This window comes from Plecotus auritus (genome assembly GCF_963455305.1).
Source record: "Plecotus auritus genome assembly, chromosome: 9".
NCBI classification, from domain to species: Eukaryota; Metazoa; Chordata; class Mammalia; order Chiroptera; family Vespertilionidae; genus Plecotus; species Plecotus auritus.
In genome coordinates this window covers 74,823,718-75,067,945 of record NC_137783.1, presented here as the reverse complement: position 1 = coordinate 75,067,945, position 244,228 = coordinate 74,823,718, and the positions used below count along the sequence as shown (strand labels likewise).

At 42.1% G+C, this 244,228-nt stretch overlaps 7 protein-coding genes and 1 pseudogene across 17 annotated transcripts; 4 read left to right on the top strand and 4 right to left on the bottom strand.

The window, feature by feature from the left end:
- Window positions 1–1,853: 1,853 nt before the first annotated feature.
- On the bottom strand, window positions 1,854–106,209 carry LOC308234293 (testis-expressed protein 12). Of its 5 annotated transcripts, XM_080641811.1 has the most exons (8): window positions 106,071–106,209; window positions 102,535–102,651; window positions 100,525–100,669; window positions 54,076–54,186; window positions 6,748–6,826; window positions 5,878–5,989; window positions 5,738–5,789; window positions 1,854–2,602 (listed from the first exon to the last, which is right to left on the bottom strand). In XM_080641811.1, the coding sequence occupies exons 1-8, from the start codon at window positions 106,120–106,122 to the stop codon at window positions 2,458–2,460; spliced, it is 813 nt and encodes a 270-aa protein (XP_080497937.1). In that variant the 5' UTR covers window positions 106,123–106,209; the 3' UTR covers window positions 1,854–2,457. The 5 variants fall into 5 exon arrangements, with proteins under 5 accessions (XP_080497937.1, XP_080497938.1, XP_080497941.1 ...); XM_080641812.1 differs by lacking the exon at window positions 54,076–54,186; XM_080641815.1 differs by lacking the exons at window positions 54,076–54,186; window positions 100,525–100,669; window positions 102,535–102,651; window positions 106,071–106,209 and adding an exon at window positions 8,235–8,387.
- IL18 (interleukin 18) lies at window positions 10,736–32,324 on the top strand. Its single transcript, XM_080641819.1, is given in 6 exon segments — window positions 10,736–10,873; window positions 20,144–20,230; window positions 25,763–25,897; window positions 27,136–27,269; window positions 31,950–32,159; window positions 32,162–32,324. Coding segments are annotated over 5 exon segments (588 nt in total). The 5' UTR covers window positions 10,736–10,873; window positions 20,144–20,151; the 3' UTR covers window positions 32,192–32,324.
- Window positions 106,210–106,213: 4 nt separating the features above from the next.
- Window positions 106,214–112,572, top strand: TIMM8B (translocase of inner mitochondrial membrane 8 homolog B). 2 transcript variants are annotated; one of them, XM_080641817.1, is made up of 3 exons: window positions 106,230–106,395; window positions 107,979–108,359; window positions 110,566–112,572. In XM_080641817.1, exons 1-2 carry the CDS (start codon window positions 106,312–106,314, stop codon window positions 108,144–108,146), a joined length of 252 nt encoding a protein of 83 aa, XP_080497943.1. In that variant the 5' UTR covers window positions 106,230–106,311; the 3' UTR covers window positions 108,147–108,359; window positions 110,566–112,572. The 2 variants fall into 2 exon arrangements, with proteins under 2 accessions (XP_080497942.1, XP_080497943.1); XM_080641816.1 differs by lacking the exon at window positions 110,566–112,572 and having other exon boundaries at window positions 106,214–106,395; window positions 107,979–108,377.
- On the bottom strand, window positions 108,540–122,836 carry NKAPD1 (NKAP domain containing 1). Of its 2 annotated transcripts, none has more exons than XM_080641809.1 (6): window positions 122,553–122,836; window positions 121,355–121,431; window positions 118,296–118,396; window positions 114,618–114,767; window positions 111,744–111,797; window positions 108,540–110,912 (listed from the first exon to the last, which is right to left on the bottom strand). In XM_080641809.1, exons 2-6 carry the CDS (start codon window positions 121,421–121,423, stop codon window positions 110,420–110,422), a joined length of 867 nt encoding a protein of 288 aa, XP_080497935.1. In that variant the 5' UTR covers window positions 121,424–121,431; window positions 122,553–122,836; the 3' UTR covers window positions 108,540–110,419. The 2 variants fall into 2 exon arrangements, with proteins under 2 accessions (XP_080497935.1, XP_080497934.1); XM_080641808.1 differs by having other exon boundaries at window positions 122,018–122,769.
- PIH1D2 (PIH1 domain containing 2) lies at window positions 122,829–133,909 on the top strand. Its single transcript, XM_080641807.1, has 7 exons — window positions 122,829–122,918; window positions 126,663–126,869; window positions 127,471–127,594; window positions 128,494–128,739; window positions 129,360–129,625; window positions 131,723–131,853; window positions 133,494–133,909. The coding sequence occupies exons 2-7, from the start codon at window positions 126,693–126,695 to the stop codon at window positions 133,507–133,509; spliced, it is 960 nt and encodes a 319-aa protein (XP_080497933.1). The 5' UTR covers window positions 122,829–122,918; window positions 126,663–126,692; the 3' UTR covers window positions 133,510–133,909.
- Window positions 133,910–134,944: 1,035 nt separating this feature from the next.
- DLAT (dihydrolipoamide S-acetyltransferase) lies at window positions 134,945–172,315 on the bottom strand. Its single transcript, XM_080641806.1, has 14 exons — window positions 171,757–172,315; window positions 171,217–171,318; window positions 170,778–170,902; window positions 170,472–170,622; window positions 164,609–164,735; window positions 162,427–162,614; window positions 161,217–161,370; window positions 151,981–152,048; window positions 151,005–151,097; window positions 150,577–150,684; window positions 144,581–144,696; window positions 138,061–138,223; window positions 137,369–137,505; window positions 134,945–136,774 (listed from the first exon to the last, which is right to left on the bottom strand). Exons 1-14 carry the CDS (start codon window positions 172,033–172,035, stop codon window positions 136,645–136,647), a joined length of 1,941 nt encoding a protein of 646 aa, XP_080497932.1. The 5' UTR covers window positions 172,036–172,315; the 3' UTR covers window positions 134,945–136,644.
- Window positions 172,316–179,833: 7,518 nt separating this feature from the next.
- Window positions 179,834–244,028, bottom strand: DIXDC1 (DIX domain containing 1). Of its 4 annotated transcripts, XM_080640481.1 has the most exons (21): window positions 243,483–243,658; window positions 237,038–237,103; window positions 222,821–222,950; window positions 218,117–218,242; window positions 215,855–216,086; window positions 215,179–215,286; window positions 207,988–208,100; window positions 206,438–206,586; window positions 203,184–203,273; window positions 201,904–201,957; window positions 199,493–199,543; window positions 196,999–197,103; window positions 196,578–196,631; window positions 196,003–196,095; window positions 195,854–195,925; window positions 194,511–194,600; window positions 193,763–193,924; window positions 192,949–193,015; window positions 186,091–186,196; window positions 185,162–185,270; window positions 179,834–183,366 (listed from the first exon to the last, which is right to left on the bottom strand). In XM_080640481.1, exons 1-21 carry the CDS (start codon window positions 243,540–243,542, stop codon window positions 183,286–183,288), a joined length of 2,118 nt encoding a protein of 705 aa, XP_080496607.1. In that variant the 5' UTR covers window positions 243,543–243,658; the 3' UTR covers window positions 179,834–183,285. The 4 variants fall into 4 exon arrangements, with proteins under 4 accessions (XP_080496607.1, XP_080496605.1, XP_080496604.1 ...); XM_080640479.1 differs by lacking the exon at window positions 237,038–237,103 and having other exon boundaries at window positions 222,821–222,947; window positions 243,483–244,028; XM_080640478.1 differs by lacking the exon at window positions 237,038–237,103 and having other exon boundaries at window positions 243,483–243,836.
- Window positions 233,084–233,858, top strand: LOC308234837 (large ribosomal subunit protein uL11-like; annotated as a pseudogene). The gene is made up of 2 exons: window positions 233,084–233,206; window positions 233,440–233,858. The product of its transcript is annotated as a large ribosomal subunit protein uL11-like (transcript).
- Window positions 244,029–244,228: the final 200 nt, after the last annotated feature.

Below are 244,228 nucleotides of genomic sequence, written 5' to 3'. Positions count from 1 at the left end.
CCAAATGTAATCTCTCAACAAAGGACTCTACAATCTGGCCACAACCTACCTTTAATCCTTTGTCTCTCTGCCTTTCTAGCAATTCATTCTTCCTTTTCTTTTGTATTCATTTAATTTACAAAGCATTTTCTCATGTTCTAGTATAAATAAGGCCCTGTGAATGTATGTCCTTTAAAAAAGTTTTAACGATACATAATTTTATTAATTTAACAAACATTTTTGAACACCAATGTATCAAATACTGTGCTACAAATTGAGAATACCAAGAAACAAAATTTAATCCCTACTCTCCAGCAGATTCTATATTATTCCCCTTTGTAAATTCTCAGTCTAGTAAAATAACTCTAAATATACCACATTTTTGTTCTTCTGGGCCTTTGAACAACCTTTTCCCTGCCTGAAATATCCTCCCTCTTTCCTTTACAAAAACCCATTTCAAAACATACCTCTCTGATCCTCTTGTTCCCACTAGGAGTTACTACCACTGCCACAGAGATACTTTTAACATTTACATATCATGTTTTCCCAGCAAAGGCATGTAAGTGTATTTCAAGAAAGGAGTGTTTAAAATTGTCAGAAAAGAGAACAAAGAGTATCTTAAACTATTCTGTATTTCCCACAGTGCCTAGCACAATATGATGCACAAAGATATTCAATATATATTTTGATTTGTAATCAGTGAAAAGTATAAACTTGCAAAATTTTATTGAAATATTAGAAGTGTAAATTAAAGGGCAATGGTATTCCTACAATAGTGTATCTCCAAGTGAGATAATTATTCTTGTTTATGTGAATAAAATTTGATAAAAATAAGCCTTAATTAGGCATTCAGGAACTTTGGCTTTTGTTCTGACCAGTAAACACATTTTTTCACTAAAAATCAGTTCCAGTGTTAACATACCAAATAAAGAGATCAAATCATTACTCTGTACCTGCACAGGAAAGAATCAAATGCTGAACAATGATAACACCATCAAGATATAACAAGTATATATATGAAATCTGTTCTGAAACATTCTGTTAGCCTTGGCTTTCACATTAATAATAAATGCTTAGGAAAAAAATAACTCAAGTCTTCTAATGATGGGCCAGTATAGACACCTTTGTATTTAGAACATTCAAAAACTCTACAAGGTAACAGAATTAACTCAAAACCAAATGATAAGGCATATTAATTCAAATACAGTCTTCTGACTGCATTTAATATTAAAAAATCCCATTTCTATTAGTTTCTTCATTGACCTCCATTAGTGTACCCCTATACAAACCTAATAATTTTTCCACTTAATAAACAATGTTTTTAGAAAATGTTCTCTTGCTGTTTTTAATCCTTCCTTGTATATTTATGCTATGTGGTATGTATATATACCTTCAAATAGTCATTTCATTAAATGAGATTTTAACATTTAAAAGGCAGCAAGGTAAACATGCTAACCACCTAAAAAATATCAAATTCCTTGTGGTATTGTTTGTAAATATGTCCAAATTTGTGATTGCTTATATCAGCAAAATATACATACAATAGATTAAATTATCTATGTGATTTTTAAAAATCTGATTAATATAGTTACGACATATAATTACATAACATATTGAAAATTTGCAATAAAATCATAGCAGTACCTTCCATCAAAGGGAGAATTTTTTTTTAGCTAGGTAAGTATTAGAAATCTGCTAGTCCAAATTCAATTTCTGAATTATAATAGGATTGAAATGACTCAACAGTCACCTTGTTGTTTACCCAATCTCTTTACATATGGACCACTAATTTTATCCCATACCACACAACTGCTAATGCTTCTAAGTACAATTCATCGATATGGTTGTATAAAAAAAAGCCAACTCATATAAGGTCTGGTTATTTCTGGTTTTTATTTTAGCACAATAAAATAATTTTAAACAAAAAACTTTTATTAATCATGTATAATAACTAATAGTGAAATAATCAAATGATTATATTAAGTAGCAAGAGCACATAGCATTTTCTAAATATTGAGAAACTGGACAAATCACCTTTAGGTTTTAATTTTTTTATAATACTAACCATGAAAAACATTTTAAAACTATCTCCAATGCTATCTTCTATTTAAATAAAATATTCCCCCAAAAAAGTACAATATTGTTAAACATTATCAAATTAACTCACGGAGTCCTCTTTTAGAAGTTGAAGACTAGGGGTTTTAAAAAAAAAGAATCAATAATCATTTAATCATTTAATTTTAATCATTTAAATAATTTACACTTTTATAAACTACACCAAAGAGTTGACCCTCAAAAGAAAAGGTATTAATATCCAGTTTAAAGCCCCCTTTAAGTCTAGAAAAAAAATTCAAGGTGTTTCCCCTTTTAAGGTACACATTTTCTTTAACAACATGAGAGCTTTCAGAGCATAAATGTCATTCTTTCCTTACAACAATAATGGGTTCAAATTCTCAGCTTATTTTAAGTACATGACTTTTAACTGTGTAGTGTATTTGCAATAACTGTAAACCTCTGTCTCAGGAGCTCTCTTTTTTGTACTAGAAAGTTTTCAATAGTATTGGCTTCTTTGAAGAGTCCTTCTATCTCGTCGATATAAGAAGCATCTACTGCTGCTCTCTCACTAGTGGGGAAAAAAAGGTTAATGTTAGACTTATAACATTTAATGTTATAACATCAAAACACTATCATAGTGATGTTCTTTTTTATGCTGTATTTTTTATTTCATTTACATAGCTTTGAACATCAGAAAGCTTCAGTAATTTAGAAACACTTTGATAAAAGTTAAATTAGTCTCACAAGTATTTTTGACTATTCAAATTCTCCTGACACAGCAGAATGTGTATCTTATACATTATAATTCTAATATCAAACTATATGCAGTCATGCTTCACTTAACGATGGGGATATGTTTGCAGAAATGTGTCTTCGGGTAAACTGATCACTGTGTGAACATCACAGAGTACACTTATACAAACCTAGACACTATATAGCCTAGTACAGTGGTCGGCAAACTCATTAGTCAACAGAGCGGCAAACGGCGGCTCGCGAGCTGCGGTTTGCCAACCACTGGCCTAGTACACACCTAGGCTATGTGGTATAGTCTATTGCTCCTACTCTACAAGCTGTACAGCATATTACTGTACTGAATACTATAGGAATTGTAACACAAAGGTAAGCATTTATCTAAACATTAAAAAGGTACAGTAAATATACCGTATAAAATATTTTAAAATGGTACACCTGTATAGAGCACTTACCATGAACAGAGTTTACAGAACTGAAAGTTGCTCTCGTGAGTGGTAGTGAGTGAATGGTGAGTGACAGTGAGGCCTAGGGCATTACTGTTCACTACTATAGGTTTTATAAACACTGTCCCACAAGCCCTCCCCCCTACTTCCTTCTGACAGGATCAGAAACAGAACAAGGGAGCTGTCAGTGCTACTCCATGAACAGGAATGTGGTGGATTGACTGAAAATATCAAGGAGAAACTAGCTGGGCAAGGTGTAAATCACCATAATAGTGACTATCAGGAGGGAGTGAAAGGTGGCCTGAGGGTCAGCAGAAATAAAAAATCAAGATGGAATGATAAAGGAACATAGGGGATAGTCATGGCAACTGCATGTTGGAGTAGTGGTCATATTAAGGAACTTTGTGATATTCTGTTTGTTTTTAAAAGAGCATGTTTAATATGGAGAGGATATAGAACTGAGAACTCAATATTTTTAGTTCCATTGACTTTTTCTGACATAAAGGACTCTCTCTGGCATTGAACTGATGGAAGACATAAAGTTTATCTATGTTTACATCATTAGCACCTGAAAATATTCCCAAAGTACAGGGACAGGCTGCCTCCATACTGCCACAGAAAGCTTTTATAAAGTGACAGTGGTACTTAATATTTAAGATAGCTCCCAGAGAACTGTGTCATTTTACAGGATCTTAGGTTTTCAACAAAGAATTTATAGCAAAGTACTCTGAAGACTATCAACCTACGTCTGGGAGGACTATAGCACCCTCTGAATATGTAGCGCTGGAACAGGGGGAACAGGCTCCTCTGTGCTGAATCAGGCCAGTGCCTGACTGATTGGGATGTAATCTGTGCACTCAAAATTGAGGATCCATGGCCCTGGCCTGGTAGCTCAGCTGGCAGGGGTCCTCAAACTACGGCCCGCGGGCCACATGCGGCCCGCCGAGGACATTTATTTGGCCCGCCGGGTGCCGCTGCCTGTCCTGCTTAGCAGCCGACTCGTTCCGGGCCGGCAGTGCGCAAAGGAATTTGTTCATAGTTGTTTTTTTTAAACTATAGTCCGGCCCTCCAACGGTCTGAGGGACAGTGAACTGGCCCCCTGTTTAAAAAGTTTGAGGACCCCTAGTTAGAGCATACACCAAGGTTGTGGGTTCAATCCCCAGTCAGGGCACATACAAGAATCACCAATGAATACATAACTAAGTGGAACAACAAATCAATGTTTCTCTCTCTCTCTCTCCAATTAATCAATAAAAAATGATTGAATGATCTTCTTTTTTTTTTAATTGAAGTTTTGTGAGTGATAGGGAATCTATTGCCAAGCCCCACAGATACTGGGCCCATCAGAGGAAAAATAATTCCTCCTGAGCCACATATCCTTCCATTTCTTACAGGAAATTCTGCTCCATTAGAATTTTATGGGACCACTATCATACATATGATCTATTGTTGACCAAAACATCATTATATGATACGTGTTTACACATTATTTTAACAGCCACACAACCATTATTTAGATACAATGACTGTCCAATAGTTTTAAAAAACACCTTATAGCCCTGGCTGGTGTGGCTCAGTTGGTTGGGCACCATCCCATGCAGTGAAGGGTTGCCAGTTCTATTCCCAGTCAGGGCACATGCCCAGGGTTTTGGGCTTGATCCCTGGTAGGGGCATACAGGAGGCAGTTGATCAATGTTTTGCTCTCACATCAACATTCCCCTCTCTCTCTCTCTCTCTCCCTTCCTCGCTTTCTAAAAAAAAAATTTTAAAAATGAATAAATACATAAGTAAAAAATACCTTATAAAACATAATCTCAGATCAATAAAATATTAAAATTCATCCTTCAAATACATATGGATATTTAAATATTTCATAAATACATTTATTTATCTTTAATATCACTCCCTTTTTATCATTAACTTCACCAAATGGTAGTTTTCTCAAAGAGGTTTTATCATAAAATTTTAAATGTTATATCATTTAATTAGAAACCAAAATATATCCAGCCTAGTATTCATTCTGGTAATAGCAAAACAAAGGATGCTTAGTGAAAAAGTTAGGCCCCTGCCAGTTTCCTCAGTGGTTAGAGCGTCAGCCCATGCACTGAAGGGTCTCAGGGTTTGATTCCTGGTCAATGGCATGTACCTGGGTTGCTGGTTAGATCCCCCAGCCCATAAGGGCGTATTCGGGAAGCAACCAATCATGTATCTCTCTCACATCAATGTTTCTCTTTTCTCACTTATCTCTCTCTCCCTCTCTCCCTCCCTTCCACTCTCTAAAACCCAATGGAAAAAATACCCTTGGGTGAGAACTAATGACAACAACAAAGTTGGGGTTATTCTTTGAAAATAACAAACTTAAATTATTATAAGAAATTGAGGTCGAATTTAAAAATTCCAAAATTATAGTAACTGGATAGGTTCTGCAGTCACTGAACATAAAGTTCCCATGTGGAATTTCCTGAAGAAAACTTCTAAGACCAAGACTCAAAAATATAAGTACTTACCTTAAAATCTTTGCATATGTAGACAACATTAGATTAATTTCCTTGCTCATATCTATAAAAAAAACACTGAGTTATTAAATATAACAAACCTTCTGATTATAAAAATAAGTATACAGAAATATAAGCATTTTATACAACACCATTCAAATCTTTCTCCAGGGCTTCATCTTTATAAAATAGTCCAGAGCTTTCAGAGAAAGAGGCATCTGATTTTCCAGGAGAGGACAGTTGTGGACTATCTGGCATTTGAGGCTAATACAAGAAAGTAAAAGAAAATAGCTAAACAGTTAACAGGATCCTTAGGATATATACATTCTATTTTTTTAAATCAAATAAAACATCTTTCATAAAAAAAGGAAACATGCTAGAAATGATAGGCTCTTGTCATTTGCTAATTATATTTGCAATTAAATGCTAATTCATTTGAAATTTTATTACCAAGGAAACTTTTAGTCCCAGCAAGCACCTGGTTCAATATACTAAATTTTATTTTTACTTTTTTGAATGTGTTATTAACCCCCTGATGAAAAAGTTTCCTGTACCTTGAACAAGTAGATGTTTCCATAGCTATATAGCAAACTTTTCATTTAGACAATAGCCAAATGCTTGAAAAATTTTGCAAGATAACAATGTCCCAAATGCAAATATCAATTGGTGGAAATAGTAGTGAAGAAAGGCAGAAGAGTGTTCTAATTTTAAAATTTCAGCAACTCCAGTACTACTACTTATTATAGCAAAACATTTGAAGTCCTAGATATCATAAAGATATAAACGCACTTGTGTCTCTAGACACAAATTACCACAAAGGAATCTCCCAATAGTTTCTTGGAAGTTTTCCCATATACTTAGTAAAAAAGCAGCTGGAGTCAATATAGTTCCTGCTGGGACAATCCCAGCTATGGGAATATGAAAACTTAATTCCATTTATCAGTAGAACTTTCTTGAATGGAAGATATTTGAGAAGTATATAAAATAAAGTATTAAGGCTCTGGGAAGAGCATATAGATTACCTCCAACTCTCTTGGTCTCTTGCAATTTCTAGTATCAGGTTTTACAAGGTGATTTGCCATCATAGTCTGGAGGCAAGAGCTGCAAAATTTTGAGCAATGCCAAATTTAAGTACAAACTCCATGCTACACACATCTCTTGAATCTTCCCACCCATTGCCACTGTTAATTTAGGCTCTCATTATCTGTCACTTACCTAAACTTCACCATTCCTCCTTTCTCTAATTCATCCTACTAACTGCTGTTTGGGCAGTCTTTCAAAACTCTGATTACCATATTCCCTTAACTTTCAAAACTGTAATGACTGCATTCCCTTATCTCAAAAACTTGTCCTTGAGTACTCCAGAATAAGTTCAAATTCCATCCAAAGTCCTACATCACCTGGGGCTAACCTACCACTCCCAGGATTTTCGTCTACTCCCTCTATGTACAGTCAGCCAAACTAGTGTCTTTGGCACTTCTGCCTTGTTTCAGGGTTCATTTAAGATGCTTCTACCTTCACAATGTCTCAGTATTCAAACAGATATCATTGTTCATCCAAGTCTACCTCATTTTTCACAGACATGAAAACAGGGGCAAAGATGGCTGACCAACTTCAAACAAGTAAAACTGGGACTAGGCCAGATCTCTTCTAGCCTGTGGTTATTTCCACTGTCTCCTACTTTCATATGGCATCACATTTTACCTCTAAGTAACTTTTCTGTAAGTTCTGAAGATAATTTCCCTATGAATCTGAAAGATTACGTTTACTAAAGAAAAAATGTTGAAGCCTAGAACGGTATAGTCCCTACATCTCAAGTTATCAATTTACAGCATTTAGCTTGATTTTGAGAAAGTATGCTGACGTCGATCACTGTAATCTGCTTGACTAGTCACATATAATCTTCATTTGTATAAGCCAGCAACAAGTAATAAATAGGTCTGTTTCGTGAATTCCCTATAATGCTGCCGCGTTCCTGTCAGCCTCCGGTTAACAGGCCTCGGCGCCACCACAGCGTCGCGTGGACAATACCACCGGGCCCCACAGGCTCTGCCCGGGAGGTTGAAGTTTCCCAGGGACCAAAGTGAAAGCGGTTCTCTCCCCCCTTCCCTTTATCTTCCTTTCCTCTTCCACCTCTTCTCTCCTCTCTCAGAGCAACTGCACGTGCACGCGTGTCAAATTAAAACTTTTACAACTAGGCAATTCTCTTTCTGGAAAAAAATAAATGTTCTGTCACCACACAAGGCCTCGGAGGGTGACAGGCGTTTGCGGCCAGGGCCTGCTGTGCAGCCTGAGGCCGCGGCCCAGCACACCGCCTCACACGCCCTCTCTTCCCGGCCTCCTCTTCTCCTCAGGCCGCCTTGGCCCTCGGGCCACTCGGCCTCCCGCTTCCTTACTTCCCGCCCGCTCTCCTCCCTACTGGCGAGGCCGCCCCTGGAGAGCCCCCGAGTGGCCTGCACCCTCTCCACTGCCCTCCCACAAGAACAGGCCGCCATCCCTCCAGACCCACCCAAACCAGTCCGCGGGGCGCGCAGGACCTCTCCTCGCCAGCTGCTCTCCCGCCAGCAGCAGCCAGACCGCGGGAACCAGAACCCGGTACGCAAGTGCGCAGACTCCGAGGGCAGCGGGAGCTGGTCTTCCCGGCAGTCAGCGCGTGCCAATCACGTGACCGGCAGCCGCAGCCCCTGGAGCCCGGCGGACAGCGCGCTCAGTCACCGAAAGCGGCTTTTTTCCGCTTCTCTCCCACTCATCCCTTCGACATGGAATCTCAAAAAAACAAAAATCTCTCCCCTTTTTCCAGTGTGGGGAAGAAGAGACAAATCTGAGACTGTTCTCCCCCTAAAGAACATGGAAGAATTGTCAGAGCAAGGCCAGATTGTGTCCCAGCCACCTAAATCGCAGTAAAGGAACACAAAATAGTACTCCCACCACCACTTTTACATCCTATTCTAGATGGTCAGGGTGATGGAAGGGTTTATACCTGAGTTCCCCTGGCTGCAAGCAAGACTTCTTGATCAGAGCCTTCATTCCTTAACCTCTTTTTCTTTGGTGCAACCGAACTTTTGAGAATCACGTAATTTTCAAAAATCACTTTATTGGTGTGTAAACGAGTTTAGTTCACTTAATTGACAGCTTTCAAAAAATATTTTGTAACATGCATGGCCCACATACTTGAAGCTTAGTCTATTGGGTGCTTTGATGTGGCGACTTTGCCCTGCAATTTCAAAGATAGACATTCTAAACTTATGCCCAGTTAGCTGATGTGGAAGAAAAAAAAGGATATCAGCTCATAAAACAAAGGTCAATGACACCCTTCCCCCCCACCCCATATATTCCAGGTACCTGTCAAAATTTATGACCCATGCCTTAACCTAGACTGGAATAGGTAGGACTTACAGGAGAAATTGTCAGATCCCATGTCTTCAAAAAGAAGAGCTCTATGTTTATCACAGAACTCTGCGGTATTGGCAGCCCCTCACCTTAACTTCCTCTTCCCCTCTATCAAGTACCTCCTCTTCTTTATCCAGGCAAGAAGCTCCATGGTTAGCCATGGCTACACATTTTGGATTGTGACCCTTCTTTTTCCTGAATAAATACTTTTCTCTGAGGGAATACTGACCCGACTTTTGTTAATAATTGACACACCTTGGCAAATTATATTTAACACATAAATAATGTTTTCCCCCTTTGGCTTATTTAAATGTTAGTTGTCCTACAGACTTTTAAGTATTATGTGTATATGTTTATTTATTGGCTGTTTGTGGAAAAGCCAGTTGTTTTAAATAAGTTCCTAGAAAATCTTGTCTCCATTGCATAAGCTAAATGAGTACAAATAAGTGAGAGGGTGTGGAGGGTTATTGTTGTCTAGTGCTTTAAAATATTCAAAGGGCTATCATCATCTGATTTAATCTTCACAAACAACCCTATGAAGTAGGCAGAACATTTGGGTTACTCTATAAAATATTTTTTAAAAATGTGTGTCCCAAAACTAAGAAATGGGTTGTTATGCATTTTACATTTTTATAGTTGGAGAAAAGTAATTGGCAATAAGCCATTTAAAATTAACTTGTTTGGTCCTCTGCTACTGATCACTGTTTAACTCCACTTCATGCTTTCATGTTGATTGGCCTGATTGGACATTACAATTGGAGGATGAAAACTCATTATCTCAATTTCAATCATATGTGCATTCTTATCATACACTCCTCTCTTTTTTTATCATACACTTCTTAAATGTACACTTTTTCTTCTGATAACCACCACGCCAAGTACCTCCAACCATCCTGCCATAGACTTATTTCATAAACACTACTGTGGGCATGATGTTTTTATGATCTTATAAAATTAAAACACTTTTGTTGAAAAACAAACAAACAAAAAATAAAACTAGCTGCCAATGTAAGCATTTTTTTTTTTCCTAGCTCTAGAACCCCTCTGTTTCCTTATAGTCTCTGTACTGGCAAAAAAGCAAAAACCAAAAGTCACTTTGCTAATTACCTTGCTAGCAAGGTAGTATGATTTAGCATATGTTCAAGAAAAAAAATTGTATAAAAAGCTTTGTCTCTACTAATTATTTACAAGACTGTGATATTTACATTCTACTTCTCAAAAGTTACATTTTAGGTGCTATAATTACATTATGTGAATTATTCTAATAGGGCTAATTATTCAGCACTGTTTAAGAAAGTTTTGTGCTGAAGTACAAAAAGAAAGTCTCAAACAGATTAATGTGAAAAAAAATGGTTCCAATTGGCAGATGCTTTTTTTAAAGTTGCTTGGATACACTTCTGAAAGAGGTACAAACTTTGGGCAGTCAGAACTCCAACTTTTACAGAAGAAATTATTTCATTAAAATAATGATTGTACATTAAAGAAATACCCACATTCTCTGACAATTTATTTCCAGTTCTAGTGCCCTAAGAAAGAGCCCACAGTTAAAGGCGGGTCCAAGACGTGCTAAGTCTCCTCCCTCCAATTTTCTTCCTCGTTCCTCCCTCTTCCTCTGACGGCTGGCTCGAAGGAGCAGCTACGAGTGTGGTTTCAATGCTTTCTGCTGAAGGGGCTGTCACTTTCTACACAGCCTCCTGAAAAGAAAGGGACCTGAAACCGTCCAGACCACTTTTTCTTCTAGGAAACGATTGAGCACAGGTAAGCAATATCATTCCTCTTTATTTGGAAACCCAAGCATAGCAATTAGAGGTAAATAAGCTAGAAAAGCAATTGAGAGAAATTTAAGTTTTCTGACATCGTTTTGATGGGCAGTCAGTAACAACATAAGGAATATAGCAAAGCCAGAGTAGAAACTTTTTCTCTTTTAGCAAACAATGGAGAGTACCACTTTAGAGCAAATATTCTCAAACTTTTTGGTCTCCTGATTTCTTTACATATCTATAAATTATTAAGGACCCTGAAGTATTTTTCTTTCTCTAGGTCAGTGGTCAGCAAACTCATTAGTCAACAGAGCGGCAAGCCGCATGTGGCTCGCGAGCCGCAGTTTGCCGACCACTGCTCTAGGTCATTTACTGTATTACTGTCATTTACTGTATTTGAAATTAAAACTGAGAAATTTTAAAGATAGTGACCTATTAATTTACTTTAAAATAACAAAAAGCCATCACGTTAGCATAAATAACATTTTAAATTATAGATCCCTAAAAAATCTACTATAAAGAGTGACATTGTTTTTTATTTTTACAAATCTCTTTAATGTCTGGCTTAATCGAAGACAACTGCATTCTCATCTGCTGCTGGTGCAATCTCTGTAATATCACACAGAATGTAGCTTCTGGTAAACTCCATTGTATACTCCTGAGAGAATGGGAATGAAAAAGGCAAATTACATATTAGAATTACTATGATAACTCTGACCTCATGAACCACCTGAGAGCTGCTGCTTTAGAATAACAAAATAGATAAGCTTTTCTTTAAAGGGAGTCTCAAGTCCAAATCATTTATTTTAAAAGCAAACACAAAATTTGCCAAAGGTTGATCATCTTGATGGAAGCTACCCCAGCACCTTTAGGCTGTGCTACAGTTCGACAATATACAATTCCCCAGAAGAGGTTTATTTCACAATAACAAAGGGGCTGAATAAATATCTGTTTCGAAGTATGTATAACAAAAATTAAGACACCCTTAAAAATCCTCTTTTCTTTTTGCCTATATGCAGCTATTTCGAGTTCTATTAAATCTTCCTTTAAAATATCTTTTAAATCTTATTTGTTCATATTATCCCTATATGAATATTATTAATTCTTACTTGAATTTCTACATGAATTCTTATAGTAGTTTCATAACCTGTCTCTAATCTCTTTCAGAATGCACTGTCAGCTCAGTAACCTGCTTTCCTATTGCCTGTGAAATTAAATTCAAATGCTCTACATGATTTAACCCCACCCTACCCTGTGTTCACTGCAGGGCAGCCGGATTGTCCTGCTAGCATAAAAAGTGTGGCCTCATTCAGTCCAGCGCCCACCCCCCCCCCACCACCACCACCACCACATAAATTATCACATAAATGCTCTTCCATCTGTTAAACTTTTCAGTATCCTTTAAGATTAAATTCCATTTTCCTTTTCACACAAGGCCATTCCAACTACATCAGTTCCATTTTGGCTTTTGTTTTTTTTGTTTGTTTGTTTGTTTTTAAAATATATTTTATTGATTTTTTACAGAGAAGAAGGGATAGGGCGAGAAAGTTAGAAACATTGATGAGAGAGAAACATCAATCAGCTGCCTCCTGCACACCTCCTACTGGGGCTGTGCCCGCAACCAAGGTACATGCCCTTGACCGGAATCGAACCTGGGACCTTTGAGTCTGCAGGCTGATGCTCTATCCACTGAGCCAAACCGGTCAGGGCCATTTTGGCTTTTGGCTTTTAGTCTGTAGTTAGCAGTTAATTATGTATCTCTTATCATTAATTCTTTATGTAAATCTTTACCTAGGTCTACTCCCACACACACATACAGATATTAATAAGATGGCAAAATTTTCAAGGACAAAATGATTTACAGAACTGAAAAGTTGGGTTTTGAATCTTGTTGCTGGCTAGATGACTACATGCCTGATTTCAGGGAATTTGTTAGGTAATATGCTCCTCATTTTATCCCATACTATTCCACAACATTGGAACATTTTTACTTTTAATCTAATAGTATGTTTTTAAACTCCTACTAGCTTAACAGTGCTGGCTACATAATAAATATTCAGTCAATACGTGTTGTTTTATAATTATGTGGAAGTGGTTATTAGGGCATTTGCCACAAATGGTTTTTTTCTTGAGACTTATGTAGAATTGAGAATTACAAAATACTGGAGCTGGAAAAGACCTTAGAGATTGACCATTCAACTCCCTGTTTATCCAAATGAGAAAACTGAGACCCTCCTAATTAAATGACTGGCCCCAGACAAGTTTGGAACGCATGTGGCCTAATTTCCATCATAATTTTCTACCATTCACTAGAACCTAGCTAGTTTCCAAGGCTTGCATAACTAAAACTGTTTTTGTTTCAAAGAACCAATTGTCACTGCATATGACTGAGAAAATCTTTCTAAGATGGTTTAAACTCTTTTTTAATAAAAGTCAATAATCTGAGTATCTTAGATGAAATATTTTTAAACATTTTTATCCAATGGAAACTATAATTTTTATAGATTAAGAAAGCAAAGGAGCACAGATGAGAAAGGAAAAGGAACGTTGGGGGAAGTGGAAGGGGACACTATGCTTGTAATCATAGATGTTAAAGATCTAACAAAAAGAGAGGCAAGAGAATAAAGAATTCAAAATAAACTCACCTGAAGTCAGGAGAAACTAACTACTAGGGAACAAAAGAAGAAGAAGAACATTAGAGAAAGTATTCTATTTTTTAAAATCTGCTTTTAGACTTCCCCCATTTTCTTTTTCTCATTGGCTTTAAGATGGAGTGAAAGTTTTAAGACAGAAAAAATTTCTAGCCCTGGCCAGTGTGGCCAAGTTGGTTGTGCGTCATCCCATGCACTGAACGTTGCCCATTCTATTCCAGGTCAGGGCACATGCCGGGGTTGCGCCCAGCCAGGGGCCTGCAGGAGACAGCCAGTCCATGTGATCTCACATCATGTTTCCCTCTCTCTCTCCCTCTTCTTTCCTCTCTCTAAAAATCAGTAAAGAAAAAAAATCGTAAAAAATAAAAATTCTACCAACCCTTTATCCATTGTTGTCATGGTGACAAGTTTTATCAAAGCAAACATTTATTTACTGCATGTAAGTTCTTTTCTGGTGTTGAAGATTTTTTAAAAAAGAATAACTTGTTATCTTAAAGAAATTTAGGCTAAAGCTGGGCAGAACTATTTGTCATCAAAATAATCTTAATTCAGTGTACGAGCTATTTCAGATGCCTGAAGGGGGGAGGATTGGGGAAGGTGAGTACTGAGAAGAGAATGATTAGCTAGGGGTTTGAGCTGGGACTTAAAGGAAGAAGGGCTTGACAGGAAAAAAAAAAAAAAAAAGGCAGGAATAACTCAGGCAACAGTATGTAGTGGGGGAGAGTCTGGAAGCAAGACAACCAAGAAGAGTAGTATTAAAATAGAAAGTTCAAGAAGTGTTGAGGGCTTGACATAAAACAGTGCCGGTGTGGCCTGGCTGGTGTGGCTCAGTGGTTGATCGTCAACCTATGAACCAAGAGGTCATGGTTTGATTTCTGGGCAGGTCACAGGCCCAGGTTGCAGGCTCGATCCCCAGTGTGGGGCGTGCAGGAGGCAGCCAATCAATGATTCTCTCTTATCATTGATATTTTTATCTCTCTCCCTCTCCCTTCCTCTGTGAAATCAATAAAAATATATTTTAAAAATTAAATAAATAAAACAAAACAGTGTGGATGAAGATGGAGGGGTGATACCAAATTATAAATCCATTTATGAGTTATAATCTACAGTATTTATGAGACACAGAAAAGATTAGATGGCTTAATGGTTAAGCATAGTAGACCCAGGAACCAAGAGGTCATAAATTCAATTCCCAGTCAGAGCACATGCAGGTTTGATCCCCAGTAGGGGGAGTGCAGGAAACATCGATGTTGATGTTTCTCTTTTATCAATGTTTCTATCTCTCTCCCTCTCCCTTTCTCTCTCTCTAAAAAAAGTCAATAAAAACGTGTTTTTTTTTTTTCAAAAAAGGTTAGGCAAAGGAGTCAAGAAGGACTTCCAGGTTTCAGTGTTGAACAGATCATTTGGATATGTTTGGGAAAGTAATTCATTAGTATATCTTACAGTTGGAACAATGGATCTGGAGCCAGAAATTGAAATTTGCAAGTTATATATCTCCCAACAGCTACCACCCTCTCTCTTCACTTTATAGCCAAACTTCCTAAAAGAATAGTTTGTATTCACTGTCTGCACTTTTTTCCCATCCCATTCTGTCCTAGATTTTTGTCAACCTGCCTTTTGTACCTTCACTTTCCCCAAACTGTTCTTATACCAAAACTTCCTAATTGTCAAATTCAATGAACAAGTTTAAATTTGTATCTAAATTGTGGGCTTTGCAGTATCTGATTTCAAGCAGCTCCTCCCGGAAGCTCCTTTCTTCCTGGACTCCTATGACACTTCTCTCTTAGATTTGCAAAACTGAACGAATTATTTTCCACTCAAGCCTCTCTTTTATTCTTTTTCTTAGTTAATGAGGTAACACTCAACAAATTGCACAAGTCAGAAACTTTAAAGTCATTCTCAGTTCCTCCTTCTTCCATTCAACCCACAAGTGATCAGCTAAAAAAATCCTGCTGTTAACCTCTCTTGAGTCCATCCTCTTCCTTTCATTCCCACAGGTACCACCTTCGTTTATACAGGCTCATCAACTCTTACTCAACTGTTAAAATTGCCTCTAAGGTTGTTTTCTGGCTTTTGTCCAGTCTTACCCATCAAATTCATTCTCTACACTGCTGCCAGATTATTGACTTTTTAAAACATAAATCTGAACACATCTTTCTCCTACTTGAAGTAAGGCAGTATTTTTTTTCAGAAAAAAAAATTGCAAATTCTTTAGCTTAGTTAAACAGGTCTTTATAATCTGACTCTCCTTTACAAGCTTTAGTCAAACCAAACTCATTGCAAGTTGCATTTTATGTAACTTGAATTAGGCAGAATCAAACGAATGTAATATAAAAATAATAGTCTCACGCTGGTCAGTGTTGCTTAGTTATTTGAACATTGTCCCATGCACGACTGGTCAAGAGGTAGCCAGTTCAATTCCCAGTTAGAGCACATGCCAGGTTTTGGGCTTGATCCCCAGTAGGGGGTGTTGTAGCTCAGTTGTTTGAGCCTTGTCCCAAGGTCAAGAGGTCAAGAGGTCTCCAGTTCAAGTCCAGTTCAAATCCAATCAGGGCATGTGTCCAGGTTTCCAGCTCAATCCCCAGTAAGGGGTGTTCAGGAAGCAGCCTATCCATGTCTCCCTCATCAGTGTTTCTCTATATATATTCCTCTCCCTTTCTCTCTCTCTCTCTCTCTCTCAGCTAAATAAAAACGTGTTTTAAAAAAATAATAATAGTATCACCCTGGCCAATGTAGCTCAGTAGTTGGAGCGTTGGCCTGCACACCAAAGGGTCTCAGGTTCAATTCCCTGTCAAGAGAACGTACCTGGGTTGCAGGTTTGAGCCCCAGCCTGGTCAGGACATGTGCAGGAGGCAGCCAATCAATGTATTTCTCTCACATTGATGTTTCTTTCTCTCTCTCTCTCTCTCTCTCTCTCTCTCTCTTCCTTCTCTCTGAAATCAATAAAAATATATTAAATAATTAATTAATTAAATACATACATACATGCATACATACTTGGGATTATAAAGGAAACTCATTATATTAAAATGGTGTCGAAATTTTAAAACAAATTTTAATATAGTACATATGTGCTTCTTTATTAACACATATTAACACATTAAGTAACAAGATCTGATGGTGGGACTAATAACTTCCATATATTTCAAAGTAGTAATAAGTTTAAACCATATATTTCAAGATCTCTGCAACAATTACAACACAATAGGAAATCTGTATTTCTGTCAGTGACAGTTCTACTAATAATGCTATGATTTGTCTCCTATAACATAATGGAAGGAACTTCTAAATTTTAGAAATTGGTGAAAATAAATACAGTGTGGTGCAAAGGTAGGTTTACAGTTGTGAATATATGAAACATAGTTTATTCTTGTATTATTATTTATTAATTATTGTATTATTTTCCAAACAATGGTAAAACTAGTTTTTTTCCCATCCAAGTTCACAGATTTCCCAGATTTAGAACTCCTGTTCCACAGACAAAGATCTGAAAGTATACACACCATATTGAAGTTGGGTGGAGTAGGCTGGGGCAGGAGAGAAAAACAAAAAGAAGAATTTTTGACATTTTCATATCCTATATTATTTGATTTTTTTACAGAAAGATTGCATTTATGTATTACTTGTATAAAAAGCATAATATCCAGATTCCAGATTAAAAAAAAACTGCTGCTGCTCAAGGAGGAAGAGGGCCCTCAGATGCCAGAGCCTTCAGCCTCCTCCCCCTCTGCCTCACTTCCAGGTGGAACGCCATTTTCTCATTACCTCACCTTTAGCACTTAGATAAACCCACTGTCCCTCACGCACAGGAACCTACTGGTTGTAAGACAGATAGAACCAATCAGGGGTCCTCAAACATTTTAAACAGGGGGTCAGTTCACTGTCCCTCAGACGGTTGGAGGGCCGGACTATAGTTTAAAAAAAAAACTATGAACAAATTCCTATGCGCACTGTGGGGCCGGGGCGAATCGGCTGCTAAGCAGGACAGGCAGCAGCACCCGGCGGGCTGGATAAATGTCCTCAGCGGGCCGCATGTGGCCCATGAGCCGTAGTTTGAGGACCCCTGAGTGTAGTTAAAGGACATGATTAGGTGTTTTTCTGGCATCTTACATTTATATTGATAATATAATTCAGTTTCATAGAGGGACACTTATCCACCCTTTGTAACATTGTTTAATGAGAAAATGCTTTCTAGATTCCAAATATCTGATGGTTTGCAAAGAATGCGTGAATACGTGTATGCATAAGCGGAAGACTCCCGGCATCTTTTAAATGTCCAGAGTGTGGAGAAACCAAGATGGCAGCATAGGTAAGCACCTAAACTGCTGCCTCGCACAACAATTTCAAAACTACAACTAAAAGACAGAACGGACACCATCCAGAACCACAAGAAAGCTGGCTGAGTGGAAATTCTACAACTAGAAGGAAAGAGAAAAGCTCACAGAGAATTGGAGGTACTGCAAAGGGTCTTTGTGCATACAGAGAGGAAGGACGGCTGAAAGCCTGGCTGACTTTCTCTGGCGGGAGGAGGAAGGAAGCCCCCGACTGCACTGAACCCCAGTTCCGACTGCACTGAACCCCAGTTCCAGGTGAAACCCCGTGGACCCAGGCTCATACAGGGGGAGTCTGGACTGTCAGGTAGAGAGAAAGGCACCCAGAGACTCCGAGACCCAGGGGAGACCTGGGGGAGCCCCGGTGGGCAGGGGTCTGGAGGTGCACACGCCAGTGTGCACAAAGACTGCAGAGGTTGCCACGGGCTTTCCCTAGCAGAAGGGAGTCAGAAGCTCCTGACTGCACTGAGCCCCAGTTCTGACTGCACTGAACCCCAGTTCCAGGCGAGCCCCTGGGGACCCGCGCTCCTGTGGGGGGAATCTGGACTCTCAGGCGGAGACTCGGGAGCCAGGGAAGGCAGAGGTCTGGAGGCACGCGCCTGCAAAGGCAAGGCTGACAGGAAGCCAAGACTGTCTGCTCCACCCTGAGACTCCACCCCATCCAAGCTGAGCACAGAGGCTTTTGCAACTTGGCAAGTCTAATCCTATAAGGCTGTCTCCAGCACCAAGCTTCTCCTAGCGTAGACACAGCTGATTCTCACAGCCAACTGGCCTGGAGGTCAATTCCTCCCAGTGATACCAACAACAATCAAGACTTAACTACAACAAGGCTGTACATACAGTCCACAAAGGGGTGCACCAAGAGTATCCACCTCAGGTTAACTGGGGAGGCTGACCCACTGGGCCATATGGGAAACCTAGCACACAAAGCTACTCTACCAACTCAGGGAAGCAATGAAAATGCGGCAACAAAGAAACAGATCACAAACGAAAGAAATGGAGGAAAACAAACGACTGGATGTAGAATTCAAAACCACAGTTATAAGGCTTTTCAAGAATATCCTAGAAAAGGCCGATAAATATAATGAGACCCTCGAAGATATGAAAAAGGACCAACTAGAAATTAAACATACACTGAATGAAATAAAAAATATTATACAGAGACCCAACAACAGACTAGAGGAACACAAGAATCAAGTCAAAGAATTGAAATACAAAGGAGCAAAAAACACTCAACCAAAAAAGCAAAAAGAAAAAAAAAAATCCAAAAAGTTGAAGATAGTGTAAGAAGCCTCTGGGACAACTTCAAGTGTACCAACATCAGAATTATGGGGGTGCCAGAAGAAGACAGAGAGCAAGATACTGAAAACCTATTTGAAGAAATGACTGAAAACTTGCCCCACCTGGTGAAAGAAATAGACTTACAAGTCCAGGAAGCACACAGAACCCCAAACAAAAGGAATCCAAAGAGGACCACACCAAGACACATCATAATTAAAATGCCAAGGGCAAAAGACAAAGAGAGAATATTAAAAGCAGCAAGAGAAAAACAGTTAATTACCTACAAGGTACGATTGTCAGCTGATTTCTCAACAGAAACTATGCAGGCCAGACGGGAGTGGCAAGAAATATTCAAAGTGATGAATAGCAAGAACCTACAACCAAGATTACTCTACCCAGCAAAGCTATCATTTAGAATTGAAGGGAAGATAAAGAGCTTCACAGATAAGGAAAAGCTAAAGGAGTTCATCACCACCAAACCAGTATTATATGAAATGCTGAAAGGTATTCTTAAAGAAGAGGACGAAGAAAAAAGTAAAGAGAAAAATTATGAACAACAAATACATATCTATCAACAAGTGAACCTAAAAATCAAGTGAATTAAAAACCTGAGGAACAGAATAATCTGGTGAATATAATAGAATCAGGGGCATAGAAAGGGAGTGGACTGATAATTCTCAGGGGGAAAGGGGTATGGGGGGGTTCAGAAAGAGACTGGACAAAAATCATACACCTATGGATGAGGGCAGTGGGGGGGAGGTAAGGGCAGAAGGTGGGGTGGGAACCGGGTGGAGGAGAGCTATGGGGAGGGTAGGAGGAGAAACAATTGTGATAACCTGAATAAAGATTTATTTTTTTAAAAATGTCCATAGTGTGGTCAGCATACTGGGTGATACACTGACCCCTGAGCTTGGAGGTAGTACAAAGCAGTAAGGAGTAAAAGATCCCTTTTGTGAAAAAGGAACAATCACTACCTTTTAACAGACGGCTCTTTGCTTTCATTAGGAATAAAGATGGCTGCTGAAACAGAAGAAAACAATTTCATCAATTTTGTGCAAATGCAATTTACTGACAACACACTTTATTTTGTAGGTAAGTCTAAAGCAATAGGCCAAATACAAGTTTCAGATCAATGTATTCAACTAGAAAAGGCATTGTGAGATGAACTATTAAATGACTCCTTACTGTCATCAAATTCAATTGTGATGCTAATGATATACTTCTCTGAAAAAAGGAAAATTGGGATTCTGGAAGTTAACCATAATATATCTATAGTCCCAGCATCTTGTCCACCACATGACCTGGCACTTCAGTTAGCAGTAGCCCATTTACAAGTTGAAAGCTAGTGCACATCATGATAATTCCACAAAATTGGGTACATTCAGGGAACACAATTTCCCTAAGCAAACTGGCAAAGTATATAAGAGATACCTTAAATCTGTGAGTGAGCTGTACCATATAATGTAGATATATCTGGCAAATAAAAACAGATTCTTATTATTAGTCTTCATGGGCCATTTGGCTTCATTTGAAAGCTTCATAGAAAGTCCTGAGGCAACCTTCCACTGAACCAACAAATTTAAGAGTAAAATCTGTCACTTTATAAAATTTCTTTTTTGTTACAAATTTATATTTATAAGCCCTGGATTTAGGTTTTATATCTAACTTACCAGAGAACACACTAAGTCTATCTAATGAGCTTTGTTTTATGGTTCCTTGTGGATGATTATATAATACTAGAGGCCTGGTGAACTGATTCATGCACTGGTGGGGTCCCTTGGCCTATCCTATGGGGATCAGGCCAAAACTGGCTCTCTGACATCCCCTGAGGGGTCCCAGATTGTAAGAGGGCACAGACCAGATGGAGAAACTCCACTGGCATGAATCCGTGTACAAGGCATCTAGTATGCATATAAGATCTTTGGTTAATCTCTTCCTGCCCTCCCCCCTACCCACTTTCCTCTGAGATTCATCAGTCTGTTCCATGTTTCCATGCCTGTGGTTTCTGCTCCTGTGTTGAGCATCTGCCCCCTGTTGGTCAGTGTGCGTCATAGCTACTGGTTGAACAGTTGCTTAGGCTTTTATATATATAGATTTCTGATAGGGCCAACAACAACAGTAAGATAGAAGTTAAATAATGGGGAGTGGCAGAAAGAGTAACAAAAGGTAGGGTGAGAGGATATTCTAAGTTGAAATATAGAATTTAACATTTCTTTCTCTTTTTTCCCCTTTAGGTGAAAATTATGGTAAAGTATAAATTTATTTCTCTTTCTTTGCTAAAGTAAAAATAGCTACTTAAGCATCCCACAGACACATCCATATCACCATTCTTAGCTGAGAGAAACTAGTACCAATCTATCTGAGAAGCTAATCTTCCCTCAAAGCAATGTGGACCCAGTAGTACAGAGTTGAAATAAAGCTGTCCATAAAGGATACAAAAGAGAACCTCTAACAAAATTGCTTATTTACACTTTAGGCAATTCTCCAACTCTTAGGATCTACAAAACAGACTTTGCCTGCTACACAGATTGGGAGATTAGCAGGAAGTCATGGATTCTCTAGATGACATGGGAAAAGGAGACTTAAAGCCTGAAAATTGTAGTCTAAAATCAAGAACATCTTTCTTCTTCAACCCTCTCTCTCAGAAATGCTTTGGGAAGAAGCCTAGGAGGCTCCCAGGGAAAAAATTATTTTCAAAGTAGAGGAGATGGGGAAGGTGGGAGCAAGCAAGAACTATAAGGTGGAGTCATTAAGTCTTTGCAAGAAGTGGATGTACCCAGCCCTTGTCTTTCTGGCATTCAGAGAGGATCATCCCCATATCTGGCCTGTGATCCTCTAACAGATGTACAGATTGTTAAAGATCATTAGTTTCTCATAGTTTTCCTTAAAAATAGCACTTTCCACATTTTTAAGGTGATCATTACTGGACTATAAATGAAAAAAAGTAACTTAAAAATACTATTCCTTCATGGGTTTTTTTGTTTTCTAGCTTCACTGAGATATAATGACATGTAACTCCTTGTGTTTTTTAAAGATTGCCCTACTCTCCATTTATTAATTCAATATATATGGGCGTAAAAGTAGGTTTACAATTGTTTGTATGGAAAACAATACAATTATTAATAAATAATAATACAAAAATAAACTGTTTCGAGTACTCTCAATTGTAAATCTGTTTTTGCCACCCTGTATTGGCATCTGTATCTCAGACACTATTAGGCACTAGGATACAGTGGTAAGCAAATCACAGTTCCGATAGGGAGAAGCAGGCACTTAAGGAAGGCAATTAGAACGTGGTATGTTAAAGCACAGGATGCTATGGGAACATATAGAAAGGGCATCTATTTCAGTCCAGTATATTTTGGGAGGACACTTTGAAGGAGGGAAATTTTTGAAGAGGAATAGAAGTTAGCAAAGAGAAAGTATTCTGAGCATAGAGAAGACCACATGAAAGGCCAAGATATGAAAGAAAGCATAGCATGTATAAGGAATCAAGAGTACTTCAGAATGGGAGTAGGAGAATGATGAGAGAATGATAAATAGGATGTAGATCAAGAAGGTTCTCTTATTTCAAGGTATGGAATTTGGGCCTTATCTTTGGGTACTGGGGATTTATTAAGCAACATATGCATGATCTAAAATGAAGATTGGTCTGCTGCGACAAAGAGATCCAAAAATATAGTGACAGAATAAGATAGGAAATATTTCTCTCAAAAACAAGTCCAAGTAGGCAGTTCAAGATTATTATAATTGGATGCAGCCTGATGTTATTGGGGTCTTAAGATTTTTCTGTCTTGTTATTCCATTATACCCTAAGTTGTTTAATTCATTCACATACTTGAAAATCATCACCACACTTCCCAGGTCCATATCTCAGCTAGCAAGAAAGGGTTCAAAATAAGAGGAAGATGGCCTATTCCTTTTAAAGGTTCTAGATGGAAGTCATACACATTAATTCTACTCATATTCCATTGACTTTATTCTGGGTGGTCATGTTCCTCATTAAAATTCAGAGATAATTTTAACTAAAATTAAAAAGTCCTTCTGTCTTCAGTATAAAGAGCTAGAGGCCCGGTGCACGAATTCGTGCACGGGTGGTATCCGGCCGGCCTGCCCGGATTGGGGACCATCAGGCCAGGCGGGTCGGGGTGAGGGGCCGTGGGTGGTTGGCCAGCCCCGCCCTGGATCGGAGTGTTGGGGGCCAATCAGGGGCCGGGCCAGCGGGGGGTGGGAGGCTGATTGGGGCCCAGATCAGGCTGTCGCAATGCACATCATAGCCACCAATCATTCCGGTTGTTGTGGTCATTCCACTGTTCCAGTCGCTGGGCTTTTATATATGTAGATTGGTGTGGAGACAAAAAAGGGGGGAGTGACAATTAAGAAGCTATTGTCCTTGTAAGAAATGATGGGGACATGAATTAGGCAGGATAACAGGGTGCCAATGAAAAGCAATGAATGGATTTTATAAACACTTGGAAGAAGCCAAGTATTTTGAAGTTGGACTAGGAAGGGGACAGAGAGAAAGATGGTGCCTATATTTTCTCACTTAGTCAATTTGTACTATTTGTGAAATAGAAAGCACAAGGGAAAGAGCAGGGTAAAGTGGTATGCAGAGCAAAGAGGAAGATAGATGATTAATTTAGTTTTGTATCTCATCTGTGGGACATCCTAGTGGAAATGTTCAGTAGATTCTTGGACATAATGGTTCTGGGCTCAGGATGAAAATTTGGGCTGGAGATACAGCTATAGGAGGCTTATGTGTAGAAATGACAGCTGAAACTATAGGAATAAAAAGACAAATCAGAGGAAATGTGTGGAGTGAGAAAGTAAAAGCCAAGGACTAAATCAGGGGAATACCTATGTTTGAGGATGCAGTAGAAAGAGAAGCTAATAAATAAAAGAGTAACCAAAGAGGACAGGGGGGAAAAAAGAAAACAAGAGAATGCCACAGAATCCCAGGAGAGATTTTCAAGATGGAGGTAATAGTCACTATGTTGAATTTTACAGCCTTGAAAACCAAGGGTAGGAAGGCATTTATTGCATTTAGCAACAGGGAGTTTGGTGATCTCGCTGAAAGAAGTTTGGTGGAGAAATGGAGGCAGAGAGAGATTGCAATGAGTAGAAGAGTGAATGGAAAGTAAGGCAATGACATAGTTCTTACCAGAAGCTCCACTATTAAAAGAAGAAACAAGGCTAGCTACCGAATAGGATATGATTGATGGAGAAGTTTTAAATCTCAAAATGAAAAGAGTTTTCTGTTTTTCTGATTATAAAAATAATGTGTTTATTATAATTCATGCAATTAAAAAAGAAAAACATGAAAAAGACCTAGAAATAATAATCAATATCATTTTATGTATTATTTCTGTACCTCTTCAAATATATGTGAGTAAAAGTAGGTTTACAGTTGTGAGCATGTGCAACATATCTTATTCTTGTATTATTGTGTATTCTTATATTATTTGTATTACTGTAAACCTATTTTTGCCCACCTGTGTGTGAGTGTGTGTGTGTGTGTGTGTGTGTAATACTATACCTAAGTTTCTTTTTCTAGTTTAATACACATGGACATCCTTCCATTTCAAAGAATAATTACAGTTATATTAAATTCATGACATTCCATAGTAAGGAAATATCAAAATTTATTTGCTCAGGCCCCAATTGATGGGCATTTAAATTGTTTCCAGTGCTCTCATAAGCATTATAGCAGAGAAATATTTACACATTTTTCTGATTGTTTCTTTAGGAAAAAAAATCAAGGAAATAGAATTGCTGGGTTGATAGAGAAGAGGGGATGACTGGTAAATCAAGGTTTCAGGAGAATATACATTAGAGCACAGGTAGAGTTAGTCTTAGATTCCAGAAGGGGCGCCTTTTCTACATTTTCCTTGGGACAAGAGGGATAAGGAAATGACTGGTGGTGCCACAGTTAAATTTGTAAGTGGAGTAGCAGGAAATCATTTATTGAAAGTGAAAGCAGAGATGATGATGTAGAGATCCTGAGGAGGGTAAGGAAGATATGAAATGATAGCTATGGGTTATGAAAGAGGGTGCTGAAATGTTTAAAAAAAAAAAAAGTACTGACAATTCATATATGCTTGCAATGGCACCAGTTTGTGCATTTGTATAATTACCAGTGACACTCAGCAGCCAGGTTTGGAGTTTTGTAGTAGAAAGACAAATGAACAAACGAGTTCGGGATTGGAAAGGCTGGCAAAGGGTAGACAAAATGATTAACCTTAAGGTCCAGACTGCATAGAAAATGAAAGGAAGACAGGAAGGTTGGAGAGGGAGGAAACTCCTATTTTAAAAGCAGGAGGACTCAGTGAAGCAGAGGATAAGTATAAAACAACTAGGATAGGAGATTGTGATTAGAAAGCAGAATGTTTGAATTTAACATTTCAGAGGTAGAGTAGTTCTTGGGTGATATAAGAAGCAAGAGTTGTCTTTGGAAGTAGATTAAAAAACATTGTGCAACTTTATCTTAGCTGCTTCTGTAACAGAAGATTGTGATCAATAGCTATTGAAAACTGAAATATATAGTATGCCTATATATTTCATATATATATATTTTTAAATTTTGAAAAAAAACTTATTTTTAATGCGATTTAATGTCTATTCTAGAAAACTTGGAATCAGACTACTTTGGCAAGCTTGAACCTAGATTGTCAATCATACGAAATCTGAACAACCAAGTTCTCTTTGTTTACCAGGGAAGCCAAGCCATGTTTGAAGATATGACTGATTCTGAGTGTGAAGGTATTTTTAAACTATATTTACAAACATAGAAATGACAAGCTACTTCTTATTCCATTTTACTGCCTACATTTTTCTATTATAAACCTAGTCCTTAAATGAAAAGATATAGCAGTAGTAATAATTTCACTTACAAGAAACTTTATAGAGTATCCAAATACTGTAGTTGAGATGAAAAATTGATATAATAAAGATATTGCCAGGGTTGGGAGGAGGATGAAGTGGGTAAATGGGATCAAATACGTGGTGATGGAAAACTAGGTTTCAGGTGGTGTGACACAGTAGAGTATACAGATATTGTATTCTAAAATTGTACAACTGAAATTTATATAATGTTATTAACCAATGTTATCCCAATAAATTTAATTTAAAAAATTTTAAGATATATCTAGGGGTCATGTTACTCTGGGCCTACATTTGGATCACGAATTCCTTCATTGTTAATTGCATGAACTGGATAAGATTTCTATAGAGTTGGATCCTTCATACCTGCTGAAATTGCTGATAGCATTTTCAAAACTCAAAATTAAAAATAAATATCAAGCAATTCAAATAGTCTGTCTCCCATCAGAAATTTAGAGTGCTTAGAAAATGAATAAGTTTATTGTACTTTCCAAGGTATAAATTCCAAATATCAGAGTTTAGGCAGAGTTGAAAGAGTGAATGTGCACCCTTGAAAAATCCTGAATTTTTACCTTAACAAGTAGATTTTTAATATTGTATTTAGCATTTGAAAGTTAAACACAGCCCTACTGGTGTGGCTCAGTGGTTGAGGGTCGACCTGTGAACCAGGAAGTCTTGCTTCGATTCTGGTCATGGCATATGCTCGGGTTGTGGGTTTGACCTTCGCGGGGGGGGGGGGGGGGGGGGGGCGGGGGGGGCGGGGGGCGTGCAGGAAGCAGCTGAAATGAATGCAGGAAGCAGCTGAAATGAATCCCTTCATCATTGATGTTTCTATCTCTCTCTCCCTTCTTCTCTGAAATCATAAAAATACATTTTTTGAAAAATTTAAGACAATCTTTTAGAATTCAGAATATCTCTTAAACACTCAAAATGTTACTGCTTTTGTGATACATATTTGAATGTGTTTTAAAGAATGTCTGAGCAACTGCATATAGTCTCCACTGAATCACAGTGTGTGGGATGGGTAATGGGTCTATTAAGGATTATCCTTTAGCTAATTTCTATAAATATTGATTTGCAAAAATTCTTCTAACTAGTGTTCTCATTTGTTATTTCAGAGAATGCATCCCAGACTAAAATTGTAATATGTATATATAAAGATAGCTGCTCTAGAGGTATGGCAGTAACCCTCTCTGTGAACTGTAAAGAAAAGTTTACTCTCTCCTGTATGAACAAAAGTATTTCCTTTAAGGTAAGACTGAACCTAAATTATATATATATATATATATATATATATATATATATATATATATATATGGAAGATTAGGAAACCTAAGTATTCTCAGTCCAACTTTTTATCTAGACCAAGAATGGCAAGAAGCAGAGAACTATTAAAATAGTTCAACTCTTTAACCCATCATGCTTTTTCTAAGTCTGCCATAGGGAGGAAGGGGTACAACACTTGTTTCATAGCCTGGGTCTTCTGAATAAACCATCTAAAGGTAAATAATAATATAGAAGACATATAGGAATTATTACATTTATTTGGAGATTGCATGACTTTCCAAAATGTCTTGCTAAATGGAATGAAGCTAATTATCCTTCTGTAAGCCCTCTATGTACTTTGTGAATTATGATGATAATATTTTAATCCTAATTGTTTTTTATTTTAAATTCTTTATTGTTGAAAGTATTACATATGTCTCCTTTTTCCTCCATTGACCTCTATCCAGCTGCTCCCCCCACACCCGCCCCCAGCACATGTCCCTGCCCCCCTACTGTCTGTATCCATCGGTTATGCTTATATGCATGCATATAAATCCTTTGGTTTATCTCTTACCCCCCTCTCCCACCCTCCCCTGCCTTCCCTCTGAGGCTCAACAGTCTGTTTGACGCTTCTATGTCTCTGGATCTATTTTAGTTCATCAGTTTATGCTGTTCATTATATTCCACAAATGAGTGAGATCATATGATATTTATCTTTCTCCCACTGGCTTATTTTGCTTAGCATAATGCTCTCCAGGTCCATCCATGCTGCTGCAACTGGTAAGAAGTCTTTCTTTTTTATAGCAGCATAGTATTCCATTGTGTAGATGTACCACCGTTTTTAATCCACTCATCTGCTGATGGGCATTTAGGCTGTTTCCAAATCTTTGCTGTTATAAATTGTGCTGCTATGAACATAGGGGTGTATATAATCTTTCTGATCAGTGTTCCTGATTTCTTGGGATATATTCCTAGAAGTGGGATCACTGGGTCAAATTGGAGTTCCATTTTTAATTTTTTGAGAAAACTCCATACTGTTCTCCACAGTGGCTGCACCAGTCTGCATTCCCACCAGCAGTGCACAAGGGTTCCTTTTTCTCCACATCCTCGCCAGCACTTGTCATTTGTTAATTTGTTGGTGATAGCCATTCTGATAGGTGTGAGAAACCTAATTGTTTTATTCCTGCATCCTACAGCTTTCAGTTGATATATGTTATTTTTAATGTACAGCTAAGTTGATAAAATTAACAAGATTTGCTGTGAAAGCAATGGTATAATGTATCTCAAAGCAAAGTATAAATTATTTCTGGCCACTGCTTTTTTTCTCTATTCTCCATTTTCTTTCTCTTGAAGAGTTTCTGATTGGGGATTTGCCAGTAAAATACTTGAGCAATGGAACTGAAGTTAGAATATGACCTAGTGGACATGTTGAGAGGCAACTTGGAAGGAAGGACCTTTTGGGTGGCAATTTAGAGTTCCCATTCTCAGGCCTGACAAGCAGGAAGCTTAGTTATCATAACGGTTTTAGAGGCCTGGGGTAGACAGGGAGGGTGGAGAGGATTAAGCATGTTGTTATTTAGCAATAAAATCAGAAGAGAGATGGCCAAGATCAAGTTATGTGTGATAAAGAAAAACTAATTCAGCTTCAGAAGCAGATTCAGAAACTGGGATAAGCCTGAACTTTAATCGGATTATTACTGCAAGAGATAGGGGAGTGTTGTAAAGGATGGAAATAATGCTTGGCAGAGAAGAGAAGAGAGAGAGGAGAGGAGAGGAGAGGAGAGGAGAGGAGAGGAGAGGAGAGGAGAGGAGAGGAGAGGAGAGGAGAGGAGAGGAGAGGAGAGGAGAGGAGAGGAGAGGAGAGGAGAGGAGAGGAGAGGAGAGGAGAGGAGAGGAGAGGAGAGGAGAGGAGAGGAGAGGAGAGGAGAGGAGAGGAGAGGAGAGAAGAGAAGAGAAGAGAAGAGAAGAGAAGAGAAGAGAAGAGAAGAGAAGAGAAGAGAAGAGAAGAGAAGAGAGAGAAGGGGGAGGGGAAGGGAAAGGGGAAGGGGAGGGGGAAGGGGAAGGGGAAAGGAAGGGGAGGGAAGGGGAGGGGAGGGGAGGATGCTTCGTATACAGTAGGAATTGGAGCAAATCAGATTTAGGGGAGCCTGAAGCTTATACAATTTGGGCAGGCCTTTTAAAGAAAGAGAATATAAAATTACCAAAAGCATCAAGTTTTATTTAGAATAAGAAAAGAAGGGGCCTTAGAAGAGATCTGTGCAAGTGGGGGCCTCTGACATTTAAGCTTCATTAGCTTCATAGCAAATCTGCTTCTGAAGGAACTCAGTAAATATTAGTTAGAGGGAGGGAGGGAGGGTGAGAGGAAGGAAGAAGGAAGAGGGAAGGAAGGAAGGAAGGAAGGAAGGAAGGAAGGAAGGAAGGAAGGAAGGAAGGAAGGAAGGAAGGAAGGAAGGGGACTAGTTTTAGCTCATGCTCTTTAACCCTTTACCCCCACTACTAAGGATCTTAGCAGTGATTATAAATATAGACTATGTTCTACTAGATAATAAGACACAACTTGCTGCCATTATGTGCTCATCTTTCTGTGTTGTTTACTAGCTATAAAGTCCTAGTGCTTATGGATACCTGCTGCCTTTGGGTAAGAACCTTCATGACACCAAGAGGGATTTGTTCAAGAAGTTACTATTAGTGCCTGTATCTTGTATAGACATTCAGGCGTAGTCAGGATTCTCTCAAATGTGCTAATGCACCTGTGAAAAGGGCAAACACACACACACACCAAAAAAAAAAACAGACCTTAGGTCCGGCTTAACTTTCTGTGGGTTCAAATTCAACCCCTCCTGATGTAAACAATCCCATAGGTCCTTGGAGCATTCAAGTTTCATTATGTAGCGCTGTTTCCATATCCACTTACTGTGCACCTTCCCTATGATGGCTATGAATAATCAACACCAAAACCAAGGACAGCTACTGCCCCACGATTTCCTTGCCCCTGTTCTGAAATGTCACATTGAACTATGATTAGAGATCGCTGTTCTACCTATTCATACCCGCACTTTCAACCACAACTTTCCATGCCAGGTTTGAACTAACAGGTTCATCTCCTTCTAATATTTCTAGAGCTTTTGAAGTTTTGGTTAAGGATTATTTCTCACTTATACATTAGAGTAGCTTAGTCCCAAATTCAATCCCCAGTTTTAAGATCTCTTCCTAAATTCTGGGATAACTGTAGTCAGCTACAGAAATACATGTCAGTGGGAGAACTGGTCTATACTGTGATCAATTTAGGACCCCCTCTTATTGATAAAGGACAAAGTTAAGACTTATGACTATAAATTCCATAATTGGTTGAAAAGTTGGGAGGTACCCAAACTTCTTTCGGGCATCTTAGGAAGATGTTGGAAAGTTATTTTGAATCTGAAGCTTTCTCTGTCTTTTCTTAGTTAGGATCATGAGAATTTTTGCTGCCATGGGGTTAAAATTAAGTTCAAATATCTACAGTTCCAGGATTAACATGGAAAGAACCTTGGGTGGTCCTCAGAATTTCTAGTTCATCTTGAGAAGTAGGTATGGTCAACAAACCAAACCTAGCTGGTTTTGCTCAGTGGATAGAGCATTGGCCTGCAAACTGAAGGATCCCAGGTTTGATTCTAGTCAAGGTCAAGGGCACATGCCTGGGTTTCGGGCTCAATCCCCAGTAGGGGTGTGCAGGAAGCAGCCAATCAATGATTCTCTCTCATCATTGATGTTTCTATCTCTCCCTCTCTCTTCCTCTCTAAAATCAATAAAGATATATTTGAAAAATTATAAGTCAATAAAATAAACCAATAAAAAATATTTTTAACAAAAAGAAAAGTAGGTATGGTGTAATTTTTTTAAAAGTATAGGCAGTCTGTCAGTTAGGTGACTGGCAGGATTATAGTTTCAAATGATCTAGCCATTCTTGAGAAAACCCTGTTCTGTGTCTGAAATATATAGGAATCAGAATTTGGCCTTCCAGGGCAGAACCCAGACAATAGACTACTTTCAGAATAGAAATTCAGGACTACTATGGAATTGGAATACTTGGTAGGAAAAAGTCAAAGGCTGCTGATTAAGCCAATATGGTAAGGCTAAACAGGAATCAAGGACTCAGCCCTAGAACAACTGCAGTGGGTCTCTTAACAGCAAGTTTCAGTTCTAGCCCCCACTAAGGGAGGGAAGAAGCGGAGATGCCTGCCACTTCTGCCTCTCTCACAGTTGGCTCACAAACTAGAGCTAGGCTAGGCTATGGTTGGAGGTCATCAATGTCTTTAGCTCTGAATGGTTGGAAATGACAGAAAATGACATTAGCCCCAAAAAGGTTGTAGCCTTTGCTAGAATTTGACTCCAGCTTGAGCAATGGGAGAAAGAGAAGAAAGCTATATGATTAATAAATTGGGAAAAACTAGAGAGCTAGACCTGAATGTGCATTCCATGGTAGGAACAGCCAAAGTAGACAAGGAGAATAGGAGATTAGGAATTCAGAGGAAAAGGAGGTCAGTATTCCTGTATGCTGAGATATGTTTTTAAACTTAACTTGTAAAAATAAAAATTTCTTTAGTTCTGTGCAATAATATACTTCAAAATAAACTGCACATATTCTGATTGTTCATGCCCTAAAAAAATTAATATTTTTTCTCTATAGAAAATGAGTCCTCCTGATGATATCAATGATGAAGAAAATGACATCATATTCTTTATGAGAAGTGTTCCAGGACATAACAATAAGATGCAATTTGAGTCTTCATTGTATAAAGGATATTTTCTAGCTTGTAAAAAGGAGAATGAACTTTTTAAACTCATTTTGAAAGAAAGGGACATACATGGGGATGAATCTGTAATGTTCACTGTTGACTACTGCAAGAACTAGATATTAAAATTTCATAGTTTGAACCTTCTAAGTTTTTGTCTTTCAGAAAAGTTAAGATTGAGTCTATAATTGTAATGATGAAATAAAATGAATATGATCTCAAAAGATACCACTAAGAAATGAATAGTAAGCTTTCACAAAATTGAATTGACCCCCTTTTATGCAGATGAATAAAGCATTTGTATAATGTAAAAAGATGCATAGTTTGAAAACATATTCTACAGTGTTGACATTGGAACATAGATTATACTCAATAAAAGTGTTTTAAATCATTTGGGTTATGATGAGAGATACTGACATTTGAATTTTCTAATTGTTAAGAATATCATTAAAACCATCAAAATTTTATAAAGAGACCACTTCAGCTGACTAATTTCTCATTTCCTCTGAAGTCAGAATACTTTTAAAAGTTAGATTGATCCTGCAACATAGAAAAAGGATTATACACACTGAGCAAGTGGAATTCAACCCAGGAATGCAAATGCTTTAATATTCCTAAATCAATTAATATAATATATCATATTAATAAAGGGTAAAACCACACAATTATCTCAATGGGTACAGGAAAGCATTTGACAAAAGCCAATTCATAATAAAAATTGTCAACAAACTTGAAAGAGAAGAGAACTTTCTCAATGTGATAAAGGGCATCTGTGAAAACCCTACAACTAACATCATACTTAATGGTGAAAAAATAATGCAAGAATGTCAGCTTTTCTACTCAGTGTACTGGAGGTCCCAGTCAATGCAATCACAAGAAAAAGAAAAGGCATCTAGATTAGAAAGGAAGAAGTAAAATTGTCTTTATTTGAAGACAACATGATTCTGTATGTAGAAGATCAGAATACACATGTGTGCATGCAGACAAACCCCTATTAAAATTAAACAAGGTCAGCAGGGCTGCAGAATACAAGATTAATATATGGAGATAAATTGTATTTCTATATATGAGAATGAACAACCTGAAAATATAAGACAATTCCATTCACAATAGTGCTAAAAAGATATATAAATATAAAAGTAAATTTAGCAAAAGAAGTGCAAGATTTGTACAATAAAGTTTTTAAAACATTTCTGAGGGAAATTAAATATGATCTAAATAAATGAAGAGACACCATGTTCACTGATTGGAAGACTCAATATTGTTAAGATGACAGTTCTCCCCAAATTGATCTATAGATTCAACTCAATCTCCATCAAAATTCCAGCAGGATTTTTTGCAGAAATAATTGACAAGCTGTACCTAAAATGCACATGGAAATCAAAAAGACAGAATAGCCAAAAATTTTTTAAAGAACAAAGTTGGTAAACTTTTATTTTCTAATCTTAAAACTTAATATAAGTTATCAGAACTGTTGGTACTCACATAAGAGTAAACATAGATCAATGGGACAGATTTGAAAGTTTAGTAATAAGTCCTTATATTTATGGCCAATTGATTTTTTATAAAGACAGCTTGATGGAAAGGAGAGTTTTTAACAAATGGTCCTGGGTCAACTGGATATCCATATTCCAAAAGAATGAACGTAGACCCTTATCTCACACTATACAAAAATTAATTTAAAATGGACCAGTGACAATAATGTAAGCTAAAGCTATAAAACTTTAGAATAAGACAGGAGAAATTGTTAAGACCTTGGATTAGGCAAAGATTTTTCAGACCCAACCAGGAAGTATGATCTATAAAAGAAAAAAATTGATAAATTGGACTTAATAAAAATTCAAAAATTGGGAGTGCAGCTGGGTTAAGTGTACAGAGTACCTCTCTATACTATCTTTGCAACGTCCTGTGGATCTTTAATTATTTCAAAATTAAAAGTTTCTTAGAAACAACTTTGCACTCAAAAGGAATCATTAAGAAACTGAAAAGACAAACCACAGACTGGAGGAAATATTTATAAATCACACATATGGAAAAAAAATGTATACAGGATATACAAAGAATTCTCACAACTCAATAAGAAGATGATCCAATTTTTTGGTTATTGTTGTTAATTCTCACCTGAGGATATCCTTCCATTGATTTTTAGACAGAGTGGAAGGGAGGGGGAGAGATAGAGAGAGAAACATTGATGTAAGAGAGACACATCGGTTGGTTGTCTCCCACACATGCCCTGACCAGGGTCAGGGATTAAATCTACAACTGAGGTACTTGCCCTTGACTGGAATCAAACTCAGGAACCTTCAGTCCACAAGCCGATGCTCTATCCACTGAGCCAAACCAGTCAAGGCAAGAAGATCCAATTTTTTTTAAAATATATTTATTGATATTTTACAGAGAGGAGGAGAGAGGGATAGAGAGCTAGAAACATCGATGTGAGAGAAACATCGATCAGCTGCCTCCTGCACACCCCCCACCGGGGATGTGCCCGCAACCAATGTACATGCCCTTGACCGGAATCAAACCCGGGACCCTTCAGTCCGCAGGCCGACGCTCTATCCACTGAGCCAAACCGGTTTCGGCAGATCCAATTTTTTAATGGGCAAAAGATATTAATAGACATATCTCAAAATAATGTATAAGTGGCTTATAAGCACATGAAAAGATGCTTAACATCATTAGTCATTAGAGAAAAGCAAATTAAAACCACCGAGTTACCACTTCATAGCCACCAGGATGGTTATTATCAGAGAGACAGACAATAACAAGTGGCAAAAATGTTAAGAAACAGGAATTCTCATACATCGCTGATGGAAATGTGAAAAAGTACAGCCACTTTGGAATAGCTTTTCAGTTTCTTAGAAGGTTAAATATAAATTTTTCATATGAACCAGCAATTCTATTCCTACATATCTCTTCAAAAGTAATAAAATACATTTTCACACAAAGATTTGCACAGTAGGGACAGATAGAAGATGGCGGCATAGGTAAGCACCTAAACTGCTGCCTCGCACAACAATTTCAAAACTACAACTAAAAGACAGAACGGACACCATCCAGAACCACAGGAAAGCTGGCTGAGTGGAAATTCTACAACTAGAAGGAAAAAGAAAAGCTCACAGAGAATTAGAGGTACAGCAAAGGGTCTTTGTGCATGCAGAGAGGAAGGGCGGCTGAGAGCCTGGCTGACTATCTCTGGCGGGAGCGGGAAAGAAGCCCCCGACAGCACTGAACCCCAGTTACAGGCGAAACCCCGTGGACCCAGGCTCATACAGGGGGAGTCTGGACTGTCAGGTAGAGAGAAAGGCACCCGGAGACTCGGGGGAGACCCAGGGGAGCCCTGGCGGACAGGGGTCTGGAGGCGCACGCACCAGTGTGCACAAAGGCTGCGGAGGTTGCCACAGGCTTTCCCTAGCAGAAGGGAGTCGGAAGCTCCTGACTGCACTGAGCCCCAGTTCTGACTGCACTGAACCCCAGTTCCAGGCGAGCCCCTGGGGACCCACGCTCTTGCGGGGGGAATCTGGACTCTCGGGTGGAGACTCGGGAGCCAGGGAAGGCAGAGGTTTGGAGGCGGGCGCCCGCAAGGGCAAGGCTGACAGGAAGCCAAGACTGTCTGCTCCACCCTGAGACTCCACCCCATCCAAGCTGAGCACAGAGGCTATTGCAATTTGGCAAGTCTAATCCTATAAGGCTGTCTCCAGCACCAAGCTTCTCCCAGCGTAGACACAGCTGATCCTCACAGCCAACTGGCCTGGAGGTCAATTCCTCCCAGTGATACCAACAACAATCAAGACTTAACTACAACAAGGCTGTACACACAGTCCACAAAGGGGTGCACCAAGAGTATCCACCTCAGGTTAACTGGGGAGGCTGACCCACTGGGCCATATGGGAAACCTAGCACACAAAGCTACTCTACCAACTCAGGGAAGCAGTGAAAATGCGGCAACAAAGAAACAGATCACAAATGAAAGAAATGGAGGAAAACAAACGACTGGATGTAGAATTCAAAACCACAGTTATAAGGCTTTTCAAGAATATCCTAGAAAAGGCCGATAAATATAACGAGACCCTCGAAGATATGAAAAAGGACCAACTAGAAATTAAACATACACTGACTGAAATAAAAAATATTATACAGAGACCCAACAACAGACTAGAGGAACACAAGAATCAAGTCAAAGAATTGAAATACAAAGAAGCAAAAAACACTCAACTGAAAAAGCAAAAAGAAAAAAAAAATCCAAGAAGTTGAAGATTGTGTAAGAAGCCTCTGGGACAACTTCAAGTGTACCAACATCAGAATTATGGGGGTGCCAGAAGAAGACAGAGAGCAAGATACTGAAAACCTATTTGAAGAAATAATGACTGAAAACTTACCCCACCTGGTGAAAGAAATAGACTTACAAGTCCAGGAAGCGCACAGAACCTCAAACAAAAGGAATCCAAAGAGGACCACACCAAGACACATCATAATTAAAATGCCAAGGGCAAAAGACAAAGAGAGAATATTAAAAGCAGCAAGAGAAAAAGAGTTAGTTACCTACAAGAGAGCACCCATACGATTATCAGCTGATTTCTCAACAGAAACTATGCAGGCCAGACGGGAGTGGCAAGAAATATTCAAAGTGATGAATAGCAAGAACCTACAACCAAGATTACTCTACCCAGCAAAGCTATCATTCAGAATTGAAGGGCAGATAAAGAGCTTCACAGATAAGAAAAAGCTAAAGGAGTTCATCACCACCAAACCAGTATTATATGAAATGCTGAAAGGTATTCTTAAAGAAGAGGAAGAAGAAAAAAGTAAAGATAAAAATTATAAACAACAAATACATATCTATCAACAAGTGAACCTAAAAATCAAGTGAATTAAAAACCTGAGGAACAGAATAAACTGGTGAATATAATAGAATCAGGGGTATAGAAAGGGAGTGGACTGATAATTCTCAGGGGGAAAGGGGTATGGGGGGGTTCAGAAAGAGACTGGACAAAAATCATACACCTATGGATGAGGACAGTGGAGGGGGGGAGGTAAGGGCAGAAGGTGGGGTGGGAACCGGGTGGAGGGGAGCTATGGGGGGAAAAAGGAGAAACAATTGTAATAATCTGAATAAAGATTTATTTTAAAAAAAAAAAGATTCACACCGTAATGTTTATAATAGCATTACTCCTAATAGTCAAAAAGTGGAGCGAGCCCAAATACGTGTCAGCTGGTGAAGGGATAAACAAAATGTGGTATATCCATAAATACCAACAAAAAAAGTATAAAATACAGATACAGACTACATGAATGAACTTTAAACAGATACTAAATTAAAGAAGCCAAGTACAAAAGATTACATGTTATATGATCCCATTTATATGAAACTAAAAGCCCAGTGCACGAAAATTCATGCACTCGGTGCGGCGGGGGGGGGGGGGGGGGGGGGGGGGAAGGGGTGCCTCGCTCGGCCTGCACCCTCTCGCAACCCAGAACCCCTCGGGTAGAGTCCCTAGGCCTGGCCTAAGATCAGGGCCTATTGGGGCTTTTCTTCCCCCGGCTGCTGGCAACTGGCCCCGCCCCCACTGCTGTCACTGCTTGCCATCTGTGCAGTGCTGCCCCCAGCCCCCCTGCCACCAGTTGCCTCCCTCTGCAAGTGACAGGCGTGGGGTGCAATCACTTGGCTGGCCTGGGCCTCCCTCTGCAGAGCAATGACTGGCCAGCCCTGCATACCCGCCACAGAGCCACAGGCCGGGTAGCCTGGACCTCCCTCTTTCTTTTTTTTTTTTTTAAGTAAGAGTAATGCTTACTGAGCAATACAGAACTGAGTACTATGAAGGGTTTACCAGGATGGAAATGCACTGCACCCCCACCCCTGCCACCCCCAACACCCAGAGACTACAGTACTTAGAAGTTACACACAATGGCCATAACTGCTGAATATCTACACGAATAAAAGAGAAATATGCAAATCAACTGTACCTCCGCTACACCCACCAGCCACGCCCACCAGCCAATCAAGAGTGAGTATGCAAATTAACCCAACCAAGATGGCAGCGGCCCTGGAGATGGAGTGAGCAAGAGACTTGGGTTGCCCTGGCAATGGAGAAAGCCAAGCTTCCCGCCCGCCCTAGCCGACCCTGGCCTCCGCTCAAGGCTACAAAGTTTCAATTATCCTATATAATAAAGAGGGAATATGCAAATTGATGATCACTCCATCAAAAGATGGCTGCACCCACAGCTGAGGCCAAGTTCCCATAAGGAGCCTTAACAAGCAATCAGCAGGGACCTGAGGCTATGCCCTCCCCTGCCCCCATGGGGCTTGACAGGGGACCTCAGGCCGAGTCCTCCACCTGGCAGGGCTTGACAGGGGACCTCAAGGTGCACTTCCCATCCTGGTGCTGGGCTAGGGGACCTCAAGCTGCCCCCCGCCCCAGTGCCAGGCCGGGGGACCTCAGGCCATGCCCCCCACCTGGTGGAGCTTGACAGGGGATCTCAAGGTGCGCTTCCCGTCCTGGTGCTGGGCTAGGGGACCTCAGGCCGCACCCCCCATCAGGTGAGGCTTGACAGGGGACCTCAGACCGCACCCCCCCGCCCAGCAGGGCTCGACAGAGGACCTCAGGATGCGCCCCCCGCCCCAGCACCGGGCCAGGGGACCTGAGGCTGCACCCCCCTGCCAGGCTGGGCTTGACAGGGGGCCTCAGGCCATGTCTCTCACCCAGCGGGGCTTGATAGGGGTCCTGGGGCGGTGCCCCCTGCTGGTGGGGCTTGACGGGGGACCTGAGGTTGCGCCCCCCTCCTGGTGCTGGGCTGGGGGACCTGAGGCTGTGCCCCCCTACCTGGCAGGGCTTTACGGGGGACCTCAGGCCATGCCCCCCACCCAGTGGGGCTTGACAGAGGACCTTAAGGCACGCCCCCCCCCATTCTGGGCTGGGGGACCTCAGGCCATGCCCCCCGTCCTGGTGCTGGGCCAGGGAACCTGAGGTTATGCCCCCTGCCCGGCAGGGCTTGACAAGGGTGGGACTGGCCAGGTCTGGATCTAGCCCAATGGGGGAGGGCCGGCAGGGTCTGGGTCTCACGTGATTTTGAGGTGCATGTGGGTGGCAGGGACTTGACTCTGGGTCCTGTGGTGAGCCCCAGACTCTGACAAGAGGAAGGTTTTCATACATTTTACTAATTTTCTTTTATCTCCTACACTTCTATTATAGAGAAAGAGCAAATAGCAATATTAAATTATTTCCTCTATTTAATCCCCTTTTAATGTGCATGAATTCATGCACAGGGTCACTAGTAGAAGATAAATAAAACCCAATACCTGCTTCAAGCCAGCCCTGGCCTCCGCTCAAGGAGGGGCTGGTAGCATGGGTTGCCGAGGGCAACCCAGGCTAACAGCCGGCCTGGCCTCTGCTCAAGGAGGTGCTGAAAAAAAAAAAAGAAAAGAAAAACAGGAGGGGCTGGGAACTTGGGTCGCTGGAGGGTGTGGCCAACCTGCAAACAGCCATCAGCCAGGCTGGCCAGGGACCCCAGCGGGGACCCCCACCCTGAAGGAGGTGTGGCCAGCTTGAAAACAGCCTTCAGCCCCTCACCCAGGCTGGCCACGCCCCCCCAAGCAGGGATCCTCACCCCATGGGGGCGTGGCTGGCCTGCAAACCACCGCAGGCCCCTTGCCCAGGCCGCCCCACACCCCAAGGGAACCCCCACCTTGATCCAGGACACCCTTCAGGGCAAACCAGCTGGCCCCCACCCGTGCACCAGGCCTCTATACTAATAAAAGGGTAATTAGACTGGGAGACCTTCCAGGAGACCTTCCTGATGTTCTTCTGGACAAAGCCATGGTGGCAGGGCCGAGTAGAGGTGGTTAGAGGCCAAGAGGGGAGGGCAGTTGTGGGTGATCAGGCCAGGATGGGACGGCAGTTGTGAGTGATCAGGCTGGTGGGGGGCAAGGCTGTTGAGGGTAAACAGACCAGCAGGGGCGCCAGTTGGGGGCAAACTAGGATGTCAGTGGGGGTCAGTTGGAGGTGATCAGGACAGTGGTGGGGAGCAGTTTAGAGTGAGCAGGCCAGCAGGGGGGGGCAGTTGGGGGCAAGCACACTGGCACGGGGGGCAGTTGAGGGTGATCAGGCTGATGGGGGGCATTTGGGGGCAAGCAGGCCAGCGGCGCGGGCAGTTGGGGGGCGAGCAGGCTGACAGGCAGAGTGGTTAGGGGCAATCAGGCAGGCAGGTGAGCGGTTAGGAGCCAGCAGTCCCAGATTGTGAGAGGGATGTCTGACTGCCGGTTTAGGCCCAATCCCTGTAAACCGGCAGTAGGACATCCTTTGAGGGGTCCCAGATTGGAGAGGGTGCAGGCCGGGCTGAGGGACACCCTCCGTGCATGAATTTCATGCACCAGGCCACTAGTCTATTCATAACAAACAAACCATAGCATATTTATACTGTATCACATCGAGTGATTATAGAAATCCATTTATATATTGCTTGTATAACATCCTTGTTTTGTAAAAAGTATTTTTAAAAAAAGAAAGTATAAAAAACATATGCAGTTGAAAACCCTGTCAGGACAGCCAGTCCGTAAACATTCAGTGAGTATGTGCTTTGGAAGGGCACCTGTGCCTCGTGCCCACAGCAACTCCAGCGAGGGTATGCCCTGGCTGCCACTCTGGGCAGGACTGAGCTGGACCACCGTGGGTGGGTACAGCAGGGCCTGGCACTGTGCCCTTCTCCAGCCTTGCATCAGGATCAGAATCAGGGTCAGAGTCAAGGCTGGGGGCAGGCAGATTGCAGTTTAACTCTGAGTTCCATACTCAGCCTAATTTTGGTTGCAACTCATGGCTTTTCTTGGCTGCTCAGAGGTCCTTTGGATGGGTGCCCTGGCAGAGAGGCTGGAGAAGAGCCCACAGCTGCCTGGTTGGGCGTCTCTCTGGCCAAGAGCCTCTGTCCTGCCTCCTGTGACCCCAGGGCCTGGGCCAGGCTACAGGCGCCATGCCCACTTAGGAGCCGCCGTGGCGCCAGCCCCACCCTGCAGTGTCCACTGCCGCCAGCACCTCCCTGCCGCCAGCACCTCCCATCGCAGCCACGGAGCATCCCTGCCACAGGCTGTGGCAGCAGCTTGGGTCTCCCTCTTTGAGGCAATCGATCACGGGGCTCTGCCTGCCTGCCTGCCTCATCACCCCTAACCACTCCCCTGCCTACCTGATCACCCTTAACCACTCTGCCTGCCTGCCTGGTCGCCTCTAACCGCTTGCTGGGGGGCAGGGCAAGCCCTGGTGAGGGGCCATGGTGGTTCTGGTCTCTGGTTGTTCTGGCCGTTCTGCCATTTCAGTCACTGAGCTTTATTATATAGGATGCCCAGAAAAGGAAAATTGATAATGACAGAAAAGTAAATTCATGTTTGCCTAGATTTGTGGTGGGAATGGGGATTAATTGTAAACAGATAGGAAAGATGTACTGGAAAAAATAAAATGTTTTAAAATTGGGTATGGTGATGTTTGTACGACAAGGTAAATGTACTAAAAATCATTGAATTGTATACTTAAAATGGGTGAATTTGTGGTATATAAATTATAAAGTTATTTTTAAAAGAAAAGATCAAATTCTTACATTAACTTTTATTGTTTTTATATAAAATATGACATACTTTTACTATAAAATTAAGACATATTCATCACAGAAATTTAAGAAAATACAAATAAACTGTTAAAAAAAACAAAAATGAGTAACTTTGAGAATATAATTGGCTGTACTCAATGATTCATGAACCAGGTAGCATCTCATCTAGCAGATAGGAGCCCCAAAAAGCTGTACAAAATGTGAATGCTTTTATAGGCAGAGTGGGGCAGGAACAAGAAAAGAGCAAATACCTCACTTTTCTTTGGGGTCTATCAGATGGATTACCTAACTACTGCTGACTAGGAAATTCCAGATGGACTGGGAGAGGCTGAAACTGCAAGTTAGGTACTAAGTCTTGGTTTGGTGACGTGGGCCTAAAACATTGTCTCTTTTTTTAACAGAAGAAAAGAAGAAAATTTAAACTACCCATCCTTCTATCTTCAGATGGCCATTTTTGACATTTTGGTATATAGGTCCTTACAGTTTTCCTTTCTTTAGAAATTTAGGCTGTAAAATTAAAACACTATATTTTTTTTTAATCCTCACCCAAGGATGTGTTTTTATTGACTTTAGAGAGAGAGGAAGGGAAAGAGAGAGAAACATCCATCAGTTGCCTCTCATACACTCCCTGACCGGGTATGTGTCCTGACTGGGAATTGAACCTGTGCACAACCTTTCTGGTGTATGGGATGACACTCCAACTGACTGAGCCACCAAGCCAGGGCTAAAACACTCTTTATCTCTTGTCTTTGACAGAATCTGGTATACCTTTTAAAGCTGCAGTTGAAATCTTGGATATGCAAATAGAGAGTCTGATCTGAGTCTGGGCATAAGGATTGGAAAGAGCTGATGATTCTGCACAAGGAAAGAGGGGGCTCTGAGAGGGAGGGTACAAAAGCAGTTCTAACTTGAGTTCCTTCACACCAAAAGTGAGGTGGAGGGGGTCAGTGAGGGACTAAAGGGGGGACATCTGTAATACTCTCAACAATAAAGATAAATTAAAAATAAATAAATAAACAAAACCACAGCAGAGCCTGAAACAATGATTTGGGTGCAGGTACTTTTTTGAAAGGTGACCCCAGAGAGCAGGAGTGAGAAAGCTAGGAGGGTGAGAAGGAGAAGTTGCAAAACCTAGTATCAGGTATGTTATCAAGGTTGCCACTATGGCCTGATTTGTCCAGAACCTCCTGAGAAGCATATAAAATTCCCCCAAATTATCCCCCTGGAGTAAGGGAGGTAGGGGCACTTACCCACCCGCTCCTGACACTCATTAATGGAACATTGCCCTTAGGAATGTTAACCCACACACTTTCGAGCTATGTTTGTGTTACCAAACAGAAAGAGTTTGTCCATCCAGCACTAGCAGAGCCAAATACTAAATACCAAGAATTGCAGTGGAGAAAGATTGACAATTTTATTATGAATGGTGCCACCCAGAAGAACAGGAGACTAATGCTCAAAACCCCAAACTCCAGGGTTCTGGTGGGTTTTTAAAGGGTTGGGGGAACAGAATGCAGAAGTGCTGTTGGGGCAAGTTTTAATTGGAGGACCTTGGAGCTTGGCCATTTTAGAAAATACAAATAAACTGTTAAAAAAAAAACAGGGGCGTCAGCACCAGATATTCCTGGACAAGAGGCCTTTGCCTCTGAAAGGGTTCCAGGTATGTCCAATGGCAGGTTAAGTCCAAGTCTATGGTTCCCTGGGGGACGGGATGAGACTTTGGTTGTGGGTGCAACTGGAGGTCAAAGTTCTCTCCTCTGCATACATGTCAGCTGCATGACTTGGGGTTTTGATCTGTTGTCTTGTTAAAGAAAATCGGATTGCCCAGCCAGTGTGGTTCAGTGGTTGAGCATCAACCTATAAACCAGGAAATCATGGTTCAATTCCTGGTCAGGGCACATGAACTTACACAGACTCGCTCCCTCTGAGCTCCAGGGCTGGGGCAATGGCTTGGGGGGATCCAGGGACATATGTGGAGGAACTGGATTGTCTAGCATTGGAGCAAGAACTCAGGGGTGTCTTTCTCCCAGACAGGGGTGCTCACAAGGGTCATTGTTCCTATGCTGAGACTTCACCCATTGCAGACCTCACTGACAGCCATATCTAAGTTTCCAACAGCCTGGCTCACACTGTTCGCTCACCCTGGTGATTCCCTGAGAACCCACCCCATCCAGTTTGCAGGCCTACCCAAGCTGTTTGCAGCAGCTTTTCCATATGAAAGTCCTATCCTGGCTCACGCTTCAGACTTTCCTAAAATTTCTCAAACAAGCAGCAGCTGGCATTAGCATGCCCCATACCTATCAATAAGAGGTTCGAGACAGGCCAAAACCAATTTGGCTCAGTGGATAGAGCGTCGGCCTGCAGACTGAAGGGTCCTGGGTTCGATTCTGGTCAAGGGCATTTACCTTGGTTGCAGGCACATCCCCAGTGGGAGGTGTGCAGGAGGCAGCTGATCAATGTTTCTTTCTCATCAATGTTTCTAGCTCTCTATCCCTCTCCCTTCCTCTCTGTAAAATATCAATAAAATATATTTTTTTAAAAAAGAGGTTCAAGACAGCTTGGCCTTGCCTGGGCACTTCCAAGCCAACATAGGTGGCAGCCATCTGCAGATCTCTCTATGGTTCCTGCCAAGTGGTCCCAAGTGATAGCTGACTTTGCACCTCCTGGAAGGGCCAGTGCACCCAGTGGACAACTTCAGACCATATTGGATTACCACTTTACACATCCACAGCGACACACTCAAGGACAAACTCAATAAGCACTAAAGCCCCACTGAAGAGGTCCTGCTCCATTTGGGTATCTCCTATAGAGCAGCTCTTCCAACTATAGTCATATCTGGCCCTCACATCCAGTTTAGCCTGGGGGTTAATTCCTCCCAGTGATACCAACATCCATCAAAGCTCAACTATAACAAGACTATGCACATAGCCTACACAGGGGTGCACCTAGAGTGTCCAGCTCAAGTGACAGGAGAGTCTGAGCCACTGGGATCTAAAGGACACCTACTACAAATGGCCACTGCTAATCCCAGGAGACATAGCAGCTCTACCTAATACATAGAAGCAGACACAGGGAAGCAGCCAGGATGCAGAGACAAAGAAATGTCATAAATGAAAGAACAGAAGAAATCTCCAGAAAAAGAACTGGATGAAATAGAAGCAAGCAAACTACTAGATACAGAGTTCAAAACAATGGTTATAAGGTTGCTCAAGGATCTTAATGAGAGCTTCAAGGGACTTAGTGAGACTTTCAAGGATCTTAGTGAGAATTTCAAAGGCATGGAAAAGGACCAGTAAGGAATTAAGCATACACTAACTGAAATAAAGAATACTTTACAAGAATTCAACAGTAGAGTAGAGGATTCTGAGAATCAGATCAATGATTTGGAGTATAAAGGAGTGGAAAACACCCAATCAGAAGAGCAGAGGGAAAAAAGAATCCAAAAACATCAAGATGGTGTGGGGAGCCTCTGGGACAACTTCAAGCATACCAACACTCACATTGTAGGGGTTGCAGGGGGAGAAGAGAGAGCGCAAGATGTTGAAAACCCATTTGAAAAAATAATGACAGAAAACTTCCCCTACCTGGTGAAAGAAATAGACTTACAAGTCCAGGAAGTGCAGAGAGCCCCATACAGGAGAAGTCCAGAGAGGCCCAAACCAACACACATCATAATTAAAATGCCAAAGGTTAAAGACAAAGAGAATCTTAGAAGCAGCAAGAGAAAAGCAGTTAGTAAAAAGAAGAAGAAAAGAAAAATACCAAGATGGCGGCATAGGTAAACACCTAAACTGCTGCCTCGCACAACAATTTCAAAACTACAACTAAAAGACAGAACGGACACCATCCAGAACCACAGGAAAGCAGGCTGAGTGAAAATTCTACAACTAGAAGGAAGGAGAAAAGCTCACAGAGAATTGGAGGTACGGCAAAGGGGCTTTGTGCGCGCAGAGAGGAAGGGCGGCTGAGAGCCTGGCTGACTTCCTCTGGCGGAAGGGGGAAGGAAGCCTCCGACCGCACTGAACCCCAGTTCTGACTGCACTGAACCCCAGTTCCGGGCGAACCCCTGGGGACCCACGCTCTTACGGGGGGAGTCTGGACTCTCGGGCGGAGACTCGGGAGTCGGGGAAGGCGGAGGACTGAAAGCGCGCCCGCGCCGGTGCGCACAAGGGCTGCGGAGGTTGCCGCGGGCTTTCCCTGGTGGAGGGGAGTCAGAGGCTCCTGACGGCACTGTGCCCCAGTTCTGACTGCAGTGAACCCCGGTTCCAGGCGAGCCCCTGGGGACCCACACTCTTGTGGGGGGAGTCTGGACTCTCAGGCGGAGACTCGAGCTGGGGAAGGCGGAGGACTGAAAGCGCACGTGCGCGGAGGGGCGGGGCTGACAGGAAGCCAAGACTGAGGCTCCACCCCATCCAAGCTGAGCACAGAGGCTATTGCAATTTGGCAAGTCTAATCCTATAGGGCTGTCTCCAGCACCGGGCTTCTCCCAGCATAGACACAGCTGATCCTTACAGCCAACTGACCCGGAGGTCAATTCTTCCCAGTGATACCAACAACAATAAAGACTTAATTACAACAAGGCTGTACACACAGTCCACAAAGGGGTGCACCAAGAGTGTCCACCTCAGGTTAACTGGGGAAGCAGACCCACTGGGCCATATTGGAAACCTAGCACAAATATCTACCTTACCAACTCAGGGAATCAATGAAAATGCGGGGTCAAAGAATCAGATCACAAACGAAAGAAATGGAGGAAAACAAACGACTGGATATAGAATTCAAAACCACCGTTATAAGACTTTTTAAGAATATCCTAGAAAAGGCCGATAAATATAACGAGACCCTCGAAGATATGAAAAAGGACCAACTAGAAATTAAACATACACTGACTGAAATAAAAAATATTATACAGAGATCCAGAAACAGAATAGAGGAACACAAGAATCAAGTCAAAGAATTGAAATACAAAGAAGCAAAAAACACTCAACCGAAAAAGCAAAAAGCAAAAAAAAAATCCAAAAAGTTGAAGATAATGTAAGAAGACTCTGGGACAACTTCAAGCGTACCAACATCAGAATTATGGGGGTGCCAGAAGAAGAGAGAGAGCAAGATACTGAAAACCTATTTGAAGAAATAATGACCGAAAACTTCCCCCACCTGGTGAAAGAAATAGACTTACAAGTCCAGGAAGCGCACAGAACCCCAAACAAAAGGAATCCAAAGAGGACCACACCAAGACACATCATAATTAAAATGCCAAGAGCAAAAGACAAAGAGAGGATATTAAAAGCAGCAAGAGAAAAACAGTTAATTACCTACAAGGGAGCACCCATACGACTGTCAGCTGACTTCTCAACAGAAACTATGCAGGCCAGACGAGAGTGGCAAGAAATTTGCAATGTGATGAATAGCAAGAACCTACAACCAAGATTACTCTACCCAGCAAAGCTATCATTCAGAATTGAAGGGCAGATAAAGAGCTTCACAGATAAGAAAAAGCTGAAGGAGTTCATCACCACCAAACCAGTATTATATGAAATGCTGAAAGGTATTCTTAAAGAAGAGGAAGAAGAAAAAAGTAAAGAGAAAAATTATGAACAACAAATACATATCTATCAACAAGCGAACCTAAAAATCAAGTGAATTAAAAACCTGAGGAGCAGAATAATCTGGTAAATATAATAGAATCAGGGGCATAGAAAGGGAATGGACTGATAATTCTCAGGGGGAAAGGGGTATGGGGGGTTCATGAAGAGAATGGACAAAAATCATACACCTATGGATGAGGACAGTTGGGGGGAGGTAAGGGCAGAAGGTGGGGTGGGAAAGGGGTGGAGGGGAGCTATGGGGGGGAAAAGGAGAAATAATTGTAATAATCTGAATAAAGATTTATTTAAAAAAAATTTTAAAAAATTAAAAAAAAATAAAAAATAAAAATAAATAAAAAATAAAGAAGAAAAAAAAGATATAAATATGAACAATAAAATGGTAATAAATACATATCTATCAACAATTGAATCTAAAAATCAAAACAAACAAACAAGGAATCTGATGAACAAAATAAAACTGATTAATAAAATAGAACCAGAGGCATGGAAACATGGAACAGACTGGCAAATTTCAGAGGGAAGGGGGGAAGGGGGGCAGGAAGAGATTAACCAAAGAACTTATTTGCATACTAGAGGCCCAGTGCACAAATTCGTGCACCAGTGGGGTCCCTTGGCCTGGCCTGCGGGATCGGGCCGAAACTGGCTCTCTGACATCCCGCAAGGTGTCCTGGATTGTGAGAGGGCACAGGCCAGGCCGAGGGACTCCACCGGTGAACGATCAGGGCCAGGGAGGGATGCAGGAGGTTGGCCAGCCGTGGAGGGACCACAGGAGGGCTCCAGGGCATGTCCGGCCCATCTTGCTCTGTCCTGATCAGCCAGACCCCAGCAGCAAGCTAACCTACCGGTCGGAGGGTCTACCCCCTGGTGGTCAGTGCACGTCATAGCGACTGTCTGCCCCCTGGTGGTCAGTGCACGTCATAGTGAGTGGTTGAGCAGCCTTACATATCATTAGCATATTACGCTTCGATTGGTTGAACAGACGACCAGATGACCGGACACTTAGCATATTAGGCTTTTATTATATAGGATATGTATTACCTATGGACACAGACAACAGGGTGGTGAAGGCTTGGGGTGCAGAGGGGTGGGAACTGGGTAGAAAGGGTCAATGGGGGGGAACATTTGTAATACTCTTAACCATGAATATTTTTTTTAAAAGATTAATACAGAACATAATGTATCTAAGAACATCATCCCTGAGCAATTGTTTCAGGCCTCATCAGGTTTAAGAAACTGAATGACTGAGTCATACCCCTTTGTTTTCTAAACTTCTTTGGTCTTGCTTCCTTATATTTTGACTCCTGAAAATATAATGAGAATATTTCAAGAGGCAGTATGATGTGATGTGATGAAATGAGGAGAATGTGTTTGGAGTTATGCAACCTTGTTTGAATCTTGTCCCACACCCCAACACTTGTTGCATAACCAAAGTATAGTGTCTCTTGTGTTCTTTGGACTCATCTCTCTGAAGCTCATTTTTCTCATATAGAAAATGGGAATAAAAAGAAATAGCTACTTCATAGGGTAGTTTTACAGATTAGTAGTATCTAGCACTGGACAGTGGTAGCTAATAAGTATTATTTTCCATCTTACACTTCTCCATGCACCCACCACCCATTTCCCCCTGCTCTCATACACACACACACACACACACACACACACACACACACACACATGAACACACATACCACCTGTCAGAAAGAAACAGGATCTTTCCTTCCTACAAGAACTAAACCCACCTCATGGTAGGTAATTTCTTATCCTTCAGTGTGTAAACTCATTGCTCACTCTGAAGGAATAAAAACATCACTGTTTTTCCTACCATTCTTTCAAGCTCTTAGACATGTGTAACTTTTTCCCATCTACTCTCAACACATGGATTTTATCATTAAGAGAATATATCAGGTCATCAAAGCCTGTTTTGACTTGCTTTTCATTATTCAAATTTTAAATCCTTGGTTTTGTTGCACAAAAGATATACAATTTCACCTAGTCTACAGAAAATAGCAATTCACAATCTGCAATTTTGCTAAATCGACTTATGAGTATCTCTGAACCCACAAAGCCTATAAAATAGAAAAAAAAATCTATTTACATCTAAAAGGATGGTCAAAATTCAGCCTTTGACTTTCCTTCCAATGGTAATGGGTTTGCTTGTGGATGGGCCCTTAACCCCATGAGTGGACCACATTTTTCGTCTAGGACCTAAATTAGGTATAACTCACAGAGCTTAGTTCAGAAAACTAGAAAGTAAAAACAGTCAAAGGTATAGGCATTACAGAGCATCAAATTTGGGTCAAGATCCCATGAGACTTCACCTGTCCCAAAGGAGATCCTCAAATGACCTACAAAGGAAGTGTTTTCTCGTTCTGGCTCTTAGACTGCAGGATAATCTGCAAGATAATTTTAGGATCATTAATTCTTTTTTAAAAACCAGTTGACAAAAACAAAACAACAGATATTTGTTGAAGATATTTCCAGAAGTACCTGGACATCAGAAATATCAAAAACAGGAGAAACCAAGATGGAGGCATAGGTAAACACCTGAACTTGCTGCCTTACAAAACAAATTCAAAACTACAACTAAAAGACAAAACGGACATCATCCAGAACCACAGGAAGGCTGGCTAAGTGGAAATTCTACAACTACAAGGGAAGAGAAAAGCACACTGAGACTCAGAGGAGCTGCGGAAGTAAAGTGCAGAGGTACAGAGGTGCGTGCTCAGAGAGGGCTGGCAACTGAGTACGCGGCCGGCTTTTTCAATCCGGAAGGAGACACAAGCTCCCAACTGCTCTGAACTCCAGTTCTGGGCGAGACTCTGGGGAACCAGACTCATATGGGGAGAAACTGGACTGTCTGGCAGCGGGCGGAACTCGAGGGTGGCTTTCTCTCAGAGGTGCTTGCAGCGATTACTGAGGGACACTGAGACCCTGGGGCCTCTTAGGGCAGGGCTGACAGGAAGCCATTGCTGTTTGCTCCACCCTGAGACCCCGCCCCATCCAAGCTGTGCACAGAGGCTTTTGCATATGAATGGCCTGGTCCTTTGAAATCTAAACTTACCAAACAAACTGCAGCTGAGCCAAAGAGACCCAGAATATCCAAAAGAAGGCCCAAGACCCCACAGCAGCTTGCATTGCTTCATAGCTGGGCCTCATCTGGGCACCTCCAAAACCCAAACAAAGAAGAGGAATCTACAGATCTCTCTGTAGCTCCTGCTGGGTGGCCTCAGGCAGAGGCTAAATTAGCACCTCCTTGGAGATCCAAGAGCCAGTGTACCCAGGGGTCAGAGTAGGACCATCCAGATTACAACTCCTCAGATATGTAAGGGACACACTCAGGGGGCAGACTCATTGAACACCAAAGACCCACTGAAGCAAGTCTTGCCTCATAAGGGTGTCTCCAGCACAGAAGTTCTCCCAGCATAGACACAGCTGATCCTCATACCAACAACAATCAAGGCTTAACTACAACAAGACTGTGCACACAGCCCACAAAGGGGTGCACCAAGAGTGTCCACCTCAGGTAACTGGGGAGGCTGAGCCACTGGGCCCTATAGGACACCTAGCACACAAAGCCACTCTATCAACTCAGGGAAGCAGCCAAAATGCAGAGACAAAGAAAGAGATCACAAATGAAAGAAATGGAGGAAAGCAAACTACGGGATATAGAGTTCAAAACCACAGCTATAAGGTTTTTCAAGAGTTTTCTAGAAAAGGCCAATAAATTTAGTGAGACCCTCGAGGATATGAAAAAGGACCAACTAGAAATTAAACATACACTGTCTGAAATAAAAAATAATATACAGAGATCCAACAGCAGACTAGAGGATTGCAAGAATCAAGTCAAATATTTGAAATACAAAGAAGAAAAAAACACCCAACCGGAAAAGCAAAAAGAAAAAAGAATCCAAAAATATGAAGATAGTGTAAGGAGCCTCTGGGACAACCTCAAGAGTACCAACATCCGAATTATGGGGGTGCCAGAAGAAGAGAGAGAGCAAGATACTGAAAACCTATTTGAAGAAATAATGACTGAAAACTTACCCCACCTGGTGAAAGAAATAGACTTACAAGTCCAGGAAGCACACAGAACCCCAAACAAAAGGAATCCAAGGAAGACCACACCAAGACACATCATAATTAAAATGCCAAGGGCAAAAGACAAAGAGAGAATCTTAAAAGCAGCAAGAGAAAAACAGTTAGTTACCTACAAGGGAGCACCCAAAGGATTGTCAGCTGATTTCTCAACAGAAACTATGCAGGCCAGAAGGGAGTGGCAAGAAATATTCAAAGTGTTGAATAGCAAGAACCTACAACCAAGATTACTCTACCCAGCAAAGCTATCATTCAGAATTGAAGGGCAGATAAAGAGCTTCACAGATAAGAAAAAGCTAAAGGAGTTCACCACCACCAAACCAGGATTATATGAAATGCTGAAAGGTATTCTTTAAGAAGAGGAAGAAGAAGAAAAAAGTAAAGATAAAAATTATGAACAACAAATACATATCTATCAACAAGTGAATCTAAAAATCAAGAGAATAAAAAATCTGATGAACAGAATAAACTGGTGAATATAATAGAATCAGGGGCATAGAAAGGGAGTGGACTGACAATTCTTGGGGATAAAGAGATGTGCGGGAAGAGACTGGACAAAAATCGTACACCTATGGATGAGGACAGTAGGGGGGTGGTTTAAGGGCAGAGGGTGCGGTGGGAACTGGGTGGAGGGGAGCTTTGGGTGGGGGGAGAGGAACAATTGTAATAATCTGAGCAATAAGGATTTATTTTTAAAAAATAAATATTAAAAATCTGCAAATAAAAAAAAAAGATATCAAAAACAGGTAGAGCTATTTTCAGAAAGCTCTCAGACACTATATTCTTTTTTCCCCTTTTTATTGAGTTTATTGTGGTGACACTTGTTAACAAAATTATACAGGTTTCAGGTCCACAATTCCACAACACAAATCACCTGGGCACTGTATTGTATGTTCACCACCCCAAGTCAAGTCTCCGTCCATCACCATTTATCCCCCCTAAAACTTCCTCCACCTCTCCCCACTCCACCTCCTCCCTGGCAATCACCACATTGTTGTCATCAGATACTATATTCTGAACACAGTGCTTTAAGACAAGAGGCACGTATCAGACAGAGCCTTGAATCTGCCAAAGATGTTCAGCAACAAAAGGTATAAAAGCAAAGCACAAAATAGAGGAGGACCTCTGGTTGGGGAAGCCTTCACAGAAAAAACTAAGCCTTGAAGGACAAGAAGAATCTCAATAAGCAAATTCGAGGAAGGACTCTTCCCTCCTAGCATGTGAACCTGGATTTTTTGTAAGTTACCTGAGAAGGTCAGAGTGCTAATTGACACAGCTTAGCCTTTAAATTCTGATGGGTAAGAAATGCAACCTTATTCTCTACACTTTACTTTCTATTCCAAGTTCTTATAAAGCTAAGGTAGTGGAAACTTAATTTTAGGAATTGCTGGGTGCCCCTCTTTCTCCACAGTTGTATCTAAGTTCCATAGAGTCAATAATACCAGAGAGTCAAGAATGGGATGGTTAGGAAATCTAACCCTTGGTCATTACCGCATATTCTGGTATTTGCTGAGATGTCCATCACCCCATTTTGATCCTGTACCAACTCCCCATAGTTGCTATTTAACAGACCCTTACTTCTGTCCATAGCCCTTTTAGGAGTATAACTCTCTCATGTTTGCTGCTCCAGGACCCATGTGATCCCTCTCCATTATGTACTGTGATTGGGGTGGGATTGACATAAACCACCACACCTCCCAACCAGTTATGCTGGTGGGTTCTGATTGGCCCAGACATAATCCCATCCCTCTTGCCTTAATGGCAAGTCCTTAATCACAGTGATTCTTTTAGGAATAAGCATGTGACTGACATTGGTGCAAACTGAATCCCAGTAATATTTTTCCATGGTTAGGAAAAGAAATTCCCTTTCTAAACAGGCAAATGCTAGACCTGGGACTGATAGAACCATTTTGCTATTAGGAAGGAAACTAGCCTGAGGACTAAGCCAATACCCATAAGACAACAGCAATGGAGACAGTACCTGATCAAATCTCCCACCTCTGAGCCTTTCTACTGAGCCAATAAAATCTATTTATTTTTTAAATCAGTTTGAATTAAATTTTTTAAATTACTTCTATACACAAGCATTCTAATGAATCTAGCCTACTTTATAGTGACATTCCTGGGTGCACTGAAAATATTCTGGTTTTTCTGGACCCACTGAGGCTCAGAGAATTCTGGGAGGTTTTTCAGACCTTACCAATAGATATACCACATAACCATTTCTTTTTTCACTATCTTGCTGCCTCCTAGGGCTCAACCCAGAAGAGGGGGCATAGATCACCCTCTATCCTTGTATCTGTATGTGTTGGGTTAGGGAGTGTCAAACTATACCCCATCCCTAGAACTCTGTCTGAGGGAAATCTAGTCTCCATGACCTACTCAACAAGAATGTTCTCATAGGTTCCCTTCCCATCTTTACCTCTTCCTCTGCCCTAATGCTTCCTTTCCCACTTGGGGAGGGAAAGTGGGCACTAGCCAGTTCATCCTGTATCTCCAAATCAATTGTGTCTCCTCTGGGTCCTCTCCTTTTCCTTGGCTGAACTGATGGGTTTAAGAATAATAATACAATATTATAAACAAAAATTAGGTGCAAAAATGAATACTAATTTAGAATAAGAAAAGAAATTAAATTACAATTTTAAAAAGCTGACAGCTCTAGTCGGTTTAGCTCATGGATAGAGGGGACCAAAGGGTACTGGGTTCGATTCTGGTCAAGGGCACCTACCTTGGTTGCAGGCTCCTCCCCAGCCTGGGACCTGGTGAAGGCACCTGCAGGAGGCAGCCAACCAGTGTGTTTCTCTCACATCGATGTTTCTCTCTGTCTTTCCTTCTCTCCCTAAAAATCAATGAAAAAATATCCTTGGGTGAGGATTAACAATAATCTATATATATAAAAGCCTAAAAAATGGCTGAAAATATAAAATCTTAAAAAAGTAAAATAAAATAAAATAAAAGCCTAAGCGACTGTTACGACCGAACAACCGGAACGACTGGAACGACCGGTCAACCAGTTGCTATGATGCACACTGATGACCAGGGGGCAGACGCTCAACGCAGGAGCTTCCCCCTGGTGGTCAGTACACTCCCACAGCCAACCTCCCATGGCCAGCCAACCTCCCCCAGTTCCTCCCCCCGTCCAGCAGGCCCATCTGGCAGCCTGCAGGCCCCCAGGCCCCGGCCAGCCTGGCCCCGATTAGGACTGGGCGAGATGGCTCTGATAGGCCCTGATCACCAGCCAGGCCTAGGGACCCCACCCATGCACAGATTTCATGCACCAGGCCTCTAGTAAATAAATAAATAACTGACAAATACTACTATATATAGATAAATAATATTAATTTCCTGAAATGCTTATGTAATATTTTAATATGTTAATTTTTAACTCAACAGACTATAAAATTAACTTTGCTCTAGTGTGCAGTTTATGATTTTAACAGATATAGATTTGTGAAACTACTAACACAATACGATATAGAACAGCTAATCACAACCAAATTTCTTTATACTGTACCTTTGTAGTCAAATCCATCTCTCAACCCTAATCCCTGGAATGTAGAGATTTGTTCATCTTCCATATAGTTGTATCTCTTCCAAAGATCCATACAAATGGAATCACATACTATGTAAATGTTTGTTTTCCATTCAACAAAATGCCTTTGTGATTCATTCAAGTTTTTGCATGTATGTATAGTTCAGTCCTGTTTATTGTTGAATTCCCTCAAAAACCTGCTCCACTCAGTTATTCCCATCTTGGTTGATGGCAATTTTATCCTTGTAGTTATTCAAGCCAAGCACCTTTAAGTAATCCTTGAATCCTCTTTTTCTCTCAACCCTACTCCTAATCTGGAGGAAATCATGTTAGCTCTATCTTTAAAATATATTGAGAATCTAATCACTGCTCAGCACATTCAATGCTACCCCCCTGATCTGAGCACATCATTTCTCACCTGGGTTACTGCAACAGCCTCCTACCTTGTCCCTGAGCTCCTTCCCTTGGCTTCCCTACAATCTACTCTCAATATAGCAGCTACAGTGGTCCTTTTGAAAGTGTAAATCATATTATAAAACATCTCTGCTCAAAATTCTACACAGCCTTCCCATTCCATCAGAGTAAAAGCCAAAGTCTTTAGGATGGCTTACAAGACCCTACAGCATCTGGTCCCCACTTACCTCTTCAATTTCATCTCCTTCTTCTCTTCTCATTCTTTGTGCACCAGCCTCACTGGCCATTCTGTTCCTCAAATACACCAAGCAAACTTCCACCTTAGGGTCTACTTGTTTTCTTTGCCTGGAATTCTGTCCCTCCAGATATCCATTGAAAAATTTTCCCACCTCCTTCAAGACTTTGATACAATCTCTCTTTCTCAATGAGGCTTATCCTGACTACTCTATTTAATACCATAACGTACCCTATCCCACCTCCAGGCACCACTGGTTCCCCTTACACCTCATTACTTTTCATCTATAGGCCCATCACCTTCTAATATACTATATAATTAACTTATACACAATGCTAATGTTTACTGTGAAATTCTCCAATGGAATGTAGGCTCCTGAGAGCAGAGACTTTGTTTTATTCACTGATGTATCCTTAGCACCTAGTGCAGAACCTGGCATACAGCAAGTACTCAGTATATATGAATGAATAAAGAAAGAAAAGTACACATTCTGGGGCTTAATACTTTGTTACACACCAAGCAGGTCAGCTTATCAAATGCACAAACTTCCAAGTTCTCTTCAGTATTGAAGATCTAGGTCATAGTTTCAGCTTTCTGAGCTGAGGAGCAGAAGGCAACATCTATGACTTGTGATTTTGCCTGTCACTCAGCAGTGGCTGGTAGCCTCAGCATCTTACATGGTTAAATACTTACAAGAGAAGAGAAAACACCCACACCAATTGGCCCAGGGCACTGAGGAGAGCTGCGCAGATGGTGCACAATGTACAAAACTAATGCAGTGGCCTGGCTGGTCAGCATTCCTTTCCCACCTTGTTGACACCTCACACCCTCACCTTCCCAAGATCCAGAAAGGCTCTACCCTTCCCTCCTGGGACCTCGACAGGGATGGTTACACCTGGGCAAGGGGTAATAAAACTTCACCCTATGGAATGCCTGTCAAGTGCCAGACATTATTTCACTTAATTACACAGATACCCATGAATCGAGTTCCTAATGCAGAGGCTGATATTGTCTATAGCAAGTGCTCACAAATTGCTTCAAGAAGCAACAACAACCTGAAGTGTTGGGGAGTAGGGCAGGATCTATTTCTCTAAGTAGTAATTACGCTTGGGCTGCCTGCCAAAGTCACAAGCTTTGTCAGTTGGTGGTTCCATGAAGACAAGAGCCTGCTTTCCCCTTCCCTTTTCTAGTATGACTATTAGTCTTTGCTATGCCACCTTGCCACCTCACTGCATTGCTTTCTAGCCAGCCCATCAAGGTTGGAAGCCATGTGTTGCATCCCAAAACCTCACATGTTAGTTTTGCCTACAAGTAGAGGAAGACAGACCAACTTAATAATTATTTGAGTGCCTTTCACATATCTGGCAAATATTTATTGAGCACCCACTATCAGCCAAGATATTTTATAGGCACTAACAATTCATCAAATAAGAGAAAAATATCCCTGTTCCCAGGAGCATACATTCTAGTAGAGGGGAAATGAGACTAGATAATTAGATAATTTTTCCTTACAAATCAAAATATTAGATAGTGAAAAATGCTACGTGGAGAATTCAGAACCTCTCTGGATAGGTGACAGTTAAACTAAGACCTCAAGACCAAGACAAAAGTTCCCATGCTAAGATTATGAGGAAGTACATTCTAGGCAAAGAGAACAGCTAGTGCAAAGGTCCTGAGGCTGGAATGAGCTTGGGGTGTGGCAGACAGAGAAATAGGTCACTGTGGGTGGAGGGGAGTTGGCAGAAGAGAGAGTGGCCATGGGTGGGGTGGGAGAGGTAGTTGCAGCTTGGTCAGAGGCTTTATGGACTTGGGTAAGGAATGTGGATTTTATCTAAATGCTAATAGAGAACTTTAAGCGGGGGATGATGTGACCTAATTTATGTTTCTAAAAGATCATTCTGGACACTAGGAAAATGGATTTTCGTGGGTAAAAGCGGAAGAAGGGAGGCAGGAGGCAATGCATTCGCCCAAGTGAGGGATGATGGTAGTGGATGAGGACATAGCAGTGGAGAGAAAGAGAACTCCCAGATTCACTTGTGTTTGGGCTGAGAGGCAGCAGGAATTGCTGGTGGATTGGACATGAGGGTAAGAGCAGTGATCCCTAGTTTGGGGTCTGACATCACTGTGCTTACAGACAAATGGCTTATCTGACCTAATCTCTCAAGCAAGCTGAATACCTAAAGGGTATAGTTCATTTACTACCTGTTTCTCTACAAAAACCTATCTCACTATATTTACAATGGAGTTGTCCATGGGCAAAATCACACAGAGACATCTTCAGAAAGACCTCCAGAGAGGCCTGATATTATCGAATTGTCACGTTTGAAATATTGACTAAAAAAGAACTGTATCAACTGAGAGATAAACCTATTGTATGTGTATTCATAATCACATACACAACCACCATGCATACCTGTGATTTTAAAAATCATTTGGGACCGGAGAAAAATGGCGGCGGAATAGACAGACGTGTTCCGAGCCTTGTCCCGGAGCAGAAAGAAAGAACAGCTGAGGGTCGCACTAGGAGTGTTTGTTGGCAAGTTGAGGGACAGCTGAACTCCAGAAGAAGGTGGGAGACTGCTAGACGGGGTTCCCCTGACCTGGAAGCTCCCACTGCGGCTGGGTCCCCTCCCGGAGCTGCGGGCTTGGACGCGGAGTCGCCGCCATCTGGAACCGGAAAGTGGAGCTTATTGGAAGCCTGAGAATCCACAACTGCGGCACCCACGGAACAGCTGCGAGCCCCAGAACAACGCTCCCCAATTGGCGCAAACACACGGGTTCAGAGGAGCTCTGCACTCCACCACGGAAAGGTCAGATTTCGCCTAGGATAAGGTGAGGTCTCTGGTCCCAGCGCGAGAGAGGAACGCGCGTTTTGCGGGAGCTGGAGGACCAGGGAAGTCTGTGCCTAGAAAAATCGGTGGCTGCTGGGGCTGGCGTGATCTGTGAATGTGGAAGGGGGTCCTCAGACCTGCTAACAGAAGGGCTCTCTAAAAAGCAACCCATTTTGATCTGAAGTGCAGGGACACCCTAAGAATTTCAGGGGTGTGCTAGACTTACGCGCAGCCACGGAGTGCGCACACTTGGGCTTTTTCCTCTTGAAATTCTTGCTTCTGATTACTAAGCCCAATTCATAGGTTCACCCAGTTGGGGACACCCTGGGAGACTGCAGGGGAAAGTTGTTTTTCTGGAACCTGGGGATCGGAGCGGGGAGTGACCATCCGAGAGCCAGCTCTGAGGCAGCCCACTCCCACAAACCGGTAGTGAGTGCCACAGGGAAAGAAGGCTCTAACACTCCCTAGAGAGGCCATAGATAAACCCGGAAGTCAATCCAGAAACACTGCCACCCAGGGGCTGAATCACAAATTGACTCTTGTGTAATCAAAAATAAAGGAATACGAATTAAGACACACCGCCTGCTTAAAATCAGGACTGGCTTACATCACTGAAGAGCAGTGGAACGCAGGGAACTGCAATACTGTCCGGACTGAGAAACAGGCGTGCCAAACAGAACAACAGAGGAAGTGAATGACCTTCACTACTCCACATTTTATTTTTATTTTTTATTTCTTTATTTTCATTTTTTGCATCTTTTACTCAAGAAACTAATTTTTTTCCTCACTTGATTTTACCTTTTTAATTATTACATTTTTATTTTCAATCCGTATTATTACTACTGCTATTTTATCTTTTTTTTTTTTAAGTGTCATTTTATTTCTCTTCATTTTGTTTTGGGATTAATGTTCTACATTCTATTTTTATCTTTCCTTTAGCATCATTTTACTCTATCTCAAATCTACCTTTATGCCATCACTCTCTTCCTCACTCTTCCCTTTTCAGTGTCCTGTTTATCTTACCCCTTTCCTGCTTTAGATTTTCCCTATTCTTTCTGTTTACCCCCTTTTAAAATTTCACCCTACTTATATATCTAATCTCCAATCCCCTGCTCCAAGTCCATACACACCTCTCTCTTCGCTGTCTTAACTATCCAAAAAATTGTTCTTCTCTCTGTCCTTTCATTGTTGTTCGTTTTAATGTAGATTATATCGAATTTTTATGCTTTTTTGTGAGATTGTTTTGCTTATTCTTCTTTTGTTTATTTTTTTGTTTGTTTAGTGCTTCTGTTTTCCCTTGCCTCACTCAATATTAGTTGGTGTTGTAGTTTGTATTAATCCCCAGGTACTTGTTGCTGGCATTTGCTGGGATAAGTGATTGTTCTATTGGAGTTTTATCCCCAATATATATAGTCTGTTTCCCTTTCTCTCTTAGTCTCTTTCTTGTCTCTCTTACTTTTTTTTCTTCTTTTTTTCCCTTTTCCCAATTTCATTTTGACACCCCCTTTTTTTTTTTCTTCTTCTTTCTTTTTCCTCTTCTTCTTTCTCTACTATACCCTGATTTGCCTTTCTCTGGTGGTCACCTTTATTGGAGGTTGTTAATATCGTGAATACATTTCTGTTCAGTGCCTTGTGTGTTGTACCTGGTAGTGCTGTATTTTGTGCCTTTAAATCAACGCAGGAGAGAGAGAACTACATAACCAGACACCCAGAGAAGAGAGACCATGGGGAGACAAAGACACAGCCCGCATATGAAAGAAAAGCAGGCATCACCAGAAAAGGAAGTAAACGAAATGGAAGCAAGCAACCTTCCAGAAAAAGAATTCAGAGAAATGGTCATAAGGTGGCTGAAAAGAATGGAAGACAAATTCGACAATATGAGCAAGAACCAAGAGGAAATGAAGAAGAACCAAGAAGAAATGAAAAATGACATCGCTGCTGTAAAGAACTCAATAGAAAGCATCAAGAGTAGACTAGAAGAAGCAGAGGACCGCATCAGTGAGCTAGAAGACAAGATGGGAAAAAATACCCAAGTAGAGCAACTTCTAGAAAAAAAAATTAAAAGGCAGGAGGAGAGCCTAAGGGAACTTTGGGACAACACGAAACAAAACAACATCCGCATAATAGGGGTTCCAGAAGGAAAGGAAGCTGAGCAAGGAATAGAAAACCTATTTGAAGAAATAATGACAGAAAATTTCCCTGATATAGAGAAGAAAAAACCCACACAAATCCAAGAAGCTCACAGAGTCCCAAGCAAAATGAACCCCAAAAGACTGACGCCAAGGCACATTATAATTAAATTGGCAAACACCAATGACAAAGTAAGAATCTTAAAAGCGGCCAGAGAGAGACAGAAAGTTACATACAAAGGAACCCCCATCAGACTAGCAACTGATTTCTCAACAGAAACTCATCAGGCCAGAAGGGAATGGAATGAAATATACAAAGTCATGCAAAGGAAGGGTCTGAATCCAAGAATACTGTACCCAGCAAGGCTGTCAATCAAAATTGAAGGTGAAATCAGGAGCTTCACAGACAAAAAAGGACTAAGGGAATTTATTACCACCAAACCAGCAATGCAAGAAATGCTAAAGGGTCTGCTGTAAAAAAAAAAAAAAAGAAATAGGAAGCGAAGAAGGAACACAGGTGTAAAGAATAGGAATGGCGACAAATGAGTACCTATCAATAATAACTTTAAATGTAAACGGATTAAATGCCCCAATCAAAAGACATAGGGTAATGGATTGGATAAGAAAACATGACCCGGAGAAACCAAGATGGCGGCATAGGTAAACACCTAAACTGCTGCCTCGCACAACAATTTCAAAACTACAACTAAAAGACAGAACGGACACCATCCAGAACCGCAGGAAAGCTGACTGAGTGAAAATTCTACAACTAGAAGGAAGGAGAAAAGCTCACAGAGAATTGGAGGTACGGCAAAGGGTCTTTGTGCGCGCAGAGAGGAAGGGCGGCGGAGTGCCTGGCTGGCTTTCTCTGGCGGAAGGGGGAAGGGAGCCCCCGACCGCATTGAACCCCAGTTCTGACTGCACTGAACACCTATTCCGGGCGAGCCCCTGGGGACCCACGCTCTTGTGGGGGGAGTCTGGACTCTCGGGCGGAGACTCGGGAGCCGGGGAAGGCGGAAGACTGAAAGTCCGCTCGCGCCAGTGCGCACAAAGGCTGCGGGAGGCTGCCACAGGCTTTCCCTAGCGGAAGGGAGTGAGAGGCTCCTGACGGCACAAAACCCCAGTTCTGACTGAAGTGAGCCCCAGTTCTGACTGCAGTGAACCCCAGTTCCAGGCGAGCCCCCGGGGACCCACGCTCTTGTGGGGGGAGTCTGGACTCTCGGGCGGAGACTCGGGAGCCGGGGAAGGCGGAAGACTGAAAGTCCGCTCGCGCCAGTGTGCACAAAGGCTGCGGAGGCTGCCACAGGCTTTCCCTAGCAGAAGGGAGTCAGAGGCTCCTGACGGCACTGAACACCAGTTCTGACTGAAGTGAGCCCCAGTTCTGACTGCAGTGAACCCCAGTTCCAGGCGAGCCCCTGGGGACCCACGCTCTTGTGGGGGGAGTCTGGACTCTCGGGCGGAGAATCGGGAGCCGGGAAGGCAGAGGACTGAAGGCACACACGTGCTAGCAAGGGCAAGGCTGACGGGAAGCCAAGACTGAGACTCCACCCCATCCAAGCTGAGCACAGAGGCTATTGCAATTTGGCAAGTCTAATCCTATAGGGCTGTCTCCAGCACCGGACTTCTCCCAGCATAGACACAGCTGATCCTTACAGCCAACTGGCCTGGAGGTCAATTCTTCCCAGTGATACCAACAACAATAAAGACTTAATTACAACAAGGCTGTACACACAGTCCACAAAGGGGTGAACCAAGAGTGTCCACCTCAGGTTAACTGGGGAGGCCGACCCACTGGGCCAAATTGGAAACCTAGCACACAAATCTACCAACTCAGGGAAGCAGTGAAAATGCGGCGTCTAAGAATCAGATCACAAACGAAAGAAATGGAGGAAAACAAACGACTGGATATAGAATTCAAAACCACGGTTATAAGGCTTTTTAAGAATATCCTAGAAAAGGCCGATAAATATAACGAGACCCTCGAAGAGATGAAAAAGGACCAACTAGAAATTAAACATACACTGACTGAAATAAAAAATATTATACAGAGACCCAAAAACAGACAAGAGGAACACAAAAATCAAGTCAAAGAATTGAAATACAAAGAAGCAAAAAACACTCAACCGAAAAAGCAAAAAGCAAAAAAAAAAATCCAAAAAGTTGAAGATAATGTAAGAAGACTCTGGGACAACTTCAAGCGTACCAACATCAGAATTATGGGGGTGCCAGAAGAAGAGAGAGAGCAAAATACTGAAAACCTATTTGAAGAAATAATGACCGAAAACTTCCCCCACCTGGTGAAAGAAATAGACTTACAAGTCCAGGAAGCCCACAGAACCCCAAACAAAAGGAATCCAAAGAGGACTACACCAAGACACATCATAATTAAAATGCCAAGAGCAAAAGACAAAGAGAGAATATTAAAAGCAGCAAGAGAAAAACAGTTAGTTACCTACAGGGGAGCACCCATACGACTGTCAGCTGACTTTTCAACGGAAACTATGCAGGCCAGACGGGAGTGGCAAGAAATTTTCAATGTGATGAATAGCAAGAACCTACAACCAAGATTACTCTACCCAGCAAAGCTATCATTCAGAATTGAAGGGCAGATAAAGAGTTTCAAAGACAAGAAAAAGCTAAAGGAGTTCATCACCACCAAACCAGTATTATATGAAATGCTGAAAGGTATTCTTAAAGAAGAGGAAGAAGAAAAAAGGAAAGATAAAAATTATGAACAACAAATACATATCTATCAACAAGTGAACCTAAAAATCAAGTGAATTAAAAACCTGAGGAACAGAATAATCTGGTGAATACAATAGAATCAGGGGCATAGAAAGGGAGTGGACTGATAATTCTCAGGGGGAAAGGGGTATGGGGGGGTTCATAAAGAGACTGGACAAAAATCATACACCTATGGATGAGGACAGTGGGGGGTAGGTAAGGGCAGAAGGTGGGGTGGGAAATGGCTGGAGGGGAACTATGGGGGAAAAAAGGAGAAATAATTGTAATAATCTGAATAAAGATTTATTTAAAAAAAAAAAAAGAAAAAAGAAAACATGACCCATATATCTGCTGTCTACAAGAAACCCACCTCAGAAAAAAAGACGCACACAGACTGAGGGTGAAGGGATGGAAAAAGGTTTTCCAGGCAAATGGAACTGAAAAAAAAGCTGGGGTAGCAATACTTATATCTGACAAATTAGATCTCAAACTGAAGGACATAACAAGAGATAAGGAAGGCCACTTCATAATACTAAAGGGAGCAATCCAACAAGAAGAAATAACTCTGGTAAACATATATGCACCCAATACAGGAGCACCCAAATACATAAAAAAAACTCCTGGAGGATATCAAGGGAGAGATTGACAGCAATACAATCATAGTAGGAGACTTTAATACCCCACTATCACCATTGGACAAATCCTCTAAACAAAAAATCAGCAAAGAAACATCAATCCTAAATGACTCACTAGACCAGATGGAATTAATTGACATCTTCAGAACATTTCACCCCAAAGCCACAGAATATACATTCTTCTCAAGTGCACATGGGTCATTTTCAAAGATAGACCATATGTTGGGACATAGGCAAAGTCTCTTCAAATTCAAGAATATAGAAATCATATCAAGCATCTTCTCAGACCACAGTGGCATAAAACTGGAAATCAACTACAATAAAAACAACCCAAAGAAATCAAACACATGGAGACTAAACAGCATGCTATTAAACCATGACTGGGTTACCAGAGAGATCAAAGAAGAAATAAAAAACATCATGACAACAAATGACAATGAAAACACTACAATCCAAAATCTATGGGACACAGCGAAAGCAGTCTTGAGAGGGAAGTTCATAGCTCTACAAGCCTACTGCAAAAAACAAGAAACAGGGGTAATAAATTATATAACCCAACAACTCAAAGAGTTAGAAAAAGAGCAACAAGAAAAGCCCAGTGTAAGCAGAGGAAGGAAATAATAAAGATCAGAGCACAGATAAGCGACATAGAGACCAAAGAAACAATACAAAAGATCAACAAAACCAAGAGCTGGTTCTTTGAAAGGATAAACAAGATTGATGAACCTCTAGCCAGGCTCACCAAGAAGCAAAGAGAGAGGACCCAAATAAACAAAATCAGAAATGAAAGAGGTGAAATAACAACAGATCCCGCCGAAATACAAAGGATTGTTAAAAAATACTACGAACAACTCTATTCCAACAAACTGGACAACCTGGAGGAAATGGACATATTCCTAGAAAAATATAACCTTCCAAAACTCAATCAGGAAGAATCTAAACAGCTCAATATGCCAGTAACTATGGAAGAAATTGAAGCAGTCATCAAAGAGCTTCCGGCAAACAAAAGCCCGGGGCCAGACGGCTTCACAGGAGAGTTTTACCAAACATTCAAGGAAGAACTAAAACCTATCCTCCTCAGACTATTCCAAAAAATTCAAGAGGAAGGAACACTTCCAAGCTCCTTCTATGAAGCCAGCATCACCCTAATACCAAAACCAGATAAAGACAACACAATGAAAGAGAATTACAGGCCAATATCCCTCATGAATGTAGATGCCAAAATCCTCAACAAAATTCTAGCAAATCGGATCCAGCAGTACATCAGAAAGATCATACACCATGACCAAGTAGGGTTTATCCCAGGAATGCAAGGATGGTTCAATATCCGAAAATCAATAAATGTGATACATCACATAAACAAATTGAAAGATAAAAATCACATAGTCATATCAATTGATGCAGAAAAAGCATTTGACAAAATCCAACACCCTTTCTTGATAAAAACTCTCAACAAGGTGGGAATAGAAGGATCATACCTCAACATAATAAAAGCTATATATGATAAACCCACAGCTAACATCATACTCAATGGGCAAAAACTAAAACCATTTCCCCTAAGAACAGGAACAAGACAAGGATGCCCACTCTCACCACTCCTATTTGACATAGTACTGGAAGTATTAGCCATTGCAATTAGACAAGAAGAAGAAATAAAAGGCATCCAAATTGGAAAAGAAGAAGTAAAGCTGTCCTTATTTGCAGATGACATGATATTGTACATAAAAAACCCGAAAGACTCTATCAAAAAACTAACAGACTTAATAAATGAATTCGGCAAGGTAGCAGGATACAAAATTAACACCAAGAAATCTATGGCATTTCTATACACCAACAGTGAACTTACAGAAAGAGAGACTAAAAAAGCAATCCCATTTTCCATTGCACCAAAAAAATTAAGATACTTAGGAATAAACCTAACCAAGGAGGTAAAAGACCTATATGCGGAAAACTACAGGACACTGAAAAAAGAGATAGAGGAAGATGTAAACAGATGGAAGAACATACCATGTTCATGGATTGGTAGAATCAACATCATCAAAATGTCCATACTACCCAAAGCAATCTATAGATTCAATGCACTCCCCATTAAAATACCAACAGCATATTTCACAGACCTAGAAAGAACTCTCCAAAAATTCATCTGGAATAAAAAAAGACCCCGAATAGCCACAGCAATCCTGAGAAAGAAGAATAAAGTAGGAGGGATCTCAATACCAGATTTCAAGCTGTATTACAAAGCCACTGTCCTCAAAACAGTCTGGTACTGGCACAAGAACAGACATATAGATCAATGGAATAGAATAGAGAATCCAGATATCGACCCAAACCAATATGCGCAATTAATATTTGACAAAGGAGGCATGAGCATACAATGGAGTCAAGACAGTCTCTTCAATAAATGGTGTTGGGAAAATTGGACAGATACATGCAAAAAAATGAAACTAGATCACCAACTTACACCATACACAAAAATAAACTCAAAATGGATACAGGACTTAAATATAAGACGGGAAACCATAAAAATACTAGAGGAATCCTCAGGCAGCAAAATCTCAGACATATGCCAAAAGAACTTTTTCAGTGATACTGCCCCTAGGGCAATGGAAGCCAAAGAGAAAATAAACAAATGGGACTACATCAAAATAAAAAGCTTTTGCACAGCAAAAGAAACCATCAACAAAACAACAAGAAACCCCACTGTATGGGAGAACATATTTGCAAATGGTATCACTGATAAAGGTTTAATTTCCAACATCTACAGGCAGCTTATACAACTTAATAAAAGGAAGATAAATGATCCAATAAAAAAATGGGCAACGGACCTAAATAGAATCTTTTCGAAAGAAGACAGAAGGAAGGCCAAGACACATGAAAACATGCTCAAAGTCACTTATTATCCGAGAGATGCAAATCAAAACGACAATGCGATACCATCTCACACCTGTCAGAATGGCTATCATCAACAAATCAACAAACGACAAGTGTTGGCGAGGATGCGGAGAAAAAGGAACCCTCGTGCACTGCTGGTGGGAATGCAGACTGGTGCAGCCACTGTGGAGAACAGTATGGAGTTTCCTCAAAAAACTGAAAATGGAACTCCCATTTGACCCAGTAATCCCACTCCTAGGAATATATCCTAAGAAACCAGAAACACCAATCAGAAAGGATATATGCACCCCTATGTTCATAGCAGCACAATTTACAATAGCTAAGATTTGGAAACAGCCTAGGTGCCCGTCAGCAGATGACTGGATCAGAAAACTATGGTACATCTACACAATGGAATACTATGCTGCCATAAAAAAGAAGGAATTACTACCATTTGTAGACACCTGGATGGAATTAGAGAACATTATGCTAAGTGAAATAAGCAGTCAATGAAAGAAAAATACCACATGATCTCACTCATTTAGGGATAATGAAAAACATTATAAACTGATGAACCAAAAGATAGTTACAGAGGCAGTAAAGCATCAAACAGAGTGTCTAATTACAGCGGTAAGGTTAGGGAGAGGTGGGGGAAATAAGAGATCAACTGAAGGACTTGTATGCATGCATATAAGAGTAACCAACGGATGCAAAACATTGGGGGGTGAGGGCAGGTATGGGAGTGGGGTGGGGGGGCAATGGTAAGATATGTACACATATAATACCTTAATAAAAAATTTGAAAAAAAAAATCATTTGGGACCAAAAATTAAGTTGCAGCCTATATTTTTCCAGATCCTTTCATTGCTTCCATAGAATTTAACATACAGAACAAGTCTTGTTAATCATCACAATGCCCCAATTAAAAATCAAGATAAAGGCTGTTATCCCTATTGTACAGAAGAGTAAACTGAGGTGCAGAGAAAATAAAAGATGGAAGCTCAGGAAGTGAAATATTTTGCCCAAAGATCACCAACTAGTCCCTGGTAGTGCCAGACCTCCTGGCCCTTAGTCAATCCGGTGCTGTTTCCATGATGCCGTAGGTTTTCCCACAAACCACTACACTATTGAACGTCCCTGGGCCTCAAGGAGAGAAGAAAAATGAAGTTCAAAATAAAGAGATTAATTGAGACCTTAGTAGAGACACTCAAGACACCAACATCCACTGAGCATGCCTAATAAACAGCAGGCAAGATCCCTGCCCTCAAGAGATCTAGAGTCAGAAGAGGCCCTAGCTGGTTTGGCTCAGTGGATAGAGCGTCGGCCTGCAAACTGAAGGGTCCCGGGCTCGATTCCGGCCAAGGGCACATGCCTGGGTTGTGGGCTCGAACCCCAGTGGGGGGCATGCAGGAGGCAGCCGATCAATTATTCTCTCTCATCATTGATGTTTCTATCTCTCTATCCCTCTCCCTTCCTCTCTGAAATCAATAAAGAAATATATATTTTTTTTAAATTTTTAGAGTCAGAAGAGTTAGTCATTGGGCAGATATTATTAAGCACCAACAGGCATTGTGCTAGATGCTTGACATATAAAGATGAACCCAACACAGCACCTGCTTTTAAGGAAGTTGACTGTCTATAACAGAAAATAAAGCAAATATATTTGAAAAACATTAAAACAAACAAACAAAAATGACATTGTAGATTGGGTCTATATCAAGCCAAAATCATCCATCCATTTAGTAAATTCACCTTTATTTATTTATTTATTTATTTATCCTCACCAGAGGATATGTTTTTATAGATTTTTAGAGAGAGAGGAAAGGTGAGCAAGAGAGTGACAGAGAGAAACATCGATATGTGAGAGAAATATCCATCAGCTGCCTCTTATACACTCCCCAACCGGGGATCGAACTCGAAACCTAATTATGTGCCCTGACCAAGAATCGAACCCACAACCTTTTGGTGCAGGGAAAAACGCTCCAACGAAATGAGTCACCCTGCTGGGGCAGTAAATTCACCTTTCAAAACTGGTTTGTGAGGGGGTTTTAATTAATCGGGCGGGTTATTTGGCATTTTATAATTGAAGAAAAGCAATTGCTTAATTTTTTTTGCCTATATTAGTAATCCTAATAACTATTGCAATTATTTATGGCCTTACAGAGTTATAATTATTTATACTGACGATAAGTGTCAGACACAGCAACAAAATATTAAACACAAATAATGTTTATTAATGATCATGGTAATAAGCCATGTATGGTTAATCAGTGAACTCTTCAGAGAAAAAGTGACTTTTAATCAGACTTAAGGTAAGAGATTTGTTTTGATAGAGAAAAAGAGGAAACAATTACAACAAACTGCCAACTTCTCAAAAGTGTCATAACGTGTTTTGTTTTTTTACAGTAAAAAGAATAAGATTGTAGGGGAAATTCTGTGTTCAGTGAAAACCTGCATTAAACTGAGGGATAGCCCTAACCGGTTTGGCTCAGTGGATAGAGAGTTGGCCTGCGGATTGAAGGGACCAGGTTCGATTCCGGTCGGGGGCATGTACCTTGGTTTCAGGCACATCCCCAGTAGGAGTTGTGCAGGAGGCAGCTAATCGATGTTTCTCTCTCATCAGTGTTTCTAACTCTCTCTCCCTCTCCCCTTCCTCTCTGTAAAAAATCAATAAAATATATATTTTTTAAATAAAATAAAATAAATAAATAAATAAATTGAGGTATAATTGATAAATAACATATTCATTTCAGGAGTAAAGCATAATAATTTGATATCTGTATATTTGCAAAATGATCACCACAATAAGTCTAGTTAATATCTGTCACCACACATAGTTATAGAATTTTCTTCTTAATGATGAGAACTTTTAAGATCTACTCTCTTAGCAACTTTCAAATATGCAACACAGTACTATTAACTATAGTTGCCATACTTATTTATGTTATAGCTGGAAGTTTATGCCTTTTGACCCCCTTTACCCATTTCTTTGTCCTTCCCCCCCACACACAACCCCCTCTCCACACCACCCCTCCACTCCTCACCACTGTCAACTGCCAATCTGTTCTCTATATCTATGAGCTTGGGGTTTTTTTGTTTTTGTTTTTAATTGCACATACAGGTGAGATCATATGGTCTTTGTCTTTCTCTGTCTGACTTATTTCACTTCACACAATGCCCTCCAAGGTCCATCCAAGTTGTCACAAAGGGCAAGCTTTCATTCCTGTTTATGGCTGAATATGTTCCTTAAGGAGACTCCTCCACTGTCTGATTGCAAACTTATGGGAGCTATTTTACCACTCTGTAGGTTGCACATAACTGCTAGCAACACAAAGCAATTCTTGTCTATGGACATGCAAGTTCTGTCCTGTCCAGATGAAGAGCAATTGACTTCCCTCTGGAAAGCCAGTTTTGCCACCATTTGCACATTTATTTCAATATTCATAGAACCATTTAACACACATAGTTCACCCTTAATTCACTGGTAATTGGGGTGACCATCTGTGTTAGGTAACTGGTTTTAGAGAAAGAAAAAATGAACTTCTGTCTTTATGGCAGGAGGTAGTTTTGCAGCTGGGTGCCAGGTGCCTGCAGAAGTGAGGCCCCTCCTGCCCACAGAAGCTGGGAGATGGGGGCACTGTCTTCCTTGGATATTTACATTTCAAAGGGACCACCCCCGGGGTCCTTGAGAAAGATTCCAGAGTCATAAAACTGACAAAATGGTTATTTAACTTTTCAAAGTATTTGCATATATTTCCAAGAGACTGCGAAAGAACTTACAAGTTTTCTAAAGTAAATGTTCTGGGGGCGGGGGGAGGGGGCAATCTCTTCCTTTATTTTTCACAGAAAGAATGAATGCTTATTTGCCCTTATGTGTGTAAATCATTACTTGTGTAACTATAGTATCCAGAGGTGTGAACAATGCCACCCAAATGTAATGCTCAGCCCCCGACATGCGAGTCCAGTTCAGCCTCCCCAAGGTCCTCTGCTCCCTGAAGTGTGAGAAACCCTAAGTGAGTACAGTGTCCAAAAAGGGAGGAGAGGCTCAAAGTTGCTTGGCATTCACAGCTGAAGGATGCCTCTGTCTCCACCTGATGAGTTGTTCTTGGAAGGGTCCTCTGGGAACTAGTGTCACCGATTCTCTGAGACAAGTCTCGGGAACTTTCCATGTCCGTTTGCTGTGTCTAAACTAGAGTCCCTAGAGAGAGGACAAGCTGGTGCCTCACTAGAAGTCAGTTAGGGGTTTTCAAGATGACGGCTCTTTTGACACAGCTACTTCCCCAGGAGGTGTGTCTGTCCCAAGAAAGCTGGGGGAAGCCAGGTTCCAGCAGTAGCCACCTCACAGTGTGCTCTCCTCCTCACTTCACCAGCACAGAGGCCAGCTCACTGGCTCCATCTCAGCCATCATTGGTGATTCTAAGCAGGGAACTAGAACTCCTGGCCTTACCTGCCAAGTCTTGAACTGGGCCACTCAGTTTCCCTCTTACTAGACTCCCTACCTTTGAATGTTGGGACAAGAGGTCCCTAAGTTTCTTATATAAATGTTTCATCTCCTCCTCAGAGCCATGCACATGAATGAAAGTGTAAGAAGGGAGGGAGGATATACTTATACTGCCTTCCTTGGGCAATGAAGAAAAAAGTCACAACTGCATAGTCAAGAAAGGACAATCAAGTGATTTGTTTGGGTAATTTCTGCTGCAACTTGCTGTATCTACTTAAAAGTCAAGATGCAGCATAATCTTAAAGTTCTGCCTTACTAGGCATCCAATTAGCTGAGAACTGAAGAATAACCTTTCTGTGTACTCAATGCAAAAATTCAGGTTTGAAATTAAAGTTTACTTTTCCTTTGAAATGAGGAAATAAAATAGGTAACTTTTATAAATAGACTTTAAAATCTTGAGATAGGTAATCAGCCTACTAACTAGCCTTATTGACATTTAAAAGCAGTCACACTGACCCCATCCACCCACCTTTTTTAAAATATATTTTATTGATTTTTTACAGAGAGGAAGGGAGAAGGATAGAAAGTTAGAAACATCAATGAGAGAGAAACATTGATCAGCTGCCTCCTGCACACCCCCTACTGGGGATGTACCCGCAACCAAGGTACATGCCCTTGACCAATATCGAACCTGGGACCCTTCAGTCCGCAATCCAACGCTCTATCCACTGAGCCAAACCAGTTAGGGCCACCCACCTTTTTTTAATTAAGAAGATCATATAGGTTTCAAATGTAAATTTCTATGACACATGAATTTAGAAAGCACAGAACTGCTTCATTCCAAAACACCCAAATTAGAAGTAAAAGAGCAATTTGTTTTAACTATGGTTCTGAGAACTTTTCTTAATCATCTTTACTTTTTTAATTTTTTATTTTATTTTTATTTTTTAATATTTATTGTTGAAAGTATTACATATGTCCCCCTTTTCTCCCATTGACCTCTCTTGCCCCGCTCCCCCAATCATCTTTACTTTTGATTGGATAGAACAATATTCATAATACCTCAGACTTCTTTAAAGCGTTTAAAGGAAAAGTTCCAATTACAGTGGGTTAACGACTGTGATTATTCAAACAGCTACAACTATCAGTATTGCCATAGCTCATCCTTGCAGCTGCCAAATTGAGCAAGAGTTGTGGGGCTTTCCCCCCAATTTCAAGGGAAATTATATAAAAAGAAAGTTAGATTCAGATTAAGCTGCTCTACTACTCATGTGACTAATCTTGGTTCATAAGTTTCATGGGCTCTGCTGACTCACTTCTTTATTTAAGATGTTTATTGCCCAGGAAATAACACTTATGCCATCAAATCCATTTCCACTGTGAATGATGCCAAAGTTACAGAGCTCAAAACTACAACTAAAAGACAAAACGGCTATCACCCAGAACCACAGGAAAGCTGGCTGAGTGGAAGTTCTACAACTAGAAGGAAAGAGAAAAGAGCATTGAGACGTGCACAAGCGCTGAAAAGCTGAGGTACGGAGGCGCGTGTATCGGGCTGGCGGAGGGCGACTGGGAGCACTGCTTTTTCAACCCAAAGGGAGATAAGCTCCCGATTACTCCAAACTCCAGTTTCTGGGGAGACGCGGGGGATCCAAACTCCTACGGGGAGAAGCTGGACTGTCTGCCATCAGGTCGGAAAGTGAGGGTGGCTTGCTTGCAGGGCTGCGCGCAGGAATAATTGTTTACTGCACTGGGGCGCGGGATGCGGGGACACAGTCGGAGACGCAGAGCTGGCTTACTGGCAGCCATCACTGTTTGCCATGCCCTAGCCTAGTGACGCCCTGAGACCCCGCCCTGCAAAACCTACAAACCCACCCAAGCTCCAAGCAGCGGCTTTAGCATATGAATGGCCTGCCCTATCACAGCTTAACATAGCAAACTTGCAGCCCGGGTCAGATAGCTCCAAAACCTCCAAACCCCAAGCAAAGAGGAGAAAACTGTAGTTCTCACTGTAGCACCTGCTGGGTGGCCTCAGACAGTAGCTGACCTGCACCCCATTAGAGATCCAGAAGCCAGTGTACCTAGTGGTCAGTGTGAGACACCAGATTTCAACTCCTCACATCCATAAGTGACACATTCAAGAGGCAGACTCAGTGAGCACCAAAGCCCCACTGAAACAAGTACTGCACCATAAGCGTGTCTCCAGCGCAGCAGCTCTTCCATTATAGACACAGCGGGTCCTCACAGCCAATTGGCCTGGAGGTCAATTCCTCCCAGTGTACCAACAGCAATCAAGGCTTAACTACACCAAGACTTTGCACTCAGCCCATAAAGGGGTGTACCAAGAGCGTCCACCTCAGGTGATTGAGGAGGCTGAGCTACTGGCCCCTATAGGTCACCTACCACACAAAGCCACTCCATCAACACAGGGAAGCAGCAAAATGCAGACAAAGAAACATGCCACAAAGGAAAGAAATGGAGGAAAGCAAACTACTGGACGACATAGAGTTCAGAACCACATTTATAAGGTTACTCAAGAATCTTCTAAAAACCGCCGAGAAACTTGATGAGACCTCCGAGGAGCTTAGTGAGACCTTCAAGGACCTTAATGAGAATGCCAAAAAAAATGGAAAAGGACCAGTCAGAAATTAAGCATACACTGTCTGAAATAAAGAATATACAGAAATTCAACTGTAGATCAAAAGACCCCAAGAATCAAACCAAAGATCTGAAATATGAGGAAACAAAAAACACCCAACCAGAAAAACAAAAAGAAAAAAGAATCCAAAAATATGAAGATAGTGTAAGGAGCCTCTGGGACAACTTTAAGTGTACCAACATCCGAATTTTTGGGGTGCCAGAAGAAGAGAGAGAACAAAATATTGAAAACCTATTAGAAGAAATAATGACAGAAAACTTTCCCTACCTGGTGAAAGAAATAGACTTACAAGTCCAGGAAGCACACAGAACCCCATACAAGAGGAATCCAAAGAGGACCACACCAAGACACATCATAATTAAAATGCCAAGGGCAAAAGACAAAGAGAGAATCTTGAAAGCAGCAAGAGAAAAACGGTTAGTTACCTACAAGGGAGTACCCATACGACTGTCAGCTGATTTCCCAACAGAAACTATGCAGGCCAGACGGGAGTGGCAAGAAATATTCAAAGTGATGAACAGCAAGAACCTACAACCAAGATTACTCTACCCAGCAAAGCTATCATTCAGAGTTGAAGGGCAGATAAAGAGCTTCACAGATAAGAAAAAGCTAAAGGAGTTCATCACCACCAAACCAGGATTACATGAAATGCTGAAGGGTATTCTTTAAGAAGAGGAAGAAGAAGAAAAAGGTAAAGATAAAAATTATGAACAACAAATACATATCTATAAACAAGTGAATCTAAAAATCAAGTGAATAAAAAATCTGAAGAACAGAATGGACTGGTGAATATAATAGAATCAGGGACATAGAAAGGGAGTGGACTGACAATTCTCAGGGGGAAGGGGGTGTGAGGGGTGCGGGAAGAGATTGGACAAAAATCTTACACCTATGGATGAAGACAGTGGCGGGGGGGGGGGGGGTAAGGGCATGGGGTGGGGTGGGGTGGGGAATCAGGTGGAGGGAAGCTATGGGGGAAAAAAGAGATACACCTGTAATAATCTGAACAATAAAGATTTATTAAAAAAAAAAGAAAAAAACATTCACTTATAATCCTATTACTTAATAATAATCGTTTATGACTTGAAAAAAAGAAAAAAAAAAACAGTTACAGAGCAGCATGGGAAAAGGCTCAATTCCTCCTGTGTGAGTTACCACAAGAATGCTAGCAAAAGAGAAAAAGGTTTCACCTGTTACAGGAATCCTTCTCTATCCGACACTGTTAACCAATGTTGAGAAGTGAAAAGGGGACAGGTGACTGACCAGACTGGGCTCCCCTGTTTGTCTGAGACTTGGTGGGATCACTGAGTGTCATGGATATAGGCTTGAAGTTCAATGATTAGATCCTTACATTTGTCCAGATACAGTAGAGATTTAGTACCGACCATGCTCTTAAGAGACTAATTCATAAGCCAAAATAACAATTTATTCCGATTTTTTAAAGTTTTATTTATTGATTTTTTTTTTTTTTTAGGAAGAGAGATTATTTGTTGTTCCACTTATTTATGCATTCATTAGTTATTTCTTATATGTGCCCAGACCAGGGATCAAACTCCCAACCTTGGCTTATCGGCACGCAATAAAACTGTCAGAGGAACAAGATTCCAGTATTTATAGTCAATATATTCACTTTGCAGTTTTAAAAAATCTATTTAGAAACCAAACCATTATCAGAAGTTTACTTTTTTTTTTTTTTTTTTTTTTTTTTTTTACCCTTCACATCTTTATTCCCCACTCAACAGCCACAGCACAAGAAGGGAAATGGCCTGGGGCGTTCTCCCTTTAGAGATGGGAGAGGGGAGGCCCAGGAGGCTATGGTTCCACCTCTTCACAAGGACTCAGGGCCATGCCCCACAGACAAAAGGCCAGACCGTCCTCAGGATCATCTCCTCACTGTGCCCGCCCGCCCCCGCCACCTCACCCCAGGAGTTCCCAGTCCCCACCTCCCAGGTGGAGTCTAGGAGGGATTCGTGGAAGGGAGGGAGTTCAAAACAGCAGGGCAAGACCATCCAACCTAACCACTGGGGAGGAGTGAGGCTGGAACCAGGGCCCAGGCCCCAGGCCCTCCTCAAAAGAGCAGGGTGAAGAAAAGCCTGGACGGCAGTCAAAGGCTCTGGGCTGCACCTGCCTTTCCGGATGAAACCTCTCCCCTGGGGAGCCCAGAGGCAGAGAGGTGGGAACAGGACTCCAGATGGCCCCCTCGAGGCTGAGAAGGAAACAGGGGCAGTAGGTGGGGTGTCTGGCTAGACGCTGCTATGCCTGCTACTCAGGCCTTTCAGCTGCAGTGCTGGCCCCAGCCTTAGCTTTGGATGCAGACAGGACCACTGGCTGGGAGACCAAGGGCAGCTGTCTGTCCACAGGCACAGCTGGGCTTCCACTCAGATATACTAGCACCTTGTCCTTGGGACCTCTCCCGTGTTCCCACAGCAGGGACTCGGTAGATCCAGTATCCCTCCAGAGCCAAGGGAGTGCTTGCGGGGGGCGAGGAAGGGGAGAAGCTCTCAGGACAGGCTCAAGGCCAACCCCCTGCAGCTGACATCCTTGTCAAGGCCTCAGAGGCCACTGGGGGAAGCACTCGCTCCCCACCCCTCCCGCATATGTTCTCCACTCTCCTGACCTTTCCTCGGGGTGAGCCTGTGTGGTCAGGACAGAATACTCAACACTTCTGAGTCCCGGGGATATAATTTCATCCTCCACCACAGCAGTGCCTTCTCTGGGCTTCAGCCTGCAGGAGCCGCTAGGACACTGGTGCCCTGGGCGGGGGGCCCTCCTGCCTCTACCCTTGAAAGCTTGTCTGCCCAACTCTTTGCCTCTTCCAAGGCCTCTGCTGTCCAAGAACCAGGGAGTTTTCTTCGGTCCCTTGTGACCCCACGGGCCTTTATTGCTGTTTCCTGGAGAGAAGAAATTCTGTGTATAATTCTTTGGATATAAAAGGGAATTGCAGATCTTGGAAGGCTGTTGATGGGGGAGAGGGGCCAGGGCCAAGGACGGGGGGAGAGAAATCTTAAATTGTGCTCCAGCTTCATGAAGATGCCCTGGGTCCCACCAGAGCTGCCAGCAGCCTGGGGACTGCTCTGAGCATGAGCTGGCCGGGCAAAGACTGCCTGGATGGAACGTGCCCTTGCTCCTTCCTCCCAGGCTCCGGAGGAACCAGCAGAAGAGGTCTCCTGCCCTCCCAACGGCCCAGAGAGGCCCACATCCCAAGGAAAGGGGCACACAGCCCCTCTTCCTGTCCCGGGCCCTGATCTCCCCTGCCCAGGTCACCTGTGATGTGGGAAAGGCTGTTGTGTCCCTGAGTAGAGGGCTGCTGGGCTGACTGCTGCTGTGATAAAGCAGAGGGCAGACGGGCTACAGCGGCAGAAGCTGCCAGTGTCTGCGCTGGCTCTGCTGTCTGCGTGGCCCTCTAGGTCCATGACAGGCTAAGTTACATCAAAATTGGGGGAGGGAGGGAGGAAGGAAGTGGTTTTTTGTTTGCTTCCTACCTCCTGGAAATAGGCTGGGAATGGGGGCAGAGACTGACCCCCAAGGTGAACGGGGGAGGGGAGATTAAGGGGAAAGTCCTAGAGGGCCCTCTTCCCCCAGAGTTTCCCCTAAAGGCATCACATGCAAACATTTCCCCTCTGTGGCTTCTGAGAGGAGAAGAAAGAAGCAGGTGGGGGAGACAAGGAGACAGGAGAAGGGAGCGCATGGCTCAGTCCGGGGAAAGAGCCCCTCAGTCTGGCCCTAGAAGGCAGTCCCTGCGGGGAGTCGGGGCCTAGGGAACAGCTCCCCACCTGAGCTGCAGCCAGAGCCGGAAGGAAGGGAGTGGACAGAGGCCAGGGCTGCAGGGGAGGTTGCTACGTGGAGTGTGGGGAGAGTGGGGCAGAGGGAGACACAGCTGGCCTCTCCCTGTCCACACCTGGCCATCCTACTTAACCAGCCTGCCCCTCAGGCCAGGCTCCACCTGGCCCAGGAGATGCTGCTGGGAAGGATGGGAAAGAACTCATCTCCCACAACCACAGAGGCTCCTGCCGCGGGTCCTAGGAGAGACCCCACCCTGGGCTCAAATGGGCTTGTCTCTATGTCCAAAGGGCCCAGCCGAGCTGTGGCCTCCTGAGGAGTCAGCGCTGCTGGGAGCTTGTCTGGCGAGCAGCCAGTTTCCAGTTTCCTCGTTAGCAACAGTAAGGCTGCGGTCTCAGGGGAGAAGTACCCTGAGCAGAGCCTGGAGCCTCAGGGCAGGAAAGAAGTGTCTCTCCAGGGGCCTCTCAGGGCTCCTGGTCAGGTTCTGGGGCTTTCCTTGGAATGACTGGGACCTCTCCAGGGACTGGGTAAGCACAGGGGCCTGGGCTGATGCCCTCGGGTTAGATGCAGTCAGGCCAAGCGGAGAAGGGCTGATTCTGCTCCCAGCCTCAGCCAGAGGTGCCCGAGGCCAGGCACCTGCTCACACTGCTGTTTCCCGCTCCCTGCGAACATTCTCCTTCTTCCTCTTCATCTTGCAGAAGCCGTGGAAGCCGCAGAAGCAGGCAAAGATGAACTGGGGCATGTCCTAGGCCAGGCCGGGGCGCTCACCTGAGATATACTAGCACCTTGTCCTTGGGACCTCTCCCATGTTCCCACAGCAGGAACTCGGTAGATCCAGTATCCCTCCAGAGCCAAGGGAGTGCTTGGGGGGGCGGGGAGGGGGAGAAGCTCTCAGGACAGGCTCAAAGCCAACCCCCTGCAGCTGACATCCTGGCCAAGGCCTGAGAGGCCACTGGGGGAAGCGCTCTATAAAACTTCTAGAGGACTTTAATGGAGAGATAGGAAACAATATAGTCATCATAGGGGAATTTAACACCCTGCTGACTTCACTGGATAGATCTCCCAGACAAAAACTTAACAAGGAAACAGTGACTCTAAAGCAGGGGTGGGCAAACTTTTTGACTCGAGGGCCACAATGGGTTCTTAAACTGGACCGGAGGGCTGGAACAAAAGCATGGATGGAGTGTTTGTGTGAACTAATATAAATTCAAAGTAAAGGAGCGGAGGGGAGAGCAAGAGAACCCTCCGCTCTTTTGGCTCCGCAAGCCGGATAGAACAGCCGAACGGGCCGGATCCGGCCCGCGGCCGTAGTTTGCCCATGGCTGCTCTAAAGGATACACTGGATCAGATGGATTTAATTGACATTCACAGAACATTTCACCACAAAGCTGCAGAATATACATTCCTCTCAAGTGGACATGGATCATTCACAAAGATAGACCACATGTTAGGACACATGTTAGGACACAAGTCTCTACAAGTTCAAGAACACTGAAATCCTATCAAGCATCTTCTCAAATCACAATGGAATGAAATTAGAAATCAATTACAGTAAAAAACACCCAAAAACATTTAAACACATGGAGGCTAAACAGCATGTTATTAAATAATGAATGGGTTACCAATGAGATCAATAAAGAAATCAAACACATCCTGGAAACAAGTGAAAATGGACACACAACAACCCCAAATCATTGGAACAAAGCAAAAGCAGCCCTGAGAGGGAAGTACATAGCACTACAGGCATACCTCAAAAAAACAACACAAGAAAAACCAGCAATAAACTATTTAACACTACAACTTAAAGAACTAGAAAGAGAACAACAAGAAAAGCTCAGAGTAAGTAGAAGGAAGGAAATAATAAAGATTAAAGCAGAAATAAATAACATAGAGACTAAAAAAAAAAATACAAAAAAATCAATGAATGAAACCAAGAGCTGGTTCTTTGAAAGGATAAACAAAATTGATGAACACTTAGTGAGATTCATCAAGAAACAGAGAGAGGTCCCAAATAAATAAAATCAGAAATGAAAGCAGAGAAGTAACAAATGATACCACAGAAATAAAAGGATTATAAGTGTAGGGAGCAGCTATAGAATTAAGCCTGTGGCAGGGCCACAGACAAGTCCCAGCCTGGAGGGCAGAGCTTTCCTAGCATAATTAAGCCTGACCTTGTAGCCCTCCCTAATTCCTCCCTAAGTAGCTAATGGGCTGTGGGAGGTACAGCAAGTGTTGCCAAAACAAGAACATTTGTATACAAGTTAATCTACCTTTGTTTTAATGAGACTATAAAATAAAGCATCGGCTTGCAGGCTGGATCTTCCTGTGTCCTCATCCAGGCATGGGAGATCCGCCGAGCCCCAGCTGTATTCTCTTTGTCTGTCTTCTTTAATCCTTCACCGGCCCTCCTCGGGTTCACCCTTGGCCATGCTGGTGTGGCACAATAAGAAAATACTATGAACAACTATATGCCAACAAGCTGGATAATGTGGATGAAATTGACAATTCCTAGAAAAATACAATCTCCCAAAACTGAATCAGGAAGAACCAGAAAACCTGAACAGGCCAATAACAACAGAGGAAATAGATGCAGTAATCAAAATACTCCCAGCAAACAGAAGCTCAGGTCCGTATGGATTCAAAGGGGAGTTTTACCAAACATTCAAAGAAGAACTAACACCTATCCTCCTCAAACTATACCAAAAAAATCCAAGTTCTTTTTATGAGGCCAGCAATACCCTAATTCCAAAACCAGATAAAGACACTACAGAGAAAGAGAATTGCAGGCCAATATCCCTGATCAACATAGATGCTAAAATCCTTAACAAAATATTAGCAAATCTGATCCAGCAATATATTAAAAAGATCATACACCATGACCAAGTGGGATTTATTCCAGGGATGCAAGGCTGATACAATATTCGCAAGTTAAAAAATGTGACACAACAAATTGAAAAATAAAAATCATATGATCATATCAATAGATGCAGAAAAAGCATTCAAAAAAATCCAACACCCATTTTTTATAAAAATTCTCTGCAAAATGGGAACAGAGGGAGTATATCTCACCATGATAAAGGCCATATATGATAAACCTACAGCAAACATCATATTCAATGGGCAAAAACTAAAATCATTTCCCCTAAGAAAAGGAACAAGACAGGGATGTCCATTTTCACCACTTTCATTCAACAAAGTCCTAGCCACAGTGATCAGACAAGAAGAAGAAATAAAAGGCATCCAAACTGGAAAGAAGTAAAACTCTCATTATTCATAGATGACAAGATAATGAACATAGAAAACACTAAAGCCTCCACCAAAAAATTACTAGATTTAATAAATGAATTTGGCAATGTAACAGGATACAAAATCAACACCCAAAAATTGATGGCTTTTTTATACACCAACTAGAGGCCCAGTGCACGAAATTCGTGCACGGGGGGGCGGGGTCCCTCAGCCCAGCCTGTGCCCTCTCGCAGTCCAGGACCCCTTGGGGGATGTCTGCCTGCCAGCTTAGGCCCAATCCCCCTGGCCGGAACGCAAACATCCCTCTCGCAGTCTGGGGCTCTCACAGTCCAGGACCCCTTGCCCCTTACCGTCTGCCTGCCACGGAGGCGGGAGAGGCTCCCGCTACCGCCTCTGTGCTTGCCAGCTGTGAACCCAGCTTCTGGCTGAGTGGGAGGGAGCCGCTCAACCAGAAGTTGGGCTCCCTGCTCCTTAGCACAGGCCCTGCACCTCACCCACTGGTGGGGGGGTGCGATCAGGGGCCAGGCTGGCCGGGGGAGGGGCCATGGGAGGTTGAGGCACCACGGTCACACCCCATCTTGCCTCTGTGGAGGCACTGGGACCATGCCGCTCTCTCTCCCACCTCCTCTGTCAAAGGGGGGCACCGGGACCACCATGGTTGGCCTGGCAGTGCAGGCTTGCTGGCCTCGCCCACTGGTCATTCCGCCATCCAGTCTAATTAGCATATTAGCTCTTTATTATATAGGATAATGAACTCTCAGAAAGAGAAACTAAAAAAATAATCCCATTTACCATTGCAACAAAAAGAATTAAGATACTTAGGAATAAGTTTAACCAAGTAGGTAAAAGACCTGTACTCGGAAAAGTACAGGACTTTGAAAAAAGAGACAGAAGAAGATATAAACAAGTGGAAGGATATACCATGTTCATGGATTGGTAGAATCAACATCATTAAAATGTCCATACTACCTGCCAAAACCGGTTTGGCTCAGTGGATAGAGCGTCGGCCTGCGGACTGAAAGGTCCCAGGTTCGATTCCGGTCAAGGGCACGTAACTTGGTTGCGGGCACATCCCCAGTAGGAGGTGTGCAGGAGGCAGCTGATCGATGTTTCTCTCTCATCGATGTTTCTAACTCTCTATCCCTCTTCCTTCCTCTCTGTAAAAAATCAATAAAATATATTTTAAAAAAAAATGTCCATACTACCCAAAGCAATCTATAGATTCAATGCAATCCCTATTAAAATACCAGCAGCATATTTCACAGACCTAGAACAAACTCTCCAAAAATTTATATGGAACCAAAAAAGACCCCAAATAACCACAGTAATCTTGAGAAAGAACAACAACATTGGAGGGATCACAATATCAGATATCAAGTTTTACTACAAAGCCACTGTTCTCAAAACAGCCTAGTACTGGCACAAGAACAGGCATGTAGACCAATGGAACAGAACAAAGGACCCAGAAATCAATTCAAGCCATTATGTTCAACTAATATTTGACAAAGCAGGCAAGAGCATACAATGAAGTAAAGAGTCTCTTCAATAAATGGTGTTGGGAAAATTGGACAGATACATGTAAAAAAATGAAATTAGACCACCAACTTACAGCATACACAAAAATAAACTCAAAATGGATAAAAGACTTAAATATAAGATGTGAAACCATAAAAATCTTAGAAGAAACCATAGGCACCAAAATCTCAGACATCTCTTGTAGCAATATGTTTACCTAAACATCTCCTAAGACAATGGAAACTAAGGAGAAAATAAACAAATGGGACTATAGCAAAAGAAACCATCAACAAAATAACAAGAGCCCACTGCATGGGAGAACATGTTTACCAATGATACATCCAATAAGGGTTAAACTGCAAAATATATAGGGAACTCATACCATTTAACAAAAGGAAGACAAACAATCCAATTTAAAAAAATGGGCAAAGGTCCTAAATAGACACTTCTCCAAAGCAAACATACATAAGGCCAAAAGACATACAAAAAATGCTCAAAGTCACTAATCATCCGAGAGATGCAAATCAAAACGACAATGAGGTACCACCTCACACCTGTCGAAATGGCTATAATCAACCAATCAATAAATGACAAATCAATAAATGGTGAGAATGTGGAGAAAAGGGAACCCTCGGGCACTGCTGGTGGGAATGCAGACTGGTGCAGCCACTGTGAAAGACAGTATGGAGTTTCCTCAAAAAATTAAAAATGGAACTCCCATTTGACCCAGTGATCCCACTTCTAGGAATATGTATCCCAAGAAATCAGAAACACTAATCACAAGGAATATATGCACCCCTATGTTCATAGCAGTGCAATTTACAATAGCTAAGATTTGGAAATAGCCTAAGTGCCCATCAGCAGTGAGTGGATTAAAAAACTGTGGTACACCTATACAATGGTATTTTATGCAGCTGTAAAAAAGAAAGACCTCTTACCATCTGCAACAGCATGGATGGACCTGAAGAGCATTATACTAAGTGAAATAAGCTAGTCAGAGAAAGATAAGTGTCATATGATCTCACTCATATGTGGAATCTAATGAACAACATAAACTGATGAACAAAAGATCTAGAGATATAGAAGCATTGAACAGACTGTTAAACCTCAGAGGGAAGGCAGGGGAGGGTGAGTGGGTGGGAAGAGATCAACCAATGAACTTGTATGCATAAATGCATAACCCACACACATACACTAGGGTGGTGAGCCCTGACCGGTTTGGCTCAGTGGATAGTGTCGGTCCGCGGACTCAAGGGTCCTGGGTTCGATTCTGGTCAAGGGCATGTTCCTTGGTTGCAGGCACATACCCAGTAGGGAGTGTGCAGGAGGCAGCTGATCGATGTTTCTCTCTCATCGATGTTTCTGACTCTCTATTCCTCTCCCTTCCTCTCTGTAAAAAAAAATCAATAAAATATATATTTTTTTAAAAATAGAGTGGTGAAGGCCTGGGGTGGGGGGTGGGGGGCGGGGGCGGGCTGGAAGAGGTCAATGGGGGACAATAATAAAGATTTTTTTTAAAATATATTTTTATTGCCGAAACCGGTTTGGCTCAGTGGATGGAGTGTCGGCCTGCGGACTGAAAGGTCCCGGGTTCGATTCCGGTCAAGGGCATGTACCTTGGTTGCGGGCACATCCCCAGTGGGAGGTGTGCAGGAGGCAGCTGATCGATGTTTCTCTCTCATCGATGTTTCTAGCTCTCTATCTCTCTCCCTTCCTCTCTGTGAAATATCAATAAAATATATTTAAATATATATATATATTTTTTTTTTTTTTATTGATTTCAGAGAGGAAGGGAGAGGGAGAGATAGAAACATCAATGATGAGAATCAATGATTGGCTGCCTCCTGCAGGCCCCCTATTGGAGATCGAGCCTGCAACCTGGGCATGTGCCCTTGACCAGAATCAAACCCGGAACCCTTCAGTCTGCAGGCTGGTGCTCTATCCACTGAGCCAAACCAGCTAGGGCAACAATAAAGATTTTTTAAAAATAAAATAAACTTCAACATTCTACTCTCATTAGGATGGGAGGGTGGATAAGGGGAAAGACATAGGCTTTGTCAAGACTGTTTTGTGTTGCTTGGTGTCTTCCAAAGTTCCTCAGACTGATCATTTTTATGCTGAAAATAAAAATAAATAACCCAAATTACAGGGACAAATTGACTCAAACTTTACAAAATTAGTGAGGAAAAAAGTCCTAGAAGGCTCAACAAGTGATAAAAATTTTACTCATTTTGCCTTGGACAGTGTTGGCCCCTCACCAAAGCGTAGTGGGTTTGATTCCCAGTCAAGGGCACATAACTGGGTTGCAGGTTTAATTCTTGGGGCATACATGGGTGACAACCAATTGATTTCTTCTCTCTCTCTCTCTCTCTCTCTCTCTCTCTCTCTCTCTTCCTTCCTCCCTCCCTCTCTCTCCCCCATCATGGAAAAAAAGTATCCTCCAGTGAGGATTAACAAAAAAAAAAAAAGAATAAAATTTTACTCACTTTAATTATAGCCCATAAAACTGAAAAAATCCCCACATCACCCTAACCGGTTTGGCTCAGTGGAGAGCATCGGCCTGCGGACTGAAAGGTTCCAGGTTCGATTCCGGTCAAGGGCATGTACCTTGGTTTCGGGCACATCCCCAGTAGGAGGTGTGCAGGAGGCAGCTGATCGATGTTTCTAACTTTCTATCCCTCTCCCTTCCTCTCTGTAAAAAATCATAAAATGTATTTTTAAAAAAAAAATTAAAAAATCCCCACATCAAAGAGCATTTGAACATTTACAAATGGATTTAATTCAGTTGACCAAATGATAAACCATTAAGTACTTTTAAATAAGTTTATAACTTTTCTTGACTGAAATTTTCCCTTAGTTCTAAATTTTATTCCTAGGCCTAATGATATTGCAATTTCCACTTTAACGTCTTCATAAGCTCTCAGATGAAACAGTTAAAGAAAAATCCCATGATATTGGGCTTGACCCATCCTCTAACAGATTCTATCCTTGGTATGTTGCAATTGTTACCTTTTATTTAATGAATCTCATATACACAGTCTATGTCCAATGTACAAGCTGTATTTCTTTTTTTTATCTTTATTGTTGAAAGTATTTCAGATGACCCCTTTATTTCTCTATTGACCTCTTCTAGTTCATACCCCGCTCCCCATACCCCAGGTCTTCACCACACTATTGTCTGTGTCCATGGGTTATGCATATATACATACAATATCTTTGGTTAACCTCTTCCCATACAAGGTATATTTATGAAAGGCATATCAACAGACATAGTGTCCCCCACCATCACCATTGTATGATACACAGTTGGGAAACTAGGTTTATTAGAAGAGAAATCAATAAATGTCAGCCTGAGAACCACACTGGAAGTGACCGCTTAGGGTACTTCTAGCTTCAAATACAGCTCTGAAACTCCAGGCCCTCTGTGTCATGTAAAGGTGCTTAGAATCCTGTAACCTGGATATCCAGACCCAAGGAGAATTCCTTCTGACATTCATCATACGGACTCCAGAGAAACAGGCAACTTTCCCAAGTAGACATCTACCTCCCAAGAGTCTATGGATCAAGAAGATAACTTCAGGGGTAGACCACTTTCTCCAAAGACCTTCTGATCCCTGATCTGACAACTGAGTTATATTTAGACTTCCATCTCATTTTGTTTACATTCTGGATCTGAAAATTCTGCCAGGGTCTGAATTCTTTGTGGGCATAGTTCTGCTATCTGTGCTGACTCTTGCTCAGGGTGTTCCTGTAAGGTTGTGATTTATTGCTAGAAGTTCACATTCATTGGAACTTGGTAGGATATCTGAGGCTTGTGTTGGAGGAGCCTTCCTCCAGGGAGGATTTGTTCACTTCTATCGACATCTAGAGTACTACAAACCTAGATAAATGCTGAATTTGCAGTGTGTAGTCTTTATAGGCATGCAGAGAGTATGAACTTAGGATACAAGATGGCTTGAGGGCTGGCCCTTAGCCACATATTCTCAGAGGAGACTTTCTTGCCTCCAACCAGAACCAAGACAAGGCAGATAAGTTTCTCTGCTCTGCTTTTTCAGGTACAATTATTTTCTAATTTGCCCTTTCTCTGAGGGTAAAACTCTTTGTGGTTCTAACAGTCTCCAATCCAACTCCCACTTGAGCCCAAAGCTTTGCTCCTGGCCCCTGTCACCTTCTTAAAACAAGAACTCTAGGCCACCTGGAATTAGCAAATGCTCCCAGGGCCCTTGACAGCCTCAGCATTTGCTTACCTCCCTGAATATATGCTCATTTTGTCCTGGCCTCAGAGGATTTCCTTTTCCAAATTCAGGCACATGTTTTAAAAGGTGTTCCTGTTTAACATTCTTAGATATGTCAGAGCAAAATAATTTCTAAAATTTAGTCTGTCACATTGCCAAAAATGTCTATAAATGCTATCTCTTCCTGGATATCTCAAATACAAAACTTTGGTAGTGACCTATTTTTCTACTATCATGTCTAATTTTCCTTTAAAAATTAATGACAATACTTCCCATCTACCTATTTATGACAAATATATATATATATTTGAACATACCTCCCCTCCTCTTTCGATCTTTCACACAATCTTATTGACTCTAAGTTCTAAATATCTCTTGCATTTGTTCTCTTCTTCATTCTGGCTATTACTTCCTTCAGGATTCATCATTTCTTTTCTGGATCACTGAAATAATGTTTCCATGCTTGCCTCCTTCAAATCCATACTTCACACAGCCCAGCATAACCTATTGAAAATAAACATCTGACCGTGCTATTTGCATAATTATCAATCTTCAGTGACTCCTCATTGCCACGAAAATAATCTCCATTACTTATCATGGCATATAAGGTCCTCTACAATCAGTCCCTCTCTATGCTGCACTCATACCAAACTATGTGCAATCTTCTGCTTGATCAAGCATCCTCCAGTCAACTTCACACCTCACCCCAGCTTCCTTGGCCATCTGTCAGCTCCTTATCTTTCAGAACCCAGGTCAAGACTTGTCTTCCAGGAAACTTGCAAGCAAATTCTTACTGCACCCTTTGTGACATCACTGATTGATGTGCTTAACTATTATTGCACTTATCACACTGAACTGCAATCATTTACCTGCTGCTCCAATTAGACTATAAATTCCAAGTTATTATCGCCATCCACAGTACCTAGGCACAGTGCCAATTACATGAGGTACTTATTACCTATCAATGAATGAATGTTTATGACTCCCACAATACTTTATAAAATTGCCACTATAAAAGTCCAAGCCCTTCCTTCTGCCTCTATCCTCTTACAAGTCCTTCTGCCTCATTTATCAACCTTCCTAATATCACCTAAATGCTTTCTGAAGCACAATTCTGATCATGCCCTGCTTAACCTCAGAAGACTCCTACTGCTGTTAGCTCCTGCCTTATTTTCCCTGCTGTTCTAGAAGCTCACAAAAAACCACTGTTTTTCCAAAGTAACAGCTCAGCTCTATCCTAATTACAAAACCAATAAGGTCAAACAGCACCCAGCCAGCCTCCACTTAATGTCTCAGTCAACATCTGATGAAGTTTAGACACCCTTCCAAATCCCAACTAGGATCTGATGGTACTGGTGATAGCTACAGGATTCCCGTATTACCCAGTGACAGCCTCCCCCACTTGGACTACAGAGAAAACTCTATTCATCACTCATTTTATAGTAATAGTGCACTGGGGGCTGCTGTGAGGGGATGAACAACACTAAGGGGACCACTGTCTAGAGAATTTTAAAACAATAATAAAATTGACTAAGGGTCAGTCTACTTTTTATCACCACCACAAAACAGCAATTCTAAATGTCAGTAATAAAATTCTCCTCCCTGCCAGGGAGGCCTGGCCCAACACCACCACTCCTTAGTAAATCACTGCTATTCAGGCATCATTCCCTTTTGAAACCTTTAACCCATGCAAAACTGAACTAATCACCTCTTCCTAAACCCTTAATACACATCTGAATCTCCTGCAAGGCCAAAGCATGTTAAGGGGAGCTTATCATTAACCGGTATGGACATTGATGAACACACGCCCCCTTCTGGCCAGCTTCCCATCAACAGTTGGCCTCAGCTGCCCAGTAAGGTCCTCCATAAGTGAAATGAGCCAAGTCCCAGTTTCTCTATGCTGCTAGGAGAAACTAACCATCATGCCTTATACTCATCCTGCAGACCAGGCTAACTGCATACAGAATGTAACTTGAATTCCAAAGGCCAACATTCACAAAACATCATAATCTGGACCTAATTCTTTCTAATATTTTCCTCATACCAAACTACTTATACTCAGTATATTTCTGCCTATTACATGTAAGTCTTTTTGTGTTACAGTGCTTTGTGTCCGATTTACCTAACTGCTAAGCCCCAGATGGAAATTTAAAGACTCAATCGTGTTTTATTGCTATAGATGCAATGGACACTCAGTTCTATTAAATAAAACTAGGGACAGTTAATACATAAAAGAGCAAAATACATTTTTATTATATAGAATTTTATTTTTAAAAAATTTTTCACAGAATACATTTCACATTAAAGATTCTCACAGTGGGTAAAATAACAATTTATTATTTAAAGTTTTATATTTGTGGATATTATTTTGGGACAAGTAAAATGAACACATTTGAGGAGTTAAGTATCACTTTAGAACATGTAATATTTTGATACCTTTACAGGGGTACCTCTTCCCTCTGCATGAAACTTCTCTATATTCAGAAGTTCTCCAGGCTCTTTTTACCAGGATTTAGAAATTTGTAATGTGAAATATCCTGATAATAATAGCATTTCCTAACTTTATAGTTTCCCAAAGACATATAACCATCAGTGACTGGTATCAACTAAACAAAGGGGGAAAGTTTTCAAACATTAAGTGCTGCATAAGTTTCTGCAGTCTTTACTTATGAATTAATAGCTTTTCCTCTCTCCATAACTCTTAGGGCAAATATAGAAGTTTGATTAGGTATTGACAGAAATAAAGCTGAATTCCCTTTGTTTGGTAAATTAAAATGCAAAAGCTCATATATAATGTTCAGTTACATTGTGAGTCTTGAGAAGCTGGAGGACAACCTCATTCACTCGCCAGAATGTGGAACTCTGTCTCACAATTTCTTGGATACAATTCCTCTCAACCCTTTTCCTCACAGATTAAATTCTAAAACTAGCCAGGTGATTAGGAGAAGAGACTTATCTCACCAGTGGACTCATCTGTTATTTCCTCCTTATTGTGAGATGAATGGCATGACAGAGCAGAGGCAAAGAGGTGTACAATCAATTTTCAAGGTATTAAGTCAAGAAGGTCAGAGTTTCCATAGCATGGCAACAGCTTTGCAGATGCCCACATCATGATAGTTGAAATAACAAAGCCCAGCAAAGGTGAAAGCCGAGAGTGCCAAGAGGCCTGCCTTGGCAGCTTTCTGCAATGCATCCTTTTGAACATAGTCAGTAACAACTTGTCCAAGGCCCCTACGGGGAAAAAAAAAAATCACAGCACAAATGAAAAAATCACAAATGACACTAGAAGACCACACAGATAACTTGGCTACAAAAAGACAATCAGATTCAAAACGCAACAAGTCAAAAACCAAAGTAAAGGAATCAAGACTTTCCTAATAATATAATAAAGACATCTTCCTATTCTTCAGATTCAATTTTCCATAATTACTTATATCAGAAATAGTGATTATTTGCTACTCTATCTACAAAATCTTGGTGTGTGTTTTTTTAAATGAAAGCAATGTTCTACAGTTTTTCATTAATTCAAAAAGAATGTATTAAACAGATATGATGTGCCAGAACCTGTTATAGGTATTGGGAGCACAGCAAATAAGACAGCATCCCTGCCCATATGGAATATTCACTCTAGTGAAGGAAAGAGTACATAGGTGCTATGAAGTAATATTCTAGAAAGGATGACCTGAATGAGAAGAATCATCCAAGCAGAAGTGACAATGACCTTGGTATCTTTGAGGAACAGTAAAAAGGTTAGTGTGGCTGGAAATCGGGGAGATCAGGTGAAGATAGATCACATAGGGCCTTGAAGGTCATGAAAAACAGTTTGAATTTTATTTGAAATATGAGAAACCACAGATGTGCTTTAAGTAGGGAGTGACCTAATTTTACTTCATTTTTTTAAATCTTTAATGTTTAAAGTATTACAGATGCCCCCCTTTCCCCCCACACTGCCCCCCTCCACCCGGTTCCCACCCCACCCCAGGCCTTTACCACCCTACTGTCTGTGTCCATAGGTAAGACCTTTGGTTAATCTCTTCCTGCTCCCTTCCCTCTTCCGAGATTCGCCAGTCTGTTCCAGTTTCCATGCCTTCTATTTTATTCTCCAGTTTATTTTGTTCATTCGATTTCTTGTTCATTTTGATTTTTAGATTCAACTGTTGATAGATAAGTATTTATTACCACTTTATTGTTCCTATTTTTTTTTTTTTTTTAAATATATTTTATTGATTTTTTACAGAGAGGAAGGGAGAGGGACAGAGAGTTAGAAACATCGATGAGAGAGAAACATCGATCAGTTGCCTCCTGCACACCTCCCACTGGGGATGTGCCCGCAACCAAGGTACATGCCCTTGACCGGAATCGAACCCGGGACCCTTTAGTCCGCAGGCCGACGCTCTATCCACTGAGCCAAACCGGTTAGGCTGTTCCTATTTTTTAATCTTTTTCTTCTTCTTCCTCTTCTTAAAGAATACCTTCAATATTTCATGTAATACTGGTTTGGTGGTGATGAACTCCTTTAGCTTTGTCTGTGAAACTCTTTATCTGACCCTCAATTCTAAATGAGAGCTTTGCTGGGTAATCTTGGTTGTAGGTCCTTGCTATTCATTACTTTGAATATTTCTTGCCACTCCCTTCTGACCTGCAAAGTTTCTGTTAAGAAATCAGCTGACAATTGTATGGGCGCTCCCTTATAGATAACTAGCTGCTTTTCTCTTGCTGCTTTGAAGAGTCTCTCTGGCCCGGCCGGCGTGGCTCAGAGGCTGAGCATCAGTCTATGACCCAGGAGGTCATGGTTCGATTCCCGGTCAGGGCACATGCCCAGGTTGCGGGCTACCGATTGATGGTTCTCTCTCATCATTGATGTTTCTGTCTCTCCCTCTCCCTTACTCTGAAATCAATAAAAATATATTTAAAAAAAAAAAAAAAAAAAAGAGTCTCTCTGGCCCTGACTGGTTTTAGCTCAGTGGATAGAGTGTCGGCCTGTGGACTGAGGGGTCCCCGGTTCGATTCCAGTCAAGGGCATGTACCTTGGTTGCCAGCTCAATCCCCAGTGTGGGGTGTGCAGGAGGCAGCTGATTGGTGTTTCTCTCTCATTAATGTTTCTGACTCTCTATCCTTCTCCTTTCCTCTCTGTAAAAAATCAATAAATAAATAAATATATATATATATATATATATGTATATATATATATATATATTTTTTTTTTTTAAATCTTCCACAAAAAAAAAAAAAGAGTCTCTCTGTCTGTAACCCTTGGCATTTTAATTATGATGTGTCTTGGTGTGGTCCTCTTTGGGTTCCTCTTGCTTGGTACTCTCTGCACTTCCTGGACTTGTAAGTCTATTTCTTTCACCAGGTAGGGAAAGATTTCTGTCACTATTTCTTCAAATAGGTTTTCAATATCTTACTCTCTCTCTTATCCTTCTGGCACCCCATAATGTGAATGCTGGTATGCTTGAAGTTGTCCCAGAGGCTCCTTACACCTTCACCTTCTTCACCTTCTTCCTCTTCTTCTTCTTTTTGCTTGTAGCATTCTCCAAATAATTGATTTGATTCTCGGAATCTTCTACTCTACTGTTGAATCCCTGTATTCTTTATTTCAGTCAGTGCATGCTTAATTTCTAACTGGTCCTTTTCCATGTCTTTGACATTCTCACTAAGATCCTTGAAAGTCCTACTGAATTCCTTGATGCTCTCATGAAGATCCTTGAATAACCTTATAACCATGGTTTTGAATTCTGTATCTAGTAGTTTGCTTGCTTCCATTTCTTTCATTTGTGACATGTTTGTCCCTGCATTTTGGTTGCTTCCCAGTGTTTGTTTCTATGTATTAGGTAGAGCTGCTATGTCTCCTGGGCTTGGTAGAGTGGCCTTCTATAGTAGATGTCCTACAGGGCCCAGTGGTTCAGCCTCCCCATTCACTTGAGCTGGGCACTCTAGGTGCAACCTATGTGGGCTGTGTGTACAGTCTTGTAGTTAAGCCTTGACTGCTGCTGGTATCTCTGGGAGGAATTGACCTCCAGGCCAACTGGCTGTGAGGACCAGCTGCAACTCCAGTGGGAGAGCTGCTTTGCAGGATACACCCCTATGGAGCAAGGACTTGCTTCAGTGGGGCTTTGGTGCTCACTGAGTCTGCCACTTGAGTGTGTCACTTGTGGATGTGTAGGATTGTAATCTGGTATGGTCTGAAGCTGTCCACCAGGTGTGCTGGCTCTAGGGCCTGCAAGTAGGTACAAAATCAGCCACTTCTAGGGCCACCCAGCAGGAGCTATTTGTATTGAGCTTTGAGGTGCCCAGGCAAGGCCCTGCCATGAAGCAAGGCAGGCTGGTGCTAGTGCCAGGTCTTGGTCTTTTTATTGATAGGTGTGGGACATGCTGACACCAGCTGCAACTTGTTTGAGAGATTTTAGCAAAGTCTGAAGCCTGAGCCAGGACAGGCCATTCATATGGAAAAGCCACTGCAAAAAGCTTGGGTGGGGCTGCAAATTGGATGGAATGGGGTGTCAGAGAATCACCAAGGCTGAGAAAACAGTGTGAGCCAGGCTGTTGGAAACTCAGATATGCCTGCCAATCAGCTCTGCAACAGGGAAAGTCTCAGCATAGGAACAATGACCCCTGCGAGCACCCATCTGGGAGAAAGCTGTCCCTGAGTTCTTGCTCCAATGCCAGACAATCCAGTTCCTCCCTACATGTCCCTCTATCCCTTGAGCTGTTGCCCCAGCGCTGCAGCTCAGAGGGAGAGAGTCCATGTAAGTTCATGTGCTGGTTCTTTAAGAGGAACTGCCTGGATCTCCAGCACCATCTGTGTCACTGAGCCACAATCCCTGCTGGTTTTTACAGCCCAAAGTTACAGGACTTCTCTTCCCAGATCTGAAACGCTGGGCTGGGGGTCTGGTATGGGGCTGGGCCCCACTACTTCTCATGGGAAGCCTTAAAGATATCCCTCCCAATTAAAAAAAAAGCCATATGTGGGTGTCAGAGCAGCCCATTCTGCGCCTCCCCCACTCCTACTGGTCCTAATGTGCTTTCTTCTTTATTTCTCTAGTTGTAGGACTTCCATTTAGCCAGCTTTCAGGCAGCTAAAAGATGGTAGTTCTGTATTTTAGTTGTAATTTTGATGTGGTTGTGGGAGGTGGCGATACAGGCATTTACATATGCCACAATCTTGGTTCTCCTAATTTTACTTTTTACTTAACAACTTTATTGATACATTAGAGGTCCGATGCATGAAGATTCGTGCAAGAATGGGCCTTCCTTCCCCTGGTTGCCGGCACCGCCTCTGCTCCGGCCCGGAGCTGCCTTTCCGCTTTCCCACACTGCCCAGAGGCCTGGAGCGGCTGGGGCAGTGCAGAATACCTGTGTCGTCGCCATGGCGCAAGAGTCCCACCCCCGGCCGCTCGGCACCTGTGTATGCAAATTAACCCATGTTGTGTTAATTTGTATACTAACTCCTGATTGGCTGGTGGGCATCACAAAGGTATGGTCAATTTGCATCTTTCTCTTTTATTAGTGTAGAAATTCACTTACCGTAAAATTATCCTTTAAGTGTACAACTCAGTGACTTTTAGTATGCTCACAAATTCTGTAACTCTAGCATGTTTTCATCACCCCAAAAAGAAACCCTGGGCCCTGAATGGTTTGGCTCAGTGGATAGAGCGTCAGCCTGGGGACTGAAGAGTCCCAGGTTCAATTCCGGTCAAGGGCATGTACCTTGGTGGCGGGCACATCCCCAGTAGGGGGTGTGCAGGAGGCAGCTGATTGATGTTTCTCTCTCATCGATGTTTCTAACTCTCTAGCCCTCTCCCTTCCTCTCTATAAAAATCAATAAAATACATTTAAAAAAAAAAGAAAGAAAGAAACCCATGCCCCAGGTTGTGGGCTCAATTCCCAGTAGAGGATGAGCAGGAGGCAACCAATCAATGATCCTCATCATTGATGTTTCTATCTCTCTCTCCCTCTCCCTTCCTCTCTGAAATCAATAAAAATATATTTAAAACACAAACAAACCTGTACTTAACAGTCTATTACCCAACCATTAATTTGTTTTCTATCTCAATGGATTTGCCTATTCTGGACATTTTATATAAATGCAATCATACAACATGTGGCCTTTTATGTCCAGTTTCTTTCACTTAGCATAACATTTTCAAGGTTCATCCATGTTGTGGCTTGTATCAGTGCTTCCATTCTTTGGCCAATTAACACAGGCATATATCATTTTATTGCACATTACTATATTTTGCAGATATTGCAGTCTGTGACAACCCTGCATCGAGCATGTATATTGGTGCCATTTTTCCAACAGCATTTGCTCACTTCATCTCTCTGTTACATTTTTAAAAAATATATTTTTATTGATTTCAGAGAACAAGGGTGAGAGATAGAGAGAGAAAATCATTGATCAGCTGCCTCCTGCACACCCCTACTGGGGATCGAGCCCACAACCCAGGCATGTGCCCTGACTGGGAATCAAACCATGACCTCCTGCATCATATGCCGATGCTCAACCACTGAGCCATGCTGGCCGGGCATCTCTGTCACATTTTGATAATTCTCAAAATATTTTAAACATTTCCATTATTATTGTATTTGTTATAATAATTTTTTTTATGTTAATTGGGAAAGATCCTTCACCAGAAAAAAAAATGACTTGCTGAAGGCTCAGATGATGGTTAGAATTTTCTAGCAAAATACTATTTTTAAATTAAGGTATGTACTTTTTTAATTTTTTTATTTTTTATTATTTTTAATCATTATCTAAAGATATATTTTTGCATTAATTTTTAGGGAGAGTGGGAGAGAGAGAGGGGAAAGACAGAAAGAAGCATCGATGTGAGAGAAACACATGGACTGGTTGCCTCCTGCACATGCCCCGACCAGGGCCCAGGCCACAGAGGAGCCTGCAACGAGGTTCATGCCCTTGATTGGAATCAAACCTGGGACCCTTTGGTCCACAAGCCAACACTCTATGCACTGCGCCAAAACAGCTAGCACTATATTTTTTTTAGACATAATGCTATTGCACACTTAATAGACTATAGTATATACAGTGTAAATAACTTTTATATGCACTGGGAAAGCAAAGAACTCCTGTGACTCACTTTATTTCAATACTTGTTTTATTGCAGTGGTCTGGAACTGAACCCCGCACTATCTCAGAGGTGTGCCTATAGTCATATATATCACATTTTGTTTAGCTATTCATCAGCTGATAGACATTTGGATTGTTTCACTTTTTGGCTATAAATAACACTACTATGTACATTACTGTATGATTTGGTATACAATCATGTTTTCAATTTGATGGGGGGGGGGGGGGGAAGGATATACACCTAAAAGTGGAATCTTTGATTTATATAATATATAGTTTTTTTGTTGGAACTTCCAAACTGTTTTCCAAAGTGGCTGACACATTTTACATTTCCAGCAGAGCTATATGAGGACACCAAGTTTTTGACATCCTTGAAATACTTGTTACTTACTGTCCATCTTTTTTATTACAGCCATCCCAGTAGATGTGAAGTGGCATCTCATTGTGGTTCTGATTTCCATTTCTCTAATAACAAATGATATTGAGCATTTTTCATGTGCTATTGGCCATCTATCGATCTTCGTTGGATAAATATAATTTTACTTTTTAAAAAGGTCACTCTGGCTATAGTGTGGCAAATGGACAGTGCAGGCAGGAAAAGGAGGGCAAGAACAGAAACAGAAAACTAGTTAGGAGGCAGTGGAAGTATTCTAGGCAAGACTCTTGGCTTAACCTAGGCTGGTGACTGGGGAGATGGTGTGAAGAGACAATTCAGGCTATGTTTAAAGAACAGAGTTAACAGAAAGAGCTGGTGGACTAGATGTAGAATAAGATGAAAAGAAGTATCTAGAATGTCTCCTAGGATTTTTGACTTGAGCAACTAAATTTAATTAAATTGGCAAGAACAGGAGAGCTTTTGAGGGAAAATCAAGCAGATGTTGAGGAAAAAAAGAGTGATTTTGGCAAAGTTAAATTTAGGATGACAAACATCCAAGTGGCTGGATCAGTTAGGAACTGGAAATAAAAGTCTGCAGTTCAGGGGGGGAAAAAAAAAAAAAAAAAAATATATATATATATATATATATATATATATATATATATATATATATATATATATATATATATATAAAACTAATACACAAACTGTCCCCTTGGGAGTTCGACCAGGAGACCAGGAGTTTGATCGCTCACTATGACATGCGCTGACCACCAGGGGGCGTAATGAAGGAAGGCCACAGCTGGCAGCAGGGGAAGGGAGGCCTCAGCCGGCAGCTGGAAGGCCCTGATCAGCCCTGATCACAGGCCAGGCCTAGGGACCCTAACTGTGCACGAATTTTGTGCACCGGGCGTCTAGCATAATATAAGTCTGAGCTAACTTTGGAAAAGTGTGTAGAGAGCCCTGACCGGTTTGGCTCAATGGATAGAGCGTCAGCCTGCAGACTGAAGGGTCCCGGATTCGATTCCAGTCAAGGGCATGTACCTGGGTTGCGGGCACATCCCCAGTAGGGGGCGTGCAGGAGGCAGCTGATCGATGTCTCTCTCTCATCAATGTTTCTAACTTTCTATCCCTCTCTCTTCCTCTCTGTAAAAAAAAAAATCAATAAAATATATTTTTTTAAAAAAAGTATGTAGAGAAATTAAGAAGGCCGAGACTGAGCTTGGAGTTCAGACCATTAGTATTCAGAGGTCAACCAAGAGGAGAAGGAGCTGGCAGAGGAGACTGAGAAGGTACAGCTGGTGAGGTGGAATTAAACAGTTATGGCATCTAGGAAGCCAAAGAAAAATTACTCAAGGAGGGAATATTCAAATAAGTTGAATACCACTAAGAGTTCAAGTAAGTGAATAGGGAACAAACAACCAGATTTGAAAAGATGGTCTTTGGTGACTTTGGTAAGAATGACTTCTGTTAGCCCAGCCCATATGGCTCAGTGGTTGAGTGTCGAACTGGGAGGTCACACAGTTCAATTCCCAGTCAGGGCACAAGCCAGAGTTGTGGGCTTAATCCTCAGTGTGGGGCATGCAGGAGGCAGCCGATCAATGATTCTCTCTCATCACTGATGTTTCTATCCCTCTCTCTCTCCCTGCCTCTCTGAAATCAATAAAAATATATTTTTAAAAAATGACTTCAGTTAAATAGTTGGGATAAAAGCCCAATTAATGTGGGTTAAACGAGATTAGATGCTAAAGAACTATTACATAATGATAGAAGGTTCTTTCTAGTCTTGTGTGTGTGAAAAGAGAGAATTAGTAAGGTAAATGTCAATTGTAATTTTTTTAATGTATTACTTTAAAATCATCTTATTCTGATTTTTCATTAATTTAGATACATCTCCTTCCAAGAAACACGTTAGAGAAATATTACTGTACTTGTAATCTAATATTTCATAGCAATTAGAATCCTTTATTTTGAAAGGTCCATGTGGTTAAAGGGTAATTCTTCCTAACCATCCCCAGAAAACCAGGTAGGCAAAATCCCCTTAACCCTAGCTAGAAAATGATTTAATAAGTCACTTAACTTCCCTGGGGTACATGTGTAAAATAACAGAGATGATTAAGATACTCCCCCAAGTCCTTTCAGTTCTACCAAACCTTCCCATGTTATACTATCCTTACAAAACAACGTAAAATGAACTCAAGGAACCCAATTGTTACCTACAAACTTTGTAGAGGGTCATAAATTAACTGGTTAACTGCCACGCATCCAAAACGGAAACCATCCCCACACACCATGGTATTCTGAATTTAATTTAAAAAATTATTTTGCACCCTAGCTGGTTTGGCTCAGTGGATAGAGCGTCAGCCTGCGAACTAAAGGGTCCCCAGTTCGATTCCAGTCAAGGGCACATGCCCAGGCTGTGGGCTCGATCCCCAGGAGGGGGCATGCAGGAGGCAGCCAATCAATGATTCTCTCTCAATCATTGATGTTTCTATCTCTCTCTCCCTCTCTGAAATCAATAAAAATATATTTTAAAAAAATTATTTTGCAATGAATATTATAAAAATAAATATATTACAGTTCGGGTATTCTTGACTATCTTCAGCTGAAAAATTCTAACGAAAAATGATTTTAAAGTTGGCCAGGGCTGCCACTTAGGGAAAACATTTTTTTTTTTTTTATAGATGCGTGTGGCATGTGGGAAAGGTCCGCCGCTTGCGTCTGCAGATGCTTATGGCGTACAATGGGTTAAGAAGTCAGTGGACAAAATACAGAAAAACTAGAAATGCATTCATTAAACAAATGTTTTCTTAGTGCTATGTGTCAGGTACTGCTTAGGCACTAAAACTACAATAGCAAACAAAAATTGTCAAAAATCTGTATCATATTTATTTTATTAAAAAGGGCAAGACTGAAATAGAGTATAGAGGGTGCATATTTTGGTGATAAAATTATGATGAAAGGTAAGGAAGTAATTACTGTAAAAATCAGGATTACTGTAAAAATCAGGTTCCTGATGAGGGATACTGAACAGCTATTGAGGTGATAGAACACAAGGAAGAGGCTTCTGGAGTAGATGGCGAAGTTCTACTTCTTGACCTGGGTGGTATTACCCTTGTAATTATTCATTAAGCCAGAGACTTTATTCTTCTGATTTTATTCTAGTTGGGGGGAGACTAGGAAAACATAAAATGATGTGTTATAGTAGAATTTAGTAAGTGCTACTGAGAAAAATAAAACGAGAAAGGGATAAGGAATGTTGGGAAGGGCACTGCAATTTTGAGTAAAAGTAGAGAAGACTTCAATAAGAAGGTGACATGAAGAAAATGAGGGATAATCCAAGTATGTAACTAGAAAAAAGAGTTTCAGGCAGAAGGAATAGTAAGAGTAAAGCCTTGAAGCTGGGAGTGTCCCTGCATGTCGAGAATTATTAAGAAATGCCGAAACCGGTTTGGCTCAGTGGATAGAGCGTCGGCCTGCGGACTGAAGGGTCCCGGGTTCGGTTCCGGTCAGGGGCATGTACCTTGGTTGCGGGCACATCCCCAGTGGGGGGTGTGCAGGAGGCAGCTGATCGATGCTTCTCTCTCATCGATGTTTCTAGCTCTCTATCCCTCTCCCTTCCTCTCTGTAAAATATCAATAAAATATATTAAAAAAAAAAAAAAGAATATTTAAAAAAAAAAAAAAAAAGAAAGCCTGTGGGAATGAGGGATAGTAGCTGGAGATAAGGGAGAAACAGGCCAGATCACAGAGTCTAGACCACTGTAAGAATTCTTTTAGTTTGAGTGTGATTAGGAGACAACAAAAGGTTTTGAGAAGGGGAATGTCTTGACCTGACTTAATATTTTAACAGAATCAGGGGGCAGCTGTGTTGGGAATAGACAGAAGGAGGACCAGTTAAGAGACTACTACTGGAATAGAGGACAATGACCAAGTTTGGGGCTTGAACAAAAAGAACAGAAATGCTATTAATTCAGATGGGCAGGAGTGCTAGAGGAAGTGATCTGGGAGACATCAGCAACTCAGTTCTATAGCATGCTACATTAAAAATATCTATTAGATCCCGGCCAACGTGGCTCAGTGGTTGAGCATCGACCAATGAACCAGGAGGTCACGGTTCAATTCCTAGTCGGGGCACATGCTTGGGTTGCGAGCTCGATCCCCAATGTGGGGCGTGCAAGAGGCAGCCGATCGGTGATTCTCTCTCATCATTGATGTTTCTATCTCCCTCTCCCTTTTTCTCTAAAATAAATAAAAATATATTTTTTAAAAAAGTCTATTAGATATGGGAGTGGAGACATCGAATGGGCATGTGGATATATAAGTCTGGGCATAGAAATACCTTATATTATGTTTTCTACAGGTCTTGAGTATCTCAATTTCTCCCTTATATGCAATAATGAAACAAGCTCACAGCAAACAAACTGAACTAACAACATAATACTGAAAGCACTGCTGTACTTGCCAATGACTATGGAGAGAGAGGACCGCAGCCAGGGAGTAGTCCATCACAGAAGAAGGATTCAAATACGCAGCTGGAAGTAGGCCCAGGAGCAAAACACTGACAACCCTCTCACCAGTCCAATGGAGAGATGCAGCCTTGGAAGCAGCTATAGAAAGGAGGGACCAGATTCATAAGAGTTGAAGGGGTAAACCTATCTCTCACATTCAGTATCTGCCACAAAAGAACTCAAACTGACAGAAGAGCAAATAATATGCGTGTAAAACTTAACTCTGAGCATAAAGAGGGTAAGATAAAGGGAGATAATTGAAAGAGATGCTTCCCCCCCACTTATTTTTTAGTACAGGTTGTCTCAACACCTACACATGTTGATTAGAAGATAGATCCACTTTACTTATAGGCAAGAAATGGACAAAATATATTTGCAGAATTACCAACCTTGCACTTCAGTATAATGGACAGATACCTAATGAATACAAGTTAGGGACACCTTAGAAATTCCTTTAAAATATTACTTTTTTAAAAAATGAAAACAACCAACTCAGAGAAGCAAAGTTCTGATGTCAACTTTTAGATCCATTGTCCTTGTTCTGTCCCATTGCTCATAAACAGAAATAGAACAATAAGCAAGTGAAAAACCAAATGGGCTATAAACATTTCTTTGATAGCCTCTATTTTTTTTGTTTTTATTTTTTTTTTGTTACAGACCCTTTTGGGAATCTAATAAAAGGATGGAGCGACTTTCCAGAAAAATGCACATGAACACATACATTAAAACTATGCATACAGCCCTAACCGGTTTGGCTCAGTGGATAGAGCGTCGGCCTGCGGACTGAAGGGTCCCAGGTTCGATTCCGGTCAAGGGCATGTACCTTAGTTGCCGGCACATCCTCAGTAGGAGGTGTGCAGGAGGCAGCTGATTGGTGTTTCTCTCTCACCAAAGTTTCTAATTCTCTATCCTTCTCCCTTCCTCTCTGTAAAAAATCAATAAAATATATTTTAAAAAACAAAACAAACAAAAAAAAACTATGTATACAACTTCAGGGGTTTTCAGTCCCATGCATCCCAAGTTAAAACTACTCTGCTAAATCTAACTAAACTAAGCAAAGAAATGCAGAAACAAAAACTTTTCAAAGATAAAATTAGTCTAAAAAGCACAAGATTACACTTGTATAATTTCTCATCACTCAGATGCAACTATATCTAAATGGCTGATCTAAGAGTCAAGAGAAGTCTTTATTTGATCTTTCCAGACTTCAAAAATTAAATTACAGTCAACTCATATTCACCTATACAGGCTTTCTAAGACTAACTTTAATAATATCTGAAAACAGCCCAGCCGGGTGTAGCTCAGCGGTTGAGCGTTGACCCAGGAACCAAGAGGTCACCGGTTTGATTCCCGGTCAGGGCATATGCCCACGTTGCGGGCTCGATCCCCAGTGGGGGGCGTGCAGGAGACAGCCAATCAATGATTCTCTCTCATCATTGATGTTTCTATCTCTCTCTCCCTCTCCCTTCCTTTCTGAAATCAATAAAAATATATATATTTTTTAAAAATCTGAAAACAGTATTCATCCAAGAAATGCCATGATTTTAATACCAACCTATATAAAAACAAACAAGTTAATTACAACTATGAATATGCATAACTTTTTAAAAATGTCCACTATTTTAAGTTATTCATATTTGGCTCCTCTCCATAAACTAAATAAATAAGAGTAACTAAACTACTGAACAGACTCTTCCTAAAGCTATTTTCTTGTTTAAAAAATTAAAAATTTTAAAATTTTAAAAAATTTTAAAAAATACTTATATAAGATTCTCTGAGTGTAAATGGCATCATTCAACCATGTTGGTGTTGTCTGCCCAAAGGTGTAGGCTAGGTCTTCACTTGACAGAGCTGGACACAAAAGTTCCCCCCACAGACAACAAGTCCTCCCAAAGACATGATAACTAGCTCAGATGAAGATGGCCAGAGCCCATTTGAAAGCAGCAGCAATGGAGAAAACATACAATGGCGGCTGGGTGACAGGTAAATGTGCTGTATTCCACACCATCCTGGGGTAGGTTGGTCCTGGAGAAATGCCGAGATTTGAGCAGGTCTGACCACTGGGATTCGGAGGAAGAGAGCTAAGGAAAGAGACATTAGGAGGATCATAAGCACCTCTCTTGTAACAGGATTGACAGACTTTCTAAATGGCCATAGGCAACCTACTTCAACCCAAACAGAGGATAGTATCTCATCTGTAAATTAAAGATAGCATCTATTTTGCCTGGCCAGCTTGGCTCAGTGGTTGAGTATCGACCTATGAACCAAGAGGTCACGTTTCAATTTCTGGTCAGGCACATACCCAGGTATGGGCTTGATCTCCAGTGAGGGGCGTGCAGCCGATCAATGATTCTCTCTCATCATTGATGTTTCTATCTCTCTCTCCCTCTACCTTCTTCTCTGAAATCAATACAAATAAAAAATAGAAAGATAACATCTATTTCACTGGGTTTCGGTAAGGTCAGACTAAGTAACCACTGGAACACTGAAAACTCAACAAACCCCTTATGTAAAAAAGGCTTCACTTTTACTAATTCTTAAAAGTAAATTGTAGTTTTCTCCTTCCATTTACTCATCCACTTGGCAGTGGAGTAAGAGATAAAAATACAGTCTTTGTTCTCAAGGAATTCAGTCTAGTTTGGCAAGTTCATTTATTAGCGTTCTCCTTTTCAAGATCAATTTCTCCACTTGTAATCCTGAACCCATCTCTTTCTGTCCCGTTTGGGATCCTGTGTCTTGGTTAAAAAATAGACAGAGCTTAGTTAACCCAACTCCACTACTTACAAGCTGTGAGATGATCAGCAATTAAGTAAAACAGGCCCCCTAACCTCAATGTCGTCAATTGTAGAATGAAAATAATAGCACTTATTTATAATACTGTTGAAAATAATATATACTAAGTGTTCAGTATAATTCCAGGAACTTATAAGCACTCAATAAAAGGTCATTTCTCTCCTGTATCTTTAACCTCTCCTTTCAATTGGCCATTTTCCCTTCACTGATGTAATATACTTCCCTTGATACTAATTCCTACAATGCCCATGTGCTCTTCCCCTGTTCTCTTTCTCCTTTCAACCATGCTTCTTTAAAGTGTTATTTAAATCATCCTGGCCGAAACCGGTTTGGCTCAGTGGATGGAGCGTCGGCCTGCAGACTGAAGGGTCCCAGGTTCGATTCCGGTCAAGGGCATGTACCTTGGTTGCGGGCACATCCCCAGTGGGGGGTGTGCAGGAGGCAGCTGATCAATGTTTCTCTCTCATCGATGTTTCTAACTCTCTATCCCTCTCCCTTCCTCTCTGTAAAAAATCAATAAAATATATTTTAAAAAAATAAAAAATAAAAAAATAAATAAATAAATAAATCATCCTGGCTGGTGTGGCTCAATTGGTTGAAGCATCATCCCATACACCAAAAAGGGCAGGTTTGATTCCCGGTCAGGGCACATACCCAGGTTTCAGGTTTGATCCCCGGTGGGGCCACGTACAGGAGGCAACGGTTGATGTTTCTCTCTCACATTGATGTTTCTCTTCCTCTCTCCAAAATCAATAAAGTAAAATAAAAAAAAATAATAATCTCAACTTTCCTATCATTCTTTAACTCAGAAACTTATTTTTATCCCCACCAAAGCTGATTTAGTAAATTGCCAATGGTCTCAAGTAGCCATATCCAACAGGTACTGTTCAGTCTTCATCTTATTGGGCCTTTCATCACCACCTGGCATTATGCTCTTTCCTCCCTTCTTTTCTGACAGAACTCTCTTCTAATTGTCTCTTTGATTCTCTGATCATCCTATATCAGTCTCCTCCAGCATTCACTCTTTTTTAAAAATATGTTTTTAATTGATTTTTAGAGAGAGAGGGAGAGGGACAGAAATATCGATGAGAGAGGAACATCATCGATTAGCTGCCTCCTGCACACCCCCTACTGGGGATCGAGCCCGCAACCCAGGCCTGTGCCTTGACTGGAAATCGAACCAGCAACCTCTTAGTTCCTGAGTCTACACTGAACCGCTGAGCCACACCGGCCAGATCTCCTGCATTCACTCTTAAATGTTTTCCCAGGATTCCATCATCTGCCCATTGCTCTCCTCCCTTCCTCTGCCCACCACTGGCCATTCTGTCTACTCAGCTTCTACTGAGTTGATGACACCCAAATTCTGTATCTCCAGCCCTGATTATCTCTCCAGTTTCAGAAGTTTAAGTGCCTGCTGGGCCTCTCCCCTGACATACCCTACATAGTCCTCACACTCACCATGCCGAAATCTAAAATCATCCTTCAACTCACTTTCTCATCCAAAATTGTCTGCCATTTGTGTGTTCCCCACTTTAAGGACATCCCAGCCTAACCCAGAAACCTGGAAGTCATGTAGGATTTTCTCCCTAAATTCAGTCAATTGCCAAATCGCACTGATGTACCCAAACATCTCTTGAGACAATGTTTTCTGGACTTCTCTTCAAGTTCAGGACCTCATCATCCTTGCCTGTGCTACTACCCCAGTGCCCTACCTCATCTCCCTGACTTGTGTCTTAGCCTGACCATCTCCCGCGATGGCCATCTACCACCCTGCTACCAAAGTGGTCCATCTAAACTGCAAATCTATGTCAAATTTTTCAATGGCTCCCCTGCACACCAGGTAAAATGTATACTCCTTATCAAGACAAGTTCTTGTATGATTTGATTCCAGTTCCCCTTTCCAGATTCAGCGCTCATTCCTTACCTTGAGCTTCACGCTTTAATATCCAATTTGTTTTGTTTCCTCTCCTAGCAACCAGTTTCTCCACCTTCCTTCATCGCTGCATTTGCTCATCCCAGTAGCCCTAACTGTAATGACCTTACTCCTGTGGCCTTGCGGATCAGGCACACCTCCTTCAGGAACGGAGACAAAGTACTCCTTCCAAACTGAGCGCGAAATATATTCTCCCTCTGGACTGGTATAACAATGTATGTACAGCACAACAGTTGTTTGGTGTTAAATTATGCTTATATGGATTTTCCCTAAAAAAAGGAAGTCTTTGAGGGCAAGAACTATGTTTTATTCACATCTGAATCCCAAGCTTACTACTACAGTGCCTGGTATAACACAAATGCCCAGTTCAATGATTATCGAATTGATCCCATACACCCACTCGAGGAGCAAGACCAGCCACTGGGATTTAGATCCTCTTTTCCGAGTCAGGGTGGGAGCACGGTAAGAACAGTGAATGGGGAGGGGGAGCGAGCTCCTATGAATAGCCTCGGCAGGGCTGTGACTCCCAGAGGAGTTCTTTCAGATTTACCCCCTCACCACGTCGGCCCAGGGCAGGCGAGAGACGCGCTCCGGGAATATCTGGGCCCGCAGGCGCGGTGGTCGTTGCTGTGGTTCCGACAGGAGCCAGAGTGGCCAAAGCGAAGGAGGAGGACCTCCCGCTCCAGAGGCCACGCCACCCTGCAGAGGAACCCTCCCTGCATCCCTGCCCAGCGGGAAGCCGCGCTGGGAGCCCGCAGCCGCCCGGACCCTCACCTCGGCCTCCTCGGGCACCGCAGAGGGCACTCAGCCTCCACACACTCGCCATCTCGCTCCTGAAGGTTCAAGGTCATCCAGCAACCCGGAAACAGTCACAGGGCACCTCCTACCACGACGCGAAAGAAAACAAGGAAAAGGAAAACGCTTAATGAACCGGAAGTCGGGAGTTGGAAGTCGGTGTGCGACCGCGGCACTTGCGCACACACGTGGCCGGAAGTCCGGAGCCCCGACGCGGACAATGGCGGAGCTGGGAGAGGCCGACGAAGCAGAATTGCAGCGCCTGGTGGCGGCCGAGCAGCAGAAGGCGCAGTTCACTGCACAGGTGCGGGACAGGGTGAAGAGAAACGAGGCTAAAGTACAGGTCCCAGGCACCCGCGGAGAGGTCGCCCGATGTCCCTTCTACGCCCGTTTCCCTCGCAAAAGAAACAAGTCATGGCAGCCCTGCCGTTGGTGAGCGGTGGTGCTCAGGTGCCGTTAAGCAAGCCCAGGGTGGGGAACATAGGTGTGAAGCAGAAAAGAAAGGTTTGGGCGGCGCAAGGGTACGGGAGCCGAGTTCGGCGGCGAGCCCACTGGGCTGACATTCGGGAGATCTAGGCTCTAACCGTGCCCCTGCTGTTGACGTGCCACGTGCCTCCAGGCGGGACACCCAGCCAGCATTATGCATCTTGGTTTCGCAGTCGCCCGTTCCCTTACTGGATTGTGAGGATCAGATGCGATAACGTACTTGAAAACTATAGAGCGGTAGAACATTATGGGGGGGGGGGGGGGGCTTCTGAAGTAATCAGTATAGACTGTTAGTTTACAACAAGCGCTTTGGAGCTCTCTCGGCATGGAACCCCGGCACGGTGCCTTATTAGCTGCGTTACGTAAGGCTGATTACCTACCGCGCCTCTTAAACGAAGGTGACAAGTCATCTTTTATTACCGCAAAAAGGATTGACTGAGTGCCTAGCTCTCAGCCTCCCCAAATAGTGAACCCTTGGTAAATGGTATTTTTCCCTCCTCTCCGCCCCCCGCCCCCCCACCAACCCTGGTTAGAAATCTTTGAGTCCTGAACATTATGAAAGTGCGTACATTTTCAGTGCCTGTATGTGCATTTTTCTGGAGAGTGGATCCATAAAGCTTCATTGGATTCTCAACAAGGTTAAGAACTACTCTTTAAGGGATAGGTTAGAATGATATGGGTACAGTGGTTTGGGGAATTAATTGGTACCATACTTTTTCAGCTTACACTGGTGCTAGTTTGGGATTTAAAAAAAAAAAAAGGTAATTCTGCCTGAAAATTTACATTCTGATTGAGGACTTGACACAAGTAGAAAATAGACAGTGGCCTTCAAGCAAGAATTCAAACTGTTTTGAAGAATTGGTAAAATCTTTAAGTAGGGCCTTGCAGAATATTAAGAGTCAAGTTTACCCCTAGCCAGTGTGGCTCAGTTAGAGCCTCAGCCCTCACACAATGGGTTTAATTCCTGGTACGTGGGTTGTAGGTTTGACCCCCAGCCCAGTTGGGAGTAGTGGGGGAGGCAACCCCCACTTCCAGTCATCAGGTGAGGATTAACTACAAAAAAAAGTCAAGTTGAGTATGCTGTGTGGGCCTCATTGAAACCATATGGGTTGGGGTTAAATAAGGGAGTGCCCTGAGTAGCTAACAGAGAAATTGATGATTAAGCAGACACAGGTGACTTGATGGAAAGTATTTTGTAATTAAGAGAAAACTAGAAAAGGAGAGGATAAAAGAATTGTTGCAATGTAGGGCTGAGGGTCTGGACCATATTGGGGACAGAGTAGGAAGTGAGGAAAGAGGAGAGCCCATGGTTTGTTGGTGACAGAAAATGAAAATGAGAAGTAAAATTGGCAGGTAGGCCTATATACAGACCCTAATGGTTACTACTTTCTTTCCTCTTAGGTGCACCACTTCATGGAGCTATGTTGGGATAAATGTGTGGAGAAGCCAGGGAATCGCCTAGACTCTCGTACTGAAAATTGTCTCTCTAGCTGTGTGGACCGCTTCATTGACACTACTCTTGCCATCACCAGTCGTTTTGCCCAGATTGTACAGAAAGGAGGGCAGTAGGCCATTCCCTAGGAGAATGACAGAAGCAGCAAAGGACTTACTAAGCAGATTGAAGGGCCAGTAAGGGAAAGTTGTCAACCCACTGTCAGGTTAACTTCAGGCTATTACCAATCCTTTTGGTGCTAAAAAGTGACAGATCGAAAATTCAAAGGTGAAATTTATTTATTTGGGATCAGAAACTCCACATTGTATCACAACAATTATTCAATAAATGTGAGTTCTCCGACTCTATTTTTAAAATCCCATTTTAGGATTTAATAAGATCTCTGATTGGCAGAAACACTACGACTAAATATGTTCCAGGGCTAGTAGTGCAAATGGTATTTAAGAGGGCTGGAAGAAACATCAGAGCCTTAGCCTAAGGCATAAAAGAAAATTTAGGGTTGAGAAAGGTGAAGAACAGAAAACAGCTTTATTGCTTATACATGACCAAGAAAAGGTAAACATGAAAAAAAACAAAACAAGCAAGATGTGTATTCACTGGGAAAGAGAGGTCTGCTACTGTGGGAGGAAGGGAAGGTCAAAACCCAAACAGAACCAACTTCCTGGAGATGCCTTGTCCCACTCACCCATTCTCCAGAGCCTATGCTGAGACTCAGTACTTTTATAGCACAGAAACAATGTTTAAAAGAGAAAAAAAAAGTGAACACTCCAACAAAGATTTCACTTGCTCCAAGAACAAAACTGCTTTAGGGTAAGAGGTAGTAATTATAGACTGCTCTTCCTCCCTTGGGTCCCCACTAATCCCAAAGGTAAAAATATATACCATTGAACATTGACAGTTGAGTACCAAAGTGTTAATATTTCAAATAAACAGCCCCAAAGGTAGCACCTGCTTGTAATTGGGATCAGGACCCTCTAGCCAACCATGTACTTCATGACCAAACATTTTGTTAGAAATCTGTTCTGTAAAGAACAAATTTAGCATAACTATAAAATTTACCACCTCATGGAATGATGTCATAGTTATGTTCTATTGCTGGTGTCCTATAATGTCATGTCACCATGAAGTATTTGCATATTACACATGGTACAAAGGAAGGCCAGAGGTTAACTTACCTACTCCAGACCACATAACCAATTAGTGGCAGAACCAAGACAAGTGAGTTTTCAAGCTTTTTACTCAGCCCATGAAGTGACAACTAGGAAAAACAATATGTAACTTGATCTGCCATAATGAAAAATTAACTTGTGTTCTGCCAGCCTTCTTTCAGTGTTATTTTGATTTCTTATGAATTAACATAGTAGGAATTACACATATAGCAAAAGGAAATAACATGGTCTCTGCTTGGTGCTTTAATCCAAAGGCAGGCTGGAAAAGAAGTAGATATGTCCCTGAGAAGTCTTTCATTTTGGATTTGATTCAACCTAGTTTCAGGGAAAATCTAAAGTTCATTAATAGATTTCAAAATGAACAAGGAAGACAATTAAATGGCAGATGCTGCCCTGAAGCCCGTTCAGAGCATCATTAGCATGAAAAAACTCGTAATTCTTCCCCATTTGTTAAGGACTTACCTAAAGGAAATAATTTTTGAACACAAGTCCATTTAGGCAATATACAGCAATGGAACTAGAAAACCATTTACTATCCATAAAGAATTAAAACATTTACTAGCCAATTACCATGTTTATGGGTATACTGAGTATAGCTACAGTCCCTGTCCAGCAGGAAAATTTAACAGAAAACCCTAGTCTCTGCTGATAACAGCTGTCTATGGGTGTTGTAAAGGTAAAATATTTGTTCTTATGCTCATTTCCCCATTAAACACCCAGACCAATGGGGCCAAAATACAGAAAGATTCAAAGCACCAAGGCTGAGATAAAGTCAAGTGGCACCTGTGATATAAACCAAACGAGCAACTCAATGTTCCCTCATCATATACATTCTGTATAGCACTGGTTCCAATCTACCTCGTGATCCCAGCCTTCGCTTTCCCCAAACTCAACATTCTAATTGGCATACCCAGGTCATTATTGGATTCTGCTTCCTGGGTCCTTTAATTTGTTGTATATACACTACGCAAAATGTAATTAACTGCAAAAAATAATCTCTTCAAGAAACCTTCATAACAAAATACCAGATTCCCTTATTAACAATAAAAGGATCAAGTTTAACAGGCCAAAATAGAAGACAAGTCTGTCAGAATGTACACAGATGGCACAGGACAACTCTGCCTTGAGGCCCCCTGTGCTACACAAGAGTAATCAGCAAAGCCCCAAGGTGCAAGAGCTGTCAATATCCAAGTCAGTGGGAACTGAAGACTGTTCCTCATTTAGTCATCCTCCGAACTCTCAGCAGACCTTTCATCTGTAGCCACTTTCCAATTTGTGCGTTTGTTTGTTTTTGTCCTCTCCTGTATTTCATTGCTAACTACAGGAATACTGACTTGATCTTTTTTTTCCCTTTTGGTTTTCTTAGTGTCTCTTTCCTCAGAACTGCTGGATGCTGAATCATCAGACTGAGAAGTGTCACTTTCTGCCTCTAAAACTAGAGCAGACTTTTTGAGAGACTTTTTCCTTGATTTTTTCTTACGCTTATGTGGTTGTTTCCTGGTACTAGAAGCCCCAGTTTCTTCTGAGAACTCGTTTGAGGAATCTGCTGTTATATCTGTGACTTCTTTTTTGCTTTTCTTCTGTTTTTTGTGTGACTTCTTTTTCTGCTTTTTTTTGTGGGATTTCTTTGATTTCTTGTGTTTGTGAGATTCATGGGTAGATGATTTTTCCTGGGGAGATATTTTTTTTCCATTGGTAATATCTTGATGATCACTAATAAAAAAGAGAAACTCCTTTACTATAGAAAATAAAAATATTTCTATTTTAATATTCTGCATTCTAGATAGAAAGTTAGGGTTAACATCTAAATTTTAAAACAGCTTTGACATAGGGTTACTATGAGACTTAATAACTGAGTTTTTATTTCCTCATCTTTAAAATGAACATAAAAATTCTAATCTGTAAAACACTAAAATCATTAAAAAGCACTGGACTCAGGAAAAAAAAAGTATATTAAGATCTGCTTATCACTAGTGTTAGCAACACTGGGCATTATAAAAAAATTTTTTTTGCCAATCTCATAGGTAGAAAACTGTTTTAAAATTATATAAGAATTTTTAATTTGAAAAAAATTCTAATCTGCCATACTGAGTTACTGTATGGGACACTACTAATATAAAGACCTAAGTGATATAGTCCTGGCCAGTGTGACTCAATTGGTTGGGCGCCCTCTCATGCAGCAAGGTTACCAGTTTGATTCCCAGTCAGGACACATGCCCAGGGTTGCAGGCTTGATCCCCAGTACAGGGCATGCAAGGAGGCAGCTGATGGATGTTTCTCTCCTTTCCCTTCCTCTCTCTCTCAAATCAACAAAAACATATTTTAAAAAAACAAGTGCTATAGATATGTCAAACATCAATCAGGAAAAGGCAAAATACCTATCACCTTCCATCTAAATTGCTGATTATTCTTTGGTTACATTTTTAATGGCAAATGTTACATGCTTTGTAAAAACTGCGCTTGACCTCAATTTACAGTTTAGACTTGGTACTACTAAGCTTAGTTTCTAACTTTTTTTTCCCCCAGTAAGCCTATTTGTCTTACCTGTCTGTTTCAAATTCTTCAGGGTATAACTCTTTATAACCACTGTGACCCCACCTGTAAGATGACATTTTATTATACATATTGTTAAAGCAGTGCATGTTTTTGAAAATTAGACTTAGGAATGTATGCACACACAGACATACACACAGAACAACAAAAAAACACAGAGATATGGTAAAGCCAACCCCACACAGCCCAGTAAACTTAGTTGGCTATTTTTCTGTGCTACACACTATTATTTCAGACACAAAGAATTCCTTTGTCCATTTTAAGAAAACTTGCCATTCTCTTCCTTAAGAAAACTTATAATCTGCTCTCTTTAGCTGTGAAGTACTTCTCCAAAAACACTTCATAACATAACTAGTGACCCGGTGCATGAAATTTGTGCACATTAAAAGTGGATTAATTAGAGGAAATAATTTAATATTGCTATTTGCTCTTTATAATATAAGTGTCAGAGATGAAAGAAAATTAGTAAAATGTATATGAAAACCTTCCTCCTGTCAGAGTCTAGGGCTCACCATGGGACCCCGCTCACCCACATGCACCTCAAAATTGCGTGAGACCCAGACCCAGCCGGCCCCCCCGCATTGGGCTAGATCAAGACCCGGCCAGTCTGCCGAAACCGGTTTGGCTCAGTGGATAGAGCGTCGGCCTGCGGACTGAAGGGTCCCGGGTTCGATTCCGGTCAAGGGCATGTACCTTGGTTGCAGGCACATCCCCGGTAGGGGGTGTGCAGGAGGCAGCTGATCGATGTTTCTCTCTCATCGATGTTTCTAGCTCTCTATCCCTCTCCCTTCCTCTCTGTAAAATATCAATAAAATATATTAAAAAAAAAAAAAAAAAAAAAGACCCGGCCAGTCCCACCCTTGTCAAGCCCTGCCAGGCAGGGGCGTAGCCTCAGGTCCCCTGGCCTGGTGCCAGGACAGGGTGCGTGGCCTGAGGTCCCCCAGCCTAGATTGGGGCGGGCGGCTTGCCTTGAGGTCCTCCATCAAGCCCTGCCAGCTAGGGGACACAGCCTGAGATCCTCTGTCAAGCCCAGTCAGGCAGGGGGGTGCAACCTCAGGTCCCCTGGCCCAGTGCTGGGGTGGGGGGCACGGCCTGAGGTCCCCTGTCAAGCCCCACCTGGTTGGGGGCATGGCCTAAGGTCCCCCGGCCTGGCACTGGGGCGGGGGGAGCAGCCTAAGGTCCCCTAACCCAGCACCAGGACGGGAAGTGCACCTTGAGGTCCCCCGTTAAGCCCCGCCGGGTGGGGGGCGCAGCCTGAAGTCCCGTCAAGCCCCACCTGGTGGGGGCGCGGCCTGAGGTCCCCCGGCCTGGCACTGGGGCGGGGCGAACAGCCTGAGGTCCCCTAACCCAGCACCAGGATGGGAAGCGCACTTTGAGGTCCCGTCAAGCCGTGCTGGGTGGGGGGCACAGCCTGTGATCCCATCAAGCCCTGCCGGGTGGAGGACAAGGCCTGAGGTCCCCTGTCAAGCCCCATGGGGGCGGGGAAGGGCATAGCCTCAGGTCCCTGCTGATTGCTTGTTAAGGCTCCTTATGGGAACTTGGCCTCAGCTGTGGGTGCATCCATCTTTGTGATGGAGTGATGGTCAATCAGCATATTCCAGGGGTGGGCAAACTTTTTGACTCGAGGGCCACAATGGGTTCTTAAACTGGACTGGAGGGCCGGAACAAAAGCATGGATGGAGTGTTTGTGTGAACTAATATAAATTCAAAGTAAAGGAGCGGAGGGGAGAGCAAGAGAACCGGATAGAACAGCCGGATCCAGCCCGCGGGCCATAGTTTGCCCAAGGCTGGCATATTTCCTCTTTATTAGATAGGATGTTGTCTACATTGGTACAATTTTTTAAAAATAACTATCGAGCCCAAGCTGGTTTAGTTCAGTGGATAGAGTGTCAGCATGTGGACTGAAGGGTCCCAGGTTTGATTCTGGTCAAAGGCACATGCCCAGGTTGTGGGCTTGATCCCCAGTAGGAGGTGTGCAGGAGGCAGCTGATTGATGTTTCTCTCTCATTGATGTTTCTAACTCTCTCTCCCTCTCCCTTCCTCTCTGTAAAAAAATCAATAAAATATATTTTAAAAAATAATAATAACTATTGAAATATAATTCATAAAAGTCACCCTATTAAAGTGTGCAAGTCAGTGGCTTTTAGTATATTCAGAGTTGTGCAACCATCACCACTATCTTACTTCAGAACATTTTCATCACCCCAAAAAGAAACTGCATTAGCAGTCACTCTCCATTCCTCCCTCTCCTGTAGCTTATGGCAACCACTTATCTACTTTCTGTCTCTATGGATTTGCCTATTCTAGACATATATAAATAGGATCATATAACAAATGGCCTTTTATGTCTGGCTCTTTTCACCTACCATAATGTTTTCAAGGTTCATCCATACTATAGCATGTTATCAGTACTTTATGCCTTTTACTGCCAGATAACATTCCATTACCGTTCCATATACCACAATTTGTTTATTCATTCATCAGCTAATAGACATTTGGGTTTCCATTTTTTTGGCCACACTGAATAATTATGCTGTGAACATTTGTGTACAAGTTTTTGTAGAGATAATTAAGTTTTTAAAGTTCACATTCTCATGCCAAATATTATTTTTTTTAAATATATTTTATTGATTTTTTACAGAAAGGAAGGGAGAGGGGTAGAGAGTCAGAAACATCGATGAGAGAGTAACATCGATTAGCTGCCTCCTGCACATCCCCCACTGGGGGTGTGCCCGCAACCAAGGTACATGCCCTTGACCGGAATCGAACCTGGGACCTTTCAGTCCACAGGCCGATGCTCTATCCACTGAGCAAAACTGGCCAGGGCCAAATATTATTAATGGCCACAAGAATTTAATCACAAACCTGTCTGGCATGTTAGCTTCATAATCGTATAACTTCTTGTTCCAGGATTTAGCCTTAAGAAAATCATCTTCCAGTGCCTCAGAAATTTCATTCCTTGGCCTCCAATTGTCTCTTTGACTTTCTTCATCAAAACCATCACTACGCATCCGGCTATATGAGGAAACAGAAGGATTTTTAGATTTGGAAACAATATATAAAGTTACTTTATGGAACATCATGCACAAAACTCATTGAACAAGCTAAGAGGGAGAACAAAACAACCTGATACTTAATGTTTTTTTAAATCATGTAAAAGAAGACATGATCTATTCTTCGCTGTAAATTTGTATAGTTGTCCAATGAAAATCTGATCATTATTGCCCACCCTATTGAAGAATATAAAGGAAACAACTTCTGGACTGTGGCACGCTGTAGCTCACTCACTAATTCTCAACTAGGAAGGCAAGCAAAGTGGGAAGCAGAGCATAATCACAGCTGGGGACATTGCAAACTATCCTAAATTCTAAATACACTCCCTTCCGGGAAAACCAGCAACTTGCTGTAGTGAGGTCATAGTAACAATGGGAGTAAGTCCTAACCCATGAGTACATTGGGGTAGAAAATCAGTTGAAAACCATTGATTCAGCCCATACTTACAATATCCACTAACCAGTCACTAAAGCTAGCTAATTGGCTATCAAAAATGTTTAAGGAGCCGAAACCAGTTTGGCTCAGTGGATAGAGCGTCGGCCTGCGGACTGAAGGGTCCCGGGTTCAATTCCGGTCAAGGGCATGTACCTTGGTTGCGGGCACATCCCCAGTGGGGGGCGTGCAGGAGGCAGCTGATCAATGTTTCTCTCTCATCGATGTTTCTAACTCTCTATCCCTCTCCCTTCCTCTCTGTAAAAAATCAATAAAATATATTTTAAAGAAAAAAAAAAAAAAGGACTTCTTAAAAAAAAAAGTTTAAGGATTCCTATGTGTCAGGTATGTTCTAGCAGCTACTGAGAATATAATGCAAATGAGACAATCAGAATCCCTGCCCTTAAAGAGATTATGCTGGAAGATTTATTCACCATGAAAGGCATTAATAGTCCACTCAAGAAGAACAAGCACCGAAACCGGTTTGGCTCAGTGGATAGAGCATCGGCCTGCGGACTGAAAGCTCCCGGGTTCAATTCCGGTCAAAGGCATGTACCTTGGTTGCGGGCACATCCTCAGTGGGAGGTGTGCAGGAGGCAGCTGATCAATGTTTCTCTCTCATCGATGTTTCCCTCTCCCTTCCTCTCTGTAAAATATCAATAAAATATATTTTAAAAAATATAAATAAATAAATGTTTACTTGTTTAAAAATAAGAAGAAGAAGAAGAAGAAGAAGAAGAAGAAGAACAAGAAGAAGAACAAGAAGAAGAACAAGAAGAAGAACAAGAAGAAGAACAAGAAGAAGAACAAGCCCTGGCTGGTTTGGCTCAGTGAATAGAGCGTCAGCCTGCAGATTGAAGGGTCCGGGGTTCGATTCCATCAAAGGCACATGCCCAGGTTGTGGGTTCGAGCCCCAGTAGTGGGCATGCAGGAGGCAGCTGATCAATGTTTCTCTCTCATCATTGATGTTTCTATCTCTCTCTCCCTCTCCCTTCCTTTCTGAAATCAGTAAAAATATTTTTTTTTAGTTTTTTCAAAAAAGAACAATACTTTGGCCCTGGTCGGTTAGAGCATTGGCCCACAGACAAGGGTGGTGGGTTCGATTCCAGCCAAGGGCAAGTACCTCAATTGCAGGTTCGATCCCCAGCTTTGGTTGGGGCGTGTGGGGGAGGCAACCAATCAATGTGTCTCTCTCACATTGATGTTTCTCTCTGTGTATTTCTCCCCCTCCCTTCCACTCTCAATGAAAATCAATGGAAAAATATCCTTGGGGTGAGGATTAACAAAAAACAAAAAAGAAGAATATTTTGTTCCTGGAGGTGCCACTAGAAACTGAACAACCAACACAAAATAAATCATCATCTGCACTAACAGTACTTCTAAATTCTCAAAGAACCATCAGAGAAAAAAACGGACTGAAAAATATATTTTTATGTTGAAACTCTGCTTTCTTTACCACAGATACTCTACATACTTTCTTGTCTAAAGCCATTTACACAAAGCCAGTCATACTCCAAAGTCCACATACTCTGCAGGCACACTCTCTCTCCTTAAATATCTCACTATTAACACATTGCGGACTGCCGGAAACCGATAATTGTCACACTAATAGAAAGATGTGTACAGGAAACCGGGAAGGCTGGTCGACAACCTTAATTGCTCTAATCACTCACTGTTTAGTTGAAACATTGTTAGCTAAAGCAGCCTCCACCTGTTCCTCCTATGTAAATTTCTGTTATTAGAATTTCCTGCCTAAAGGTTATGGGCATATCCCATAGTCTCAATAAAAGGGATAGCAAGAAAAAAAAAAAAAAAAAAAGGGATAGCAAGGCCAGAGCAGGTGGTAGTCCTCCTACTAGAGGTGGGATCCCGCCTGGCCCCCAATATTCCCAAATTAATACTTTTCCAAGTCTCTTTTCATTTGTGTGCGGCCTTCTCCAGAACCCGAACCCTGAACCGGAACCCTGAACCACGCGAGACGTGAAAGGGGTTCCCACAGCAGACCAGTAGTTTTATTTCTAGGTTTACCCAGTGGCCAGGATAAGTTTCTATTGAATGAGTACAAAAAACATTTTACGTAAATGTTAAAGGCACGCTTTAAAATTAAATACCCATTGCATTTTGAAGTTATTAATTATATGTTCTTACAAACTAATATCTTTTTAATGTCGTGATTGGTCACAAGCCTTAGAACAGAAAACACGAGAATTCTCATGATCCGCCCGCAATGTGTTAACTATTTCCCTGGTGGCTTTAGAATCAGCATTACTACTCTGAGTCATTTTTCATACTCACAGCTGTACACTAAAGGGTCCAACAGATGTTCGAAATACTCAAGACATTCCTATACCACTACAGGTATGACAACTAAGCCTGCATAATCCCTTATATTTACACTCAAATTAATAAGAAGGTAATGTGAAAGACTGGGATTTGAGTAGATGGGGTAAAGAGGCTGAGAGAAAAAAATTAAAAAAAGGCTGGAAGAGAGAATGAAAGACTAATAAGGAAAAGGAGTATGTGATCAGCTAAGCGACCATAAGATACAAATAGAAATTCTAAGATTAAAAGCCATCAGATAAGGTCAGAATCCACAGAATCCTTAATGTTTACAATTGTTCAAGGTAGACTTTCAAAATTCTTTATTGAAGCCCTAACCGGTTTGGTTCAGTGGATAGAGCATCAGCCGTCAAGGGCATGTGCCTTGGTTGCAGGCACATCCCCGGTGGGGGGTGTGCAGGAGGCAACTGATCGATGTTTCTGGCTCTCTATCCCTCTCCCTTCCTCTCTGTAAAAAACCAATAAAATATATTAAATAAATAAATAAAATAAAATAAAAATAAAATTCTCTATTGCAAATAAGTACAAAGAGTGGGATCATATGCATGATAGTCATTACCTTTATACTTGGGTCTAGGTTTATGAAAGAGGGAATGAATGCTTAAGGACTCACAAAAGTGAATCATGTATCTTTAGCATACCAAAATGATTTTAAACAAAAATTGATGATTTTGAATAAGATGAGAATTATTTTGGTTCTCAGAGCTCCAACTTCACCTTGAACTGCTGGGCAACATTTTCCTTTTGTTCCCCCGGTAAGCATCTTCCATCTGTTTCTCCAGTTCTCTTATTTTCCACATATCTGATTCCTCCTGAATCTAGATTTTTTTTTTTAAAGGAAAGAAATTAAAATAAGTTACTGAAAATAACACTTTACATCACAAAAAAGTAACTAAAAATACAGTCTGCACTAATTATGGGATTACAGACTGGGTTATGATCAAGAACCTGGGAAATTAATTCTGGTTTCTCAATGTGATTAAACAAGCTGACCCAGTAAATCTAAAATATGCAGAATTCTGCAGCAACAAATTTTTTTTTTTTAGAAAGTTTGTCAATTCTTTTTTTTTAAGATATTTTATTGATTTTTTTATAGAGAGGAAGGGAGAGGGATAGAGAGTTAGAAACACCAATGAGAGAGAAACATCGATCAGCTGCCTCCTGCGCACCCCCTACTGGGGGATGTGCCCACAACCAAGGTATATGGTTCCTGAACCGGAATCGAACCTGGGACCTTACAGTCCGCAGGCCAACAAACCGGTTAGGGCAGTAACAACATTTTTTAACCCTTGCATAGACACACTTAGAACCTTACCAATTTTTTAATTATGTTGCAATTACCACATGATAATCCCTTATGTTTCTAAAATGCTTTATCATTTTAAATGTATCATCTCAATTGAACCTTAAGCAATCTTATGAGGAAAGCAAAGCAAGATGCCATTATTATATTCTGAGAAGAAACAAAAGCTCAGAAATTTTACCAAAGTCAAAAAGCTAGTAAGGACAGGTCTTTAAACTTTCAGGGTTTTCATAACATTCTAATTTTTATTAAAAACAAAATAAAAAGACATGAGAATTGCTAGGGAATTTCTAGAGAATCAGATTACAAATGACCAAAAAATAAGAATATGTTTTATTTCTAAATCCTCCTTATTGCCTTAGCTGGTTTGGTTCAATGGATAGAGCAATGGCCTGTGGACAGAAGGGTCCCGGGTTTTATTTCATTCAAGGGCATGTACCTCGGCTGCAGCTCCTCCCCAGCTCAGGCCCTGGTCAGGGCACGAGGCAACCAATTTTAAACAAAAATTGATGATTTTGAATAAGATGAGAAGAGAGAAGAAGAGAGAAAAAAAAATGTTTAAATTAAAATCATGCCCCCAGTGCTTCATGCACTTTCTTATTGCCATATGTTAGTACATGATTTTCTCTCTGTACAGGAGGCAACCAATCGATGTATTTCTCTCACATCAATATTTCTCTCTTTCTCTCTCTTCACTCTCTCTGAAAAATCAATAGACAAATATCCTCGGGTGAGGATTAAAAATAATAATAATAATAATAAATAGCCCTAACTGGTTTGGCTCCGTGAATAGAGTGTTGGCCTGTGGACTGAAGGGTCCCAGGTTCGATTCTGGTCAAGGGCATGTACCTTGGTTGTGGGCACATCCCCAGTTGGTGGGGGGGGGGGGGGGGTGCAGGAAACAACTGATCAATGTATCTAACTCTCTATTCCTCTCCCTTCTCTCTGTAAAATATCAATAAAACATATTTTAAAAAAATAAATCAATAAAGTTTCATAAATTGCCTTAACAAAGTAAATATTTAAAAATAAATAAATCCTCCTATAATATTTTGTTAAATCTGTGCTAGATTATCTTTTTAGCCACCACTTTCAAATCTAAGTTCACCATTCAACTAGGGGTGGTTTAATGCAATTGCAGAGGCTGCTTAGATAACAGTTATAACCTCACACTCACAATCAAATTATCAGGTGACATTACAGTAATACCTTTTAAGACCAAACTAGGAAATACACAGTTCACCAAAGAAAACCAAACAAGGGTCCGTGGCCCTCTTTTCATTATATGTGTTCTCCTAGGTGACCTCATCTACTCTCACGACCTCTGTCATTTCCTACAGACCAATAATCCCCAAACCAAGTCTCAACATTTCTCCTTTGCTCCAAGTCTGAATTTCCAACTGTTTGGACATCCTATAAGCTCCTCACCATCAACGTCTTCAAACTAACTACATTTCCCATCATACTTGTCCCTTTCTTTTGTTTCCTATCATCATCATTCACCTAGTCACACAAGATAGTATATTTGATTCCATAATTATCGCTACCATCCAATCAGTCACCAAGTTCTTTGGATTCTGCCTCCTAAATTCCTCATCTTCACCCCTACTGTCACTGCTTTCATGTGAACCCCCCCTCATCATCTCTCACCTGGAACACTGCAATTGCTTCCTAATTGGTCTCTCTACTGTTCAACACATTTGATCTATCACCTATCCAATTAAAAAATCATCTTTCTAAAATATAATCAAGTCACACTCAGCTTAAAAATTTTTGATGGTTTCCCAGCCAGTATGACTCAGTTGGTTGAGCACTGTCCCATGAACCAGGTCAATTCCCAGTCAGGGGACATGCACAAGTTGCAGGCTCAATCCCCAGTAGGAGGCGTGCAAGAGTCAGCCCATCCATGTTTCCCATAGATGTTTTTAGCTCTCCCTTCCTTTCTCTGAAATCAATAAAAACATATTTTAAAAATTAAAAATATATATATTTGATGGTTTATTTATTGCCTAGAGGAAAAAAATCTAATCTCCAAACATCATAATCCACACTGGCCTCAACTTCTGTCACTAGCCCCCACATTCACTACTTTCTGGATGCACACAATTTCTTGCCATGCCCCCAGTGCTTCATGCACTTTCTTATTGCCATATGTTAGTACATGATTTTCTCTCTGTATAGAATGATTTTTTACACCTGGAAATCTTGAACCTGTTCATTAAGAACTCGTTCAAATATCAGTGCCTCAAATACCACCCATTCTGTGAAGCCTTTCCTAATTCCCCAAGGCAGATTTCATTATTACTTCCTTAGTGCACTGAAACATTTTACAGGTCTCTATTTAGTAATTATCAAACTATATTGCAATTATCTATTTTATTCATCTTTGTATCTCCCAACAGAACCAAAATAACGCTTGCCACACTGTGTGCCCTCATTAAGTGTTGAGGAATAACTAGGTTGTACCTCTCACCTTATTGTGAGCATCTGTATGCCGGATGACATTCCTTAGGAGGACTTTCCCCAATGGAACCCGGGACATTCTTCAATCTGAAATGAATCAACAAATATTTAAAAATAAAAATGTCCTTTATTACCTTATATTTTCTTACAATATTATAAAGAAGCATGAGGCAAAGAAAGGATCACTTAGAACTCATAAGTCTTGGGTAATAGTTTTTTCTTCAGCATTAAAAGGGGGAAATTCCTGATCACAGAAATATGAGGATGAAAGGAGATAGTGTACAATGGAATTCTTTGAAATGATACTATTTACTCCTCAAAATAACTCTTATGTTGTATAGGAGGTATCTTCATTCCTAATTAGTAGATAAAATTCCCTTAAAGCCATAACTTATCTCAGGCCACATAGTCCAAGGCAAACAAGGTCCAGGTTAAAAATCAACTCTGCAATCTCAAAGTTAGTTTGCGAAGAAGCAATTATCTGGATTTGAGAGTATCGGGGGCCACAAATGTCAACAGAAACAAAAACATCAAATACAGAGATGCCCTAAATTTCTCCATTCAGGGGAATTTTATTTTCTGTTTTGTATAGAAGCCTCCAAAAAACAGATGACAGGGCTATTCACTGTGTAGCTAGCAGGGGCTTTGTGCAACCATCCCACAACTCACTCACCCCTCGATCCTGAGGAAATCGGGCATCTTGTTAGTGTGAGACGAAGAACCACTCCATTACAAGATCTCCTCCGACCCAGGAAGCCAAGGAGTCAGTGCTCAAAGGCAGCTGTGCAGCTTCACCCGAGTCCTTCGTGAAAACGCAGCCTTCCCACCGGTTATTCTGCCCTCACCCGTGCCCCAGGCCACGGCTACCTTTTCCTCGGGCCAGACCCACGCCAGGGATCTGTCTGGCCTGAGGCCGGAGGCTACGCCGGCGAGGAGGCCGGGCGCCCGGGTTAGCTGGGGCATTCCCCGCTCACGCTCCTCGGGGATGGACCCGGGAATTGGGTTTCGCTCCCAATGGGAACACTTTGGACTGGGCCCCAAGAAGTATCTAAAGTGCCTGAAGGGGGAGCTGAGGCTTCCAAGTGGAAGACAGAGAAAACACCCCCATCTTTGTCACCGGGATCCCTGCTCCCCAGCGGCCAAGAAGCTCCCGGTAACCTTCCCGCCACACGCCCTCCCCACACAAATACACACAAACACACCCATACCGTGCACCGCGGCCTCGCGTGGCGGGGGTGGGGGGAGGAAGAGGACTGGGAGAAAAGGGAGCAAGCTTCCCTTTCAGGCCGGAAGTCGTGCTCCTGAGAAATTCTTCCCAGCAACAGAGGACTCGGAGACGTCCACAGGGAGGGTTTCCAGGACTCTCAAGAGGTCCACTGGTGCAGAAGGGCGGCGGGCGCCTTCCTGGAAAAGGGGGTCGGGCTCAGCTGAGAAGCGAGGCCCGCAGCGGAGCGGGGAGATTCCGGAACTGGAAGTGGAAAGACCTTCTGCCGGGAGCTCTCCGGACTCAATTAGGTGCTACCCAGTCTGGTTACCCTGGTAACAAGCGTCGCAGTTTGTCAAGAAACCAAGAGGTGGGTTCGTAAACCTCTGGAATGGTTGTCCATTAGTTAAGTTTCCTCTTTAATCCTAATGTAGTATTCGAAGAACCCAAACCTCCTCTTCCTCATTCTGTGAGTGCTCTGGGACTCCTTCCAGTTGGGGGAGGAAGGTGCGCGGGAACTTGTCTCAAGACAGAGAGGATATTATTACTATCATATAGTGTTGACCAAGTGTTCCAGCCTCTCTACATTAGTTTACTTAATCCTCACGGTAACCCCAGGAGATTGGTACTATCGTCTTCATTTTGAGGAGAATAAACTGAGGCACATACATAAATTAATTGTTCATGGTCACACAGCCAGTAAGTGACAGAGCTAAGATTGGAATCTAGCAGAGTCTATGCTTTTTTTTTTTAACTTGATAAATCTTTATTGTTCAGATTATTACAGTTGTTCCTCTTTTTTCCCCCATAGCTCCCCTCCACCCAGTTCTCACCCCACCCTCTGCCCTTACCTCCCCCCCCACTGTCCTCATCCATAGGTGTACGATTTTTGTCCAGTCTCTTCCCGCACCCCCCACACCCCTTTCCCCCGGGTATTGTCAGTCCACTCCCTTTCTATGCCCCTGATTCTATTATATTCACCAGTTTATTCTGTTCATCAGATTTTTTATTCACTTGATTTTTAGATTCACTTGTTGATAAATATGTATTTGTTGTTCATAATTTTTATCTTTACCTTTTTCTTCTTCTTCCTCTTCTTAAAGAATACCTTTCAGTATTTCATATAATACTGGTTTGGTGGTGATGAACTCCTTTAGCTTTTTCTTATCTGTGAAGCTCTTTATCTGCCCTTCAATTCTGAATGATAGCTTTGCTGGGTAGAATAATCTTGGTTGTAGGTTCTTGCTATTCACCACTTTGAATATTTCTTGCCACTCCCGTCTGGCCTGCATAGTTTCTGTTGAGAAATCAGCTGACAATCCTTTGGGTGCTCCCTTGTAGGTAACTAACTGTTTTTCTCTTGCTGCTTTTAATATTCTCTCTCTGTCTTTTGCCCTTGGCATTTTAATTATGATGTGTCTTGGTGTGGTCCTCCTTGGATTCCTTTTGTTTTGGGTTCTGTGAGCTTCCTGGACTTGTAAGTCTATTTCTTTCACCAGGTGGGGGAATTTTTCTGTCATTATTTCTTCAAATAGGTTTTCAGTATCTTGCTCTCTCTCTTCTTCTGGCACCCCCATAATTCTGATGTTGGTATGCTTGAAGTTGTCCCAGAGGCTCCTTACACTATCTTCATATTTTTGGATTCTTTTTCTTTTTTCTTTTCCGGTTGGGTGTTTTTTGCTTCTTTGTATTTTAAATCTTTGACTTGATTCTTGTGATCCTCTAGTCTGCTGTTGGATCTCTGTATATTATTCTTTATTTCAGACAGTGTATGCTTAATTTCTAGTTGGTCCTTTTTCATATCCTCGAGGATCTCACTAAATTTATCGGCCTTTTCTAGAAAATTCTTGAAAAACCTTATAACCGTGATTTTGAACTCTATATCCCGTAGTTTGCTTTCCTCCATTTCTGTCATTTGTGACCTTTTTCTTTGTCTCTGCATTTTGGCTGCTTCCCTGAGTTGATAGAGTGGCTTTGTGTGCTAGGTGTCCTATAGGGCCCAGTGGTTCAGCCTCCCCAGTTACCTGAGGTAGACACTTTTGGTGCACCCCTTTGTGGGCTGTGTGCACAGTCTTGTTATGGTTAAGCCTTGATTGTTGTTGGTATCACTGGGAGGAATTGACCTCCAGACCAACTGGCTGTGAGGATCAGCTGTGTCTACGCTGGGAGAACTTCTGTGCTGGAGACACCCTTATGAGGCAAGACTTGCTTCAGTGGGGCTTTGGTGCTCACTGATTCTGCCCCCTGAGTGTGTCCCTTACAGATCTGAGGAGTTGTAATCTGGATGGTCCTACTCTGACCCCTGGGTACACTGGCTCTTGGATCTCCAAGGAGGTGCTAGTTTAGCCTCTGCCTGAGGCCACCCAGCAGGAGCTATGGAGAGATCTGCAGATTCCTCTTCTTTGTTTGGGTTTTGGAGGTGCCCAGATGAGGTCCAGCTGTGAAGCAATGCAAGCTGCTGTGGGGCCTTGGGCCTTCTTTTGGATGTTCTGGGTCTCTCTGACTCAGCTGCAGTTTGTTAGGTATTTTTAGATTTCAAAGGAACAGGCCCTTCATATACAAAAACCTCTGCACACAGCTTGGGTGTGGCAGGGTCTCAGGGCGGAGCAAACAACAATGGCTGACCGACGGCCCTGCCCTAAGAGGCCCCCAGGTCTCAGTGTCCCTTGGTAATCGCTGCAAGCACATCTAAGAGAAAGCCGCCCTCGAGTTCCGCCCACTGCCAGACAGTCCATTTTCTCCCCGTATGAGTCTGGGTCCCCAGAGTCTTGCCTGGAACTGGAGTTCAGAGCAGTTGGGAGCTTGTGTCTCCCTCCCAATTGAAAAAGCCAGCTGCGTACTCAGTTGCTAGCCCTCTCCGCGCGCCTCTGAACCTCTGCACTTTACTTCCGCAGCTCCTCTGAGTCTCTGCTTTTCTCTTCCCTTCTAGTTGTAGAATTTCCAATCAGCCAGCCTTCCTGTGGTTCTGGATGATGTCCATTTTGTCTTTTAGTTGTAGTTTTGAAGTGGTGTGCGAGGCAGCAGTTTAGGTGTTTACCTATGCCGCCATCTTGGTTTCTCCCTCTTTTTTTAAAAAATGTTTTTATTTATTTCAGAGAAACAGGAAGGAGGAGGGAGGGAGAGAACCATCGATGTGAGAGAGAAATATTTATCGGCTGCCTCCTGCATGTGTACTGATGGAGAATCGAACCTGCAACCTTTTGGTTTTTTGAGGGTTTTTTTAAGATATATTTTTAGCCCTGACCGGTTTGGCTCAGTGGATAGAGCGTCGGTCTGCGGACTGAAGGGTCCCAGGTTCGATTCCGGTCAAGGGCATGTACCTTGGTTGCAGGCACATCCCCAGTGGGGGGTGTGCAGGAGGCAGCTGATCGATGTCTCTCTCTCATCGATGTTTCTAACTCTCTATCCCTCTCCCTTCCTCTCTGTAAAATATCAATAAAATATATTTAAAAAAAAAAAGATATATTTTTATTGGTTTCAGAGAGGTCGGGAGAAGGAGAGATAGAAACATCAATTATGAGAGAATCATCCATGGACTGCCTCCTGCACATCCCCTATTGGGGATCAAGCCAGCAACCCGGACATGTGTCCTTTGACTGGAATTGAACCCGGGACCCTTCAGTCCACAGGCCGAGGCTCTATCCACTGAGCCAAGCCAGCGAGGGCCCTGCAACCTTTTGGTGCATGGGACCCCGCTCAACCAACTGAGGCACACCAGCCAGCGCAAGTCCATGCTTTTAACTACTAAGCTATGCTGAGGACTGAGGAAGTCTGGCAATTTCCAGACTGGTTAGGGCACCAGTCGGCCAAAACCCAGGTGTTGGAAAAAGGAAACTACCTGGAAGCACAGACTTAAATGAGTACTCTGGCCCCTCAGGGCTTGTGAGGGTCTAGGGGAGGTAAGGCCTTATTATCTGAGAGGACAGCTTGAGAATTTAGGAAGTGATACTAGATCATTCAAGAATAAGGAAAAGATAAAGTGGTGCTGATCTACAGTGTTTCAGAAACAGCTAACTTCACCAAAACAATTCCTGACCTGTTCCTCCTCTCCCAAAAGAAGAAATGAATCAACAGCTACTCAGATTATTTTTACTTAAGTCATGTCTTTCCTCAGACTTAAGAGGCAGGCCTATTCACCTCAATCATGGAGTCATCCTCAAACGGTCTGCTTACCCAAGTTACTCAGTTCTGGAACCTACTAGATGATCTTGCTGAAAGTAACCCTGAGAGCTATAAGAACTTCATTCAACAGCAGCTGAAAGAGGGCAAACAGCTTTGTGCTGCCCCAGAACCACAGTTCTGTCTACAAACAAGAATCCTGGTATGTAGAGTTGGTGCCCTTGGATGGGAGGTCCTGAATGAAATGATCCTGCAATAACCAGAGAATAGCTTACCTTTAGCTATTGTTACTTTAACACTGAGGGAAGAAAAAAAACAACACTGAGGGAAACTGCCACTCTAAGTGGAAAGTGAAATGTAGTGCAGAAGATTGCATTGAAGGAGTAAAAATGGGAAATTCATATTTTATATATTTTGGAGATCTTAAAATGAGCCATTTTTCTGTTAGAATGAAAATGAAAGTAATGTAATGATTTAATAGATAATCATAGAATTGGAGATTTTCAAATAAAGAGGACTTATTTGGTTGTGAGGGTAAAAAAGTGGTGAAAGACGGTAAAAAAAAAAAAAAATGCTTACATCAATTCCCCTTTCCTCCTCCCAGTTCCTCTGGGAGTAGCAACTGGATTCTTGATGAAGTGCTTTGGGAAAATCAGGTAACAGTATAATTTCTCAAACACAGTTTTAATACACGTAATAACTTACTTGGAGCCTAAAATTCTCACTCTTCAAATTCTGTGAGGTGTTGCTTTTAGGATATTATTTTGAAATATATTTGATATGCGAAATTATTTGATTTCTAGAAACCTAAAGAAAAAACACTTTTTATCAACCTATGTCAGTGGAAAAGGATTCCAGCTCCCCAATCAACCACTCATCCAGTGCCTCTGAGTGTTGGCAGACCAGAAGATATGTCTGAATCATCAGGTACATAAAATTATGGGACAGAAAACACATTTAAAAATTTTTATTGGGAATAGCATGAACCAGATTTTACTTGGTAAAAGACATTACATGTAAAATATTTTTATTTGGTTATAATGTAGCTAATGACTAATAAATATACCTTTATGTAAAATGAATACTGTTGCCCAGCCAGTGTGGCTCCTTGAGCATCAGCCTATGAACCAGGAGGTCACAGTTCGATTCCCAGTCAGGGCACATGCCCAGGTTGCAGGCTCAATCCCCAGTGTGGGGTGTGAAGGAGGCTGATCAATGATTCTCTCTCATCATTGATGTTTATATCTGCCTCTCCCACTTCCTTCCTCTTTGAAATCAATAAAAATATATTTAGAAAAAAACAAAGCTACTCATTTAAAAAGTTTTTATTACTGTTTGTCTAATAATATAAACTGTTTTTAACCTATATAAAATGCCAAGAAATGCCCTCATTGAAATTGTGTACATAGCATCCTTATGATTGCTTCTGAAAAATATAGGAATAGAATTTATTTATTTTAAATATATTTTATTGATATTTTACAGAGAGGAAGGGAGAGGGATAGAGAGTTAGAAACATCGATGAGAGAGAAACATCGATCAGCTGCCTCCTGCACACCTCCTACTGGGGATGTGCCCGCAACCAAGGTACATGCCCTTGACCGGAATCGAACCTGGGACCCTTCAGCCCGCATGCCAATGCTTTATCCACTGAGCCAAACCAGTTAGGGTAGGAATAGAATTTATACTTTCTAGGTTTATCAGGAGTATGGCTTAATATATTACCTGACAATATCATTAGTGAAACAAGTTGTCTTCATTTCACACCCTCTGAATCTCAAGCACAAATGTTTATCTTTTTTTTCTTTTCTTTTTTACACACGCAGATGTTTACACAGTCATCGATGTTGCCTACAATCCTGATGTTCTCCAGGCAGCAGAAAAGAACCAAGTGAAAAAAGATCAATTAATACAGATGGCCATGAAATGCATTGAGGAACAACTCCAGTTCACTCTCTCACACGTTTACCATATTACCAAATTTAAAATAAAAGGAAGCCTTCAAAGGATGAAACAAAATCTGATGGGAATCCAAACTGGCCCCACAGATTTAAGAGAGAAAACAAGAAAAGGTAAGTTAATGAATGTAGATGGAAAATTATACTGATTTAAAATTTTTGTATCCTGTGAGCATTTTGCAAACTAGAAATCTCAATTTTAAAAGATGAATAACTTGCCCTAACCGGTTTGGCTCAGTGGATAGAGCATCGGCCTGCGGACTGAAGGGTCCCAGGTTCGATTCCGGTCAAGGGCATGTACCTTGGTTGCGGGCACATCCCCAGTAGGGAGTGTGCAAGAGGCAGCTGAATCGATGTTTCTCTCTCATCGATGTTTCTAACTCTCTATACCTCTCCTTTCCTCTCTGTAAAAAATCAATAAAATATATTTTAAAAAATAAATAAATAAAATAAATAAATAAATAAAAGATGAATAACTTAAAATAGAAAAAGATAAAGATTAGGTATTAGAAATATTAGCATGTCCTTAAAGATTTTTAAATCCTGCAAACTTTTAAACTTTGAAATCTTTTTGGTTTAAGATTCTTTTAAGATTCCCAAACTCAATTAGCTGCAGCTTTATCTGCCATCTTGGCTAGCACTACATATATTGCAGCTAGTAGCCTGATAGCACTGATAGTTTATATTGTTGATTAATTTTGTGATTTTTATCCCCCCCTTTTTTTTCCATAAAGAACTAACCCTTGAACAGATAAGAAGCAGCACCCTGAGCAATTCAGATCACTTCTCTCAACTTTTACTGCCAAAAGGCCAAGTTTCAAGTAAAAAGGAGTGCCTGATAGAAGAGATTTCCAGTACAGAGATTCAGGTGGAGATGAAGAGACCAGCCTATGAATTAAAAATGGTGGCAGATCAGAATGAGAAACCACTGAAAATTGAATTAAAAGTTGAATTACCTGGTATTAATTCAGTATCTCTCTGTGACCTTAGTGTTTCTGAGGTAGGTTGAGTAGATGCTATTGTAAATTTGTATCAGTCAACAGTCACTATGTTATGCTGTATTAACTAGCTCCACAATCTCAGTAGCTTACAGTAATTTGCTAGGTTACACGTCAGGTAGGCCTGCTCTGTTCAACAAATCTTATTTTTTTAATTTTTTTTTTTAATCCTCACCCAATGATATTTTTCCATTGATTTTTTTAGAGAGAGTGAGAAGGAGGGGAGAGACAGGGAAAAACATTGATGAGAGACACATGGATTGGTTGCCTCCTATATGCACCCTGACCAGGGCTGGGGATGGAGCCTGCAACAGCAATAGGTGTCCTTAACCAGAATCGAACCTGGGATCGTTCAATCCGAGGACTAATGCTCTATCCACTCAGTGAAACCGGCTAGGGCTCTGCTTGATAATACACATTTTAAGATACAGATGAAGAAGCAATTCCTATCTGACCTATTTCATTCTCCTGGCAGAGGGAAAATAGAAATGGCCAAACCATGCAATGGATCCTAAAACTTCATCTCAGACATGGCATATATCACTTTTATTCACATCCTATTGGCTAAAGTAAGTCACTAGGCCAAGTCCTACATTGATAGGGCAGGGAAGACTATTCTCAAGAGTAGTCACAGGGAGTCACATGGCAGGGATATACATATAATCCTCTTTCAGAGTTCAAATAATTGGCAACAATCCTATAGTCTACCACAGTCCACTCACTTCCTCACAAATATTTGTATCTTTCCCCAAGAAAGACACCTCCAATTCTAGTATCAGACTCCAAAGTACAGGATTTTGCCATCATAATCTGCATTTTGCGCCTCTTGAACCAGACCTATGAATTGCAAGCACAAGTTATCTATTCCCATAATCCCATACACCATACAATGTTAAATGGGGAGAAGATCGTCACTATTAACCGTCTCAATTCAGGAATGGTAAAAATATGAGGCCCACAGCAGTTACTGGTGCACAGCAATGCTGACATCATGGTAGACAGGTATTTTGAGGGTCCCTTTTCCTGCATGTGGAGGATGTTCTCACTTAGGGCCATTACAGATTCCTGTATTGCCCCTAGCCTCATTGTTTTCCATTACCTTCAGTTCCATTCTTTGGGAGGTTCATGTAGAATGGGTGATGTAGAATATGCCATCCTTAGATGCTGAACAATTTACTCAGCCTGCGTCATGCCCATAGAATGTTTGGGGTCCAAAGATTATTCTAAATTAGTTTTAGTCCAGGCTAGTAATATTTTATTTAACTCCACTCAGTGCTATACCCAACAAGTCTTTTTTAGACAGGTCCATTTTCTAATGGCTTGTCCTTTTTTACTTAATAGCTGTCATTTGAGCCAAATGGAAGGATTCATTGAGGTCCACCTTAAACCAGGTAGAAATTTTAACAAAAGTAAAAGATTTGTGATTTAGTCTTTGCCTCACGGCTGTCTTAATCAGCCTTCATTGGTAAAAATAATAACCTCAATTTTATCCTTTACTGGTTGAAAAAAAAATTATTTGCATTTCTGTCAAGTCTTAGAACTTCTTGGCTCTGTTTATTCCCTTTCAACTCTGCAAACTGGTACATTCTAGTATTTAAGTTAATATCTTTTTGTCATACCTTGTTAAACGTAGCCCATAAAACCAATGCATGCCACCAACATTTTATTTTACCACTTCTGTACCTAACACCACAAATTTACTAGGTAATTTGTCTTCCAAATTATTGTGATAGTTTTAACTAAGGGCTTTATCACTATAAAACATGGGTCAACCATTTTTCCAGTCTCCAGTAAGTTTCCTTGCTGTTTGCTTTGTGTGCCCCAAAGTAAATTCATGTAATTTGGGATGACAACACCCATCTTCTGCTACTGCTCAGTTAACTTTTGATGTATTCAACAGCAATAACAAATCTCAAAAGCTCAGGGATTTACAACAGTAACGTTATTGCTCACTGCAAGTCACATGGCAATAAATTGGGATCTTTTCTTATGGAAAAGGAGTAAATAAGTGGGAACAGAAATCCAACAACACTCATTTTAACCAGGAAATGCTTTCCTATGTTTATCTTTTAAAATCTCACTTGGTTTATTATTCTTAGGATGATTTATTGATTGAGGTCTCTGAGAAGTACAGATTGCATCTGAATCTTCCAGAATCTGTGGATACTGAAATGACTAGAGCAAAATTTATCAAAGAGAAAGCTACATTGATCGTCACAATGCCATTGGTGTAAGTCAAGAGCATTACTTGTTTTGGGTTTTCAGTGCTAAAGTTATGTGAATTATAGGACCTTTATTATGGGTGAAGTGGTATTGGTGTATCTTACAGACTAGTTTCAAATTTTCTAAGAGTTCCTTTTTTTTCCCCTAAGAGTTCCTTTTAATGGAATGAGATTTTCTCAACTGTTCTTCAAAAAAAAAAAAAAAAAAAAAATTCTCCTTCTCACAATCAACTTGGCATCAAGCAAAAATTACTAAAAATAGTATTGCCATGATATACTTGTTTTGAAGATATCTTAATACCATTTGGGAAATTTTTATTTGTTTCCAATAACATGTGAGAATTCTCAGTTTACTGGTTGAAAAAAAAAATTCTCTAGTAAATTTTTGCATCAGAAACAAATCCCAGACTGTGCATGTTTTTTATTATTAAGAGGGGTATAGCAGTCAAGTTTCCTCCAGCAATAACAATACAAGTCCAATGTAAGAATATGCAAACCTATGGTTCTGTGAACCTCTGTACTTCCACAAAACAGCTCTAGCAGGAGTCCAAGCTACCCAGGCAGGACTTTTAATAGCACATATGGACTTTCCTTTGGATTAGTAATTGGATATTATTGCACATAAGATGCAAAACATCCAACTCTATTTTAAGAAAAAGGACAAGTGTCTTTGGGACAAGTGCCTTCCTCCTAAGAAAATAACTTTTAAAAACTTGTTTTTGTTGATTTCAGAGAGGGAGAGAAATATCAATGAGAATCATTGTTTGGCTGCCTCCTGCATGCTCCCTAATGGATCGAGCCCAGAAACCCAGGAATGTGACCTGACCAGGAATCAAACTGTGACCTCCTAGTTCATGGGCTGATCCTCAACCACTGAGCCATACTAACCAGGCCTAAGAGATTAACTTTTAAAAATACAGAGGTGATATATACTTTTCAACTCCATTCATCTAAGTTGTAAGATAGTTGTTCAATACAAATGTATCAACTTTCCAATTTATATCCAAAGCAATGCTCACATCAAACTATAAACATCCCTTAATTATCTTTTCTAGATACAAAACAACTTCCTTGTGATTAGTTTCTAGTTCAACATAGTCTTTTTTTGTTGTTGCTAATCCTCACCCCAGGAAATTTTTCCACTGATTTTTTAAAGAAGTATTTTTATTGATTTCAGAGAGGAAGCAAGAGGGATAGAAACATCAATGATGAGAGAATCACTGATTGGTTGCCTCCTACACGCCCTCCACTGGGGATCGAGCCCTTGTCTGGGACCCTTCAGTCCGCAGGCCGATGTTCTATCCACTGAGCTAAATCAGGTAGGGCTCCACTGATTTTTAGAGAGTGGGAGAGGGAGAGACAAACATCAATGTCACATAAATTGGTTGCCTCCCCCACATGGCCCCAGGGATCAAGTCTGCAACTGAGATATATGCCCTTTACTAGAATCAAATGGGGACCCTTCAGACCACAGTTTGGTATTCTATCCACTAGCCAAACTGGCCAGGGCTCAACATAAAGTCTTTAAATAAATTGTTATTTTAAAACTTTTTAATTTAGAAACTGATGTCATAGTTGTACTAAAAATAATAGATGTTACATTTAAAAACATAATTTTCTTTTTTTAATATATTTTTATTGATTTCAGAAAGGAAAAGAGATAGAAACATCAATGCAAGCCGGGCAATGGGCCCTTGACCGGAATCAAACCCCAAACCCTTCAGTCACAGGCCAACTCTCTAGCCACTAAGCCAAACCAGCTAGGGCAAAACATAATTTTCTTAAACCTGACCTGGATTTGAATCCTTCTAGCAATATAATTTATCATCTAAAGAAGTTCTAAAAATTGTATGATGTCCTAAAATTAACAAACCTATTACATTCTCATCCCTCAAAACACTTGGGAGTACTTTAGCCTTTTCTTCTGCAAAATCAGTCAAAACTTATTTCCTAGAAACTCCCATAACTAACCACATAGAACTGGTTGAATCTCTACTCTTGTACTCATGTCAGCAGCTATGTATTTGTGTACTCACTAATAAAATGCATATCAAGATCCAACACACTTAATGTTTCAATGTTAATGTCCTAGTTATCCCAAAATATTTTAACATATGATTTCAAGGGGTTTTTCTTTTTCTTTTCTTTTAAATTTTTTAGAAATGTTTTTATTGATTTCAGAGAGGGAGAGGTAGAAACATCAATGATGAGGGAGAATCAATCATTGATCGGCTGCCTCCTGCACACCTCCTACTGGGGATCGAGCCTAAAACCTGGGCATATATCCTGACCAGGAATCAAACTGTGACCTCCTGGTTCATGGGTCGATGCTTAACCACTTAGCCACACTGGTCAGGCCTTCAATGGATTTTATATTCATAAAAACATCAACTCTTTCTCCTCCCTGCAAAAAAAGCAAAACTTGGCCCAGGAAGAGCATTAACTTAAAATGAAATGTGTTTAAATTTGAATCTTGCCAAAATCTTTTTTCCTCAAAACTGGAAATTATTTGAGATGGACGTTAATTATCCTTGTATAGAGACTAGATTTTTCTATAAACTTGTTTTTAAATCAACTATCAGTAGTGATCATTTCCCATGTATTCCAGGGCTTCTGCATAGGTGATGAGTATTCCTTGCAACACATTCCTATCATGTCAACCCCTCTCGTAGACCATGCCCTGCCTGAGACACCATAACTACATTCACACAAACCTCAGGATTGGAGTTAAATATCTAACAGAGCCAGACCACACTTTCATCTTGCTATGTGCCATATCCCAACATGAGGTCTTCAGTAACTCCTTGAGCTTAAATCATTAGATTATACCCTTCTGAACTCAGTCCTGATTTTATCAATTTTATAAAATCAAAATGTATCTGTACTAAGAGCTTATACATACATTAGCTGTCCCTGCACTTAACCACTTAATGTGAAAATCAATTACCTACACATCAAAAATTAGATCAGACACATTGAAAACATAGTTTCACATTTAAACAATCTAATTTGAACCAAACAACTATTTCTAACTTTTACTCTTTCAATTTTGGTAAGATAAATAGACTGAATCCAGATTTAGATTACAGGCCAGATTAATTTTTAATTCAGAACAATTTTTATTAGAAGGCAACTTTTAATTGTTTCTTTAACAGGAACAAAAGAGCCATAAACATTAGCAAATAATGAATTATCTCTGAAGTTTCGTGTGTTTGAACCAGATGTGGCTCATACTGACTGATGATGGTCCCTGTGAGAAGCTTGTTCCTTCTGAATAATCTTCAGTTCAAGCTACAATTACCAATCACTGTATTAATGTTTTTATAACAGAACAAGGGAAATATTTATGGAATATATGGAGTGTCACTGTGCACCATGTAATAATCAACATTTAGAAATAGATTCAACAACAAAAGACCTTAATTTCAGGGGACAGCTCCACATACTATATACAAGGAAGTACTAGTCAGATTAATTTTAAATAGTCAAACAATTTCAGATATTTATTAAAGCACATCAATTTAGTAGAAAGCCTGGAATTGTGATAATGTTCCCAATTCATTTTTATTATCTTGAATCTTACCCCAACCCCTGCTCAGAAGAAAAGCAAAATGAGAAAAAATATTTAGGCTGATAAGGTAGTATGCAACCTAAATAATTTTTTTCTCTCCAATAGGATTTTAGGGCTTTTTTATTTTACATGAGTCAACACTGGGGTGGGAAAACAAAGGACACTTTAACACACATTTAACAGTTTTTCCTTTTTCCAAATAGAAATGACCATTTTGTTGTGGTCATCATCTTTTATATTCTAAACTGTTCACCAATGTATCTCTCTCCCTCTTCAGACAGAACTTGTTGATATACATACGGACTTTGGCACATATCTCGCTAGAAACCATATTTTATATATGTATACATATTCCATTGTTACTTAATATAGTTTTCCAAATTCTGATAATTAAGTGCATTTGCAAGTAACCTCCAGTTGATATTGGAGGAAAAATTCTACTTTCACAGCTTCTCTGTTAAATTCTATAAGCATATTCTTTTATTTGGAGGTAACTGTAGAATTCTGCTCAGAATTATACACTTAAATTGTTTAAATATTCACACAAATTCTCATTTATGCCAAGCAGCTGGTTTATATTTCTATCTCATTTCAAGAAGGGGGAACAACCATTTCAGGATACATAGAAAAATAAACAAAGAACAGTGGCTGAAGAAATCGAAGAGAATGTTGACTTTTAAAATTTCACTTATTTTCTTTGAAGTTTTCTACTTTTCCCATCCATGATAAAACTAAGATCATGTAACAGAAAAATTTTAATTAGGGTTAAGTTACAACATCACACTTCGATTCAAACCTTTTTTCCAAAAGAATAAATTTTCCTGATTCCTCTTTTCTTCAAATATAAGGAAAACATTTGAGGCAATTAAATCTCAAAATCTCATAGTTTCATCCAGGTTACTTGTATATACCCGACTCAATAGGGAACCACAATTCTACGTTTACATTTCCCAGTGGAAGTACTTATCACCAAAAGGCTATGCCACATGTCCCTTGCCTAGGAGTACACAGCTTAAAAGCTGGTATTTAATGAATGTGCACAATATTTGGGTGTAACTGGCATTTTAAAAGATAAAGTAATGACCATTACAAATAACTTAACTGGACAGACTGAAAAATAACTGGTTAGCTTTAAAATAAAGAGAAACGCCTGTTTAATAACATATTTATATCTTGATAAGAATGAACCAATGTGACTTGAGAAAGTCTATAGAAATTCTTGCGTTAATTATAACAACATGGTGACAGGTTTTTCAAGGTACTTTCTAAACTCAGCAAGCCACTGGGCTCCAACTGCTCCATCCACAACCCGATGATCACAACTGAGTGTAACAGACATCATGCTAGCCACATCAAATCTAGAAAAAGATAAAAACATTATTAGGTATTCTAGAAGCAATCACTGATTGTAGCCAGTAACCAGCCCAAATGCCACCTCTGACCCTATAATCCCAACCAGGTAACATTATTTTCGACCTACTGTTCATGTCCTATATACTTCCAGACTAAATAGCTTGAAGAAACAGACCAAACAGCCATGTGGAACATGGACTGGCAAACTAAAAGCCCACAGGCCAAATCCCACCAAATGGAGTTTACTGGAATTCATTTACATAGTACCTATGACTGCTTTCACACTACAGTGGCAGAGGATTTGCAACAGAGACCATATGACCCACAAAGCCTAAAATATTTACTATATGCCTCTTTAAGAAAAAAGCATGCTGACCCCTAACTTATTTACTTAAGAGTAAATAAGGCTTCCCATCTCAAAAAAGATTAACTGCATTTAGTAAAATAAGAAGAGTTGCTTCCCTGAGAAACTTCATTCTATACTTATGTCTGACACTAAAGTTCCAATAAGGCATGCCAATAAGTCTAAAACTAAACTAAAAAATAGGTATAATGTAATGAAAATGAACTTATAGCTCCCTCTCCATTTTGGCACTTACCCTTTTTCATTATCTGCTGGAACCAGTCTATCTTCTGAAGCACCAATGGCCAAAATACATGCCTGAGGTGGGTTAATAATAGCAGAGAAGTTCTTAATTCCAAACATTCCTAAATTGGAGATTGTAAAAGTGCCACCCTAGAGGAAAAAAATATCATGTTATTGCTTGTCAACATATTAAAAAAAAAAAAAAAGACATTTTGTGAAAAGTCCTTAAGGTAATCCTTTAAGAAAAGCTTCTGAACTACCATTAAAAAAAAAAAAAAAAAAAAAAAAGAGGAAAATAGAAGTATATAAAGTGACAGACATTAATTAGCTTGATTGTGGTGATCATTTCATAATATATGTATATGTCAAAACATTAAGTTGCACACCTTAAATATATATAATTCCTCTTTGCTAATTATGTCATTAAAACTAAAAGAAAAAAAAGAGGCCTGAATGAAATACCCTAACTTAAAATATGCACTCTTTACAATAACAGTAAAAGTAGGTGTGTGGTTTTTGTACACTAGCTGGGAAACATTATTTTTAGCCTTTGAAAAGTTACTCAATTTTTCTTTATTTTCAGGACTTTGTGTCAATGGAAATACTAGGCAGGAAAAAAAGGTGGAAAATGCAATAAAAACATAATGCCGACCTTAAAAATAACAAAATTCTTAACATGCAGAAGGAAAATAAATAATACTTTACCTGGAATTCATGTGGCTGTAGTTTACCCTCTCGTGCTTTGGTTGCTAAAGAAGCGACATCATTAGCAATGGTTTCCAGTCCCTTTATATGTGCATTAAATACAATAGGTGTGATGAGTCCTGCAGGGGTACTGACTGCAACACTGATATCGACAACATGATTTCTATTTAAAAAGAAAAAAGGAAAATCTCAATGATCATCAACATTGTTTATTAAGAGATTCTGTGTCAGGTTAAGTAAGATTATTGATATTTACTTCAGTTTGTGCTACTGTTTAGCCAGAGAGATATCTTTCCTGATTTTTACATTCTGCTGTTCCAACCCCGCCCCACATACACTTTTAATGTGTCAGTAGGTTGGTTTCACATGTATTCTCTAACTTTCCCATCTGCCTCAACTAACACATGGGTGTAGTTGGAGAAGGCAGTTTAGCATTCAGTGAGGAATTAAACAAAAAAAAACTCCTTGGATTCTGAGATGAAGTGGATTGGCTGGAGTTGAGCAGAGGAAAGGAAGAATGAAGGGAAAGGACTGCACTGTGGGAGAAAGAGGAGTGTTCAGGATGTAGGGTGGTGGTGCGCCAGACCACGAGATTTCCTATCTTTTCTACACCATGAGCATCTTTGCATTTGGGTCTCATCTCAGAATACATATATATTTTTAACAAAGAAAGTAAAATAAGTCACCAAAAAAACGAAACCAATGAACAAAAAAAACCCACAAGTATATTGAAATTTAGTTATCTAATTATTCAAAAAACAAAATGATATATGTGCTTTTATATTAACTCATTAACAAGATGTTGCAGCAGGTCTAATAATGGCTATAATTTTAAAGTAGTGATAAGCAAAATGATATTTTAACACACCTGCAACAACTATAGGTTGTGACATGAAACTGAGTTTTACTGATCATCAGCACAAGTATTATTAATAGCTGTTTGATTTGTTTTCTACATGTTTAACAGGAGGAAACACTAAATTTCAGTTACAGTTGAGTGGAAAAGAATGATTCTTTGCCTTATCCAAGTTCTCTAACTCCTGAATTATATCTACAGTATCCTTGGGTATCTGTGAGAGGGCCCCTGACAAAGTGTTCTGCAATCAAGAAAAGTTAAAACTTCACATGAAGGAAAACTTCAGCTCATTCTAGGCACAAACTTTAGAAGATTGTGGGTACCAAATCCCACAAAGTGCCCAAGCTGCCAGAGGCAGCAGGCTTTTGCCATTGTAAAAAAGAGACCCACTCTAATAATACAGTTTGTGGCCTTTAGCAGTTATACCTGGGCTCCGTCCAAGATATCACACAGCAAATACTGCTTTCTTAATTATCCTGTTATTACAATATTACTTATTTATAATCTTCTTCCTAAGAGAGTACAGATGGTGTTTCCTATTTTGTTTACCACTGAATCTAGCAAACAGTACATGTTCAATAAATACTTATTGAGTAGCTCTATGAACAAATGAATGAATGGTATTTGGTAATAATTAACAATACTGAGAAACGGCCCTGCAACCTCAATCCTTTTACCTGAGTAGTGGTTCCTTCAGATATTCTTTAAAGGTTAAATATAAATTTACCCTATGACCCAACAATTCCACTTTAAGGAATCTACCAGAGAAATGAAAACATGTCAACACAAATTGTACGCAGATGTTCATAGCGGCCCTCTCAAAGAGATGTCTGTGTTTTGACCCTGGAATCTACCACTGTCCTAGGGCAAAGGAAACACAGGAGAAAATAAACAAATGGGACTACATCAAAATAAAAAGCTTCTGCACAGCAAAAGAAACCATTAACAAAATGAAAAGGAAGCCCACTGTATGGGAGAACATACTTGGCAATGATACAGCTAATAAAGAGTTAAGGAACTCATACAACTTAACAAAAGGAAGACAAACAATCCAATTAAAAAATGGGCAAAGGACCTAAATAGACACACCTCCAAAGTAGACACATACATGGCCAAATGACATATGAAAAAATGCTCAAAGTCACTGATCATAAGAGATGCAAATTAAAACAACAATGAGGGCCCGGCCAGCCAGCATGGCTCACTGGTTGAGTGTCAACCTATGAGCCAGGAGGTCACCATTTGATTCCCAGTCAGGACACATGCCTAGGTTTCAGGTTCCATCTCCAGTGTGGGGTGTGCAGGAGGCAGCAAATCAACGATTCTCTCTCATCATTGATGTTTCCATCTCTCTCCCTCTCCCTTTCTCTCTGAAATCAATAAAAATATATTTTAAAAAATCACAACAACGAGGTATCACCTCACACCTGTCAAAATAGCTACCATCAACAAATCAACAAATGACAAGTGTTGGTGAAGATGCAGAGAAAAGGGAACCCTAGTGCACTGCTGGTGGCAATGCAGACTGGTGCAGCCATTATGGAAAACAGTATGGAGTTTCCTCAAAAAATTAAATATGTAACTGCCATTTGACCCAGTGAGCCCATTTCTAGGAATATATCATAAGAAACCCAAAACACCAATCAAAAAGAATATATGCACCCCTATGTACATAGCACAATTTATAACAGCTAAGATTTGGAAACAGCCCAAGTGCCCATCAGTAGAAGAGTGGATAAAAAAAAGCTGTGATATAGCCCTAGCCAGTTTTGCTCAGTGGATAGAGCATCGGCCTGCAGACTGAATGGTCCCGGGTTCGATTCCAGTCAAGGACACATGCCCAGGTTATGGGCTTGATCCCCAGAAGGGGGCGTGCGGGAGGCAGCCAATCAATGATTCTCATCATTGATGTTTCTCTCCCTCTCCCTTCCTCTCTGAAATCAATTAAAAAATAAATAAAAAGCTGTGGGACAATTGCACCCTGAGAGAGCATGGAGGGACTTAAGAGTGTATTATGCTAAGTGAAATTAAGTCAGTCAGAGAAAGACAAGTATCATATGGTCTCACTCATAGGTAGAATCTAATGAACAAAATAAACTGATGAACAGAGAGGATCCAGCAACATGGAAGCATAGGACAGAATGCAGAATCTCAGGAGAAACCAAGATGGCGGCATAGGTAAGCACCTAAACTGCTGCCTCGCACAACAATTTCAAAACTACAACTAAAAGACAGAACGGACACCATCCAGAACCACAGGAAAGCTGGCTGAGTGAAAATTCTACAACTAGAAGGAAAGAGAAAAGCTCACAGAGAATTGGAGGTACGGCAAAGGGTCTTTGTGCGCGCAGAGAGGAAGGGCGGCTGAGAGCCTGGATGACTTTCTCTGGCGGAAGGGGGAAGGAAGCCCCCGACCACACTGAACCCCAGTTCTGACTGCACTGAACCCCAGTTCCAGGCGAGCCCCTGGGGACCCACGCTCTTACGGGGGAAGTCTGGACTCTTGGGCGGAGACTCCGGAGCCGGGGAAGGCGGAGGACTGAAAGCGCGCACGCGCCAGTGCGCACAAAGGCTGCAGAGGTTGCCACAGGCTTTCCCTAGTGGAAGGGAGTCAGAGGCTCCTGAATGCACTGGGCCCCAGTTCTGACTGCACTGAACCCCAGTTCCAGGCGAGCCCCTGGAGACCCACGCTCTTGTGGGGGGAGTCTGGACTCTCGGGTGGAGACTCGGGAGCCGGGGAAGGCGGAGGACTGAAAGCGTGCTCGCACGCGCGCCAGTGCGCACAAAGGCTGCGGAGGTTGCCACAGGCTTTCCCTAGTGGAAGGGAGTCGGAGGTTCCTGACTGCACTGAACCCTGGTTCCAGGCGAGCCCCTGGGGACCCACGCTCTTGTGGGGGGAGTCTGGACTCTCGGGCAGAGACTCAGGAGCCAGGGAAGGTGGAGGTCTGAAGGCGCACACGTGCGCGCAAGGGTAAGGCTGACAGGAAGCCAAGACTGAGACTCCACCCCATCCAAGCTGAGCACAGAGGCTTTTGCAATTTGGCAAGTCTAATCCTATAAGGCTGTCTCCAGCACCGAACTTCTCCCAGCATAGACACAGCTGATCCTTACAGCCAACTGGCCTGGAGGTCAATTCTTCCCAGTGATACCAACAACAATCAAGACTTAATTACAACAAGGCTGTACACACAGTCCACAAAGGGGTGCACCAAGAGTGTCCACCTCAGGTTAACTGGGGAGGCAGACCCACTGGGCCATATTGGAAACCTAGCACACAAATCTACCTTACCAACTCAGGGAAGCAGTGAAAATGCGGCGTCCAAGAATCAGATCACAAACGAAAGAAATGGAGGAAAACAAACGACTGGATATAGAATTCAAAACCACGGTTATAAGGCTTTTTAAGAATATCCTAGAAAAGGCCGATAAATATAACGAGACCCTCGAAGATATGAAAAAGGACCAACTAGAAATTAAACATACACTGACTGAAATAAAAAATATTATACAGAGACCCAAAAACAGACAAGAGGAACACAAAAATCAAGTCAAAGAATTGAAACACAAAGAAGCAAAAAACACTCAACCAAAAAAGCAAAAAGCAAAAAAAAATCCAAAAAGTTGAAGATAGTGTAAGAAGACTCTGGGACAACTTCAAGCGTACCAACATCAGAATTATGGGGGTGCCAGAAGAAGAGAGAGAGCAAGATACTGAAAACCTATTTGAAGAAATAATGACCAAAAACTTCCCCCACCTGGTGAAAGAAATAGACTTACAAGTCCAGGAAGCCCACAGAACCCCAAACAAAAGGAATCCAAAGAGGACCACACCAAGACACATTATAATTAAAATGCCAAGAGCAAAAGACAAAGAGAGAATATTAAAAGCAGCAAGAGAAAAACAGTTAATTACCTACAAGGGAGCACCCATACGACTGTCAGCTGATTTCTCAACAGAAACTATGCAGGCCAGACGGAGTGGCAAGAAATTTTCAATGTGATGAATAGCAAGAACCTACAACCAAGATTACTCTACCCAGCAAAGCTATCATTCAGAATTGAAGGGAAGATAAAGAGCTTCACAGATAAGAAAAAGCTAAAGGAGTTCATCACCACCAAACCAGTATTATATGAAATGCTGAAAGGTATTCTTAAAGAAGAGGAAGAAGAAAAAAGTAAAGAGAAAAATTATGAACAACAAATACATATCTATCAACAAGTGAACCTAAAAATCAAGTGAATTAAAAACCCGAGGAACAGAATAATCTGGTGAATATAATAGAATCAGGGGTATAGAAAGGGAGTGGACTGATAATTCTCAGGGGGAAAAGGGTATGGGGGGGTTCATGAAGTGAATGGACAAAAATCATACACCTATGGATGAGGACAGTGAGGGGGAGGTAAGGGCAGAAGGTGGGGTGGGAACTGGGAGGGGAGCTATGGGGGGAAAAAGGAGAAATAATTGTAATCTGAATAAAGATTAAAAAAAAAAAAAAAGAATGCAGAATCTCAGAGGGAAGGCGGGGGAGGGTGGATGGGTGGGGAGGTAATCAACCAAAGACCTTGTATGTATGTATGCATGGCACATGGACACAGACAGTGAAGGTGGTAAAAGCCTGGGTGTGGGGCAGGGGATAGATAGCTGGAGGTGGTTAATGGGGGAAGAAAGAGGACATGTAATACCTTTAACAAGATTACAAAAAAATTAATGGGGGGAAAAATATCCTCTAGTGAGGATTATAAATAAAAGCAGTTAGGTTAGTATTCAAAGCATACTAAACATTTTAGTCATAAACAAAATTTGTGCTATAATCCATTTCATGGGATGATGGGTGGGTGGGAGTGTTTAGGGAGAGTAAAATAAGTCTTAATTCTTCTTTAATAGGAAATCATTCAGTAAAGTAAAAGAAATGAAAAAAAATCCATTATGAAGGTAAATACCAGAAGAAATAATAGTTTAAAAGCTGTGTTTGCCTTTTGGGAGTGGACTTCAAATTAAAGGCTGAGCAGGTCACTGTAAGCCATGCAGCAATATTTTAACATATATACTATTATTTTAATAAAGATTAAATTAATAATATTTAAAAGCCTACATAATAGGAAAAGCCTAGGTTTAGAAGTCAGAATCCTGGTTTCCAATCACAGTTCTATTAACATATTAACTCAGGGATAGTTATTTAACTCACTAAGCCTCAGTTTCTTCATCTAGAAAATGGGAGTGAAGTGCCTAGCTTATAAGGTGGTCATAGGATTAAATGAGACAATATGTGAAAGACAGGTGCCACCACTCGTCACATGTCACCATAACATTAATAAAACTGTTTTTTGGTTTGTTTTCAAATTTGTCCCCCCTCTAAAGTTCAGCAGAACTAGTGAACAAAAAATATATCAACTTTCCTTTGTAAGAATCATTATCAATTTAACTGTACATATACATACAATCATTTCCCTTTCCTGAGCTCATACAAAGAATCTGTATTCTTTACTATGTAAACTTAGGACTGTCTCATAAATAGTTCTATGCTGTTTACAAATTGTTTTACCTATGGCAGTTATAGTTCTCTCTGTATTCCATTTCTCCTTACCCTACACTCCTAGGTATACATTAGATAACACAACAAAACTGCTGATGGATATATACCTTCCCCAGAGTGTTATACTTACTGTCTTATAACTGTGTCCAGCCAAGAAGAATTTGCTTCAGGAACTTTTAAACATGCCAAAGCTGAAGCTTTTATGAGGAAGTCATTGACAGAAATTTTGCTTTTCCCTTCTAACATCTGCAAAGACAAGAAAGCATTGCAGTTTCTTAAATTAGCTTCCCAATTACTGAAATTATATAATCTTGGGAAAGGGGATGGGAGAGGGATATACAAATGTCCTGAAGGGGAAAGGATGAAATGAAGCCAGAAGTTGATTACTTCGTCTTTTTTAATGTAGGTGTCTAAAGCTTTTAAGTTTCCTGCTAAGCACTGCTTTAGCTGCATCCCATAAGTTATGGTATGTTGTGTCTTCATTTTCTTTTTTTTAATTTTTTTTAAAATATATTTTATTAATATTTTACAGAGAGGAAGGGAGAGGGATAGAGAGCTAGAAACATCGATGAGAGAGAAACATCGATCAGCTGCCTCCTGCACACCCCCCACTGGGGATGTGCCCGCAACCAAGGTACATGCCCTTGACCCGGGACCCTTCAGTATGCAGGCTCTATCCACTGAGCCAAACCGGTTTCAGCGTGTCTTCATTTTCATTTATCTCAAAACCAGAAGTTGTTTCTTTGAAAAGATCAATAAAACAACAAATGTTTACATAGCATGACAAAGAAAAAGATTCAAACTCCTAAGATCTGAAATGAAGGGGACATTACTACCTGACGAACAGAAATAAGAAGAATTATAGTTAGAACACCCATATGAACACCCATATGCCAACAAATTAGATAACCTAGATGAAATGGACAAATTCCTAGAAAAATACAAACTACCAAAGTAAAATAAAAAAAGAAACAGAACCTTTAAATAGATCTATAATTACTAAAGAAAGTGAAGCGTGGCCCTAGCCAGTTTGGCTCAATGGATAGAGCATCAGCCTGCAGACCAAAGGGTCCTGGGTTCGATTCCAGTCAAAGGCACGTCCCTTGGTTGCAGGCTCTTCCTTGGCCTGGGCCCTGGTTGGGGCGTGTGCAGGAGGAAACCAATTGATGTGTTTCTCTCACATTGATAATTTTCTGTCTTTCCCTTTCTCTTCCACTCTCTCTAAAAATCAATAGAAAAATATCCTCGGGTGAGGATTAAAAAATAATAATGATAATAAATAAACAAATAAATAAATAAGAGTATTCACCATGACATAATTGGATTTGTTGTAGGAATGCAAGGTTGCTTTAACATCTAAAAATCAATTAATGTAATAATGTCTTAATAGAGTATAGGACAAAAACCACATGACCATTCAAGAGACACAGAAAAGCATTTGACAAAATTCAACAACTCTTCATGATAAGAACATTCAACAAACTAGAAATAGAAGGTAACTTCTTGATGATAAAAGATCTATAAAAACTCCACAATCATCATCTTATTTCAGTGGGGAAAGACTTACTTCCCCCTAAGGTCAAGAATAAGACAAGGTTGCCCTAGCTGGTTTGGCTCAGTGGATAGAGTGTTGGCCTGTGGACTCAAGCATCCCGGGTTCGGTTCCAGTCAAGGGCACGTGCCTGGGTTGTGGGCTCGATCCCCAGTGGGGGGTTGGCGGGAGGCAGCCGATCGATGATTCTCTCTCATCATTGATGTTTCTATCTCTCTCTCCCTCTCCCTCCCTCTCTGATATCAATAAAAATATATTTAAAAAAAAAAAAAAAAAGAATAAGACAAGGTGTCTACTCTTGCCGCTTCTATTCAACATTGCAATAGATGTGCAAGCCAGAGAAGTGAGGCAGTAAAAGGAAATAAAAGGCATCCAGATTAGAAAGGAAAAAGCAAAACTATATTTGCAGATGACATGACTTTGTATATAGAAAATCCTAAGGAACACACTAAAAACCAATGTTGTAGGATACAAGATCAATATACAAAAGTCAATTTGTATTTCTATACAATAGCAACAAACTATCTGAAAATAAAATTTATAACAGTATTAAAAAGAAAATACCTAGGAAAAAAATTAACAAAAGAAGTGCAAAAACTTGTACTCTAAAACTACAAAAATCATTGAAATTAAAGAACTAAATAAATGGAAAGACATCCTGTGCTCATCTTAATATTGTTAAGATGGCAATACTCCCCAAATTGATCTACGGATTCAATTAAATCCCTAACCCTTACAGAAAATATCCAGAATAGGCAAATCTATACGACAGAAAGTAGATTAGTGGTTGTTTAGGGCTGCGGTTATAGCTGGAAGGTGTATGGTTTCATTTTGGGATGATGAAAATATTCTAAAATTCATTGTGGTGATTTGTCATACAATTCTGAATATACTAAGACCCACTGAATTGTAAACTTTAAATGGGTGAATGGCATGCTATTTAATTATATCTGAATAAACAATTTAATATAATTAAATAAAATAATGTATTGGACATATATTTTTCATGCCTAACTCACAAATATATTATAAAATAGCTTTCATATTTTGACAATGAAAGTCTGTCATCATCTATGACCCCTGAGGCCAGTTGTGCTGATGCTTCACTGCTTCATTTATCCATTCTTGCACCTAATATTTGAGAGTCTACTCTGTTGGGCATATAACTCTAAAGCCCTAAAGCAATGAAAAAAAATGTATATAAATTCTATTATCAGATAATAAAATAAACATATAGACATTGTTAAGAGCTAAGGAGAAAAATAAAGCTGGGATAAGAACTAAAGGGAGAACTTATTTACCTCATTCCTCTTCCCTTAACTTTAGAGTAAGATGACCAGAGAAAACGAGGTAATATTAAATCAAATCCTTCAGGAGGTGCAGGAGGAAGCCAGGTAGATACTAGAGGAAACATATCCCATACAGAAGGAACAGCATGTAGGTGTATAGGTAGAATGTTGAAGAATAGCAAGGCAACTATTGTGTCTTCAGCAGAGCGAGCAAGTGGGAAAGTAGTAGAAGAGGAAGTCAGAGAGATTACAGACAGCCTGTGTAAGGACCCTATGCCACTTTAAGAAGTTTGGCTCTTGCCAAAACCGGTTTGGCTCAGTGGATAGAGCGTCAGCCTGTGGACTGAAGGGTCCCGGGTTCGATTCCGGTCAAGGGCATGTAACTTGGTTGCGGGCACATCCCCAGTAGGAGGTGTGCAGGAGGCAGCTGATTGATGCTTCTCTCTCATCGATGTTTCTGACTATCTGTCACTCTTCCTTCCTCTCTGTAAAAAAATCAATAAAATATATTTTAAAAAAAAAAAAAAGAAGTTTGGCTCTTACTTTTCAATTCTTTTTTTTTTTTTTTAATATATATATATATATATATTTTTTTTTTAAATATATTTTATTGATTACAGAGAGGAAGGGAGAGGGACAGAGAGCCAGAAACATCGATGAGAGAGAAACATCGATCAGCCGCCTCCTGCACACCCCCCACGGGGGATGTGCCCGCAACCAAGGCACATGCCCCTGACCGGGATCAAACCCGGGACCCCTCAGTCCGCAGGCCGACGCTCTATCCACTGAGCCAAACCGGTCAGGGCTTTTAATATATATTTTATTGATTTTTTACAGAGAGGAAGGAAGAAGGATAGTCAGAAACATCGATGAGAGAGAAACATCGATCAGCTGCCTCTTGCACACCTCCTACTGGGGATGTGCCCGCAACCAAGGTACATGCCCTTGACCGGAATCGAACCCGGGACCTTTCAGTCCGCAGGCCGACGCTCTATCCACTGAGCCAAACCGGTTTTGGCATTTTTTTGTTTGTTTGTTTTTGTTTTTTTGTGTGTGTTTTTTTTTCCCTCTGGCTCCTCTTAAGACTTTTTTTTTTTTTTTTTTTTAATATATTTTATTGACTTTTTACAGAGAGGGAGGAAGAGGAAGAGAGAGTTAGAAACATCGATGAGAGAGAAACATCAATCAGCTGCCTCCTGCACACCCCTTACTGGGGATGTGCCCGCAACCAAGGTACATGCCCTTGACCGGAATCGAACCTGGGACCCTTGAGTCCGCAGGCCGACGCTCTATCCACTGAGCCAAACCGGTTAGGGCTCTTACTTTTCAATTCTTACTTTTTTTTTTTTTTTTTTTTTAAATATATTTTATTGATTTTTTACAGAGAGGAAGGGAGAGAGATAGAGAGTTAGAAACATCAATGGGAGAGAAACATTGATCAGCTGCCTCCTGCATACCTCCCACTGGGGATGTGCCCGCAACCAAGGCACATGCCCCTGACCGGGATCGAACCCGGTACCCTTCAGTCCGCAGGCCGACGCTCTATCCACTGAGCCAAACCGGTTAGGGCTACTTTTCAATTCTTGAAAATATTTTTCATCTTCCTGTATCCTACTCCATTCTTTTTTTTAAAAAAATATATTTCTTTTATTGATTTCAGAGAGGAAAGAAGAGGGAGAGACAGAAATAGAAACATTAATGATGAGAGAGAACCATTGATTGGCTGCCTCCTGCACACCCCCTACTGGGGACCGAGCCCACAACCCAGGCATGTGCCCCTGGCCGGAATCGAACCCAGGACACTTCATTCCGCAGGCTGATGCTGTATCCACTGAGCCAAACCAGCCAGGGCCTCCTACTCCATTCTTAATACAAATCTCTAGTCTAGATCCTTACCACCATAACTTCATGCTTATATGACAAACAACAATATTATCTACCATTAAGGTATGCCAGTATGTATATATCTAGTATATTAATTTTTCTTACAATATTGCTATCATCATGTCACTATTACTTAATGTTTAATTCATCAAGTCCAAATTCTTCTGCTTATAAATAAAGGTATCCACTTGAGAAAAGATAACCTATCTCCTACATATGCTGTCCTTATTTCCCTTAAAAAAAAAAAAAAAAAAAAAAAGTCCTAGCTGGTTTGGCTCAGTGGACAGAGTGTCGGCCTATGGTCTAAAGGGTCTAGGTTCAATTCCGGTCTAGGGCACATACCTTGGTTGCAGGCTCTTCCCCGGCCTGGGCCCTGCTTGGGGCTTGTGCAAGAAGCAACCAATCGATGTGTTTCTCTTACATCGATGTTTCTGTCTTTCCCTCTCTCTTCCACTCTCTCTAAAAAATCAATGTAAAAATATCCTCAGGTGAGGACTAAAAAAAATTTATTGATTTTTTTTTGGGCGGGGGGGGGAGAGCGGGAAAGGAGGAAGGGGGGGGGAGAAAACTTCCTTCAATTTTTTTGCCAAACACTTCCTATTCTCCACAGTTCAACCAAGTGTTTTCTACACCGTTCTGAATTCCCCAACTGCTTTCACTGGTCTCCCCATTCTCAGAACTCCTGTAACACTTAACAATGTAATCTAGCAGACCAGGGGCGTTACCACAGAGACTGATCTACAAATGAATATTTTTACTTTAATAAAAATTGCCTCCTGCCCTAGCCAGTTTGGCTCAGTGGATAGAGCCTGCGAACTGAAAAGTCCCAGATTCGATTCCGGTCAAGGGCACATGCCCAGGTTGTGGGCTCGATCCCCAGTTGGGGGACTTGCAGGAGGCAGCCAACAATGATTCTCCCTCATCATGGATGTTTCTATCTCTCCCTCTTCTTTCCTCTCTGAAATCAATAAAAATATATATTTTTTAAAAATTGCCTCCTCTCTTTTTCACATGCATGATCTTAATTAGATAAGCTCATGGAGAAGGACTATGCCTTATGCTGTGTCCCAAAAAGTGCCTTATGCTAAACACTATGTAAGTGTTTGGTATTTAACTATAAACACAAAGTAAATACACTATATCTTATCTACCAAAGGACTCAGTAGTCTCATAGAATCATAGTGACTCTGCTAGGCTAAAATGGATCCATGGCAAAGTCAACTTTAAATGACAGGCTTTAATCAAGGGTTAGAAAAATGAAATTTCTCCAGGACAGTTTTTGCAAGTAAAAATTAAGATGACACTCATTTTCCATCATCAACTGGCATACTGTTACAAAAGATATGGGCAAAAATGTCAATGTTTAGTGGTTTATAGAATTGGAATTTCCAGACCTTTTACCTTATTAAGTTCTTTCCGTACCAACAAAACTTCTCCCATATTGACATCAATAGAAAGGTAATAATGAGGTATGGTTTGCTTAGATTGCATTAACCGCTGTGCAATAACCTGAAACCAAAGAGAATCAAAAGTCAATTATCTTGAGTTGAGGTGAGACTTTACCTAATTCAGGATCTGTTTGCCTCTTTACCCTTTTCCTGGTAATGTTTATCTCAAAAGCATTATTAGATTTGGACTACACCATACCTTAGCTCCTTCTAACATTGTTTAATCAGAACAGTGTTTATCCCAAGTATATAACTGGCCAAACCAAACATTTCTTAAACTAATCATCTAAGATTGCCAACTAAAAAAAGTCAGTTTCAAACTATGGATGCAATGAAGATGCTCCCACCGCCTTAGTTCCAGATTTATGATAATACTCTTACTCGACGAATGTTGCTGATTGGGATATCTGTGAAGACACCTGTAGGTACTGGTGCCACTCCTGGAGCTGGGGGAGGCACAGCAGCTGCTGGAGCCTATGGGAAGGTAAAAAAGCTCTTAATAACTGTGGCTCAACCTTAGCATAAGCAAATGGGAACAACTACTAATGACTCTTGTACAGATGACAAAATACAAATTAAAAGCCTAATAGAAAAATAGCTATTTCTATCCCAAGTGCAAAAGGGATTCAGATTTGGACATGCTTAAGAGTTTTGACTTTAATTTTTATACTTAGAATTCTGTAATCATGTTTTAAGTATCACTGTTCTTTGAGCCAGAGTATGTGTAATGATTAGTTTATGTCAAAATAACTTTTTTAAAATATATTTTCACTGATTTCAGAGAGGAAGAGAGAGGAGAAGAGAGATAGAAACATCAATGATGAGAGAATCATTGGTTGGCTGCCTCTTGCATGCCCCACACTGGGGGATTGAGCCCGTAACCGGGAGGTCACAGTTTGATTCCCAGTCAGGGCACATGCCTGGGATGCAGGCTCAATCCCCAGTAGGGGGCGTGCAGGAGGCAGCCCATCAATGATTCTCTCTCATCATTGATGTTTCTCTCTCTCTTCCTCTCCCTTCCTCTCTGAAATCAACAAAAATATATTTTAAAAATTAAATAAAATAAAAGTAGGCCCTGAATGGAAAAAAGAGGATGTGCTAGAAAAAAATATAGCGTCACTATTAAAAAAAAAACAAAAAACCAATTTGGAATGCATGTCAATGTAGTCTCATCTTTGTTTTTATAGATGAATGATATCACATTCATATCCATATACTGTTAGCCCCTGACATCAGGCAAAAGAAAAGAGAGTTCTGGTTAAGCTATTTCATTCATATATAACGTATGAAAGGGTCTAACAGGCTGGACAAAGCACTTTTCAGGGGACAAACTGGAAAAAAAGCCAATGTAACTCACAGGAGCAGCTTTAGTAGGCACAAAAGAGTCGATGTCCTTCTTGATGATTCTGCCTTCTGGTCCCGTCCCTGGAAAAGATACATAAATATCAATCCCACAGACAACAGCCTACTGCTGGTTCCTCAAGGAGACCAACACTGTGATTCTGAGTGCAAGTTCCTAAGGTTCTCTACCAAAGGCTGAAGGCATCACAGCCTTAATCCTGCCCTCGCAAGTTCTTGGAAATACCAGCTTTTGTCAATTATTACTTTTAATTCACAGAGTGCTCTTGCTTGATCTACAGTGGTTTTTTTATTATTATTTTAAATATATTTTTACTTATTTCAAAGGAGAAGGGAGAGGGGGAGAGAGATAGAGACATCAATGATGATGTCCTAGCTGGTTTTGCTCAGTGGATAGAGCATCAGCCCGAGGACTGAAGGGCCCCAGGTTCGTTTCCAGTCAAGGGCATGTGCCTGGGTTACGGACTCGATCCCCAGTAGGGGGCGTGCAGGAGGCAGCCGATCAATGATTCTCTCTCATCATTGATGTTTCTTTTCTTTTCTTATATATATTTTTTATTTATTTCAGAGAGGAAGGGAGAGAAAGGAATAGAAACATTAATGATGAGAGAGAATCATTGATGGGCTGCCTCCTGCACACCCCACACTGGGGATCAAGCCCACAACCCGGGCACGGGCCCTGACCAGGAATCAAACCATGACCTCCTGGTGCATAGGTAGACGCTCAACCACTGAGCCACGCCTGCTGGGCAGAAGTGGTTCTTTTTACTATAGCAAGTATTCCTCTTTTGAAGTTTTATCTAATTAAGTTGTACTTTATTTTTTTCATCTCCTTTACTTTCAAATTGGGAAATACCAGCATAAGGGTAATGCTGAGTACAATTTATACCTCCAAAAGGAAGTCTAGGTGCCTCCTCCTGGTTGGCTCAAAAAAAACTTCTTTCTGAACCATTAAACAGATCTCATTTGGGTTCTAGATTCATTTGACCATAAAGAGCCCGGGTGGTGTGCTCAGTGGTTGAGCGTTGAGTATGATTCCGGGTCAAGGCACATGCCCGGGCTGCGGGCTAGATCCCCAATAGGGAGCGTGCAAGAGATAGCCAATCAATGATTGATGTTTCTCTCTCTCTCTGAAATCAATTAAAAAAAAAAAAGAAAAGAACTCCCTTTGTACAGAGTCAACAGTTATGGTAACAATTGTGTTAGATAAATCAGGCAAGTTAATGTTTTTACCCCAAAACCATGAATTACTCTAAGTCATAATTATCTTATCTATAGAACCATTCATTCCTTATGTGGTCTCCATTTTCCACAACTTTCCCATAATAGCCAAGGGTCTAAGTCTAAACTGGCCTGTGTTGGAGACCCTGAAGGAAATAGGTGTAATGTCACACATAAGGAAAGATCTTTAAAGTTCTCTTACTAGAGTTTATTTTCAATTTCCTTCCTCCTCCCATCCACAACCTCTTTAGGTTTAACTTCAGACCCAAGTAGTAAATAATCCTGAACCTTAATTCTAAGGAGATTCAGAATTTAGTTAATAAAATACCTTTTACAATGGCCCACTTCTAGAAAAAATTTGGTCAAATTGATTCATCTTCCCCCAAGGCAGACTTTTAAAAGGATTCTCGTTGTATGAAGTTCGTCCCAACTCCTTTCCTTCATTATGAAAATTGAGTTGGCTAGGATTGTGTTTATCCTCACCAGGCGCTCTAGAACAGAGGTAGCAGTCCCCCTATTAGATTCCCCTCCTTTTAAAGACAGAAACCATAACCGCCCCTTACAACCAAGGCCGATCGGACACTGCAACCCCTCAAAAGAAGGAAAGCTGTAGTACTGCCTCGCCTATGCTAACCTTCAGCCACCTAACTATTAGGAGTTAAATTCTTCTGCCTATCTCCCCAGGAAGGCACAACAGACCATCATAAAGCAATACTGGTAAAGGGAAGAAAACTAGGCTAGGACAAAAAATGTACAGTTGTTGTCAAACATAAACTAAACAAATAGCTATAGTCACTTTAGTCTCATCTGTAGGAGAGAGACTCTAATACTAGTCCCTGCTCACAGGATAAAATGGGATAGTGACAAAATTTCCCTTTATGTAAAGTACAGCATAGGGAATACAGTCAATAATACTATAATAACTATGTATTATGTCAGATGGGTACTAGACTTACCAGGGTGATCACTTTGTAAGGTATATAAATGTCTAACCACTATGTTGAACACCAAAAACTAATATAATATTGTATGTCAACAGCAATTGAAAAGAAATTTTTTTTCAAGTGGGATAGTGATATGAAAGTGCTTTTCATCAAGAAAAGAAACAACAAAAACAATATGGCTAGCTTTGAGACAAATCAAACTTTGAACATCAGGGTTTAGGATTTAAAAGTTTCTCCCCCACCCTAACCAGTTTGGCTCAGTGGATAGAGCGTCGGCCTGCGGACTGAAGGGTCCCAGGTTCAATTCCGGTCAAGGGCATGTACCTTGGTTGCGGGCACATCCCCAGTAGGGAGTGTGCAGGAGGCAGCTGATCGATGTTTCTCTCTCATTGATGTTTCTAACTCTCTCTCCCTCTCCCTTCCTCTCTAAAAAAATCAATAAAATATATTTTAAAAATAATAATAAATAAATAAAAATAAAGGTTTCTCCCCAAATGATTACATTTTGGTCACATTTGCTAAGTAATCTGTCCTTCCAGAGAGATTGAGCCCAACAACCAATGGCCAATGATTTAATCAACCACGCCTTCTTACTAAGACCCCCGAGCCCTGGCTGGGTACCTCAGTTGGTTAGAACATTGTCCCATATGCCAAGGTTTTGGGTTTGATCCTCAGTCAGGGCACATACAAGAAGCAACCAAAGAATGCAAAAAATAGGTGGAACAGCCCTAGCTGGTTTGCTCAGTGGATAGAGCGTCGGCCTGCGGATTCAAGGGCCCCAGGTTCGATTCCAGTCAAGAGCATGTACCTTGGTTGTGGGCACATCCCCAGTAGGGAGTGTGCAGGAGGCAGCTGATCGATGTTTCTCTCTCATCAATGTTTCTAACTCTCTATCCCTCTCCCTTCCTCTCTGTAAAAAATCAATAAAATATATTAAAAAAAAAAATAGGTGGAACAACAAATCGATGTCTCTCTCTCCAATAAATAAAAATTAAAACAATATTCTTGAATAATGAGATTTGGTGAGTTTCTAGATTGGTGAATACGTCACTCTGCTGGGAGGGTGGTACTCCGAGAGGGCATGGAAGCTCTGCAACCCATCCCACCCCACGCCTTGTCCCATATATATATAGAAGATATATATATATATCTTCTATTTGACTGTTTCTGAGTTGTATCCTTTATAATAAAATGGTAATAAAGTGCTTTCCTGAGTTCTGTGAATCATTCTAGTACATTATTGCACCAGGGGAGAGAGGTGTTAAGAACTCCTGATTTACAGCCAGTAGGTCAAGAGTATGGTGGTCCCCGGATTTGCAACTGGCATCTGAAGTAGGAGTGTCTCATGGGACTGAGCCCTTAATCCTGTGGAGTCTGACACTCACTCTGGATAGTTAGTGTCATGATAGGATTGAATTATTGGAAACCCAGTTGGTGTTGTAGAACTGATAGTTAGTGTGGAAAAAAAATACATTTGATGTCAGAAAACACCACACAATCAATGATCCTCTCAGCTCACTTATTCTAAACCACTCCCTCCCTCTACTGTAAAATTTATTTGACCTCATCAAGACCTTCATTCCACTGACTCCTCTGTTCTCATCATCCATTATTTCCTCTTGTCTTCAGTTCCTCCTTACCCATCCATTATTTCCTCTTGTCTTCAGTTCCTCCTTACCCATCTTACCTTCTATGGATCATTGTTATAATCACTTCCTGATCAAACTCCAAAATGTCAGCCTTCTCAATGCCAGCAACAGAGTTGCTTAATGTTGCAGGGGGCAGGGGGGGAGGGGGGTTGGATACACATCTAGCTGACTAACTGTATCACAAACCTAAAATAGACACACAAAACTATATTGATATTATATTTTCCTTGAACTCACTTTCCCAATCTCTGAGAACACTACACAATCTAACCTCAAACCTCGCCACACTCATTCTCCAGCTGATATCCTCACTTTGAATAGCAGCAACCAGAGAGGTATTCTACCCATCCTCCACCACCAAACCTGCAATCCCACCCCATATTCCCTTTTCTCCTATAAACACAATGTCCCTAATTCCTGTCAAAGGCCAATCCCAACACCTCTTACTTTCTCAAAATGTAAGATACTTTTCAACCTATCCAAACTGGCTTCCACCACACATTTCTTTTGAAATTACTGCTGTTGAGTCCCCATACCCAATCCTTGACTAAGTTCTGTTCATTCTATGTCAAAAAATGTATCTTGAAGCTGTCCATTTCTTTCCACTTCTACTATCACCACCATAGTCTAAGCCAGGGGTGGGGAACCTTATTTCTGACAAGGGCCATTTGAATATTTATAACATCATTCGAGGGCCACACAAAATTATCAACCTAAAAATTAGCCTGCTGTATTTGGTCAAACATTTAAATAACTCACCCCGAATGCCTTGACAGGGCCAGACCAAGTGATTTTGTGGGCCTTATACAGCCCAAGGGCCAGACGTTCCCCAGCCCTGGGCTAAGCCACCACCATCAGTTCCAGAAACAACATCTTAACAGATGTCTTGGCTTTCATTTAATCCATTTTTAAAGAGCAGCCAAAATGATCCTTTAAAACTGTAAGTTCTTTGTTTTAATCTTTCAGTGACTTCCTACTATACTTTAAATAAAATTCAAATTCTACCATCTATACTAACAGAGGAATAAGCAAATTGTCTGGGATGCTGTCACAGTAACAGTAACGACTGAACAGCAGGCTGCATGGGGCAACAAGGCCGGGGGGGGCGGGCAGTAAGAGGTGATCAGGCCGGCAGGGGGGGGGAGTTGGTGGGAGACAGACGTGCGCAATTGGGGGCAATCAGGACAGCAGGGGGGGCCGTTAGGGGCGATCAGGCGGCAGGCAGGTGAGCAGTTAGGAGCCAGCAGTCCCGGATTGTGAGAGGGATGTCCAAGGGGTCCCAGATTGGAGAGGGTACAGGCTAGGCTGAGGGGGGCCCACCCCCGTGCACAAATTTCATGCACCAGGCCTCTAGTAAGCTATAAAGTCCTTTATGTTCTCACCCATGTTTCTTCCAACCTCATCTATCACTAGACCCTTTCTTTGCTCATTATGCTCCATTAACACAGGCCACTTTTAGGTTCTCAAATATGCTAAGCTCTTTTCCACTTTCAAACTGTGTACTACTGATCTCTCTGCCTAAAATGCTTCTTCCCCAGTTTTCCATATAGTTGGCTCATAGCTGACTCATCTTCCAGGTCAGATCTAATGTCACATTTGAAAGATTTTTCCCAACCACCCTGTCTAAAAGCAATCATAACTGCACATATATTGACCCTGTTACTCATATATCATCTGGTTTATTTGTTAGCATGTAAATCATCTTATTTAATAATAATGTTATTGTTATTATAGCTAATAACTATATATTCTTTCTATGGCAGATAGTGTTTAACTTATTTAATCCTCACAACCTATAAGGAATTCTTTTCAGATATTGAAGAAACTAAGACAAAAAAGGTCATAGAGATAATGTATGCCACAGTTGGGGTTCAAACCCAAGCATTACAGCTCCAGAATCTACACTCTTAACTACTATGCCATATTCCCTTTCTGTTCATTTAATTATTTATTGTTGATAATATAACCATCTCACATGGAAAACCTGTCTGCCTTATGAGCAAATGTTGGATGTACAGACAATACTCAACGAGTATTTGTTTAAATAATAAATGAATCATCTTACTTGTCTAAATTCTTCAGATATACTTATTAACCCAGTCCTTCCTCCCCTTAAAATTTATTCCAACTTGTATTGTTGTCCCTGGTTCTAATAACATATAAAGAATGACAATATACTAGTTATATACATTAAGATGGGAAAACAGGTCTTAAACTATTACAAGAACCCAATATTACAAAAATTTACAGTATCTTATTCTTGCATCTTTGGAGACTGGCTTGTCTTCTAACCACAAAACAACTGAATGCAAAGATGATAACCAGTACTGAGTGCCCATAGCTGGACAACTGGGAAAATAACCAGTTATTATTTTCTTGAGTAATTAAGGAAGGCAGAACATCAAAACAGAAAGCAGCATAAGGGTAGTGGGAATAAAAGCTTTAGAATTAAATCTAGATTCAAGTTGTAACTTTACTACCTAACAGAAAGGGACCTCCCTTAAGAGTCTATTTTTTAATCCAAAAAAATAGGGAATGATAATTCTTACTTCAAAAAGTGTTATACAGAGAGAAACCAAGATGGCGGCATAGGTAAACACCTAAACTGCTGCCTCGCACAACAATTTCAAAACTACAACTAAAAGACAAAACGGACACCATCCAGAACCACAGAAAAGCTGGCTGAGTGGAAATTCTACAACTAGAAGAAAAGAGGAAAGCACATTGAGACTCAGAGGAGCTGCAAAAGGCTGAGTATGGAGACGCGCAAGCAGAGAGGACTGGTGGCTGAGTGCATGGCTGGCTTTCCCAAGCGGGAGGGAGACGGAAGCTCCCGACTGCGCTGAACTCCAGTTCCGGGCAAGTTTCTGGGAACCCCGACTCATTCGGGGAGAAACTGGACTGTCTGGCAGCAGGTGAAACTCGAGGGCGGCTTTCTCTCAGAGGTGCTTGCAGCGACTACTGAGGGACACTGAGACCCAGGGGCCTCATAGGGCAGGGCTGACGGGAAACCAAAGCTGTCTGCTCCGCCCTGAGACTCCACCCATCCAAGCTGAGCACAGAGGCTTTTGCAATTTTGCAAGTCTTGTCTCATAAGAGTGTCTCCAGCACAGTTCTCCCAGCGTAGACACAGCTGATCCTCACAGCCAACTGGCCTGGAGGTCAATTCCTCCCAGTGATACCAACAACAATCAAGACTTAACTACAATAAGACTGTGCACACACTCCACAAAGGGGTGCACCAAGAGTGTCTACCTCAGGTAACCGGGGAGGCTGAGCCACTGGGCCCTTAGGACACCTAGCACACAAAGCTACTCTACCAACTCAGGGAAGCAACGAAAATGCAGAGACAAAGAAACAGATCACAAATGAAAGAAATGAAGGAAAGCAAACGACTGGATATAGAGTTCAAAACCACGGTTATAAGGTTTTTCAAGAACTTCCTAGAAAAGGCCGATAAATTTAGCGAGACCCTCGAGGATATGAAAAATGACCAACTAGAAATTAAACATACACTGACTGAAATAAAAAATATTATACAGAGACCTAACAGCAGACTAGAGGACCGCAAGAATCAAGTCAAAGAGTTGAAATACAAAGAAGCAAAAAACACCCAACCAGAAAAGCAAAAAGAAAAAAGAATCCAAAAATCTGAAGATAGTGTAAGGAGCCTCTGGGACAGCCTCAAGCATACCAACATCCGAATTATGGGGGTGCCAGAAGAAGAGAGGGAGCAAGATACTGAAAACCTATTTGAAGAAATAATGACCGAAAACTTCCCCCACCTGGTGAAAGAAATACAAGTCCAGGAAGCGCACAGAACCCCAAAAAAAGGAATCCAAAGAGGACCACACCGAGACACATCATAATTAAAATGCCAAGAGCAAAAGACAAAGAGAGAATATTAAAAGCAGCAAGAGAAAAACAGTTAATTACCTACAAGGCAGCACCCATACGATTGTCAGCTGATTTCTCAACAGAAACTATGCAGGCCAGACGGGAGTGGCAAGAAATATTCAAAGTGATGAATAGCAAGAACCTACAACCAAAATCAAGTCCTATAAACCAACTTTCATTCAGAATTGAAGGGCAGATAAAGAGCTTCATAGATAAGAAAAAGCTAAAGGAGTTCATCCCCACCAAACCAGTATTATATGAAATGCTGAAAGGTATTCTTTAAGAAGAGGAAGAAGAAAAAGGTAAAGATAAAAATTATGAACAACAAATACATATTTATCAACAAGTGAATCTAAAAATCAAGTGAATAAAAAATCTGATGAACAGAATAAACTGGTGAATATAATAGAATCAGGGGCATAGAAAGGGAGTGGACTGACAATTCTCGGGGGGAAAGGGGTGTGGGGGGTGCGGGAAGAGACTGGACAAAAAGCATACACCTATGGATGAGGACTGTGACGGGGAGGGGGGGGGGAGGTAAGGGCAGAGGGTGGGGTGGGAACCGGGTGGAGGGGAGCTATGGGGGGAAAAAAAGAGGAATAATTGTAATAATCTGAACAATAAAGATTTATTAAATTTAAAAAAAAAAAGTTACATAAATTAAATGTAGTACTAAATGACTAGTACAAGTACTAGCCATCAAACCAGGTTCCACAAATAGTAATTTCTCCCCTTATCTCAATAAGAATCTTAATTGCCTTACATTAAACTTTAGCTTAATTTTAGTTTAAAAACATTTATTTAAATGCTAGGCAATAATAACAATATGAACAAAACAAGTATGTTTTGAGTGCTTAGATACTATTCTAAGCACATCACCTATTTTAATGCACAGAATTATCTCAGTTTTACAGATGTAAAAACAGATGAAGTACGTAATTCCTATAAAGACATATACAATTTAAGTAATTCACCAAAGAAAATATTACACAGAAAATGATAAAGCCAGAATTAAATCCTAGATGGAGTGATTCAAGACTCCATGCTCTTATCACCAAGCTATACTTTTTCTTTGGGGAGAAAAAGATGAGTAAAACATTTTCTTTGCCCTGTGGGAGCTTTACTTCAGTTTTTAAGTCATTTCTAATCACCCAAACTTCATGTTGTGCTTGTGTATTGCTACATTCAGTCAGCCTAGAACGAATAGATTTCTTATTATATAATCAAGTCCTATAAACCAACTTTGCTGAATAACCACATTATAGTTTTACCAACAATTAAGCAGTTCCCATGAATAGATAATGAAAAAAAGCTATCTATATTATATAGGTAGATCTGAGACTAAATAAAGCACAATGAAGTTTCCCAAATCTGTGGTAGCAAGAAAGGAGTTATTTCCCTCCCTCATCCTTCTCCCCACCCTCCCAGAAAAAATGACTACATACAGTTGTACTTACTGGTCTTAACGAAGAAACTCAACCAAATTTTAGCTTTACAACTCCATTCCGTAGAAACAGACTTACCTTTTACTTGTGTAAGGTCAATCCCCTTCTCTGCTGCCAATTTCTTTGCAAGAGGGCTAACAAACAACCTTCCCTTTGGTCCAGCAGGAGTAGCCGGGCGGGTGGCTGACGGTGTAGAGGCTACAGGTTGGGGAGTTGGAGGAACAGGGGTCACCTTTTTAAAAAAGTTACAAATTGTTAATTCACCACTGCAAAGATTGGTCTGAAAGATCAACAGCTTACATTTTTTAAGTCAAAGATATTTCAATTGAATAACTTTCATTTTCCCCCCAAAGATCATAACAGTTTCCCTACTTAACATAATATAGATATATGAATAATACCATTATTTTATGTCAAAGACAGAACAAAGTCATCTTACTCCACGATAACATAGAAGCATGGAATTTAATACCGCTGACCAGTATATATATATCCTTATAGATTTTCTTCACTTTACTCTCTTGTCACTTCTTTATTTTCATTTTCTTACATCATCAACATGGTTTTCGTTTTGACTAAACCTAATTTCAAAATAATAAATTATGCTGGAAGGTCTCATGTTGAAAGTACCTTAAGAAATAAAACAAAACTACTACTTGCCAGCTCCCCATGAATGTATGGCAGTGAGAAATCAAATTTTCTCTGACAGAAATGTGTACCTAGTCTACACCATCATGATTCTGGCATCTGCAGAAGCCTTCTGACAGTGTTATCAATGCTTAGAGTTCATACAAGCTCATGTTACAGGTATATAGCATACAGTGTAGAGTATATACTGCCAGACTAAATTCTATGCAAAACAAGTCATGTTATGTCAAGGTTCCAATGTATTATAAATATAAGCCTGACCCACTATAACATGCAACCACCAAGAGGGTTGCCAGTGACAAAGATTACATAGTAAATTCTATAGAAAATGGGGAACAAAGCATTACCTTCCATATGCATATCAACATCTAAAGCAGAAAAGGAACCTGTCATCTCAGCTTTGTTCTCAGCATGACTCAAGACAGCATGAAAAAAAAAGGAAAGCTACACGGATCCAATTACTGGCTGTTAGGTGAATGGTGCAGTGCCACACCCCTTGTAGGTCTCCACAAATGTTAACCATCTCCTTTCTCATTCATAAACTCTTAGAGCTAGAAGGAACCTAGAATATCATCTAATCTAATCCCTAAATTTAGAAAGGGATAAATAAGTGTTCCCTCCATTCTGAAAGCATACCTACCGGGGGAGGGGTATGTGGTGGTGCTTGTGGCTTTAAATCAGTTACTCCAGTTGGCCTATAGTCAGCAAATGCTGCTATATCTGCCTCTTTTTCTACAATGATACAGAGTGGTGTTCCTAAAGGGACATCTCTTGTGCCTTCTGGGACCAGAATTTTTGCCAGGTAACCTTCTTCTTGTACTTCAAAACCTTAAACAGAAAGAAATACTATTATGGAACTTAAAGGATTCCACTACTCCTCCAAATTCATGGTACAGTTTTAAGTAAAAGGCTCTTCTCCTTTAAGCTATATAACCCTTTGCAAGCTATTTAACTTTTGTGTTTCAGCTTCTTTACCTGCAAAATGGGGATCATATTATCTACTTCACAGGATATTATGAAAATTAAGTGAATTAATATTTTTCAAGTACTTAGAAACAGTACCTGATACAAAGTAAACACTTTATTTAGTATCTATTAAATAACTATGAGAGATTATAGACAGTAGTTAGTATTAAACATTTTCCTAAAAACATCTCCAAGGGCAGGCCCTAGGCAGACAAACAGACTCTAAGATGGCATTAGCATACTGATATAAATGAGAACCACATGAATCTTAAAGGGAGCTACTAAAAGCATCTTTGGAGTTTTTCAAAGATGTTATATTGGGTATTACAAAATATTAAGAAATACAGTATTACTAGGTTTTCTATGGTGTCAGCAACTTACATTTTATTCAGCTGCTGCTTTTCTTATAAAAAGAAAATAAAGGCCCTAACCGGTTTGGCTCAGTGGATAGAGCATCAGCCTGCTGACTGAAAGGTCCCAGGTTCCATTCCAGTCAAGGGCACATGCCCGGGTTGTAGGCTTAATCCCCAGTAGGGGGCATGCAGGAGGCAGCCAATCCATGATTCTCATCATTGATGTTTCTATCTCTCTCTCCCTCTCCATTCCTCTCTGCAATCAATAAAATTTAAAAAAAAAAAAGAAAAGAAAAGAAAAAGAAAATAAAGGACTCCAAGACCACAATAGTTTAAAGAGTTAACCAAGGTTGCCCTAGCCAGTTTGGCTCAGTGGATAGAGCGTCGGTCTGCAGATGGAAGGGTGCCAGGTTTGATTCTGGTCAAGGGCACATGCCTGGGTTGCGGGCTTGATCTCCACTTGGGGGCATGCAGGAGGCATGATTCTCTCTCATCATTGATGTTTCTCTCTCTCTCTCTCTCTCTCTCTCCCTTCCTCTCTGAAATCAATAAAAATATATATTTTTAAAAAAAGTTAACCAAGGTTATATTTCTCTAGTGATTAGTCTCTAGAATACCAGCCTCTACAGCAACATTGGCATTCAAAGCAGGTACTGCAGATCTATTGTTACCAATGTTTTTTGTTTGTTTCTCTCTCTTTCACAAACAATCCATTCTCCTAATAAAATCTATGGGGGAAACACAATATGCAAAAAGATAAGGAATTGCCCTAGTAGAAGTGAGGGAGGGCAATAGGGCACAGTAGAGTGCCACTTGTTAAGTCCTCCTTTGCCCCACGATGCCATCAAGGAATCATGGAGTTTAAAACCAATGATTTCATGATTTCAGAACACAATCTGAAAACAACCACTGCAGAGGATGCCCAGCATCTCCCACTGCATCTTTGGGGACTGGACAGGAAAGAAATATACTTATGTACAAATTATCTGTAAGTATTATTATAAATATATGATTATCTATATGAGTTTTGCTGAGCATAAAAATGAATAGGAAAAACATGAAAATATGGTATCTGAACATGTGTATATACATTCTATCAGTCATTCTCAAACTATGAGGACAATCTAAACACTGGTTTCAGTTTTCCCTCAAAGTCATCTTACATTCTTTGATATTTCCTGCCTTGGAAGTTATGTTCCCTTTGCCCACTTTAGACAACACCGTTCTGATACATCTTCTCAGTAACATAGATAAGGCTACAAAGCAAACTGTGGCCTAAAAATAATCTCCAAGTTGACATATCCCTGATTCAATGAAGTGCAGTTTGAAACTGACAAATCTGACTATGCATACTTCTGTTATGAAATATCCTGTTCCAGGAAATGAATCCCAACAATTAAAATGTTTCATGTTATCACTCACTCATTATAGGATAGGACGGCAATCCTCTTCCCTCATTGGAAAACTCAGTGTCTCAACCATTAACAGCTGAAGAAATCTCACCTATAGTGGCCTTGTCAGTCTCTATCTCTGCCAATAAGTCTCCTTCACTTAGCTTCTCACCCACTTTTTTTTCCCATCTCTGAACTGTCCCCATGGTCATGGTGGGAGAGAGGGCAGGAAGAAGCACCTGTAGAAACAAACAATCACTGCTTAATACTAGAAAGCATTGGACACAATAGCATTCAGGCAAGCTTAGTTTTACAATGATAGTGACTATCACAATCCAGAATCCCATCTGCTGGATACCCCCCAAACAGCAACAGCTTAGTGCTGAACATTGTCCCGTCAGTTAAATAATCCTTCAAATCTCAAGCTTTATCATATCAATAATACTCTGACCCACCCTCCAAAGTTAAAAGCAATGAGCAGATGGGGAAGATTTCTAGAGTCAAAATTAAGTCCTCAATATCTAAACGAAGAACCTCTTTTCAACTTTTCTAACACTTAGATTAAAGTAGAATTTTTCATTTTCACAGAATGATCTTGGTCCAGGCTATTCCATTAAAATTTTGCTGTACTCTGTGTATTTTCACTCAGAGAAAACTGCATTTCTCCCAAACTTCCCAGACATTTTTCCAAGATAAAAACAACTAATATTAAGAACTGCTCTCGCGCTGGCCGGGTGACTCAGTTGGTTGGAACGTCATCCTGTACCCCAAAAGGTTTTGGGTTCGATTCCCTGTCAAGGAACATACCTAGGATGTGGGTTCGATCGCCAGTCAGGGTACATACAGGAGGCAACTGATCAATGTTTCTCTCTCCTTCCCCCCTCTGCTCTCTCTAAAAATCAATTAAGCCCTGGACAGTTTGGCTCAGTGGATAGAGTATTGGCTTGTGGACTGAAGGGTCCTAGGTTCGATTCCAGTTAAGGGCACATGCCCGGGTTGCAGGCTCGATCCCCAGTAGGGGGTGTACAGGAGGCAGCTGATCAAGATTCTCTCATCACTGATGCTTCTATCTCTCTCCCCCTCTACCTTCCTCTCTGAAATCAATAAATATATTAAAACAACAACAACAGGAGAAACCAAGATGGCGGCATAGGTAAACACCTAAACTGCTGCCTCGCACAACAATTTCAAAACTACAACTAAAAGACAAAACGGACACCATCCAGAACCACAGAAAAGCTGGCTGAGTGGAAATTCTACAACTAGAAGAAAAGAGGAAAGCACATTGAGACTCAGAGGAGCTGCAAAAGGCTGAGGTATGGAGATGCGCGAGCAGAGAGGACTGGTGGCTGAGTGCATGGCTGGCTTTCCCAAGCGGGAGGGAGACGGAAGCTCCCGACTGCGCTGAACTCCAGTTCCGGGCAAGTTTCTGGGAACACCGACTCATTCGGGGAGAAACTGGACTGTCTGGCAGCAGGTGAAACTCGAGGGCGGCTTTCTCTCAGAGGTGCTTGCAGCGACTACTGAGGGACACCGAGACCCAGGGGCCTCATAGGGCAGGGCTGACGGGAAACCAACGCTGTCTGCTCCGCCCTGAGACTCCACCCATCCAAGCTGAGCACAGAGGCTTTTGCAATTTTGCAAGTCTTGTCTCATAAGAGTGTCTCCAGCACAGTTCTCCCAGCGTAGACACAGCTGATCCTCACAGCCAACTGGCCTGGAGGTCAATTCCTCCCAGTGATACCAACAACAATCAAGACTTAACTACAACAAGGCTGAGCACACACTCCACAAAGGGGTGCACCAAGAGTGTCTACCTCAGGTAACCGGGGAGGCTGAGCCACTGGGCCCTTAGGACACCTAGCACACAAAGCTACTCTACCAACTCAGGGAAGCAACGAAAATGCAGAGACAAAGAAACAGATCACAAATGAAAGAAATGAAGGAAAGCAAACGACTGGATATAGAGTTCAAAACCACGGTTATAAGGTTTTTCAAGAACTTCCTAGAAAAGGCCGATAAATTTAGCGAGACCCTCGAGGATATGAAAAATGACCAACTAGAAATTAAACATACACTGACTGAAATAAAAAATATTATACAGAGACCTAACAGCAGACTAGAGGACCGCAAGAATCAAGTCAAAGAGTTGAAATACAAAGAAGCAAAAAACACTCAGCCGGAAAAGCAAAAAGAAAAAAGAATCCAAAAATCTGAAGATAGTGTAAGGAGCCTCTGGGACAACCTCAAGCGTACCAACATCCGAATTATGGGGGTGCCAGAAGAAGAGAGAGAGCAAGATACTGAAAACCTATTTGAAGAAATAATGACCGAAAACTTCCCCCACCTGGCTTGCGGACTGAAGGGTCCCAGGTTCAGTCCGCAAGCCAATAAGGTGAAAGAAATAGACTTACAACTCCAGGAAGTGCAAAGAACCCCAAACAAAAGGAATCCAAAGAGGACCACACCGAGACACATCATAATTAAAATGCCAAGAGCAAAAGCCAAAAGAGAGAATATTAAAAGCAGCAAGAGAAAAACAGTTAATTACCTACAAGGCAGCACCCATACGATTGTCAGCTGATTTCTCAACAGAAACTATGCAGGCCAGACGGGAATGGCAAGAAATATTCCAAGTGATGAATAGCAAGAACCTACAACCAAGATTACTCTACACAGCAAAGCTATCATTCAGAACTGAAGGGCAGATAAAGAGCTTCACAGATAAGAAAAAGCTAAAGGAGTTCATCACCACCAAACCAGTATTATATGAAATGCTGAAAGGTATTCTTTAAGAAGAGGAAGAAGAAGAAAAAGGTAAAGATAAAAATTATGAACAACAAATACATGTCTATCAACAAGTGAATCTAAAAATCAAGTGAATAAAAAATCTGATGAACAGAATAAACTGGTGAATATAATAGAATCAGGGGCATAGAAAGGGAGTGGACTGACAATTCTCGGGGGGAAAGGGGTGTGGGGGGTGCGGGAAGAGACTGGACAAAAAGCGTACACCTATGGATGAGGACAGTGGTGGGGGGAGGTAAGGGCAGAGGGTAGGGTGGGAACCGGGTGGAGGGGAGCTATGGGGGGGAAAAAAGAGGAACAATTATAATAATCTGAACAATAAAGATTTATTAAATTAAAAAAAATAATAATGAAACAACAACCCGACCAGCTTGGCTCAGTGGTCGAGCGTGGACCTATGAACCAGGAGGTTATAGTTTGATTCTTGGTCAGGGCACATGCCCGTACTGCAGGCTCGATCCCTAGTGTGGGGTGTGCAGGAGGCAGTTGAACAATGATTCTCTCTCATCACTGATGTCTCTCTCTCTCTCTCTCTCTCTCCCTGACCCCATCTCCCTTCCTCGCTGAAATCACACTTGATCTTAGCCAAAAGGCCGAGAAGCGATACTTCCTCGCTGAAATCAATAAAAATATATTAAAAACAAAAAAACAGTCCTGGCTAGCATGCTCAGTGGTTAGAGCATCAGATTGCACACCAGAGGGTCTCAGGTTCAATTCCCCAGTCAAGGGCTCATACCTAAGTTGTAGATTCCATCCCTACCCCTAGTCGGGGCACCTGTGGGAAGCAACCAATTGATGTGTGTGTGTCTCTCCCTCCTCCCCACTCCCTTCCATTCTCTGAAAATCAATGGGAAAAATATTTTCAGTCCTCAGGTGAGAAAACAAAACAAAATATAAAAGGATTAAAAAAAAAAAAAAAAAAGAACTGTTCTTTACAAGTCACTTCCACCCCAATAAAATCTAAACAGCAGATTGGCTAATCTAAATTAAAAATTCTCTTCCTATTTATATGGCTTGTGTGTCCACTGAATTTGGATGCTTACTTGATTATGGGTTTTGTTTGGTGTCTGTATAGTGCTTTGAGAAAAATCATTTCAATTGATGTCTCACGAAGGCAGGGAAAAAAAGTAAAACAAAACTTAGAATTCTGATTAGAAAGAAATTTTAAATGTTTTTCTTGTTCAGAATTTGTCATCTTCCATCTACTTATCATTAGTGGAGCTGAGATAAAGATGTGGTACATACAGAGCATCCCCCAAAAAATGTATACACACTATAACAGCTGATAGCTCAATTTTGAAAATGAAATGTATTTTTAATAAACACTACCTTTGCCCAGCCGGGTGTGGCTCAGCGGTTGAGCGTCGGCCCAGGAATCAAGAGGTCACCGGTTCAATTCCCGGTCAGGGCACATGCCCGGGTTGCAGGCTTGATCCCCAGTGTGGGGCGTGCAGGAGGCAGCCAATCAATGATTCTCTGTCATCATTGATGTTTCTGTCTCTCTCTCCCTCTCCCTTCCTCTCTGAAATCAATAAAAATATATTTTAAAAAAATAAAAAATAAAAAAATAAACACTACCTTTAAAATTATTCAAAGTGTGTGCATACATTTTTGAGGGACCATACACACATAAAAGCACAAGCACACACACACACATACACAGAACGGAATACTACTTAGCCATGAAAAAAATGAAACACTGCCATTGCAACAACATGAAAAGATCTTGAGAATATTGTGCTAAATAAGTGAGACAGAAAAAGAACTGTATGATTTCACTTATGTGGGATACAAAACAAAAAGCAACAAACAAAAACAAACTTACAGATACGACAGAATGGTAGTTACCAGAAGGAAAGGGGGTTAGCAGGAGGATAAAGGGGATCAAATACAAGGTGACAGAAGGAGACCAGACTTCATATGGTGAACACATAACAGAGTAAATGTATTGTAGTATAAGGTTGTACACCTGAAATTTATCTAATTAAACCAATAATTTTAATACTACTCCAATAATTTTAATTAAAACTCTCACTAAAAAAGAATTAGGATATGGGCCCTAGCTGGTTTGGCTCAGTAGATAGAGCATTGGCCCCTGGACTGAAGGGTCCCAGGTTCGATTCCAGTCAAGGGCATGTACCTCGATTGCAGGCTTGATCACGGGTCCTGGTTGGGGCACATGTGGGAGGCAACCAATCAATGTATCTCACATCTATGTTTCTTTCCCTCTCTATCTTTCCCCCCTCGCTTCCACTCTGTCTAAAAATCAATGGAAAAATATCCTCAGGTGAGGATTAACAACAACAAAAAATTAGGATAATTAAGACATAGCCCTAACCCTTGAATATAAAGCCACAGATATGAAATGGAGAGAAATGAAGTCAGAGTTATGTAGTGAGAAAGGATTTGCTGAACAAGATGAAATAAATACGTGAATTAAACACCAGGCAAAACTTCATCATGAGTGACTGTTAATAGATCATGGAGTAGATCATTATGTTCACACAAAAGAGACTCTTATATAGAAATTTCTACAAATAACTAAGTAAAGGAAAAGTTCTAATCTTAATCCTTTACAGAGGCAGTTGGTTTTTATCCATTTCTAGTATCAGAAACACACAAATATACATGGGATTACCCTAATATATAATAAACTGGTTTAGTTAAGAGAATCAACTGTGATTGTTGCCTTCAGCTTTGTTTCAATGCTATATGTCTATTCTATACTTATTCTTTATTGTTAATTCTCTCATTTATTAATACTACTGGACTACTTCACCCTCTCTTAGAAAACAGAACACCACATTGCAAAGGAAAACACCAACTGAGGACTTTCATTCAACAGACAGCACTCGAGGCCTACTAAAAACTCTATCTATACAGGGAGTAGATATATGTAAGTACAAATCATCCTCAATATATAACATAATGTCGTGAATGAAAAATGCCAAGTATTATCTTGCTACTACATTGTGGCTGAGAATAACACACCTGGAAATAACAACTAGGAATAAAAGTTATCAATTTTCATGTTTAAATTTCTATTTACTTTCACAACAAGAGGTAGCCATATTTAATGCCAGTTTCCAGAATGTGATAGCCATCTATGTAAACTAATGAATAGATAATAAACTTTCTAGAGTTAACACCCAGAGGCTGAGCCTCACCTGCATGTGAGTGGGATAGGAGCTACCAGGAGCCTGAGCAGAAGGTGTAGGTGGCGAAGAAGTGACAGCAGGGGATGGAGCTGGGGCTGCTTGTGGGGTGGGTGCTGCCGAATCCAATGTATAATTTTTAAAGGCCTCAACATCCTCAGGTCTAAAGAAGAGAAAGAATGCATAAGTATAAGGGGGGTTATAAAGCGGATTTAGCTCCTACAGGAGTCTTAGGAGCCTTTAACTCCTAATTCCTCAATTGAGTTAAAATAGTCCACTAATCACCTAAATTCCAAAAATTACCAGGGTACTACTCACTTTTCAACGGTGATACAGATGACTGATCCAACTGGAACATCTCTGGTGCCTTCAGCAACAAGTATCTTTGCCATGTAACACTCCTCCATGCTCTCAAATCCCACAGTGGCTTTATCAGTTTCAATCTTTTAACACAAAAGTAGGAGCTTAGGCTTGTGCTGCCAAGTATGAAGATTATCAGCTTGTGTTTAGAATTTTACAGTTCGTGTGAAGATATAACCTCTATCACAGAGCTGAAAGGAATTATTTTTTAAAACTTAGCTAAAAATTCATTTCTGCTAGCTGCGACAATTTAACCAAGCTTCTCTAATATCAAGTTGAAATAAACATCTAAGTTTCTTAAGCAAAAGGAATAACTAACTACCCACCCAGAAAGTTAATGCTCAGTTTAGCTAACTCAGTCCCTTTTAACTTATTTCCATATTTTAAAACAGCTTACCTCTGCAATTAGTTCACCCTCCTTGACTTTTTCCCCTTCCTTTTTCTCCCAACGGGCTATGGTGCCTGCTTGCATTGTGGGGGAAAGAGAGGGCAATGCAACCTGGAGGAGAAAAAGAAGAAACACTAAAATGTAAACGGGCTACCTAACTCTCAGTCTCGTTTAATGTTTCATGCTATTCAATTTAATGCAAAGAGTTTGAGTCTCGCCACCCGCTGGGCACTGGGGACTTGGGGATGTCAAGCGAGTTCCTACCGCCAGAACCTCTCCAGAGCAAGCTTCCTGCTCCCAGTCCCGCGGTTCTGACGGAGCACGTACCTTCGCAGACACCCACCCAGAGCCCCAGGCTGGGCGCTCTTATTTCAATGGAACGGATCAGGAGAGGAGGCTGCAGAGTGACTGCAAAGCTGGGTACTGAACGGTGCAGGGCAGATACGGGGAGAGGGTGGAGGACCGCTGAGGCCTCTGAGGAAGACTCACGGCCAAGAAGTCGACCCTGAAGGACAACAGGGTCCCGCGAAGGGCAGGTCTGGGGCTCACCTTCTGATGCGGGGGGAGACTGTAACAGCGGCGGCCAGGCCACCCCAAAAGCTGCAGCAGGAAGCGATCCCGCGGCGTGGTCCACGGGCCGGAGCGCCAGCCGCAGACTGCGCGGACTCCACAATATCCAGGGGTCGCCCCGGGCCAACGAGCCGGAGCCAGACCACCCCGCGCGGTGACGATCGGGGCTCCCGGCCCCTCCCACAAGGCGGCCCACCGAGCCCCGAACCCTGCCCTGGGAGCCGCATCCTGGGCCCGTCGCGCACAGACGCGCCACATTGTATCACCGACCCCAACACCCCCAAACCTACGCCGTCTCCGGAGTGACCTCCCCGAGAGCGGTGCGGCACTGCCGTCAGCCAAGCCGCGCAGCCGCACGTTGTCGTAAACGGGCTCCAAAGACTCGCCCCACCCCTCGCACCCTGGATAGTAAGGAACGTGCGCTCTTCCCTCTTCCCCCCGAGTCGGGGAAAGGGTGGTCCAAAGAGGGTCAGGGCGACGGGGGCGGGAGAGTTGAGCGGAGCCTGCGCAGGCGCCTGTTTGGGAGAGGAGACGCTGAGAGGAGCGGAAGGTGGTGGGGTCCGCGGAGAGGGGCCTCGGTACGGGACTGGCCCGGCGAGATGAAGGGCACGCCCTAAAGGGAGAGGCCTAGACCGGTGGCGGGAGCCGGGCTAACCGCAGAGTGGTCCGGGGAGGTGGGCTGAAGGGAGTGACCAAAGGAAGAAAAGCGGAAGGACCGATGGGCGCGGGAGCCTTAGGCCCAGGGCGGGGTTTGGGCCGCGCCCGGAGGGATAGGAACCGCCCGAGGGTGCTCCGCGTTCCCGCGCCGCTCCCGGCCGGACTGACCCTGCGGTGGGGCCCGAGCCACGCAGGCTGCGCTGGGTTACAGATTTAATTTCAGGTTTGTAGCCCAACCGGAAACTAGAGTGAACGAGTTTTCCAGCCAAAGGGTGTGAAGGGCAGCCAAGGGGAAGATACATTCCCACATTCAAGTGTATGGTAGCAGGATTAACATTCTCTGTGTGAAGAGACAAAACAGGTGTGCATTGCTATTTTACCGTAGAATTCCAATAAGTCGCAAAAAGTATTTGTTATGCTTGAAATATATTGTCCTAAAACTAAACTCTAAGGCCATGGAGCAGGAAACGTCTATATTGTTCTTGGGTGCCTTCCCATAGCTCAGTATCTGGTAAACAGTGGAGGCTGAAAGCATGTCTTGAATTAACAGAAAGTAATCTACATTTGTTAGGTACAATTTACTGTCGGGATATCATCCTATAATTAGAAAATATCTCACTTCTGAGGAGAGTGACATTAGATTAGCAGGAAGCAAGTGCTGTATTTATTTATATCGCTCTTAAATCCCTGGAGATGGTCAGAGAACACCAAGAACACAACAAATAGGAGGAAACCGCAACATTTGAAATGAACGTGTTCAACCTTGCTAGTGATTAAACATTTGGAAAATTAAAGCAGCCAGAAGGTACTATTTCACACCTACTTAAATTAGAAACTTGAAGGTCTAAAACCCAGTATTAATGAGATTGCAGAGACAGAGATGATCTCCTTTGGGGGCACTATTGGTTGTTTTAGAGATAGCAATATAGTAATTTGAAATAATAGGAAAAATGTTTACATACCCTCTCAAAAAAAATTCTAGTGTCCTTGAGGCATTCAAAACAAGGGAAAAGAGGTTTTAGTGTCTTTATAACAAAAAGAAATGGAAAAACATAATTATACAAAAATGAGGAAAAGACTAAGCAGGCACAGCTGCCTAACAAAATAATATTCAGGCAATCCAATTGAGAAATACTGTATAAAATTTCCAGATTAAGCGGAAAGGCATATTTGAAATAATATTTAGAATAGAGCGATTATATTGTTAAATTATGTAAAAACAAATAACAATTGGAAGAATCAGTGGAATAATGGTGATTGGTGAAAGGGCTTATAATTTTACAAATTATTACAAAAATGTAATGTGGACGAAAGGGGCCACTTGCTAACCTGACAAGCTCAGGGAAGGCCTGCAAACTCAGAGACCTAAAGTAACCAATAAGGGTGGTCTGAAATTAAAGTTTAACTAAATGCAGTTATGGTGGATAGTTACGTCCTCCGGTATCTTCACTGACAAGGTCAACCTTGACCTTAACTGAGCCTATTTGTCTTTTTGCATCTATGATAATATACCCTTGAAATGCCTGGGTAACTTGTAATTTCCCTTTTTCTGGACCCCTTGGGGCACAACCTGGGCTCCAGGACAAAGACTACAAATTCCTTCATTGTTATGTTAATTGTCCTACACTCACCTAAGTACTGTCTATCTTTTTACTTCTTATCCAATCCCAAGGGTTTGCCTACTTTTGATTTCTCCCACCTCTCTGTTCTATCACCCATGGATTTCATGTAACCCACCTACGTCCCTTTCCTTTGATTGCAATGTATAAATACAGATGTAACCCGCCATTCTCCGGAGCATTATCTCAATTCATTGAGGTTCTGCTTCCCGGCATATGTGGACAGTTTGGCTCAAATAAACTCACAAAAATTCTTTATAGGTTTCAATGGTTTTTTACGTTAACAGTAATGATTTTGAATTGCCTAAAATATATACTTCTGTGGTAGGCAGTTAGACTTGAGCAGAGCAAGGACGATGGGCCAGGTACAGAGGGTCACCAGGGTGGAAAGCCCGAGGTGCCTAGCAACAATCAATTGTAGGGTGGGACCTCACTCTGGGTGACTTTTCCTCCCCTAGCCACCTCCCCCTCCCCCAACCTTTCCTCCCTAGAGATGACATTAGGCTTCAGTAGTATTTTAGCTCCAGAAATAAGCTAAACCAGCCATCTCTGATCTCAGAACCAGCTGCTTTGATTTTGTTTTTTTATTAATCCTCAGCCGAGGATATTAGAATGGAAGGGAGAAGGAGAGAGAGAGAAACATTGATGTGTGAGAGAGACCCATTGATTGGTTGCCTCCTGCACACACCCCAACCAGGGACCAGGGCCAGGGAACCTGCAGCTGAGGTGTGTGCCCTTGACTGGAATCAAACCCTGGACCCTTCAGTCCAAGGGCCGACTTTCTATCCACTGAGCCAATGCCCTGGTGCCCACCAATCAGTCAGTGAAGATCACAACCCTAAAAGGACACACCTGAAAAACCGCTTAATATTAACAAAAACAAGAAAAAACGAAAATATTCTATTAAGATCTCTTGGGACCTCCCCTAAAATCTCCACCCTTAAAACCCCTAGAACAGAGGAGCCATTGCACTTTCCCTCCTGGGAATACCCCCATGCCTTTCCCTAACCCTCTCCCCGTCCCTGCCCTAGGCATGCTACCTTTAGCTTCCTCACTCCCAAGCTCTCAGGGCCCTTCCTTTACCTCCATAGGTTGTTTTCTAAGCCCATTTATTCTAGGAATTACTCCTACATCTGTGATTTACCCAATAAATGTTCTCTTACAGAGCCAAACTGCCTGGGTAATGTGCCTGGGGCCAGGAGGAGTATGGGGAAGGGAAAAGCTTGGGCCTGCTCCAGGGAGGAGGAGCACACTGGGTTCTCCATCATAAGAATTTTAGAGGATGTCCCAGGAGAAGATTTCCATTAAATATTCAGTAGCTTTCCAGGTTTGTCCATTCAGGGTTGTGGTCTCCACTGATTGATTGGCCAGCACCAGGGCAGGGGGGTCATTATTCCATGCAGCTGGTCCTGATATCAGCCATGTTGGTTTTGTTTATCAGGGCCTGGATGGTAAGAATGTTTGCTTAAATACTACTGAAGCCTCAGTGTCATTCTAAAGAGGAAAGGTCAGGGGTCCAAACCTCATGACCAGTGCTAGGGGAGGAAAAGTAACCCTGTGCCCGAGGTCCCACCCTACAATTGATTGTCCATTGCTAGGCACCTGGGACTTGCCATCCTGGTGACCTTCTGTACCTGGCCCATAGTCCTTGCTCTGCTCACGTCTGCCTAACTGCCTGCAGCACTAGTACTGATGTTGCTGAACCCAGATTTGGTTTGACCCACTGGTCAGACACCTGGTGCCATTCCCACCACCTACAAGACTTCCACTGCATTTGAATTTAATAACTGGATCTAAATTATAAATTAGCTTTTGTAGATGATGATCTTCAGTTTGCTGTTCACTTACTTAGGTAGGCTTGCTTAAACCTTGTTTTGCACTTTTCAGTGCATAGCAAGTTTACATTTTTAATTTTTTTTTTTTTTTTTAAAGCCCAGCCCAGCCCAGCCCAGCCAGCATGGCTCAGTGATTGAGTGTTGATCTATGAACCAGAAGGTCACGGTTCGATTCCTGGTCAGGGCACATGCCCAAGTTGCCACCTTGATACACAGTGGGGGACATGTAGGAGGCAGCTGATCAATGATTATCTCTCATCATTGATTTTTCTCTCTCCCTCTCCCTTCTTCTCTGAAATCAATCAATATATACTAGAGGCCCAGTGCCTGAAATTCGTGCACAGAGGTGGGGTGTGTGTCCCTCAGCCCAGCCTGCATCCTCTCCAATCTGGGACCCCTCGAGGGATGTCCGACCGATCCTACCGGGATCGGGCCTAAACTGACAGTTGGACATCCCTCTCACAATCCAGGACTGCTGGCTCCCAACTGCTCGCTTGCCTGCCTTCCTGATTGCCCCTAACCACTTCTGCCTGCCAGCCTGATCACCCCCTAACCACTCCTCTGCCAGCCTGATTGATACCTAACTGCTCCCCTGCCAGCCTGATTGCCCCTAACTACCCTCCCCTGCAGGCCTGATTGTCCCTAAGTACCCTCCCCTGCAGGCCTGGTCACCCCTAACTGCCCTTCCTTGCAGGCCTGGTCCCCCCAAATTGCCCTCCCCTGCAGGCTTGATCACCCCCAACTGCCCTTCCCTGCAAGCCCGGTCGCCCCCAACTTCCCTCTTCTGCCGGCCTGGTCACCCCTTACTGCCCTCCCCTGCAGGCTTGATCATCCCCAACTGCCCTCCCTTGCAGGCCTGGTCCCTCCCAACTGCCCTCCCCTGCTGGCCATCTTGTGTCCACATGGGGGCAGGATCTTTGACCACATAGGGGCAGCCATCTTGTGTGTTGGAGTGATGGTCAATTTGCATATTACTCTTTTTTTAAAATATATTTTATTGATTTTTCTTTAGAGAGGAAGGAAGAGGGATAGAGAGTCAGAAACATCGATGAGAGAGAAACATCGATCAGCTGCTTTCTACACACTGCCCACTGAAGATGTGCTCGCAGCCAAGGTACATGCCCTTGACTGGAATCGAACCCGGGACCCTTTTCTTTTTTTTAAAAATATATTTTATTGATTTTTTACAGAGAGGAAGGAAGAGGAATAGAGAGTTAGGAACATCGATGAGAGAGAAACATCAATCAGCTGCCTCTTGCACACCTCCTACTGGGGATGTGCCTGCAACCAAGTTACGTGCCCTTGACCGGAATCGAACCTGGGACCTCTCAGTCCACAGGCTGATGCTCTATCCACTGAGCCAAACCGGTTTTGGCAAACCTGGGACCCTTGAGTCCACAGGCCGATGCTCTATTACTCTTTTATTAGATAGGAGAGAGGCCTGGTGCATGGGTAGGGGCCGGCTGGTTTGCCCTGAAGGGTGTCCCAGATCAGGGTAGGGGTTCCCTTGGAGCATGGGGTGGCCTGGGCGAGGGGCCTGTGTGGTTTGCAGGCCAGCCACACCCCTGGCGACTTAAGAGGAGGCCCTGGTATCTGGGATTTATTTATTTTCTATCATTGAAACTTCGTAGCCTTGAGGAGGCCAGGGCAGGCCAGGAAGTTTGGCTTCCTCCATCGCCGGGGAAACCCAAGCCTCCTGCTCCCTCCGTGGTCACAGCCATTTTTGTTGGGATTTAATTATCTTCTATAATTGAAACTTTGTAGGCTTGAGCGAAGGCCAGGGCTGGCCAGAGCAGGCGGAAAGCTTGGCTTCCTCCATTGCCGGGGAAACACAAGCCTCCTGCTCACTCAGTGGCTGGCTGCCATCTTGGTTGGGTTAATTTGCATACTTGCTCCTGATTGGCTGGTGGGCGTGGCTGGTGGGTGTGGCAGAGTGATGGTTAATTTGCCTGTTTCTCTTTTATTAGTGTAGATATTTAAAAACAGAAGAAGCATGAAACTGATTCAGCAAGGATGTGTTTTATTTTATTTATTTACTAAGGGCCCAGTGCATGGATTTGTACACCTTGAAAGGAACTGTGGGCCAAGAAGCTGCAGTGAGCACAGGGGCAGGTCTCAGCCTATCTTCTGTGCCCCCACCCAGCCCCTCCCACCACAGCCACTGGTCCCTTGTCTGCCGGCAGCCCTGCTCCTGCTGCCACCACTCCCACACACTGACAGTGCAGAGCGATTGGGGCTGGTGCCAGCAGCAGCTGTGAGCAGGACCGGCGCTGGCAGCGGGTGCAAGTGGCGGCTGCTGCCCCGATCGCCCCTCAGGAACAGAGGGAGGTGGAGAAGCCCTCAGGGGCAATTGGGGCCGACAGCCGCTGCTCACACCCGCTGAAGGCGCCAAGCGATTGGGACCAGCACCAGGCGCTGGCAGTGGGTGTGAGCGCTGGGCAGCACTGCAGCATGCGGGAGCAAAGAATTTTCAGTAACCACCAGAGGCTCGCCCTGATGACAGCAACTGGCGCCCCGCCCCGCCTTGGTCTGGCATCCCCGCTCACCTGGTCCACCATCCCACTGCAGCTGACACCCGCCATGTTCCGGGGTCTGCTGCCTGCTGCCGACACCCGCCATGTTCTGCACGCACCCCCTGGTGGTCAGCACATGTCATAGCAACTGGTTCGGCTGTTGGGTCTATTTGCATATTAGCCTTTTATTATATAGGATTTATTTTTTATTTATTTTTTAAAAATATATTTCTTTATTGATTTCAGAGAGGAAGGGAGAAGGAGAGAGAGATAGAAACATCAATGATGAGAGAGAATCATTGATCGGCTGCCTCCTGCATGCCCCCTACTGGGGATCAAGCCCGCAACCCAGGCATGTGCCCTTGGCCAGAATCGAACTTGGGAATCCTTCATTCCACAGGCTGATGCTCTATCCACTGAGCCAAGCTGGCTAGGGCAGGATTTATTTTTTAAATATGTTTTTATTGATCCTACTGGGATCAAGCCTGCAACCAAGGTACATGCTCTTGACCAGAATCAAACCCAGGACCCTTCAGTTCCCAGGCTGACACTCTATCCACTGAGCCAAACCAGCTAGGGCAAGAATGTGTTTTAAATAAACAACTTCTCACCCAAGGATATGTATTTTTTAAACTAATGTTTAGAGAAACAGCATCAATTGGGCACCCAACTCGAACCCCAAACCTTTTGGTGCATGGGACAACACTCCCACCAAGCAACCCAACCAGGGCTGAATTTACTTTTTTTTTTCCCAAATATATTTTATTGATTTTTTACAGAGAGGAAGGGAGAGGGATAGAGAGTTAGAAACATCGATGAGAGAGAAACATCGATCAGCTGCCTCCTGCACACCCCCTACTGGGGATGTGTCCGCAACCAAGGTACATGCCCTTGACCGGAATCGAACCTGGGACCCTTCAGTTCGCAGGCCGACGCTCTATCCACTGAGCCAAACCAGTTAGGGCTGAATTTACTTTTGACAGGTATAGCTAAATCAGAGGAGGGCACAGGTCAAACAGTCCTGGGATAATAAGTTGACCCCAGAGATAGGCTAGGAATTCTTACATTCCTCAAATCAGTCCTGAGAGAATAGGTCTGAACTTCCCTAAACAGATTGGTAAAGGAATTTAAAAAGGAAAACTCAAAACTCTAAAAAGGTTTGCACTCTTGAGTTCTTGTTTGCATATTTATAGTTTCAAAATAAGTGCTAAATCAATAAATTCTCCTTTATAATAATCTGTTTTGTGCTTACATTGGAAATACCAATAGTAAAATATCTGTAGCAATAAAGTAGTCCTTATCTCCACTCCTCAAGTAATGAGTAAACATGCTACCAGGGAGATCACTTGAGGTAATTTACTTTCACTAAATGTAAATTGCTAATTGATTACATTCAGTCAATAAACACAAGTGAAAATGATTAATAGTATTTGGTCTGCAAATTCCATTTTATTCATAGCTTGGTGTGTGTGTTTTTTTAATTAGTTCACAGATCTGGTATATACAGGCAGTTAAAACTGGTTATCACTTTGATAATCAGAAGCCTCTGTTATAACCACGGTCTTTATGAAAACACATTGTAAAACCGAGGGAATACATGGTAATCTCTTTGAAAGCAATGGTTGCAAACATCCATGTTTCTAAGAAAATATTTTACATATATATTTTAAGCAAGCTATACCTCTTACATAAATTCAGACAATAGAAGAAGTGTGCAATCATGTTTATTTTATAGGAAAAAGATGAAAATTATTGTGACCTAAATGCTTTTTAAGTAATTTAGAGTCCTCTTGGATTGGATGTAGAGCATAAGGTATTTTCCCTAATTTATAACCATCCTGGTCAAAAAGAGCTGAAAAGTTGGTCAGTAAGTAGGACTGTCATTTCCAAGTGAGTTTAATCTGAATTATTTAGGTACAAATTGTAAAGTGTTCCATTTTCAGCTAATTTAGGGAACTGACTAAGCACGGTATTCCGTTTTTTTGTGTTTTTTTTTTAAATATATTTTATTGATATTTCACAGAGAGGAAGGGAGAGGGATAGAGAGCTAGAAACATCGATGAGAGAGAAACATCGATCAGCTGCCTCCTGCACACCTCCTACTGGGGATGTGCCCGCAACCAAGGTACATAACCTTGACCGGAATCGAACCCGGGACCCTTCAGTCCGCAGGCCGACGCTCTATCCACTGAGCCAAACCGGTTTCGGCACGGTATTCCGTTTTTAAATGAAAACTTTTAAAGAAATTGAGCTTTCGAATAGACTAGTTTGTATAAGAGGATCATTTTAAAATATCTGACAGGATATAGAGATTATTTTATGAACTCTAAACATTCTAGTTCCTTAGATTTCTCAAAGAAAGAACTTCAGCAGTCACAGGATGGACTGCCCCACACTGATAGGGGACGATACTTGAATAAGTCAAGAGACCTCCTAGAGTACAGCCACAGTGTATCCAAAAGGAGACTATTCACACCAGCATGAATCAATGCACACTCCGCCCCAGAAGGTTTCTCTGTCTCTAGAAACTGGAATGAAGATTACCAATACATTTTACACAAGAATTATTGGAGTGACATCCTGTAACGGAGGTGCTTAGTGCATAAGAGATTGATGAGCTAAAGGGAAAAAATTATCTCATTTTCTCCCCTGAACTCAACTTCTGCTTTCTATGGAGGCACTAAGGCCATGCAGCGCCTTTTCCAAAGGACAGAGGGATAAAAAAACAAGAAAGCTAGAGAACTTTGAAATTTTGCTCTGATTTAATTTTCTCTGAAAAGGTAGATTCTACATGATGGTAAGAATGTTTGCTGAAAGAAAACTAACAAGTACAAACTGATTTAAGAGACAGACACTCAAGGTAAATTGTACTGGAAATACAGTAATGAATTTTGGCCTGATAACCCTCATGCTGTCTTATAGCAAAACACTAAAATCCATGCAACAGACAAATTAGTGACATTAGGACTTTTTCTCCAGACTTTCTGGGAAATATAAACTGAGGATATACTGGGGTGCTTTCACAATGAATTATTCTTACTTATGACTGACTTTCCCAAGTTTTCACAGTCATTTCTGATGAGAAATCATCCTTCAATAGAAGACCAGGTAAACTTACATGAAGACATCACATTAGATCTGTCTGCTAGAAGAACTATCAAATAGATTATGTAAAACTACCTCCATAACTATGACAGGTAGAACTGGAACAGGAGTTAGTTACCATTAGTATGCCTGTAATAAAATAAAGCTCATTTGGAAAACACATGGGCTGATAAGAAGAGCCCATATAAAAGCTACTGGGTTCTCCAGACAATGGACACAGTATACAGAACGTGAGAATATACAGAACTCACACTCATTATAAAAATAGACATGGTTCTCAGACAAAAAAACAAGTGAGTACAAAAGAATTCTCCAAACACATCATTATAAAACAACAAAATGTCATCTCAGAACTCCAATGAGTGAGTAGTCTGTTGAAATGGCAGAAAAGGGAAGATGAACTAGAGACAGACAGGTCAAGAACCCAGAACTGACCTGCCCAACTCTCCTGGTTGGCAGTGTACATTGGTGGTCACAGGCAGAGCTTTTGGAAGGCAAACATTTCTTTCTTTCTCTCTCTCTCTCTCTCACACACACACACACACACACACACACACACACACACACACACGATGGCTGGTTGATAGTGTTTGATGAATGAATGAGAAAAACCCAAGTTACTGAGTAATCTCTAGAAATTTAACCATTTTCTAATTTTACACTTGACAATGTTACACATGAGAAAGGATTCTAGGTTTTTTCACCCAGAATCAGCCCTGCCATTTACAACTCATGCTCCATGCCCCATGGTTTCTATTGTGCCCTAAAGGATCAGCCTAGACTAAATATATGAGAAAATAACTCTGGCCCTGAACTAAAGAAGGGCAGATCAGTAACTCATGCTCGATACTTCATAAACCACAAATACTGAAATTAATGGTCTGTCTCCTTTTAATTGCAAAGGAGATGCCATGAGCTAAAGAAAGTCATGAGAGAAAGAAAGTCAAGAAGATATGGGTAGCAGCACCTTTCCTTACCCGCCTGGATTTTTAAGGAGACTTTCACTCCTTATTCCTTTCAAATATAAAATTCATCAGTTGGAAGGGAAAAAAAATGGCTCTAAAGTTGAAGAGTCCCCAGAGAAAACTAGCAGTACATGGACTATGCCCTGTGGGCTAAAGGACAAGTTGCAGAACCAGTTAAGACACGAGGCAGCCCGAGTTCTTTCTTAATTATGGTTTTAGCACAGTATAGCACAAATATGGGCAGCCCTTTTTCCATCCAACGAACAATTCAGTACCATCCATGTCCAGTCCAAAAGATTCCTGAAGAGTGGCTTTCATCTTTGGTACCACTCCATGAGTTATTCTTGGTTTGTAATAGCTGCAAAGAAGCAAAAAAGCTGGTATCTTTGCCTTGTCTGTGAGTACAATTGCTGGACTCTGATTGCTGCAACCACTGAGGCCAACTGAAGTAACAGCAGAGTGAGGCATCCAATTCCCAGGTTCCAGATAGTAGCAGCCATGCCCCTACAGGAGCAAGATCGTCCATCCTATTGGTTAAGGCCTTCGGTTTGTTGTCCTCAGAGTAGAATAAAATACTGTGTTCCCACGGACAAGGAACTCCAGATGAATTAATGGTCTACATTTGGACAGGGATTTTAAGTACCACATACACCAGGCACAGAAACAACTGGCATGTGGCTGTCACACTTGGAGAAGCTTCTATTTTGGCAGCAAAAACTAGAAACTTTGTAGGGTATTCTAGTTTTAGTTCTCGTTCCTGAGTGAAGCAGCCAGGGCATGCCAAGTTCCACCAGTCCAAATCTAATACTTAGAATTAATTCTCCCCGCGGTCTTCTTCTACCCAGGCTACAATTTTCCCTTCCCATCCAGGGATGGCATCATCATCATGGAAAACCTAGAGAAAGAAAAAAAGCCATAATGAAAAAAGAACAGTAAGATAGGAAGTCTCACTAAACAACTGCTGCTGATAAAAATAAGACCTCAAATATAAAGGATAAGAAAGCACAGAGGACCCCTAGCCAGTGTTTCTCAGTGGTTACAGTATTGACCTGCACACCAAAGGGTCATGGGTTTGATTCTCAGTCAAGGGCATGTACCTGGGTTGCAGGTTTGATCCCAAGCTTGGTCGGAATGCATGCAGGAGGCAACGAATCGATGTGTCTCTCACATCAATGTCTCTCTTTCTCTCTCTCTCTTCCCTCCCTCCCCAACTCTCTAAAAATTAATGGAAAAAATATCCTCAGGTGAGGAATAACACACACAAAAAAAGTGTAGAGGAAAGCTTTGAGTTTGAGAGTTAGAGTCTATGTCCCTTTGGTTTTGTCCCTAAAGTTATAACGGGCAAAAAAAATTATATATATAATTACTTAGTATTAGTTCCACATGTATAAAATGGTAAGAGCATCCCTAACACTACTTTGCTCATAGAAATATATAAAAATTCATAAATTAGGAACCATATAGTACATTAGGCTTCTTAGGAGAAAGCAGTAGTATAAACATTAAAACAAGAATGGGGGAAAAATTGGTCAGAAAGAAGAATCTTAACATGTTTGCATGCAGTTCTTTTCACTCACTCATTCATTCAATTCATTTACTGAGCCACTAATAGAACAAGGTTATTAAAGCACTTCAGTGAGGCCCTAGCAAGTTTGGCTCAGTGGATAAAGCATTGGCCTGCAGACTGAAGGGTTCCAGGTTGGATTCCAGTCAAGGACACATGCCCAGGTTGCAGGCTCAATCCCCAGTAGGGGGCGTGCAGAAGGCAGTCAATCAATGATGTCTCTATCTCTCCCTCTCCATTCCTATCTGAAATCAATAAAAATATATTTAAAAAAAACATTTCAGTGAGGAACTATTTACAAAATAAAATACTGGCTTTCCCAACCCTCTTCATTCTATAACTACAATGAAAGCACTTATAATACTCCATAACCTAGAACTCTTTTCCACAAGAAAGTCTATTTTTAGCAGATGGACTATAAAGAGAAGCATAGGCTAAGAAAATAATCAAGGAGTTAAGAATAAGTACAGTTGACTTTTCAGAAGTTCCTCACTTTCATATCTGAGAAAGTACCACCACTATTTACAGTTCCATATTCTTGCCTATTTCTTTATTTTGCCCTACATAGGAAGCAGAACATTTCCTAAGATTTGACTACAGATACAAAAGGGACCCCAAAGCCAAGCTTTTTTTTTTTATTGATATTTTACAGAGAGGAAGGGAGAGGGATAGAGAGCTAGAAACATCGATGAGAGAGAAACATCGATCAGCTGCCTCCTGCACACCTCCCACTGGGGATGTTCCCGCAACCAAGGTACATGCCCTTGACCGGAATCGAACCCGGGACCCTTCAATCCGCAGGCCGACGCTCTATCCACTGAGCCAAACTGGTTTCGGCCCAAAGCCAAGCTTTTGTTCAATCGAAGATCCTTTATTTTTCTTAAAATAAAAATTCTATACAAGTTTGGTTAAAATAATTAAGTCCTTGAAGTAAAGAAGGTATCAACTTCTTGGGCCACTCCTTGACCTTCTCAGTCTAGAGCAGTAAGACTGGTCTGAGGCTTTGGGAAGTTCCTCTGACCTGGTTAAGGGACTCAGGCACTTATGGATACTAGTCCTTGAGTAGAAGGCTTTGGGGTTCAGGAATGACCAATAATACCACCCTGACTCCCCAAGAAGACTGTACCTCCTCTTTAACAGTGCCAAACTCAGGATCCAGCGCTTTGAAGTGATACCGGTGATTCCCTTCTCGGTCAATAGCTGCTTTAAAATCCTTCAGTGTCACCTCCCCCAGCCTGCAACAAATAGAGCTCTAAAATAGACTGTTTATCAACAGGTTGGAAAGATAAGGCTAGCTTTAAATCCAAGCCCCTGCCAAAGTCTCCTGAGGCAGAAATAGCTTGGTTTTGTTAGGTCACTGCCCCTTATAACCCAGATGATTCTACAAAGCAGAGGTTAGGGAGCCAGTCACCATTAGGGAATAAAAATGGCATTATAAATGGGGTGATCTGAGAATTTAAAATAGGTTTATTCAGCAACAGCCAAATCACTCTTTTCCTTTTCTCTGGATAAAAGACATAAGGTCTCTGAAATCTAATTATTGAACTCCCTTCTAACCCAGAACAAATAAAAGCAGACTCTCTAAGAAAGAGAAATCCTGTCACTTTTCTCAGTTGTTGGTTCCACAGCTTAAATATTTATTTCAGAGCCTTTAACCTTAGAAGGGAGTATATTGGCCCAGAGTTTGAAGGTTCTTTTAATATGATTTCTCAATACAGTAGTTGTAGTCATCAAATAGTAACAAAGATCAATGACAGCAATCCATGGCTATCAGCAGGAACTATTATGAGCACTTAAACTATTTCCTAACTTGAAGCCTATTTGCATATCAAGATTGGAAGCATATTTGTTGTATCTGTGCTTTAGCAAGCAGATCATGACTTGTCCCTTGTAATGCCCCTGGTAAAGCTGAAACTAGAAGCTCTCTGTCCTGTGCTCTCCTCACTACACCATACAGCTTCTCAAACACCTCTTAGCTGGTTAGATGGATGGGCAATAACTAATGATTCTGCCTTCCTGCCCTTTTAAAAAGAGAAATAGATCCAAGAATCTTACCTCTTTGGTATATTGACCATGAACGGTGTAAGTGAGCGGTCAGTGAAATAGAGCACTTTAGTGCAGGTGCTGCTGACAGTTGGAGAGCTCTGTGAGTGAGGCAAGGCTGCAATCAGAGAGACTGGTCAGAACATTCAACTTGCACCCAACCACCCCTCATTTCCAGTTTTTTTAAATGTCCCAGGAGGGCAGCAGGGGGGTGGAGAAGAGATTAACCAAAGAATTTATATGCACATATGCATAACCATGGACAGACAACAAGTGAAAGACTGGGGAGGGGGGGAGGGGGTCAATAGGGGAAAAAGGGGGACATCTGTAAAACTTTCAACAATAAAGATAATTTTTTTTTTTAAATGTCCCAGGAGGATGAAGCTGCCTGAGGTCACAGAACACTTTTCTTTTCACACCCTCGCCAAACACCAAGTCCACAGGGTGTGCCCCACAGGAAGTCACCACTAGGGCCACAAAGATGAGAAGTGCTTTGGATATGGACACTATCACCAAGACCATCGTTTCTTATCCATTCTAGGTATTCCTAGCAGGGAAATAGCAACTGTTCTGACAGGTATTGTTGCTAAGAGTCAAAGAGGCCATAGAAGCCCAGCAACATTTCAGCTAGGGCAGAATGGACACAGCAGGAGCTGCCTACACTGCCAACACTTAAGTTTTGGAGGTCTGTGATAGAAAATGCTCATGCAATTCATGAAATGAGAAGTGAATAGGAACAAGAACCATAGGAGCAAAATAACCTTAGAAACTCAGATGCCAAGGGAGCCTCATGCTTCCAGTCTAAGAAGACCTACCTTATCCCTTAGCTACAGAGGATCTATATGTGTTGGCCCATGGTTTTTAACTCAGTTCTCTCTCTCTTTTTTTTTTTTAATATGTTTTATTGATGTTTTACAGAGAGGAAGGGAGAGGGACAGAGAGCCAGAAACATCGATGAGAGAGAAACATCAATCAGCTGCCTCCTGCACACCTCCCACTGGGGATGTGCCCGCAACCAAGGTACATGCCCTTGACTGGAATAGAACCCGGGACGCCTCAGTCCACAGGCCGACGCTCTATCCACTGAGCCAAACCGGTTTCGGCTTAACTCAGTTCTCTTGATCCACATCTTGTCTCTACCCTTTGTATAGGTACTTATGTAAAATTTTTATTTAGTTCTAAAATATATTTGTATTGTGGGGTTTTTTTAGAATTTTAAAAAATTGATTTTAGAGGGGAGGGGGAGAGCGAAACATCAATGTGAGAGAAAAACATTGATTGGTAGGTTCCCTGACCAGAATGAACTGCAACCTGGGTATGTGCCCTGACTGGAAATAGAACCAGAAAGTGGTGACTTTCTGGTGTACAATGACGCTTCAACCAATTGACCCACACCAACCAGGAGTGGAAACTTTTTATTAATGAGTACTTGTGATTATGACTTTAAGAGAACAGGAAGAGCCCTACCTGGGTTGGCTCAGTGGATAGAGCGTTGGCCTGCGGACTGAAGGGTCCCAGGTTCGATTCCGGTCAAAGACACATGCCTTGGTTGCAGGCTTGATCCCCAGTAGGGGGCGTGCAGGAGGCAGCCGATCAATGATTCTCTCTCATCATTGATGTTTCTATCTCTCTCTCCCTCTCCTTTCCTCTCTGAAATCAATAAAAATAAAATTAAGAGAACAGGAGGAAAGACCAATCAGAAACTTTTATCATAAGAACCAAAAAATAATAAAGTGTCATTAAAATCTGTCCTGTGCCCTATCTGGTGTTGATCAGTGTTCAGAGCATTGGCCGGCACACCAAAGGGTCATGAATTTGATTCCGGTCAAGGGCACATACCTGGGTTTCAGGTTGGATCCCTGCTCTGGTCAGGGAATGTGTGGGAGACAACTGATTGATGTGTCTCTCTCACATCAATGCCTCTCTCTCTCTCTTTCTCTTTTCCCTCTCTCTCTTCCACTCTAAAAAAAAAAAAACACAAAACAAAAAAAGGAAAAATATATCCTCAGGTGAGGATTAATAAAAATTTAAAAATCTGTCCTGAAATTCCATCTACATATATTTTCTTCTTAACTTTTTCTAGACATTGGTCCCATTCAAACTGGCAGCCACAGGAGAGCATTTCTAGGAAGGGGTTTCAAATAACGGAGAGTGTGAGGGAAGAATTAATACAGGGAAGACCAGGTAATATTCATTCTTTGTATAGCAATCACAGTCAGTTTTCAGATTTTTTCTTCAAAGAATGCCAATTATTAAAACTATATGCCATGATGCTCCTTGGACTCTAGCACCTAAAATATTCACTTTAATCACTAAATTTTATTATTGATTGATTCATTCATTCATCCATTCAACAAACATTTATTTTACACTTACCATGTGCTAAATTTCGGGAATATAGAATCAACCATATGTGGTCTCTGACCTCAAAGAGTTTACAATTTAGTATGGATGACAAATATGGATATAAATAATTACACTGAAATCAGACTTGTGCAAACTGCACAGGAGGACTGAAGATGGAGTGGTTAATTCCACCTGGAAGAGGTCAGAAGGCCCCATAAAAGGCTTAAAAAATCATCAGAGAAGTTGAAAAGGGCATTCCAAGAGGGAAGGATACATGTAAATACATGGAATGTGATCATGTATGTTAAAAATTAAAAGTTAACTAGTAAGGCTAGAGCACAAGGAATACATTGGGAAGTTGTGGAAGATGAGAATAATAAAATAGGCAGGGGACATATGACAAGGACTCTGCCAGCATAAAACATTTAGATATTAGTCGTAAGCTCTGGGGAGATACTAAAAAAGAGCGACACGATCACACAGACATTTTCTAGTAGAAAGGCCAATCTAGCAGCAAAGTAAAGTGCGAGTTGGATAGGAGAAACTCTGGAAACCAATAATCCCATTAACAGGCAATTAAAAACAATCGGAAAGATGAGGAAGGGCAAGATGGAATCAGAGAAGAGATAGATTTGAGGATCCTTTATTTTTTAAAATATATTTTTATTGATTTCAGAGAAGAAGGGAGAGGGAGAGATAGAAACATCAATGATGAGAGAGAATCATTGATTGGCTGCCTCCTGCATGCCCCCTATTGGGGACCAAGCCCGCAACCTCAGCATATGCCCTTGATGGGAATCGAACCTGGGGACTCTTCAGTCCGAAGGTTGAAGCTCTATCCACTGAACCAAACCGGCTAAGGCAGATTTGAGGGACTTTTAGAAGGTAAAAGTCTTGGTACTTGGGATATAGTTGAATGTTGGGGATAAAAGGGGAGTAAAAATAGTTTTATAGTCTGGGGGGGGGGGAAAGATGCATGGCAGTATTCCATTGTGTAAATGTACCACATCTTTTTTATCCATTCATCTACTAATGGGCACTGGGGCTGTTTCCAGATCTTGGCTATTGTAAATAACATGGCAGTGAACACAGGGGTGCATATATTCTTTCTGACTACATGGCTGTAAAGAAGAAGGAACTTTGTGACAGCATGGATGGACATGGAGATTATTATGCTAAGCAAAATAAGCCAGTCAGAGAAAGACAAATACCATATTATCTCATATATGGAATCTAATGAACAAAATAGGACTAGAGCATGGATACATGAAACAGACCGGCAGATCTCATAGGGGAGGGGGAATGGAAGAGATTAGCCCAAGAACATATATGCATATATGCATAGCCCATGGACATCAACAATGTGACGAAGGCCGGGAGGAGGAGGGGTGAAAGAGGATAGAGGTGGGGGGAAATGGAGGACATCTGTAATACTGTCAACAATTAAAATAAAAAAAGATGCATGATAGTACTATTAACTAATATAGGGATAGAGAGGTGAGTTATGTCATACTTTAAAATGTTTATTGGTTGCCTATTATGTATCAAATACTAGAGATGCAAAAATAAATTAGATCCAATCCCCATCTTTAAGGAGCTCAAAGTCTAGTGGGGTGAAATAGCAAAACAGTTACAATATAATAGAATGTGAAAATAATATTGCTATGTACTGAATTATGCCCTTCCCAAATTCGTATATTGAAACCATAAACCCTAGTATTACAGACAGGGTCTTTAAGGACAGATTAAAGTTAAGGGAGGTTATAAGAGTGGAGCCCCGATCCCATAGAACTGGTGCCTTTATAAGAAGAGGAACAGACATCAGAGCTCTCTCTCCACCATGTGAGGACACAGCAAGAAGGTAGCCATCTGCAAGCCAGGAAGAGAGCTCTGCCTCACCAAAACCTGGCCATGCTGGCACCCTGATCTTGGGACTTACAGCCTACAGAACTGTGAGAAAATAAACTCCTGTTTTTTAAGTCACTCAGACCATGGTGTTTTGTTATGGCAGCCCAAGTTAATACAAATGTTACGGACACATTCTGGGTGAATTTCAAGGAAAGTGTAATCATGATGTCAAATGCCACACAGAGGTATAGTAACTAAAAATAGGTTTAGTAAATAGGTCATCAATGACATTAGAGAGCAGTTTCAGTTGATTGGTAAAGAAAACTGAGTTGGATTACAGACTTCCCTAGTGAAAAAGAAAGAGAGTAATGAGGGAGAACAAGCCTTACACAACATTAAATCATGATAAAATAATTGTTACGTCAGTGTGAAATTACTATAAAAAGCATGTACAAAAAACTCAAATAGAAGACCCCAAAACAAATCTTTGTGTATGTGTGTGTATAAATTTAATACATAACTTTAAAAGGCATCACAAATCAATTTTAGTTTTTAAGTTCATGATCATTTGGAGTTAATTTCTGTATATGGCATGAGGTATGTGTCAAGACTGTTTTTATATGGGTCTTTAATTACTCCAGGACCATGTGTTGAAAAGCCTATCCTTCTGTGTTTTGTTTTTTTTCTGGTCGGGTAACCTAAACCTTCATTCCTTTGCCATTGACAAGCCCTTTCATAGCTACTGAAAATCTACTGGCCAAATATTTCTGAACTCTCTATTTTGTTCAACTAATCCATGTGTCTATGCATTCACCTATAGTGTACTAACTTTTTAGTTTTAAAATCAGATAGTGTGATCATCCAAATACTTCGTTCATCTTTCTCACCTTTTTCTGTGTGGCTATTCCTTTTTTTTTTTTTTTTTAATTCTTTATTGTTGAAAGTATTACATATGTCACTCCACCCCCCTCTTATTAACCCCCTCCAGTCTGTGTGGCTATTTCAATCCCTTTATTGTTTCATATAAATTTTAGAATCAGCTTGTTTATATCTACAAAAGAATTTTTATTGGAATATGATTGAAGCTATAGATTATTTGGGGAGAACGGATCAATATTGAGTACTCTAATCAATAAACATGGTATATCTGCCCTGACTGGTTTGGCTCAGTGGATAGAGCATCGGCCTGTGGACTGAAAGGTCCCGGGTTCGATTCCAGTCAAGGGCATGTACCTTGGTTGCGGGCACATCCCCTGTGGGAGGTGTGCAGGAGGCAGCTGATCAATGTTTCTCTCTCATCGATGTTTGTAACTATCTATCCTCTCCCTTTCCTCTCTGTAAGAAATCAATAAAATATATTAAAATAAATAAATAAATAAATAAATAAATAAATAAACATGGTATATCTTCCCATTTCTTTATATGTTCTTTGATTTATTTCTTCTGTGTTCTATAGTTTTCTTTTTTTTTTAATATATTTTCATTGATTTCAGAGAGGAAGGGAGAAGGAGAAATAGAAACATCAATGATGAGAGAGAATCATTGATCATCTGCCTCCTGCATGCCCCCGACTGGGGAGACCACAACCCAAGCTTGTGCCCTGACTGTGAATCGAACTGTGACCTCCTGCTTCATAGGTCGAGGCTCAACCACTGAGCCACGCTGGCCAGGGTTTCATGTTTCTTTTTTGTTGTTGTTAATAGTTTTCCATTGATCTTTTATAGAGAGTGGAAGAGAGAGGGAAGGATAGTGAGAAACATCAATGTGAGAGAAACATATGAATTGGTTGCCTCCTGCATGCGGGAGGAGCCTGAAACCAAGGTATGTTTGACAGGAATTGAACCCGAACCCTTTGGTCTGCAGGCCAATGCTCTAACCACTAAGAAACACTGGCCAGGACATACTTTAGGTTTTGTTTATTATTATTTTCTTAATTGTATATGTGACATACAAAACTGGTTATGGTTAGCTTTATACTATTTGGTTTTTGAAAATTATTTACATACTTTTAGATTGGGTCTGGATAAACTATAAAAGATAAGAAAATGTGAACGTTATTAACTCAAAAGGTAAGATATAGAGTAAAACAGAAATTATGAGGCAGGGTAGATTTCCAACATGTTGGAATGAACAGGGAGAAAAATGTAATGAGTAGGCATAGAGCAGGTAAAAAATACTACCTAGACATGAGCACTAGATGGCGCAACGATTTTGCAGGACTTAAACCAAATGACCTAAGCACTCAAAGTTTTAAGGAAACTAACCCCCCCCCCCCCCCCCCCCCCCCCCCGCCAAATCAAGCTTCTTGCTGCTAGGAAGAACTGGAATTTTCTGTGCTATTTGGGTTGTAGGATAATTTGTGTGTGTTTTTGTTGTCTTGAATTTTGTTTTGTTTGGTATAAATGTTTTAAGCTTGTAGTATTTCCCAAAGATATTTTAGCTTCTCTGAGTCAACAGAACAGCACCCTGCACATGGTTAAATAAATGGTACTTGAAGTGATAAAGGTGATGATGATGGTATCTTCATAGTCCTAGAAATAACACGATACTAACTAGTATTGATACAGAAACAACATATTATAAAAGTGAAATTATATAAGAAAAATTCGATCCACAAAATACTAATGTCTGATCTAATATTCCAGGAGACCTTACTGAGCAATAATGAGCACTTACTGGAATTAGGGGGCCAGGACTCCCGGTATTCACTACCTGCTTGAGTTCTGGGTGACTTGCCCCAAACCTGGAGAGCCACACAAAAATCACAAGAATTATGATCAACGGGAGAACTTAACCAAGAAATTTAAATTTAAAACGTGTGCCTAAAATATACTCTTTCTACCATTTGCCTAAAATATACATCTTCTTCCACAGTGTATAAAACTGTACATATTTACTCTAACAATAATAATGCACATTTATAAAAGGGTTTCTAATTTTCAAGCATTTTCCATATATTTCCTCATCTAATACGAGCTCATTCAGGGGGGAAGGGTAAGGGAAATAAGCAGTAGAGAGAGCTGTGGGGCCAAGCACAATTCCTTAGATCAGGGGTCCTCAAACTTTTTAAACAGGGGGCCAGTTCACTGTCCCTCAGACAGATGGAGGGCCGGACTATAGTTTAAAAAAACAACTATGAACAAATTCCTATGCGCACTGCGGGCCCGGGATGAGTCGGCTGCTAAGCAGGACAGGCAGCGGCACCCGGTGGGCCGGATAAATGTCCTCGGCGGGCCGCATGTGGCCCGCGGGCCAGCCGTAGTTTGAGGACGCCTGCCTTAGATAGTTAAACAGTTGCTAGGAATGAGAGTTATCATGAAGTCCCTCCCTGGATTGTCAAACCATGATGAAGAGGAAAACCAAAGAGGAAAGCAACTCTAACCTTCAGCAGGGTCTCATCCTTTAGCACTACCTTCCTCTAGATTAAAATGGATAAAATTAAGCTTCTTCGGGAGCTTGCCTAAGAGAAACAGCATAGAACGAGGATTACCCTTTTTTCTTGCTTTTTCTGGGTCTCCATGACATGCAGGCGCTCCATGAGGCTGGAGATGCCCTGCTCCAGGCTGTCGATGGTGTGGTGCTGAGGGTCGTGGCCACTGAAGCTGTTGCGCAGGCTGCGGAGAGCATCTCGAACGAGCTGCAGGTCGCTGGTCTGTGGGCGAGAGTGAGGTGCTGCTGGCATGCTGCAGTATCATGTTATTAACTATATCCTGGCCACTGGGCTTAAGAAGACATAGGAGAGAAATCTCCAGGATAGATCTTTTAGTTTTGAGGGAAGAGGTGTGGATTATAGGAAATGTTCCTCCACAGAAGCAGGCCTGCTCTTTCCCACCAATCCTTCATTTCTTTTCTTTTTTTTTTTTTTAATATATATTTTATTGATTTTTTACAGAGAGGAAGGGAGAAGGATAGAGTTAGAATCATCGATGAGAGAGAAACATCGATCAGCTGCCTCTTGCACACCTCCTACTGGGGATGTGCCCGCAACTAAGGTACATGCCCTTGACCGGAATCGAACCTGGGACCTTTCAGTCCACAGGCTGATGCTCTATCCACTGAGCCAAACCGGTTTCGGCCAATCCTTCATTTCGTTTAACAAGTGCCTCAGATCTTTACACACCCAACAGATGCAAGACTAGGGAAGTGGGATATAAAAGGCGAGTCCACTAGTGATGGCTAAGGTGCTCTTCTGGTTTCAGTTGAAGTGGCAGGTATGTACTCAAATCTTAAGAACCTACCCCTCTAGGAGTGATTGAAGCAGCTCCTTTTCCTGCTATCGGAGGGAGAAAACCATTGCTTTGAGAGCTGTGACAGTTGTAATTGGTCACCTACAGCAGCAAGAAGAAATGATGCTTGTTATGAGAGAGTTCTAAACCAAGATGTCCTGTCTTACTTTTCTTCTTTACATTTATCACTTCCTGACATAGTTTATAATTATATAATTATATATCTGTTTCATATCTCTATTAGAATGTATAGGGCCTTTTTCCCCTTTGTTCATCGCTTCATATCCTGTACTTGACCCTTCCTAGGCACTGTTGAATGTAGAATAAACAAAAGGGAAACCTCAGCTGGGACGCCTCCAACCTACACTCTGCCTGGCCACTGGAGGGCCTGAGAATGCTGCTACAGCACCTCTGGCCTTTGCTTCAGTAATTTAAAAATAAAAACAATGGCTAACTTTCCTTCCTTCCTTCCTTCCTTCCTTCCTTCCTTCCTTCCTTCCTTCCTTCCTTCCTTCCTTTCTTCCTTCCTTCCTTCCTTTCTTTCTTCCTTTCTTTCTCCCTCTCTTTCTTCCTTCCTTCCTTCCTTCCTTCCTTCCTTCCTTCCTTTCTGAAATATCTTTTTATTGATGTCAGAGAGAGAGGAAGGAAGAGGGAGAGAGGGATAAAAACATCAATGATAAGAATCATTGATCAAAAAAAAAAAAAAGGATCATTGATCAGCTTCCTCCTGCACGCCCCCTACTGGGGATCGAGCCAGCAACCCGGGCATGTACCCTGACTGGGAATTGAACCGTGACCTCCTGGTTCATGGGTCGAGGCTTAACTACTGAGCCACACCAACCACGTAATGACTAACTTTTCTTGATCCTGATTCTGAGCCAGGTGGATCTACCAGGACTGTTTAGTCATCTACCTGGATTATTTTTTTAATTTAAATTCTTTATTATTGAAAGTATATGTCTCCTTTTTTCCCTCCATTGACCTCTCCCCGGACACTCCCACCCCCCATACCTGGGTTATTTTATGTATTCTTCATAACAGCAGAGAGGGCCACTATTATTTCCATTTTCCAGATGAGCCTTATTTCTAAGGTTCAGAAGCTAAGTAAATTAAAGTCACACAATGGTCAAAAGTGGTAAAGATGTACCAATGTTACACCAATAAATTTAATTTTAAAAAGTGGTAAAGATGTATCTGAAACCAGATTTTCTTATCCTGGAATCTGTATTCATAACCCCCTCACCAAATAACCTCCTAAAAAACTGACCTGTGGCTTTGGTTCAGTCCTGACTCAGAAACAAAACCCTCTCTTTGCCCTTGTAAATGTGGGAGGGAGACTCCGAGTTGGAGGTTACCTCATCTGCCTCTCTTTTCATACAGTGAGCCAAAAGGACATCTTTGTGTTCTAGCTCCCGCTCTAGATCCACCTGCAAACCAGAGACTAAGTCAGGAAAGCATTTCTTCAGACCACAGGGACAGGAAGTCAGTGCTGAAGATGCCCCACCTGCTGGTAACTGGCCTCAGAGAGTTTCCGGAGTGCTTCCTCCAACTTGGCCTGGTGATGCTGAAGGAGGCGGTCCTTCTGCCCCAGCTCCTTCTGCAATAGAGAGAGAGCTTTCAGATGTAGCAAAGTCAAGAACATCGAACAGTTCACCCTTTGCGATGCAACTTCCATTGGAGGAAAGCAGAGCCTTGGGGGAAACAGTGCTTTCCTCCAGCTATACCCGGAAGACATCGCACACCACAGAAGTCTTCCATAGCGCAAAGGGTTTTTGGAAGGGTAAGGAGAAAGGGAACTACTGTGTGTAGAAGGACCACTACATGCTATCCATGCTAGTTAGATAGAAAGGTTAAGACTGAACTGAAGTTTCCACACTCCTAGTTCTGTGCTCCTTCTCCTAGCCATGCTCTCTATCTTCAGGGTTAGGGTTAGTGAACAAGGGAACACAGAAAAGGATTTCTTTGCCAAAAGCAAGGATGAGAACAGAGTACTTAAGTGCTCTTTGAACAACAGCAACATGGGCTGTTCATAAAACAAGGTCAGATGGAAATTATTTCCAAACTGACGTTCATTCTTACTTTATATTCTCCCAGGAGCCGGTTCCTCTCATCTAGCTTCCTCTGCAGATCCACCTGCAAGAAGGATAAGAAAGAATTAATGGCATGGAGGTACTGTCTGCCAAGCCCAGCAGGAAAATGTCTATTTAGTAACCACAGTTCATGTGAGAAGCAGAGAGGGCATGGCTGTGGTCAAAACACACAGCTGCTCTCCGTGTCTTTACACAGACTGTGGAAGCACAGGGTAGCCTCCATGTCTCGGTGTCCTCAACGCGAAGGGCTTGAGGCCAGTGTGTTGGAGACTCTCCCTTGGGAACAGACTCAAGTCTAACAGGAAATAAAGTAACTGCAGACACTGAGAGAAGACAACCTGAAATTAAGAGGTTAGGACAGCAGACCTAATTAGGGTTCAGTGAAGTCAGAGTTCATTCATTTAACTCACATTCTGGTTGTGTAGCTCATCTTTGTCCATATTGGCCCGCAGTAGTTCTTGTTTGAGCTGAAGAACAGATGTGTCCTGCTGAGCCAACCTCTGCTGCAAGGCATCCTGCGGTGCAGGGGTGGGGGGGGAGCTAATTACTGTGGTCCCAATTAATCAACCAGCCAGTTATTACTAAGACTTATTAAACCCCTCACTGGGTATCCCACATTAGTTCTGGCAACGCAGGTGGGAGTGACTTCAGGGATTGCCTCAGGAGATAAGCAGGGGTTTTCTTCCCCTTCCCGGACAGTGGCATCTACAGAACAATCCTATCCATTGTCCTACCAAACTACACGAAACCTGATTTTTCCTTCACTTGGTGCTCACCACTACCATCTACTTCATTCCTGACAGGGTGGTGTCCTAGAGAGAGGTCTTGGGGAATAAAAAAGACTTAGATTCTAATCACAAGTTCACCACTTACTTTTGTGACAGTGACCTTGGACGATGTACTCTCCTTCCTCCCACCCTGGCTTTCTCATCTATATCTTGGGCATATAAATACTCAGTCTACCTCTCTGCCAACTCCCTATTTCCTAGAAGGCTGGGACCTGTTTCTGCCTGCCACCCTATTCATCCAGAATCCCTGAGGTCCCTCCACCCTGCTTCCCAGAGCCCTGCACCTGCTGAGGGCTTCCATGCCTAATCTGAACCAGGACTGGGAATATACATATTTCCATGCTCAGAACTGTTCTTGGACTATGGTTCCTCCTCCCATACCCTAGAACCTTACCAACTTTAGGCTATCTTTCTCTCACCCTGAACACTCTTGGTTTCTCCCATGCTTAAGAAAGGTGAGTTATACATACTTACTTAAAAGGGTCATTCCTCCAACCACTGTGACCTCCAATGGAACTATGGACTGGGGCTGCATCCCAATGTATTGACCCTGACTTTCCTCTCTTCACAGACCACAAAGAAATGGTGCAGGCTCTGGAGAATGTGGGAGCCCATTCCTGAACATGCTGTCTGCCAGGACAGCACATGGCAAAGGCAGTCTAAGAAGCCCTGGCACCAGCAGTTCAGAGGAACATTTCCCAGTGCTCCATGGGAGAAAAAGCACTTCTGTGGTCAATAATTCTAAACTTGCTTTAGGCCACCTTCCTTATGAGAAACCTCCCCAGGTCCTTTAATATGTTACTATTCATTGTGACTCTTCAAGTCCAGAGGGCAGCTCTCAAACTTACTTGACCATGGAACACGTTTATTTCTTAAGTATCTCAAAGGACTAAGGCTCTGAAAAATGCTATAGTCCAGGCAACAAATGGAAGTGCAGGGAAGAGGGGAACACTGTTTTTCACTTCCAGTATTTATATACAGACATGCTCCTACTTGGGTGAAATAACATGCATTCAAGGTGATTAGCTATATCACTGGTTGTATGAGCAAGTGATTAAATAATCACATTTAGTGGCACACTGTGTAGCCACAAGCAACATGTCAAGCTGTATTTGCTGTATACTATTATTTGGGGGGAAATTATATATGTACTAGTGGCCCGGTGCATGGTGTGGTCCCTCGGCCTGGCCTGTAGGGATCGGGCCGAAACTGGCTCTCTGACATCCCCCAAGGGGCCCTGGATTGCAAGAGGGTGCAGGCCAGGCCGAGGGACCCAACAGGTGCATGATTGGGGCTGAGGAGAGACACGGGAGGTTGGCCAGCCAGGGAGGGACTGAGGGAGGGCTCCAGGGTATGTCTGGTCCATCTCACTCAGTCCTGATCAGCTGGACCCCAGCAGCAAGCTAACCTACCAGTCAGAGCATCTGCCCTGTGGTGATCAGTGCACGTCATAGCAACTGGTCAACCAGCCAACTGTCTGCCCCCCTGGTGGTCAGTGCATGTCATAGTAAGCGGTTGAGTGGCCTTAGCATATCATTAGCATATTACACTTTGGCCGACCAGTCGACTGGACACTTAGCATATTAGGCTTTTATTATATAGGATTTATTGATAACTGATAAGTTGCCTCCAGGAGAGAGAACTAGGTGACTGGGGGGACAGGGCCAGAAGTCAGGCTTTTTAAGGATTATCTTTTTGTACCTTATTAACTTTAAACCATTTGAGTACTATTAACTATCCAAGAACTAAGTAAGTTACAATTTTTAAGAGGATATACCTCTTTAGAACTGATAAAAAACTAAAACTGAAGAGAATTGTTAAGAATTGATTGTTTACAGACAGAAACAAGGCAGCACAGAGGGAAGTGGCAGCACCAGGGGTCATAAACCCCAGAAACAAGCCTCAGCAAAACAAAGGTGTATATTCCTTACCATGTCTCACTTGCCATCCACAAAGCTCTCCCTTTCCTAATAGCACAGAGTCTGCTAAAGGCCCCACCAAACGTATACAAAGAAAGACTAGAGGACCCATCCAACCTCCTAGCACCTACTCTTACCAGTAGACTACTTGATCTTGTAGATAATTTATTTAAAGATTTAAATGTCTTCCTTTTTACCTTTATTCCCTGCAAGTTTCTGGCTTCTTGTTTACATTTCAGCAAGTCCTTCTGCAAACCAAATACAGTTAGATCAGATGGAGAGCATCTGGGCTGCTTCAGATGCATTACCTCGTTCTGTCAGTAGGAACACAAAACTCAGATAACCATTCTATGAAAAATTAACTGTCTACTGAGGCAGAAAGGTCTGGTCCAGTTAACAGTGAAGGCTGACCCAGTCCATTCTGCCCTGTGGCACCCAGGCTCAACGCCAATAAAGAAGACACCACACATTCCCATAGGCTCTCATTCCTACAATTAGCAATCTTCACCACCAGGAAACAGAATCATAATAATCTAAATCCCTCTCATGAAATACGTGATCCATCTCAATATGCCTACCCCCATGTCTTCAATGATTATCTTGGTTTCTAATGTTTAGCCACGGGTCAAGCTGCTTCTGATTCTCTAAGAGCGTGTTGTTCTTCATGGACCAAACATAAATACATTTAGCCCAATAATGCAGTGCCAAGTAATTACCCCTCCTTGACAATAGAATAAACAAATGTATATGATTATCACTAGGAAAGAGATTTTAGGAGAGAAACACCCATAACTCGGACCCCACTCTCTTCTTATTGCATCACATCAAGAGTTTGGAATTAACACATTTGAAATGGAAACGGTTAATCTGGACTCCACAGATGGGCTCCAAAGTTATGCCAATAAAAATTCAAGTCAGTGAGTGTGTGTGCATGTGCTCTTGCATATTTCTGGGGAGAGGGTTAATGGTTTTAGGCATATACTTATGGCTCAAAAAAAAAGTTAACACATTGTGGACCAGTAGTTTTATTGCTAGCTTTACCCAGTGGCAAGATAAGTTTCTACTGAATGAGTACAAAAAACATTTTACATAAATGTTAAAGGCACGCTTTAAAATTAAATACCCATTACATTTTGAAGTTATTTATTACATGTTCTTACAAGCTAATTATCTTTTTAAAGTATGATACTTTGTAAAACACTGTGAAACAAGAATTCTTATGATCCGTCTGCAATGTGTTAAGATCCACTGACCTAAAAGAATTCTGGGAAGTATTCATTTAAAAAGATCTGGACTCTGCCCTAGTCAGTTTGGCTCAGGGGACAGAGTGTCGGCACGCAGACTGAAGGTCCTGGCTTCAGTCGGGGCGCATGTGGGAGGCAACCAGTCGATGTGTCTCTCTCACATCAATGTTTCTCTCTTTGTGTCTCTCCCACTCCCTTACACTCTCTCTAGAAATGAATTGGAAAATATTCTTGGGTGAGAATTAACAATAACAACAAAAAGATACTGGACTATATTTGATAACATTGTACTGCATATTTGAAAGTTGCTAAGGGAGTAGATCTTAAAAGATACCATCACAAGAAAAAAATTTTAACTATGTGATGCCGGAAGCCAATTCCAGCATATCATAATTGCAAGAGTTTCATCAAAAGGTTGATGGAACTTGAGGACTCAACAAGGGCTGAGTCACATATGTTATCACCTGTTGGGAATGGCTAAAGGCATTTCCCCAAACCTGAAAAAGATTGATTGTTTGCTGCCAGACAGCTCAGGGCATCTTAATCTACATGTTATTGCCTCCTATTGGCCAAACACCTGAACAGCCGTAGGCTATTCCCCATTCTGACAATGCTTCTGTAGGAAATCCTACCCTTTGAAGTGTATCTCCACCTTGCCTTAGGACAATTTGTGTTAATAAAAAGCAAGGGGTCCTGAGACAAGGAGAATTAGCTCCTTGTGTTAATAAAAAGCAAGGGGTCCTGAGACAGGGAGAATTAGCTCCTTTAGCTAAAGCTCCTCTGACCCCAAATGCCTTTCAAAATTATCTTTCATCTCTGGACTCTTACTTAATCTACACACAGCCTTCTCCAGATTCCAGAACCCTTCTAGATGCCGGATCAAGACCCACCGGTGTTAAATGTAACCCAACGTCCGGCATTAATTGGCGTCCCGAACTGGGGCTTCCTGAACCCTTGCAGCACCAACATTAATGTGACTATATATATATATATATATATATATATATATATATATATATATATATATAAAATCAATAAGTTCTTTATCTGAAACTAATATGTTTATGTCAATTATAAAAAAGAGCATACTGATAATATATCCAGTTTTTATTTATATTACTTTAAAAAATAATGAAACATTTCAAACACATAAAGGTATAATGACATAGATGCCTATTACTCATCACTGAGATTAAAAAGATGTTACCTTTTGCCATATATAGGACATATCTCTCTTTCAATCAAAGGCACAATACAGACATAGGTACAGCTAGAGTCATGTGTCTGCATCCCTTACCCCCTCCCTATTACTGTCCTGAAGTTTGAATTTTTTTCAAAGGGTAAATGTACATGTCCTGACATACCTTTAGGTCCTTATTCTCCTCCACACTCTGATCCAGACGACTTTGGATTATAATCTGAATATAAGGCAAAAAGCGATGTTTAAGTACCTATGCTGTGAAATTCAGAGGCCATTCATTCAATAAACATTTATTGAACATTTACTACTGTGGATACAAAGGATAGAAAACAGTGTCCGCCCTCTAATGGATGCATATGCCCAGGGAGGTGGAAGCAGATGAATAGGGACAAAGTTTAAAGTAACTACTAGTATGTGTTGGATGCAGGAGGTTGGGCAAAGGCAAAGAGAAATAGCAAGGGATAAAGTTGGAGAGAAAAATAGGGGCCAGATCATGAAAGGCCAGAGAGGGCAATGGGGAATCCATGAAGCATTTTAGGCAAAGAGATGACAAAATGAGGTTTCCCTTGCAGGTAAATCATTCTTGCTGTTTTATACAAAATGAACCAGGAAGAACAGGAGAGGAATCAGGAAAGCTAGTTAGAAGGTTGCTAGAATATTGGATAAAGGCCTGAATTAAAGTAGTGGCTGTGAGAATGGAGAAAACTGGATGAAGATATTTAAAAGGTCAACTGACAAAATTTAGTGACTAATTGGTTATAGAGGGAAGGGTCAGAAAGAATTAAAAACATGACATTTAGATTTTTGTTTTGGGTATTTGGCTAGATGGACAGTAATAAAAAACAGAATCCAAAAGGACAAGTAGTTTTGATGGTGGTGAGAGAAGGGAGAGAAAAGCTGTTTAATTTAGGATTCATTGAAATGGAGATGCTTATGGAATACACAAGTGGAGGTAATCAACAGGCAATTGCATGTGGCATATGTAAATCTAGAAGTCCACAGAGAAAACTGAGCTAGAAATAAATATTTGAGGCAACATCTGAGTCAGGTGGGAGGTGAGTGAAGCCATGGAGGCACCTATTACCCAGGGGAAAGCAAGTCAGGAGAGGGCCCTGAGGAGCAAGCATTTAAGGCTCAGGCAGAACAGGCCCCTGAATGTAATGCCCGAGGGTAGGGTCCTGGGACTGTTTTGGCATTCGCGTATCTCCAGCACCTTGAAACAGCAACTAGCACAGTCAGCACTCAATAAATATTTGCTGACTGACTGAATGAAGGAAGAAAAAAAGAATGGAAAAGTACTCTAAAATAGAAGAGAAAAACCGGGAGAGTTGGAGTTAGGGAAGAGAGCATTTCAAGCAGGTGCAGACAACGGGGTCAAATGCTAAAAACAAATCAGGTACATTAACCAGGTTATTTGGTTTTGACACAAAAGATGGAGCTCACCAGTTGCTCCTCGGGATTGACTCCTGGTTCACAGAGGGCCAAGGGCCTGTCCTGCTCATCTTCAGGTAAGGACCCACTGAGCAGCAAGGCCTGGGTAACCACAAACACAGAAAGAAATGTACCTCCCATCAGAGAACTGAGTCTGGGGTTGGTAGCTCATCCCTTATTGAAATCACAACTGGGCTTCCTCTAGAAATTTCCTTGGTAATTTGTGACCCTGATCCTTAGATACCTCCAATGACTCATCTTGGGTCTATCTGGAGTTCCTCTGCTCCAAGGCTCTTTGGCCCCAGAAAACAATCTAAAATAAACATTCCTCTCAGAAGCGGCATTTCAAAACCAGAGCCCCTCAAACTGAATTTTGCCAGCTGGGAAGTGAACTAAAAGCAGCGTAGAATTTCCTAGCATGTAAAACTTTATTATAATAAATTAGTTAGAATTTATTTACTGACTTGGGTTTGTTTGAATAATTCTGCATTTTTACTCCCTAAAGGCAACCTGATAGAACAAGAAGGAAAACATACTTGCAGAGAAATATGGGCATTCATTTCCACTCCCCACACCAGGCTTTGTTTTCATCAGAATATGGAGGGGGCAGATTTACCCTGAAGCTAAGGAAGCTCAAACCCAAGGTCCCCTTACCTGCACTGCCCTCCCAAGTTCCTATAGCTACTATTGGATGCATAATCTGTAATCATAGTCTTTTTAAAAATATATTTTTTTATTGATTTCAGAGAGGAAGGGAGAGAGAGATAGAAACATCAATGAGAAAGAATCATCGATAGCTGCCTCCTGCATGGGGACTGAGCCCCCCACTGGGGATTGAGCCCACAACCTGGGCATTGAGCCCGCAACCTGAGCATGTGCCCTAACCAGGAATCAAACCATGGTCGACACTGAGCCACACTGGCCAGGTGTAACCTTAGTCTTAAAGATGGCCTCCCAAACTGTGTACTTTTGGACTCACAAAACTTGGATCTACCCCTGCAGGCAGGTATTACAAGACCTATCAGCTGAATCAAAGATTTAAAAATGTGTCCTTGTCTTGTATCATGAGCTTTCTTTAATCCAGTCAAGAGAAGAGTTACAGAGATTAAATCCTGTTTCAATAAATATAACACAAACTAACCACAAATGTTGGTATATAAGAATCCAAGCACTGGTTGGCCTACCAAACACTAATTAATAATAAAAGTTTAGTAAATCAAATTAATTTGGTTATCCCATGGAGTTGTGGCAAGAGGTATGCATAGACAAGTGTAAGAAGCCACAGAGCTGCAGGGAACTAAGGGAGAGCCATGTTACAGAAACACTGACCCTAATGGCAAAGTGTTGGATGAGAGCCTACGAATAAGTCAGAAACTGGATGTGGCTTCGCACGCAACTTGTTCATCCCTGAAGGAGTTAAAACGCCAGTGAATGCTGTGAGCCCCATTGTATTCCACAAGGGAACTGAATTCTCATTGTGGTCATATGGCTGTGAATTAAACTCCTCTCTTTGCAGAGAATATTAGGATGCTGACTTTCTGCCTATCGATTCTCTCTCTTTTTTTTTCTGTCTAATCCACCATTGGGTTTCTTCCAGACTGAAAAATGCAAACCAAACTGATGGTTATCTATGTTCATATAATCACATTATCCTGGGGAAAACCTGGTTGGTTGTAACCCCAAAGTTTTTCATGCTTTAATAGTTCCAATTAAAGGACAGCACACATACACACAAACATCCCGTTAATTAAACCATGCCTTAATGGAGTGGCAGAAAATGTCTATCTAAAAGGCAGACATTTAAAATATACAAAGAGCCCAGCCTGTGTAGCTCAGTGGTTGAGCGTCGACCTATGAACCAGGAAGTCATAGTTCGATTCTCAGTCAGGGAATATGCCCAGGTTGCCAGCTCCCCATTGTGGGATGTGCAAGAGGCAGCCGATCAATGATTTTCTCTCATATTGATGTTCCTATCTCTCCTTTCCTCTTCCTTCCCCTCTGAAATCAATAAAAATATATTTTAAAAAAATTTAAAACATACAAAGAAAATAGGTGGGAGCCCTGACTGGTTTGGCTCAGTGGATAGAGCGTTGGCCTGCAGACTGAAGGGTCCCGGGTTCGATTCTGGTCAAGGGCATGTACCTGGGTTGCAGGCACATCCCCAGTGGGAGGTGTGCAGGAGGCAGCTGATCAATGTTTCTCTCTCATCGATGTTTGTAACTATCTATCCTCTCCCTTTCCTCTCTGTAAGAAATCAATAAAATATATTAAAAAAAATAGGTGGGAAATCAACAACTCTCCAGGGAGGAATTTTAGGCAGTAAACATTCCTCCAATCCTTCTCCGTTCCTGGGGCATACATTATGCAAATATTTTACCACAGCACCAATATCCTTTTTTTTTAAGGAACCCTTTGTGTCCTCACCCTGTTGCTGGTTGGCTGGCAGCACCGCCTCCACCGCCTGCCGGCTGCCAGACCACTCACATAATGTGGGCTTTGTTTATGTCTCCATAAATATTTGACAATTCAAGAGCAGTGCAGTTCCCAGCACAAACAGAAAGGAATATCCCTAGACAATTTCAGGGTCATCAGCATAGTACAAGGTCTCCCCTAAATAGAGACAGATGCACAAAGTCAGAGGGCTGGGGGGTCATTTCAGGGTAGAAACCAAGTCAAGTGGGTCAGCCGGCCTCTGGGAGATTTCCTGAGCTGGCACTGAAGGTATAGGAAAGACTGAAGGGCTTTGTTGCTCAAAGAAAACCTCTTCTACCTGATCACGAAGCCTTGGCATTCACTCGCAAACACATTAGGAGCCATCTGAATCCTTTAACTAGATTCAGACAGAGACCCTGGTATTACTGGCTCCCGCACCCTTCCTGAAGAAGTCCTAGGAGACAATATCTGACTCTTTGGAGTGCCATTATTTGGTGAAAGCTGCAACTGCACGGCTGTAGCTGCAGAGCGGGCAGGAACCCACCTATGAGCAGAGAGCCAGAACCAGGGTTTGGTAGGGCTTGATGGCTCCCAGGCTCATAGAACTCCTGACAATTGTGTTGTAAACAAGAGTCCATCTGGTTCATGTAAGAGCTTTGCTCACATAAAAGGAATTATCTGCCCTTTGAGTCATACTCCCTCTGTCTAAACTCCCCATTCAACTCTGACCTCACACAAAACTGAGTCAGTTTATTTTCAACTGACACCAGTGATTTAAGAATAATAATCAGTTGGTGCGCCGAAGACAAACGAATGACAAAGGAAGGAGCTACCTGTAGTCCTGATATCATTTTCTTGGCTTCCTCCATTTCTTTTTCTAAATGTTCTTGTTGTTCCAACAGCTGTTCTTCCCATGAAGTCTCCAGACAGGTTGTGGGGCTACCTGGTCGCCAGTCTCGGGATACTGGAGAGTCTGTCTCCTCTACAACATGAAAGGAGGGAGCACAGTTCATGTTGAAGAAAACAGAGTTTCCGGCAGGAAGCGTTCACAGTCCTTGCATTCACAGGTTCAGGTCACTGCCTCCTGAACCTGTCCTCGCTGCACAGCCTGGACTCGCCACCAGGCGGGGTAGTGAGACATTAAGAATTGGCTATTAACTCAGACCCCAGGCTCAAGGGAGCAACACTTAATCTGTTGGGGGAAACACATCCTCTTCAGAATGTTTAGGAAGCCATAAGACCTCCTCTTTGGGAGTCTTGGTATGGGACATATAGATTTTACTATTAATTCTCTAGAACTGGCACTCCCAGAGCTTGATTCTGCCAGGTACAAAGAGGGGAGCTGTCAGAGGCCACGAAAACAAAAGTCCTGTTGGTTGCTCTGGAGATTCAGAGGAGACCATTCTGTCATATAACAGTGTCTCACACAGAAAAAGAACCAGTAAAGCATATTTGCATAAATTGTTTAATCTCTCTCTCTGGTTTTGTTTTATTTTCCTGCCTTTACAATCTCTTCTGATTTCGTTCATAAAAATGAGTATAGTAAGGCTAATCCCTCTGGGTTGCTCTGAAGATTAAATGAGGTAATTTATGCCCAGGGCCATGTGGTGTGGGGCCCAGAGCAAGCACTCAATAAATGCTCTCCCTCTCCCTCCTCAGGGTCCCAGGAGTGTCTGACTCAGTAACGTTCTCAGTAGTATTCTTTGCTACTAATGCCAGGTTTAGAGAGGGAATAGAATAAGGAAGAAATGAATTCCAGTTTTTCTTCTGAGGGCTTCGGTTTCATTGTATCTCCTAATAGGTGAATAAAACTCTATCTAAATCACGTGTTTTGCTTCTTCCTGTTTTCCTCTATGTTTATGTGAGTAAACAGAGAGTAACTGAAACAGAGGAAGGAGAAGTCTAAACAAAGGGAACTCCTGTGGTCCTTTCTGTAGTCCTCATACCAAACCTGATGCAGACCTGCTCTCCACTGTACGTTCTCACAGACACCTCAGCAACTCCTCTATATTCCTGGCCCCAATTTAAGTTAGAGAAGGACTGAAATTATTTGTATAACATAGAAATCATAAAATCTATTTACTTGAATAAGGCTTCTGACTGTTCCAAAGTCATTTCCTAATTCATAGGCAGGGGGCCGAGGAACAGCCTGTCTATACTGCTGCAAGGTTTTTGACAGCTAGGACATCAGAAGTGACATTCTCCAAGAGGATAACTATATTCGCTGGCTCTAAAACATTAGAGCCCTGTAGAGCTGAGCCTGCAGACACAGACTATGGAGAGGCACAAGGCCAGGGAGCTTATAGGTACATAGCCAGGATCCCCAAACTCTTCAAGCTGAGAGCTATTCCTTGAACCAACCCAGGCACCCAAGAAATAGTACCTGTCTTGTTCTCTATTCCTTCAGAGGGAATAATCACAAACTCTGCCTTCTCCTCCGACTGGGTGATAATGGATTCGCTCTTTGCACTGTGGATAGGACTGGGTGAAGTCAGGCTGTGATGAAAGAAAGAGAAACAATTATTATAAACAGTTGTTTAGAAGCCAACTTTCATAATTTATCCCAGAGACATGTTTGTTTTTTGTTTTTCTTATATATATATATATTTGTGTGTGTGTGTGTATGTGTGTGTGTGTGTTGATTTCAGAGAGGGAGAGAGAGAGAGAATCATCAATCAGCTACCTCCTGCATGCCCCCTACTGGGGATGGATCCTGCAACCCAGGAGTATACCCTTGCTCAGAATTGAACCCGGTACCCTTCAGTCCACAGGCTGACACTCTATCCAGTGAGCCAAACCAGCTAGGGCCCAGAGACATGTTCTTATCCATCTTACTCCTACTGCCTAACACAGTACCTGGCCCACAGTAAGAACAAATATTTGTTGAATGAATAAACGTGTTGAATGAATAAATGACCCAGTCCTAGGAAATCTTTTACACAACAAGGCTGCCTTGAGGCTTAATTCACTGAGAAGAAATTTATCAGAATTGGTAATCTAGCATTTTAAAGAGCTTCTGGGTTTTTTTTGGTGTGTGTTTGTTTCTTTTTAGTCCTTACCCGAGGATATGTTTTTATTGATTTTAGAGAGAGAGAGGAAGGGAGAGTGAGAGAAACATTGATGTGGAGAGAAACATCTATTAGTTGCCTCTCATATGCATCCCAACTGGGATTGAACCCACAATCTAGGTATGTGCCCTGACTGGAAATCAAACCTACAACCTTTTGGTGTATGGCTGACGCTCAGCCAACCAAGCCACCTGGCCAGGGCAAGTTTTGTTTTGTTTTGTTTTTTACTCACTACCATCACCATTCTAGGCCCAAGTTTGGAGACTGATATAGTATGTGTTTTACTATCTTTGAATACTTGAAGGAAAATCTATTTCCAATATACTAATCATTCACACACACACAAGCAATACCAGCAGAGTAATCACAGCAAATCAGCTCTGGGCTGATGCCAAAGAAGAGGAAAGCGTGGAAGGTGCCTCAGCAGGGAGAAAGTGCTGGAGTGTGGACAGCACCAGGATGGACAAAGGAGCAACGATATATCAATAAAGCTAGGACATGATAAGGAAAAGGGTAATAGGTCAAAAGGGGAACACCTGCTTGGAGATGGTAAAGGTTTACTTGATTTACTCCCAGAGTTACTTATATGTCTGCCACACTGGTTTCAAATTGTCATGAGCAACTCGCAACAATTCTTACGTTCTGATATAATTACTAGCCTTGGAAGGAACTGTTTGGATTTTGGGGGAAATGGAATTTTAAATCTCCAGAACAACAGCAAAGCTATAAGACAAGATGGGGGTGTGAGGCTGAAGCTTACAGCTGCAGAGCCCGTTTCTTTGCATTGCACCCTGAGAACATCAGCACTGAAACACTCTCAGGGGCCATGGGGGCTGCAGGCCCAGCCCCTTCTCAGGAATCCTTTCCAGATCCATCACCTAGACAACAGGGACAGTGTCTAGGATTCACTGACCCACTTAACATGCCCCTGAAGTCTCCCAGGCTAATCCTCACAGCCACGATCAGGAGTTAACATTTCTTCTTTCCAGAAACCAATAAAAACAAGAGGCAAGCACAGAGGAGGTGCCTAGAGAATTCAGAGCCCCTGAAGCAACCTGAGGACTAGGTTCTCATCCTCCTCGTTGTCCAAAGTTTAAAGGCTTCAGTGGGAATGCCCTCAACCAGTAATACATTCTTATGCTTATTAGAACACAAAAAATTTAAAATTGTTGCTTCTTCAACTTAAAGAAAGGAACTTAACCAGACCTATAGATCTACAACCCAAATAAGCAAGGGGGGTGAAGAGTGGCAAGAAGTGGTATTAAGAAAAGGTAATTGCACCCTAGCCAGTTTGGCTCAGTGGATAAAGCGTCGGCCTTTGGACCGAAGGGTCCCAGGTTTGATTCCTGTCAAGGGCAGGTACCTCGGTTGCAGACTCCTCCCCAGCCCAGGCCCTGTTCGGGGTTCGTGCAGGAGGCAACCAATCAATGTGTTTCTCTCACATCGATGTTTCTCTGTCTTTCCCTTTCTCTAAAAGATTAATGGAAAAATATCCTCGGGTGATGATTTAAAAATAAATAAATAAAGTGTAATTTTAAAAAAGAGAGAAAAATTTCTGAAAAAAAAGAAAGAAAGAAAGAAAAAAAGATAGAAAGGAGTTGCTTTATGAAATTTTCTTATCCACCTTTCACTACTTAGGTAACCTGACTTCCAGGCCAACATGCATTAGCTGCTGGAAAAGCACTAGTCTAGGGTTACCATCTATAATAATAAAAGTATAATATGCTAATTAGACCGGACAGCCGAACGACCTCCTGGACGTCCTTCCGGACAACCTTCTGGTGAAGCCGGGGCTACGAGGGCCGAGCCCCTTGCACGAATTTCATGCATTGGGCCTCTAGTGTTATTTATAAAGAAACAGATTTAAGCCCTAGCTGGTTTGGCTCAGTGGATAGAGCGTTGGCCTGCGGACTAAAGGGTCCCGGGTTCAATTCCAGACAAGGGCACATGCCCGGGTTCCGGGCTCAATCCCCACTAGAGAGTATACAGGAGGCAGCCAATTAATGATTCTCTCTCATCATTGCTGTTTCTATATTTTCCTCCCTCTCTGAAATCAATAAAAATATATTTATTTTTAAAAATATTTTTATTGATTTTTTACAGAGAGGAAGGGAGAGGAAGAGAGAGTTAGAAACATCGATAAGAGAGAAACATCAATCAGCTGCCTCCTGCACACCCCCCACTGGGGATGTGCCTGCAACCAAGGTACGTGCCCTTGACCTTAATCGAACCTGGAACCCTTGAGTCCACAGACCGACGCTCTATCCACTGAGCCAAACGGGTTAGGGCAATAAAAATATATTTTTTAAAAAAAGAAACAGATTTATGACTGCTCAGGCCTCAGCATTCGCCTTATAGAAATTGGGATCCACGTGCCGAAAGAGGCCTGAAGCAGCTGCTCCTCTTTGAGAACTAAGATACTTTCTCAGCTGACAAGGTGCTGTGGTTGACATGTCCCAATGCCTGCATTTGGACGGACCGCAGTGGGTAACGTGTGAGAGGAGGGTGGGTTGGGAGGGTGGTGTGAACCAGGATGCCACTTTCCTAAAAGCAGAGACGCAATCTCAGCTCCACCTTCTCCCTCCTGAGTGAGCTGTCTCCCACATAAGGGCAGAGGAGGCGGATGTCTGCATATCCAACCCCACTGGGGGAGTGGCCAAGCAGCCAGAAGAAAACAACATTTTTCTTTCTTGAATTGAGGCTGCCAGTGTGTGAGGCCAGAGAGCTAAGACCATGGAACTAGATGGCCAAGTTAAAAGAGAAAAGACCGAGGAAGAAAAATCCCGAGGCAAGAATAACCTCATGAATGAGGATGGTGCATTAGATCCTCTTCCTCAAGTCAGAGAAAAGTATTTTCACACTAATTAATTACATGCTATAGGCTCTGCCTGATGCGCTTTGAAGCCCTATTTCATAAGCAAGTAATCCCCTACCTGCCATCATAATCCTCTCAAATCAGGGAACAAGTGATTACAAATCAGGTCCGACCGATACACTTAATTCCCACAGGTTTAACATCTCTCCAACCTTAATTTATCAGAAAGTGGTGCCCCAGCAAAGATACTTGCAAATTAGAGTCAAATTAATTTTTTTAATAGGTAAAGGGCCATAAGAAAGAGAGTCCTGTTCCCCCCTGAAGTGCCTTCCCTAAGCAGAGACAAGACAGGGTAAAGGGCCACTCCTTCCCCTATGCTGGCGCCAGCTCCCTCACCCGCTCTATTTTATAGTGATAATCCCAGGCCAGCACCCTTTTCTCCCCAATACAGCTCCCCCACCATCCCCGTCTATCTCTGGCCAACGGCATCCTCCAGTCGGGCTCTGCTCCCACCCACGCCCCCACCTCCAAAGCCAAAGTGGCCTCAGCTCACCATTTGACTTGCGTCCCTCCCATGGTCCCCTCCTGGCTCCGAGCTCAGCAAGCCTGCTTCCCTGGGTGAAGTCGGGGGCTGAGAGTCACAGCGCTCCCAGATTCGGGCATGTCTCCCCGAGCTGGGGCAGGCCAACTACCCAAGCTGCCGGCCGATTGCGGGAGAGATGGGGGAGGGCTACGAGGCCGGCGTCCCGGCCCCAGGGACCGGGATGCTCCGGGTCTGTGGCGCGCGGTCCCGGCAGCTCAGACACGGCAGCAGCCGGGGCTGGGCGGGACCGCCTCCCCTCGCAGGCTGCGGGCACCGGCGGCCGCATGGCGGTCTCCGCGGCCGCGCGGCTGGGGGCATGCCCGGGGCGCGGGCATCTCAACCCATCTCCGAACGCGAGACGCTCCGCGGCTCGGACAGCGCGGCCGGCCGAGAACCCGGGCAGCGGCGTGCGGGCGGGGGACCCCAGCTTCGCAGCACCTCCCCCGGCCCTCCCGGCCCCGCCCTGCCCGCCCTCCCCAGGCGGCCACACGCCGCGGGGCAGCGCCGGCTCGGACCCAGGTGGAGCCCGGCGGGGGCGCGGCCGGGCGGGGGACCCGGGGAGCACTCGCCAGACAGGGAGGGGCCGCCGGCGGGCAGAATCCCCAGAGGGGTCTGGTCCTGGCCCTGAGAACCCCGATCTGTACACGTTGCCTTCCACACCCTGAGCCCTCCCTTCGTGGACGCAGAGGTCGGGGTAGGTAGAAGCCAGCTTCTTGAGGGTGCGGTCTCCCCCGGAAGCCGCGGAACGCCCATCTCTCCCACCTCCCCTCCGGGCGTTTCCGAGTGTGCTTTTTTTACCCACTAGGGATCATTTTGCTTGGACACAGGGAGAGGCTGGCCTGAGGTCTTGGAAGCACCAGGCCGGCAGGGTGTCCCTCGAGGAGAGGGGCAGGGAATTAGACACTGAGGGCTATCTTCCAATCTTAACCTTCTCCCTGTTCCCAGTCACATCCCGGGAACCACATTTCGTGGTCACTGAGCCATTAGATGGGCTCCCCCTGAGCAAGGGTGGAGGGAGGGAGCAGATTGTGCCCCAGTCCCAGGGAGCAAGCTGAGGAAAAGGCAGGGTGCTGACTGAACACCCTAACAAGGTGAGTGAGCAGTCAGCTTAGAAGAACAAAATCAGGAAAAAGTCAAAGACAGAAAGCAGAATGCAAACTGTTCTCTGAGCCCCTCCTAGAAACCTGTCCCATCAGCCCACTGCAGTCGGAGTTCCAGTGGGTCACTAAGTTACACTCTCACCGTGGCTGCCCCAGTCTGAGTCCTGCCAGAGAGGAAGGAAGCAGCTGCTCTCAGGAAGAAATCGAGGCTCCCTCCCCAAACCTCCCCCCTCCCCCCCAGCCCCCCCCCCCCCTCCCGCCCTCCAAACACACACACCCAACGCTGGCAGGCACTATCAGGCACAGATGAGCAAAAGGCCTGTGGCCATGCAGGAAGCAATAGATCTCATCATACAACGAAACATCCTTTGATTATGTACCAAGGGATAGTCTAAGAAGCAAGCAAGGAAGAAATGATTTGGATTCTCACTAAAAGCATGCCTATTGCTTCATGGGTACAGGGTTTCCTTTTGGGGGTGATGAAAATGTCTTCAAACCGGATAGAGGTGATGGTTGCAAACATTATGAAAGTACTAAATACCACTGAATTGTACACTTTAAAATGATTAATGATTGCTGGGCCTGAGCAGCTCAGTTGGTTGAGCATCACCCTGTGCACCGAAAACTTACAGGCCTGGGACACTTACGAAGGAAGGCAACCAATGGATGTTTCTCTCTCACATTGATGTTTTCTTCTCTCTCTCTCTCTGTCTCTCTCTCTCTCTCTCTCTCTCTCTCTCTCGAAGCATGTCCTTGGATGATGATTTTTAAAAAGTAAAATGATTAATGGTTAACTTTATGTTTTGTGAATTTTATACATAAGCACATCCATTAAATGTGATCATTAAAGTTGAACAAGGTTACCAGAATATTAAAATGGGGAAAGAATTGCATGTGACCTCCATAGACTAGGAAATGGTCCATCAAACTAAGATGGAATATTATGAGAAAAAGAAATAAGAGGAAAAACACCAAAGACACATAAAATGCTTGTAAGACAAAGAGCAATTAGGCTTAACTAGAACAGCCTAAGTTGGATTGAGGTAGGAGACAAAAAAGGTCAAAAGAGCATAAATTAAACATGATTCAGCAATGAAATGAAGTTAGTAAATAAGCTAACATGACCTGGGGATGTGTTCATAGGAGCACGATTTACATAAGCCAGGAAAGTAGTCTTTTCCTGCCACTATACTTGGCATTGATCAGGCTTTTAATGAGAGCACTCTGTCCTGTTTTGGTTTCCCCACTTGGCTCTAGGGCAGCCTTGGGCAAACTATGGCCCGCGGGCCGGATCCAGCTGTTCTATCCGGTTCTCTTGCTCTCCCCTCCGCTCCTTTACTTTGAATTTATATTAGTTCACACAAACACTCCATCCATGCTTTTGTTCCGGCCCTCCGGTCCAGTTTAAGAACCCATTGTGGCCCTCGAGTCAAAAAGTTTGCCAACCCCTGCTCTAGGGTATATAAGCAGCCTTTCAGCTACAGTCACATATGTATTCTAATCATTAGCCCACTCAAATATGTACTAATCTGCCATAATTCCCAGCCCTATAAGTAAAAGCCAGAAACATTCTAATGCTCTAAGACAACTCAGCTCATTTTCTCTTGCTATGAGCTTGATGCAGCCCCCTCAGGCCATAACTTAGTTATACCCAGACAATAAGCCAGTGCAATGGAACTGGTTCTCATAAACGCTGGCAGCTGATATACAACATCCGAACCACCAGGCTGGACCATGGCAGGTCCCAGCACGGGCACTGTGGCTCTGCATAAAGCTTCCTCAGGTGGGAAATTCACAGCATCCCACCCTCCCCTCCTGCCAGCACAAAACCACGAGGCAGTGCTGAGGGCTACCCCTTTAAGGCCAAACATAATCGGAGGGAAAGAGAACGGGTTTAGGTGCCTCATGGCCTGTTGTGTTGCTACTTGAGGCTTAGAACCCCGAGACTCCCCAGGAATTCAGCTTTTAGCTAGAACTGTAGTAGTAAAGAATCTGAGGCCACGGTTACCTGGAGCAGCTGGACTCAGGCGGGGACCTTTGCTGCCCTTCATACTGCTGCACCAGAGCTCGCACGCTCCAGTATGGATTCTCGATCTCCTCGTCCGTGCTGCTGTTCCTAAAGTCAGAGGACACCAGCAAAGGAGAAGAGTCAGTCCTTCACTTCAACTCAACAAGTACTGATAGATGGCCCTCTTGTGAGTACTATAGGAAAGATGAATACGGCAAAGCCCCTGCCTCAGAGACACTTGAAACCTAGCAGGGAAGACAGATACAAAAGCGCATAACTTCACCAATCTTTGCAACACCTCAGGGTCATGCTTAGCACACACACAACCGCCAAAGCATTTCCTGCTGTGACTCCGGGGGCAGCTTGGCCTTCAGGATACATTCCAGGGAGAGACTCCCGCAGATGAATGGAACATTGCTCCCAGTGAAGAAAACACACAGTGCCAATGGCATCTCTTTGCAATTCTGGGCACCAGAGCAACAGATTACCTATGTCATTCATCCACTTTCTGCTGACTGCGAATAGAACTCTTCAAAAGAAAGGGCTTTTCTCTTTCAAAGTGCTCTTTTCTGCAACGTGGGGCTGTTTGGGTGATATTTTCATCTACTGCAGATAAGCATTTAAGGGAAAAATAGCAAAGACAGTCCAGTTTCCATTCTCAGATTCCCACCCTTACCTCTGTCTGTATCGAAAGACGTCCCGTCCTGACCGTGACATGTCATGACACACATCAGCCAGAGCAGCAGCTGCTCCCTGGGCCACAGCCGTAGCACAGTGTGGCTGGTGACTCTGCAAAGGGGCTCTGAAGTCCCGTCCTTGGCTTACTGTCCTGCCAGAGCCAGGTTTGAAGTGAGCTGCCAAGGCAAGGACCAGCCGCATGATAGACTTCAGGTTTCCTTCCACAATATCTGGGGGACAGAACAGACCGAGAGGCCCTCAGAGGGAGGTAGAGGGCTAAGGCCTCATTCACTAAATACGTACTTACTAGGGATGCAGGTGAGTGGGGCAGCCAATCTCTCTGTCCTCACAAAGTCGTGTTCAACAGGGACACAGAATATTTAAAAGCAATTACAATGAAGTATAGTAACATGTTATGATAGGAGAAGTACAGGATTCCTTGGGGGCTCAGAGTAGAAGCATCGTGTCTAGTCTAGAGGGCTCAGGATTCCCAGAGGAAGTGAGCTCTAAGCGGAGACTTGGTTGATGAATAGTGGTCCATCAGATGGAGGAGAAGAGGGAGCAGCAAGCACGAAATCTAGAGGCAAGAGAAAGCATGACATACTGGAGCCTTGCTATCTGGTGTGGGAGCCGCTAGCTACACTGAGCACTTAAAAGGTAGTATAGTCTGAATTGAAATGTGCTGTAAGTATAGTATTTACTTAGCACACACACACACACAAAGAGAATGCAAAATATCTCCTTAGATGTAGTACAAAAAATAGAATGCAAAATATCTCATTAATAGTTTACATTTTGAAATAATATTTTGGATATATTGAGTTAAATAAATTTATTATTCGAACTGGTTTCACACTTTTTTCTTTTGTTTAATGTGGCTATTAGAAACTTTTACATTACACATGTGACTCACATTATACTTCTATGGCACAGCTCTACGGTGGAGGAGCTGAAAGGAGTCCAGCAGAGCTAGAACTCAGAGTGCAGCAGGCGAGGGTGAAAGCTGAGGGATGAATCAGAGGTCAGGTCAGGAAGGGCCCGATAAGCCACAGGAAGGACTGCGGACTTTATCCTAAGGACCCTCCGAGGCAGAGGACTGCATGAGCATATATACTCATGGTAAGATCATTCTGGCAGCAACGTGGAGAGCAGATGGGAGGAGGACAAACATCAATGCAGCAGGACTAATCAGGAAGCCAGGTAAAAGACTACGAGGTCCTGAGTGTCAGTGTTCCCTAAAAATAGTTGACTATAATGGGCCAGATCCCCAAGCCCACTCCTAATGGGGACCAGATGAAAGAGATTTGCATTCTAAATTTTCCCTAGAAAAGAAAAAGGAATGCAGGCAAAAAAAATGTGATAGGTCTGGTGAAAGTTACTGTAAGGAAATTGGTAAAATTCTATTTTTTCTTTAGTTGCATAGCCTTTTAGATATGCAAGGGTTTGAAAGGATTGATGATACCTTCTATACAGGGTGCTCTCAATGGTTAGCATCTACCCTTCCTGAATGACCCCAACACAGAGAACATTAGTAACAGAAACATGACAGGAGTGCCCCCTCCTGCCCCCATTCTCACCACAGTCACAAGTAACCAGGCCCAGAACCTGAGGCTGAAACAGAACCGGATTACATCAGTTCTAGAGAAATGGCGAGAGGACTAGGGGCCTGTGCTCTCTGAAGACACCTAGACCCTTTCATCCTTGTAGCCTGGGCTCAAGGGGACTGACAAGTGTCCCCTTCTGGCCACATGGCTGCAGGAGAGGGCATGTGCTAAGGTCACAGAGCCCCTCCATCTTACCAGGAATATTTTGTGATGTAAAAGAAAAAAAATGCTAGAAAATATTTTCCATCTGGAAAACTGGATGGAAAAAAAATGTAGGCTATTATGACATGAAATAATTATTGGTCATGAAACCGTAGGAACTTCAAAAACATAAGCTATCCTCATTTTTATCACTTAAATGAGAAATTCTAAAATCAATATCCCAATTTTGTAATTTCTTCTCTATTAATTGTCCTACACACAGTCAAGCAAACCTTTATTAAATTAAAATGAATAGAGAACTTCTATCTTCACCCAGGTTTCCAAAGCAATCAAATTTTGATAATCACTCTGTCCCAATAACTTTCTTTATGGGAAAATGACATGAAGTCATGGGGTTAATTCTCCTCCTGCCAATCAGATCCCTTGACTACACACAGCAATTGCCAGCTAAAGATGAGTGTACTCATCCACCAAGAACGTGAAGAGGCACTGACCTTTAGCTGAAGTCTGGTGCATACGAATCTTTTTGGAGGCCACAAATTGTAGCACCTTCTCCACATTATTCTTCATCTCCTGTTGGTTTCTTGGACTCAGCTGTACCCCACTCAGCTTTTCTCCTGCTGTTAGAAGACAGAAAATATATGAAGTTATAATGAGAAATAATATCAAAGTCTCATATAGCCAAATACAGAGAAAGGGAATATCTGATATAAAGAGTAATATTATATATAAATATACAAGTGAGTTAAGCCTTAGTGTTTGTAATTTGGAATGGGGAGTAGAAAAATGAAAATCTTTTAGATGGCCTGCAAATTTTTTAAAAATACATTTTTATTGATTTCAGAGAGGAAGGGAGAGGGAGAGATAGAAACATCAATGACGAGAGAGAATGATTGATTGGCTGCCTCCTGCATGCCCCCGAGTGGGCATCGCCCCCCCTCCCCGCCCCGGGCAACCCAGGCATGTGCCCTGACCAGGAATTGAACTGTGATCTCCTGGTTCATAGGTTGACACTCAACCACTGAGCCACATCCGTCAGGCTGGTTTATGTTTTTAAAAGTTGACTCAGGGTAGACATAGATTATACAGAAAGGAAACAGGGAGATTAGTTAGAAAGAAAATGAAAAGACAAGGCAAGAGATAATAACGTTTTGGGTTAGAGTGAAAGAGGCTGCCAGATGAAAAGTCAGATAGTGGGTAAATTTTTACTATAAAGCAGACAGCACATGTGAAGGACTGGATATGATAGATGGGGAAAAGAGGATAATCAAGGAAAACTTCTAAGTGTCCTGCTTCAAGAGCTAGGTGAATGGCACTGTGATATGTTGCTTAAATGAAGAAACCTGGGGGATAAAGTGATTAGGTGGGAGAAGGAAATCAGAAATTCTGATTAGGACAAGTGAAGTTAGAGTTGCATTTTGGACATTCAAATAGAGATGCTGAATAGGGAGTTGATATTCATGTCTAGAACTCAAGGAAAAATTTAGGACTAAAGATATATATTGGAAAGAGACCACTTAGGGATAGAGAATATCCAAGGGCTAAGGATAACTTCAACAACACTCAGAAGTTAGGAAGAAGGAGAAAAGCCAGCAAAGCAATCAGGGAGCCAGTGAGGAAGGAGGAAAACGAAGTCTGCAGGGTCCCGGGAACCAAGTAAAGCAAACGTGTGGTTGCCTTTTTGCTTTGTTGATGGTTTCTTCTGTTGTGCAGAAGCTTTTTAGTTTGATGTAGTTCCATTCATTCTGATGGATGATTGGATAAAGAAGATGTGGTACATATATACAATGGAATACTACTCACCCATAAAAAATGAAATATTGCCATTTGCAACAACATGGATGGATCTTGAGAGTATTATGCTAAGTGAAATAAGTCAGGAGGAAAGGGACAAGCATTGTGTAATATCAGTCATATGTGGAATATAAAACAACAAGCAACAAACAAACAAAACAAGCTTATAGATACAGACAACAGAATGGTGGTCACCAGAGGGGAAGTGGGGTTTGGGAGGATGAAGAAGGTAAAGGAGATCAAACATGTGGTGATGCAAGGAGACTAGACTTCAGGTGGTGGGCACACAATATACTCCTGGAAAGCTCCTGGAGAGGAGAGAGGGTGCAGCGTGCCCTCAAGGCTTTCTGTTGGGACAGGCAAGTACTGGGCCTGGGCCCACTAATGTCCTCTCTTTCCTTTGCTCTTTAGAGAAAAATAAAAGATATATGCCTGGAACTTAAATAATGTTATTATTAACCAATGTCACCCCCCAAATAAATTTTTTTAAGTGTTTGAAGGAGGAGGGAGTGATCAACTGTGTGAAGTTCTCTTAAATGGAATAAAATGAGGGCTGAGGCCTGGCACTGGGTTTCACAAGGCAGAGGTTGTGACCTTGAGAAAGTTTTAGTGGAGTAGTGGAGGAGGGCAGGTTAAATAAGGAATGGGGAAAGGAAGTGAATTCAGTGAACTTTTCAGAAGGCAAAGTCACAACAGAATGTCACAAAAATACTTGGGTTTTGGAAAAATGAACACATATTCAAATTGCTTGTATATGTACAGAATATCTCTGGAAAGAAATGCAAAAAACTGCTTACACTGATTGCCCCAGAAAAAAACAGGTAGCTGGCAGAGGGACAGAGGTGGAAAAAAAAGGCTTTTGACTTTATACCCTCTTGTACCTTCTGGGTTTTTTTTTTTTTTATCTGATTATATTTTCAAGTATAATCTATTGAAATAAGTGAAAAATTAAATGTTTAGAATGAGCTTGGAATGAAAACAGATCTAGGTTTGTACCATGCTCCGACACATACAGTTATGTGATCTTGTAAAGCTGCCTAGCCTTTTTATTTATTTTTTTTTAAATATATATATATATATATTTTTTTTAAATATATATTTTATTGATTTTTTACAGAGAGGAAGAGAGAGGGATAGAAAGTTAGAAACATCGATGAGAGAGAGACATCGATCAGCTGCCTTCTGCACGCCCCCTACTGGGGATGTGCCCGCAACCCAGGTACATGCCCTTGACCGGAATAGAACCTGGGACCCTTCAGTTCGCAGGCCGACGCTCTATCCACTGAGCCAAACCAGTCAGGGCTTTAAAATATATTTTATTGATTTTTTTACAGAGAGGAAGGGAGAAGGATAGAGAGTCAGAAACATCGATGAGAGAGAAACATCGATCAGCTGCCTTCTGCACACTCCCCACTGGGTATGTGCCTGCAATGAAGGTACATGCCCTTGGCTGGAATCGAACCTGGGACCCTTGAGTCCGCAGGCCGACGCTCTATCCACTGAGCCAAACCGGTTAGGGCTGCCTAGCCTTTTTAAATCTCATAAAATAAGACAGTGGCACTCATAACATACCCATGTCATACATCAATCAAAGTAGCATGCTTAGCACAATGCTTGATATATTCTTATTGCTCAATAAATTTATTTATTTTTATAAATCCTCTTTTTTAAGCTTGTTTCCTCAAAATGGGGATAATGTTAGCTGTTTCTCAAGGGTTGATTAAGTGAAATTAAATGAGATAGAAAGTATTCAACAAATGGCAGCTGCTACTACTATTACCATTATTACCATCATTATCAATGAATACTCTGATGAGTCCCTGAACTGTGCCAATGAGGGAGAGGCTGCCTGCAGCAAACTGGGCTTCTCCACCACTGGGACCCTTGCATCCCTCCAGGACTCTCAGTGAGGTCAGCTGACTAATATAACAATCAGCATTTGAATACCTATCATGTGCCAGGCACTTGAGTAGGAGTTGTGGAACCAAAAGTACAGAAAAAAAAATTATGCTGTACCTGCTCTTAAAGAGTTCAGTGTACACAGGAGAGATAGCTGAGCAATTACCATTCAGTGAATGAAATAAAATAATAACAGAGCTACATACAAATGCTATGAAAATAAGGTTATGGCACCTTATGCTGTACCTGCTCTTAAAGAGTTCAGTGTACACAGGAGAGATAGCTGAGCAATTACCATTCAGTGAATGAAATAAAATAATAACAGAGCTACATACAAATGCTATGAAAATAAGGTTATGGCACCATCTATAAGAGTGAGCATCAACAACTCCAGGGCTCCAAAAGGATCAACCCTTTCATGGAGCATATGGTAGTCAGTATCTGCCTGGCTACTACCTCCTTTTCCAGCCTCGGTTCAGACATCGATTCTTCTGACATGCTACTACTGAATCTCCAGAGCTGGGCTGGGTGATCCCCCTGCCATGTGCCCCATCACTTTTCAGTCTTCCCAACTAGATTGGGGGAGGGGAGCTCTTGAGAGCTTAGACTGTGTTTACTATCATATTCCCAAAGCATAACACAGTACCTGGCACACAGTGTTTATTGACTAATAAATAAATGAATTAACCTGGGGTAAGTATTCTGTCTCTTCTACTTTCAGTGCCATAGATTTTATTTACATACTAGAGGCCCAGTGCACGAAATTCATGCATGGGGGGCGTGTCCCTCAGCCTGGCCTGCACCCTCTCCAATCCAGGACCCCTCAGGGGATGTCCAACTGCCAGTTTAGGCCCGATTGGGCAGTCAGACATCCCTCTCACAATCTGGGACCGCTGGCTTCTAACTGTTCACCTGCCTGACTGCCTGATGGCCCCTAATCACTCTGCATGCCTGCCTGATTATCCCTAACTGTCTCTGCCTGCCTGCTTAATGCCCCTAACTGCCCCTCTACAGGCCTGATTGCCCCTAACTGCTCTCCCCTGCTGGCCTGATCGCCCCTAACCACCTCTGCCTCGCCCCCTGCCACCATGGCTTTGTCCGGAAGGACATCTGGAAGACTCCTGGTCTATCCAGTCTAATTAACATATTACCCTTTTATTAGTATAGATATTTATTTATTTATTTACTTTGTTAATCCTCATCCAAGGATATTTTTCCATTGATTTTTAGAGAGAGAGGAAGGGAGAAGGAGAGACAGAGAGAGAAACATCGATGTGAGAGAGACACATCGATTGGTTGCCTTCTGTATGTGCTGAACAGGGCCGGGGAACAAGCATGCAACTGAGGTATGTGCCATTGAAGGGAGTCGTGGACCCTTCAGTCCATGGGCTGGCGCTCGATGCCATATGTTTTAAAGAAGAAGCCATCTGTTCTGAAAGGCATGTGAAGGATAAAGAAGGTCAAGTTCTGATTAATGTTAGCATCAGAGTCCAGGGCCAACTGACCAACAATCTCGATGAGATGAGCCAGGATCACCCCATCCCGAAGGTCCTGTCGCAGGTCCTGTACGGGCTTCACTGCTGGGCTCTTTCTCAGCTGCGCGTTCACCCAGGCCACGTACGCCTGCAGTTGCTGCTGAAAAATGAAAGGTGGAAATAAGGGGAAGGTTGCCTATTATTCTTAACCTCCGCCCTGCACATCCAAGGCGGGATCTGAGGTTGAGCTACAGTGGGCAATGCGTCACACCGAGAGGGAGGAGGAGCTTTTAAGGAAAGAAAGAAGAAAGATGGTCAGGCATATAGCACGTTTAAAATTCCCTAGTTTTATGTTAGTCTCCAAGGATCAGCTAACCTCTGACGAGGATGGCAGTGAACACACAGATAAGGAGACAAGTGTGTCAAGGACTACGACTCCTGCTTTCCTTGAGTTTTGCCTGGATGAGGTTCAGGCCCACAACCACAGCCAGTTTTTGGTGTAATCACTGTCACCAGCAACCCATCCTGCTTCCCAGGAACAATCACTCATGTCCCATACGCACAATGGGCTATGATAGTCATAAGAATTGATCTTGGGGATCAGGAATAAACAGTAAATCAAGCTCAGAACTGCCTTTCCCCCAGTTGCTTTTTTCCACAATGAGACTTAACTGAAATCATCTCATACTGAACCTAAGATTTATTCTCCTGAGCCTATAATCCTGGCATTGCTATAAAGTTAGTTTTAATCCGTGCTTTATATTGTCAAAGAGGATCTAGTTACCTAAAACCTGCACAAACTTACCAAAGAAAGGCTATGGTAAGCAGTGTTCCTGAAAACTAAGGAAAGGTTGGGGAGAGGGGACACTTTCATTTATTTTCTGACAAAGCTAGGGCCCAGTATCCTCAGATGCCTGTTAGGCCCAGGTAGGGACATACAGCTCATCCAAACCCTTGGATGACCTTACATGTTCCACTTGTCCCTTACACAGAGCTTGTATGCAGGTGTTTATTCTGATTATTTGGTCTGAAGATGGGCACTAAATATCAAAGTAGCACATGGACAATGTCATAGTACAGGCAGCACTCTGTCTGGTTTCTGTAGAAGCCCAAGACCCTGAACCTAAAAATTAAGTTCAAGGGCTAAAGTATTAATTATAATTTGGTTAAAGTTCCGTTGACTTCTAAGCCTCCAAGTACTTCCTTAATAATGTGATGTTGGCAATTACTCATTGGCAGCTTCCTGGGCTTAAATTAAATCTTCCTTATTTTCTCTAAATTGATTTGTGGGAATAAATAAAGTCCTTTGGAAGACAGTACTAAGGCAACAATCAATCAGCTACTGACAAACTACAGGAATCACTGTGATCAGCACGAGGTGGGGGGGGTGGGGAAGGAATATTTATTGAGTACCTACCATGAATTAAATATCATTTGCGTTTTATACAGCTAATGAATATACCTGGAACAAGGCTGCTGCACAATATTGATGCTTACTAAATGGTCATTACTATTTTCATCATCTACTTCAATTATCAAAAAAGCACAGAAGGGTCAGTATCATCTCCAATGGATGGATGAGGTTCAGAGAGATTATGTAACTTCTCCAATGTCCCCACAGCTAGGACATGGTAGACCCAGTATTGAAACCTACTGGGGATCGAGCCTGCAACCCGGGCACATGCTCCTTACTGTGATCGAACCCGGCACCCTGGAGTCCACAGGTCAATGCTCTATCCACTGAGCCAAACCGGCTAGAGCCCTAAGTATTTTTAAAATATATTTTTATTGATTTCATAGAGGAAGGGAGAGGGAGAGGGAGAGAAATATCAATGATGAGAGAGAATCATTGATCAGTTGCCTCCTGCATGCCCCCTACTGGAGATAAAGCCTGCAACACAGGCATGTGCCCTGACCTGGAATCAAACCATGACCTCCTGGTTCATTGGTTGATACTCAACCACTGAGCCACACCAGCTGGGCCAAAATCCATAGTATTACTTTTTATTTTATTAACTGTTCATTTTGAAATAATTTTGCCACAAAAAAGTGGCAAAAACATCACAAAGACTTCCCTTACACGCCTTCCCCAAATATTTAGATCTTACACAACCCAGTACAATGATCAAAACAGAAAATTAACACTGACACAAGACCACCAACTAAGCTACAGACCTTATTCAAATTTCACTAATGTCCTTTTTCTGGGTCAGTATCCAATCCAAGATCTCACACTGCATTTAGCTGTCGTGTCTCTTTAGTCTCTTCCAATCTTTGCCCTTCATGATCTTGACAATGTTGAAGAATATGGCCCAAATATTCAGTATCCCTCAATTTGGGTTTGCCTGACGTTTTCTTTATTTCTGCTCTGATCTTTATTACCATTACTAGAGGTCCGATGCATGAAATTCGTGAACAGTGGGGGGTCCCTCAGCCCAGCCTGCACCCTCTCCCAATCCAGGACCATTCAGGTTATGTCTGACTGCCGGTTTAGGCCCAATCCCACAGGGATCCCTGCAGATCGGGCCTAAACTGGCAGTCGGACATCCCTCTTGCAGTCTGGGACCACTGGCTCCTAACTGCTTGTCTGCCTGCCTGCCTGATCACCCCTAACCATCTCTGCCTGCCTGCCTGATTGCCCCTAACCACCTCTGCCTGCCTGCCTGATCACCTCTAACCACTCCCCTGCCTGCCTGATCACCCCTAACCACTCTGCCTGCCTGCCTGATCACCGCTAGCCACTCTCTGGGAGGCGGGGCCAGCCGGGGCAAAGGGCTGTGGTGTTCTGATCTCTGGTCGTTCCACTGTTTTGGTCACTGGGCTTTTATTATATAGGATGTTTTCCAATTGGTTACTTTTTGTGTATATGAAAGCTACTTCAGTACATTAATTTTACAACCTGTTACTTTATCTTTAATTATTTGAGTTTTATCAGTGACTAGAGGCCCAGTGCATGAAATTCGTGCACTAGTAGGGTCCCTAGTGGCTGCCAGTTGCCGACCAGGGCCTTCCTCCCTTCCCTCAGCAGGCCCCGGCCCCTGGTTGAACTCCAGGATGACCTCCTGGTCAAGGGGACAATTTGCATACTATGCTTTTATTATATAGGACTAGAGGCCTAGTGCATGGAATTCGTGCACGGGGGGGGGGGGGAGAGGGAGGGTCCCTCAGCCCGGCCTGCACCCTCTCCAATCCGGGACCCCTCGGGGGATGTCCGGCTGCCTCTCACAATCTGGGACCGCTGGTTCCTAACTGCTTGCCTGCCTGCCTGATTGTCCCTAATTGCTCCCCTACCAGCTTGATCGTCCCTAACTGCTCCCCTGCTGGCCTGATTGCCCCTAACCGCCTCTGCCTCACCCCGTACCCAGGACCCAGGATTCTCTCCTCCGGTTGGTCACAGGCACCTGGACCCAGGCTTCCCTCCCTCTGACTGGCTGCAGGCACCCAGGACCTGGGCTGGCCTCACCTGGGCTGGCTGCAGCCGCAGGGGACCACAGGGCATGCGGCTTGTCCCTCTCCTGGGCTGCAGCCCCATCCGCTGGCGCCCGGGACCGCGGGGCAGGTGGCTTATCCCTCTCCCGGGTCACAGCACCAGCCGCTGGTGCCTGGGACTGCGGGGTGTGTGGGTTGTCCCTCTTCCGGGCCGCAGCCTGGCTGGCCCCCATTCCTCTCTCACGAGCTCATTTGTGCGTGGCTGGTCCTCATTTCTCTCTCCCCAGCATTGAGTGTCTGAGCCATTATGATGTGATGGCGTGAGGGCGGGAGGGCGTGATGACCATTTGCATATTAGCTCTTTATTATATAGGTTTGTGGTTTCCAGGATTACTATCACATCAACTGTAAAAAGAAATAGTTTTTCTTTGTTGTAGTGCTTCCCAATTTAGTAAGTTACTGGCATTAGAACTATATATATTTTTTTCTCATATTAAGAAAGTATTCATCAAGTCTTATTTTCTTGAGTGTTTTTATGAGGAATGGATGTTGAATTCTAAAAGTTTGTTAGCATTTATGGAGATAATCTTTTATGATTATTTTCCCTGAAACCTATTAGTCTGGTACTATATGATATTAATGGATTTCCTAATAATGAACCTACCTTTAATTCTTGGAATTAAACTCACCAGATCATAGTGAATTATATTTTTACTATGGTGTTGGATTCTATTACTAATAAAATATTTATTTGTACTATATATGACAATTCTTCATAGGTACTCATAAATATTAGTCTGTAGTTTTCCTTTTGCACTGTCTTTATCATATTTAGATATCAATATTACCTTTGCTTCATATGAAGTAGAAAGTTTCTGTACATTTTCAATACTCTGAAATAATTATAAAGCTTTGGGACTCTCTGATATGTGAAGGTTTGATAGAATTCCCTTATAAAGTAATCTGGGCCCGGTACCTTATTTGAGGAATAGTTCCTTAATAACTTCTTTATTTCTTCTACAAAAATTGGTCTGTTTAAATTTTGTCTCTAGCAATTTTAATAAGAATTTCCGAAAAAAACGATTCATTTCATCAATGTTTAAAATGCATTTGCATAGACCTAAAAATACTCTGATAATTTTTTTTGTTTCATTGGTTACTTCTCCATTATCATTTCTCATTTTGTCTTTTGTGCTTTCTCCCTATATCTTCTTTATTGTGTTAGCCAATAGTTTGTCTATCTTGATACTTTCAACAAGTCTTTTTAAAATGCTTTCAAGAATTATTGCTATTCTGGCCTAAGTCCCTCTAAAACAACAATACCTAGAAACAACCACAATTCTCTAGTGTAAAACCAGACACTCAGCTTCCTTATCTAAAAAATTTCACATTCTTCTTTTTCTTCATTTTCTTATTTTTTGTTACCCCACCTCACATTGTTGACTCACACAATGCTGTCAACCAAAACCTCTCAGTAATTTTTAATACAATCTGCTGTTAAATCAATCTCTTCCATCTTTGTTCTTCTAAAATTGATCTTGATGCACACTTACCTCTTATAAATTTCAACCTGTTAGATTCTTTCTCTGAATATCCCTGCAGATCCTGTCCTTTCATGCATTCATTTATTCAAATCAACCAACACAACCAGGAACTGTGCCAAACCCAGTGCTTACAGGCACGTAAATAATTATGACATGAAGTGATTGCTGCAGCAATGGAGAAATGTTAAAAATGCTATTCATGCACAGAAGGCTCAAAAGGGAAGGAAATATTTGGCTGGCTTGTTAAGGTTGTTTGCCAGGCCACAAAGAGGAGAAGGGCATCCTAGGGACAGGTAATTAAAAAAAAAAGAAAGAAAGAAAAAGAGCTGTGAAGGCATATGGTATCTTGGAGGAATAGCCAGTTAATAAATTACTGTGTGGGCAGAGCCATCAGTGGCAGGCAATGAGGGTGGAGAAATAGGTCAGCACAAGACCTACCAGCACTTAGACTTAGGGCTTAAGATCTTCAGCAGGAAAGCCTGGAGCTTTGAAACAGAAGAGTGAAACTGTGAGACGCTTAGAAAGTCACTCAGGGAGACCCCATGGCTTAGAAAGAGGTCACTCAGGACTCAGAGAGAACATGGTAGGGTAGAAGAGGAGCATCAGATCTGAAGACCATGAGGAGATGAGGCAACAATTCCAGTGAGAGAAGATGGGAGCCTAAATCGGACAAGCAGCATAGTTAGAAAAGCACCATTCCAGAAACAATCATCAGAATACAGATGGAATGACAGGATGTGGGCAGTGACAAAAAGAGAGGCTCCAAAAAGTCATGCCTGAATGACTGGCTGATGATGATACATGAACTGAGAAAGGGAAAACGTGAAGAGCAAGTATTGGGGAAAGAAATAGTTTGGTTTTGAATAAGTGTCTGAGCTCTTCGTAAAACATAAAAAAGCCAGTTGGCAAAATACATGTCTAGAGCACAAGAGATGGGAGCAAGGTGGGAGGTACATGTTAGAGAGTATGTGTGTGTGATAGGTATAGCCATAGGTGTGAGTGAGACATAGTAACTACCATCTACTGAGCACACACCAGGAACTGTGCTAAGGACTTCACCACATCTTTTCATATTCTCTCTCTCTCTCTCTCTCTCTCTCTCTCTCTCTCTCTCACACACACACACACACACACACACACACACACACACACACACACACACACACACACATTAATCCTGTGAGAAACTATCTTTCTCATGTCACACAAATGGAAACCAAGGTTCAGAACAACAAAAACCCCAGGGTCACAAGGCTGCTAACTCTCAGAACAAGAACCTGAACTCAATGCTGACTCCAAATCCTTGGCTTACAAGTGAACTACAAGAAGTTATTTGGCAGGAAAGGGAGTGAGGACACGGCACGGAAGGGAAAGAAAAGATTAAAAATGTACTAACTGGCAATTTTTGTCAGCTATTGAAAGAGACACTTTATATGCCTGTCTCCTTTACTCTTCATACCCAGCCATTAAAATTGATATTATTGGCCCCATTTCCCATATGGGAAACCTTGGTCAAGATCATAGCGCTGATAACTCATGAAAATGGGATTTGAACCCACTGCACCATACTCCAAAGAATATATTATTTCTACAATACCAAAGAAAGCATACAATGAGAGAAGAGAAGGGAGTACCCAGGGCAGAGGATGTGATATATCAACATTAAAGGAACAAGTGAAGTGAAATGAGTAATAAAATAATGATCCTAGCACATGTGACCAGAGGGCAGAGGAAATATGGGAATCCAGGGATGAGAGAATTTTATTTTATTTTATTATTATTTTTTAATATATTTTATTAATTCTTTTACAGAGAGAAAGGGAGAGGGATAGAGAGCTAGAAACATCGATGAGAGAGAAACATCGATCAGCTGCCTCCTGCACGCCCCCCACTGGGGATGTGCCCGCAACCAAGGTACATGCCCTTGACCGGAATCGAACCCGGGACCCTTCAGTCCGCAGGCCGACGCTCTATCCACTGAGCCAAACCGGTTTCGGCGGGATGAGAGAATTTTAAGACAGGTGGTCAGTTAGGTCAAATGCTGTACAACCATCCAGTTGAAAGCTAAGAAGCCCATTTCATTTAATAATTACCAGGCTTTGATAACCTTTGAGAACAGATGCTGTAGAGTGGTGGGGTTAAAAGTCAGATGGCAGTGAACTGAGAAGACCTCAGAGAGCATAAAACCAGCAGTGAGGGGAGGAGACAGGGTAGCTGGAGAGGAAGGGGAATAGAGAATGAGGGTGTTTTAGGATGACAGGACATTTGTTGGCGGAGGTGTGGGGTTAGTGAAGGAGAAACAGATACAAGGGGAGGGGTGTGAATGATGCAGCAAGGTTCGAGAGAGGAAGAGGCCACTTCCTGCTCTGATTGTGAGGAAGCAGGAATATATATATACCTACAACTAGGTACAGACCTAGGGAATGTGGAGGTGGGGAAGAAGGAAGTTGAGGAGCCCAAAATCTAAATAAATGCCCCTTTATTCATTACTAGAGGCCCGATGCACAGAATTTGTGCAAGGGTAGGCCTTCCTTCCCCTGGCTGCTGGCTTCGCGGTCCCAGCCCCGCCCCCCCCTCCTGCCTTGGCACTGCCCAATGTCCCCCACCACACAACCCAGGCTCCCTGGTTCCACAGAGCCCTCTGATTGATCGACCCGCCTGCCCGTGGCCTGGGCCTCCCTCTGCAGGGCGATCGCCAGGAGGTGAGGATGGTGGTAAGAGTGCATTTGAAGTGACTGATTGTGGAATCTGCACCGGATAGAAGAAATTAAGGAGAGCTGATAAACTGAGAGGACAGAGAGTAAGGAGAGAACTTGATGCACCTCAATGTAAGTTTAATGGGAATAGAGGAGTGCAGAGATTTGGGGTGTTAAGCAGAAAGTAGAGTTTCAGAGTTCAAGATTTCAAGGGCAGCATAGCCTATTTGCTCAGTAGTTAGAGAGCAGACTTGCAGACTGAAGGGTCCCAGGTTTGATTCCAGTCAAGGGCATGTACCTGGGTTGCAGGCATGTGTGGGAGGCAACCAATCGATGTATCTCTTTCACATTGATGTTTCTCTCTGTCTCTCTCCCTCCCTTCCACTCTGTCTAAAAATAAACAGGGGGGGGGGGACAATATCCTCAGGGGAGGATTAACAAAACAAAACAAAGATTTCAAGGGCACGGCAATTTTATGCAATAAGTTCCAGGATACAGCTTCACTGTGTGGCATTTTTGTGTCAGCACAGAGAAGGACAATCATTGCTGTGGGAATGGTCAAGGAACTGGGAGTCTTGACTGTCTTCATCATGGATCCTGAAGTCATTTCAGGAGATGGTAGCTGAGGATATTTACTATTCTGCCCAGAGTCATATAACTTAAAAGACTGATAAGTGTGCCTTCAATGACGCCCAGCCAGCATGGCTCAGTAGTTGAATGTCGACCTATTAACCAGGAGGTCACGGTTCGATTCCAGTCAGGGCACATGCCCAGTGTTGTGGGCCAGATCCCCAGTGGGGCATGCAGAAGACAGCTGATGAATGATTCTCTCTCATCATTGTTCCTATCTCTCTCTCTCTCTCTGAAATCAATAAAAATAAATTAAAAAAGAAATCACTGACAAAACATTTTAATTGAATTGTCCTTTGTCATGTCACTACCATGTCTGCATGCTGACAGAGACCTATTAAATGGCATCTAACAAGAGAGATCACAGATTCACAGCTGAGTGGGCTTATTCTTATCCACAGGTTGAGGGCTTTAAGCCTTTGCTCCTTTTAAGTCTAATCTGGGGAGCCAACCACTAAACTAAGTCTCAGTGCATCTTCTCTTTGACATGAAGATATTTGTACTTGGTATCCAAGAGGTAGGCCAAGACCCTGTTCTTGTTATACTGGTAAATGCCTATTGCTGGCTCTGAAAAAACTGATTTGAACAACAAAGTAGACAATCATGAGGACCAGTCACACCACCGACTTCCCCCACAAAGATGTTATCTTAAAAGAGGCCTGTAGTGAAAGCCTAGGTCCTGGTTTTAAATTTTAGTAGAGCTACTTCTGTTAGCAGATGAAATACACATGCTTCTTGCAAGAGTCTGTTACTCTCTGGTGGTTGAACTAGTAGGTCTTTTTCTTCTTTGTCTTTTTTTGCCTCAGAATCTTTTTTCAAATTATAACTTGTGTGAAAGCCACATATGTAAAATAGGGGAAAGCAGTGATTCTCTGGTTAGCACCAGGGTGGGGAATTCACAGCCTAGTCGCCCCCCCCCCCCCACACTTTTTTTTAAAATTGATTTCGGAGAGGAAGAGAGAGGTAGAGAGAGATAGAAACATCAATGATGAGAGAGAATCATTGATTGGCTGCCTCCTGCATGCCCCCTACTGGGAATTGAGCCCACAACCTGGGCATGTGCCCTTGACTGGAATCGAACCTGGGACCCTTCAGTCCAAAGGCCGACGCTTCATCCACTGAGCCAAACTGGCCAGGGCTAGCCTAGTCCGTAACTTCATCAGCTGAGGAAAAAAAAAAATCACTGAATTTTGCTTATTTCTAGCAATATAATTTTACAAGTCAATTATTCAGTGAAGACAAAATAAATTCAGCAAAATAAAAATATCCAAAATATTAAGAAGTATACCTTGAAAATTCTGGAGAAGCTCCATAGGACATTAATCAGTTTCCAATCAGGCCCAGAGAGGGTGGGGGAGGCTGCAGGTGTAACTAACAGCTGTTGGGGTAGCGGTCCAGCTCACAATGATTCCCCCTTCTGTAGAAACATGACTCTACATACTAAGTGATGGGTCCCAGTACTGGTCTGGCATTATATCACTCCTTCCACCGGCCACAGTTGACTGATCCAGCTAAGTTGACTGGTCAAGCCTAGTAGATCTCAGGACTTTTTTGGTCTCAAATTTAGGAATAGAATCAGTACCCTTCCCCACCACCCTTCTCTCTGTTTCTCCCAGTCTCTCTTTTACAAAGTTGTAAGATATAAAACTTAGATGCCGCCATAGGCATGATGTTCACATCTGTAGTGAAAGTGAATAAAGCCACCCACAGAAAGAACCAGAGATAAGAGGCAAAAAGCAGAGGGAGAGATCCTGCCAGTGTTTGAGTTCTTGATTTTTCATTGAGACGGCTCCATCCTTGCCCATTCCATGATTTAGTTTTTTAGCCTTTCCTTGGATTCCATGAGTCAGTAGATTCCATTTTCTATCTCAAGCTGGGTTCTTGGCACTTGCAACCAAACTAATAAGAAAAGCAAGATACTTTCAGCTCTCAGCAAGGTACAACTTTCTTCAGTCATCCCAAATCTGGGTTCATCCAAACCAGCCACCTCCACCATGCTGCCAAAGTTTGACCCCAATGAAACCAAAGTCATATACTTGAGGAGCACTAGCAAGGAAGTTGGTGCCACATCTGCCCTTACCCCCAAGATTGGACCCCTGGGTCTGTCTCCTAAAAAGGTTGGTGATGATCCCGGTGGTTTTGGCTCAGTGATTGAGTGTCGACCTCTGAACCAGGAGGTCACAGTTCGATTCCTGGTCAGGGCACATGCCTGGGTTGCGGGCTTCAGTCCCACTAGGGGGTATGTAGGAAGCAGCCAATCAATGATGTTTCTCTCTCATCGATGTTTCTATCTATCTGTCTCCCTTCCCCTCTCTCTCTAATATCAATTTTAAAAATATTTTTTAAAAAGGTTGGTGATGACATCGCCAAAGCAACCAGGGGTTGGAAGGATCTGAGAATCACAGTGAAACTGAGCATTCAGAACAGATTGGCCCATTTTGAGGTAGTACCTACCTTCTGCCTTTGCCCTCATCATCAAAGCCCTCAAAGAACCACCAAGAGACTTAAAGAAGCAAAAACACACACACACACAAAAAAAAAAACAAAAATAAAAAACACCCATTAAGCACAGTGTAAATATCACTCTTGATGAGGTTATCAACATTGCCCAGCAGATGCAGCACCAATCTTTAGCTAGGGAACTCTCTGGAAACATTAAAAGAGATCCTGAGGAATGCCCAGTCTGCCTGCTGCAATGCTGATGGTTATCACCCTCATGACATCATAGATGACATCAACAACAGTGCAGTGGAATGCTGGGCTAGTTAAGAACTACAAAGGAAAATATTTCAGTTAAAGATCATTTGACAAAAAAAGCAAGACAATCAGATATACTATGTCTGTGACCACAAAGAACTAATCTTGATCCAGAATTAACATTTGAAACTTGTTTCGTGGAAGCTAGAAGGATGCCTGAGTAATCTAGACGTCTAGAAAGGCTGAGGGTTTTTATGCCAACCTTCTGAGTCAGGTCTCAGGGAAAAGAAAAGTACACACAGCAACAGTCAAATCTGTGTGAGGATTTTGGCTTGACAAGACTGAACCATTCTAAAGCTCTGAGCAGCTGGTGTGGAGAGAGGCCTTAGTAACCCCATACTCTCCATCAGCTTCCTCCAAGACACTCCAAGTAACCCTGCAATATAAATTTAAACTCTTCCAATAAATACAGTTCTGCCTACCATCTTAATTTGTGCAGGAAATCTTGACCTTGAAAGCTTTCCAGTCGCCCAATGTACGTGGTTTTCTTTGGGACCTGCCCTTCCTTCGAAATAAGTTTGTAAACCCAGCCTCTGCTTTCTATCTCCTCTAAGCTGCAAGGTCAAAGAGAATCCCTATAGGGAAATTGTTTGGTTAGAGTTGCAAAAGCACTGATTAGGCATTTCCAGAGAAGTCTGTGGGACCTTCCATCCCTAGTGTAGAAACATTCAGGAAGTAGACTCTATGGCTTCCTGATGACAAGCAGGAAAGGCAAACAAGAAAAGCAGGGGGCTCCTGCAGCGTGCTGGAGTGTGCAGGAAACCTGAATGGCTCAGGAAGGAAATCAGTTTTACAGTGAAACCAAATACTTGACACCCTCCAGCAGCAGAAGCTGAGGAGATGGGGTGGGGTGTTGCTGATAAACTGAGAAGAAGGCAGGAGGTTTGAAAACCTCGAGTTATTACTGGCCTAAATTCTGCCAGGAAAAGAATGTAATATGGCATTTCTTTCCTATTAATTCCTTCAGGTCTTACTGAACCAGGAAAGGCTACTTATTCATTGAACTTGGTAGCTAACTAGGTAAAAGTAAAGTTCACAAGTAAAAATTTTAGATTTCTTCTTCCCTACATGGGAAGGGCTCTTTGTATTAGTGTTCAGCCCAGTAGTCAAAGGATAATATACCATAATGTAAAAACCTAAAAACTTTCTGGAAGATTTCATCTCCTAACCTCATTTTTAATTTTCCATTAGTTATGAGTTCCATAAACACTCTGTTCTTCACAAGTATCTATACTAATAAAAAGGTAATATGCTAATTAGACCAGACGTCCCTCCAGACAAAGCCACGGTGGTGGGGACTGAGGCAGAGGCAGTTAGGGGCAACCAGGCCGGCAGGGGAGAGCAGTTAGGGCAGGGGTGGGCAAACTTTTTGACTCGAGGGCCACAATGGGTTCTTAAACTGGACCGGAGGGCCGGAACAAAAGCATGGATGGAGTGTTTGTGTGAACTAATATAAATTCAAAGTAAAGGAGCGGAGGGGAGAGCAAGAGAACCGGATAGAACAGCCGGATCCGGCCCGTGGGCCATAGTTTGCCCACGGCTGAGTTAGGGGCAACCGGGCTGGCAGTGGAGGGCGGTTAAGGGTGATCAGGCCAGCAGGCAGAGACAGTTAGGGGCAATCAGGCAAGCAGGGGAGCAGTTAGGGGCATCAAGCAGGCAGGCAGAGGGGATCGGGCCTAAACCGGCAGTCAGACGTCCCCGAGGGGTCCCAGATTGGAGAGGGTGCAGGCCGGGCTGAGGTACCCCCACCCCATGCATGCATTTCGTGCACCGGGCCTCTAGTATGTTATAAGTGTTCAATAAATGCATATGAATGAATGAATGAATGAATGAATGAATGAATGAATGAAATGTATCACTGTATAATCTATGAGTGTCCTTTACTAATAACCAGGCATGGAGCCCACTCTTTTTTTTTTTTTTTTTTTAACTTCTTTTCATCAATGATGAGAGAGAACCATTGATCAGCTGCCTGGAGCCCACTCTTAGGGCCTTTGGTATTGGTTTCCTACCTCCCTAATATATATGATTGTTATCATAATTAGCTAGTTTATTAATATTAATAATAGAAAGAGAGCAAAGGGGAGGCCAGACATTATAAGAATGATCATCTGTGCAGCCTCACCAGGAAGCTACAGCTTCACTCTCCCCAGTAAACAACCAGTCCATTCCCTGCAGTTCACTGGGGGAAGGGATTGAACAAAGGGGGAGATGGGCACATTCGCAGTTAAGTTGGGGTGACATAGGAAAGGTGCTTGCCTGTCAGTCTAGCCTGGGAAAAAGATCACTGGCTAGGAGGGTGGACTCTAATGGAAGCCCATGAAATCCTGGAAGGTTAAAATCCCCAGATAAAGGGAGTTCCCTCTCTTGTGCTCTCTTGCTCTTGCACTCCTGTTTCTCACTTGCTCTGCGACCAGCACTCGCCTGTGTGCTAACCTACCATATGGCCTTAAGCAGCTGCATGGCCGTGGCCCTATGGACCCCACATGCAATGAACTGCAGCTGGGAAGACAAGCTAAGCTAGTCAGATGCTGGACTGAACTGTAATTTTGTTGTTGTTGTTAATCCTTACCTGAGGATATTTTTTCCATTGGTTACCTCCTGCACAAGCAGATTGAGCCTGCAATTGTGGCACATGCCCTTGACCAGAACTGAACCTGCGACCCTTCAGTCTGCCGGCTGACGCTCTAACCACCGAGCCAAACCAGTCAGGCTGGACTGTAATTTAATATGGGACAGAAAGTCTGGGTAGTGGCCTTGATCCTAGCCCTGCTGAAGACAAGACTGGACTTTTTCCATGGCAGGACATAGAGATGGGACTTTGGAGGGAAACCCCCTTAATTTTATCCACTGAGCCAAACCAGCTAGCACTTTTTTTTTTTTTTAAATCCTCACCCAAACCCCTTAATTTTACATCATCAATAAAGCTTTCCACCAAATCCCATCCTCCAGTGGGGAAATTCTTTTCCCTGAGGCACCCCAAGAACTCCACTTCCATTAATAACATGACCACTGAATGTTATGTCCATGACCACTTAAATAGGGCCTGGTTCGAGGATAACAAATAAGGAAATACATTCAGGAAAGTTTCAGTCCTTACAGCCTCGACAACAGGGCGAGTCATGGGGAAGTGGCACCTGGCAAACAGTGCCCTATCACTGATCCACAGGCCTGGCCAGCCCATCACTCACCATGAGGAACATAACGCTGCCTGAGAGCTTGCTGCCAGGGAGCATCTGTTTAGCTGGTATTGACTCCTGTGGGAATAAAGCCAATGAGCTTGGGTGAGGAGTGGAGAAATCAGTCAGGATAGAAAAAAGAAGGCTGGGGAGTGTGGTGCTTTGTTACATTAAAGACTTAACTGGCCTTTAATTTCTACAGCAAAGCACAGAGGAGGTCATTGTGGAAATGTCTGACTGCCTCTGCTTGACCCCAGGTTGCAGAAGGCGTGAGGCACTTAGGAGGGATGGCTGCTGCAGCTGCTTCACATGCCAATCCTCTTCTTCACTGGCCCTGTGTCCCCCTTACGGGAATGGCACCAGACAAAGGCTCTTCCTGTGTTTCTCAGGGACTATCAAGCAGATGAATCTCTATGTGAGATTTAAATTTCTACTTTTCTATGTGGAGAAAAACTGGTAGGGAAAGTCTCCCAGGTCATGTGCTTAAGAGGTTAAGGCTCAGACACCTGATTTCCTGTTGACCAACATTTTAACAAATCAGTTAAACAACTTTCAGTCCCTTGGGCCATTCATATTCCAGCCAGGCACAGGTTCACTCTGCCTGACAAGCAGGATTTCTACCTCACCACAATTTCCCAAGTTTGATACTCTGGCAATTTACTTTATTTTCATTGCCCTGTGAGCTCCACCAGGGCACAGACTATGTTTTTTACATCTGTTTCCAGAACCTGGCACGGTGCCTGGTAAACAGTCATTCAGTGACTGTCTGTTAAGTGAGTACTTGCATGCATGTTTTCCAGATTAGCAGGAAGAAAAGTCTGGTCTCAGTGAGCAGGTCACTTGGTAAATATTTGGTACTTTTCATGATATTATTAAGTAGAAGATATCTGTATAATATCCCACAAACACTACCTCTTTTATGGTACATATCACATTAAGCATCCTGTTATGATTCTTATAGTACACCCATAAATCTCTTCCTATAAATTCCTTGGAAGCAGGAACTAGTTGTTTTTCTATTATTTTATCCATTTCCTCATCCAATAAATGAATTAAATAATGGAATGAATGAACGCTTACTTGCCAGACTATACTATAGTCTTTGATCTCCCCAAATCTTCCAACACTTGCACTAACGTACTTTTTAAAAAAAGTCTAGCCCCTACAAAAACACTTGCAGAAAAAACACTTGGCACATTAACTAAAGATAATGTTCATATGACATCAATACCAAGTGGCAGAGAAAACAAATAAATAGCTTTGAGGCAGATCAGAATGGGGACAAATGATAGATAGGGCAGGCCCAAAACATATGAGCTGGAGATGACAGCCAGGTGAGCTATAGAATGTGGCTGTAGCCAAAAGTTGTGGATAATTCAAAATGCAGACTAACCATGTCAATAAAAGGGACTGCACTGACATGAATCAATTCTGTGAGTAATTTGTCAGGTGTGTTGAGACCAGGGCTATTCAGGGAACATAATAGAAGAAAATTCTGCCATGCACAGTTATGCATAGTGGCATATGGTTGAGAACAGAGGCTAAGAGTGGGTAGAGGAAAGCCTTGATTCAAAGGACAGGGTTTCTCTCTGCTGCATGGTTTCCTAATAATTAATCAATCAGGGCCAAAGCTTCATTTCCTGTGGCAGTTTTCTCTGCCACAGAGAAAGACGTCACGGCTCTAACTACACAGACCTTAAAAGCATCTGGGTGGAGGAGATCCAAGATGGCGGCGTAGGTAAACACCTAAACTGCTGCCTCGCACAACAATTTCAAAACTACAACTAAAAGACAAAACGTCTATCACCCAGAACCACGGGAAAGCTGGCTGAGTGGAAGTTCTACAACTAGAAGGAAAGAGCAAACAGCATTGAGGGGTGCACAAGCGCTGAAAAGCTGAGGTACAGAGACGCGCAAATTGGGCTGGCAACGGGCATCTGGGAGCGCTGCTGTTTTCAACCCGAAGGGAGATAAGCTCCCGATTACTCTGAACTCCAGTTTCTGGGGAGACGCGGGGGACCCAAACTCCTACGGGGAGAAGCTGGACTGTCTGCCGTGGGGTCGGAAAGTGAGGGAGGCTTGCTTGCAGGGCTGCGCAGGAACAATTGTTTATTGTGCTGGGGCGCGGGACGCAGGAACACGGTCAGAGACGCAGAGCCGCAGAGCTGGCTTACTGGCAGCCATCGCTGTTTGCCACGCCCTAGCCTAGTCACGCCCTGAGACCCCGCCCTGCACAATCTACAAACCCACCCAAGCTCCAAGCAGCGGCTTTAGCATATAAATGGTCTGCCCTATGGCAGCTTAACCTAGCAAACTTGCAGCCGGGGTCAGACAGCTCCAAAACCTCCAAACCCCAAGCAAAGAAGAGAAAACTGTAGTTCTTGCTGTAGATCCTGCTGGGTGGCCTCAGACAGTAGCTGACCTGCACCCCATTGGAGATCCAGAAGCCAGTGTACCTAGTGGTCAGTGTGAGACACCAGATTTCAACTCCTCACATCCATAAGTGACACATTCAAGAGGCAGACTCAGTGAGCACCAAAGCCCCACTGAAACAAGTCCTGCACCATAAGTGTGTCTCCAGTGCAGCAGTTCTTCCATTATAGACACAGCAGGTCCTCACAGCCAATTGGCCTGGAGGTCAATTCCTCCCAGTGTACCAACAGCAATCAAGGCTTAACTACACCAAGACTTTGCACTCAGCCCACAAAGGGGTGTACCAAAGGCGTCCACCTCAGGTGATTGGGGAGGCTGAGCTACTGGCCCCTATAGGTCACCTACCACACAAAGCCACTCCATCAACACAAGGAAGCAACAAAATGCGGAGACAAAGAAACATGTCACGAATGAGAGAAATGGAGGAAAGCAAACTAATGGACGACATAGAGTTCAGAACCACATTTATAAGGTTACTCAAGAATCTTCTAAAAACTGCTGAGAAACTTGATGAGACCTCCGAGGAGCTTAGTGAGACCTTCAAGGACCTTAATGAGAATGCCAAAAAAATGGAAAAGGACCAGTCAGAAATTAAGCATACACTGTCTGAAATAAAGAATATACAGAAACTCAACTGTAGATCAACGTACCCCAAGAATCAAACCAAAGATCTGAAATATGAGGAAACAAAAAACACCCAACCAGAAAAACAAAAAGAAAAAAGAATCCAAAAATATGAAGATAGTGTAAGGAGCCTCTGGGACAACTTTAAGTGTACCAACATCTGAATTTTTGGGGTGCCAGAAGAAGAGAGAGAACAAAATATTGAAAACCTATTAGAAGAAATAATGACAGAAAACTTTCCTTACCTGGTGAAAGAAATAGACTTACAAGTTCAGGAAGCACACAGAACCCCATACAAGAGGAATCCAAAGAGGACCACACCAAGACACATCATAATTAAAATGCCAAGGGCAAAAGACAAAGAGAGAATCTTGAAAGCAGCAAGAGAAAAACGGTTAGTTACCTACAAGGGAGCACCCATACGACTGTCAGCTGATTTCTCGGCAGAAACTATGCAGGCCAGAAGGGAGTGGCAAGAAATATTCAAAGTGATGAACAGCAAGAACCTACAACCAAGATTACTCTACCCAGCAAAGCTATCATTCAGAGTTGAAGGTCAGATAAAGAGCTTCACGGATAAGAAAAAGCTAAAGGAGTTCATCACCATCAAACCAGGATTACATGAAATGCTGAAGGGTGTTCTTTAAGAAGAGGAAGAAGAAGAAAAAGGTAAAGATAAAAATTATGAACAACAAAATGACATCAAATACATACCTACCAACAAGTGAATCTAAAAATTCAAGTGAATAAAAAATCTGAAGAACAGAATGGACTGGTGAATATAATAGAATCAGGGACATAGAAAGGGAGTGGACTGACAATTCTCAGGGGGGAGGGCGTGTGAGGGGTGCGGGAAGAGACTGGACAAAAAGCTTACACCTATGGATGAAGACAGTGGCGGGGGGGGGGGGTGGTAAGGGCATGGGGTGGGGTGGGGAATCAGGTGGAGGGGAGCTATGGGGGAAAAAAAGAGGAACACCTGTAATAATCTGAACAATAAAGATTTATTTAAAAAAAAAAAAAGCATCTGGGTGATGAAGAATAGCTTCAGATATGCCTGGATCATTCCACAGAGATGACTGGATACGTGTGATATTCTTAGCCTCAGTATAAGGAGTTTCTCAAAGGGACTGAAGTGTATTCTGACACTGGCCTTTAAGTCCTTATCTATATCCTTATCACATGACTCTAACAAAAGAGATTGAATATACCTGGATCTATTAAGCAATCCTAGAGGCTGGAATAGGTCGATTAGGGCCCCGTCATCTCTGAAATAACTGATCATAGCATTATTCAGTAGCACTAAATGTGATACAGTATGTGAAAAGAATTATTCAATATAATTTATTATGTATGTAAAAATAATTATTTAAACTTTAAGGGACATTTGAGATTTAATATGTTACTATTAATATTATTTAGATTATGTCAGTTTCTCAGAGAAACCAAAATACTGATTGGCTATCAGAGTTCAAATCCACTAATAGAAGGGAATAAATTATACATTAGCCTGCAGATGGGATGGAAGGGAAGTTTACAGTATAGATAGAAAAATCAAATGTCAGAAAAAAGAGGCATTACTACATTATTCTAGAGGTGAATTAATAAAGTTGTGTGTCTATTGTTTTTATTTTTTGTTGTTTTGTTTTTATTAAGACTCCATTACCACCACAAAAAGAAAACTCTCTCACTTTCCCTTTCCCTTATGATTTATAACACCTGGAGGTCAGGGGACATTTATGGACACACTAAAGCTCTTCAGTGGAAATGTTAGGAAGTGAAAAAGAGAAGGCAAAGACAGGCTGACTCTGTGCTGGTTCTCTCCTTCTGATAAGACAGTGGGACCTGATATTTGGGACTGAGTTTAAAAAAGGGGAGGCCAGAGGAGGATCTAAGGGGCTTCTGCATAATTGGTGGATAAGTCAGATGTGTGACCATGGAGAGGCCCAAAGGCAGAGAAAAGAAGAACCGGGAATGCTGGAAGCACTCAAAGAGGTGGCTTCCCGGCTTGTATGGCTGTAGCTCTTTGTTAACAACCCCCTGACATGTGTTCAAAGAGGACTGGTGCAAAGATGAGGAGCCCTGCAGTGCAGGCAGGATGCAAACTCTGCCCTTCAATGAGGGTTGTGACAGCTTCAGCCAAAGGAAAATCCTGACTCAAGTGGGTTAGGTTGGGACAGCATCTCTGCAACTTTCCTCTCTTTGTCAGGAACAAGGCTGGGCACAGGGGCCAGGACTGGAGAAGGTTCTGGAACAGGTCAGGCTGCAGAACTTCTTAATTAGAAACAGGAATTGAGGAAAGAGCCTGTAGTGCAGCTGTAGCAAGAAAATCTTACACACAAATTCATGAGAATGGCTACCTCTAGGGAAATACTGCAGGGATGGCCAAGGCGCTGTCTTGCCTGTTATGTTCATATTTAAGAAAAGAAGGTACTCATATATTCATTGTTTAAAGACTAGTTTTAAAAAATCTTAAATTTAAGAAAGAGAAGGAAGAGAGGGAGAGGTGAAAAGAAAAGGAGAAAGGAAGCAAGACACGACTGACAGTCTAGGTCTCCTTGTAGGGGTCTCCTTGGAGCCTGGGGTAAGGCAAAGGGGTGGGGCTCAGAAGCAATGAAAGACATAAGGAACAAATCACAAGGGGGAAGGATCCTAAATCAGAATTCTCTAGGTCACAAGAAAAAGAAATGTAATAAGTAACAGAATTTTGAGAGAAAACAGTGAAGAGAAAAAGACTAGCCAGCCCTCTCCTATACTGCCTGTCAGATTGGGGCCCCAGTTCCCCACTCTCACACAGAAGGGAGCAAATACTGACTCCCCTGAATTGAGCCCAGAAACCCAGACCTTCTCTCCTTTTACGTCTTCTCTGCCAACCATGCCCTTGGTTGTGGAGAAATCTACTAGCCTGGATGTAAAAAATATATCAATATGAAGAGGGCACTTCATATGGACCACCTACCTGCTCACCCTGCCCTCTCAAACTTTCTACCAATGCAATGCCACCCATCTTTCCTTCCGCTCTTCGGTTAGCTCCTGAAATAGAGTGAGCACTTCTGCCATATACTCAGGAATTTCCTTGGGGAGAATCCCTGGGGAGAGTGGCGAACACCTCTTCTGGAAGGAGATGACCTCTGAATCTGTGGTCCTGTCTTCTGGGCTCAGGTTAGCTGCCAGGGAAGGTCAATGCCCAGCGTAGCTGGAGGCAGGCGGCCCCTTTGATTTCTCGCGGTTCACCAGTCTGGTAGGCACCCTCCCACCACCAAAGCCGACTTAGGGCTCTGCATGCGAATTGTTCTGGGGTCCTCGTGAGGATGAGGGCTGAGGAGGACCGAGACTAGGTGGGAGGCGCTGGGGAAGGGGAGCTGGACAGTGGGAGGGGCAGATGGGACGGGGCAGTTACCTCGTTGAAGCCCTCCTGCAGGACGTCCAGAAAGTTCCCCCGGGCCAGGCACGCTAGCATGGTTCCTGCCGGGGGCTCCCCGGGCGGGGCTGCAGGCCAGGCGGCGCCGCCTCCTCCCACTGCACACAAAGACTCCGGGTTCAGCTCATGGGGATTTCTCCGGAGTCCCGCACGCCACTTACTGGAAACCCAGACCTGAGCCAAACTAGCGGCTTCCACTGGGCATGCTCCTACAGAGGCCTCTGCCGGAGGGGCCCGGCTGCTGCCGCGGTTCCTATAGAAACAGCTGGTACGCGACGGCTGGACCCGCGCTGGCTTAGGGAGAGCGCCAGCCGGCGTGAAGGGGAGCGCCGCGGGCGCGCGGAGGCAGGCGTGAGCGCGCACCACACGCACACGCACACGCACACGCGCGCACACACGAGCACATACGTGCGCACACACGAGCACATACGCGCGCACGTGAACACGCACACACACGGGCGTGCCGGCGTGTGCATGCACTTGCAGTCACATACGCACACACCAGGTCTGCAGACAGGCGTGTCTGAGAGCGCGCGCGCTGCACACACACCAGATCCGCTGACTAAAGCCGCGAGCAATTCACCGCAGCATGGCGGGTGGGAAAGGGAGTGAATCAGAGGATTATAGCCCCTCCCCTCTTCCACACTAGCTGAAAACGGCAACCTTTTTCCATATGGGGCCTGGACAGTGAGGTTAGGCTAAAGAAGAGGAAGCAAAAGGGAGAG

Excerpts from the sequence above, each read along its gene's own strand:
- LOC308234293 (XM_080641811.1), bottom strand. The coding sequence starts at position 106,122 with ATGGCGAGTGTGTGGAGGCTGAGTGCCCTCTGCGGTGCCCGAGGAGGC. Across the intron at positions 102,652-106,070 it reads CGGTGCCCGAGGAGGCCGAG|CTCTCTTCCTCCGAATCCCA; the intron begins GTGAGGGTCCGG and ends CTCTTTCCTTAG. Across the intron at positions 5,790-5,877 it reads CCTGGAGAAAGATTTGAATG|ATATGAGCAAGGAAATTAAT; the intron begins GTGTTGTATAAA and ends TTTTTTTTATAG.
- TIMM8B (XM_080641816.1), top strand. The coding sequence starts at position 106,222 with ATGAACCGGAAGTCGGGAGTTGGAAGTCGGTGTGCGACCGCGGCACTT. Across the intron at positions 106,396-107,978 it reads AGGCGCAGTTCACTGCACAG|GTGCACCACTTCATGGAGCT; the intron begins GTGCGGGACAGG and ends CTTTCCTCTTAG.
- NKAPD1 (XM_080641809.1), bottom strand. The coding sequence starts at position 121,423 with ATGTCCCGGGTTCCATTGGGGAAAGTCCTCCTAAGGAATGTCATCCGG. Across the intron at positions 118,397-121,354 it reads ATACAGATGCTCACAATAAG|ATTCAGGAGGAATCAGATAT; the intron begins GTGAGAGGTACA and ends AAAAAAATCTAG. Across the intron at positions 111,798-114,617 it reads GAAGCTAACATGCCAGACAG|GTGGGGTCACAGTGGTTATA; the intron begins GTTTGTGATTAA and ends GTCATCTTACAG.
- PIH1D2 (XM_080641807.1), top strand. The coding sequence starts at position 126,693 with ATGGAGTCATCCTCAAACGGTCTGCTTACCCAAGTTACTCAGTTCTGG. Across the intron at positions 126,870-127,470 it reads GTCTACAAACAAGAATCCTG|AAACCTAAAGAAAAAACACT; the intron begins GTATGTAGAGTT and ends TTTGATTTCTAG. Across the intron at positions 128,740-129,359 it reads AAGAGAGAAAACAAGAAAAG|AACTAACCCTTGAACAGATA; the intron begins GTAAGTTAATGA and ends TTTTCCATAAAG.
- DLAT (XM_080641806.1), bottom strand. The coding sequence starts at position 172,035 with ATGTGGCGCGTCTGTGCGCGACGGGCCCAGGATGCGGCTCCCAGGGCA. Across the intron at positions 170,623-170,777 it reads ATCTGTATCACCGTTGAAAA|ACCTGAGGATGTTGAGGCCT; the intron begins GTGAGTAGTACC and ends TCTCTTCTTTAG. Across the intron at positions 152,049-161,216 it reads TGACCTTACACAAGTAAAAG|GGACGGGACCAGAAGGCAGA; the intron begins GTAAGTCTGTTT and ends TATCTTTTCCAG.
- DIXDC1 (XM_080640481.1), bottom strand. The coding sequence starts at position 243,542 with ATGCTAGCGTGCCTGGCCCGGGGGAACTTTCTGGACGTCCTGCAGGAG. Across the intron at positions 215,287-215,854 it reads GTCTTTCGATACAGACAGAG|GAACAGCAGCACGGACGAGG; the intron begins GTAAGGGTGGGA and ends CTCTGACTTTAG. Across the intron at positions 196,632-196,998 it reads ATGAGCTACACAACCAGAAT|GTGGATCTGCAGAGGAAGCT; the intron begins GTGAGTTAAATG and ends TCCTTCTTGCAG.